The sequence below is a fragment of the Oncorhynchus nerka genome, linkage group LG25 (genome assembly GCF_034236695.1).
Source record: "Oncorhynchus nerka isolate Pitt River linkage group LG25, Oner_Uvic_2.0, whole genome shotgun sequence".
Taxonomy (NCBI): domain Eukaryota; kingdom Metazoa; phylum Chordata; class Actinopteri; order Salmoniformes; family Salmonidae; genus Oncorhynchus; species Oncorhynchus nerka.
The window spans coordinates 46,215,919-46,480,122 of record NC_088420.1 but is presented as its reverse complement, the minus strand read 5'-3'; the positions used below and the strand labels follow the sequence as shown (position 1 = coordinate 46,480,122).

Here is a 264,204-nt window from a genome sequence, read left to right as displayed (position 1 = left end):
AGCTCTTCACAGTACACATTTTCACTGACATTCCTGCTAGACTAAGTGATGATGTGTCTACACCTGTAGTCTGGATTCTGCTGCTGTAGTTTTCAAAGCGCCTTCCCTGCGTCAGTCAGTCACAGAGTGGGTGGAAGGGAGGGAGTCTGATCAAAAGACGAGGCTGTGGTTCGGATATGGCAACGCGCCCTGTAGGACAAGTCGTTTTACTAGCGCTATAACGGTGGCCTATGTGCGGTTCAACAGCAGGAGTCCTGTTTAGTACAAGAACAAGGGTATGTTTCAGGGTACGTAGATAACTACACTCTAAGCTGCTTGGGAGGGCTTTACCAACAGGGTCATGTTCATTAGGCACTGGAACAAAATGGACTGAAACAGTTTAGGACTACCTGGATAAGAAACATTTTTGTAGCATAAACATTTTCCTTTACATGCCCTAATGAACATGGCCCCGTTTTCCTTTAACATGTCAACATGCAGAAGTAGAGGGAACTTAAAGAAGCATTCACTTGCAACCTTCTGCTTGTAGTAATCAATTCATTGACTTATCATTAACATAAAGGAGGGGAGGTTGGCTGAACTGATGTTTACTGTACTTTGGGGAATTTGGTTAGAAGTTTGATAATCGGGACCAGAAGTGTCTCAGTTCTAAAATCTCATCCTACAATTGCAGGAGGGTTAGAGGCTAGGATGCTGCTTGGGATAAGAGGTGTAAGAACTCTGGCATTGCTGCTACATGCGGATGTCGTGTGAAGGATCGAGGAGGCGGCAGGAGGTAAAGGACATTTAGCCAAACGCAGCTAACTCGGAGACACTGCGTCCTTCACACTGCATTAAGGATCATCTTCAGGACCATCTAAGGTCATTCATTAAATCTTAATTTGAACATGTTGGGATGTACAATACTCTACATAGTGGTAGATGGCAGCAGATGTGGGTTTTGTGCATGGCTGTGTCACAGGCTGATAGTTGTTGTTGACCTTTCTGTTTCTGATTCACTGGATGCCCCATCATAATCCATGTTTTACAACCACAGGAAAAACATGACAGCTGCTGATGTAAAGCACTGGCATGAGCGCTTCACGTCCTCTGCCTGGATGCATCCACAAACATTCGGCACAATTTATCGCTCCAGCAAATGCCGCGAGGTACACGCCAGGGTCGACATTTGTAGAGATGTGACAATTGTCGTCGGTCACGTAAGAACAGGCTTGTACCCTGTGTACCTACATCCGTGTGCCCTCTGCCACTTTGCTTGCTCCCAGAAGTAATACTGCATCTGATAATCATAGACTAAAGAGCACATTGATCTCAGCTGATCAGATCTGTGATCATTATTGTATTGTGAAAGTCTGACATTGCGACATTGTGTGAAGTGATTTGGGGTGGAAGGGTTAGATGTTGAATGAAATGCAGAATAGCCACTCCAGCATGAAGATAGATATACATGATAAAATCCTGATACAAAACCGGCTTTACACAGTCCATATGTCAGACTTCGTTCAAGAATCATTTCAAAATCCCAAACAGTTTCCCCCTTTGTCATTCACGTAACGTGTAACTGTCACTGCCATCTCTGAAATGGCGGTTTTCTACCATTTGACATTTTTCTGTTCTTCGGAAAGGAATCCATTCAAGTCTTTGCTTCCGCATTCTCCCACCGTCACGTGGTTTTTCAGTGTTTTATCAAACATATGTTGTTTGTTCATGTTCATAGAGGAGAAGAAGTCTATCACTTTAACACTAGTGTTTTATGATGTTGTGTCGTTGTACATGAGCTGTTTTTGTCTCTTGTTTTCATACGATCTGCTCTTTTACTGTGTTCTACTTGGCTTTGTTGTGTCAGAAGCTCACTGTCAGTCATCTGGAGAACATTAGGATTATATCCTTGGGATTATAGACAGATAGTTAGACGGGGGAATTGAAGACAAACAGGAACGTAACGTTATTCCTTTTTAGGGTGCAACTAAACCACCTTCCTGTCTTGACTTCGCCGCAGGCATTTATTCCAGTCCCGTTTTGAGGGAGGAACATGCCGTCTGAGTAGGAGGGTCAATACATACTGCATGTTTGCTTTTTTGTTTTCTCTATACGGAGAGCTGGATCCAAACCGCATCGTAAAAGTATTGCAGAAAATCAAGAGTTTTCGGTCGATTTAAATTTAAAGTCAATATTCCCGCATTCACATATGTCGGCTCAATCTGAAATGACCTTACAAATGTCATCCATTTTGTGTACATTAGGATGTGCTATTCTATTATCTAATTCTTCTTACTGCATTACTGTTATTCTAGTCCTGGGAGTAACTGATCAACTGTTCTTGTTGCACCTCTGCAATAGGAAGGACCCCATTAACCTAATGCCCATGATATTGACAGAAGATGTTATGAACATCCACGCTCTCTCTGAACTGTTTATTTTTGGACGTCATTTTCTTAGCTGTACGGGCGTTAACTCATTTCCTACCCATTAATTCATGTTGTTCATCTTTTATTTGTTTGATAGATTGTTTGCATTTGTACTTTTTAATTCAGGAGCATTGTAAAAGAAAATGTAAATGTGTTTTTGGGGGGGGGTTAGTACTGTATTGCTAGTTTAAGTTACAGTATTGCAGCTTGTAGTGAGAAATAGGATACATTTCATTCGTGGATTTGGAATGAGCATTAAGTATTTTTTTCCCTCTCTTCACATGGAAACTCTGCCACAGACTGTAGATGGAAAGGGAAGAATGGTTATTGGGGGTTTTGTCTGCTATGGAAGCAGCTCATTTCTACCACCTTTGACATATTTTTATAATCTCATCACTAATCCCTCACAACTAAAGCTGACTATCTGAGCTGTTCTGAAATGTAAGCTCTTGAATGGTGTGTTTGATGTAGTGTCATGACAAACCGCAGTATTATCTGCTATCTGTCAGCCTTGTCCTGTGGATTTTTTTTGTTTTGTTGCTACATGTAAAATAACTCTGAATATCTATATTAGGTGGTGCACTACATTTCATTCTTTAAATCCTAATATTTTTTAAATAAAGGAAAGTGTGTCGCAAAATCCCACTATACCCTGTACGCTCATTTGCCTTTCATGTTTGAAGACTGACGTCATTGTGTTGCTTTTTTCTTGGCACCGCTAAGTATAGTTTTTAAAAGTACGGTTTGATTCGGAATCATTTCTAATATTGTGGTATATTGAACAGACTGAATCAGTGAGTGAGCTGTCAGAAGTTAGGCTACATCAAGGGGGAAACCGTGAACCGCATCGTCCCTTATAATGTGTGCTCATTTAAAGATAATGAAACCTACTGCAGACAGTGTGATGAACTAACCACAATAGAAACTCAAATGACACAGTCGTCAGGTTTTAAGGTGCATTAGTGGTATGTACGGGATGCGCTTGGTATACATTGTCCAGTGAAATGCTTACTTGCAGGTTCCTTCTCAACAATGCAACAATAAGAAATAATAAAAGATATGAATATGAACATAAAATAAATTACAGCAGAATAGAATAAACATTTTAGCATAAGTATAATACAGGAAGGCACAATTTATAGTCCAATATTTACATGTGTATTGGTGAAGGGGGGATTGGGGGGGGAGTGTATAAATTGAGCAGTATAATAAGTCTGAGCCATATATAGATATCTCTATATACTGTATCTCACTATATCTATGGCTCTGATTTTCTTCGAGTTGGTTTCTACAGATGTGTCCTATAAAATTGGCAATTTTATCTAGTATTTTTACTGTTTGATGTGAGCACAAGAGTATTTTTCTACTGAGCTTTACCCCCTGAGTTAGGCGTAGATTCAATCCATAGCACTGAAGATCCACACTACAGCGCGGTTCAAATCTAAAGGCAATGCTCCCACGTCACAGTAAACGCAGCATATGTCGGCTCAATAGGAAATGACCTTACCATTTTAATCTCGGGAGAGCACGGATCATTATCGCTACAGATTGAATCTAGGCCTTAGCCTATCTGTTCTCCTTCTCTCCTTCCTGTTTGGTAATGAGTAGAGTTTACTGTGCCATTCCATTCTGGCTTTCTTTAATCTCACTGATCCTTCTATGCAAAAAAAGACCTATTTTAGCCTTTGTACAGAACATTTTGTATTAGTAATATGTACTGAAATAAAGTGATTAGTGGTGATTGGGGATATTCTGTTTGATTTTCCAAAATACATTATTTGATTTCTTCTTAAAAAAAAAAACATACTTACACAGTACACAATCCCAAACCATCCCAATTGGGTTGAGGTCGGGTAATTGTGGAAGCCAGGTCATCTGATGCAGCACTCCATCACTCTCCTTCTTGGTCAAATAGTCTTTTACACAGCCTGGAGGTACGTTTTGGGTTATTTTCCCATTGAAAAACAAATGATAGTTCCACTAAGTGCAAACCAGATGGGATTGCGTATCACTGCAGAATGCTGTGGTAGCCATGCTGGTTAAGTGTACCTTGAATTCTAAATAAATCACAGACAGTGTCACCAGCAAAAAAAACTCACAACATCACACCTCCTCCATGCTTCACGGTGGGAACTACACATTTGGAATTCATCCGTTCACCCACTCTGCGTCTCACAAAGACAAGGCAGTTTGAACCAAAAAATCTCAGATTTGGACTCATCAGACCAATGGTCAGATTTCCACCGGTCTAATGTCAATTGCTCGTTTTTTTGGCCAAAGCAAGTCTTTTCTTATTATTGGTGTCCTTTAGTAGTGGTTTCTTTGCAGCATTCGACCACAAAGGCCTGATTCACACAGTCTCCTCTGAACAGTTCATGTTGAGATATCTGTTACTTGAACTCTGTAAGGTTCAATCTGAGGTGCAGTTAATTGCCGATTCTGAGGCTGGTAACTCTAATGAACATATCCTCTGCAGCCGGTGGCGTCCTCATGAGAGCCAGTTTAGTTTCATCATAGCGCTTGATGGTTTTTGCGACTGCACTTGAAGAAACTTTCAAAGTTCTTATATGAGCTGTTCTTTCCATAATATGGACTTGGTCTTTTACCAAATAGGGCTATTTTCTGTATATCAACCCTATCTTGTCACACAGCAGCAAACTTTGTGAAAATTAATATTTGTGTCATTCTCAAAACTTTTGGCCACGACTGTACATTAGAGTGTCTAGTTTGAGAAACAGATGCCTCACAAGTCTGGCAACTTCATTAAAGAGTACCCGCAAAACACCAGTCTCAACATCAACAGTGAAGAGGCAACTCCGGGATGTTGGCCTTCTAAGCAGAGTTCTTCTGTCCAGTGTCTGTGGTTGGTTTGCCCATCTTAATCTTTTCTTTTTATTGGCCAATCTGAGATACAGTTGAAGTCGGAAGTTTACAAACACCTTAGCCAAATAGATTTAAACTAAAGAGAAAGGTGGCCATTGTTACTCCCGGTCCTAGTGAAAAGCCAACTGTCCCGGTTGATATATTATCGAATAGATATTTGAAAAACACCCTGGGGATTGATTATAAAAAACGTTTGACATTTTTCTGTGGACATTATGGATATAATTTTGAATTTTTGTCTAAGTTGTCGTGACCGCTCTTTCCGGTGGATTCCTGGGCATAACGCACCAAACTAATGGAGGTATTTGGATATAAAAAATATCTTTATGGAACATTAGTTGTCTAACTGGGAGTCTCGTGAGTGAAAACATCCGAAGATCATCAAAGGTAAACGATTAATTTGATTGCTTTTCTGATTTTCGTGACCAAGTAACCTGATGCTAAGTGTACTTATTGTTTTGTTGAGCGATCGATAAACTAACACAAACGCTTGTATTGCTTTCGCTGTAAAGCATCATTTCAAAATCTGAGACGACAGGTTGATTAACAAAAGGCTAAGCTGTGTTTTGCAATATTGCACTTGTGATTTCATGAATATGAATATTTTCTAATAATATTATTTGACTGTGGCACTATGCTATTCAGCGTTGCTGATGACAATTACACCGGATCCGGATGGGTGGTTCAGAGAGGTTAACAAGTCACATAAGTGTCTTTAATAATGGTGTTTAACATGATTTTTGAATGACTAGCTCATCTCTGTACCCCACACATACAATTATCTGTAAGGTCCCTCAGTGAAAAGGTGTTTTTAGAAATGTTTGTACATTTATTGAAAATTAAATACAGAAATATCTCATTAACATAAGTATTCACACACACGAGTCAATACTTTGTAGAAGCACTTTTGGCAGCTCTTATAGCTGTGGGTCTTTCTGGTTAAGTCTCTAAGAGCTTTCAACACCTGGATTGTGCAGCATTTGACCATTATTCTTTTCCAAATTATTGTGAACGTGCAAATGGAGGGCTGAGGGGAAGGGCGTGACTGAGGATTCAGCCAATGTGGACACAGTGGACTTATAAGAGACATTTTACTACCATATGTAGATGCAACAGCTACAATGTGGGAACAATCAAAATTGGTCCAGTTGCCTGAGTGTGAACTGCTTGATGACCTCACTACCTTCTCCTGTCGTCTCAGACAGGGTCACCTGTCAACCAGTCAGGATGAGACTAAGAGCATCCAGGGCAAGATCCAATAACCAGCACAGAGGGAATCACACAATGGGGTTCAAGGGGACCACAACACCCCGACAGCAGGTGTTAATTTATGTCTACAGGGAGAGAGAGCAGGACATGAGGATGCTTTTTTTATAGGTCAAATTTACATTTCCACATTGTTGAAAGCCACTTTCATTGGGTAGGCCCATACTAAGAAATCAGAAAATGTGATAGCCTACAGAGAATGCTCTGGTGTTGTAAAACTTTGGCCAGGATTCCATCAGAGGCCCTTTGTCGTCAAGCGCATTGCAATACCATTAATGTGCCTTTTAAAGGCAATTTCCCTGACATTCACAGAGATCGCATTTACGGTAAAACGCTGAAGACTAAAAAAGCAATTGCTTTAGATTCCGGCCACACTGTCAATTCACAATGTCCAGCCCCTAGGGCCTAGACAACCTATATGTACTGTATATACACTGCTCAAGAAAATAAAGGGAACACTAAAATAACACATCCTAGATCTGAATGAATGAAATATTCTTATTAAATACTTGTTTCTTTACATAGTTGAATGTGCTGACAACAGAATCACACAAAAATGATCAATGGAAATCAAATTTATCAACCCATGGAGGTCTGGATTTGGAGTCACACTCAAAATTAAAGTGGAAAACCACACTACAGGCTGATCCAACTTTGATGTAATGTCCTTAAAACAAGTCAAAATGAGGCTCAGTAGTGTGTGTGGCCTCCGCATGCCTGTATGACCTCCCTACAACGCCTGGGCATGCTCCTGATGAGGTGGCGGATGGTCTCCTGAGGGATCTCCTCCCAGACCTGGACTAAAGCATCCACCAACTCCTGGACAGTCTGTGGTGCAACGTGGAGTTGGTGGATGGAGCGAGACACGATGTCCCAGATGTGCTCAATTGGATTCAGGTCTGGGAAATGGGCGGGCCAGTCCATAGCATCAATGCCTTCCTCTTGCAGGAACTGCTGACACACTCCAGCCACATGAGGTCTAGCATTGTCTTGCATTAGGAGGAACCCAGGGCCAACCGCACCAGCATATGGTCTCACAAAGGGTCTGAGGATCTCATCTCGGTACCTAATGGCAGTCAGGCTACCTCTGGCGAGCACATGGAGGGCTGTGCGCCCCCCCCCCCAAAAAAAAAGAAATGCCACCCCACACCATGACTGACCCACCGCCAAACCATGCTGGAGGATGTTGCAGGCAGCAGAACGTTCTCCACGGCGTCTCCAGACTCTGTCACGTCTGTCACGTGCTCAGTGTGAACTTGCTTTCATCTGTGAAGAGCACAGGGCGCCAGTGGCGAATTTGCCAATCTTGGTGTTCTCTGGCAAATGCCAAACGTCCTGCACGGTGTTGGGCTGTGAGCACAAACCCCACCTGTGGACGTCGGGCCCTCATACCACCCTCATGGAGTCTGTTTCTGACCGTTTGAGCAGACACATGCACATTTGTGGCCTGCTGGAGGTAATTTTGCAGGGCTCTAGCAGTGCTCCTCCTGCTCCTCCTTGCACAAAGGCAGAGGTAGCGGTCCTGCTGCTGGGTTGTTGCCTTCCTACGGCCTCCTCCACGTCTCCTGATGTACTGGCCTGTCTCCTGGTAGCGCCACCATGCTCTGGACACTAGGCTGACAGACACAGCAAACCTTTGTGCCACAGCTCGCATTGATGTGCCATCCTGGATGAGCTGCACTACCTGAGCCACTTGTGTGGGTTGTAGACTCCGTCTCATGCTACCACTAGAGTGAAAGCACCGCCAGCATTCAAAAGTGACCAAAACATCAGCCAGGAAGCATAGGAACTGAGAAGTGGTCTGTGGTCCCCACCTGCAGAACCACTCCTTTATTGGGGGTGTCTTGCTAACTGCCTATAATTTCCACCTGTTGTCTATTCCATTTGCACAACAGCATGTGAAATTTATTGTCAATCAGTCTTGCTTCCTAAGTGGACAGTTTGATTTCACAGAAGTGTGATTGACTTGGAGTTACATTGTGTTGTTTAAGTGTCCCCTTTATTTTTTTTGAGCAGTGTATATATACCCACATATGAATATTGATCACAGGGACTTGGTTTGACTAGATGTTTCTCTGGTTGTAGGCTACTCATAAGGCTACACTGTAGTCCTTTACTGCAGCCTGGTCATGCTATGAATCAAGATGGTCATGCTATGGATCATTTAGCTATTTGATTTAGTATTTTAGGACCCATTTAGATATCTATATATATTTTTTTTAAAGACCAGGTTGTTTATTGAGAGTGACGGGCAGCCTCAGTGACAGACAGGCTGACAATACATTAAAGCTCCTGGGCCAATGGGCCATTCAGCAGCACTGAGGCCACAGATATTTTGTGTAACCTGATTCCTGGGCTTGCAGGACAGTTCTGGTGCTTACCAGCCATGGCAGGGCAGCGTCACAGCTGCTAGCCCCCCTTTTTAGCAGCAGCCACTGCAAACTTTACACAGGGGGCTGATTCGTATGGTGGTCAAATATCTCTGGGTTTGGACTAGGCATTTCTGTGTTTGTTTTTGGAGGTTTTTATTTCATTTATCAACTTTTATTTAACTGGGACGTGCCATTGAGGTCAGAAGACCTCTTTCCCAAGGAAGACTTAAGTTTTCTGGCTATATTTACATTTTGTGGAGCATAGAAGAGAACAAAAATGGATAGGAAATTGAATCTTAACCGAGCTGAGACTTTTTCCTTCATCAACCCTTGGATAAGGTACTTCCTGTTCTTTTTCAGCTTCTTGTTCTGGGTAAGTGGAGCCACTCGGCTGAAGACCTCTAACATACTGTAACAAACGTAAGCCCTAAGTACCAGTGATCTGGCTGTGGATGTGTGTAATGTACAGTAGGCAGTGTACAAACCACTGAGCAACAGAATGCTGCACTTCTAAAACAGAAATACGCTCTCAAGCTAAGCGCTCATGAATTAAACATGCAGAGATATAACTCAGAAAGGTTTCCTGGGCTGCAAAAAGCTGGCAGACGCTCCCTGTTCAGATGATTCACAACTGTAAAATGTCGACATTCACAGCAACAATATATCAATCTGACACGTTGTAGGTGAAATGTACTGTCTCATTTCAATGGTTCTTCATGAACTTTGCACGATTAATTATTCCTCAAAACCTGCTGAAAGTCTTAGGGGTGGTGTAAAATGTCCACTAAATTGTTAAATGCGATGAGGAATGGTTATCTTTTACATGACCAAAAGTTACACGTTTGTTGTAGTGTAGACCTAAAGCCTACAGTCTAAGCTATTTAGCCAGTATTGTGTTTATTCAATGAAGAGCTTGTGTGTCTGGTAAGTCTTCAACACCACCATTTGTTAAATAGCATATTGTCAGATGTCTCCTATAGACTGATTATCTCTTCTACCAAGCACAGGGGCTGAATGGCTGTCCTAAAGCTCACATGACCATGTCGTCATTGTGAGTGTGCGGCCACGCGGCAGATAGACAGGGGGCTTGATGCTGGTGCATGGTGTTGAAGCCATAGAGATAACACTGGGGTTTTATCTCATTGGGTGAGCAGACAGCTACAATAAGATAGAGGATAGGGCAGAGATTATGTTATAGGGCGGCGGGGTAGCCTAGTGGTTAGAGCGTTGGACTAGTAATCGAAAGGTTGCAAGTTCAAATCCCCGAGCTGACAAGGTACACATCTGTCGTTCTGCCCCTGAACAGGCAGTTAACCCACTGTTCCTAGGCCGTCATTGAAAATAAGAATTTGTTCTTAACTGACTTGCCTAGTAAAATAAAGGCAAAATAGACGAGCGACGAGGACACTCACAGGATGGGAGTCGCATTCAAGTTCCATTGGCTCTTTGTGCAGGAGCAAATCCCATCGGGAATATATTGCAACCTGTGATATCACCGCTCTATCAATCCTTTGTTATCCATGTCTAGGCAAACAGAGATGTGCAGAGTGTTATTGAACCGTCCAGACCGGTGGCAGCCAAACATCACTGGGCTAGTTGTGTGTGTTTATCTGGACAGGCCCTGGACTGCAGTGCTACAGCCTTTTGTTCCAGTCTCGTCCCCCTGGCTTGGCTCAGCTGAGTCAGGGGCTCAGGCCGCCCCAACACAATCCACCCAGGATACAGGACCGTTTCTGTTCAAAGCCTGGGAACATATCTGGAATACTTTCACCAGTGTACCTTATTCCCAGCACAGACCAACATTTTTTTATTTGATTTTGTCTCCCCAATTACGATCTTGTCTCGTCCCTGCAACTCCCCAACGGGCTCAGGAGAGGCGAACGTGGAGTCATGCGTCCTCCAAAACATGACCGCTTAACCAGACTTCTAAACACCTGCTCTCTTAACCCAGAAGCCAGCCGCACCAATGTGTCGGAGGAAACACCGTTCAACTGGCGACTGGGGATCAGCCTGCAGGCACCCGGCCCACCACAAGGAGTCGCTAGGGCGTGATGAGCCAAGTAAAGTCCCCCCGGACCAAACCTAACCTGGACGACGCTGGGCCAATTGTGCGCTGTCCTATGGAATGAACCCGGGTCTGTAGTAACACCACTAGCACTGCGATGCAGTGTCTTAGACTGCTGCATCACCCAGGAGGCCAGCACAGACCAATTCTATACAATAGGCATGTTTCAGCCAGTCAGCCTGCCAAGAGGGCATCACAGGCAACCTAAGAGCTACAATTACAGTACTCATTTATTTGACGATCTTCAAAACACTGGAGCTCCAATCAAACTGTGTTGTGTGTGGATGTATTATCTAGAGGTCATAAATGGAAAAGTACACTGTTGCTAGGTATTGCTCTCCAACCAAGGCGGTTATGACAGAAACTCTTTTCAGACGTTGATGATTCCATGACTGAAAGACAGCGCACAACAAACCATTTTAATTCTCTCATGTGTCCTCCTCACAAACAAACCATACGATCTATCAAGCAAAGACGTCTATGATTGTTAATGGTCAATGCAAGTCTCTCTTGCAAAACACATTTTTTTATTTCAATGAGACAAAGCAGTATGAGACAACCAATTTGGTATGTTTTTAAATAGGAGCTTGTGCAATTAATTTCACAGAGAGATCCTACGGTGTACAAGCTCCATCAGAACCACACACTATTGGCCATCAGGAAGCCAATCAGGGGGTCTGTAAACAAAAGACAAATCATACAAATCATCATTCAAGGTGGTATAACAATCATGTAGGGAAATAGATTTTGAAAACAGAACTCAGTTTTTTGCTTTTTGACAGAGTACACATCACCTACTGACAAGGGCTAGCTCCAAGGACTCTAGCTCCAAGAACTCTAGCTCCAAGAATAGGGTAGCCAAATGTCTGTCTGCCAAAAAATAATAGAAATACAATGAAGAGCTGGAACAATTATCAAATCTTCTGTCTGAGATTAGTTTGGCAAAGAAGAAACCACACAGCAAAAGCTGACAAATGAACTAGACAATTCCCCCAAAATAAATGGAGAAAAATTGAAGGCAAGCCTCGACTGATTTGATGAATAGCCCAAAGCCCCAAGGTTGAAAACCGTAGCAGCAAAAACAAAAAACAGCATTTTAAGGGCTTTATTCAATCTGTCAGGCTGAAGCGTAACGGATTCCACGATAGAAATGTAAAAGGTAATTTCGGATTGAGCCGACAAATGCAGCGTTTATCATGAATGCGGTCTCCGCTAAAGCGGGAACATTGCCTTTAAATTTCAATCACGCTGTTAAACTGAGCGTCTGTGATGCGGATTGAATAGAGCCCCAAGTTATTAACTGTTAAGGGTTTCCTGATCTAAAGAAAGTTGTATTATTACTATTCTAAGGAGATTATATGCATATCTGATTTATTGTCCTCTTTCAGGTCTTCTCCTTGCTGATTGTTGCTATAGGGGTATATGCAAAGGTTCAAAAAGCAACAGGTATGACCCATTTTATTCTGCATATTCCAAGCCATACATCTGTATCTGAAAATATGCTTTCTGCAATCTTAACTTCATAACATGGTTTGCCTTTCATTCATTCCAATATCACTATGAAACGAATCCCCAGTAGAGGTGCCCAGAAAGATCCCCCCCCAGCTCATAGTAGGTTGTGCTAGTGAGTCACACCACACGGTTGTCGGTGTTCCTCTCTTGCAGACACGGTCAGAGACACGTTCCTGATCGACCCAGCGGTCATCCTGATCGTGGTGGGCGTGGTCATGTTCTTCATCACCTTCTGCGGCTGCATCGGAGCCCTGCGAGAAAACATTCACCTTCTGAAGACGGTAAGGCCAAGCTTTTCATATTCAAGCCACCTTTAAACAATACATATGAAGACGGTCGGAAGAAGGTGCTCCTAAACGATATTCAGCACAACAACTTTTTCCCTCTATTGGAGAACGTTAAAAGGTCAGGACTGGAAATAGCACTTATGGGAAACTCTGTACCTACCTGCCTCTGACAGAATACTATCTCTGTAACGTCTCTTCTTCTCCAGTTCTCCTTCAGTCTGACTCTGGTCTTCCTCACTCAGCTGGCCATAGCCGTCCTGGGCTTCTTCTATTCAGACCAGGTACTGTTTCTACACTTCCTGGGGTCTGGTACTGCGCCTACAGCCTGGTGTCTGTCTAGTTCCTACTCTCTCTCTCTGTGCTGTCTTCGTGTCTACACTCCCGTCGCTGCTAAAACAGGGCAGTTTAACCACCCTCGCAGCATCCTCTCCCCATCCGCTAAATGATTCAAACGCTCTGTCACTTCAAAGTGGAACCAAATGTTCAATTTCAACAAGATCTCTTCTAGGACGTTTGCCGTTAATGACATTCGGGAGGTGCCTAGAGGCATACTGTGGGTGACAGACAGAGAGGAAGGGAGGTAGGGGGGAGATTCTCCAGGGGGACCGTGGGCGTATTACCACTCTAAAGCATATGTTATTACAGCCGTCATAGCACATTAGGAGCCATCTATTCCAGCCCCAGGGCCCCATACTTAAAGCTCTCTCAAAACATCCCCTAGGGGCCATTCCCATAATCAAACAAGCCGATTTACATGAACATAGTACTTTACATACCTGTCCTCCTTCTACTCTGTAACCCCAGACACGAGACGCTCTGGGGAAGTTTGTGAATAAAGCCATCGTGCACTACAGGGATGACCTGGATCTGCAGAACCTCATGGACTACATTCAGAGAGAGGTAATCTATTCCACTACATTCAGAGAGAGGTAGTCTATTCCACTACATTCAGGGAGAGGTCATCTATTCCACTACATTCAGAGAGAGGTCATCTATTCCACTACATTCAGAGAGAGGTAGTCTATTCCACTACATTCAGAGAGAGGTAGTCTATTCCACTACATTCAGAGAGAGTCATCTATTCCACTACATTCAGAGAGGTCATCTATTCCACTACATTCAGAGAGAGGTAGTCTATTCCACTACATTCCACACTTACATAACATGCTATTTTCTCTTAATAAGTTAAACCACATCACACCCGGGTTGAGTTCATTACAGCGAGTCCCAACAGACACACAACGCCATTTTGAAGTCTTTGCAACTGACCTGTTCCCGTTGGGGAGGTTGACTTAACATGTTAACCAGGACACCACAGAGTGACCTCAGATCAAAAGTGATGTTACCCCAGCTTCAATCAGGCTTCCCACATGAAAGCCCCTGAGTAACATGCTGTTCAACTCATTCTGCATCTCCCCTCGCGTGTTCACCCATCTGCACGTACGGGCACACTTCGGCTGCTGGCGTGTTCACCCATCTGCACGTACGGGCACACTTCGGCTGCTGGCGTGTTCACCCATCTGCACGTACGGGCACACTTCGGCTGCTGGCGTGTTCACCCATCTGCACGTACGGGCACACTTCGGCAGCTGGCGGGTTCACCCATCTGCACGTACGGGCACACTTCGGCAGCTGGCGGGTTCACCCATCTGCATGTACGGGCACACTTCGGCAGCTGGCGGGTTCACCCATCTGCATGTACGGGCACACTTCGGCTGCTGGCGGGTCCTCCCAGGAGTGGAGAGTGAGAGAATGTACCAAACAATGTTTCTAATGATCCCTTTTCCTTATATTTCTCCTTCTCTCAGTTCAAGTGCTGCGGTTGGAACAACTACACTGACTGGTCATGGAACCTGTACTTCAACTGCACCCAGGGGAACCCCAGCTCTGAGCGCTGTGCGGTCCCTTACTCCTGCTGCACCCCCGTACCAGGAGAGGTGGGTGGGGGCTCAAAACATGCATACAGTGCATTCAAAAAGTATTCATACCCCTTTACTTATTCCACATTTTGTTGTCACAGCCTGAATTCAAAATGAATTTAAAAAAGATATATATAATAATAATCTACACACAATACCCCATAATGAAATGTTTGCCAATTTATTGAAACTGAAACACAGAAATCCCATTACATAAGTATTCACAACCCTGAGGCAATACACGTTAGAATTACCTTGGGCAGAGGTTACAACTGTGAGTCTTTATGAGTAAGTCTCCAAGAGCTTTGCACACCTGGATTGTACAATATTTGCACATTATTTATTTTTTTATTCTTCAAGCGCTCTCCAATTGGTTGTTGATCATTGTGAGACAGTCTTGCCATAGATTTAAGCCGATTTAAGTCAAAACTGTAACTAAGCCACTCAGGAACATTCAATGTCGTATTGGTAAGCAACTCCAGTGTACACCGAGTGTATAAAACATTAAGAACACCTGCTCTTTCCATGACAGACTGACCAGGCGAATCCAGGTGAAAGCTATGATCCCTTATTGATGTCACTTGTTAAATCCACACCAATCAGTGTAGATGAAGTGGAGGAGACAGGTTAAAGAAGAACTTTGAAGCCTTGAGACAGTTGAGAAGAATTGCAACAGTTCTTGGTTTTTCAAATTCAACAGTTTCCTGTGTGTATTAAGAATGGTCCACCACCCAAAGGACATCCAGACAACTGTGGGAAGCATTGGAGTCAACATGGGACAGCATCCATGTGGAACGCTTTCGACATCTTGTAGAGTCCATGCCCTGACTGAGGCTGTTCTGAGGGCAAATGTGTTCAATCTTCATGTTTTGTCAATTCAGTGTGTATTTGGCCTTTCCTGCTGAAAGGTGAATTTGTCTCCCAGTGTCTGCCTGAAAGCAGACTGAACCAGGTTTTCCCTCTAGGATTTTATCCTAAAAAACACTCTTGCTGATGACAAGCATAACCCATAACATGATGCAGCCCCCACCATGCTTGAAAATATGAAGAGTGGTACTCAGTGATGTGTTTGATTTGCCCCCAATATAACACTTTGTAATCAGGACATTAAGTTAATTTCTTTGCCACATTTATTGCAGTTTTTCTTTACTGCCTTATAACAAACAGGATGCATGTTTTGGAACATTTTATTCTGTACAGGCTTCTTTTCATTCTGTCATTTATATTAATATTGTCAAATCAAATTTTATTTGTCACATACACATGGTTAGCAGATGTTTAATGCGAAAGTAGCGAAAGTGCTTCTAGTTCCGACAATGCATTAATATCCAACGAGTAATCTAACCTAACACTTTCACAACAATTACCTTATACATACAATTGTAAATTGAATATGTACATAAAAAAATATATGAATGAGTGATGGTATAGAACGGCAGAGGCAAGATGCAGTAGATGGTATAGAGTACAGTATATACATATGAGATGAGTAATGTAGGGTATGTAAACATATGAAGTGGCATTGTTTAAAGTGGTTAGTGATATATACTGTATCTTGCAATCTTGATTTAATGTATCACTAGCCACTTTAAACAATGCCACTTCATATAATGTTTACATACCCTACATTACTCATCTCATATGTATATACTGTACTCTATACCATCTACTGCATCTTGCCATCTTGATGTAGAGTACAGTATATACATATGAGATGAGTAATGTAGGGTATGTAAACATTATATGAAGTGGCATTGTTTAAAGTGGCTAGTGATAAATTGATGTAATGTTTCCATTATTAAAGTGGCTGGAGTTGACAGCAGCAGCCACTCAATGTTAGTGATGGCTGTTTAACAGTCTGATGGTCTTTAGATAGAAGCTGTTTTTCAGTCTCTCGGTCCCCGCTTTGATGCACCTGTACTGACCTTGCCTTATGGATGATAGCGGGGTGAACAGGTAGTGGCTTGGGTGGTTGTTGTTCTTGATGATCTTTTTGGCCTTCCTGTGACATCGGGTGGTGTAGGTGTCCTGGAGGGCAGGTAGTTTGCTCCCGGTGATGCGTTGTGCAGACCTCACTACACTCTGGAGAGCCTTACGATTATGGGCGGAGCAGTTGCCGTACTAGGCGGTGATACAGCCCGACGGGATGCTCTCGATTGTGCATCTGTAAAAGTTGAGTGTTTTTGGTGACAATTCGAATTTCTTCAGCCTCCTGAGGTTGAAGAGGCGCTGCTGTGCCACCTTCACTACGCTGTCTGTGTGGTTGGACCATTTCAGTTTGTCCGTGATGTATGCCAAGGAACTTTCTACCCTCTCCACTACTGTGGAGTAACTACAATGTTGTTGATCCATCCTCAGTTCTCCTATCACATTCATTCAACTCTGTTTTAGTCACCATTGGGCTCATGATGAAATCCCTAATGCGTAATTAATAACTTAACCATGTTCAAAGGGATATTCAATGTTTGCTTTCAAATGTTTCTACCCATCTACCAGTAGGTGCCCTTCTTTGTGAGGAATTGGTTAAATCTGTGTTTGAAATTCCCTGCTCGACTGAGGGAAATTGCATGTGTGGGGTACAAAGATGAGGTAGTCATAAAAAATGGTGTTAAACACTATTATTGCACACAGAGTGAGTCCATGCAACTTGTGACTGCTTAAGTAAATGTTTACTCCTGAACTTATTTAGGCTTGCCATAAAAAAAGGGGGTTGAATACTTGACTCAAGACATTTCAGCTTTTCATTTGATTATTTCATTTGATTTGATTCATTTGTAAAAAATATTATTCCACTTTGACATGTGGTATGTGTATTTTGGGGGTATTTCTGAATGCACTGTATGTACGTTAACCGAATGACCAGGCTGCTGTCGGGTTTGGGTCCTTTGTGTAACAGTTAAGGTGTTGGGTTGACAGTCGCAGGACCTGGGTTCGAGTCCCGGTAGGGGCCAATCCCTGAATTCGCAGCGTTGGTGTCAGAAGTGGGATGGGTTAAGGTCACTAAACTTACATAGATATAGACTTACACACACACACACACACACACATGTCATTATGTATAAATGCTGACATCACCCTCATTACTGGAGAGAATTAAAACACTTAAATGGAGATCTACAGACAAAAGCATAGAACTTTTCTCACTCTGGATAGAATTACACTGACCGTTTACAACGCGATCAGAAACCCAGTAACTAAACACAACAACCGAGGTAGTGCTACAACCTGCAGTTCACATGCTGTAACTACACGGCAATTATAACAGATGAAATGAATCACAATTCATTTAAGTCGATGCGGTTGATTTATAATTCAACTCGTATGTTATTACAATGTAATTATCTGTTTTGAGTCAACAGCGCATCACGATTGCTTATGTATGAAGTCTTAATGTTATTTTATCTCTGTACAGGCTGTGATCAACACCAAGTGTGGCTTTGGGGTCCAGACTCAGAACTACCTCGAGGCCACCAAGTCCATCTATCCAGTGGGTTGTGCAGACCGGGCGGTTCGGTGGATTGAGTCCCACCTGCTATTGGTGGGGGCTCTAGCTCTGGGTCTCTCCCTGCCTCAGGTAACCCATGCACAAGGGCTACATACAGGAGGTGGAGTGGGGAACACCAGCCTTCTCATAGTGGGTCTGCATACAACAGAAATGAGGCACAGGCAGATTTTAGATTCAGGTTGGGATGATAAAACCCACCACTGAGATGGTGGCCTACTTACCACATCATGTAAGATATTATCCATGCCTATATTCCCTCACATCCTGAGTGTGAGACACTCATGAATCACATCCCTATAATAGCCTTGAAAGCTTTCAAAATGTGGGATAATTTAAGTTGGTGTTTAATTAAGTTGCATGACTCACCCACTCTTGTCTGCTGGTACAGTAGCTCATTTCTCAGAGCGCTGTGTGCAGTTTGTACAGTCACTAATGAACGGGGCTGCTCACTACTCATCTGTCATTTCTCTCTCCTCCTCCAGTTTCTCCATCTATCCCTTTTTCTCTCTATCCCTCGCTCTGATATTCCACTGATTTGGTCTCCTCCGAGAGGGAAGTGTGTAAATTACCCACGAGTCACGTCAAAACAATTGCCTTACAATTCCGACAGCTTTGATGTGGCGTCGTATTGAAGAGGAGGAGTCAATGCCTACTTTCCCTGTCTCTTCATTTATTTAACTGTTGTTTACATCAACCGATGCTGTGATCACTTGCACAAAAAAAGCTCCTATTGATGCAAGTTAAAACAAACACAATGTGTTAAGGTCAAAGAATAACTATCAGACTCTACAGTCTGTTTTCATGCAGATGTTAGATGAAATTTGCTAAGCAATAGAATTGTATCCACTGTGCATGGTAAAGCCACGCAAGTTTTGACCTTCAGAGACTGTTCTTAGTAAGCCGTATTAAGCTTTATCTAAGAGTGGCGGTGTTGGGAGTGAGTTAGCACCCAGCCTTGCGACCCAAATGAGACCCTATTCCACATACTGGGCTCGGAACAAAACTAGTGCACTGTGTAGGGAATAGGGTGCTATTTGGGACGCTGCCAGAGTGTGTTCTTGTCTCTGTCAGATTGCAGGCATTGTGCTCTCCCAGATCCTCATCTCTCAGATCCAGGATGAGATCAGCTCAGTGTTGTGAGAAGAGGATGGCCCGACCGACACAGAAAATAACAGAACAACTAGGAGAGAACAGAGAAGAAGTACTGGCCACTCCAGTTAACAAAGGGCATCCATCTACGGTTACATTACACAGCCTTCGCAGCATCTGATTTAGTGGTGTGCTGTATAGACCGGATGGAAGTGTGTCATTATATGCTGGACTTCGATGACTAAAGGCTGACATTGGAAGTGCTTATTTATTACATTATTTATACATGATTTTAAAATATGATTTATATTGACATGAGGATATTATTTTCTGAAAAGGATGTATTATTTATATTTCAAAGTGTGATTGCTAATATAATTTGCTATATGACACTGTAAATGTTGTGTTACAGAACATTCAATTGAACATACTTTTTCACAAATGTTGAAGTTGTAGAAATCTTTGGATATTGAACATTTTGATAATGGACCATGTTGATGATCATTTCTATTAGGTCCACGTAACTGAAGAATAAAGGCCACATTCTTCAGCCAAACATCCAGTCAATTTGGGGAGGGTACCTCTGCAGTAGCCCCTGGTCCAGACTCAGTGACATCCAGCTTTAGGCCCTCTACCCAGGTTAGGCATGCAGGACATGGGCTCTCTGGATCAGCCGGTCAGTGAGGGGAGAGTTGGGCTTCGATGCCTCACGCTCCACCAACAAACATCTCCAGAAGGACAACACAAGACAAAAAAGGACAGTTCTAGATTGAGTTCTTTAGAGTAGAACATCTAACTGGAGAACAAAAGGCACTCAGTAGATACAGTACACTGTATACAGAAAATTGCATTTTACAGACTTCAGGGGGTGTCAATAAGGACAAGCTTAGCGATGAGAACATACTGATGAAATTCAACAGTCAAGATATTGTTTCTTCTTCTACTCCTCTAACGAGGGAGCACAGGGAGCAGAAGACGAGAGAAAATAAAATCTTACTGGACAGAGGACCATTTTCTTAGGTCATGTGTATTATATTGTACAGAGAAATCAATATTGTGTATTTTAGCCATTCGCTTTTGTTGGGTTCTAACTTGAAAGACGTATTCCTGTCAGTATATTAGAACTTATTGATTACGTTGCATGTATAATAAATGCACGTGTCACGGATCAATGAAAGGGTGAATAGGAACTCTGTGTATGAAAAGTTACTATGGGAGAAAAGGGAAACAGAGTATGACATCACTTGTAAACATCCTGGAGAAGTGCCTGGATAACGAGCAGCTGCTACCAGGCGGCTCGATCAACGAAGACGACAGCACAACCGTTAGGCAGTATTGGGCAACAGATAGCAGTTGAGAAGTTACACCCCTCATCTCATCTGGACATATAAATGGTTGTTTGATCATGTGCAAAGTGTGATTGCAGCTGAGACACCCAGTGGGTTGAATAAAATGGGTTAGAGCTTTTACTAGTTGTGCGTTTGAGTTAAACTCCTGTTTGTTCAGAACCCAACACTTTTTTTTCTCATCGATGTCTATTTGGAGAAAGAAACATGCTCGGCATCTACGTCATTGTCCAATCACAGTGGCACAGCATTGAAGTGACCTCGGGGCTAATAACACAGCAAATAGGAGTAAAAAGCCTTTCAATTGGAGGCAGCCCATCAATGTATTTTACCTGGCTAATTTCTGGTGATGAGTCACTCCTGACTTCATTGCTGCGTGAATCAGCAGCAGATTAAAGACGTCTCTCTGAGAAATGGAACAAACAAGGCAATTACAATACACACTAGACCCAACATATGTTTTTACCACAGAAGAAACACTGTGTCTACCTCTCTGGATCATGTTCACTAGGGCACACCATTTCAAAAAGGTTGTGCAACGGGAAAAAAACATCTTATTGGACAAGTTCGGGTGGCACCTGCCCGTTTTCTTCCGGTTCTTCCCAAGTGAATACGACCCTGCTGTTGTACCCATAGAAATACGAATGAATAGAAAGGCCATCTCCATTCAGGTCAATGATAACATAATGGGTGTACTGGCAGCCATTTTGAGTGTACAGTACCCATGGCAGGAAGAGTACCCTTCAATCTGTGCTGTGATTTGTTGAGTCATCTCTACTGACATTACATGAGCCACATCGGTTAGCATCATTTAAAATGTCAATCCAGCATCAGTTGATGGAACATTCCAAATGACCATGGAAATGATTGCATCACAACACCAGGCAGCCATTGAGTATACCCATGAGTATACCAGTCAATTGCCAGGGTAAGAGCTTCCAAGCCCATTCATTCTTAGTTCTATGGTTGTACCTAAATAAGGATTGTTTCCCTATGAACAGCGCCCAAGGACGATTGTATTTTGGTTAAATTAACACAGGGTTAAATTATTTATCACTCATTGCATTGTGCTTTACATTCCCATAGGCCTATTAGAAACACAGACTGCCGTAGCCTGAATGCCTCAGTGAGTGTTCGTCAAAGGTCCTTTTTTCTGACATAGATTATATCTATTCCTGGTCTAAAAAGCACTTCCAAAAAGGACATTCCCTATTGAACATGCTTTTCACTCCAGGCGTAGGTTTGAAAGCCCATAGAGCTCCTGAAAACCCCCCGATGGTTCACAAAATGGGGGCTCACCTGCGCGTCACTGCCTCCTATCTCCATCATGCGGTAGCGTATGGGCTGCAGGAGCTCGACGGCACGGCTGTAGTTGCCCTGGTCGTACTCCAGCAGGGCCTGACACATGGGCAGCCCCACGCTGCCAGCCAGCAGGTGCTGGTAGTTCTCCTCTGGAACACTAGACACACAGCAGGAGAGAAGATCGAAGACAATAGAGATGTCAAAAGCCCTATTATACTTACAAAAAAAAAAAAACATGTATGCTCTCACTGAACTGTATGTGATCCCTGCAGAAATGGTGTCACCATGGTGTTACTAGCAAAACGAGGTCTGAGGTTTATTCTGTACAATACAGTTCATGACCAGAAGCTTCAGGGCATCATCCGTACACAGCCAGACTAAAAGGTAAATTGGATTTACAAAACGTTGTAGGATTAACATCTGATAATAGATACTGTAGGGCATTACTGCATGTGATTGCAGAAGAGAGGAACGCGTGAAACTGTCTAAAACGACAACACATCCCACCCGACAGAGTTGCTTTCATAAAATCTCTATAGACTAGACCATGCATTCCAATATGACTCCTAGACATTGGTGTGAAACAGGGTTTGCATTTGATCACCTATTCCGTTCTCAATGTATATTTATCATTTTACTCTGGCCATCAAAGCCCTAGAAAAAAGGTGTCCGTCTAAACTATTTTATATGCAAATGACATCGTATTGAGCTCTGAAACTGAAGATGAGCTTCAAGAAAATGGTAAATATTGTTAACTGGTGTGAACAATGGAAACTGAATATCAATGTAGACAAAAAGCAGTACTCTAGAAAAAAAAACCTAGAACACCTTTAATGTTCTCCTGCCATATTAACATTGTCAGTGAGCACAAGTATCTGGGGTTGATTATTCATGCATTTTTGGATTACAATGTGTCTGTTAAGTATAAATCATGTGAATTGTGCCCTTGGTGCAATCATTACAAAGTGTAAAGCCATGGGTGGCCTTACCTTGTAAATGTCTATGTACTTTCTGTAATGATGGCTCCGTTGAAACTGAAGCTCATACAACGAAATAAGGGATGATCTTTGTCAGCTGTCCAGCCAAAATTAACATTTTCACGGTCTTGATGAAAATAAATAGTGACGTTTTATCCAGTAACAATAATGGAAATGCCCGCGCCAACGCCTGCCACCGTATCCTCCAACGGAGAGGTTTCTTTACAATTGTCCTTTCATTCACTGTACTTTGCTTATGCAAACGTGTATAGATGATGTAATGCATTATAGATGACGTCTGTACCATGTTTGATTTTTGAGACACTAAAAACTCAATTTGAGTGGTCTACAATGTGGTTTTAAAGAAATCAGATTTTTTTGGGGTATAATAGTGGCGTGATATGTTTTCTAACTCTGCATCACTGTTCACAAACACGGAAACAAAGGAAGCTTCAAATGAATCAAATAAACGATGAGTATCATTTTTGGTAGCCTACTCTGTCACAGTACTTATATTTTGGTTTTATTTGGGAAATTACACTCGACCACTAGGACCAGACAAATGGTGGTGGGAAACATCAGGCGATCTGTAAAGACACATGGTGTGTGTGGCTGGGGATCTCACCAAACAACACAAGAAACACCAAATTAGATAAAGGATTTTACTACAGTCAACTCTACGGCTCAACACACATTTAAGATCGCAGTAGTGGTTAAGTTTGTGGCTCATAAAGAGCAAGTCTATTAGCTACCATCCACTCACCTAGTGACATTGGCTAGTTAGAACTTGTTTATTTTCCAGATTTTTATTTGACCTTTATTTAACCAGGTAGGCCAGTTGAGAACAAGCTCTGACAGCTGCTGCTTAAAGTTAGACTCCAGCTTCAGTGATTTTTGCAATTCGTTCCAGTTATTGGCAGCAGAGGACTGGAAGGAAAGGCGGCCAAAGGAAGTGTTGGGGATGACAAGTGAAATATACCCATTGGGGCGCGTGCTACGGGTGGGTGTTGCTATGGTGACCAGTGAGCTGAGATAAGTCAGGGCTTTGCCTAGCAAAGACTTATAGATGACCTGGAGCCAGTGGGTTTGGCGACGAATATATAGTGAGGGCCAAGGCTCTGTCGTAACCGGCCGCGACCGGGAGGTCCGTGGGGCGACGCACAATTGGCCTAGCGTTGTCCGGGTTAGGGAGGGTTTGGCCGGTAGGGAAATCCTTGTCTCATCGCGCACCAGCGAATCCTGTGGCGGGCCGGGCGCAGTGCGCGCTAACCAAGGTTGCCAGGTGCACAGTGTTTCATCCGACACATTGGTGCGGCTGGCTTCCGGGTTGGTTGGCGCTGTGTTAAGAAGCAGTGCGGCTTGGTTGGGTTGTGTATCGGAGGACGCATGACTTTCAACCTTCTTCTCTACCGAGCCCGTACGGGAGTTGTAGCGATGAGACAAGATAGTAGCTACTAAACAATTGGATACCACGAAATTGGGGAGAAAAAGGGGTAAAAAAAATACAAATATAGTGAGGGCCAGCCAACAAGAGCATACAGGTCGCAGTGATGGGGAGTATATGGAGCTTTGGTGACAAAACAGATGGCACTGTGATAGCAAACTGGATGTAGTCCGAGTAGAGTGTTGGAGGCTATTTTATAAATGACATCGCTGAAGTCAAGGATCGGTAGGATAGTCAGTTTTACGAGGGTATGTTTGGCAGCATGAGTGAGGGAGGCTTTGTTGCAAAATAGGAAGCCGATTCTAGATTTAATTTTGGATTGGAGACACTTAATGTGAGTCTGGAAGGAGAGTTTACAGTAACCAGACACCTAGGTATTTGTAGTTGTCCACATATTCTAGGTCAGAACCGTCCAGAGTAGTGATGCTAGTCAGGCGGGGGGGGGATGCGGGCAGCAAATCAGTTGAAGAGAATGCACTTAGTTTTATTAGCATTTAAAAGCAGTTGGAGGCCACGGAAGGAGTTTTGTATGGCATTGAAGCTCATTTGGAGGAGTCCAAAGAAAGGCCAGATGTATACAGAATGGTGTCGTCTGCGTAGAGGTGGATCAGGGAATCACCAGCAGCAAGAGCAACGTCATTGATATATACAGAGAAAAGAGTCGGCCCGAGAATTGAACCCTGTGGCACCCCCATAGAGACTGCCAGAGGTCCGGACAAAAGGCCCTCCAATTTGACACACTGAACTCTGAGAAGTAGTTGGTGAACCAGGCAAGGCAGTCAGTTAAGATACCAAGTCTATTGAGTCTGCCGATAAGAACGCTGTGATTGACAGAAAGCCTTGGCCAGGTCGATGAAAACGGCTGCACAGTACTGTCTTTTATCGACGGCGGTTATGATATTGTTTAGGACCGTGGAGCGTGGCTGAGGTGCACCCATGACCAGCCAGGTGGAAAGCATGGCCAGCCGTAGAAAAATGCTTATTGAAATGATCGATTATCGTAGATTTATCGGTGGTGACAGTGTTCCCTATCCTCAGTGCAGTGGGCAGCTGCACTGCCTGTGGTCAGTGCAGTGGGCAGCTGGGAGGAGGTGCTCTTATTCTCCATGGACTTTACAGTGTCCCAGAACTTTTTGGAGTTAGTGCTACAGGAAACCATTTTCTGTTTGAGAAAGCTAGCCTTCACTTTCTTAACTGACTATAAATCGGTTCCTGACTTCCCTGAAAAGTTGCATATCATGGGGGCTATTCGATGCTAATGCAGAACACCACAGGATGTTTTTGTGCTGGTCAAGGGCAGTCAAGTCTGGGGTGAACCAAGGGCTATATCTGTTCTTAGTTCTACATTTTTGAACGGGGCATGCTCATTTATTAAGATGGTGAGAAAAGCAGTTTTGAAGAGCAACCAGACATCCTCTGTTGACGGGATGAGGTCAATATCCTTCCAGGATACCCGAATGCAAATTGTCATAACAGAAAGCATTACGCAAGCAAAATTAATTGACCAAAAGCGCATCTGAAATAGCCCAGTCGGCCAATTCAAAATAGAATGGAGTTTCTCTCCTCACTTTGGGAATTGATTTTTCCCCTCTCAAAAAGCTGCATTGGCCCAAAGGTGCCTTGGCTGCCTCCACGCTATATTTTCCTGTTACGTAACAATCAGAAACATGACAACTGCCCAGGATGGGATTTTTTGGCAGAAGGGGTTGTTCGCTGAGGAACATAGTGTATAGAGCCTGTGGTCAGGGGTGTCAGAACACATTACAGCCACACACGTAAACACCACAACCTGTGGGAGAGCGCAACAGAGAGCGAGCAACCCTGAGCTCTCTCTCTCCACTCTGAGGCTTATCCCTCTCACCCCACCAGTCATACTCCCACTTGTTTTCTCCTCGTGTGTTATGTAAGGGGGCTGTGTAGGAGTTTCATAAGCCAGCGGTGGTGTGGTGCTCACTTGGCCCGCTCCCGGAGGCCCTCCAGCAGGCGCTGGGACTGGGCCGCTCCCCCGGACTCCTTGGCTCCCAGCGACGACATGAGGAAGTGGAGGTCGTTGAACAACAGCACATGGTCGTCAGTGTGAGGCTCTGTGAGTTGTTGCAGCTCCCGCCAGCGGTCCTTCACGCACACACCTGACACACAGGAAGAAAGTAAATCAAAAGACACAAACATTGAACACAAGCCTATCGATAAGACACACACACACACACCTGACTAGACACGAGATACACATAGTAAGTTGAGTGCACGTAACAGTAAACTTGAGCAGTAAGCATGTCTAACCCTCCATCTCCAGTCTGTAGAGTAGAGAGCAGGCGTCCACAGTGTCCAGCATGGCCCCTGAAGCCCTACCGCGCCGAGACACCTGAGGGGAAACCGTCACTTCTGTTCAGTACACAGCCGTATGTCACAACCTGTGACTTCAGCCGTATGTCACAACCTGTGACTTCAGCCGTATGGGTAACTATGTGTTTAAATGCCTCTCCAACAAGGGAATATCAATTTGCTCATTTTTTAATTTTTTTATTTGACCTTTATTTAACTAGGCAAGTCAGTTAAGAACAAATTCTTATTTTCAATAACGGCCTAGGAACAGTGGGTTAACTGCCTGTTCAGGGGCAGAACGACAGACTTGTACCTTGTCAGCTCGGAGATTTGAACTTGCAACCTTTCGTTTACTAGTCCAACACTTTAACCACTAGGTTACCCTACCACCTCATACTTGCTTTACTTTCTAGAATTGATACAGTAGTTCCCTATCCATTCCCAATGTACCAATAAAATAATAAGGGCAGACATCCAATCTGGTTTGCGCTTAGTGGTACTATCATTTGTTTTTCAACAGGACTACTACATGATTCCATATGTGTTATTTCATAGTTTTGATATCTTCAATATTATTCACCAATGTAGAAAATAGTACAAATAAAGACCCTAGAATGAGTAGTTGTGTCCCACCCACCCAAAAGTAAGTACATCCTCCCCTCTTCTGGGAAGGCTTTCCACTAGATATTGGAACATTGGAGTTTTAGTGAGGTCTGAAACTCCCTGCAGCAACCTTAGTTACGGCACTGATTCCCCCCCCCCAATTCACTTTGGATTTACTCTTTGCCCATAAAAATACCACACCGCTATCATGTTGTGAACAAAAACCGATTGAACTTATATTTTAAGGTGACCCCCAGTCTGCAGCACAACATAACCACACCTTATAGCTTTTACTCTGCTCCCATACAGTAAGTATGTCCTACCATACCTACCATACCCATACAGTAAGTAAGTCCTACCATACCTTTGTCTGTACATTATACCTTGATGCTATTTTATCGCCCCCAGAAACCTCCTTTTACTCTCTGTTCCAGACGTTCTAGACGACCAATTCTTATTGCTTTTAGCCGTACCCTTATTCTTCTCCTCCTATGTTCCTCTGGCGATGTAGAGGTGAATCCAGGCCCTGCAGTGCCTAGCTCCACTCCTATTCCCCAGGCGCTCTCTTTTGATGACTTCTGTAACCGTAATAGCCTTGGTTTCATGCATGTTAACATTAGAAGCCTCCTCCCTAAGTTTGTTCTTTTCACTGCTTTAGCACACTCTGCCAACCCGGATGTTCTAGCTGTGTCTGAATCCTGGCTTAGGAAGACCACCAAAAATTCAGAAATTTTAATTCCAAACTACAACATTTTCAGACAAGATAGAACTGCTAAAGGGGGCGGTGTTGCAATCTACTGCAAAGATAGCCTGCAGAGTTCTGTCCTACTATCCAGGTCTGTACCCAAACAATTTGAACTTCTACTTTTAAAAATCCACCTCTCTAAAAACAAGTCTCTCACCGTTGCCGCCTGCTATAGACCACCCTCTGCTCCCAGCTGTGCTCTGGACACCATATGTGAACTGATTGCCCCCATCTATCTTCAGAGCTCGTGCTGCTAGGCGACCTAAACTGGAACATGCTTAACACCCCAGCCATCCTACAATCTAAACTTGATGCCCTCAATCTCACACAAATTATCAATGAACCTACCAGGTACCCCCAAAGCCTTAAACACGGGCACCCTCATAGATATCATCCTAACCAACTTCCCCTCTAAATACACCTCTGCTGTCTTCAACCAAGATCTCAGCGATCACTGCCTCATTGCCTGCATCCGTAATGGGTCAGCGGTCAAACGACCTCCACTCATCACTGTAAAACGCTCCCTGAAACACTTCAGCGAGCAGGCCTTTCTAATCGACCTGGCCGGGTGTCCTGGAAGGATATTGATCTCATCCCGTCAGTAGAGGATGCCTGGATATTTTTTAAAAATGCCTTCCTAACAATGTTAAATAAACATGCCCCATTCAAGAAAATTAGAACCAGGAACAGATATAGCCCTTGGTTCTCCCCAGACCTGACTGCCCTTAACCAACACAAAAACATCCTATGGCGTTCTGCATTAGCATCGAACAGCCCCGTGATATGCAGCTGTTCAGGGAAGCTAGAAACCGTTATACACAGGCAGTTAGAAAAGCCAAGGCTAGCTTTTTCAAGCAGAAATTTGCTTCCTGCAACACTAACTCTAAAAAGTTCTGGGACACTGTAAAGTCCATGGAGAATAAGAACACCTCCTCCCAGCTGCCCACTGCACTGAAGATAGGAAACACTGTCACCACTGATAAATCCACCATAATTGAGAATTTCAATAAGCATTTTTCTACGGCTGGCCATGCTTTCCACCTGGCAACTCCTACCCCGGTCAACAGCACTGCACCCCCAACAGCAACTCGCCCAAGCCTTCCCCATTTCTCCTTCTCCCAAATCCATTCAGCTGAAGTTCTGAAAGAGCTGAAAAATCTGGACCCCTACAAATCAGCCGGGCTAGACAATCTGGACCCTTTCTTTCTAAAATTATCTGCCGAAATTGTTGCCACCCCTATTACTAGCCTGTTCAACCTCTCTTTCGTGTCATCTGAGATTCCCAAAGATTGGAAAGCAGCTGCGGTCATCCCCCTCTTCAAAGGGGGGACACTCTTGACCCAAACTGCTACAGACCTATATCTATCCTACCATGCCTTTCTAAGGTCTTCGAAAGCCAAGTCAACAAACAGATTACCGACCATTTCGAATCTCACCATACCTTCTCTGCTATGCAATCTGGTTTCAGAGCTGGTCATGGGTGCACCTCAGCCACGCTCAAGGTCCTAAACGATATCTTAACCGCCATCGATAAGAAACATTACTGTGCAGCCGTATTCATTGATCTGGCCAAGGCTTTCGACTCTGTCAACCACCACATCCTTATCGGCAGACTCGACAGCCTTGGTTTCTCAAATGATTGCCTCGCCTGGTTCACCAACTACTTCTCTGATAGAGTTCAGTGTGTCAAATCGGAGGGTCTGCTGTCCGGACCTCTGGCAGTCTCTATGGGGTGCCACAGGGTTCAATTCTTGGACCGACTCTCTTCTCTGTATACATCAATGAGGTCGCTCTTGCTGCTGGTGAGTCTCTGATCCACCTCTACGCAGACGACACCATTCTGTATACTTCCGGCCCTTCTTTGGACACTGTGTTAACAACCCTCCAGGCAAGCTTCAATGCCATACAACTCTCCTTCCGTGGCCTCCAATTGCTCTTAAATACAAGTAAAACTAAATGCATGCTCTTCAACCGATCGCTACCTGCACCTACCCGCCTGTCCAACATCACTACTCTGGACGGCTCTGACTTAGAATACGTGGACAACTACAAATACTTAGGTGTCTGGTTAGACTGTAAACTCTCCTTCCAGACCCATATCAAACATCTCCAATCCAAAGTTAAATCTAGAATTGGCTTCCTATTTCGCAACAAAGCATCCTTCACTCATGCTGCCAAACATACCCTTGTAAAATTGACCATCCTACCAATCCTCGACTTTGGCGATGTCATTTACAAAATAGCCTCCAATACCCTACTCAACAAATTGGATGCAGTCTATCACAGTGCTATCCGTTTTGTCACCAAAGCCCCATATACTACCCACCATTGCGACCTGTACGCTCTCGTTGGCTGGCCCTCGCTTCATACTCGTCGCCAAACCCACTGGCTCCATGTCATCTACAAGACCCTGCTAGGTAAAGTCCCCCTTATCTCAGCTCGCTGGTCACCATAGCATCTCCCACCTGTAGCACACGCTCCAGCAGGTATATCTCTCTAGTCACCCCCAAAACCAATTCTTTCTTTGGCCGCCTCTCCTTCCAGTTCTCTGCTGCCAATGACTGGAACGAACTACAAAAATCTCTTAAATTGGAAACACTTATCTCCCTCACTAGCTTTAAGCACCAACTGTCAGAGCATCTTACAGATTACTGCACCTGTACATAGCCCACCTATAATTTAGCCCAAACAACTACCTCTTTCCCAACTGTATTTAATTTATTTATTTATTTTGCTCCTTTGCACCCCATTATTTTTATTTCTACTTTGCACATTCTTCCATTGCAATACTACCATTCCAGTGTTTTACTTGCTATATTGTATTTACTTTGCCACCATGGCCTTTTTTGCCTTTACCTCCCTTCTCACCTAATTTGCTCACATTGTATATAGACTTGTTTTTTTTTTTTTTTTTTTTTTTTTTTTTACTGTATTATTGACTGTATGTTTGTTTTACTCCATGTGTAACTCTGTGTCGTTGTATGTGTCGAACTGCTTTGCTTTATCTTGGCCAGGTCGCAATTGTAAATGAGAACTTGTTCTCAACTTGCTTACCTGGTTAAATAAAGGTGAAATAAATAAAAATAAATAAATAAATAAAAAGTGCTGCTACAGTAGGATTCTTGGAAGGCCTTTGGTACGCCATCTGCGAGGCCAAATTAGTCTTGATGAGAACTTATTGAGAGCACTAACCTGGCTGTCAAATATGTTCAGAGCTGCATCATAATCTCCCTGCGGGGGAGAAAACACAAACAAATCCAAATTGAAAAACAAGTATGAGTCTTAAAGTTAATTACACAGATAATGCCCACTAATACAAACATGTCCAACTGTAATCAACTTCACACTTCAGAGAACCCACAGAAAGGTACAACAAATATCAATTGTATCCCAACAGCCCTACTGTGTGATAACAGTGCACTTGATTGGAGTATCTCATTACAATCTGTACCTTTTCGATGAAGTATAGGGCCCAATGCCAGTAGTTGTGACAGGCTAGCATGTCACATCCCTGCAAATGAAAACGTCAAAGTTAATTACATGACAATGACTATAGGAGTTGGGGCGGCACGTGGCCTAGTGGTTAGAGCGTTGGGCCAGTAACTGAAAGGTAGCTGGATTGAATCTCCGAGATGACAAGGTAAAAATCAGTCGTTCTGCTACTGAAAATGGCAGTTAACCCACTGTTCCTCAGTAGGCCTTCATAATAAATAATGGATTTGTTCTTAACTGACTTGCCTAGTTAAATAAAAAATGTGATTTTTTTTTTTTTTTTTCAAGGAGCTGGCAAGTCAGCACAAACAGATCTGGTACCAGGCCATATTGAGGTGTTGAATGACATAACATGCAGCAGTTGGACTTGTGATGAAAACCCACCGCCCAGTCTTTCTCTGTGCTCTCCATGAACTTGAGGCCCTTTTCCACCTCAGCCTTCATCTCGTAGACGTGGGCTACAGAGTGGACACACCAGGCATCCTCCGGGGTTAGAGCCAGGCCCTGGGGGTTAGAGGAGAAGATTGTAGATTGAACTACCTCATGGTAGCACATTGGTCAGTCTAGTTGATTGCCTACGCAACAGAAACGTCTGCACAGTAATAGACATCTTCTGAATGTGGTTTGATTGCCATCAAGGTTGGACAATTTAACCAGCGGAGGTCATCGTTGCATGACGACAGAATGAATGATTTACAGCTCCAAATCATTTCCATGGCAAATTGACACCGCCAGAAACATCTCACCTCTTTAGCTATTTTCTCAGCCTGGTCATAAAAATGAGTCTCTAGAAGTCCAAAGGAATATAAGCCTTTTAGGTAGCTGCAGGAAAAAGCAAAGAAAGTATTAAAGCAGTGCTACAGCAATAGCAGACCCGAGGCAAGCTAGCAAGGTCAATATTCGTGCAGTGCATTTAAGGATGAATTATAACACCCTATAATAAATAGCCATCCATTTGTTTTCGGGGGAAAAAAGAAAAAAAAACGTTTTAAAATGGGATCATTCGATTTGAAATCGACTGTTGCGACTCATGGTCTGACTGCCAGCGGTGATTGTTGATCACAGTAAACACTTATATACAGAGGCAATTACTGTCTAGCCGAGAGGGAGCCTATGATGAAATACTACGAGTTATTTAACAAGAATGGCCCTCAAGAGTTCACATGATATGAAAAATACAGTATTACAAAGGCTATATCTGACTGAAACCTTGCGTCTCAGTACTTGAAAAAAAAAAATATATATATATATATATAAAGGAAATCAGTCAATTGAAATTAATTCATTAGGCCCTAATCTATGACCTTCACATGACTGGGAATATAGAGACGCATTTGTTGGTCTGATACCTTAAAAGCTACACGACATCTCCTTCGCATAGAGTTGATTAGGCTGTTGATTGTGGCCTGTGGAATGATGTCCCACTTCCTGTCAATGACTGTGCGAAGTTAATGGAAACTGGAACACGTTGATCCAGAGCATCCCCCACATGCTCAATGGGTGACATGTCTGGTGAGTATGCAGGCCATGAAAGAACCACCATTTTCAGCTTCCAGGAATTACGTACAAATTCTTGCGTCATGGGGCCGTGCATTATCGTGCTGAAACATGATGTCAGCGGATGAACGGCACGACAACGGGCCTCAGGATCTCATCGTGATATCTCTGTGAATTCAAATAGCCGTAGCTTATGCCTGCCGATATCATAACCCCACTGCCACCATGGGGAACTCTGTTCACATCAGCAAACCGCTCAATCACACGACACCATACACACTGTCTGCCATCTGTCCGGTACATTTGAAACTGGGATTCATCCATGAAGAGCACATTTCACCAGCGTGCCAGTGGCCATAGAAGGTGAGCATTTGCCCACTGAAGTCGGTTACGACGCTAAACTGCAGTCAGGTCAAGACATTGGTGAGGATGACGAGCAAGCAGATGAGTTTCCCTGAGACGGTTTCTGACAGTTTGTGCAGAGATTCTTTGGTTGTGCAAACCCACAGTTTCATCAGCTGTCCTGGTGGCTGACCTCTGATGATCCCGCAGGTGAAGAAGCAGAATGTGGAGGTCCTGGGCTGGCATGGTTACACATGGTCTGTGGTTGTGAGGACAGTTGGGAATACTGCCAAATTCTGTAATACGATGTTAGAGGCAGCTTATGGTAGAAGGAGTTACATGAAATTCTCTGGCAACAGCTCTGGTGTGCATTTCTGCAGTCAGCATGCCAGTTACACAGTCCCCCAAAACTTGACAAAACTGCACATTTTTGACTGGACTTTTGTCACCAGCACAAGGTGCACCTGTGTAATGAGCATGCTATTTAAAATCAGCTTTTTGATAATCCATCCACCTGACAGGCAAGGAATATCTTGGCAAATGAGAAATGCTCACTAACATGGATGGAAACAAATTTGTGCACAAAATCAGAGAAATAAGCTTTTTGTGCATATGCAACATTTCTGGGATATTTTATTTCAGCTCATGAAACCAACACTTTACAAGTTGAATTTATATTTTTGTTCAATGTTAATGCCATGAACCTATCACAATGCCCTGACAATCAAATAAGACCCCCTTGGTACAGCTAACAATTGCATATCCTCAGAGTAAAAAAAAGACCCATGTGCAATTGTGTAATGACTACCTATAGAGGGGGGCTTCCAATGAGGCAGCACCTACCTATAGAGAGGCATGTGGAGCTTCCAATGAGGCAGCACCTACCTATAGAGAGGCATGTGGGGCTTCCAGTGAGGCAGCACCCGGGCCACAGAGTCTCTCATCTGGATCTGTGCCCCTAGGTAGAAGAAGCTGTCGTGGGCAAACTTCAGGGCGAGCAGGTCAGTAGGGTGTTCCACCAGGATTTCCTCCCAAACATCACACGCCTTAGGGAAATTCCTACAGGGGACAGACAGTAGTTATTCTCTATTGTCTTAAGTCACATTAAAACCACAGGAACGCAATGAAAGTAAATCAACATCAGATCAAATGAGAGATGTTACTTTGGTTTTAGATTGGAGTTGTGCTACTTAATTGTGCTCTTGGAGATTCATATTATTTCTCTATAGCTTAGATGTATTTGTAGACTTAAGGAAGGAACTGTTTTTAGAAGCATGTGACGAAGTCATAAGGCCGAGTCGCCTGGTAAAAACAAAGATACTGGTGTGTGAATGGTCTGTTTTGCTGGGTGACCTCAATTCTCCAGGGTATTCCTTTGACCCTGTTCCAAGGCTATTACACAAGACGAGCCGAACAGATGTGGTTTTGTTTTCGCTTGTGGAATCACTTCTGCTGTCCAAAATTTGGACCTCAATATCAGTGCTAGTACAGTTCTATTGTCCCCTGGGAGCAATAAAGTAAATCAGGGCCCGTATCCACTAAGCGTCTCCCGAGTAGAAGATGGGAGGATAGAGACATTTTACTCTTACGTGTAAAAATCTATGCATGAAGCTTCTTTCGTCATCAGCATCACACCTAGTCAGATATTTAGGAGACCACATGAGCTATCCTAACCAGTTAAGTGTTACTAGCAGGTGTCTTGATAATAGAAAAATGCAGTGAGTCAGTGGTTCCTGCACCACATGCAAATTCTTTGGAGTTCTTAAAATAATGGTTTTGATACTTCTATATGATCAATCCATAATTAACTTAGACCTACAGTACCAATCAAAAGTTTGGACACACCTACTCCAAGGGTTTTTCTTTATTTTTACAATTTTCTACATTGTGGAATAATAGTGAAGAAATCAAAACTAATGAAATGACACATTTGGAATCATGTAGTAACCAACAAAATAAGTGTAAATCAAAATATAATTAATATTTTAGATTCTTCAAAGTAGCCAAACTTTTCCTTGACAGCTTTGCACACACGAGGCATTCTCAACAAGCTTCGACTGGAATGCTTTTCCAACAATCATGAAGGAGTTCCCCCCATATGCTGAGCACTTGTTGACTGCTTTTCCTTCAGTTGTTCAACTCATCCCAAACCACCTCAATTGGGTTGAGGTTGGGTGATTGTGGAGGCCAGGTCATCTGATGCAGCACTCCATCACTCACTTTTCCCGTTGAAAATGAAATGATGCACAAACCAGATGGGATGAGGTATCGCTGAGGTGGCCATGCTGGTTTAGTGTGCCTTAAATTCTAAATAAAATCCCTCAGTGTCACCAGCAAAGCACCCCCACACCATCACTCCATGCTTCACAGTGGGAACCACACATGCGGAGATCATCCGTTCACCTACTTCTGCGTCTCAAAAAGACACGGCGGTTGGAACCAAAAATCTCAAATTTGGACTCAAATCAAACCAAAGGACAGATTTCCACTGGTCTAATGTCCATTGCTCGTGTTTCTTGGCCCAGGCAAGTCTCTTCTTATTATTGGTGTCCTTTAGTAGTGGTTTCTTTGCAGCAATTCGAACATGAAGGCCTGATTTACATAGTTACCCCTGAACAATTGATGTTGAGATCAGTCTGTTACTTGAACTCTGAAGCATTTATTTGGGCTGCAATTTCTGAGGCAGGTAACTCCAATGAACTTATCCTCTGCAGCAGAAGAAACTCTGGGTCTTCCTTTCCTGTGGTGGTCCTCATGAGAGACAGTTTCATCATAGCGCTTGATGGTTTTTGCAACTGCACTTGAAGAAACTTAAAAAGTTACTGTAATTTTCCACATTGACTGACCATGTTTTAAAGGAATAATGGACTGTCATTTCTCCTTGCTTATTTGAGCGGTTCTTGCCATAATATGGACTTGGTCTTTTACCAAATAGGGTTATATATTCTGTATACCACCTGTACAACACAACTGATTGGCACAAACACATTAGGAAGGAAAGACATTATACAAATGAACTCTTAACTAGGCACTCCCGTTATTGAAATGCATTCCAGGTGACTAACTCATGAAGCTGGTTGAGAGAAAGCTTTGCACACTCTTGGCAGTCATCGATTTAGATTTGTTTAACACATTTTTGGTTACTACATGATTCCATGTGTTATTTCATAGTTTTGATGTCTTCACTATTATTCTACCATGTAGAATGTAAAGGAAAAACCCTTGAATGAGTAGGTGTCCAAACTTTTGACTGGTACTGTACATCTTGCACTTCCGACTATGATTTCACATGAGGCCTATTACACAATTATATATACCTGAATTCTTATAACCACTAAGCTAATACACATGTTTGGCTTTTTTATTATTTAATTATCTACATCATGTTATTTCAAGTTATCCTTTTGGAGCACAACATCACATTGTTTAAAAAAAAGATGTCTACATTGGGTATGCCTATAAGTTGGGCAATTGAAGTCATCTAGGGCTTATGTTAACGTTGTATGCAACATTATCGGCAAGTGTAATCATTATGCCGATTTGCAAAACGTCTTGCAACAGAAACCAGTCACTCCAAATGGAAAATGCAAAGAAGAACAGTTTATTTAATAAATATACCCCTACTGTACCAAAGCAATTTGGAGATGTTAAACCGGAGTGACATGTGACGGTAATATTGTCCAAATTCTGCTTTTAACAACCATCAGAATTGGTTATGCAGGCCAACATATTAGGCAATAATTAAGAGTAGGCAAAGTGATTGTGCCAGGTGACAATTAGATCAAACCATTGCAACATTTGATGTACAGTCACATTCACCGTGGTTGTCTGAAGTACATTACCTATAGAGTTCACAGATGGCGATGCCGTACAGCGATTGGATATTCCCCATCATTTTGCAACAAAGTCAGAGCGTCATCACCAGCTTTCCTTTGCGGTAACTCAAACTGTCGGGATGACCAGCTGAGAAACTTATGAGTTGATTTTACTCCTGGCTTAGAGTTTGTCTGGGCAGTGTGCTACCATCATCCTAAAAACCTACCGTTAGCTGGGTGTTTGTTGTCGTTTTAAAATAGGTTAACAGGATTCCTAGGACTTTTCCTGAGATGTTTTGTGGCTACAGACCCAGATCGCTCTCAGATCTCCAGTGGTTCCCTGGTTCTCACCCCTTGGAGAAGTGCTCCATGGCCCTGACGTGCAGCCTCTCCCTGGTGGTAATGTCCTGCTGGATCTGGCCGAGCTCTACAGTCCTCTTCACCGCGCTGGCCAGGCGCTCGTTCAGAAGAACCGAACTCCCTGTCCCCACCAGCTCCATCCCCGTGCTGATCACATGACCCATCACTACAGGGCACAGGGACACTTTTGGTAAGTCTGAAGGCCTAGTCAACCCCTAGATACTCATTCACTATTCTCTCAAAAGCTACAGTAGTCGTGATAAATGTAGACCCTCAAGAGTTAACATCGGATAGTTGGAATTCAACCTCATAGCTCCAATCTTAGACACTTCTCAATGATCTGAAAGAATTGTATGGATGTAAAATAATATGGCCATGGCTCCACCTCGTCATCTGAAAGGAAGGTAGAATTTCCACCAGATTGGTTACACCCATCCGCTCCGTTCAGATCTATGAGAAGTGTCCTGACGTAAGGCTAGGGTTGATTTCAGACTGGGACGCTCACAGCACTGTACTACACTTCAATGTTAGCTTAATCCTCAATGTTACAATGTTGTACTGTATTTAGACTGAAGTCCTGAATGTAGCCTAGTGAGTGTCATTGCTATAGCCTTAATGCTCCAGTAACCTCTTTCGAGTGCTTTTTAATAATGTATCTTTATAGGCTGAATAGGATTCTGTGCAGGCCTACTAAGGGTTTAACACCCATACAATGCTATCTTTTTTATGAGGAAAAATTGATTACCAGAAGTCTCACTATGTTCTTACATACCAAAGTCAGGGTCAGCTGACTTGACTGCAGACATGCATCCCTCGACTCCTCCAAGGTTCTCATCATTGCGCCAGGTTACATACTGGGATTTAAGATAACGCACAAACCCCCAAAAATTTAACAGAATGTGTTCAGATCACAAAAAGGAACATATGTCTCTCTCTGGTAAGTTGTAAGGTTTATGTCAGCAATTATACACAATGACCATTGTTACTTTTTTTTGTCCACAAGGAAAAAGGCCATTTTAGGCTTAGGGGTTAGATTCAAGGTTACAACAGTGTAGGCTCCTTAGAGGAGGGAAGGGAGGACCATCCTACTCAGTGAATTTCACAAAAATGTAAAGTGAAACATTAAAAGTGATCCTTTTTACATTTTAGTCATTTACCAGACGGTCTTATCCAGATCGACTTACAGTTGGTGCATTTAAGATACTGTGATGTGTGGTTGTCCCATCTAGCGAAGTACATTTTCTTCAATAAAGTAGCTATCAGCAAAGTCAGTAAATTGTGAGTGTTAGGTCACGAAAGGCTATTTTTGTTGATAAAACTATACTTAACAAAAATTTAAACGCAACATGTAAAGTGTTGGTCCAATGTTTCATGAGCTGAAATAAAATATCCCAGAAAGGTTCCAAATGCAATGAAAAGCTCATTTCTCTCACATTCTGTGCATACATTTGTTTACACCGATTTAGTGAGCCTTTCTCTTTTTCCAATATATCCATCCACCTGACAGGTGTGACATATAATTGTAATTTTTATTTAACCAGGCAAGTCAGTTAAGAACAAATTCTTATTTACAATGACGGCCTAGGAACAGCGGGTTAACTGCCTTGTTCAGGGGCAGAACAGATTTTTACCTTGTCAGCTTGGGTTTTCGATCTAGCAACCTTTCGGTTACTGGCCCAAAGCTCTAACCACTAAGCTAATTAAACAGCATTATCATTACACAGGTGAAACTTGTGCTTGGGACAATAAACAGATGTCTCATGTTTTGAGAGAGCGTGAAATTAGTATGCAGGAATGTCCACCAGAGCTGTTGCCAGATAATTTCATGTTAATTTCTCTACCATAAGCCACCTCTAACATCATCTTGGAGAATTTGGCAGTATATCCAACCGGACTCACAAACGCAGACCACGTGTAACCACGCCAGCCTAAAACCTCCACATCTGGCTTCTTCACCTGCGGGATCATCGGAGACCAGCCACCCCGACATCTGATGAAACTGTGGGTTTGCACAACCAAAGAATTTCTGCGCAAGCTGTCAGAAACGGTCTCAGGAAAGCTCATCTGCGTGCTCGTCGTTCCCACCAGTGTCTTGACCTGACTGCAGTTCGGCGTTGTAGCCGACTTCAGTGGGAACATGCTCACCTTCGATCGCCCCTGGCACGCTGGAGAAGTGTGCTCTTCACGGATGAAGTCCGGTGTCAACTGTACCGGGCAGATGGCAGACAGCGTGTATGGCGTTGTGTGGGCGAGTGGTTTGCTGATGTCAACGTTGTGAACAGAGCCACATGCTGGCGGTGGGGTTATGGTACGTGCAGGCATAAGCTACGGACAATGAACACAATTGCATTTTGAATGCACAGAGATACAGTGACGAGATCCTGAGGCCCATTGTTGTGTCATTCATCCGCCGCCATCACCTCATGTTTCAGCATGATAATGCACAGCCCCATGTCACAAGGATCTGTACATAATTATTGGAAGCTAAAAATGTCCCAGTTCTTCCAAGAACTGCATTGGGATGCTCTGGATCAACATGTATGACAGTATGTTCCAGTTCCTGGCAATATCCAGCAGCTTCGTTCGCACGGCTATTGAAGAGGAGTGGGACAATATTCCACTCTATGCGAAGGAGATGTGTCACGCTGCATGAGGAAAATGGTGTTAACACCAGCGATTGACTGGTTTTCTGATCCAAGCCCCTACCTATTTTTTAAGGTATCTGTGATCAACAGATGCATATCTGTATTCCCCATCGTGTGAAATCCATAGATTAGGGCCTATTGAACTTAAACGGACTGATTTCCTTATATGAACTGCAACTCAGTAAAATCGTTGAAATTGTTGCATGTTGCGTTTATATTTTTGTTCAGTGTAATTATATTCAGGTCACCAAATAACTGATTAAAACAGTTGCAATGAAAGTCTACAGCAGCCTCAACAGAACCCTCTAGGGTAGCACCATGGTGTAACCGGAGGACAGCTATTATCCATCCTCCTCTAGGTCCATTGACTTCAATACAAAACCTCATGGATCATGGTTCTCACCCCTTTCCATAGACTTACACGGTACTCATGACGACTTCTGGAGGACATCCACCAACCTTTCAGAGCTCTTGCAGCATGAACTGACATGTTCATCCAATCAAAGGATTTAGAGAATTAATCTAGTTCTGAACGCATGAGCTACAGCTATCTAGCACTGAAGTGCATAACGTGTGGTGAGATGACTCAAAGAGAGAAAGACAATAATTGAACAGTTAAAATCATTTCTTAAATTAAGAAGCAGCAGCGACGAGTGAGAAAGCGAGAGCTAGCTATATTTCATTGTATTTTATCTTACCTTTCACCTTCTTACAGTAGCTAAATAATGCAGCTAATTTAGCCAACTCAACAACTTGACTCAAACAGAGAGGAATGCTATTTATGTTAGCCAGCAAGCTAAGGCTAGCCAACACTGCATCTCTTCCAAGTCAAGGTAAACTTTCTATTTTATTAATTTATTGCCACGAGGCCCACCGGTGTAACTGCTAAACTGTTTGCTATACTGCATGATAGTACACATGGATTGGATTGTGGGTTTACTAACGTGTTCGTTCTAGTAGCTATGTTGACTATGACGTTAGCTAATACAGTGAGAACGATATAGGCTGCGTAGTGGTTAGCGTTAGCAGTTATGGTATGAAGGTTGAGCTTAAGAGAGGTTTTTCACCTGGTGACAGACAGCTGTTGTGTTGGGCATTGAAGTGACAAGTGAAGGGAAAAGGTGAGAGAAAGAGAGAGTGTAAATGCAAGAAGGAATTATACAAGAAGCAAAGTGATGAGAAGGAGAGAGTGTAAATGCAAGAAGGAATTATACAAGAAGCAAAGTGATGACGCTGCATGCGGCTGCTACGAAAATGTAATCTGTGTGTGCGGATGATCGGGGGTGTTTTTTATTCCAAAACGTTTATTAAACTGAAGCAAACGGAACAAAACGGGGATGGACCTGCCTGAATTTGTCCAACAGAAACTATCGTTTTAGTTAACCGTTTGGACTAATGATTACACCCCAGATCAGCTAGATGAAGGTGGTATTGAATGTGTCACCTTGATTACTCCAATTTGTCTCAACCTTTACTTTATAAACGTTCATTTGTAGGCTAGGTTGTAGCTACCTTATGATGGGTATTGGGCAAATTCAAGTATCATGTAGTAGCATAAACCTATCGATTGTTACATAGAGCTGGGTGAATGGAATATCCAATATCATCCAATATGCTGTAATAGAAATAAGGCTATCCTCCCTAATCTTAAACGGCACCAACCGCCGCTGGGCTACAATTAGGTTTAGGGATAAAGGTTAAGGGAAAATAGGATTTTTCATGGGAATCAATTGTTTGGTCCCCACAAAGATAGTAAAACAAATGTGTGTGTGTTTGTGTGTAGACAGAGCTAATAAAATGACTACCTGTGTGAGTATAGCATCATACATTTTGCAGGCCTCATTGCTGGATGTGGACAATGGTAGACCCTCTGCCCTCCAAGCCTAAGGAAATAGAAAGCGGTTATCACACTAACCTTACGTCCCTTGAGAGGAAACTAATCGGTTTGCCTTAGGAGACTTTTGTTATCAAGCGGGACTTTAGTGTGTGGAGGAAATTGTCCCTCGGCCAAAGTCTATCTGACTTCATCAGTTCATGAAACTCTAAACATTTTCATTGCCGACAGACACCTTAACTGCCTAGGCTACTGCAATAGAAAATCGTTTATCGCGATAAAAATGTAGCCTACAAGAGTTACAGTAGCCTATGCAGCTTGCCGTCATGCACATTGATGTTATCGACAAAAGACAGGACAATAATGTAAAATGTAATTTATCCATTGTAAATAAAACAGTTAACCTCTATCTGAAATTTGGCATGACCAATCAACAGCGCAGTAGCTTAATGGAAGGAAACAACCTGTGGGATGTAGCCTATTTTCTACTTTCCCGATATCATAGTCTATTGAATTTAAACAACAATAATATGCAATCCAATACATAACACGCAGCTCTGGTCATTGGTTCATTTACCTGACAATCCCTGAAACTAGACGCAATCATTTCTACTGCAGCGGTCTTCTTTTTCCTTGCGCGACTAAAAACTTTTCCGTTTCGATTGCACACACCCGCCCTTTGTACTGAGGAGATACACACAAATACCGGAGTGGACATTTCAACCAGCAAGTGGCTTGGGTCTAAATCTGTCAGTGTGTAGAGACTAGACGCCAGGTTTCTTCCTTGTCGCGCCTATATCCCAATTGGAGTACAGCGAAAGGGAAAATTAGGCTACCTTTCAGCAAATTTGTCACAGGTAAATGTTACACATTATGTAGGGTAGATTCTGAGAAAGTTGCCCTTATTTGATGTAGCCTCTATGTCATAGATAAAACAAGCACTCCTGATTTTAATTGGGCAAGTATTCAAACTGATCTTTTCATTAGAGAATCCAGACCAAGTTCAGTAGCAAATAGAAATGCATAGAGCCGGGGTGATTTCTTATTCTACATGTCCGAGAGGCATATTTGTTCTACATAGCACATTTATCTAATTGTTGCCTCCTGCTGAACTTACACCAGATGTGCTAGTTCTGGAATATACAAAATAATTGGAAATGACAGGGGGCAGCATGCTATGCAGGACAATTCTCTTTCGAGTATTCTTTTCAGCATTTCACTTATAGCGTGTTTGTCAAAAGCCTTTATTGAGTTGTGTGTGTCTGGAAAGGGTGTCCCTCCTATCACCCTGAATACCACTGCTGGCTTGCTTCTGAAGCTAAGCAGGGTTGGTCGTGGTCAGTTCCTGGATGGGAGACCAGATGCTCCTGGAAGTGGTGTTGGAGGGCCAGTAGGAGGGACTCTTTCCTCTGGTCTAAAAAAATATCCCACTGCCCTGTGTTGGGCGCTGTCTTTCGGATGGGACGTTAAATGGGTGTCCTGACTATCTGAGGTCATTAAAGATCCCATGGCACTTATCGTAAGAGTAGGGGTGTTAACCCCGGTGTCCTGGCTAAATTCCCAATCTGGCCCTCAAACCATCACGGTCACCTAATAATCCCTAGTTTACAATTGGCTCATTCATCCCCCTCTCCCCTGTAACTATTCCCCAGGTCGTTGCTGCAAATGAGAACGTGTTCTCAGTCAACTTACCTGGTAAAATAAAGGAAAAATAAAATAAAAAAATTCCCACAAAAAGGTCAAACGCAGCATCTCTGGGTCATTCAAAACCTTCTTCTCATCAGAAAGCTTACTTCAACATGACAGCATTTTCCACAACTAGCTAAACTGTCCAGAGAAGTGAGTTTACAACTCACTCGCTGGGCGCTATTCTCGGGACTGGTGGTGACAATTTTACTTTCCCTTCACCATAGTTAAGATAAATTATTTGAGGGAGGAATGGGTACAGCTGTGACACGGCTAACTCATTCAAGACCAAGTTAGCTGTATCGAAACACTGACTAGTCGTTAGCAAGCTAGCCACCACGCTAGCTAGCTTTTGTGGTTTTACTTCGACAAGAAAAGTTTTTACTAACTACACCAAGCTATCTTTTCTAACTTCTTGTTTCGGAAACAGTATCCGGCCATCACACCGGAGATAGCTAGCAATTAGTGGGTTATCGGACTAGACTACCACGGTAGTTTTTTTCCCGACAGCTAAAAACAGAGCATCCAAGCTATGGCGACAAAAGCATCTCCCACCCCAAACAAGGAGGAGCTCCCAGCACGAATCTGTTCCTGTGGAAACTAGATATGTGTTCAGCTTGCAACGTGCCCAGGAAGCCTTAGCCACCCTTGGCTCCTGTCCACATTTCACTGTGAAGAGCCTCTGTTGCAGGCTAGCACGCCAAGCTAGCCTGAGTCAACAGGACCTCAATATGGAGGCTGGAGCCCGCGATGGCTCACCAGGGACAATGAACATCCCCACAGGGAACTGTGGAGCGACTGCTAGCGCTCGCTGGGGTGACCAGCTCAACGCCACTGCCCCGCTGTTGGAGGACTCCAACAATGACCTCCCGGCCTCCCTGATTGGAGACGATAACAACGCCACAGGGTTTTTCAACAGCCTCCTTTTGGAATCATTGGATGGAGACAAAGACTCCTTCGTCCCCTCAGGCCAGGCTACCAAGCCTCCTGCCGGGAATCCAAAACCGGTCAAGTAGGCGGCAGGGCGCCATCCCCACCAGTTCTCAGTATAGACCTTCAGGTTGTGTGCAAATGTGCTGCGAATAAACTGGTGGCCCATTGCAGTAGCAGAGACCCCCACGTCCCGCTACGAGGGTAAGAGGCTACCCAAAGCCAAACGGGTAGCCAGGCAACTACTACCAGTCTTCCCAGAATGCCTGGAGGAGGTTACCCATACCTGGACTACACCTTTCTCCTCCAAGAACCCTGTCCAAGGTAGGTTGGTGTTAGACTGTGTTGATATGGCAGGGATTGGGCTTGCCCACATGGTCCCCCATCGAAACCCTGGTGGCTTCCCATCTACACCCCAGCCAGAAGTCCTCCATGACCTCGACTACTGACCCCACCTTCCCAACCAAGTAGGAGCGCTTCCAGTCCTCTGCGACAGAAAAGGTCTACAGGTCAGTCGCCACAGCGGTGAGGGCTCTCAGTACACACCGGAGCCGGGTCTGTGGGATAAGATCTGTATTGCCACAGACCTCAACCTGCGTCTGCTGAAAGCCGCTGTCTAGGTGTCAGGAAGAACAACGGGGATCATGATATCCCAGGAGAGGGTTCGATGGCTCAACCTATCCACAGTGTCTGATAGTGAGAAGCTGAAGATTCTGGATACTCCAGTAGACCCTAAAGGCCTTTTCGGTCCCACTGTCCAGATGATGCAGAAACGGTGCAAGGAGAAAGAGGGTGAAATCCTCCAGCTCTGTCTGCCCAGGAAGACACAGCCCAGTGTCTCTCCTGTGCCTCGCCGCACCTTTGCCCAGACTGCAGCAGGTCAACCCCCCCTCGACCTTTAAGATCCCCAGCCCCCAAGCTGCACCAGGTCAACCCCCCCCCCCCCTTTAATATCCCCAGATGCCCAGCCCCCAGGCTGCGAGCCCAGGGCAGCAGAGAACCTTAAGGGCCCCTGGTCTAAGAAGCATCCTATCCCATCCATGGCACCAAGGAGCCAGCCTGCCCCAAACCCCACCCAGGGGGTGAAGAGGAAGAAGCGGATGGCCTGACAATGTCCCCATCGCCAGAGAGGTGAGAACAGCCTCACCCAAGCGCAGTTCTACCTCCTCCGCCAAGCCTGAGCCTGTTCCAGGGTGCAAGTTCCCAGGCACCTCAGTGTACTTGGCGTACCGGGTCGGGGGTCACAGGGTACAGACCAAAGAGAAGAGACTATGTTCAGGTGGATGCTCCTACAAGGCCCCCCTTTTGTCTCCAACACTACTTGTAATAGGTTTTATATAAAAGCTTACCGTAATTGCTGGACTATTAAGCGCACCTGAATATAAACCGCACCCACTGAATTATTAAAAAATATGTATTTTGTACATAAATAAGCCGCACATGTCTATAAGCCGCAGGTGCCTACCGGTACATTGAAACAAATTAACTTTACACAGCCTTTAAACGAAACACGGCTTGTAACAAAAATAAATAGGCTTTAACGAAACACGGCTTGTAACAAATTAAAACAGTAGCCTACCAAGAAAGTCATTGGTCACTATCTTCCTCCTCCTGTGCACTGAAACCACTGAAGTCATCTCCTTCGGTGTCGGAGTTGAATAGCCTCAGAATTGCTTCATCCGATGTTGGATCGTTTTCATTGTCGCTCGTCACTTTCATCCGGAGGCAAATACCCCGCTGAGCTCATGCTGCCCCTTCAACACGCAGCAGTCCAGCCTTTCGAAACCCGTTGATGATAGTGGATTTTTTGACAATGCTCCACGCTGTCAGGACCCACTGGCAGACTTGACCATAAGATGCTCTTCGCCTGCGGCCCGTTTTAGTGAAGGATTTCTCCCCACTTGTCATCCAAGCCTCCCACTGAACAAGGAGCGCCACCTTAAATGCACAATTTACACTGATGTCGAGTGGCTGCAAATACTTTGGGCCATCTGCTTTTCTTCCCTCTGAAAGCTTTTGTTGTCTTTTTGTCAATTCCTCACGCTGCTGTTTCCAACGTCTTATCATCGACTCATTAAGGCCAAGCTCCCATGCAGCAGCTCTATTTCCTTTTCCAACAGCCAGATTTATCGCCTTCAACTTGAAAGCTGCATCATATGCATTTCTCAGTGTCTTTGCCATGACGGTGACAAAATTACTACTGTAATCAGAATGATGGGCAGTTTGAGCGCGCTTAATTTACATCACATTATGTGACGGTGCTCAGTTTTTTGGCTGCATGAATCTTGTGAAAGCGGGATAAATCCATAAATTAGCCGCGTCATTGTATAAACCGCGTGGTTCAAAGTGTGTAATGTGGAATAAAGTAGCGGTTTATAGTCCGGAAATTACGGAACTCATAAAAGGAGACAACATACTTTTTAAAATAACTGCATGGTTTTATTGCCGTTTCAGCATACATCCAACACTCTATGCATTTCCGCTACATGAATAAGCATTTACATATCTGCCATGTGTTTTAAAAATTAGGATTCATTTTTCTTTACATATGATACATTTTTGCACACATGTTAATAAATATCAATACAATCTGTCAAACGTATCACACACCATCTAAAACACCAAGCCTTGAAATGTTGTAACTTTTTTTTATCTATTCACAGCTCCGTTTAATTCTTACACATATTCTCACGGTGTGTAACTCTATACAGCAACAACAACAAAAACGGTGACCAACCAAAGGTTTACAGTTTGGCAGAAAGGCCAGTAGGTTCGTATGACAAACGAATGTACATGCTCCTGTGACTGAATAGAAGCGGTTTACTTCGAGCAGTAGAGCAGCCTCGTGTCTCCACTTCTACTCATGACTGCTGTTTGGCGACCTGTAGTTGTATAAAAAGGATTAACAAAAAAGTTAAAATGTACCCTGGTAGGATACATACAAGTTTGAAACTCAAAAGAAAACTGTAAAATATTAAAACAAATGAAAAAGGCATTTAGCTCCAAAGCAGGTCATATACCTCAGCCCCAGGGATAGCGAAGCCAGAGGCTGTGTTTGAGTTCTGTGGTTTATCCCCTTTGATATTGCAAAATATTCACTGACACAACTGTACTGTGACACCAGTTAGTGACGTGTCAGTTCACTTCTGGTATTATGATGATAACACGATGCACTGATATACTGTGTAAGTCCAATAAGACACGGCCTCTTCTGAGATCAAACTAACTCGACTGCTTTCTCTTTTTAACATTTCATCTACACTGAGGATATTTCACGGTACAGTATATGCCAATTAGTATTGAATAAGGGCAACTGATTATATAAACTGACATTTTTATGTGATATACAGGGAAAGGCATCGTATGGAGAAGGACACATTATCACTCAGAACTAGGAGCCTAAGAGATGTGTCAAGTGGGTCGCTTGCTGAAGTGTGCATGTGTCAATTAATCTATGCTACAGGTTAGAGCATCAAAACCGTGATGTATCATGGGTAAATAGTGACTGACTGAGCTACAAATAATATTGAGTAGTTATTTATGATGCAAGGTGATTTGTAGATCAGTCAGTCCTGACTCGCCTTTAAAGTCAGCTGCAATGACAAAACGTGCACTTTAACACATGATATGCTTCTATATGAGTCTGCAGCAGCATACAGTCCTGACACGCACTGGCTTCTGGGTGATGGAGTTTAGTTAGTTTCCTTGCTGTCAATGTCATAAAGAGAGCACAAGTGCATTCTGTTGAGCCACCAGTTCAGGCACTCTCTTCCATGAACGAAAATACCAAAAACAGTTAATTCAGGTTCTTTGTAAAAACAACGCTAATAAATACACAATTGAAAACGACTAAGTGACCAGATTCCAATGATCCTTAACGTTGACTCTTAGTGTGAATCTCTGTGCAAAAAAATGACGTGCCTTTTAGAGTGTGATCCTCATTGGCTCCTCAGAACATGGAAGCCACTGTGTAATTGGAGAGAAAGCCAGCTTATGCAGCGGATGTCCCTCCCTCAGTCAGCATTCACAATGGCAGAGGATGTCATGAGGTTAGGATGAGAGAGACCAGAGGCTTCGGTCCACTCCTCCCCTTTCTACAGAAACTCTAATAATCGATAGATAAAGGGCCTACCTTCATCTAAAACCACAGCTTCTTTAATGTGTTGTGTTATGCACATTCAATATACAGAAACCGGTATCATATATTGAATTCCTTTACATCAGCAGGACCAAACCTCTTTCTTCCCTTTGTGTGATCGAGATTAAAAGAAATAAAAAATAAAAACATTCTTCCTAGAGGAGGTAAGTTCCCCGTTCTGGAGAATCACGTCGAAAGACCTTCTGAGGTTTTGAGAAAGTCCAGGCTGTAGTTGCTCCTCCCACCGTGAGGTGAGATATCACTAGGTAATGATGCCTGCCTGGTGGCAGAGTAGATATGTAAACATTTTAGACTGCTCCAACAGCGGAGCCATGATAGGACAACTCTGCGCACATTCGCCAACAGAAGGGCCGTGAAAGGACAACTCCGTTCTGTACGCATGGAACCGTGATTTAGGTCTTCACTGAGCCCTGACACAGGGGAGGGGTAGTGTATTATCTGAGTGTGGGTGGATGGTGCCTCTAGTGTCAGGCCCAGTTGAGGTTGAAACCCTTCGAGAGCATGACAGACTCCAGGTCCTTATCCTCCTCCTTCTCCCTGAGCCTCTGCTCCTCCAGGAGGGCTACCAGGGAGTCTCTCTGCTCCACCACCTCCAGCATCTCATTCAGGATGTGCTTCTCCTGCGCCAGCTCCACCTCCGTCTTCAGGTGGTCTGAGGATGAAAAAGAGAGAAAGAGGGACAGATAAGTCAGGAGCTCACATGTGGAGAGGAAAGTGAAAGGAGTCTCACTGAAATTTGATGAAACCATGGATGTTGTTTCACATTGTCCCGCTTTTCCATGTTTTTTTATGCTGCACACAAATTGCCCTTTGGGTACAATAAAGATGTATTGAATTGAAAAATGCCGATCCTCACCTTCAATTGCCATGCGCTCCCTCAGGTCCTGCTGCAGTCGACTCTGACGATCCTCCAGCTCCAGTTCTCGTGCACTGGGGGACAGAAAGACAGACTTACGGCCCAACTATTACACCCGTGGACCTGTATTATGTCTGAAGTCTAAATGATGTCGGCCTACTTTTTGTTACAGTAGCGTATTTGGATGCAGAGTTAACATTCAGTAGGCCTATAACAAAGGATATCAATGGTCAACTCACAATATCATCAGCTCAGATTCGTATCGCACCAGGGCGTTTTTCTCCTGCACCAGTTTGAACCACTCCTGCATGAGCTTGGGGTCGTCCTTTTTCCCCATCCCTGGAAGAAGCAGCAACACGGAAAGGGGAGTGAGGGAAACGGCAGGGCAGAGGAAGCTCTAGGTGCTTCTGATGCAGACACCGACACGGGCAACGCATTGACAGCCAAGCCAAGATGTCTTTGTAATGGGAATGGATGATGAGGTGGGTATGATTGATCGGACTGTTGAGCAGGGGTCAGGATGGTCTGGCCGTACGGCTCACAGAAGATGGCGTGGAGGATATTTCAACTTTGGGTGTTGCAAAGTTGAGAATTTGTGTGTCACTCAATCTGGACTTCTGAGACAGACACCCCTGCTACTGTACTATGATATAGTAATAATAATAGTAATAAATGGCATTTAGCAGATGCTTTTATCCAAAGCAACTTACAGTCATGCCTGCATACATTTTTCTCATTCGGGTGGTCCTGGGAATCAAACACACTATCCTGGCGTTGGAAACGCCATGCTCTACCAACTGTCCTACAGAGGACCACTGTATGTTCAGAGCAGTGTGTGTGTGTCCCTTACAGAGAGGGCCATAGGTAGGGAGTAGAAAACCTGGCTATTCCACCACATTGTACCCATGGACTTTTTACACAGAGATACAACTATTCTGGTGTTCTATCTCAATGGAAGTTCCCTACATGCAACAATGAACCACCAGCAGAAATAAAGGATTTTGTCGGATCCTATTTATGCGGAGTGGTTTCATAACACCCATGTTATGAATGATTTCATACTCCCTAGAGCTTCTACTGGGTCAAATGGTGACGCCGATCTGTCATTTCGACCAATAGTGAAGCTATCGCACTCTCCTATTAGGTCTGCCTGAGAGGGAAGCCTCTACTGGCATTTGGCATGCATTACTGCAGCCAGGGGCCGCAGAACCTTTTTCCTTGTGCCACTGTAAAGGCGGCCAGTCCATGCTATGCTATCTGTCGCACGCAGGTGGAGCCAAGCGGTTTCAATGAGACACTGGGGGGGGGCAAACCATTGATGCAGCATGACGTACTTAGCTGGAGTGGTTGAGTCTCTTGCAAAACGAAAAGGAAAAACACAGTACACACAAAAATCGAATGGCTGTGCTCTTGGGTGCTGCTGCCGGCTTTCGCTGATTAACAGACAAGGACAGAGAGAAGCAAAGCAGGGTTCCTCAGACAGGACAAAGAAGAAATGGAAACAGGTGGATTTGCTAACTTATCCAAAAATGTGCTTGCTTTTCTCTCCCTCTCTCTTTGCGCCTCGTCCACCACCACCCTCAGCCCAGGTTCCCAGAACACAGGAGAGAAGAACCAAAGAATTAGCAATATAAACACACCAGCCTGAAAACCCGATCGCACAGAACACACACAGGCATGTTTTGTTTGCTACGTTGATCAGCAGGCTTCTCAAGAAGTTCCACTTATCTCCTAATCTGTATGTTGGTAGAATATGCAAAACTGAGACGTGTCAGACGTAGGTATTTCGTTTTCTTTCCCACAACCTCGTCACACACTGTCTAGTTGCAACACACTATAGTCGAGGGACAGAGGCTGTCTGACAGCCTTCAGGCACTATAGAGAGACTAGACCATTCAGTCGTGCAAATGTCCATTAGTTTTACAGCAAACAGAGGACATGCTGTTGATTAAACACTTCACACTGAAGTAGAGGTTTCCCCTTTAGCTTTTGTTTTTAGCTTTAGCTGCAGCTACTTAGAATGATGGAAAAAGGTGTGTACGATAGTTGTTTACTAGGGTTGAGGGCTTTGACCCATGTTCTGCCTGAGACTGTTAAACTCAAGGGCAAGATCATCTGGGAGAGGGTCTATAGAAACATCAATGTATATATGGTTGTTTCATGACAGTCACTATATAAACCTTTTAAAAGTACTATTGTTGGCAATGTGAACTAGGTTTCTGAGTATCCTTAGCTCAACAAACCAAAAGTACATCAGTAGCATAGACATGTCCTGTCCTTATGTTCTACACCGTTCCAGCAAGTTCCCAAATATCTACATAACAGTGTGTACTGTACTGTTGAATGTAGTGTGATACGACTATGGCAGATACACAACGGTGACATGAGGAAATCTACTGAGCCCGGGCACACAGAGGGTGAGGAGGAGGAGAGGGAGGAGGCGATTCAGGAGACCAGGCGGGAGGAGCCCGGCTCTGTGGATCCTGGTGGTCGGTTGCCATGGTAACCCGCAGCAACCGGATGCAGCGGAGGCAATAGATTACGTTACCTTCAGGGGAACAGCAGGGGCAGAAGGAGATAGGTCTTCGGCGAGGGGTCCCGACAAAAGGCTCAACTACTTCCACAACGTGATGAAAGAGTGCCAAGGAGTGGAAGAGTGGAGGAAGAGGTGATAGACACAGAGAAGAAAGTGTAGAGGGCATAAAGCGTGAGAGGAAGTGAAGGAGGGGGGAAGGTGAGGAAGAAACAACAGTGAGGATAAAAATCGAAAAGAGTGAGAGCACTAGGGGGGAGAACTGAAAACACCTTGAGAGAGGAGGTGAGAGAGATCAGTTGTGTGGAGGGAGGGAGGGAAAGAAGGAAGGAAGGAAGGAAGGGAGGGTAAAAACAAAGGGCTAGAGAACGGGAGAGAAAATAATCTTCTTTCATCTGAATAATACCCCTCAAACTCAGCAAGACAGTATTGTGTCCACAGAGTTCTATGGTGCTATACAGGAGCTTTTGCAACATCAATGTTGTGTGATGTGTTGACAATGCTCTGCAAATTGGATTCATCCAAATAAAAACAGCTTTATATTCATCATCACTCGAAGGTTTACAGAAATAGAAAATAACTATTTCCCGCTCAGATGATTTCATTATTCCATCCTTGAAAATATTTCAGCTCTTCCAGGTAAACATAACTTGTATTTTTTGACGCTATTGCGGCTATTTTGAAGTGCAAATTAGCATTTCGTAGAAATGCATGTGAACCTCTGTGAGAATGTTCTCACAGAAAACGAGTTCATACTATCTGCTGGATATAGTAGAGTTAGTAAAATGGAAAATAGACAAAATAATTGAATTTTCTCAACAAGGAAGAGCCTTCTATCCCAGGAACACACAATGGGAAGGATCTTGATAGGACACGTGAAGAGGAGGGATGGTGTCATCGACTGTCACACACCGATACAGACAGGAAACTCACACAATGTACTGAAAAGTCTGAGACCTGGGGTGAAAGAGCTGGGAGAGAATGGAATGCGGGGAAATTGAACCACAAGGGACTATCACAGAGGATAGGAGGAGGATGTGCCGGAAGAACTAACATGTAGAATCATCGTAACTCTCGACTCAAACAAGAAAGGCTATCGCTTATACACTCACTGCTGGCAAATTTTAGAGCGGATTGCTTCTGCCTCGCACCTCATCATGAAATCAAAGTTATGTAACAGAACATGTATATGAATTTCCAAATCATTGAGAATCAGTGGAATGTGAAACTAGCATGCCTATTGGAGGTGATTATGGTCATAAATGGAGTGATAGACAAGATGTGTCGCTGCAGTCAACCCTGCTGGCCAAAAGCGAGAGCATGACAGTTTTGTTCGCTAGCTTTTAGCACCCCCTGCAGGGCTACTACACACACAGCACAGCCTGTGTCGCGGAGCACGACTCAGCCAGAGCCAGTCCGATGGATTGCCAGCCCACATCACTTTACCAGACAGGCCAACACTGTACCAGACCAGCCCCAACCTACAGAATGCAGACCATGCACACCTTCTCCTCCACACAGCCCAAAAGCTCGAGACCACGGAATTCAGTTTGGAGGATCAAACCAAGTGTCAATGGTGTCTTCCAGAAATACTTACCTTCTGTGCAATGGATTCCTTATCTCAAGAAACTAAACATTTATGATGGTGGCATGCAATTGAACCGAGGCACGATAAACCACAAAGTGAGAAAGTGAAGAACAATCGTCAAAGGGGGCATGAAATTCATGAATGTGATCATATTAAAATCGGGGGGGGACAATGGCCAGATAGATATTTCCCGGTGTTACAACACTCCACACCATCTCCTGTCTAATGGGTGGGGACAACGACAACATGGCTGGACAGCATCATCACAGAGAGAATAACAGTCCAACAGTCGGACGGACACACACCACATCCACCCTGGGTCAATAAGACGGAGACTCTGTTGGACAATCACAGGTTGTGTCCCAAATGGCACCCTATTCCCTATGTAGTGCACTTCTTTTGACCAGAGCCCTATGGCCCTGTGTGGTGCACTATTTTTGAGCAGGGCCCAGCGCCCTATGTGCCCTGGTAAACTGTAATGCACCATATGGGGCCCTGTTCAAAAGTAGTGCACTATATAGGGAACCGGGTGCCTTTCAGCACGGACACGTACAGTACAGGGAGTTATGCAACGGGGCAGGTATGGTAGAGGCCGAGGAGCAGTGGCACCAGAGCTGGGACTACAGGGATGGATTTAGTACCACAGCACACAGCTCTAAGGTAGTAGGGATGGGCTAGGGGCTAGTCAAGGGCCAGGCCATGGGTTTAGTTAGGAGTTTAGGGGTCAGTAAGAGGCAGGGCTGCACTACTTTCCAGTTGGGTGTTAGCATGCGTGAATTTTTATTTTGTCGATCTGATCATTAACTTGTACACAAAGCATAAAGGAGTTGACGTTTACCACCGCCGTAAAATCATATGATGTCATCAATGCAGTGGCGTTAACGTTACAATGTTCAAAGAGGCTTTGAAAATGATCAGACTATCTTAAGAAGACGAGATACGTGTGTGATCTTTCGGACTGTGTGTGCTGGAAGTACAACTGAAGGGATCAGAGGGTGAGTCGGCTACTGCAGCAGCAGGGGACGTAGCTAAGAGGAAACAAGCTCCAGACCGGTAGCATAGCTGGGGGAAGACAAATAGGTGGGTTAGCTGTTAGTTAGTTGGAAGCGACAGATTTGAAATACATACCGCCCAGATGCAAGTCCAGGATTTCACTGTAATTAGACTCTCCCCAATAGTCTACAACAGGGATATATTAGAGATACGAGTTATTGTACACACACACACACACAGCCACCACTGGGCTACACCAATCTGCAACAACAGGGTCATGCATGTGATTGCATACACGTCACATTCACACACACACACACTACAACATACACCCAAGTACTCACCACAAAACAAATGCAGTCAAGTACACATATTGGCTTGTACTACATGGCATTTTCCGTAATGACAGGATGGCTACATAGATTTGCTGTATGGCTGGGTACTGCCTCTGTGTACAAGTTATGAACAGTGTGTGTAGGAGGCAACACCAGCTCTGGAGAGTCATTGTGATATAACCCAAAGGGTCGGTGGGTTCAAATTTCTTGTAAGTATCCCCACTTTTGATTATTGGCCATACCAACAGATAAAACACAATGTTGCACGATATGGAAGCCCTTTGGGGCAAAATTCAACTCAATCTTGGCGCATATGAACCCTTCTAGAAAGAGGCTATGTGGACAACCACATCCAGTGTGAGCACACACAAATCTATGTTGAAACAGACATCCTCCTAATCGCATGCAGCTCAAGACGATGACCGACAGAAAATAAATGAGAGTACAAAGATCAAATGTTCAGAGATGGAAGACTGTTGCAGTGTCACCACTAATGGCATGTACAATACGGGTCTTGTGTTAAACTACAGTGAGTCTAATACCTGATCGTCTTTTGTGTTGTTTTGGTATAGTACAATAAGTCCCTTTATACAATCCTTTAAAAGAGTAGACAATAAGAGAGGTTAAAGTCAATTTGAGAGAAACAGTCAATTTGAGAGAAATTTGATGGGGGAAAAAAGTTTTAGTAAAATAAGCACAATGACTAATCAAGATCGACTCCTACACCTCAAGGTTGTCATTCAATTGGTCTCATTCTTGGGGGTGTAGAAAATCACCATAGCTATTTTATAAGCAAGCATTCGCCAGCTTGTGTCGTATTCAGCAAGCATCATGTAGATTACAAGTAATTAGAGATTATATTGAGACTCAAATGTATCCCTCGAAAAGTGACCGATTATGTTCTAGCTATTCTATACTTTACATGCATTGAAACCCTCCTAAAGCTGGGTTAGCATTGTATCGTGTCATGTTCTACAGTAACCAATAATGACTTCTTCACCGAGCGAAAGTACAGATGTCTGTGATAGTCCCTTGTCTTGCACGGTTTGAATGCATCGCTTCAGAGTAACAGATACCGCAGACACTGCATATCCGAGAGTAGGATTTCTATAAATGTAACACATACTTTCATTCATTGCAAAACCTGGGTGACTGGGTTTGTGAAAAGCATAACTTTTAGAAGTCTAGTCTGCTGCTATCAAAATCACTTTTATTACGTAAAAGGGATGTTTCGAGGAACATTGTTACACGGTCAAGAAACCCTCAGTAACAGCGTTTGAGAGTGGTTGAGTTGATTTAGAGGGCAAACAGTCAAATCTGTACTTGCATAACCAGAATGTATTTAGTATACAAGCAGCGTATAGTAGCATATAACATATAGAATTGTAAAATAGAGATGAACATATTCATCAACATATTGTTGAAGAGCATCATCTCCGCCCAACTAGGACACTCGTACATCAACAAACTGAATGAACATCTCCAAACTCTTTCCCCAATCCCAACATTTAAAATGCATGACCACACCCCACGGGCGGGCCCTTGGGGTATGTAACTCAATCAGAATAAGAAGCCATAAGAGTGACAGATATATACCTGCTTCCCCTCGCAGGGCTTTCTCCACAGCCACACCCCTCTCCTCCAGCTGTCTCTGTTTCTCCTCCACCTGCTCCAGCTGCCTCTGGATGGTCTGAAGGAGGAAACAAACAATTCAGAACACACACACACGGTCTGGGAGAGTCTCTCATAGCCCACAGATCCAAAACATTTGAATGAACCGGCACAGTTCCAATAGGCAATTATTTTATTTTTTTGTATGAGAAGAGTTTAAAGGTCGTGTCTGAAACCCTCTTAATAATTACCGTCTCAAAGTTGGATCCGTTTTTGTTCTTCTATAAATAGGCGTACTTTTTGTCTTATCAAATATTCATGAGCGGCAACACCGAGGATGCATAGCTAATTAGTATTGTCTTGATCTCTGCATGGGAGTTCTGTTTTGATGATCTTCAAAGACATCAAATTGGGGCTTGCTTAAAATCATTCATAATTCACAGCGGTCTTGGTTCACCGGTTAAACACTCCTGTGCAGTGTGGACTCATACACAAGTTACTTAATCCACCCACAAAGTCCCCCCCCCCCCGAACACAAAATATCCTATTGGCTGCTTACCTGGGCTCTGTGCAGTCTCTTCAGCTCCTCCTGCTTGGCCTGTCGCCGGGCAGCTTTCTGTACCCTACGTGTCAGCTTGGCATTGAGCTCCTCCTCTGTGTAGGTTTTCTGAAACAGCATTACAACCATGTCAGAGGCCTTTGACTGATGGCCCATCCAGCTCTGTGGGAACTCTGTGGGATCTTATAGACGGGGCAGCTACCACAATCTGCTCTAGTACAACCTGAAGTTCACAACACACAATCCAAACTGAACAGACAAAACTACAAATATATGATATACCTTAGATTTCCTTCTATCACTTCTCCAACTCGCAATATTTCCCCAGTCTACAAGCCTATAAATTATCAGAAATGTATGGAACATTTTCCAACACATTTTATGAGTTGGTCTATGTACGTTTAACGAGGTTCTTGTCCTCTTTCAGCTCTTACTTTTATGCAATAAACATTTGAATTTGGAGTGGGGGAAAAAATTATTAAAACAAATGAAACATTTAATCTTTTTTTTTTTTTTTAACTGGAGTGATCGAGGAAAAGAGATAGTGGTAAGATTTAGATGCACTATTGTAAAGTGGCTGTTCCACTGGATGTCATAAGGTGAATGCACCAATTTGTAAGTCGCTCTGGATAAGAGCGTCTGCTAAATGACTTAAATGTAAATGTATAGAAAAGGAGCAGACTGCAACAAGGAGAGGTAGCTAGAATCCAAGTAGATCTGACAGCAGTGCTGGAGAACAGTGGGTTAACATCAGACCAGTAGAGACAAAAGATAAGGCGATCGACAACAGACTGGAGCAGACAGAGGAACAGGGTAGGCATATTGAAAAGTTGTCATTCATTGTGACCCGAAGACTGAGGACTGCAGTAGTTTGGACCTCCAGTGAGGGTGCTGTGGCATGCATCTGAAGAGTAATGGTTAGTTATGCCGTCACGGTGGCCACTGTGGCAAAATGGACGTAGATGGTTAGGGTAGTAGTGCAACGGTTGGCGCATGCGCTGGGGTAATATGACGTGGGCCAATGGACATGTGTGTACACACTACCTTGGTGGCGTACGCTCTCTTGAACGCCAATGCGTGAGGGACATAAACAGACTTGGGGAAAACAAAACAAACAGAAAAAAGAAAACAAACAAATGGAATGATTAAATGGGTACAATCAAACAGGCAATGTTAAAAGCCCCCCCCCCATCAACACAAAGATGAGGGTGCAGTGATGAGTGGTGAATCTACATTTCTACCATGAATTATTCATCAAACATTGAACTCAAATCATTTGTATTTAAAATATATACCCAAGTGGTCCAGAGACAATGTGAAGAAAACCGAAAACATTGACGCAAAACAGCTGATTGTATTCATGAGAAGACTTTGCTCAAAAATATACTGAACTAAAATATAAAAGCAACAACTTCAAAGATTTGAATTACAGTTCATATCAGGAAATCAGTCAATTTAAATAAATGAATTAAGCCCTAATCTATGGATTAAGGGGGGAGTCGGTATCTGGTGTGACCACCATTTTCCTCATGCAGCGTGACACATCTTCCCATAGAGTTAATCAGGCTGTTGATTAAGGCCTGTGGAATGTTGTCCCACTCCTCTTCAAAAGCTGTGTCAAGTTGCTGGATATTGGCGGGAACTGGAAAACACTGTCGTACACGCCGATCCAGAGCATCCTAAACATGCTCATGAGTGACATGTCTGGTGAATACGCAGGCCACGGAGGAACGGACATTTGGTGATGGCGGCGGGTAAATGGGGCGATGGCGGCGGGTAAATGGGGCGATGGCGGGGGGTAAATGGGGCGATGGCGGGGGGTAAATGGGGCGATGGCGGCGGGTAAATGGGGCGATGGCGGCGGGTAAATGGGGCGAATGGCGGCGGGTAAATGGGGCGATGGCGGCGGGTAAATGGGGCGATGGCGGCGGGTAAATGGGGCGATGGCGGCGGGTAAATGGCACGACAATGGACCTCAGGATCTCGTCACGGTATCTCTGTGCATTCAAATTGCCATCGATAAAATGCAATTGTGTTTGTTGTCCATAGCTTACGCCTGCCCAATCCATAACTCCAACGCCACCATGGGGCACTCCGTTTACAACGTTGACATCAACTAACCGCTCGCCCAGACGACACCATACACATGGTCTGCGATTTTGAGGCCTTGTTGGACATACTGCCAAATTCTCTAAAAAGACATTGGGGGCTGCTTATAGTAGAGAAGATAACATTACAATTATCTGGCAACAGCTTTGGTGGACAATCCTGCAGTCAGCATGCCAATTGCATGCTCCCTCAAAACTTGAGACATCTGTGGCATTGTGTTGTGTGACAAAAACTGCACGTTTTAGAGTGACCTTTTTTTTGTCCCCAGCACACGTTGCACCTGTGTAATGATCATGCTGTTTAAACAGCTTCTTGATACACCAAACCTGTCAGGTGGATGGATTATCTTGGCAAAAGAGAAATGCTCATTAACAGGGATGTAAAGGAATCTGCGCACAGAATTTGAGAGAAATAAGTATTTTGTGGGTATGGAAAAATTCTAGGATCTTTTATTTCAGCTAATGAAAAATGGGACCAACACTTCACATGTTGCGTTTATATTTTTGTTAAGTGTAGATTAATCTGCACTGCTACTAGCAGAGCAGTCTGAGACAAAAATAAGTGACAATTACATACAGTAGACTGCCTATTTCAGTGAGAAGGTACTATTTCACTCCACAGAACTGACATTAAACTACTCAACGTCTCTAAAAAACAACAAACACTAAACCACAGAACACCAAAACTCATTGAGACTATTCTGGATAAAAGATCCCTGCTGTTCCTCAATGAGCGTCACAGGGCCAGATCCCTTGTAGTGAAAAGATCCACTGTTAACCAACATTGATATTTTGTTGTTGTCGCTAAAAACACGTTTTATGCTGTACTATCAGACATATTCAGTGTTGGAACCATGCCTGAAGTCATGCTTGCCATGCCTATTGAGGCTCCGATACACGTTCAGAGTCTGTTGAAATCAGAACCGTGGGCAAGACATTAACGACGAGTTGTTTTGGAAAGTGTTTAAAAAAGGTTAGCATGTGGAATGCTTGCCTCTGGCCCTGAGCTCCATCTATTCTAATGGATAAACCTCCACAGATACAGAGCAGCAGCAGCTGCGGAACTAAACACTTTTGAATTTGCCAGACACTGCATATTTTGACTGTTCACTGATACAAGTAAAACTAATTCAATTTAACTCCTGTCCTTGATCAGGATTTCACAAACTCGGTCCCGGTGTCCCCCCTGGCTGCCCGTTTGTGTCAACTCTACACAGTTCTGTGAGTGTCACTGGGTAGGCTGATACTCCATTACATGGGTGCAACATCCATAAGTTAGGCTGTACAGTGCATATACACAGAGTGTACAAAACATTAAGGATAACTTCCTTATATTGAGTTGCACCCCCCCTTTTGCCCTCAGAAAAGCCTCAAATCGTCAAGAGTATGGAATCTACAAGGAGACGAAAGCGTTCCACAGGGATGCTGGCCCATGTTGACTCCAATGCTTCCCGCAGTTGTGTCAAGTTGGCTGGATGTCCTTCGGGTGGTGGACCATTCTTGATACACACAGGAAACCGTTGAGTGAAAAACCCAGCAGCGTTGCAGGTCTTGACACAAACCGGTGCACCTGGCAGATACTACCATACCCTGTTCAAAGGCACCTACATCTTTGGTCTTGCATATTCACCCTTTGAATGACACACACAATCAATCTCAATTGTCTCGAGGCTTAAAAATCCTTCTTTAACTTGACTCTTTCCCTTCATCTACACTGATTGAAGTGGATTTAACAAGTGACATCAATAATCGATCATAGCGTTCACTTGGATTCCCCTGGTCAGTCTATCATGGAAAGAGCAGGTGTTCTTAATGTTTTGTATACTCTGTGTACACGGTCAGTATGCCCCCAATGCAATTACAAAGTCTAATACTTCCACAGTGCGATTTCAACTGATTTATATGTCAAATTAACAAATTATTGTATTTTGTTGAACTTTCAAATGGCGGTCTTTTATTTTAAAGGCGAATCGCAAATTCCACTATTGTGTCTAATCCTTATTGCGGCTAGCTCCACACAGGCAGAGTTGTAACTGACAAGTAACCTGTATGTCTATGTCGTTTTTTGTTTGAATTGTTTACGTGTTCGCTATGCGGGGGAAATGATAAAACAAGCGGAACTACGTAGCTAACTGTTGTAACGGGGACAGTATTGTAGCAACACACCTTTGGAGGGGAGGCAATCCCGCGCTGTGTTAGCTAACTTTTCATGTCATCAGGTGTAGTTCGTAAAGGTTGCAGTGTGTATCTTAGGACGGTAACGTTATAATAATTAAGGATGACGTGTGAATTCATGCCAGGAATAATAAGGGTGAAGTTTGATTTCCTCCCTTCTGTAATAAGCAGCCAATGAGGTACTTTTCCTTTATTCATGTGTTTAATCTGATACTGTTATAGCGCCGGCTAAACTGTTTATGTATGTAAGCACTTCAGAGTTATACCAAGCTAATAAGTCACTCGTAAGATAAGAAGGTTGTAAGAGTGTGCTTAACTGTATTTTCATTTACTTTATAGTTCTCACGGAAGGTGATAATTCTGACTAAAACTACAGAATAAAGCCGCCAGTTAAAATCAAGGAACGGTGGTGCTCGTGGTTACTGGAGGGAGCTACAAGAGTTGTTGACCATTTTCATCAACATTGGTCATATTGGCTTTGATATGATGGTATGGAGATTTTCATTTAACATTGAACTTCAACCAATCCCTACTATTAATACCAATACTATACTAATAGTTTGTTACTTTGCTTGCAGACAGAATAAAATGGCAAAAAATCTTCAGACCTATCTTGATTCATTTTATAATACTGTTTTAGGTTGAGTTAGGGTGTCTGGGATTCTAACAAGAAAATAACCCAAAAATGAATAGTAATTTACATTCAACATTTGAATTGTTATCCTTGTTTGAAATTCAAAAGCATTCATCCCACTGTAGCACCAAGTGTAGTACCTCCTCTTCCTCTTTTTCTATGATTCGATCAAGGTCCCGACCTCTTTCTTTTCCCCTCTCCCTTATTTTCTGCCCTTTTCTCTCCCCCGCTTTTTCCTCCTTTGTCGTTTCCTTCTGAATGCCTGACACTAGGTCAAAGATGTCCGTATGCCGCTTGGAATATAAAGGATTTAAAACAGCATATGAAAACACAAAAAAATGACCACAGTTGGGGTGAGGTTTTCAAGTGTGAACCGGTGATGGATGAAGATAAAACTCTGAGTGACAAGCATGACTCACGTCTGTCCTAGACTTCTGAGAAGACCTCTCCAGCACATCATCACATGACAGATCCGAGTCCTCAGAGAAGCTCAGGTTTCTGCGCGACTTCAAATCTGGAATGGAAAAAACAAAGACAGCATAACTAACTGTTATTTCTCTCTGGACTTGATGTGACCATAACTAAAATAACTAGCCAGGAACATATAACCAAAGACCGACATCAAGACTAAATGCCTTGCTCTAAGCAAGTTGTACATGGTAAACTACAGGCCATGGTATACCATGGTAAACTATAGACTCCATGACATCCTGTGTTTCTCTGTCAGTCTCACCTGACGACCTGCCGAGAGGCGACAATCGCTTCTTCCCAGAGTCGTTGGTGTTGGAGCTGGATGGCGTGCTGGGACATGACTTGTCGTCCTTATTCTTCTTCTTGTCTTTCTTGTACCCCGAGAACACAGCCTTCCACAGGGACTTGTGTTTGGGCGGCGACGGCGTCTCGTCTGTGCCGTGCTTGACCGAGAGCTGGCTTTCATTCTTGGCTTTCTTCTCCTTCTTGTTCTTGCGAGGTGAGAAAAGCGAGCCACGCTTCTTGCTCTTGCCCCCCGAGGCGGAGCCGTCGGAGGAGACGGTCGAGCTGTCCAGACTCTTGTTACCCTGACTGCTAAAGAAACGCTCTGATAGAGTCTCAGCCTTCTTTGCCTCAAGAGATTTCACTGCATACGTCTTTGGAGAACTGGATGACTTCTTAGTACTTTTCCCTGAAGTCTCTGATGAGGCCACGTTCCACACCACTTTAGCCGTGGCGGCGGCGCCCTTGGCAGCGTCTGTCTCTTTCATCTTGTTGAGCTGCTTGGCCATGGCTTCCTTCAGAGCTTGGCTCTTGATGGACTTCTCTCTGGCTCTCATCCGTTCCTCTGCTATTTCCTTGGCCTCAGGGGAGAACTGCTGGGCCTTCTGGCTCTTCGAGGCCTGCTGGTTCACAGGAAAAATGGGCTTTCCGTTTTCCATGGCCAGGGCCAGGTGCAGGGGACGCTTCTCCCTCTCCCTGTTGGGCTTGCTGCTGGGCGGAGTGTAGAACCTGTCCATGGTTGTGTCCGGCGTCCGCTCGTCGTACGTGTCCTCCACATCGTCCGCAAACGGGATCTCCGCCACACACTCCACGAATGACTTCCTCACCTCCTCCCGACGTGGTTTGCTGCTCTTCTCCCGTCTCATGACCACCAACGGAGTGACCGGAGCTGTGACCGGCGAGGTGACTGGCGAGGTGACCGGTGTAGTCCTGGGGGCAGGCTTGGGCGCAGATACTGGCATAGACACAGGGCTGAGTTGGGTCCTTGGTGCAGGCACAGGGCTGTTGGTCTTGGTGGGTGCCACCTTGGCTGGCTTCTTGGCTGGCTCAGGTGTAGTGGGGCCATCGATCCCATTGTCCCAGGACACCTGGTGCTTCTGCTGCTGCTTGAGAGTAGCTGGCTCCTCGTTGGGCGGGGGCGGCGGGGGGCTGGATGGTGGGGTGAGCATGGTGGAGTCGGAAGTGTGGTAGCTGTCACTGGCCGCCTGGCTGGTCTGGTTGGTGGCCATGCTGCCGTTGAGGCCTAGGCCGGAGCTGCTGCTGAGGTCCCTCCGTTCTGAGCCAATGCTCTTGGACTCCGCAGGGAGATGACCTGGCCCTCCACCGTAATGTTCAGCCTGCGAATGACCGAGCGACCGGTGAAGGGAGAAGGGGAAGGCCTAAGCTCCTCTGAGAGATCCTCTGGGGTATAGGACTTGGTCGAGGGGGAGTCCGGAGTGGGCACCTTACCCACAGTAACATGACACTTCTCTGGGGCTTTGCTGCTGCTGCTACGGTCCAGTGGGGTGAGACCCAGGCTCTTCCTGATCTCGGCACTCTTCAGCCAGAACTCCTCGATGATGTCCGTCTTCTTCACCGGGGTTTCGTCTGTGAGGTCCAGAGATTTTTGAGGCTCGGGGGTAGTCCTGTCAGAGGAGGCTGGTTTGGCTAGCGGAGTGGAGGTGATGGCAGGGACAGGCTGAGTTCTGACAGGAGAGTCCGAGGTGAGGGGTGAGGAGGGCTCGTGGCAGGGCAGCGGCTGGGCACAGATGGGAGACAGCGGGTTCCCTGTCGGGGGGCAGGAGCAGGGTGGAGAGTTGACAGGGGATTTTTGGGTGACCGTCTCAGGCAGTGGGATAGGCTGGGAGCGAATAGGGGAGTGAATGGGGGACAGGGCATGGGTAGCGTATTGGGGGCTCTTGGCATTGGGAGTCTGAACTGTCCTCTGGGGTATTGTGATGTTCTCCGATGCCAAGGGATCTGGGAAAAAGCGCATTCCAGGTGATTTGACCAGGTAGGAAGGAGACGTGTGAGACATCTGGAAGACAAGCAGAGGAAGAGGAGCATTTAGCCTTTTGACGAAGTCATTAAAATGCCAAGAACTAATGGCTAACAAGTAGATGAGAGGGAAACATTTCTTACCTGTAAATCAGGCTGTGGAGTCGGTGGTTTGACTGGCGAGAGCACAACTTCCGCAACTAACTTCACCGGACTGACACTAGGTTGTTCAATGCTATAGGTGATCCCCTGACTCTGCGACTTCTTGTCCTCTTCAGGAAGCGCATCACTGAGCTCTGACTGGTGCAGACGAGCCTCCGCCTCCGCGTCAGAGGGAATGTCCTCTGTAATAATATAGGCAAGATCAGTGTTGTTAATAAGCCTTCTGTGACGCCTCAATAAAGTATTAGATACGAAATAGTAGAGATTTGCTGAATAAGTTGGTTTAATACCCTGGTCCATCTCGGTGCCTGGCTCAAAATCATGGCTGCCCACTTCTGCTTCCGGGTCATCATCCTCACAGGGCTCTGAAGGCACAGGAGAGATACAGTTAAACAGGGGTATCAACTGAGCTTTCAGTTAGGTTCAAACAGTCTAATGGGTCGTTCCATGTCATTTCAGAAAGTCATGACACCCACGATCACAGATTGTTCTGGAAAAGTTTCTGTAGTTAGAAACAGATAAGATAAGCATTCCTACAACATGATTTTGTTTAAATATCATTTGATCTCTGAGAAATTAAGCTATTGATTGCTTCCAAATTGGCCATTTTAATTTATAGTTCATATAATATTCAATAAATATAGTACACAACATCCAATTTCAGTGGGTGGTTTTCAAATTATTATTTATTTTTGATTACCCATGTCTTACACATTGGTAGAAAAAGAGTTTGGTCCAAATAGGATGTTGGGTAGTATATTTATTGAATATTATTTGAATCCTATACATTTAAAATGGCCAATTTGGTTGCAATACAATTAGCTTAATTTCTTAAGAGATCAAATTATATTTCAACAAAATAATGTAGCAGGAATTCAGAACAACTTGAGAGGGTGGGTGTCAAAGTCCTCTTTCTTGTTGCTTTTTGAAGGAACCCTAATCTGAACCCTCTCCATGTCTGACCTCTGAGTAAAAAGATAAGAAACAAAGTGTTATTAAACAAATACTTCAGAAAATGCCTTTGGGTAAATGTGAAGCGTGAAGAACAGGAGATAAAAGCAAACGAAAGGGGATTATTGACAACTATGCTATAACAACTACTACAGACTAGGCTAAGGAAAGGTACACTTCTGGGACAAACTTTAAAAAGAGATTTGTGGTTAGATATTAACAGACACGTCATTATAACATGTGGACATAGTTGCACATAAACACTAAAACAAAAAGAGGAGCATATATATCATGGCATGATTAGTGGTATGAGACATGCACTGATCCATTTCTGCAGAACGCAAAGCATGACGCTTGCATCAAGCAATTGCACAACCAAAACGGGTTAATGGCATCACATGTCAGTGGACAAGCAAAAGTATCCCTCCTCCAAAGCGTCGTTGTGAGCTCGATACACTACAGGTGTAGGCGAGAGAGTTACTAGTTTGTATGTTTTTTTGTGTGTCAAGAACGAAAGCCCTCCAAAAAGCTTCAAATGGGAGTCACCCGACCTCAGAAACATGCAACTGTTAATATCAGAGGAAAACAACTATTCCAGAGAAATGACTGCGCTCTAACTGTCAACTCCACCCTCATTCATTCCCCACCTAGTGACACCATTGTGCAGGCAGAGGCAACCTACCATAGACTTGCAACAGCTCTGGTGAGTGTGACGTGTAGCCTACAAGAGAAACTCATTCTAATGTGTTATCAGCACAGCTTAAAGAGAGCTTTACCCTGGCTGGCCTGGCACACTGTGAATGATCTGACTCTCAACCCCAAACACATCCTGACCTCTGACAGACAGGCTTTAACACGACCTATACCCATCCCCAGGCAGAATAACACTTTTACCTCTTTTTCTCCCCAATTGGTAGTTACAGTAGCTGCAAGTCCCGTACGGACTCGGGAGAGGCGAAGGTCGAGAGCCATGCGTCCTCCGATACACAACCCAACCAAGCTGCACTGCTTCTTGACACAATGCCCGCTTAACCCGGAAGCCAGCCGCACCAATGTGTCGGAGGAAACACCGTACACCTGGCGACCGTGTCAGCGTGCATTGCGCCCGGCCCGCCACAGGAGTTGCTAGTGCGCGATGGGACAAGAACATCCCTGCCAGCCAAACCCTCCCCTAACCCGGACGACGCTGGGCCAATTGTGTGCCAACCCATGGGTCTCCCGCAGCGACGCCTCTTGCATTGAGATGCAGTGTCTTAGACCACAGCGCCACTTGGGAGTTCATTCTCTTACATTCTTGATGGTGCTTGCCGCTATAGATGTGTCAAGTCTAGAACACCTTATGCAACTCGTCTCCACTTCTACTCCTATTTGCTGTAGTTACTGTATAGTCCGATGCACAGGGTAGCGGGGTTGGGTGGTGAGTGAAGTGGTAAAGGTAGTGCAAGTGTTGGCTTCACCCCAAGAGAGATACGCTCTCCTGTGTGGCATTATTCCGGCATGCATGCTTGTGAGTGTGGGTCTGTGTGAGTGTGTGCTGCCATGCAAGGCCGGTATACAGTAGCATAGAGTTACGAGCTAAAGTATATAGGGATCATCATATAGAATGATCACATATATCGCTCTGCACTACCTCCGGACACCGACTCCAACCAGACTCGCACAGCCTCATGACGAGTGGATGTGTGGGCGGGGGCTACATTCAAAACAAACATTGGGATAGGAAATGAACGTAAAATAACAGACACTTGGGAAAGAAACAACAGAACAAAACAAAGCCAAACTAGACAGTATAAAAAGAATGAGAAAAATAAATGAAGGAAGCCGGGGTGTGATTGTTGACCTTTGACCTGACCCAGTGACACCGGTGTCTTTGTCCACCAAGTCACAACCCCAGACCCCCGCAATAACAATTAGACACAACATAAAAGGCTGGACAAAAATTAGACACAGAAAATAAAGCAGGTCAATCAAAACAAATCACAGACGATTATAGACAATATGTTTGTTAATGTTGGGGTTAACAGGGTGGCTCCTCCTGGCTCAGACACACAGAAGTAGCCGGTCTGATGAGAAACACTGGTCTCTTCCCTCAACCTGGAGACCCACAGCCAAGAAGCCACGGGGCCAGGTCTGGTAGTGTACCCAGGGATCAGCTCCTCTGGGCTGGGTTACCTGTGGAGGGGGACTGGGTGAGCGTGGTGGATGGCTGGGATGCAGAGGCAGGAGGCTCCTCCTTGTCCCCCTCTGACAGTGTGGAGACTCGTCTGAGATTCTTAATGCCCGTCGGATCCACAGGCTGCAGCACCTGCTGGATCTGCAGGTTTCTGGCTGTATGGAGGTGTAGGGGTTGGGTCATATACATGTGATGGTGATGTGTGTGGATATGAGTTGCAGAAGGGTGAGAGAGAGGAGAGACAGTCGTTGAGGAAGAAGGGTGGGAATACAAAGGGAAAGGGGAACAGACAGGACAGAACGGGAAAAGGAGAGAGAAGGCAGAGAGGTGATTAAAGACCAGTTGTATATGATATATCACAACCAGGAAGGTGGACGCTGCATGCACTAGCATCCTGGAACAAGAGTAGCAGCTTAACAGTAAAAGTATTACATTAGGAACAAGACTTTAACAATGTTTATCATCACACCACTTTCTATCATGCTAAAACTGTAACGAGTAAAACTGACTCTGTACATTTTCTTAGTATTAGTCGATTAGTACAAAGTTGAAAGATAAAAAATAAAATAAAAGTTCATTTGAAAAACGTTAAAAGTTAGGGTAAAACGGGAAGTAATATTTCAGCTTGAAAATGTAAAACAGAGAATGAAAAATAAATCACTCTTACTCTCTTCAAAATAGCAAACATAACCAAATCAGACAACATAATAATGCAAACAAAACACTCCTGGAGAAAGCCTGGTAAAAAGAAACAAATTGATGAGAATGTTTCTTCACTCGTAGTTATTATGTTCAGTGTACAAACTGCAAAACTCATCCGCAGGCAGTGGTGCTACCTTTAAATCTACAGGTATCCTCTTCGTCTTGGAGATTCTCCAGCCATATGCCTGACTGGAGCTCCTGCTCCCACGGGCAGTACTCCCCCTCTACCAGTTGGGGGAGACATCGCCCACATAATAACACACACACGGGAAAGACACAAACGCATTCAGACACAGACATCACACACATAGGAAGGGAGACACATGGTGGGAAAGAGGAGGAGAAGAAGAGGGAGGAAGAGAGATGGAGAAGATGAGGAAAACGATGACTTTACAATGACAGGTGAAAAAGGTACACTTTTCTACAAGAAGCAGATTCAGTCTGTTCTGAGATAAATTGTCACAGAGCTGAGATGAAGACTGAATGCTCACATACATATGAGGAGGAGGGATGAGGAAGACCTCATAGGGAAAACATTGACATCCCTCTGGCTCTGACACCAGTTTACTGGAGGCTACCTCTCAGAACCCACTGACTGAACACCTAGAAACAGCAGCTACATTCAGAAATGTCATATTACTACCTTGACATTGAATCAGAACAGACAGAATATTAAGGATCGGCACACCAACAGGACATCTGAAAACCTCAGACAAACTGCATAGATGTTTGTGAAACTTCAAAAAAATGTTTACCATCAGTCGATTCCGCCTCATCGTCCTCCTCTTCTTCATCATCTTCCTCCTCCTCCATTTCTAGATCCCTAGCAATGTGACCATGTGTCTCGTCCTCTCCCTCACCGTCCTCTCCCTCACCGTCCTCTCCCTCACCGTCCTCTCCCTCAGCCCCTGTGTCGCTGTCAGTCTTCAGCTTGGCATGGAGCTCCACAGCCTCCTTCCAGGGTACTCCTCCCAGGTCTGAGGGGCTGGGGGGCTCCTGCTGCTCCTCCTCATGTTGCTCCTCTTCATCCTGGTCCTCCTCCTCCATGTCAGACTCAGAGCTGCTGTATGAAAGCAAGGGAGGGAGGTGCAAGTTAGAGCAGGCATGGTTGGAGTCATCATGGAAGGGGATATATACCAACAACACTTACTGGCACTGTATGTATCCAGTACTAGAAAAACACTGACCATAACGATCATCACATACGAACATGCAATATTAAAATGATCATTTAAGTATTTGCCAAGATTTGTATACATGACTATATATAGACCTATGTTAAATTGCTGAGATTCAACAGTTGTTGCCACAGGTCACCCCATGCAGAGTTGACTGTTCCTCTGTGGTCTCACCTGGAGCCCAGGTCTGCGTGCGCGTCCTTGTCCAACACACTGCTTAGGTTGTGTTCGGCCAGCGTCTCCTCTGGCACCTCCTCTAGGTCCTCCTCCCGCTGCAGAGACAGACGGTAGTTCTCCAGCTCGATGCGCTCCGGCGTGCCCCGCAGACGCTTAGCCAGGCTGGGCTCCTGCAGCCCGTTCACCTCCGGGACTGGGGTGGACCGCGGAGGGGGAGAGAATACAGACAGGCAACTGAGAAATCATAGGTAGCACGGTCGAGGAGAGGAGCTGGAGGAATACCGCAGCGCAAGAGCCATGCAAGGCTTGTAGACACTAGGCAGGCTCAGCTTTCATTCAAACTGGGGCTATGCTCCTCTGCAACTTCTCTCAAGGTTTGCACTATACCATCGGACCAGTATACTGTGCCTACTGTATAACAACATGCTACCAGAAACCAGATCTCTTCCATAATCACGTTTCCATCCATGTTTCTTCCACGACTATAGTTGGGCACGGATTTATTGTGGCTCATTTTTCTATCAACTGATTTGTGTCACGTTTGAGACATTTTTGTTTGGTTTATATACACATTTATTTTGGAATCTAGGAAAAACAGACAAAAACACAGCCATTCTAATCATTTATTGCAGAAATGTTTGTTTCCTACAGTGTCTCACAAATCCAATATATATATAGTGTATATTATTTATACTTTATAGAATTATATAACATTCTATATGCAACAGGGTAAAGGTTGGTACTACTTTGCCTGTTTCCCATCCTAGGAAGCAACTCTTAAAGCTGACAGACACAAAGTCTAAATTTGAGGTGAGATTATACAATAGCACAGATGCGGTAAAGATGTCAATGGAACACAGGACACTGACGCCGTCACTGAGGCACATTCAACAAACCTGATATAACAAAGTGGATATTCGTCAAATCCGTAAGGATTTATACACAGAGTGTACAAAACATTAAGGACACATGCTTTTTCCATGACAGACCAGGTGAAAGCTATGATCCCTTATTGAGGTCTCTTGTTAAATCCACTTCAAAATCAGTATAGATGAAGGGGAGGTTAAAGAAGGATTTTAATGCCTTGAGACAATTGGAGACATGGATTGTGTTTGTGGGCCATTCAGAGGGGGAATGGGCAAGACAAAATACTTAAGTGCCTTTGAACGGGATATGGGAGTAGCTGCCAGGCGCACAGGTTTGTGTCAAGAACTGCAACGCTGCTGTTTTTTCCCCCCACACTCAACAGTTTGCCGTATGTACCAAGTGTGACGACCCTCCCACTCTGTCTGCCAAATTCTTTCCCTTTGCTCTTGTTTTCCTTAATAGGATGTCGGTGGGCGGACAAATGGGACACACCTGGGCTTGGGTGTGTCCCAGGATAAATGCACCTCTTCCCCCATTCATTGAGGAGACTCTCTCCATGCAGACATTGATAGATTTTGGTGTGGCATTTTTGTGGCTGTTTTTGTTTGTTTGCGTTGGCACCTTTCAACACCCCTCATTATCACATTTATGCACGCAACCACTCACTTACACTACTGACTACACATACCATTGTTTAATTGTATTTAGGTTACTTAAGTTAATAAATACATTTTGTTATTCCTTATCTCCACGTTGTCTCCCTTTTTTTCCGAACTTTGAGCCGGTTCGTGACACAAGAATGGTCCATCACCCAAAGGACATCCAGCCAACTTGACACCACTGTGGGAAGCATTGGAGTCAACATCGGCCAGCAATCCCTGTGGAACGCTATTGACACCAGAGTACATGCTCCTGATGAATTGAGGCTCTTCTGAGTGCAAAAGGGGAGGGTGCAACTCAATATTAGGAAGGTGTCCTTAATGATGTTTTGTACACTCAGTGTATATTGTAAAAGGCCCACAATGTGGTTACTGAAGTCAGATTTAGATATATTTGGCTATTTTCACTGCATAACATTTAGAAGTGACCGCTAAATGCTAACGTTAACTCCCGTTCGTATGAGCTAGTAGGATAGCTAGCATACCTAAATTAGTCGCTGTAGTCAAAGTAGTTTAACTGTAATGCAGTTGATAAGTGATATTGACATCCATACAAGCATTAAACTCAGATTTTTACCTCAGAATATTGTGAAATACACATACAGTATAAACAACAGCCTAAATGACGGCTAATTCTGCTGGTGAGCAATGAGGGATTTTTTTACGCATTTCCAACACGTAAAAATGGTTTGGGTCATGTTCCATTTACCTTTTTACCGCATCTACAGGGCACAGCAACCCTTCGAAATGTTTTCTTTAACATTCTAAATGTAGCTTATAAATTAAGGGAGTGAGAAACTTACCAACAGACAATGTGTTGTAAGCAATGACCTTACGCAACACTCACCAAAGCATGGTGTGGTAGTGAGTGTGATATTTGATTTGTTTTCATGAGCTGGTGCTAGTGGTGACAGTTCATGTCAGATGAGTGAAACTGAAGAATGCAGAACTCTAGTATCACAGAGGAGCATTTAGAGGGCAATTACACGGTCTGCATCATGAGACGATAGATTCTCGAGCCAATTCGTCTTATTCCACTAACCTCTAAAGACTATAACAGAAATGATAGGGATTCCCAAAGGTCAGCATGTGTTACGAGATGATCAAGGTCATTGCCATTATCAGGTAATATATGTCATGTCTGCGGCCTGCCTATATCTTATATAATATATCTTAGTTCCAAGTATAAATGTGCTGGGGGGGTGAAAGCCTTATATTTACCTCAATTATAATACTGGCATAGTAGGCCTACAGATGACCTATTAAAATAATCTAAGATACAAACTTCCCAATTCAGATCATTCGCCTGACATTAGATATATCAAGCTACACGTTTCAGCTATTACATCTATGACCCCACAGTACATGCAAGAGAAATGTAACATTTTAGGAAAGGCAGTAGAGGTGTTCCTATGCAAAGAGAGAAGGTGGGAATGCAGGAGGACAGACAAGACAGCCACTGACGGTATGGTCAGAGAGGAGAGGGAGGGTGGATCTCACAAGGGGCCAATCACAAGCACTGTTTCAAGCACTAGCTTTTGGCTTCGGGCTGCTCTGATAGGAGGGTGAAAAGGTAAAGCTTACAGAGAACCAATCACAAGCACTGATACAGGCACGCTCTAGTCAGCGGGTCAAAAAGGAGAAGGTAAAGCTGAGAAAGTCACAGGCCACTACAGGTTACAATCACAAGTTTGGCTATCGATTAAAGCACAGGCAGGCAAAAGAGCACACAACTTACTTCTTGAGTAATATAACATGTTAAATATCATAAATAAATGTAGATAAATACGACATTTAATGTACATAACTACAGGTTACAATTCAACAGGTTACTGTTAAATTACTATAAGTCAGTGAGAAAAGGTCACTTGAGTATAATGGTCTTAAAAACCACCGAAGAAAACAGCGAAGGCTCATCATTTTGCCTGACTGTTATTTTAATTTCCAGGCCGAGAAATGAAGAAGAAGAAGATGCACCATTTGTTTCAAATCTAGCTGACGGCCGGGCTACTTTACTAGCCAAAATCAATCCCAAATTGGATGCGAATGGGAGGGAATGCTGCATCTTCAAGAAATAAATAACACCACACACACAGAATCACAAGATTTACATCAACAGGACAGCAAGTCAACAAGCTATACGAAAGACGGATAGAGGATGCTAGCTTAGATCTATACAGTTTCACTCAGGGTAATTAGTTGGTGAAGTGAAGTCAGAGGTCATAGGGAGACGGGATATGTTATACAAAGCATTGTGGGTACTGTAGTACACCATGCTACAGGTCATGCTAGGAGATTGAGCAGGGCGTTGAGGGTGAAACAGCAGAGGAGGTAGACACAGTAGGTACAAAGGAATGGCGAGTCGAAGGGGTTTAGTGCCACCTGGTGGCAGGTCCAGGACAGGGTCCGGCGGAGGGTGCGCAGGGGCCACTCCCCACTCCCCCGGGCCAGCGGGGCCAAGCAGGGCAGTGGCACCACAGCTAGAGGTGAGGAAAGCGGGATAGTGGGGGTACCTGAGGACCGGCGCTCGGTGGGGGAAGGGGATGCCATCGCCCCCCTCCCGGGGGAGTCCACAGTGACCGCCGCTGGCAAGGATGCCTGGTTGTCCTGGAGACGAGACAGAAGTGCATGGGAGGAGGGGGTCAATACACATCCTACACTTCCTGATTATCCTACGAAACAGATCCAGTGTGAGAGTGAGAGATTGAGAGGAATACATTCAGAGAGAGACATGGTAGAGCTCAGAGAGCTAGTCCACACAATACAAACAGAACAAACCCACAAAACAGACCCCACAACAAGGCCTGGAGGGCAGACGGTGGAGATGGACGGCCATCTGAGAGAGCTGGTCGCTCTACGGACTGGGGAGGGAGAAATTAAAAGAGTCACACAAGGCACTGAAGGAGGAGGTGAGAAGCCTGAGGTGTGACAGAGAGCAGGGACTCTCCCCCAGAGAAGCCAGCGGAACAGCCCACCCCAGACCCCAACACAACAATGGGACAGGACCCACCAACCCCTCCTAACAGCCCCCTGTCAACTCCCCTGATTGCTCTCTTGACAACCCCCACACATCCACTGAGGACACACAAAAGCCAGAGATTCTGCTCCTCATTGACTCAAATGGAAAATACATTCAAGACACAAAGTGGCTAAAGCTCTGGTGCCCAAACACTAGGCATGTTGTCAGAGGACAGACTAGGGTCCCCCAGCCACATCATAATTCACACGGGCACAAATGATCTGAGGGCCCAGCAGGAAAGGGTGGCCACAGCACTCAAGGGAGTGATTGAAAAAGCTTATTCCACTTTCCCCAACGCATCCTGCTGCCACGAAAAGACGTTTACCCTGTCACCACCATACAGCATGTGAATGCAAGAATTTCGTGAGACTGTGCCCCAAAACCTAATGTCTACCTGGCCCACCACTCCAGCCTGGACAGATTAGATGCTCAACATGCTCTGCTCACACCTACTGTGATGGTCCAGGCCTAAACCACACAAAAACAACACTAGACACCATGGAACACAAAGCTTTTACTATCTCATCCTGGAATATACAAGGTCTGAGGTCATTTGGCCTAAAGAGCAGGAACCCAGACTTCATCAAAGAAATTGGAAATACAGACATTGTCATCCTACAAGAAACATGGTGTAAAGGAGACAGACCCACTGGTTGCCATCTAGGTTACTGAGAGCTGGTAGTCCCATCCACCAAACTACCAGGTGTGAAACACCTGTGTGTTCCCGCGCAGCCCAGTCAAAACTGTTCGCTGCTCTGGCCCCCCAATGGTGGAACAAACTCCCTCACGACGCCAGGACAGCGGAGTCAATCACCACCTTCCGGAGACACCTGAAACCCCACCTCTTTCAGGAATACCTAGGATAGGATAAAGTAATCCTTCTCACCCCCCCCCCCCCTGAACGATTTAGATGCACTATTGTAAAGTGGCTGTTCCACTGGATGTCTTAAGGTGAACGCACCAATTTGTAAGTCGCTCTGGATAAGAGCGTCTGCTAAATGACTTAAATGTAAATGTAAATGAAACAGGGAAGAGACTCCGGGGGTATGCTAATTTGGTATAGAGCAGACATAACCCCACTCTATTCAATTAGTCAAAACAGGAACATTTTACATCTGGCTAGACATTAATAAGGAAATTCTCTCAACAGAGAAAAATATCCTCATGTGTCCTACCTATATCCCCCCCAATAGAACCCCGATTAACGATGACAGCTTCTCCATCTTAGTGGGGAGATCAACAATTTCCAGACCCAGGGTCCTGTACTAGTTTGTGGCGAACTAAATGCCAGAACTGGACAAGAACCTGACACCATCAGCAAACAGGGGGACAAGCACCTACCTGGAGGGGACAGCATTCTCTCCCCCATATGCCCCCCTAGGCACAACCATGACAACATAACCAACAAAAACGGGTCACAACTCCTGCAGCTCTGTCGCACACTGGGTATGTACATATGGACCACAAAGCTTCTACCATCTCATCCTGGAATATACAAGGTCTGAGGTCATCTGCCTTTGGCCTAAAGAGCAGGAATGGTAGGCTTCGAGGGGACTCCTACGGTAGGTACACATATAGCTCATCTCTTGGCAGCAGTACTGTAGAGTACTTTATCCCTGACCTCAACCCAGAGTCTCTCAGAGCGTTCACAGTCAGCCCACTGACACCCCTATCAGACCACAGCAAAATACACTCTACTTGAACAGAGCAATACTCAATCATGAGGCATCAAAGCCAAAGGAGGTGAATAATATATATTTTTAAATGTTATAGATTGAAGGAGAGTAGTGTCTACCAAATCTACCAAAAAACAATTGGGCAACAACAAATTCAATCCCATCTAGACAATTTCCTGGACAAAATGTTTCACTGTAATAGTGAAGGTGTAATGCTGGCAGTAGAAAATCTAAACAGTATATTTGACCTCTCAGCTTCCCTATCAAATTTAAACATTTCAAACAGAAAATGAACAACATCGACAAATAGTTTGATGAAGAAGGCAAAAACCTAAGAAAGAAATTGAGAAACCTGTCCAACCAAAAACATAGAGACCCAGAACACCGGAGTCTACACCTTCACTATGGTGAATCACTAAAACATCACAGAAATACACTACGGAAAAAGAAGGAACAGCACGCCGGAAATCAGCTCAGTGTAATTGAAGAATCCATTGACTAACCACTTCTGGGAGAATTGGATAACACTAAACAAAGAACAACAGGAAGAATTATCTATCCAAAACGGAGACGTATGGGCAAACCACTTCTCCAATCTTTTGGCTCTATAACAAAGAACAAACCGCAAAAACATGAACAAATACAAATCTTAGAAACAACTATTAAAGACTACCAGAACCCACTGGATTCTCCCATTACCTTGAATGAACTACAGTATAAAATAAAAACCCTCCAACCCAAAAAGGCCTGTGGTGTTGATGGTATCCTCAATGAAATGATAAAATATACAGACAACAAATTCCAATTGGCTATAATAAAACTCTAACATCATCCTACAGCAGCACCTAGATCTTCTGCACAGATTCTGCCAGACCTGGGCCCTGACAGTAAATCTCAGTAAGACCAAAATAATGGTGTTCCAAAAAAGGTCCAGTCGCCAGGACCACAAATACAAATTCCATCTTGACACCGTTGCCCTAGAACACACAAAAAAAAAAGATAAATACCTTGGCCTAAACATCAGCGCCACACGTAACTTCCACAAAGCTGTGAACAATGAGAGACAAGAAGGGCATTCTAATTCTGCAAAAAATATCCTCCGTATACAACGGAGCAGAATTAGGCCGATACCCGCTAATGATCAAAATCCAGAAAAGAGCCGTTAAATTTTACAACCATCTAAAAGGAAGGGTTTCCAGAAACCTTCCATAACAAAGCCATCACCTACAGAAATTAACCTGGAGAAGAGTTCCCTAAGCAAGCTGGTCCTCTGTTCACAAACACACCCCACAGAGCCCCAGGACAGCAACACAATTAGACTCAACCAAATCATGAGAAAACAAAAAGATAATTACTTGACACATTGGAAAGAATTAACAAAAAAAAACAGGACAAACTAGAATGCTATTTGGCCCTAAACAGAGAGTACACAGTGGCAGAGTACCTGACCACTGTGACTGACCCAAACTTAAGGAAAGCTTTGACTATGTACAGACTCAGTGAGCATAGCCTTGCTATTGAGAAAGGCTGCCTGGCTCTCAAGAGAAGACAGGCTATGAGCTCACTGCCCACAAAATTAGGTGGAAACTGAGCTGCACTTCCTAACCTCCTGCCAAATGTGTGACCATTTTAGAGACACATATTTCCCTCAGATTACACAGATCCACAAAGAATTTGAGAACAAACATGATTTTGATAAACTCCCTTATCTATAGGGTAAAATACCACAGTGTGCCATCACAGCAGCAATATTTGTGACCTGTTGCCACAAGAAAAGGTCAACCAGTGAAGAACAAAAACCATTGTAAATACAACCCATATTTATGTTTATTTATTTTCCCTTTTGTACTTTAACCATTTGCACATTGTTACAAGATTAAATATACAAAATATGACATTTGTAAAGTCTTTATTATTTTGGAACTTCTATGAGTGTAATGTTTACTGTTCATTTTTATTGTTTATTTCACTTTTGTATATTATCTACTTCACTTGCTTTGGCAATGTTAACATATGTTTCCCATGTCAATAAAGCCCCTTCAATTGAATTGAGAGAGAGAGGGTGAGAGAGAGAAAGGGTGTGAGAGAGTGAGAATGAGTGTGTGTGAGGATGTGTGTGTGTGTGTGTGTGTGTGTGTGGGGGGGGGGGGTGATGGGTCAGTAGTACCTTAGCATTGAGCAGAGCAGGGGTCGGTGCCGGCCTCTTCCTCTGAGCCTGACCAGACGAGCGGTAACAGTAGTGGGGCTTGCAGTAAAACTTCCCTGTAGGAGAGGAGACAGAAACAGAGAAGTACTAAACCAGTGCAAAACAAACATACTGCAGACTGCATTAACCTCATCTGACTGTTGCATACTCTTCAGTACTGTGAAAGCCTGTGTGTGTGTGTGTGTGTGTGTGTGTGTGTGTGTGTGTGTGAGTGAATGCTGTACATAGAAAGACAACATTTTGTCCTCCCTCAGTTCCTACTGGGCATTCTGGAGTCTGCTCTACCAGTGGGATGACTGGGATCACAAACTAAAACTGGGAGAAACAGCCACTCTTGTCATTGCGAACAATTTGCTACTTGTTTCATGAGCACAAGAGAGGCCTTGTGACACTCAGCGAGAGAAAATGAATAAATCATGCAGCAGACACTGAGGACAATATGATGACTCTTACTGTAACCACAAGGACAAAGCTTGGCATAGCGCGTGTGTGTGTGTGTGTGTGTGTGCGCGCCTATGAGTCAACACTTTTTACAGTACCTTCATCATGTAACAGGTGCCTTTGAGTCTAAATTGACCGTATTGTGTGTCAGAAATGTCTGTGCCCTGTTTGAATTTAGTCAAAACAAAGTGATTGTGTCATTCAGCGGGATGTTTCTGTGAACATATAAACAGGGTATGCAAGCTGTATCTATTCACATGTACACTCAGTGTACAAAACATTAGCAACACCTTCCTAATATTGAATTGCACCCCCCTTTGCCCTCAGAACAGCCTCAATTCACTGGGGCATGGAATCTACAAAGGTGACGAAAGCGTTCCACAGGGATGCTGGCCCATGTTGACTCCAATGCTTCCCACAGTTGTGTCAAGTTGGCTGAATGTCCTTTGGGTGGTGGACCATTCATGATACACATAGGAAACTGTTGAGCGTGAACAACCCAGCAGTGTTGCAGTTCTTGACACACTCAAACCGGTACACCTGGCACCTACTAAAATACCCCGTTCAAAGGCAGTTCAATCTTTTGTCTTGCCCATTCAGCCCCTGAATGGCACACACACACAATCCATGTCTCAAACTGTGTCGAGGCTTAAAAAACCTTCTTTAACTTGTCTCCTCCCCTTCATCTACACTGATTGAAGTGGATTTAACAAGTGACATCAATAAGGGATCATAGCATTCACCTGGATTCACCTGGTCTGCCATGGAAAGAGCATGTTTCCTTAATGTTTTGTACACTCAGTGTACATTTGTATTAGTCTGATCCCAGAACTGTTTGTATGACGTTACCAACTACTACAGTCATTCAATGGGAAGACAGCACAAACATATCTGTACTGAGCGAAAAGCACACTACACATTGTAACCACAACAGGTGGCTTTAAAGTAGGGTCTTCCTCCACGTACCGTCCTCCACATCGAAGGCGTAGGACGAAAGTCGTAGTGTGGTGCCGCAGTAGTCACACTTGAAGCAGCTGCGGTGGAAGAACTTGCCCTCGGCACTCAGCCGCTCCATCACGTACACACGCTTCCGGCAGAAGAAGCACACGTCACTGCCCCCGATGTTCTGGGGGAACTCCTTCCTCAGGGAACTCTGTAAGGGTGAGAGGACGAGGGGAGACAGTATTAGGGGCTGGGGAGAGGTAAAGAGAGATGAGGAGAGTGGGAGGCCATTTTCCTGAAGCCCCCGGCTTCACAACTAAGTGGGAAAAATCTAACTGGTAGAGAGTTAGGGGATATGGGATCAAATGTTCCATTGATATCAAACCATTCACAACCTAGTAGATTATGGCTGTGAATTAGCCACTGACATTTTATTTATTTATTTTTAACACCAGGCAAAAGATTTTCAGAAACACCTGAGATTATAGCCACCACAAAAGGCCACAACGCTTAAGTGGGGTCAAATGTTTCACACACACAGAACACTGGTCACAGAGTTCCTAACACACACACACACACACACACACTTACAATCCGTCTCTAGAACTAGAAGGAAGTCCTAGTTACACTCATCACCAAACACCACATTTACGTTCCCTAGCTGGAGTCACTTCACTCTTGGGTCTACAACATGCCTAGTGTCCTACGATGCCATTGGCTCTTACCAACTCCCTCTTGTCAAGTAAGGGCTTAGGTTCCTCTTGAGGCTGAAGCTGATTGGCTATCTGCTCCGCCAATAAGCTCACTTCCCCTGTGTACATCTTTAAATAGCTCTATCGAAGGCAGAGAGAGAGAAAGAAAGGACAGTAAGGATGAGAAAGACAAAGAGAGAGGAAAAAGAAAGACATGCCAAGACAAAGGGATACTTCGGGATTAGTGCAATGACTGGAAGTCTATGGTATCTCCTAGCAATGTAGACGATACCATAGACTTCCAGTCATTATGCTAAGGCTAGTTAGCAATTGCGCTAGCGCTAGTTCGCAACTTCCTTCAAACTGCATGCCAAGACATACAAATGGTATCCACGAGTTCATCCGACTCTGGGGAAGTAGATAAAAGGGCCTCATTGCGAACATCCCGAAGTATCCCTTTACGGATGAGAGAAAAGACATGCAAAGGAATGTGAGCAAAACCAAATGGCAGAGTAGAAGGAGTTGTATGAGGAAGAGGGGTAAACTATGATGGGAGGTGAGGTCGTACACTATGTAAGGCACTAAAGGGCAAAAATATTCAACTGAAACTAGGCCATGTTCAGTTGATCGGCTCACCAGCCCCATCCAATGAACTGCTTCGAATGAGTGTTTTCAACAGAAGAGAAATATGTGCAAACCAACTGCATACAACTCTTGAACCCTCATTGGCACAAAGAAAGCCATTACCCACACCGTGCCACATGCAGTGTCCGACAGAAAGCCTATTTGATTTGAACCAATAAAACACATGTGATGTGTATACACCAATACTTTAATGAGGAGCGAAAGCTGTTGACTGGCTCTGTGAGGCTGAGTATGATCCTGGACTTTGACTGTGGCTATATGCGCTTATACCCATATACACAGGCATACACACACAAACACACACAGTCAGATTTATGGTGTTAATGTTTCCTGCGCTCCCCTTTGGCTAATAAAACAAGAAAGATAGTTGGTCACCGTGGACACAGGAAGTTAGGATCAACTGTGTACATTCAAAAGAGCAGAGATTCACTGTAATATCTCAAACGCGCTTCAGCTGTAACCCTAAAACGGCCCGGATTAGATCAACAAAGATCCCAAAATAACATTTATCCTGCAGAGAGACAGAATTGAGGTCAGTTAGCACAGCGTAAGCCATAGAAAAGAGATTGAAATATTTTAAAGTATGGCTGATTTACCGTAAATATACCATGGTGTATTATAGTGGCACATCTCTGGGGCGTGATTACACCAGCCCAGTTGGAACAGAACAGGGCTTATGAACATGAGGATCAAATTAAACTGTATTGAGGCCAAAACATCAGGCAAGGACTCCCCTAAGCACAGAGACCACAAAACTGAAATGCAATGCAGGCCACACCTAAGGGACTACTTACAGCAATCTATTGGAACATAAATCAATCGTATGGCTATGACTACAGTACACTCTCTTCCACATTTCAGTGTCATCACACTTTTCACCACAGCAATCTGAGTAGTATCTTTGACTAAAACGGCAGGATGCGTTTTTACATCCATACATCATATGAACCATTCCTGTATGCAGTGTGAACTTGCTTGTTAGGACACACATTGGAGATCAGTTCAATTACATATCACAGGCCAGGCAGTGAGTTATTTGGCCCGTCTTCAAGAGCCAGTGAGTGTTAGGGTGATTTCAACTGTCAATCTTCCCAGAAGGGAGGGGCTACCGGTCTCAGAGTTTCAGGGGAGGAGAGGGGGCTCTCTGGGTTCTGGCTGTGGGACAGGTGCCCCTTTTGTATACAGAAATGCAAGGTTTTTTTTCGTGGACTCCAGGGGGAAAAAGAGGGAAGAGAAAGGGCAGCTATGACAGGATGACTTGGTTAGAGAAAAGACAAATGAGGAAAGATCCCTCATATTCCAATTCTACAGAACAGTAATGACTGATACTGAGCAAATAGTATGACTACTCGAAACCTAAATGTTTTTTATTCATCAGTTTATCGCTCCATCTGACATTCATGATAAATTGTAAAGTGACTAAAGAGGTCAGAGACGAGGCCGGTTCCTTGGTAGTCGTAAAGTCCTAGACTTGGAATTTGGACTCGGGGCTATCGAGCGGTGGTGGCGTACAGTATATCACCTGTGGATTTGCCAGCTTGCCTTGAAACTGCGAGGCTAGCTGCTCAGCCCTCTCCTGTACACTAAAGGCACGTCGTGACAGTTGGTCATCAGAGCGCAGCGGTTCTATCTCCTGCAGAATAAGTCATTATTCGTTTACAAAAGAATAGAATAGGAATAGAAAGGCAGAGTTTAGACATGGAATGGTATTTTTAGTGCTGTTCTACAAAACATCCCCGTGCTCCACACAAGACCCTGACGTTATTTCGCCTTTATTTAACCAGGAAAGATCGTTGAGGTTTGCGTTAGTGGTTGAAGTGATTTTTACGTGAACAGGTTTACCTGACCTATGCATACTAACAAGGATGTCACGAATGCTGCACCTTCACATCCCTTATCAACCATTTTTCATTGATCTCCATTTGCCATGCAGTAGAAACACAGGGGCAAATTCAGCCTCGGTCAAATATTACAATGCAGCGGTCCTTAATGGCAGTAGATCTATCTTAGAGATGAGTGCTGTATAATTCTAATCGAGCCAATCTATGGAAATCAGTGTAAGGGTGGTCGTGTTTCCAGGCAGGAGAGGATACCTGTCCAAGAGCTTCAGGGGGGGAGAGGAGGCTTTGTGTGTTCTGGCTGAGGGTTCTGGCTGACAGGTGCCACTGTTCTATAAAGAAACGCGAGGGCTTTTTCTTAAGCTCCAGGGGAAAGAGAGAGGACAGAGAAATGGAACTGTTTAGAGAAGGCAACAGGAATGAGAATGATCAGAATTATGAAGTGTACTGGAGTAAACCAACACTGCCACTAAAGACACAAATGCAATACATCTAGTAGGCCTATCACTTACAGATAACGGATTCACTGATTCTAGACAGCACGGTTTGGTATTCACCTTTAGTTTCTCGGGTTTACCCTTAAACTTAGCGACTAGCCACGCAGACCTCTCCTGGATGCTAGGGATGTGAATAGGCTCTGGTTCCTCAAGCTGCACGGATTCCCATTTCTGCAGAGCAAACCAAGGTAAGCCTTGTGTGTGTTTACAGTGTGTTTTCCCCAAAACTCGATGACACTGGGTTGATGCAGTTAGCTGGTATGGTTGGCCTAGAACCCTATGAAAGGCTATTAAATATGAGACCACTAATGACAAAGGGCAGACATATTATGTATTCTGTATATGAGTTAGCATGGAAGCACTGCTATGGTACAAGAAAACAAACAACAACCGTGCCCAAATGAAACTAGCCCTGAAATGGCACAAGTCATCACCTGCTTAACCCTTTGATTGTTGTTCGTGCCAACCATTATAGTCTGCCCACAACAATTCCTTCCGTTCTCCCCCACACAATCCGTAGAGACATCCAGTCACACACACTCTGTCTGGGTTGTTCGTTCCCCAAGGGTTAGTATTGATTACAGCAGGCCCATGCAACCATGGTTGTTACCCGGTGAGCCTGAAGTGTCTGGTCCTGTGTGGTCCCTTCCTCCTCCAAACCGTCTCTATCACAGTGCTTAAGGACACACACACAGACACACACACACACACAGACACACACTGAGAGCTAGGACCATATTTCTCCGATCTAGGCCTTCATAAGCAAACCACAGCATGCTATATACATTGTCAGATCTTCCACTACAGAAAGTATGGCAACAAGGCCCCAATCTACACACTGGTCGGCCACAACATAAGCAAACCCTCTTAAAGTTAACAAAAAGCAACCCACTGACGAGAAGAATGTAAACTAAGACTAGATAGTTTATTTTAGTTAGATTGGAAGTTGTCTAAGAGGAAGGGGAGGAAGAGTCAAGCTTTCTACTTTGGCAGCACATTTGGAGAACTTATACAAAGGTAAGACCTGAGAGGAAAGGTATTGGATCGACAAGGAAGAGGACAGGGGAGTATGTCTGGTCTGGTAGGGCACAGACTGGTCACCTGTGAGTGAAGAGAGAGCGAGGAGGTGGAGGAAAGCAGAATGGTTTTCTTAGGGCAGCTCCGTGAGCCCGAACACCACTCTCTACCGCTTCTTGGCTTGAGTGAGGAGAGGAGGACAGGCCGTCACTTGCTGGTGTCACCGACGTCCACCATTTAACACGCACATTCAAATCGATACCATTCAAGGTATCATATTACCTCATCTGAATTAACTTTTGAAGTCAACACACACATTTACATTTTAATATCAATTTAACTCGTGAGTCACATCCACTAGGCTAAAACAATCATCTGCTACAGGGCTACCCTCACCCACACACTCATTCACATTACTACCAGGGGCATTCTACTACACTAAACACTCACGCCAACACTGTTGAACGACACACCAGGACACACACACAGCGCACAAAGACCACCCACTGGATGTATGTGGAAAATGATGGCGAATAAACCACATTTCCCAACTCTAGTTAGAATACAGTTCGCAAGCATGAGAGCAAGCATTTTTTCCCCCTTCAACAGCCACAAAAACCTTATGGATGAATGGGGAAAAGAGGGCTGAGGGGAAAAAAATATTATAATAATATATATATTTTTAAATCGCATGAGGAGGAAAGCATGAAATACTGTGGAGAGTGAGAGTATACTTATGAGAGTCTAAAGAGCTACTAAAACAGGAGTACTAATCACTGAAAATGAGTGTGTGAGATGGAAATGTGGTATTGGAAGGTTCTCACTGTCCACTCAGTCTAGATGTTAAAGGTAAACATAGCTAAATTACTTTGCCACGAGCAGCACCGCAGATATTGAGATGAACGAGATGCAAGATATCATACACGTATTCCTATGGAAAACTACCGATGGCGTATGAAGCCGGAAGTATTTGAATTTGAAGCGCCATATTTCTGAATGGGGCTGAATGACACGACAACAACAAAAACGCTAAGGATCATGGTGAAAGTGGCCCTAACTAGCAAAGGATCATGGTCGATGTCGTTTTCATCCTGCCTGAGAGACACGTGCAAAGAGTGTGAATGAACCTCCAAGTAGCCTGCCGGCCTGCGATTGGTCCGTGTCTGTACGTGGTCCTGTGTGACGGCAAATGTAGTAGTCAGAATGGATCAGTATTTACTTAAATATCTCAATTTATAGCAAACTTTTAAATAATTCACTGTGGGGATCGAACTTGATCACAATAAAACACATTTTAGAGCCCAAAACAGCAGTCAAAAAATGACTTGTTTGGCCGTTCTGCCGATCGCAATTTTCATCGGCTTTCTAGGGCAGACGAGCGCTTTTGGCACCGCTAGGTCTCTACGCAGTAGCCGACCAGAAGGGCTTGTGACGCTCCAGACCGGACACTGGGGGGTCTGGTTCACAGTGTGGTAGGCTGGGCACCAAAACACCAGAGAAGTTGAGCCTCGCGCTTCAACACTCTTAGTTGTAGTGGAAACTGTTCCACTATGCTGTTTACTTTCTGCATCTACATCATAATCGCTGAGTCTACCTTCAATGGCTTAATGGTGTGTTAACTAATATTTCCACAAAAAAAAAAATCTATATTTTTTTAATTGCAGACTATATCCAGCAAATTAATTGAGGATTAGTTTTCAGGGGTCAATCAAGCACAGCTCTGAACTAGCCATGTGTCTCAAACTATTAGACTCTGCATCTATCATTTAAAAAGAACTACACAGAAACGACAAAGAAGCTACAATGATTAGCTACATCTTTGATTATTAGCACAATTAAGCTAACTGAGCTCATCTAAAGTGAAAGCATGTCTGTCTATGAAGGCATGAGATGCTAGGCTAGCTAGTAGCTAGCACTGATAGCATGGTTAGCTGGTAAGCTGGAGAGGGGAGATGGCCTACTAGGCAGGGACTACTACAGCGTCAGCCAGGTCAGCAGTACCTGCTCCCCTCTGATAGGTAGGGTCTGACACTTGACCGTCTCCTTATAGCGGAAGCTGAGCTGCTCCTGCTGCTGGGTGTGTTTCTGAGGCAATACGGAGGGAGTCCGAGAGGGGAGAGGGAGAAGGATAATCCACACGAGACAAGAGAAAACAGGGGAGAGAAAGAGATCGGGACAGGGGAGATAGAGAAGAAGATGGAGAGGGACAATCCACACGGGACAAGTGAAAACAGGGGAGAGAAAGAGATCGGGACAGGGGAGATGGAGAAGAAGATGGAGAGGGACAATCCACACGGGACAAGAGAAAACAGGGGAGAGAAAGAGATCGGGACAGGGGAGATGGAGAAGAAGATGGAGAGGGACAATCCACACGGGACAAGAGAAAACAGGGGAGAGAAAGAGATCGGGACAGGGGAGATGGAGAAGAAGATGGAGAGGGACAATCCACACGGGACAAGAGAAAACAGGGGAGAGAAAGAGATCGGGACAGGGGAGATGGAGAGGGACAATCCACACGGGACAAGAGAAAACAGGGGAGAGAAAGAGATCGGGACAGGGGAGATGGAGAAGAAGATGGAGAGGGACAATCCACACGGGACAAGAGAAAACGGGAGAGAAAGAGATCGGGACAGGGGAGATGGAGAAGAAGATGGAGAGGGACAATCCACACGGGACAAGAGAAAACAGGGGAGAGAAAGAGATCGGGACAGGGGAGATGGAGAAGAAGATGGAGAGGGACAATCCACACGGGACAAGAGAAAACACGACGTCTGGGTCGAAAGGTCAACGGACGGCACCCACGCACAGCTGCTTATTCTGGCAATACACACAAAACTATCAGATCCAGAACTTTTAGAACACGTACTCTGACCTTTTCTTGTTGTTGTCATTAACAAAATCGAAACTACTGGTTTCACCACTCCAAAGTCTACAGAAAACGAGACGTGCTATGTCTATGATCAATAACAGTTAGTAAGCTACAATCTGCACACAAAGCTATACAACTGTCAAACACAGCAGAGGCAAGGTTGCTTAGGGGTTAGACTAGGGTCTAGGGGAGGGAGGTGAGGCGTCCACTCTTTACCTGTCTCCATGCAGGGACCGGAGCTAGGCGGACAGGCTCCCTGGGGGGGCCCAGGGAGGCAGGGGGAGGGGGCAGCGCCAGGACGACACCCAAACTGGGCAGAGAATCCCCCTTTGACAAGTGGAAGATGAGTGGAAGATGAGTGACAGCCAAAATGGTCAATAACAGACCAGGACACGGTGAGCAATATCCCCATGAGTCACGGTCATGATCCATGGTGGGAGGAGAGGAGATGTTGGAAGAGAGGAAAAATAGAGAGAGGGAAGTGAATCACGAGGAGACATGCTGGTTGGAAAAAAATGTAACTGGGAGAAAAAGGACTCAAAGGAAATGGAGTTTGTCATAAGAATAGCATGCTGCATGTGTGTAACGTAATATGACTACAACATGACATGCATGATTATTGTACCAGCTGGACCCATCTCAGGCTTATAATTGACTACAGAATTAAGAACTGTAATATGGACACTGTGGCAAATACATGATCAGTATTTCATGCAAAGAGCAGAAGGGTCAAAGATGGGGTGAAAAAGTGAAGCCCATTGGCTGGAAACACCCAACACACAGGCTCATCTTTCAGCCATTCTGGTGGAACAGACACAATTCAATTCAACACAGCAGCAGCAGAATACAATGTGATATTACCACCAGTGGGACTCATCGTAAGTAGGGCTTAGCTCCTATCAAACAACATGTACATAGTCTTCGATGAGCCATTTGTAGCTGGTTATTATACCATTAGGAAAGATGACAACTAAAGACTGGTGAATCAATCATATTTTACATTGTACAAATATGTGACCAAATGAGAGACCTTTCAAACGTTCGGCACAAAGCTTGTTCACTCGGCACACCACTTGACCTGGGCCATGCTATTCACTTCTAACGTTTCATCTATTCAATTTACATGAACCAAGTGGTCCTCAGTATCAGCGATCTTAGCAGTTGTAGCGATTGCAAAGCGCACAGCCCGAGCAGGCATTGTGGAATGGCAACACTCTGGAATGCTGCTTGTGTCTTTCTATGTCAACAATAGTGGCTTGTGTTCCACTAACCCACATAGCCTTCCCACTGCTCCAGGCCAGCAGTACTGGCCTCTCAGGGTGACTGACCCAGGATCAGGTCTTAGACTGGCTCTGTAAACCCCATTCATGACCTAGTCCTGGAGGAGCAAGCCAGTCAGCACAATCAGCACTTCTGTTACCACGGAACAATATCCTGCCAGGCCTGGGACACGTTAATATTAGCATTCTGGGCCCCGTATTCACAAAGTGTCTCTCACAGTAGGAGTGCTGATCCATCTTTATATCAGAATTATTCATGACCTAAAAAAGGGAAAACTGATCCTAGATCAGCACTCCTACCCTGAGAAGCCTTCTTCATACAGGCCCTGGTGTTCAACACAATAATACAGTTGTACAGTGCTCCTACACACTCGGCATCACGAGACTATTAGTCATGTTAGACGCCGTGAGATGAAATAGATCTGCATATTTACTATTTGACAAACACACAACACTGTGTGCAAACAGAGCCGTCACCATGTGATCTACCATCCAGGAAGGCTAGATCCCAAGCAACAGTTCTCATGTTTAAAACAGTTCACTGTCGTCTCTTCCTACACCCAGGCAAGCAAGACTACCCCTTACACCCACCAGACACATAGGAGTCTCTCCATACCTGTCTTTTGAGGCCCTTGGATTCGGCGGGGGCGTTCTCCTCAAACTTGGCGAGGAGCTGGGTGGCCATGGACTTGACTTTGTTGTGGTTCCCTAGAGCTGCTGACTCTTCCTTCATCTTCCTTTCTGTCAGAGCAGTACTGTTAGATGGCCTGTCGTCACGGTTACCCCTCAAAACCTCTTCCTGTTACAAACACATGGACAGGAAGAGACCAGTCGGAGAATAAAGTTTACGTGACAGTTTCTCTCAGTTTTCAAAGCTCCGAAGTGGAGTTCAGCGTCTGAGTTTGAACCCTTGAAAGTGTTACCCACGTCTTCAGAGTGGTCAGCCTGACTGGTCTTCCTCCTCTTCCCCAAACCATCCACCTCCTTCTCCTTTTTGTCCTGTCGATCACATGATGTCACTGGTTATTTCAGGCAGACACCTACTGATTCCTACATTAGCATTAAAACGTGACAGAAACACAGTAATCCGTGTTAAAGGGAATGAGACTGCTGACAGTGATGTAATGGGCTATGAGTCCTGGCCACTGTGCTTTTCCTACTGCTGATGTAAAAAGGGCTTTATGAAATCTATTTGATTGATTGATTTGAGTCCTGACCTTGGGGTTACGCTTCCGTGAGATCGCGATGCTCTGGCCCAGCTTGCTGAGGAAGGAGATGGGGGACTTTGTACTGTTGATCAACGCAGCCTTCTCCTCAGGGCTCATGTTCTGGTCCCCTGAAAATGTAACAGACAGAGAATGTAAGGCCGTACACCAGGGTCGCATTCAATAGGGCACACTAATTTAAACAAGTATTTCTCATTGGACAAGTTCAGGTAGGACACTCCCCGGTACAGTCTGTTTGGTGCCGAATTAACATCGAATCAAAGTCTTCTTCTTTTTTGTCACATACTTCGTAGACAACGGGTGTAGATTAACAGTAAAATGCTTACTTAGGTGCTCTTTTCCAACAATGCAGAGTTAAAACATTATAACAACATATAAAAATAGTTATCAAATAAAATAACATGGCTATATATAGGTAGCAGAAAATATGTATGCAAGTTACGTTTACGTCATTTAGCAGACGCTCTTATCCAGAGCGACTTACGTAGTGAGTGCAGACATATTTTCATATTTTTTCAAACTGGTCACCCCGTGAGAGTCGAACCCACAACTCTGGCCTGGCAAGTGCCATGCTCTACCAACTGAGCCACACAGGACCTGTGTGTGTGTGTGTGTGTGTTGGGGTGTCAGTGTAAGCATGTGAGTGTGGGGGTAGAGTCCAGTGTGGCTTGGGGTAGAAGCTGTTCAGGGTCCTGTTGGTTCCAGAATTTGTACTGCTAGCCGTGAGGTATGGGGCTGTGCTCTGCCCTCCGTTTCCTGATCAGCTCCTTTGTCTTACTGACGTTGAGGGAGAGGTTGTTGTCCTGGCACCACACTGCCAGGTCTCTGACCTCCTCTGTATACACTGCATCATTGTCGTTGGTGATCAGGCCTACCACTGTCGCGTCATCAGCAAACTTTAGGATGGTGTTGGGGTCGTGCACGGCCACACAGTCGTGGGTGAACAGGGTGTACAGGAGGGGACTAAGCACGCACCCCTGAGGGGACCCTGTGTTGTGGGTCAGCATGGCAGATGTGTTGTTGCCTATCCTTACCACCTGGGGGCGGACTGTTAGGAAGTCCAGGATCCAGTTGCAGAGGGAGGTGTTTAGTCCCAGGGTCCTTAGTTTAGTGATGAGCTTCAAGGACACTATGGTGTTGAACGCTGCACTGTAGTAAATGAACAGCATTCTCACGTAGGCGTTCCTTTTGTCTAAGTAGTAGAGGGCAGTGTGGAGTGCTATAGAGATTGCGTCATCTGTGGATCTTTTGGGGGGGGTATGTGAATTGGAGTGGGTCCAGGGTGTCTGGGATGATGGTGTTAATGTGTGTCATGACCAGACTTTAAAATAATTTCATCATCGCAGTGCTAGCTGTGCCACTAGAGATTCTCGATTCGAGTCCGGGCTCTGTCGCAGCCAGCCGCGCCTGGGAGACCCATGGGGCGGCGCACAATTGGCACAGCGTCGTCCGGGTTAGGGGAGGGTTTGGCCAGCAGGGATGTCCTTGTCCCATCGCGCACTAGCGACTCCTGTGGCGGGCCGGGCGCAATGCACACTGCCACGGTTGCCAGGTGCACGGTGTTACCTCCAACACATTGGTGCGGCTGGCTTCCGGGTTAAGCGGGCATTGTATCAAGAAGCAGTGCGGCTTGGTTGGGTTGTGTTTTGGAGGACACGCGGCTCTCGACCTTTGCCTCTCCTGAGTCCGTAGGGGACAAGACTAACTACCAATTGGATACTACAAAATTGGGGAGGGAAAAAAAGGGGGCTAAAAGTCAAAAATGTATTTTAAAAAATTGCATTTTATGGATAGATGTGAGTGCTACGGAGCGATAGTCATTTAGGCAGGTTACCTTGGCATTTTTGGGCACAGGGACTATGGTGGTCTGTTTGAAACATGTAGGTATTACAGACTGGGTCTGGGAGAGGTTGAAAGTGTCAGTGTAGACACTAGATAGCTGGTCAGCGCATGCTCCGAGTATGAGTCCTGGAAATCCCGCCTTGTGAATGTTAAACTGTTTAAAGGTCTTACTCACGTCGGCTATAACATTTCATTCAACCTGCACCCCAAAAAACGAAGTTACAAAACCGGCAGGGTAGCCTAGTGGTTAGAGCGTTGGACTAGTAACCGGAAGGTTGAAAGTTCAAATTCCGGAGCTGACAAGGTACAAATCTGTCGTTCTGCCCCTGAACAGGCTGTTAACCGACTGTTCCTAGGCCGTCATTGAAAATAAGAATTTGTTCTTAACCGACTTGCCTAGTTAAATAAAGGTAAAATAAAATAAAATAAAAATACAGTACTCACCTCCGGCCCCAGGGGGCACTGTGTCCTTGAACATCTCGTAGAACTGGCTGAGGTACATGACCATGGAGAGCTTGTCAGGCTCCGCCACCTGGGACATCTCCTTGCCCGTCATGCAAGGTGAGATGCCAAACTCCCTCTCGGCCACATCAAAGCCCAGCTGATTGTTCTTCTGCTGGTCCCGCTCATCCAGGGAGTCAAAGTCACTGTGGGGCAGAGAGAGTCAGGAAAATACCTGGAGTCAAAATGGGAGTCAACACAACCATCAGCACTGTGAATGTAAACATCACTTGACTTTCCCCAATAAACATGACAAACACACGAAGCAGTGGATGCTGTGGTTGTATAATCTTTATACACGGAGTGTACAAAATGTTATGAACACCTGCTCTTTCCATGATATAGACTGACCAGGTGAATACAGATGAACGCTATGATCCTTTATTGATGTCACTTGTTAAATCCACTTCAAAATCAGTGTAGATTAAGGGGAAGAGACAAGTTAAAGAAGGATTTCTAAGCCTTGAGACATGTACATTCAGCCTCTGAATGGCACAAGACAAAAGTTTTAAGAGCCTTTGAACGGGGTGTGGTAGTAGGTGCCAGGGCCGCACCGGTTTGTGTCAAGAACTGCAACGCTGTTGGGTTTTTCACCTTCAACAGTTTCCCCTGTGTATCAAGAATGGTCCACCACCCAAAGGACATCCAGACAACTCGACAGCATCCTTGTGGAACGCTTTTGACATCTTGTAGTCCATGCCCCGACAAATGAAGGCTGTTCTGAGGGTGGGGGGGTATTAGTAATAATTAAGAATGTCCTTACTGTTTTGAACATCCACTAATGATGTGGATGTCAATTGTTGTGGGTGATAACATTGCATATGAAAATAAATAAAAACATTTAGCATACTTGAAACATCTGTATACAACCTCACCTATATATAACCAATTTAAAACCATTAGCATGTTACCCCCCTTCTTTGTATGTTTAGTGCTGCAGCATTAGTGATGGGAAGTGGGAACCAATCACAGCTGTCTGGGAGTGATTGTGAGAGCATATTTCCCCATCCATGCAGCCCCCGATCATCCTCCCACCATCATCTGGGCTATGAAAGCCAGCAGAGGAGAACAACCGCGTGGTAAGGTCAGTCAGAAGACAAATGGGTTATAATGCTAATCGCTGTGGAGCCAGGAGAGGGTAACAACCCCATCTCACCCCTCGTTGGGCAATGTGTCAGTCTCTGCTGTGTGTGTGTGTGTGTGTGTTCGCACATATACACCCTTTTCCCTGACTCAACAGGCAGTTTGACTGTGAGCTGTCACGTCATTTAGTATGATATACATACAGACTGAACCAAGGCCTGGACTGCCAAAGCTAGGAGATAAATAACACATGCTACGAACAAACAACGTCGTAAACACAGCAGACATTCCAGTCCAAGGACCATGACAGTTTTAACCCTTTCCTACTAACAAACAACGCCGTAAACACAGCAGATAGGACATTCCAGTCCAAGGACCATGACAGTTTTAACCCTTTCCTACTAACAAACAATGCCGTAAACACAGCAGATAGGACATTCCAGTCCAAGGATCGTGACAGTTTTAACCCTTTCCTACTAACAAACAATGCCGTAAACACAGCAGATAGGACATTCCAGTCCAAGGACCGTGACAGTTTTAACCCTTTCCTACTAACAAACAATGCCGTAAACACAGCAGATAGGAAATTCCAGTCCATGGACCGTGACAGTTTTAACCCTTTCCCGCCATCCCGTATATATGTGTTGAAATTGGCAGATTTTGTCATTGGTAAATCGCCTAAATTGGAACGCAGTGGCTGTACAGTAAAATGCTATACATGACATCAGAGCTCAGGTTCTCCGTTTAACAGCGCTGTGTGGGTTTTGACTGACAGCCATTATAAATTTGAGCACAGCATGACAAAGAGATGCCCCCATCCCTCCCGCCAATTTTGCACATTTGTCGTCTGAGTGAGGGAAATGCTGTAAATCGAGAGGAGTTGATGTGCTCTCAAAGATGAGACATTGAGGATTATAATAAATACAGGCGAAATAGGTTCAGAAATACAACATCCAGATTAGAGGTCGACCGATTATGATTTTTCAACGCCGATACCGATACCGATTATTGGAGGACCAAGGGGGCCGATACCGATTAATCAGCCAAATTTTTTTAGCTTTTTTTTTAATAATGACAATTACAACAATACTGAATGAACACTTATTTTAACTTTATATAATACATCAATAAAATCAATTTAGCCTCAAGCAAATAATGAAACATGTTCAGTTTGGTTTAAATAATGCAAAAACAAAGTGTTGGAGAAGAAAGTAAAAGTGCAATATGTGCTATGTAAGAAAGCTAACGTTTAAGTTCCTTGCTCAGAACATGAGAACATATGAAAGCTGGTGGTTCCTTTTAACAGTCTTTAATATTCCCAGGTAAGAAGTTTTAGGTTGTAGTTATTATAGGAATTATAGGACTATTTCCCTCTATACCATTTGTATTTCATTAACCTTTGACTATTGGATGTTCTTATAGGCACTTTAGTATTGCCAGTGTAACAGTATAGCTTCCATCCCTCTAGTTAGCGCACGCTAGCCATTTCACTTCGGTTACACCAGCCTCATCTCAGGAGTTGATAGGCTTGAAGTCATAAACAGCGCAATGCTTGACGCACAACGAAGAGCTGCTGGCAAAACGCACAAAAGTGCTGTTTGAATGAATCGTTACGCGCCTGCTTCTGCCAGTTAATCCACCATTCCTAGGCCGTAATTGAAAATAAGAATGTGTTCTTAACTGACATGCCTAGTTAAATAAAGGTTTAATTTTTTATTTAAAAAAATATATATATATTTTAAATCGGCGCCCAAAAATACAGATTTCAGATTGTTATGAAAACTTGAAAATCGGCCCTAATTAATCGGTCATTCCGATTAATCGGTCGACCTTTAATCCAGATGTGTATATGTGACTCACATGAGGTCAGGTCTGTAGCGGTGGATGAGGGCACACAGGGCCATGCCACTCTTCCAGGACATGGTGAGATCAGTCACACTGACTTTTCTGTAGCCCTCAGTCTGCCTCTGACACCAGTTTAGCAGCTTGCTGGAGCGAGCTATGGATTCTGGGAGGGGAGCAGAGGATTTTTAGACCACTTTTGGTTATTGGAGATCATTGTCATACATGCAGTGCATTGGGAATGTTCAGGCCCCACGACTTTTCCCACATTTTGTTACACTACAGCCTTATTCTAAAATGGATACAATCAAATACATTCCTCGTCAATCTACACACAATACTGCATAATGACAAAGCGAAAACGGGTTTTTAGACATTTTTGAAAATTAAAATGATTAAAAATTTAAAAAACAGAAATACCTCATTTACACAAGTATTCAGACCCTTTGCTTTGATGCACCCGGTTTCCATTGATCATCCTTGAGATGTTTCTACAAATTCATTGGAGTCCACTTGTGGTAAATTCAATTGATTGAACATGATTTGGAAAGGAACACACCTGTCTATATAAAGTCCCACAGTTGACAGTGCATGTCAGAGCAAAAACCAAGCTATGAGGTTGAAGGAATTGTCTGTAGAGCTCCGAGGCAGGATTGTGTCAATGCATAGATCTGGGGAAGGGTACCAAACAATGTCTGCAGCATTGAAGGTCCCCAAAAACACAGTGGCCTCCATTATAAAAGGAAGACGTTTGGAACCACCAAGACTCTTCCTAGAGTTGGCCACCCGGACAAACTGAGCAATCGAGAGAGGGCCTTGGTCAGGGAGGTGACAAGAACCCCATGATCACTCTGACAGATATCGTGAGTTCCTCTGTGGAGATGGGAGAACTTTCCAGAAGGATAACCATCTCTGCAGCACTCCACCAATCAGGCCTTTATGGTAGAGTGGCCAGATGGAAGCCACTCCTCAGTAAAAGGCACATGACAGCTTGCTTGGAGTTTGTCAAAAGGCACCTAAAGACTCTCAGACCATGAGAAACAAGAATCTCTGGTCTGATGAAACGAAAATTGAACTCTTTGGTCTGAATGCCAAGTGTCACATCTGGAGGAAACCTGACACCATCCCTATGGTGAAGCATGGTGGTGGCAGCATCATGCTGTGGGGATGTTTTTCAGCGGCAGGAACTGGGAGACTGGTCAGGATCGGGGGAAAGATGAATGGAGCAAAGTACAGAGATCCTTGACTAAAACCTGCTCCAGAGCACTCAGGACCTCGGAAGGTGAACCCCAGTCTAACAGGACAACGACCCTAAGCACACAGCCAAGACAACACAGGAGTGGCTTCAGGGGGAAGTCTCCGAATGTCTTTGAGTGGCCCAGCCAGAGCCGGACTTAAACCCAATCGAACATCTGTGGCGAGACCTGAAAATAGCTGTGGAGCAACACTCCACATCGAACCTGACAGAGCTTGAGAGGATCTGCAGAGAAGAATGAGAGAAACTCCCCAAATACAGGTGTGCCAAGTTTGTAGCGTCATACCCAAGAAGCCTCAAGGCTGTAATTGCTACCTGAAGCGCATCAACAAAGTACTGAGTAAAAGGTCCGAATAATTAAGTAAATGTGATATTTCTGTTTTGTATTTTTTATATGTATTTTTTATACATTAGCAAAAAAATTCAAAAAACCTGTTTCTGCTTTGTCATTATGGGGTAAACAACAATTTAATCAATTTTAGAATAAGACTAACATAAGAAAAAAAAGTTGAGGGGTCTGAATACTTTCCGAATGCACTGTATATAGTTGCCAACCCTGTTAGTCTCATTGTCACTGTCAGACTACGCTATCTCATAAAGGTGACGGAAAAGCCTATGAGAGATTAGGGAAAGTCACACTGAGAAACATTTCAAATTGTTAAAAATTGTATTAACCTTATTGACGATGCAAGTGACATTCCACCAGGTTAGTGAACACAAAATAAATCAAATAAAATCAGCCCATCAGTCAATCCATCCACATAGCACCATTCACACATGACACACATGACAGTCATGGCCGTTGCTTGTTTCTACAGTTAAGGACTATTAGGACGGAACCTTCAGATAAACCCCATCCATTTGGACTTCAGTCATTCATGTTACGTAGCAAATGCTTCTCAAGCAGGTAATGGTCTAGGATGAAAGCAATTCATTGTCACATTTCAGTGATTGCAATGAACCCCAGTTCCCAAAAAACAAGAAACTTACAAGAACAGACATTCATGAAAATGTTATAATATGAAGTTATCTAAATAACTGAATACATTTACATTTACATTTAAGTCATTTAGCAGACGCTCTTATCCAGAGCGACTTACAAATTGGATACATTTACTTATATTGTTTTCATTATAGCTTAATTAATCAGGGGACACATGAATACAAGAACATTCATGCAAACACTACTCACCATTTCTGGTGAGCTTGGGTGTTGACGAGTTGACTACATTCTCCATTTCGATAAGCATTTCCCTACTTGAATCCCCTGTGTCTATGAGGTGTCGTACCTGAAAACAGTGGGGGAGGGGGCAACATACCATTAGGATTTCACATTGGAAGATGTCCTTAGGTCAAAGCTAGGGCCAGGGTTTTTTACCAGGTCACATATCTGAGCCGGGAAAAAACTCTGGTTCTTAGTTACAACCTAGGCCAGAGTATTCCTGGTCAGGTCAGGTGGTCAAGACAAACTCCTGGCCCATCTCAAATGGGATATCATGCACAGAAAAGTATGGGTACTTCAGTACTAGAGGTTGACCGATTAATCAGCATGGCCAATTTCATATTTTCATAACAATCGCAAATCTGCCTTTTTGGACGCCGATTATGGCCGATTACATTGCAACCCCACGAGGAGACTGCGTGACAGGCTGACCACCAGTTACGCGAGTGCATTGTCAAAAGGAACGTGTGGCTGAAGAGAGCCATGGTAAGTTGCTAGCTAGCATTATACTTATCTTACAAAAAACAATCAATCTTCACATAATCACTAGTTAACTACACATAGTTGATGATATTACTAGGTTAACTAGCTTGTCCTGCGTTGCATATAATCAATGCGATGCCTGTTCATTTATCATCGAATCACAGCCTACTTCAACTTCGCCAAAAGGGTGATGATTTAACAAAAGCACATTGCAGAAAAAAGCACAATCGTTGCACAAATGTACCCAACCATAAACATCAATGTCTTTCTTAAAAATCAATTTTAGTTCAAAGAAATGAATGTTAGCAGGCAATATTAACTATGGAAAATGTGTCACTTCTCTTGCGTTTAGTGCAAGCAGAGTCAGGGTATATGCAACAGTTTGGACCGCCTGGCTCGTTGCCAAATATGAACTAATTTTCCAGAATTCTACATAATTATGACATAACATTGAAGGTTGTGCAAGGCAACAGCAACATTTAGACTTAGGGTTGCCACCCGTTCGATAAAATACGGAACGGTTCCGTATTTCACTGAAAGAATAAATGTTTTATTTTCGAAATGATTTCCAGATTTGACCATATTAATGACCAAAGGCTCGTACTTCTGTGTTTATTATATTATAATTAAGCCTATGATTTGACATTTGATAGAGCAGTCTGAGCGGTGGTAGGCAGCAGCAGTCTCGTAAGCATTCATTCAGACAGCACTTTCCTGCGTTTGCCAGCAGCTCTTAGCAATGCTTGAAGTACAGCGCTGTTTATGACTTCAAGCCCATCAACTCCCAAGATTAGGCTGGCAATATTAAAGTGCCTATAAGAACATCTAATAGTCAATAGACGCGTCAATATTCCTATAATAACTACAACCGAAAACTTCTTTATTGGGAATATTGAAGAACTGGAATATTGAATCACCAGCTTTCATATGTTCTCGTGTTCTGAGCAAGGAACTTAAACGTTAGCTTTCTTACATGGCACATACTGCACTTCTACTTTCTTCTCCAACACTTTGTTTTTGCAGTATTTAAACCAAATTGAACATGTATCATTATTTATTTGAGACTAAATAGATTTGATGTAATATATTAAGTTCAAATAAAAGTGCTAATTGTTCATTCAGTATTGTTGTAATTGTCATTATTACAAATACAGTTGAAGTCAGAAGTTTACATACATTGGAGTCATTAAAACTCATTTTTCAACCACTCCACAAATTTCTTGTTAACAAACTATAGTTTTGGCAAGTCGTTAAGGACATCTACTTTGTGCATGACACAAGTAATTTCTCCAACAATTGTTTACAGACAGATTATTTCACTTATAATTCACTGTATCACAATTCCAGTGGGTCAAAAGTTTACATACACTAAGTTGACTGTGCCTTTAAACAGCTTGGAAAATTCAAGAAAATTAGGTCATTGCTTTAGAAGCTTCTGTAAGGCTAATTGACATCATTTGAGTCAATTGGAGGTGTACCTGTGGATGTATTTCAAGGCCTACCTTCAAACTCGGTGCCTCTTTGCTTGACATCATGGTGAAGTCAAAAGAAATCAGCCAAGACCTCAGAAAGAAAATGTAGACCTCCACAAGTCTAGTTCAACCTTGGGAGTAATTTCCAAATGCCTGAAGATAACACGTCCATCTGTACAAACAATAGTATGCAAGTATAAACACCATGAGACCACGCAGCTGTCCTACCGCTCAGGAAGGAGACACCTTCTGTCTCCTAGAGATGAATGTACTTTGGTGCGAAAAGTGCAAATCAATCCCAGAACAACAGCAAAGGATCTTTGGAAGATGCTGGAGGAAACAGGTACAAAAGTATCTATATCCACAGTAAAACGAGGCCTATATCGACATAACCTGAAAGTCCGCTCAGCAAGGAAGAAGCCACTGTTCCAAAACCACCATAAAAAAGCTAGACTACGGTTTGCAACTGCACATGGGGACAAAGATACTACTTTTTGGAGAAATGTCCTCTGGTCTGATGAAACAAATATAGAACTGTTTGGCCATAATGTCCATCATTATGTTTGAAGGAAAAAGGGGGAGTCTTGCAAGCCAAAGAACACCATCCCAACCGTAAAGCACAGGGGTGGCAGCATCATGTTGTGGGGGTGCATTGCTGCAGGAGGGACTGGTGCACTTCACAAAACAGAAGGCATCATGAGGAGGGAAATTAAATGGATATATTGACGCAACATCTCAAGACATCAGTCGGGAAGTTAAAGCTTGGTCACAAATGGGTCTTCCAAATGGACGATGACCCCAAGCATAATTCCAAAGTTGTGGCAAAATGGCTTAATGACAACAAAGTCAAGGTACTGGAGTGGCAGTCACAAAGCCCTGACCTCAATCCTATAGACAATTTGTGGGCAGAACTGAAAAAGCACGTGCGAGCAAGGAGGCCTAAAAACCTGACTCTGTTACATCAGCTCTGTCAGGAGGAATGGGCCAAAATTCACCCAACTTATTGTGGGACGCTTGTGGAAGGCTACCTGAAACGTTTGACCCAAGTTAAACAATTTAAAGGCAATGCTACCAAATACTAATTGAGTGTATGTAAACTTCTGACCCACTGGGAATGTGATGAAAGAAATAAAAGCTGAAATAAACCACTCTACTATTATTCTGACATTCCATTTTCTTGTGAAAAAAAAGTTGTGATCCTAACGGACCTAAGACAGAATTTTTACTAGGATTAAATGTCAGGAATTGTGAAACTGAGTTTAAATTTATTTGGCTAAGGTGTATGTAAACTTCAGACTTCAACTGCATATAAAAATTGGCCAAGTAATCGGTATCGGCGTTGAAAAATCATAATCGGTCAACCTCTATTCAGTACATCATGCTCCAATCATAGTCATACAGTCATATGTTCTCAGTGTATACCCTACCTGGTTGGGCCTGAGGAAGTGGAGGCTAATATTAGGGTAGCGCGTGGTGGGGTCCACACTGTAGTGACTGAAATTCTTATTGATGTTCTCTGGCGTTGTCTGAGGCAGCAAGCGATATATGCTCTCCCTAAAAAAATAAAAAAGGGGAAACCATGATAATTGAATTATAGAAAAGCACATGGGAGAAGAACAGAGGATTCAACACATTCCATTCAGAGCTCCAAAGGCTCTTATTCTATTAGTAGTACATTACTAGAGGAGGGGCTGACAGTGGAGCCTAATGCAGACGCTTTTCCTGGTAGAGCACTCAGAGATAACGGAGTATGTGTATGTGTATGTATATATATATATATATATATATATATATATATATATATATATATATATATATCTCACTCACACACACGCTGTTATATTCACAGTAACCCGTCAAAAGTTGACACACCTTCAAGGGTTTTTCTTTATTTTTTACTATTTTCTACATTTTCTAGATTGCAGCCCCAATAAAAGCTTCACAGAGTTCAAGTAACAGACACATCTCAACATCAACTGTTCAGAGGAGACAGTGTGAATCAGGCATTCATGGTCGAATTGCTATAAAGAAACCACTACTAAAGGACACCAATAAGAATAAGAGAATTTCTTCGGCCAAGAAACACGAGCAATGGATATTAGATTGTTGGAAATATGTCCTTTTTGGTTTTTGGTTCCAACCGCCGTGTCTTTGTGAGACGCAGAGTAGGTGAACGAATGATCTCTGCATGTGTGGTTCCCACCATGCATATTGCTGGTGACACTGTCTGTGATTTAATTTAGAATTCAAGGCACACTTAACCAGCATGGCTACGACAGCAATACGCCATCCTATCTGTTTTGCGCTTAGTGGGAATATCGTTTTTTCCCCAACAGGACAATGACCCAAAACACACCTCCAGGCTGTGTAAGGACTATTTGACCAAGAAGGAGAGTGATGGAGTGCTGCATCAGATGACCTGGCCTCCACAATCATCTGCCCTCAACCCAATTGAGATGAGTTGGACCGCAGTGAAGGAAAAGCAGCCAACAAGTGCTCAGCATATGTGGGAACTCCTTCAGACTGATTTGTTTAACACTTTTTTGTTTACTACATGATTCTATGTGTTATTTTCTAGTTTGATGTCTTCACTATTATTCTACTATGTACCCCTTTTTTCACCGGTACCGTATATATTAATATGAGAGAGCGAAAGAGAGAGGGGAATTATTTGAAAGCTTATTATTATATTGCCAACATGGCTAGCTAAGTTATAAAAGAAAATCTTACAGTGTTAGGCTTACAAAAGTATGTATGTATGTATGCATGTATGTGTGTGTGTGTGTGTGTGTGTGTGTGTGTGTGTAAGCGCATGTATGCGACTGTGAGCATGTGGAGTGCGTGTGTGTATAGTATGTGTGTGAGTTGAAGTATGACGTGGGAGTAGAATGTGTGTGTTATAACGTGTCCCCTCCCTCACCTCTCAGCCAGCACGTCCAGAGATGTGTTCCCCTGGGCCCAGCTCTTCACCATCCAGCCGGAGTCCATGGCTGCCAGGAAACCCCGGGCTATACCAGTGCCCATGGGCCAGAAGGGCTGGAGAGAGGGACAAACACAGTAACATGGTGAAGTACGCATACACTTTTTTGGTTACTACATGATTCCATGTGATATTTCATAGTTTTGATGTCTTCACTATTATTCTACAATGTAGACAATAGTACAAATAAAGTAAAACCCTGGAATGAGTAGGTGTGTCCAAACTTTTGACTGGTACTGTATAGTATACACACAACGTTACATATATAAAAGTATCTGTTTCAAGCAAGCAAACGTCAATACTGAAATCGCTCTCTAAATTCACTGACATTTTTCCCACACTCTTGGTCACGCTGATTTTCACTCCCTTTCTCATTTATTGTAAATAAATGAGCCAGTCAGACTCTACCTCATCCACAGTGACTGAGAATATACCTTCTTAGTGAGACTGAAACACCCTCCACCCGGTAGACACCCCCTCACCTCCAGTAGACTGTCCCCCACCAGAGACACCAGTAGCTGGCGCCCGTTGCGTTGGCGTACCAGCGCCGCGTTCTCGGAGGCGTACATGCAGGTGAAGTCGAACATGGCCACGTCGGGCTGGCCGTAGTGGTTGATGGCAAAGTCCAGCGTGGGCAGCTGGTGGTTGGTGGAGAAGTCTGCGGCCTCGCGGGCGTAAGATAGCAGAGCTGCCTGGTCCACGTTAGCCCTGGAAAGCAGCATCTCTGTGTCTGCATAATCCTGGAGACATGAAGACGGCTCAGATGACGAGAGGAAGGGAGAGACACTAATAAGAGACTGTCACGCACAGAGAATGAGGCATGACATCCATGCAGTGGTTTTTGGAGGAGAAGATATTTTCCACAGGAGGTTAGCCTGCACCACCAAAGCAGAACTTTGATTCCGAATCAAGTCAATAACATTCGAAAGTTATATTGAATTGAATAACTTTTGGCCCGTTTGCAATGTCTCCAAAAACAAGTATTTTAATTCCCAATATAAAAATCTAAACACCCCCATAGTCAATTATACTTTACTGTGTACGATATGTTGCATCAAATGAAGGCATGCTCTAAATGGACTGTTCTTTGAAAGAGACCGGTAAGAGGCACATTCTTTTCCTTTGACTTTCCCTGGCTAGGCTGGGTCTGGCAGTGTCAGGCTGGCTGACTGGTGAGCCGGATGGGTGGAGGGGAGGTGAAGGGCGGAGCATTTGGAAGATCTGAGAGAGTGACTTTCTATTTCACGGTGCTAGGGGGAACAGTGTGGACCCGACCCACCGCACCCCTGCCTGCCAACCCCCCCTTTATTTAAATGGTGCATAAAAAAAAGGGACTATGGAGTGATTTCCATTGATATGAAAGGACCATGACTGGAAGCAAGTCGTCTTTTAGGAAACGTATCTATGGGCTAGGATACATACCGGTACATCAAACCACTGAAAACTCACCAGTTTGTTATGGTCCTAATCACGGAATGACATATAGAACCCCTATTCCTTAAATAGGATATATGTGGGCCTAGTCTGTAAAGATTTGTCATCTAACTTCTAATGTGTATGACCTTTTATTGTGGCATAAACACAACCGGTGTTTGTCATCTGATTGTCAAACAATAACGTCAACTTTCTCCTTTACTAAGCCACCGGCTCCCATTTATCTACCGGCATCATATTCCAGCCTCCACACACAGTGATGAATAGAAAGAGACATCTGTTACACAAAACACCACAAAGTGTCATCGGGCCAGGATTTATGGGTCCGCTGTTGTCTGAGCGCGTCTCGGTGTCATCTTTTGCCACGTTCACGTGCTAGTCAGAACTCTGACATTTCCCAACATTTTAACTGGTTGTAGCTGTGCCGTGTTCAACCAGTTAAAAAGTAGAACGATTCGGAGTTCCTTAGTTCCGACTAGCACGTAAACGCTGCATCTGCCTTGGCAAATGTCATTGTCCCCGTCGAACCACATTGCATTTTGGAGCATAGGAAATACCACCTGTTTTCAAGTCCATTCTCTCATTTTTCATGCCTCTGACCTGCCGAAATGATAAAATTTCAATGTCTTCCGGGTTGGAGCGAGCGGTCGCATCTGCACTCGGTCCGCAGGTAGTATTACATTTCATTACATTTCATTATAGTACAACGGTTTGATTTGTCTAATCTTATCAATTTCTTCTTAGCTAGCTACACAGCCGTCTTTGTTTCATAGATAATTGCGTAATTATCGTATTTCGTCGTCCTAACGCAGTCTACACTGCCCTGCAGCTAGCCAGCTAGCTAACGTCCACCGTTAGCTAGTCCACCGTCTACCGATTAGCAGCACAACTATTACACTCAACTGAACGACTTGATTAGTGTAGTGTTAGCTAGCTACATAGTTGTCTCTGCTGTCTTCGTACCCAAGATAATTGTGTAGTTTAGAGTGTGTAGTTTTATGTCGTCCTTAACATAGGAGACTCTGCTAGCTAGCCAACAGCTAGCCAACGTCTACCGAACAGAACTTCTGCACTCAACAATCCGGTCGCATTTCGCTTCGCTCCACAGGTAGTATCACATTTTTCATTTCATTTCATTACAGTACAACGGCTTGATTTGTTTGATCGTAGCTAGCTACATAGCTAGCTACACAGCCGTCTTTGTATCAAAGATAATTGTGTAGTCTAGAGCGACTTCCTAGGTTAGTTAGCCAGCTATTGTCGTTCTTTTAACGCAACGTAACGTAAATCAACACTGCTAGCTAGCCAGCTAGCCCCGAATAGCAGCACAGTAGAAACTATTACACTCAACGGAACGACTTGATTAGTGTAGTGTCAACAACGCAGCCAATGCCAACTAGCCTACTTAGTCAACAACGCAGCCTCTGCCAGCTAGCCTACTTCAGCAGTACTGTATCATTTTAATCATTTTAGTCAATAAGATTCTTGCTACGTAAGCTTAACTCTCTGAACACTCGTGACGTGTAGTCCACTTGTCATTCCAATCTCCTTTGCATTAGCGTAGCCTCTTGTGTAGCCTGTCAACTATGTGTCTGTCTATCCCTGTTCTCTCCTCTCTGCACAGACCATACAAACGCTCCACACCGCGTGGCCGCGGCCACCCTAATCTGGTGGTCCCAGCGCGCACGACCCACGTGGAGTTCCAGGTCTCCGGTAGCCTCTGGAACTGCCGATCTGCGGCCAACAAGGCAGAGTTCATCTCCGCCTATGTCTCCCTCCAGTCCCTCGACTTCTTGGCACTGACGGAAACATGGATCACCACAGACAACACTGCTACTCCTACTGCTCTCTCTTCGTCTGCCCACGTGTTCTCGCACACCCCGAGAGCTTCTGGTCAGCGGGGTGGTGGCACCGGGATCCTCATCTCTCCCAAGTGGTCATTCTCTCTTTCTCCCCTTACCCATCTGTCTATCGCCTCCTTTGAATTCCATGCTGTCACAGTTACCAGCCCTTTCAAGCTTAACATCCTTATCATTTATCGCCCTCCAGGTTCCTCGGAGAGTTCATCAATGAGCTTGATGCCTTGATAAGCTCCTTTCCTGAGGACGGCTCACCTCTCACAGTTCTGGGCGACTTTAACCTCCCCACGCCTACCTTTGACTCATTCCTCTCTGCCTCCTTCTTTCCACTCCTCTCCTCTTTTGACCTCACCCTCTCACCTTCCCCCTACTCACAAGGCAGGAAATACGCTCGACCTCATCTTTACTAGATGCTGTTCTTCCACTAACCTCGTTGCAACTCCCTCCAAGTCTCCGACCACTACCTTGTATCCTTTTCCCTCTCGCTCTCATCCAACACTTCCCACACTGCCCCTACTCGGATGGTATCGCGCCGTCCCAACCTTCGCTCTCTCTCCCCGCTACTCTCTCCTCTTCCATCCTATCATCTCTTCCCTCTGCTCAAACCTTCTCCAACCTATCTCCTGATTCTGCCTCCTCAACCCTCCTCTCCTCCCTTTCTGCATCCTTTGACTCTCTATGTCCCCTATCCTCCAGGCCGGCTCGGTCTTCCCCTCCCGCTCCGTGGCTCGACGACTCATTGCGAGCTCACAGAACAGGGCTCCGGGCAGCCGAGCGGAAATGGAGGAAAACTTCCTCCCCTGCGGACCTGACATCCTTTCACTCCCTCCTCTCTACATTTTCCTCTTCTCTCTCTGCTGCTAAAGCCACTTTCTACCACTCTAAATTCCAAGCATCTGCCTCTAACCCTAGGAAGCTCTTTGCAACCTTCTCCTCCCTCCTGAATCCTCCTCCCCCTCCCCCCTCCTCCCTCTCTGCAGATGACTTCGTCAACCATTTTGAAAAGAAGGTCGACGACATCCGATCCTCGTTGCTAAGTCAAACGACACCGCTGGTTCTGCTCACACTGCCCTACCCTGTGCTCTGACCTCTTTCTCCCCTCTCTCTCCAGATGAAATCTCGCGTCTTGTGACGGCCGGCCGCCCTACAACCTGCCCGCTTGACCCTATCCCCTCCTCTCTTCTCCAGACCATTTCCGGAGACCTCCTCCCCTACCTCACCTCGCTCATCAACTCATCCCTGACCGCTGGCTACGTCCCTTCCGTCTTCAAGAGAGCGAGAGTTGCACCCCTTCTGAAAAAACCTACACTCGATCCCTCCGATGTCAACAACTACAGACCAGTATCCCTTCTTTCTTTTCTCTCCAAAACTCTTGAACGTGCCGTCCTTGGCCAGCTCTCCCGCTATCTCTCTCAGAATGACCTTCTTGATCCAAATCAGTCAGGTTTCAAGACTAGTCATTCAACTGAGACTGCTCTTCTCTGTATCACGGAGGCGCTCCGCACTGCTAAAGCTAACTCTCTCTCCTCTGCTCTCATCCTTCTAGACCTATCGGCTGCCTTCGATACTGTGAACCATCAGATCCTCCTCTCCACCCTCTCCGAGTTGGGCATCTCCGGCGCGGCCCACGCTTGGATTGCGTCCTACCTGACAGGTCGCTCCTACCAGGTGGCGTGGCGAGAATCCGTCTCCACACCACGTGCTCTCACCACTGGTGTCCCCCAGGGCTCTGTTCTAGGCCCTCTCCTATTCTCGCTATACACCAAGTCACTTGGCTCTGTCATAACCTCACATGGTCTCTCCTATCATTGCTATGCAGACGACACACAATTAATCTTCTCCTTTCCCCCTTCTGATGACCAGGTGGCGAATCGCATCTCTGCATGTCTGGCAGACATATCCGTGTGGATGACGGATCACCACCTCAAGCTGAACCTCGGCAAGACGGAACTGCTCTTCCTCCCGGGGAAGGACTGCCCGTTCCATGATCTCGCCATCACGGTTGACAACTCCATTGTGTCCTCCTCCCAGAGCGCTAAGAACCTTGGCGTGATCCTGGACAACACCCTGTCGTTCTCAACTAACATCAAGGCGGTGGCCCGTTCCTGTAGGTTCATGCTCTACAACATCCGCAGAGTACGACCCTGCCTCACACAGGAAGCGGCGCAGGTCCTAATCCAGGCACTTGTCATCTCCCGTCTGGATTACTGCAACTCGCTGTTGGCTGGGCTCCCTGCCTGTGCCATTAAACCCCTACAACTCATCCAGAACGCCGCAGCCCGTCTGGTGTTCAACCTTCCCAAGTTCTCTCACGTCACCCCGCTCCTCCGCTCCCTCCACTGGCTTCCAGTTGAAGCTCGCATCCGCTACAAGACCATGGTGCTTGCCTACGGAGCTGTGAGGGGAACGGCACCTCAGTACCTCCAGGCTCTGATCAGGCCCTACACCCAAACAAGGGCACTGCGTTCATCCACCTCTGGCCTGCTCGCCTCCCTACCACTGAGGAAGTACAGTTCCCGCTCAGCCCAGTCAAAACTGTTCGCTGCTCTGGCCCCCCAATGGTGGAACAAACTCCCTCACGACGCCAGGACAGCGGAGTCAATCACCACCTTCCGGAGACACCTGAAACCCCACCTCTTTAAGGAATACCTAGGATAGGATAAAGTAATCCCTCTCACCCCCCCTCCCCCTGAAAAGATTTAGATGCACTACTGTTCCACTGGAGGTCATAAGGTGAATGCACCAATTTGTAAGTCGCTCTGGATAAGAGCGTCTGCTAAATGACTTAAATGTTAAATGTAATAAAAAGTGGTGTAATAGCCTACAGCTTTCTTGACATTTTGTTTTAATTATTGTGATAGGCTCATGTTTTGCGAGTACGGTGTACCCCCAATATTTATTTTGCCGGGATGCCGTACGGGCCGCCTTACTTTCACCCTTGATCATGTCCCCGCTCAGCCTGCAGCCTGGCCCGACTCATCAGGATCAGATTCATTAGTGCACACTGTAGCAAAACGTTTCCAACGGAAAAGGAAAACAGGCGTTTGTTATTGGACAAGTTCAGGTAGTCCCTCCCTGTTCCAGTCCATTTTCTTCCCTTTGGTGCCTAATGAATACGACCCAGCACTGGACCTACAGAGCCTGTTCAGCCATTCAACCTCCTACTGTACTGGCCCGATGACCGCTGATTAAAACTCACATTCGGTGCAAATCCGATTATCAAAAGGGTTAGCATTCCCAATTACTCAAATGCCTTCATAACGAGTGTTTGATTGGGTCTGTAAAATATTACCAAACCCTTTTTTCCCTCCACAAAGTAAGATCGAAATACAGCGGCAACTTTTACTGGAACATGAAAGCTGAACTTCTAAAAGAGGTCCTGATGTCCTAAAAGCTAGAGTGACTGCCCACTCTAGTCAAAGGAAACAGCAGTGTTATGAAGTGTGGGGACACAAACTCTCATTAAGTGTGGTTGAGCTGGCGGTTTGTTCCTGATACAGTTTTGGCTTGGTCTGGCCATTAGGCAGGAACACAGGCACACAGAGACGGAAAGTGACTGAGTGAGTGTACAGTTCTGAATGTGTGTGCATGCATGTGTACGAGAGAGACATCTCCAGACGTGTCCCTCTCTCACCCTCTGATCACTCACATGCAGAATGACTCCCTTCTCCAGCAGGCTCTGTTTCTTGGCAGTCATGACAAAGTAGTGCGTGTCATCCTTGTAGTAGACAATGTTTTCCAGGTCAATTCCTATCAAATCAATAGAAAGAGATAGTTTTGCGATGTATTTTTGGTAAACCAATGTATTTTCTACGGTTGCTCCTATGGCTCCTCCATTGACAGTCTCTCTGGTTGTCTTTGTTAGAGGAATGGTGGACAATGAACCCGAATACCCAACCCGGGACCCGAGTGGTTCCGGCTCCAAAATTCTAACTTTTCCCTTGGGTCTGGGGTCGGGTCCTATCCTGATTGTTATCGGATCTCAGGTCCATGTAACTACAGCTGATAAACGAGAGGACCCGAATGGACTTGGCCACGGCTCTGCATAGTTTATAGCATATTTATTTTATTCTACTAAGGTGAATTTATTGACTTATAGAAGGCCTAGCCAACATATAAATATCTATTTGTTAAGCAGAAGAGCAACTTGGCTGATAATGTTTTTTTGTCACTCTGGTCCAATCGGGTCGAGGACCTCTCTAACCCATGGATAAACCATGCAGATAGGAACTGACAGGCTCTCAGAAAATACATGTGTATCACCTAAATCCACACACTCCTAATATATAACAATCTGTAAAATGTTACTTAGAGCCTACAGCTGTAATGCTTAATAACTTGTTATAAGCACCTATGAGCCTTTATAATATCTCATAACGACAGTTATTACATGTCGTCTCCCTATGGAGCAATAACTGACCCGTGGCTTCCCGGAGGTCCTGGAAAAACTTCTGATTGAAGATGAAGGCCACTCCGCTGATCTCCTCCACCTTGGCCTCGGCTGTGGTGTTCCTGTTGATGAAGTTGGCTGTAATGGCGATGGCCAGCTTGCCCCGGAACTCCTTCCTCCTGAACCCTGTAGGGGAGAGAGGCTGGGGTCAAGGGTTCATTATGTAGACAGTGAATGAGTCAGGGGTCAGGCGTCGAGAGAACAAATGAGCCACGTTAACAGTTGCCTTGTATTACAAACTCACGTTCGTAAAAGAGAAGAGAACAGGACAAAAAAAAGGTTGCACCTGTTAGGCTTTGATGCACACCATCAGTGTCTGTTCGATCAATATAACCAGCCATTCTTTTAACCATCTCATGTAAGACTGCAGGCTGAGAACCATCATTGCATGCAGTGGCTACTGGAAGCAGTTTCCCTCAGGGCTAGATGGGTCACAGCAGTCCACACACTACAGGGCACCCAGAGCGGTTGTGAGGGCTGTTAGCTCATACAGCTCATACAGGAAACAGACAGCCAATTCACCCGTTCATGCTCTGCTCCAGAGAGAGAGGCCATGGAGGAGTGCTCTCTAAAGATGGATGGAGTGAAGGAGGGCACAACATGTGCACAACAAAGCAGCAGGAAAAGTGGAGGGCGAGAGAGGGAGATAGGGAGAGAGAGGGGAGAGCAAGAGAGAGGGGGAGAGCAAGAGAGGGGAGAGAGAGGGGGAGAGAGAGATAGGGAGAGCGAGATAGGGAGAGAGAGGGGGAGAGATAGGGAGAGAGAGGGGGAGAGATAGGGAGAGAGAGGGGGAGATAGAGGGAGAGGGGGGGATAGAGGGAGATAGGGGAGAGATAGGGGGAGAGAGGGGGAGAGAGGGGGAGAGAGAGGGGGAGAGAGAGAGAGGGGGAGCGAGAGAGGGAGATAGGGAGAGAGAGGGAGATAGGGAGAGAGGGGGAGAGCAAGAGAGAGGGGGAGAGCAAGAGAGGGAGAGAAAGAGAGGGAGAGAGAGGGGGAGAGAGAGATAGGGAGAGAGAGATAGGGAGAGCAAGAGAGAGGGGGAGAGATAGGGAGAGAGAGGGGGAGAGAGAGAGGGGAGAGATAGGGGAGAGAAAGGGGGAGAGAGAGAGGGGGAGAGAGATAGGGAGAGAGAGGGGGAGAGAGAGGGGGAGATAGGGGGAGGGAGGTGAGGGAGAGAGAGAGGGGGAAGAAGGAGAGAAAGGGGGGGGACTCGTAAACGAACCACAGCTGTGTTTTTGAGGGCTTCAGCTCTCATAGTGTTTTACACAACTCATTTTAAAACACATCTGTTACTTTGTTACTTTCTACCTGCCAGCGTGTTTCTCCTCCCATCTGCCCCAATGATGACATCAAACTCCAACTCGTTGACTGGGTGTGTCCTGGGGAGGACCTCAGCCCTCCACCCTATCCCTGCAGGAACACAACAGGGGGAAATACATAAGATGTGTAACTGTGTCTTATTTAACATACGACTTGACTTCACTGACAGCAATGGGAATATTTTCCAATAGAGACCACTCAGTTAGCACTGTCACATACAGTAACATATGGCCCTTCCTTATCCCCTTAATGCCTGGCTATAGAGAAGTCGTGTCTTGTGACGGCTCTTAACGCAGTTCCATAAACACATCTCTTACTCTCGTTCTCCTGGTCCTCGGGGGGCTCGATGAGACCCTTGAACTCCGCGTTGACGTGGATCTCGATGCCCAGGAGCAGGGCCACCTTCAGCAGCATCAGCTGGAGCTGCCGGATACCTGCACAGAGAGTCAGACTAGATTGGAGGAGAACGTCAAACAATAACTGTTTATTAGCTTGGACGACCGAAAAGACTGCAACGTCACAGCTGATCCATGGTCCTGGCAAGCACCAGAACTATTCTCTTCATAGATCACAAATTAGATATTAGATATCACATTAGATATCACAAATTAGATATACAAATTAGATATATTAGATCACAAAGCAAAACGTGAAAGCAGTTCAACCGTTTGATAAAAGATGGAGCACAGGAAATGGGCGTAGTCTTATCCACTTACTGATATGGTCGATGGCTCCGGCGCAGAACTTTCCATAGAACTTTTTGGCCCCGAGGCCTCGGAGGTCCTGGATGGTGAAGGGCCACAGGTGCAGCACGTTGTTCCTGGAGAAGGCATCCCTCTTCTCCAGCAGCACCACCTTGGCGCCCAGGAAGCCCAGCTCGATGGCCGTCCGCAGGCCACATGGTCCTGCCCCGATGATCAAACACTGTGGAGGGGGGAGCATGCCGTATCTCATATACAAGAGTGGGCTGATATTACCATAAAGTTCAATTGCCGATATACTGTTAATCGCAAAATATCATTTAAATCGCAATATTTAACAAGGGAAAATAGACAACATGAAAATGTGGATATCGCACTACCCTATTATATAGAGAAATAACTCTCCAACTCTCTATATACAGAAATAATACTCTCCGAGGTACTTTGAACAAGGATATGAGACAAGTTACATCATCACATACCTTAGAGTTGGTACATGCACGTCCTTTCTTGTACTCCTTCTGGCCGGCCCGCTTGTCAAGCTTAGCCCAGAGTGCCTTGGCCTTCCAGTAGTTGAGACGGGACTTAAGCTTGTGGTAGAAGACCCGGTACTCACAGGGCTTGAGCTCCAGATGGTCACAGAGCTCCTGGAAGGCCTTGAGCGTGACCTTGCAAGTGGAGGCCTGGACGAAGCGGTCAAACAGGATGTGGGCCGGGTTCACCCTCTCCCCTGTGGTGGTGAAGCCTCCCAGGTCCCCCATGGTCCCCATGGACCTCCCCCCCAGTTGGGGGCCTCTGGGGGTCTCTGGTCAGGCCCCAGCCCCTGGCTCTAGCACACACTCTGCTCCAGTGAAGTCTTTATCTCCCCGTCTCAGGCATCCTCATTCTGTCAGGGAGAAAGAGGAGAAGCGTCGTGAGTTATGAGAATGTTTGCATATTTCACAAGTTTATCATGACACATTACCGAGTTTGATTTGGAACGTCCTTGAATGATCTTCCTTAAACAACTTGTAAGAAAGACCTCTGGCTACAGTGTAGACCAGTGACGTGTGGTCAGTGCTTACCCTGTAATAATCTCATTTTAAAAAGCTGCTGTGAAAAGCCAAATCTAAAAATGTTATTATAATGAAAGAAAATATATTGATATCTAATGTTCGTTTCTGAATGATTCTGGTGGCTGTTATGCTCAAAATCTCAACATTTTCTAAAACTGCAACAAAACCTCCCGAATAATAGGGTATTCATGAAAAGGTTAAATCTATGTTTAAAAATTCATGACTTTCTTTCCATCCATTTGAATCCATTAAAATCCTTAACGTGCGCGGCCTTCATTAGTCCAGTCACCGTAATGGACAGGGTCTGCATTTGGCATGTCTACATCATTTGGTGCTGAACAAAGATTGCTAGCATCCATGAACTGCTAGATTTCTAGCAAAAACAACTTGACATACGGACACTACCTCTATACTGCACCTCAAACAACTTTCCAGGTTGGAATAATCATGGAGGTTTCGAATAGTGGAACATCAACTATAATGAAAGTTAAGACCAGACAAGGGCAGCATACAGCACGTGACTATATTCATGACAGGCAAGGCAACCACCATCTCCCTCGCTGTCGGGCAGGCGAACAGCGAGTGCTGGACTGTCCACTTGTGGGAAACATTTCAACATGTACTTAGTCGACATATTGGGAACGGGGCTTCTCCGCCACTCAGTGCGGGCCAGAGCCTTGGCTTCTACAAGATGGATGCGACTAAATGTGTGTGTAATAATATCACACGTAATATTATTGTGTGTGTGCACGCCGCGCATTGGAAGAATTGTAAATCCATTGTGAAAGGCTATGCGATGCAAATTATTCCGAATAAATGTGTCCATATATTGGTCTTTTAGTACCACACCAATCAGTTGTTACTCTGCACGCTACAACGGGTCTATGGCTGAGCTGAGTCGAGCAGTGTGTTATTTGGTCGCTTGTGTATGTCGACTACATTGGTATTTACATTTGGTGAACATGTTTGTACAGTTAATGTTAATAGCCTATGTCACAATGGTTGTCGGTTTTATGGTAAACCTGGGCTTCATCAAGGTTTATTTGAGTAAATCTGGCTTTGATAATAGCCAGTGCCTCCCCAGCCACCGACCTCACCACACGTCACTGGTGCAGCCTATCCCCTATGTTGTTCTATTGACAGTCTTGAAGAAGTGATCCAACAGGATCTAATGGGATATCATATCCGCTGCATCAAAAACAGGAAATTCATAGATTAGCCGAATCAGCTATAGAACATCAAGCACAACAAAATATCCAAGCGCTGATTGTGTACCGCAATTCAATTCCATTGATGAATCCATAATCACACAGATATGCAAGGATGAAGAGAAAGCATGAGACAACGTAATCAGGTCAGCAGTGAATTACAGGCAACAGCCTCTGTACTGTACTGCGTGTGATCCAACCATTTTTGCCGAGCAATGGGTATATTGTGATGTGCCCGGTTCGCATAAAAATCCCCAGAGGCAGCAGGGAAGAGAGCTGACGTCCCTGGTTAGAAGTTGGAGCAGGGTTCACAACTATGTTCACAGATAGTGCTTCAGTAGGCAGTAGGATGGATCACATTTCAGACCAATCTGACCACTGGACAACTAATACATGTTTTAACCTCCTGAATGGCAAATTGCATTGTGAAGGGCACAGTAAGAGTTTTAATGTCTCAGTTCAAAATGATCGTTGACTATTTTACAATGTGGTGATAGTTGCGCATTAAGAGTGATACACACTTCACATAGGCCTATATCAATGTCGTGTTGAATGTGTCACGGCAAGGCTATTAGCTACTGATATAAAACAAGGAAGACACAGTTACTGAGATACCGTTAAAGCGCTTTGGACTATATCGGTTGTCTGAGAGGTCAGTGTGGCAGACTGCAGTGGGTATGATGTGTCTCAATCCTTTGATCCACACAGCAGGGATCTAAGTCGTCAGATCATATTCCAGGACAGAGCTTGCAGGCAGGAGTGGACAGAGACTGGACACTGACCTAGAGCCTGTAAGTGTGCAACTTTCCAGTGAGGGGACGGATGTGACAAATTCATCAGAATTAGGCTAGCCCATATAATTCCAGATTTCAAAACCGTTTCAACAATAATATGAACCACCATAGTTCATTCTTTAATAGATCTAGAGTAAAGTCCTGCATCTGGTCAGATATCCATGGTTCCCCGCAGTTGACCCGCAATAAAATTAAAACATTATTTTAACCTGTGGGTCAACTCCCGGTTTAGAACAATTATATTGAGTGTCGAAAACGTTTGAAATCAATCATATTCTTTTTTTTTTTTACAAATCCAGGAGCTTGTTGTGTTGGGAATTCCATTCTGTGAGCAGCGAGGCAGATATGTAGGCTACCAGCCACGAATGCAGTGGATCAGGGAACTGTCCGTTATTTGTGTGGTGCTGAAAGTTATGGTTTCTGCCCCCCCACGTGAAAATATGCTGCCAAGTGAGTTTCCCTGGCTAGCCTAGCTCATGTGAAAATGGCTAACGTAGGCCTAACCGGAGAAATAAAAAGAAAGGTTATGAACAACACCATCTAGGAAACAAGTGCTGTGTGAGTGAAAACCCCGATTTGTTTTGGAAGGTTTTTGGAGTCATTGTAGACAAAAACCTAGTAGATGGATACACAACCTGCAAATGGTGCAAGCAGGTATGTTTACAATAGGCTAATTCAGTTTATTATCAGTTAATTATTCAGGCTTTCGTTCACTTAAACCATATGCAGAGCAGGCCATATCAAGTTTAAATTGGTGCAGCTGGTAATAGTTTGAGTATAGCCTTCTAAATAAATGTATTTTTACAGCCTATATTCAATGCTGGAAATTGTTAATTTAACGTTGAACTAAAACTATACTGAACAAAATATAAACGCAACACGGAACAATTACAGAGTTACAGTTCAGGGCCCAGGCCCAGCCAATCAGAATGAGTTTTTCATCACAAAAGGGCTTTATTACAGACAGAAATACTACTTAGATTCATCAGCTGTCTGGGTGGCTGGTCTCAGACGATCCCACAGGTGAAGAAGCTGGATGTGGACGTCCTGGGCTGGCATGTTTACACGCTATTTGCGGTTGTGAGGACGGTTGGAAGTATTGCCAAGTTTTCTAAAACGACGTTGGAGGCAGCTTATAGTAGAGAAATTAACATTCAATTCTCTGGCAACAGCTCTGGTGGACATTCCTGCAGTCAGCATGTCAATTGCACACTCCCTCAAAACTTGAGATATCTGTGGCTGCTAGCGTTGTGAAGCATAAACAAAATTAACTTCTCTAGGGTAGGGGGCAGCATTTGGAATTTTGGATGAAAAGCGTGCCTAAATTAAACTGCCTTCTACTCAGGCCCAGAAGATAGGATATGCATATAATTGGTAGATTTGGATAGAAAACACTCTAAAGTTTCCAGAATTGTTAGAATAGTGTCTGTGAGTATAACAGAACTGATTTGGCAGGCGAAAACCTGAGAAAAATCCATTCAGGAAGAAGGATTTTTGTTGTTGTTGTAGTTTGATTCAATTCCATTGCAGTATCCATTGACTTAGGACTCAAATGGCAGTTCCTATGCCTTCCATTGGATGTCTTTAGAAATTGTTTCAGGCTTGTATTCCGAAAAATGAGGGAGTAAAAGCAGTCTGAATGAGTGGACCCTGCCGTGTCACAGAGCTTTTTCATGCGCGCGACCGAGAGAGTGCCTTTCTTGTTTACCTTTTATATTGACGACGTTATTGTCCGGTTGAAATATTATCGATTATTTAGGCTAAAAACAACCTGAGGATTGATTATGAACATCGTTTGAACATCGTTTGAAATGTTTTTTACGAACTTTACGGATACTATTCAGATTTTTTTGTCTGCCTGTTGTGACTGCGTTTGAGCCTGTGGATTACTGAAGAAAACATGCAAACAAAACGGAGATTTTTGGATATAAAGAGACTTTTATTGAATAAATGAATGTCTTATGAGTGCAACCATATGAAGATCATCAAAGGTACGTGATTAATTGTATCTCTATTTCTGACTTGTGTAACTCTTCTACTTGGCTGGTTACTGTTTGTAATGATTTGTCTGCTGGGCTTTGTTCTCAAATAATCGTACGGTATGCTTTCGCCGTAAAGCATTTTTGAAATCTGACACAGTGGTTGGATTCACAAGAAGTTAATCTTTAAACCTATGTAAAATAGTTGTCTCTTTTCTGAATTATTATAATGAGTATTTCTGTATTTGAATTTGGCGCTCTGCAATCTCACTGGATGCTAGCGTCCCACATACCCTAGAGAGGTTTTAACACGGAATCCCCGTTGATTACCCCCCCCCCCCCCCCCCCCGGGACTCCACAGATCATGAGGATATCATATTTGTCTGCCTGTGACCTACCATTATTGACCCTCCAGGCCCGAGAGTCAAAATGTTTATTTTACACGTTTTCACCAAGCAGCAAACCTCTTACAAGGTAAGCTTCGATTTGGCCTGTGTTTGAGCTATAGCTACATGGGGATATCAAATTAATCCTTAGGTTGGTAGAAACAAATCTAGCCTATTGCCAATGTTATCTGATAATGTATGACTTAATGGCAACATCGAATGTCCCCCGAGTGACTAAATCTTTGCGCATCAAAAATATGACGTCGCCTGCTTAATTTTTTTATAAGTGGTCTGCTTTTTGTGCTTTGGATTTAGTTGACATAGGCCTGTGTAACAAGCCATTTCAATGTTCTATCATTTCAAAGTAGTTATTTCCTTGTATCCTTGTAAGTTTCACCCTTGTATCTTTGTAGAGGCCACTACACTCTCATGGCCATTGTTTATTTGAGTTTCTCACCTCTGCCGGTGTCTCCAAATTGTTACTGTTTGCATTGTGTGTGTGTGTGTGTGTGTGTGTGTGTGTGTGTGTGTGTGTGTGTGTGTGTGTGTGTGTGTGTTGTGTGTGTGTGTGTGTGTGTGTGTGTGTGTGTTTGTGTGTGCTTCACACCTTCCATGTGAGTCACTGTACAGATAACGTTCAGGCTTGGTGTTTTTACTTCATAGTAATGTTGTTTTGTAAATTTAGTCAACTGTAATTTTGTGTCTTACAACAATATATCCCTTTATTTGAGCAACCTCACAACCATCACAAGACCCCCCGACTCAAGCTGAACGCCACTATCCAACACACATGACAAAAGGAAGAACTGCAGCATTGCTCAAAACACAGGGGGGGGAGGGGGAAATGCCAGACCTTTTGTCAGGTCGCTTTTTGTTTCCTGACAGAGAGGGACTGCTTCAAAGACTCATCACGACATGCACAAGCTATGGGGAAAGTGAAATCCAATCATCTACACCTGGGATGTAAAACCAACACCATTCAGAAATAGTTCAGCTTTAGTGAAGGACATGTGTGTATCCAAGTTTGTTTGATCAGACATGATTTTGTTTTTTAAATGTATGTGTATATACGTTGCTTTTATTTAGTTTTTGTACACAGTTCATTTCTATGTAGGCCCAAGACATTGGACATGCCTAGGCTAAACATTCAGGCACTTTGGAAAGTTTGAAAAAACACAGCACCACAATGTTTGAGAGGGGTTTCTGCCCATTTCTAGTTGTTAGGTCTATCAAAACCATGTTGTTTTCTGATATTAATCACGTGGAAGCCATCTGATGTGTTTTCAGCTCTGGGCATCAATAATTCACTTATATTGTCAATGAAAGACGGTTATTTTGTGTGTGCTTGATCTTGTGTGTTCTGAACTATGTAACTCCTATCTATCTTCTGATCATTTCCTCATATTCACCCAGATGTCTTCTTTCCAAATATACCACGTTTTTGCATGTCAGAATCAGTGAACACATGAATAGCAGTTACTTTTGGGTATGTCTTTTTAGGCGGAAATCTACAGTTTGCCATTACATTTAAGAGGTTTATCAGCTTCTTGATATGCCATGCTCATAACAGGGATGTAAACAAATTTGTGCACACCATTTGAGAGAAATAAGATTTTTGTGCTTTTCAGGTTTTATACATTTCAAATACCCTCACGGATGCATGGAAGCGGATATGAAGAGCACTGGATTTGACACAATAGCTTTTGTGAAGGGGCATTTTTCGAACATTTGCTAGAAATCTGTATGCTACCCAGCCAGCATAGATGTTATCTGCATATGAGAGTTTGTAACATTTCTGGGATCTTTTTATTTCAGTTAATAAAACACTGGACCAACACTTTACATGTTGCGTGTTAAATTTTTGTTAAATGTTTCACACCCTGCCAACTCCTCATCGCTGTCAAAACAACTCTCAGCTCTGGAAGTGCAGCGCCTGCAGAGGGGGCCTCTCCACAATGGCCCACATATCCCTTTCCCAGGACACCACCACCTACATGTTTCCACTCTCCCTAAATACCTCAAAGGGCTCCTTGAGAAGGCCGTCTGCAGCTGTGGTGTTCAGTCTGTGTGGGTTCCCCAGCTGGTGTACACTACCTACAGCCACCTGCAGGTGGTCTGGTTCAGCTCCTCCATGTACCTTGGATAACCTCTGAAATACACCGGCAGGCGGTCTGGTTCAGTTCCTCCCTGTACCTTGGATAACCTCTGAAATACACCAGCAGGTGGTCTGGTTCAGTTCCTCCCTGTACCTTGGATAACCTCTGAAATACACCAGCAGGTGGTCTGGTTCAGTTCCTCCCTGTACCTTGGATAACCTCTGAAATACACCAGCAGGTGGTCTGGTTCAGTTCCTCCCTGTACCTTGGATAACCTCAGAAATACACCGGCAGGTGGTCTGGTTCAGTTCATCCCTGTACCTTGGATAACCTCAGAAATACACCGGCAGGTGGTCTGGTTCAGTTCCTCCCTGTACCTTGGATAACCTCTGAAATACACCGGCAGGTGGTCTGGTTCAGTTCCTCCCTGTACCTTGGATAACCTCTGAAATACACCGGCAGCGGACAGGAACACACTACAGTAACTATGAACCAGGCTCCTCCTCTGGGATCCTCTGTTGTATGTTTCCTAACACTGAAAGTAGTGGAACACCTCAGGAGTTACAGTCCTCAACTTCCAAAATGACATTTCTGTGTGCCCCTTACTGCCCTATGTGGTCTCATCTAAGAACAGTGGGTCAGAATCAGACATTTAAAAAGGGACATTTCCAAAAATGTCAACTTCATATTCACCATCTCCAGCACCACCCCAACATGTGGAAATAGTTTCTAAGTTTTGTAGTAAAAAAATAAAGAGGAAGATAAGTGTTTCCAATGCCTAGTCATAATTGGTTAAAATAACATGATTCAGACCAATGATGTCACTGGAAACACTTATCTTCCTCTCTCTTTTTTTACTACAAAACAGAAACGCACTATTTCCACATATGTTGATGTTGGGGTGGTGCTGGAGATGGCGAATATGAAGTTGAATAATGGTGTTAAGCAGCACAGGACAGGGGAGGAGAGAACAGTCCCTCTAGCTACTGGAACACTTGAGGCCAAGGATAACCAGAAACACAGAGAAGATGTTTCCCAGACACCATGTGGACAGAGTATCCCAGTTTCCTTTTGTTTTGTCAGGTCAATAATCCCCCTTTTGAAACTGACTGGAATTGAGCAGATCCTGAAAGGTGTTCTCTCTGTGGTCATTTCCACACTGACTGTTCATAGGGACTGAAGGATTTACTCTCAAGGTCCTGAAAACCCAAACTGCTAGATCCTAGTGTGGAGGGAAGGACACGTCATAATGGGGGAGCATCAATGGAGCAAAGAGCATTTCACCAGAATCACAGCCCCATGGCACACTTCGCCTCACTTCTAATGAAGCTATACACATTTTTACAACCCAGAAACGACTCAAGGTCTGGAGGGGGATGGCGGTTGGCCGGGTGATTCAAGCCAGACAGTCAACACAGGATGTGCGATGTCACCGGTGCGCCATATGCTAGTGTTCCAGTTCCCATGTGCTACACTGCACTGCCATGCCTGGCCATTTCCAGACCAGATAAGACTATACAATTATAGGCTAGAGTAATGTGGATACTGTGCAATGTATTTCTGTTACATACAGTAGGTATAAATTAAACTCAGGACATTAAGAAAACACTATCAAGTCTCAGTGGCGGAAACTTAACTTCACGGCACTGTTTACTAAATGGGAGAAGGGCATTCACATTAAAGAAATCATGGGCATGATTAGAAATAGCTAAGTGACATCGAGAGAGAGAACGGGTGGGATGGGAGAGACAGGAATGGGCCACTCAATGCAAACAATTCAAGCTTTTCCAAAGCCGAAGCCCGTAAAACAAGATGTTTCCTGTGTAGTAGGCTTATTCAGAAGGTGTCCTTATTAAGACCCCCCCCACAGGGCTTTTATTGGGAAGAAACAAATGAAAGACCGAGAAGCAGCAAAACGTGCATCATTCTCTGCCACACAAAGCAAATATCTTGTGGCATCTAGATATATGACAGGCTTTCACACACACACACACACACACACACACACACACACGTTACAGGCTACCATGGCTATGCCCCCATATGAAAATGCTCCCAACCACAGGGCACGAGTGGTCACTGTATGGTTTGATGAGCTTGAAAATGATGTAAACCATATGCCATGGCGGTCTCAGTTACCAGATCTCAACCCAATTGAACAATTATGGGAGATTCTGGAGCGCTGGCTGAGACAGTGTTTTCCATCATCAACAAAAACACCAAATTATGGAATTTCCTGTGGAAGAACGGTGTCGCATCCCTCCAATAGAGATCCAGACACTTGTAGAACCTATGCCAAGGTGCATTGAAGCTGTTCTGGCTCGTGGTGCCCCAACACCCTATTAACACCCGGTTGGTGTTTCCTTTATTCTGGCAGTTACCTATAGCTCATACACACACACAAATGTAAGCGTTCTCTCTCTCTCTCACACACACACACACACAGCTTTGAGGTTGGATTATATCACTTTCTATTCTAAAACGTGTTTGAATGGAGAGGATCTTGAAGACTTAAACCCTTGTTCACACTGCAGGCCTTAATGCTCAAATTAGTATCATTTTTCAAATCTGTTTTGGAATATTGACTGTCCAAACAGCAAGTTGCAAGTGACCAAATCAGATTTGTGTGTTCAGACAGCAGTCATTTGCTGACATGGCTACTCTAGTTGGCATAGTAGGACGGGTGTGCGCATTGGTGTAGGCTGATTGGTGGTGCAGGTGTTTTCCATCACTCAGAAGTTATGTAGCAAGCGAAGGTGCCTGCCATGGACGTTTGAACGTTCAACATCAGTGGAAGAACGCTTTTTAATGCCTCAAAGGATAAGATGTCATTTTTGGCTAGCCACATCAGTCAACTAGCTAGCTGTTCAGCTTTCTAGCACATTCACTCATTTGTTTGTGAAAAACAAGCTATTTAGCTAGCACATGTTCTTGTCAAAGCTGTTAACAGAGAAGCTAGCAAGCAACAAGTTATGCCAAATAACAGTCTAAAAAGGGCAAATAAATCCAGATTTGACTGTTCGGACACAAGTCGCAGGGTAATCAGATTGGTGGTTTGAAATATCCGATTCCATCACTTACAAAAAAAACATTGCAGTTTTGAAACTGTAGTAAAAGTGCAGTAACTGCAGTCGACTGTGGTATTATGGACGCAGTAATTGTGCATATGGACCCATTACGGAGAATAACCAAACTCCGCATATGAAATTAAGGACATGCTCAACAGTTTTCTGTGTATCAAGAATGGTCCACCACCCAAAGGACATCCAGGCAACTTGACACAACTGTGGGAAGCATTGAAGTCAACATGGGACAGCATCCCTGTGGAACGCTTGACACCTCGTAGAGTCCATGCCCTGAAGAATTGAGGCTGTTCTGAACAGAGTGAGCCTGTTTGTCTGTTCACTGCGGGACACGCACATGAACTCACTCATGACTCCTTTCTATGCGCACCAAAACAACAATCTGTTTCTCTGAATTTCCTTATGAAAGACTAACACTGTAAGATGGTATTTTATATCTTAGCTAGTCACGTTGGCAATAGAATAAGCATTCAATTGATCCCCACCTGACCCATATTGCAATTTATAATGGGACTTTTTGGATTGAGTAAAGAGTAATAGTGTGACGTGAAGATCCCTTTAAAAAAGGTCACCAAAAGTGTAATTCTTACAGTAGTCCCCCTCCATGTGTTATCGCCTCTGTATCATATAGTCCACTGGTCTCTATGTACAGATCATTAAGGCTGGAGCCTACTTCAACCAGAGACTGAAGTCCACTGGTCTCTATGTACAGACCATTAAGGCTGGAGCCTACTTCAACCAGAGACTGAAGTCCACTGGTCTCTATGTACAGATCATTAAGGCTGGAGCCTACTTCAACCAGAGACTGAAGTCCACTGGTCTCTATGTACAGATCATTAAGGCTGGAGCCTACTTCAACCAGAGACTGAAGTCCACTGGTCTCTATGTACAGATCATTAAGGCTGGAGCCTACTTCAACCAGAGACTGAAGTCCACTGGTCTCTATGTACAGATCATTAAGGCTGGAGCCTACTTCAACCAGAGACTGAAGTCCACTGCCATGTAACAGGAAAATGTACTGTAAATAATGTTCATTTACAAATCAGTAGCCTACAATACAAGAGGACAGCGGCAGGTAGCCTAGCGGTTAAGAGCGTTGGGCCAGTAACTAAAGGTTTGCTGGTTTGAATCCCCGAGCTGACTAAGTGAAAAATCTGTTGATGTGCCCTTGAGCAAGGCACTTAACCCTTATGTCTCCTACAAGTCGCTCTGGATAAGAGCGTCTGCTAAATGACTAAGATGTAAACGTAAATGAACAAGAGTTATTTTCAGATAACCTAGTCAAACAATGGATTTCAGCTTTACAACGTTGAGTGAAAATGTGCAATAAATCACCTCAATCATCTAATTCCTTCCTCCCCCTCCTTTCTCTACTGTCCCTTTTCCAGACTATGCTTCCCTCTGTCCTTCCTCACTCTCCTCTCTTTTCCTTTGTTACAGAGAGAAGCACTCTCCCAGTGAACTCTGCGATGGAAGCCTCCAGAGACAGTTCCCAGAAAGGGCTCTCGATGCTCCAGGAATCACTAGCCCCGACACTGCTGTCTGAACTACAACACAGTAAGGTGACAGCATGATGTCATATCCCCTCTAATGAGCAGTCAGGTGGTGTGGATGAAGTGAACCACACCTGGGGGACCAGGGGAATCCCAGTGGCGCAGCTAGTGTGTCGTCACACAATCATCTCTGCTGCCCTTCTCTTGTTGCTCCTGGGATGAGGCTGTGTGTAAGGTATGGTAGTATCAGTGACAGACGAATAGCTGGCAAGCGCACGCAAAATGTGGTTCTGTGTTCAGAGTATGTGAGCAGAGTGGAGCTGGAGTGAGGAATGTGCCTAATTGACTGGAGGCTGAGCGAGATTCCAAAAGGCTGGAGCGTCGGCCTTCTCGCCCGCTCTAATAGCGCTCCCTTCACGAGATCAGGGCATGCCCGTCCCAGCATGCATTTGTAGTCTACTTGTGTTCTGCTATCTATAGCCCCTTGCTTTAGCTAAATCTTTTCATAAAGAAACCGATCAAACACACAGGTGCTAAATCAAGGTGACTTACAAAGATGAGGACCAATAGCAAGAGAGGGAGTGCAGTGATGTGATATCCACAACTAAATAATCATTGTGGAACCTGAAAAGACACATATCCCGAAAGCATGATGGCGTACTTACTATGTGCACATGCTAAAAGAAAGAAACGAGGTGGGTAGCTAATTGTGTCATTATAGCAACGTGGTGGGTAGCTATGTGTCATTATAGCAACGTAATTATAAACAAAAAAATCTGTTCTATTATCTATACAATAGGCCATAGTTGATTTTGGTCCAATAGGTCTGGCATATTCTTTCAAGGAGCTTTCCATTTTGATTGGGTTATTTTGCCTAAAAACCTTCAGGCCTACCTATAGAGAACAAAATGCATCCCTGCCCAGCCAGCAAGAGTGGCATAAAGAGTGTTTATCATCCCCAGTGGCTCTGCAGGTGTGGAGAGGATATTCTCCACTGCTGACCTGCTCTCCAGGAACCATCGCATGGACTCATTTTCCTTCTCCCCGTCTGGCTCCTGACCTATTTAGAGTTTTTATATGCTGTTTAATATGACATGTAACCTATTTGAAATTATGAGTGCTTATTACATTCACCTTTCATGTTTATTATAATACTTTCCATTCAAATCATATGGTTTGGTTTCAATACTTCCAAACCAAATGTCCAGGTAGTGTCAAAAAATGGATGGGTGTTGGTTAAATTGTGATTTTGATGAATGGAGCGGTAGTTTTTTGTCCTGTGATTAGCGGTGAGCAGGATTTCTGACAGCTCAACTCCTCTCACATGCTCTGTCTGGGATTAAAGGCAGAGGAGGGACTGGGTGGTGGAGCAAAACGTACCAAGGCTGGCTGGATTAGTACGGTCCGGAGTGGACACAAAACACGTTCAATTCTTGCTCACGTTAAGTGAATTACTTTTCGCCAGGCAGGTGGTTATGGATATCAGAAATGTCATGGAGTTACAGTACGGGTTGATTTAACCTCTTGAGACTCTAGGGGCAGTATTTCGCAATATTTTGTCACGAAAAGATGCTCGACTATGCATATAATTGGCAGCTTTGGAAAGAAAACACTCTGACGTTTCCAAAACTGCAAAGATATTATCTGTGAGTGCCACAGAACTCATGCTACAGGCGAAACCAAGATGAAACCTCAAACAGGAAATGAGCAGAATTTTTGAGGCTCTGTTTTCCATTGTCTCCTTATATGGCTGTGAATGTGCCATGAACGAGCCTAAGCTTTCTGCCGTTTGCCCAAGGTGTCTGCAGCATTGTGACGTATTTGTAGGCATATCATTGGAAGATTGGCCATAAGAGACTACATTTGCCAGGGGTCCGCCCGGTGTCCTTTGTCTAAATTGGTGCGTAATCTTCAACTGGAGGCATTTTCCATTGAGATTCAGAGGAGAACGCACACTTCCACGAACGATATATCATCGAAGAGATATGTGAAAAACACGTTGAGGATTGATTCTAAACAACGTTTACCATGTTTTAGTCGATATTATGTTTTTTTTGGTAGCCAAACGTGACGCACCAAACGGAGCGATTTCTCCTAAACAAATCATCTTTCAGGAAAAACTGAACATTTGCTATCTAACTGAGAGTCTCCTCATTGAAAACATCCGAAGTTCTTCAAAGGTAAATGATTTATTTGAATGTTTTTCTGGTTTTTGTGAAAATGTTGCCTGCTGATGCTAACGCTAAATGCTACGCTAGCTACGCTAGCTATCAATACTGTTACACAAATGCTTGTTTTGCTATGGTTGAGAAGCATATTTTGAAAATCTGAGATGACAGTGTTGTTAACAAAAGGCTAAGCTTGAGAGCTAGCATATTCATTTCATTTGCGATTTTCATGAATAGTTAACGTTGCGTTATGGTAATGAGCTTGAGGCTGTATTCCCGGATCCGGGATGGCTAGCATCAAGAGGTTTTAAGGCCCTTTCTGAGAAAAGTTGTACGCATTCAAGTGGCAAACTCAGGATCACCAGTCAGTCCTCATCTGCACAGACCGCCACCCTGCACAGACCGCCACCCTGCACAGACCGCCACCCTCCAGCCAGACAGACGACAAGGACAAGATAAAAGGTGTGATTATGAACAGGCTGCGGAGATTTGGCGAAGGGAATGCGTGACCGCAGCAGCTGTAGGGCTCCACACTAGTTAAGATAAAATTACACACAGATGGTTATGTGGAAGCCAGATGAAACTCTGGTTCCACAACAAATGCTTTATGAAAGCATTATCATGTCCTTATCCAACATCATAAACATTATCTGTGGAAATATGGAGCTATATTAGACCTTAAAGGAGCACATAATGACCTGGGCAGACTATACTACGGATGTTCTATATCATTTTTTGCTCTAACATTATTAGAGCCCTGAAGTCAATAGGTGAATATATGGGGGTTGGCCTAAGCCCTGGTCACTAACCATTCTGTTCTAAATCAAATATACCTTTTGTAAGCCTGTCATCCCTAAGATCTTACATCTCCACACACAATCACATCACAACTGCTGCCACCAGACTCTGATTTGCTATTGCTAATACTGCACAATAAAACACTTGCCCCATAATCCCCCCCTTCCCTGATACACGTGTAAATATTGGACAATAAATTGTGCCTTCCGTGTATTATACTTCGGCTAAAAATGTATTCTATTCTAGTGAGCCATGTACTACATGTTCATTTTACTACATGTTCATTTTACTACATCTTCATTTTACTACATGTTCATTGTGTTCATTGTACTACATGTTCATTTTACTACATGTTCATTTTACTACATGTTCATTTTACTACATGTTCATGTTACTACATGTTCATTTTACTACATGTTCATTGTACTACATGTTCATTGTACTACATGTTCATTGTACTACATGTTCATTGTACTACATGTTCATGTACTACATGTTCATGTACTACATGTTCATGTACTACATGTTCATTTTATTTTACTACATGTTCATGTACTACATGTTCATTTTACTACATGTTCATTTACTACATGTTCTTTTCTTATTGGTGTTGCATTGTCGAGGAACCTGCAAGTAAGCATTTGGTTGGACAGTGTATACCATGTGTATCCTGTACATACCACTAATAAAAGTTAAAACATACAAGGGCAGGCTCAACCCTTTCCCTTTTTCAGTTTCCACTCTGTAATCTATACACAACCGGAGGGTCCCGTCCTTCTTACGAACGCACACGACAGGTGAGGAATATGAAGAGTTTGACTTCCTAACCCAGCCCTGGACTATGAGGTCATAAATGTAACCCTTCATCTCCTGATACAGTGGCCTGGGCACTGACATGTATGTGCGCTTTACTGGTTCAGAGTCCTTTAGAGAAATAGTCATTTTCAATCGTTCAATGCAGCCAATGTCATTGTCTGATCTGGAGAAGGAGTGACACTCTTCTCTAAGCATTTGCCTAACAACCTCTCTCTGTTCTTCCGTTAGGTGAGTTAAATCTACTGGTGGATCCCACTGTTCAGTAGCAGTACATGGGGTTCGAACGCTGGTGTGATTCACTGTGGCTGAGGTGACAGTTTTTTCAAAGACTTGGGCAGGTAACACAGTCATAATGGTTTGTACTGTACCGATGATTGTGCGTCCTAGCAGGGCAATGTCGTGGTCAGTGGGGTTAGAGACATCAAGCAGGATAACTGGAAAAACACCTTTACTGACTCTGACTAGTGTGTCAAAGAACTCAAGGTCATCTGGCCACTGCGGGTTCAGGTCTGGCTGGAAAAGCATTGTCATGTCATCTTTGAAAGGCTGGGAAGCTACACGGCACTCAATCTGAATGCTACTGTGTTTTGGTACAGCAACCTTCTCTTTCTTGGTTTTCACTGCGTATTCATCTGTCTGTCCTGCGCTAACAGCCTGTATAAAAGCTCTCACCTTGTTTCTTTTGAGGCTTGGGAAAGCTGTTTTTACTGTACTGTATCGTTTAGTCTTTTCGGTCATTGTCAAGATGTGCTCGATAACATTGAAACCTATGATGGGATGAGATAGGTGACAGCCTTTCATTACCAGCACTGGGATGATCAGTTCCTTTGTTTGGTCAGTTTCAGAGGCTAGACGAAAAGTTGTTTCAATCCATCCCAGGTACGGCATTTCAGTCCCATTTGCTGCAGTCAACCTTAGATCATCAGGTGAGTCCAAGATTTCTGAAACATCTCTCAGCCTTGCGTTTGGGAGAGATTCCTCTTTCCATCGTTCATCAATGACCGATACCTGAGAGCCTGTGTCCCATAAAGCTTGGAGGTGGTGGCGATTCAGGTGACACTCAATAAGGCACTGTCTGCCGACTAGCGAGGTGACCTTACGGGGGTGGCAACCTTGAGCTAGGGATGGTAAGGAGTGGGCATTTTTCTCTGTGCAGGAAAACCTTTCACTGGTAGAGTCAATTTTCAGGTGAGTGCATTTTTTCTTATGTTTAGTCCAATGTTGGTTTTGACATACTTTGGAACAGTACAGTGTCTCTTTACATGATGAACATTGTTTCAGGTTCTCAAATGACTCTTCTCTGGCACAATTTGCACATTTCTGGGACTTTTTGGTAGCTACGGTTAACACTCGTCCCTCAGCGGTAACCCGTTTCCGTTTAAAGGGGCCTCCCTTGATGGCCTGGCTCCCGGATTTTACATCCAGCTTGAAAATGTCCTCCACTTCCACATCGGAAGCAGTGTGTGCAGCGTGCATCTGTTCTGGCCTGCTGGCAGACAAAACACCTCCTTGGAGCTTGAGCAGAGTGGTTGGTATACCGGTTAGGTGCATATTGATGCTGTGCAGGGTCAAGTGCTTGGGACCGACTGTAGTTGCTGTAATACTGCTGCTGGGAAACCGGTGGCTGGGGGTCCCTATCTGGCCTCCTAACTGGGGGTGGGGCATAGGCACCAGGCTGTGACTGAAACATAGGCTGCTGTAATGTCTCCTTAATCTGAGCAATCTCTGCACTGAGACCTTTTAGAGAAGCTACACCTGTCTTAAGTTCAGCTAACTCTGTTAACAGTTCTGCGGGTATCGTAGCTTTGGCTTCCTTCACAGGACACTTTGCAGATGGCATATCCTCTAACTGGACTACACTTACAGTTGTAGCAGGCTGTGGGGCATTAAACCGCTTTTTGTTTCGTCTTTCTCTCTCATTAGCACAAGCAATGTTAAGCTTCTCTAGCAAAACCTCATCTGATGTTTCGCTCTCTAGCAGGAGAGGCTGCATGTCTATCCTGATACTGTCACTCTGGAGACCCGTAAGGACTGTGTGTAAACACATGCTCTGGACTAGAGCAGGGTCATACTTAAGCCCTGATTCTGACTCCTGGGATGCAAACAGTACTTTTTGCCTCAAATCTAAAACGCGCATCAGGAAGCTTTGAGGGGTCTCCTTGCTATGCTGTGCTTCTGAAGCTAGCTGTTTGTAAAGCTCTGTTGCACTCTTCTCTTGGAAGTGGAAACGCAGGATACATCTAAGTGTGGGAAGAGTAAGCTGGGGTTTACCTTCCAAGTAGCTGCGTAGCTGTGAGCCTGGAGAAATAGCCCTGACTACTGTGTCTACTATTTCTACCTCAGGATATCCTCTGTTAAGTCCATTTTCAATCTGATGGGCAAGGCTGGAAAAATCAGTTTTTCTTTTGGCCCGGTTCACCTATCTGACCAGAAATTTTAAACTCTTTGCGCCAGTATGAGCTGGGCTGTGCATTGGGTGAGAGCGGCACGCTCCCCTGAAGATTGGCATGGTGTTGGGGCTGACGCAGAGAATCACTGGCTTTGGCTGCAGTAATCTGCTCAGTTCCCACCCCTTGTTGTGGGGTTACAGTTCTCAGTTCCTCTATTCTGTGATGTGTTCCAGCTGGTTCAATATCATGGTCAATTTGCCCTGTTTTGTTATCTCTGCCACTGATCATCTCTGTCATTTCGTCTTTAAGTAGCAACAATTCCGACATGCCGCCATCTTCTAACTCTGTGACTTCCTCTCTTCCAAGGAACATCATAATGCGAGTCATTAATGATATGCGGGATTTGTCTTTAACATCTCTTCTCTGTTCGCCTGATATTTCAAGGAAATCACATATCTCTAGTAATTTGTCTTTAGTCAGGGTGTGTAATTCTCCTACTACCTCTTCCTGTAGTTCTTCCAAGGCGCTTGTCATGTTGACAGAACAGGAGGAACTTTTACTGTGCAGGAGTTGACTCTGAATTAGATGGTCCTTACTGTCTCTGATGGTCGATCAATGGCCTCAGTTGACACGTACTTAACCACTAACTTCCAACTTCCTCGAACAGCAACACTTTCCTCACTGCAGCCTGCCTGAGTTGTTATGTGGAGATTTAGCTGGCTCGGAATTCAGCGACCAGGGTGTGGAAACTGGACATCTGAGCAGCAATCTCAGCGGAGCCTCCAAAATGTTACGCCCCTGAAAACAGGGGAGAAATAATCACGAGAGTGATACGGTGTTGTATTCTCAAGTCAACATTTAGTTCAATGAGAAAAAGACCGCGAATTTCCCCAGGAATATGGGTGGAGACCAGAGCAATCGATCTCCGGCTCATAGATTAAAAGCATTTCGTAGATCACAGATTAACACTTTTAGGCACCACAAAATAAAGTAATCAATATAACGTTTACACATTACTCTCACAATTCGTACCCTTTGACAGATTTGAACTTTAACCCAATTATATGAATGTTATCAATCTCTATCAACTAATACTGAATGCATATTTTAACCTTAGATGTTTTAAGATCCTCACATACTATGAACTTACTAATACTTTTCAATGTATAACAGGCTATGAATATGTCCTTTAACCTGTCACAAGGGCAGGCTCAACCCTTTCCCTTTTTCAGTTTCCACTGCAGGAACAGATGGTTGTCTAGTCAAAAAGCTACGAAAAGGTAAAGATTCAGAGCACATTGAGTACACAATTGTTGTTGACTGTAACCAAAAACCACATCTGGCAAAGACCAACTTCGAACCATCTGTCTTTCACATCTTATATGAAGCAAAAACATATATTTCAGGCTGTAATAGTCATACTTCACAAACCCCTGCTCTGATTTTGATACAAAACCACTTGCGATAATGTGTGGGGAATTTCACCTCCGCACCAGACTGGAAAACCATTTCCATCCAGACAAACTAATGCTCAGCAGAATAACAGACACCTCTTGGGCATCTAGTCCGATCTATCATAATTTTCTCTAACTAGGCTGTCTGGTTATGTTCACATGTTCAGGCAGTCAGATTTCAGCCAGCCTGTGTTGCGAGCCTGTCCATCACCCAAAAACCTCTCGACCCATCTCTTCCACACCATCAATTGTCCTACAGCTCACGCGAACAATATTCCATATGGCACCACTGGGTCAGACACTGGACTGACCCTTCACGGGGGGAACTAAGGACAGAGTTGAATTCCATTTCAGTTCCTGCCAATTTAACTGGACATGGGATTTCTTCTGAATTAGAAAGTGATTGAATTCCAGATTTTTCTTTTAAAAAATCATCCCATCCCAGACTATGGGTCATCGGATTTGTTAGGGAACTCAGTCAAAGCCATGGAAAGAAATGAATTACTCTACAGTATTACTCTACAGTAGTAACTCAAAATCTCTTAACTACTCAAGCGGAGTATTTAGCGCCAACAAAGGATTGCTCCTTTTAAATTCTATTAGTACCAGTAGCTGTATAATCGGATTGAATGGCCAGTGTGTTTTCATCTACATGCTCAATTACAGGAGCCTGCCAGGCTAGTCACTCACCTGGTGTAGGCTACCTCTCAAATCACTCAGACACTACCTCCTTTCCAGCCCTGGGTTGCCCCAGCCATTACAGCTGCCAATGCCATCAACACACACGAAGGAACACAGAGGAAGATAGGAGCAAATACAGGGCACTAATAAATAGAGCCACAAAATCAGCATCTGTTGCTACTGCATGTCATAAATCCATTTGGTTACACAGTTCCAGGGATTTCAATATCTGACTATCTTTCCAAGCATTTGCATACTTTAGGGAAATAGCAGGGTGTGTGGTGGCGTATCTCCAGTTACTCATTAGATTGGGTTTCCTAGGGATCTAACCTGAAACCTGTAAGCAAACAGAGCCGTATAGCGAGTAGTTTCCTAGTTTCCAAGGCTTAGTCACATCAACTGTGAAATGGTGGAGCCGGAGAGGAGGAAGAGGCCTCAGACTAGGAACATGTTTGCTTTTCATCTATAAGCCTTCTGCTTGTGAAAGAGTTGTTTATTGTGTGGCCTCGAGCCATAATACTCCTCCTAACCAGTAGCAATAATTTTACAACAGACTCTCGCTTTCTCTCGGGTTTTACATTATGAAATGTCACTTGCCATTCAGAGAGTTCAAGTTTTTCGTGACCATGTTCATGATTCAAAACACAACAGCAGCTGTTGATGAAATACATTCTTGGTTGCAGAATTCCTGTAGAATAAGTCAACTAACAGCAATGTTCTACTGAGCCACGCAAAGTTCAATGACACGCTGCATTTCAGTATGGCTCGAGGATGGGGTAAACCCACTTGAATTCAATCACTTTTTGACATCACCCCTTTTGATTTGAAAGAAACATTCCATACATATTTGCCCATTGTAGACCTGAATGCCCAAGCATTCAAAGAGATAAAGCTGCTCAAAGTTGACCCATTTTGCATAACCCACCATGCCATGAGACATCCATGTCTTCATCACTGGAAAAGATAAACGGTTGAGATCGATATCATTTATAAGCTTACAAACACAGGGTTGTCAAACAATTTGATATTAATGTTTATCAAAATGTCATTTTTTCCCCCTTTGACATCAATTATCTTAAAAATGTGTAAACTCCAATTTGTTTCATATTTCACATTATGTTGTAGCTTAGACCCCATTTCACATCATCTAAGGATTTTGTGTTGTGCCTGTCATCAGTTGAGACAACATGACCTTGGATACAAGGTGGATGTCATGTTTTGGCTGATTAAATGTACTATCATGGGAATACAATTGAAATGTCAACTTACAAATCGTACCACAAAGACAGTTGGAGGTCCAATTGAATGTTGACTTGAATGGGAATATCCGTTTTAAAAAAGGAGTGGTGATTGAATTCGTTGCTAAAAATGCGGGACATTATTGTTTGGTTGCGGGATCTAGGACAAAGGGACAAAATTCATGACTGTCCTGCACATTTGGAACATGTGGTCAATCTTGACCATGACCCTGTTGTCATGGAATTACCATCATTGGAATGAATCATTTCTTATAGGCTAAGCAGATGCAATATATCACTTTCGAATGAGAATAACATTGTCAGTTTGATAGCCCCCATTGACTGACATTGTCCTTTTGCCAATGTTTGTAATGTGGGACCTTGTTCATAGGGTAAATCCATTTGAATTAAATCACTTTTTGACAGCATCCCATTTGATTGAAACTTTTAGCTACATTTTTGCCCATGGAAGAAGTGGTCAGAAAGTGCATTTTTGGACCCGAATGCCAAAACATTCCGTAGATAAAGGTTCCTCATCACTGGAAAATATAAACGGTTGAGTTTGACAACACTGTTTGTAAGCGTTTAAATTATATCAAACAATTGTATTATTTCTTGACAAAAATGTGCTTTTATACAAAAATACGTTATTAAACTTTTAACGTCAATTGTCAAAAAGCACATTTTTTTTCTATATTCGCATAGCTTAGACCCCATTTCCCATCATCTGATGTTTTTGTGTTGTGCTTGCCTTCGGTTAAGACACAACATGCCCTTGAATGCAGGGTGGGTGTCATTTCAATCCTAGAAATATAATTCATAGAAAGGACCTACAGTATCCCTTCAGACCACTGAAATGTAGCTGCCACAGCACTGACATTTTACATTTAATTGAAATTGTAACTTCTAATTACTACCACAAAGAAGACTGCCAGTCCACCCACCGCTGAATGTAATCTTAAATGGTCATGTCAATTCTAGTATCCACATTTCTATGATCTCAATAGGTTTCCTGTGGACGGTCGACATTATTACTTAAAAAAAGGTTGATTTGTCCCCGTATTTCTGTCAGACATTCTAACCAGTCTCTTGCGGTCACTTTGTACTTATGGAAAGATATATAAATCATAAGGATGTGGTACTGGTGATGTTAAAACACTTCTCCAACCGTTGTTGAGAGCTGATATTCTGCACAGCGCAGGACGAGACGTATGTAATAGGCCTATTGTCAACCATCACATTACCTCAAATCCTTTTGGACTATATTCAAGCTAGACTTGGAGGACAGTTAGGCCTAACTACTTACAAAAGGTGCACTTCTGACAAAGAGCTACAAAAGTCATACATGGCCGTATTAGACTAAAAAGTAATTTTGTCAAACTTGTGAGGCTCTCCATGCTTATTAGTTGCTAATTCAAAGCACAGTATTTGTTGCTACTTCACTCAATCCCTTTTAAAAGTCTCCCTTCCTAACTGTTTTACAGTCCCTGAGACTAACTATGTTTCCTTGGCCAAATATTTCCAGATTTTCATAAAAACAGCATGTGGTCTCATTTCTGCATCACCAAATTTTGCACGATGCAAAAGAGTAAGCTAGGGGCAGCAGGTACCTACCCTAGAGGGTAGGAGCGTTGCACCAGTAACCGAAAGGTTGCTGGGTTGAATCCCCAAGCTGACAAGGTTAAAAAAAATAAAAAAAAATCGGTCCTTCTGCTCCTGAGCAAGGCAGTTAACCCACTGTTCCCCGGGCCCCCGATGACGTGGATGTTGATTAAGGTAGCCCTCCGCACCTCTCTGAATCAGAGGGGTCGGGTAAAATGCGGAAGACACATTTCAGTTGAATGCATTCAGTAGTAAAACTAACTAGGTATCTCCCTCTTGAGATTTTAGTATGATTAGCTGACTAGTCTCTTTTTATTTTTTATTACCAGGCAGACAAAAATAATCCGGGCACACCAATAGGCAGCATGCTCTTGGATTGAAACAAAATACAGGAAGTCTAATAGTTTGTTAACACCATCTGCTCTAATTGGCTCAGGAAACAGTCATTCAAGAAGATCTTAATGCATCTTCCCATGAAACTGATTGAGATCAAATGATTGGCATATCATTCACGTTTGACAGTGATGGTGGCTCCCTCAAAAAAAGTAGGCTACACTGACCCGCAAACTCATCCGGTTGTCCCAAATTTGGGTGTTTTAAATGTGGTTACCTTATCATGGCCAGTAGTGTAGTGACTAGCATTTACTGCTCAGGCTTTCAACATGTCTGTCCCGTGCCACACACACATTCCCAGAGCACAAGCCATAATCCTGCAGCCTACAGTACAGTGCAGTACACACACACTTTAACCCCACTGGATGAGTGGAAATATGAGCAGCTCAGAGGGTACACCATCAGTGGACCTATGGTCCATCATAGAATGACCAGACAGACAGAGAGAGGTTGGCCCCACCAGCCCTCTGCCCCCAGGGCCATCGACCTATGGAACTGTAGGAACCCTCCTGCCCCAGCAGGCCCCCAGGCAGCACTGGAGGAGTCTCCTCCCACAGACTATTTAAGATCTCCCCTCAGCATTTCACCTAAGCAGCAGTGGAGTGTTCAGTCACCTACCTCTCATGAGGCTCCAAGCCAAACACCAGGCCAGGCCAACTTGGCCAAGAGAGACAGGAGAAGTGGGAAAGGCCTATTTTAGCCTGTGAATTGCTTCCCTGCCTACTACTCAATGCAAGAGTAACATGCTGACCACACCTCTCGCGTTACAAAATCAAATGTAGACATACATGTTATTCAATCATTGCATCCAAACAGCTCACGCGCGTCAACGACCGTCTGCATAGCCCGGCGCTAAAATAGAACTTGGTTCTATTTGTGACTCTTGACGCACTACAAGTCCCACCTCTCCCATTTCCTTATTGGTTTATAGGAGCATATACCCACGTGGGTGATTGAATGATGAACTGAGGTCCACACTCCAGTCCAGTTGGTAGTGGTAATGCACCTTAAAGTTGCTTGCCAACCGGCATATAAAGTCCAAAGAATAAGACTGAAGGAGGAGAGATTACTAGAAACTAACTTGGTTTACCCTTTTATCTGTGGATTAATTGTCAGAGTAGAGGACCTTGTGCATTTCAGGTAAAATAACAACCCAATGTTTATATCCCAGGACAAATTAGCTAGCAACAGCAAGCTAGCTAGCTAAATTGCCATGAATGTTTAATGCTTTTCGACCTAACCCCCAAATTAATATAGTTGGTTCAGGGTTTGTTTTGATATTTCAACCTGCGTGTCCTGATCCCATCTGGTGTGGATGGACAAAAATCAACATGCGCACTCGCGCCCAGTTTAGTAAGAGACGCTGCTGCTAAACACCCAGGGCCATAGGAAGAAAGGCTTTCCCTGTGTGAATGAAGCAGCTCTGCTGTCGATTCATTCAGTGGGAAGGTAACCAAACCCCTGCACCATGCCGAGCCGTCAAACACGCTGATAGCTTCACCTGAAAGCATGGAAAAAAGATTCCTCCTGAATTACACTTTAATCCCAAACAGATTTTACGTGCAGCAGGGACAAGTTAAATTAACGCTTGGCCAGACGTCGTGTGAAGAAGCCAGCCTGTGAAAAGTGGGTTCTTTGCTTCCTCTGTTTCTCATTCGTGAATGTCACTCAAGAGTTTTGGGGTGTTTTTGTACATCCGCATTAAGTAGATTTCAAGTATCTGAACTGCATATGGTTAAAGGGATTTGACTTGAGCAAGTGCTCCTCTAGTAGAGAGTCCTAGATATCGAATGTAGCCACGCAATGTGAGGTGAATTAACATAGGTCATGTAGTCTTGACAGCTGTCACAGTGGTCAGGAAGACAGCACATGCAGCTCTGCACCTGAAGAACAAAGACAAATACATAACATAAAGAAAAAATGGATAATTCTTTGACCTACAAAACAAAGCCCAACTCCTAATCCATCTATGGATTCCCACTCATTTCCTCACATGCTTGTGTGCCTTCTCCTATTACCATCTCTCTCGCTCTGCCTGCCTGCCCCCTCGCCTGGCATGCCAGACTACCGTCGCTAAGGAAGTAAGGAACAGGAGGAGGTGGAGTGGGAGGAAGTGCCTCATTGCCTCCCGACCGTGTGCTTTGATGTGCAGCAGGGGGCAGTTGGGGGCGAGGGTGGCAGTGGCCTGGCACTGGGGGAAGGTTATCTGTGAGACACAATATGGTGGGTAGCACACACGACCCTGAGGGGTGGGCCACCATGAGAGCAAGTCTGACATTATGACAAGCAGGCACAGTTCTGTTAATCTGTTCCATTAGGATGTTCTCTCTAGATAAGAAGGTAATGGGGACAGGGAGCACCTTGACATGCAGAGGGTTAGCGAATGTGAAATATGATGTGGTCTCAAGAGATGGGCTTGAGTTGGGCAGGGGTGTTGTGGGAGAAAGAGTTGCACATGTTTGCAGTATAGCCTGTTATCGATAAAGCACAGTGGCCTTATCAACTATTAACTTACAACAAAGAGGAACATTTTAAAATACGGTTAACAGAGAAAAAGTGTTGGATGCCTGTGACTTGAAAGGTAGAGTCAGTGTAATCTTGAAGGGGAAATCAGCTGTGTACTACACCCAGGGGTGTCATTGCTCCCTGGCCTCAGTGCAGGCAATGGTATATTAATCATGTAGTCTTCAGGGTTTGTGTCGTACAGCCATGGTATAAAAGGAATAATCAACTAGGGGCTCCGTGCGTGCTATGGAAAATAATGAACAACGTGGACGGTGTGTTCCACGACGCATTAGTGGAGTGGAACTGACCTTCCATCGAGTTGAGTTGCACTGTTTTCCAGAAAACGCATAGAGCCGCTAGTTGATTATCCCTTTTATACCATGGCTATAATTGAACACATTTGCCACTAGAAAGGTGTTCATTTGCCGCTATACATTGTTCCCCACATCCATTGAAGTAGCTAGCACGTTTTTACTAGATAGACACAGCAGTTGCCATGGTCACCAAACAAACAGACTTGCTAGTTTAGCTAGCAAAACCACCAGTCCTAGCTTGCTATTATGAGAATCGAATTCAGCAATACCAACACTGTTTTCAATTCGACTTTTGCTTTCAAAAAGCAGCTCAAAGGCAACATGTAAAAATTGACTATAGCCATTGAATTCTACCGTGCAAATATACCCCAAGTTAAAGGGAAATGATTCACAAATTTGGACATCATACAATAATAACGAATTGCAGACCCTGGATATTTAAAACAGAGATTCTGCATTTTATTCTCCACACATAATTGTCTTCAATTGTGCAAGCATCCATATGAAGCTCAGAGAAGTATCATGCTTTTGGGCTGAACCCTTAAAACAAAAACATCTGGTCTTAAAATTGTAAAAAGCCCACATTACCTGTATGTCCGGTTTTCATACAGCTTAACAAAAACCACTGCGGCTGCACTGGAAAAGTTCAAGGGTCACTTATGTGGCTAAATGTAAACAGCTTCGTCTGACTTGGGCATGCTTGTCACAGTGACCCAGTCCTGACCCTCAAGAGCTCAAACCTGGTACACTCTAAATCACCATATCAAAGCTTGTAGAAACAGCATATTATGTCCTCAGGCCTATGGCAATGCCACGGAAACAGAATTACACTTTTTTTTTTGCCAGACAAAAACCATTGATTTCAAAGTTTAACAAACCATACAAGTCCATGCAAAAAGCATATTTTGAACTGTTTACGCAGAACATTTTCACAAAAACACATTTACTGGCAGAAACGTACAGATGCAAAGTTTTGTAACAGAATTACAGTAAAATCTCCCTCAGTTTTTTTTATGCGACCACGTTTTCCAAAAACGTCACATCTGCTCAAATTAAGATTCAAACGATGTCTGCAGAAAGAATGGGGTGTCAGCTATTACATGACACCTGGAGTTTGAGAAATATATATTTGATTATTGAACAACAGCAGGTGAAGTGGATTTACATCCGGTAACAGAATGACATCATGGGTCCCTGATCTGTACTGTACAGAAATGCATTATTATGGATAGGAATATCATTCCCTTCATGGTGATGTATCCTGTACACAAAAGTTAGAAAAATGCAATATCCTTCTTTTGCATATTTGGGTAATATTCTACACAATGGCTATTATTGTAATGAGCTCTGCCCCCAAACAAGACCACGTTTGGTTGGTCCAGACCAAATCTGAAACAACCATAGACGCCTATGTTTCACAAGTTTGGACAGCACAGTAGAGCACAGCAAAGTACAGTACAGCAGAGTAGAGTTCAGTACAGTACATTATACTATACTGTCCAAACTTGTGAAACATAGACATCTATGATTGGTTCAGATTTGGACCGGCCAGTGCGGACTGACCAAATTTCAACCACTTTTCAACATCCATGGACGTTCGCTGTTGGCTGGTGCTCAGTAGGTGAGGATGCTTGTTCAAGTAAAATTGAAAGAGGGTTGGTGTCATGGTAAGTGTTAGTAAGAACCGGGACAGGTGACATTAACTGGACGGAGAAAGGAGAGAGGGGCAGAGTGAGAGTGAGAGAGAGAGAGGGGGGGGGGGTTGTCCCGAAGGTTTTCAGTCTTGCTTTGGCATTCAGACAACAGCAGGGGAGCTGAACATAACAGTATGCCAGTGGAAGAGATGACAGTAGCAGGTGACCCAACAGTGGTCTGTGACTTTTATTGATTTCCCAATTTGGTAACAGAATTACACGTTTAATCAATTCATAAACAAAAAAGTAATCAGTAAATACACTAACTAATTGGTAGGTCTACCTTTACTTGTTACTTCTGTGAACTTTCATTATCCTCCCTCATGAGAAATGACAAAATATCATCAAGTTATGTAGGTTTTTGATAACAGAAATACAAGGTTTCTTAAATTTACAGAAGGCAGAATTTTTTTTTCTTCCTGAAACTAAATATAAAAGATGTTGTTTAAGACCCCTTTTCCATCTGTTTGACCAGAAATCAAAGCCTTTGTTTATTCCTAAAAGGGAAAATGGTTGAAAAATGTATATATGCCTTAATTTCTCTAAAATATAGACTTATTTTTCATTTGACATGCTCCTATGCTCATGGGTCCTTTTACATGGAAATGCCCCCAAGCAAGCAATTGACCATTAGATTTCATGCTTTAAATCAGACAATCAGCAATGCCTTTGCTGGCGCAGCTTTTACCACATTCTTGATGATATAATGACATTTCTAATTCCTGCTCTTTAATATTTGATGGCATACTTAGATATTTGGTTAAGTTGGCAGGAAGCTAAGTGCTTTATCGTAAAAGTCCCTAAGGTCTGCCTATTTTGATTAAGTTGAAGTTGCCCTCGAAGAACCGATGAAAAAGTGAAATATGACAACAATGACCTTCAGAAGGACATAAAGGGTTTGAAGAATGAGAATCAGTAAACTGCAGTCAATGTATAGATTAGTCAAAATAGCCTACACTAACTGGCTATAAAGGTGAGATTGTGACTGACCAACTACATGTCAAGAACAACTGATATGTCCTGTATATTTCCCTCAATGGGAAAAGCACAATTTTCATTCAAACTTGACAGTATTATTGTTCATTGGTTCTGGTCTGGTACTGGATAGGACTACCTCAGTGTTCCTTGACGTTATTTACATTTACATTTAAGTCATTTAGCAGACGCTCTTATCCAGAGCGACTTACAAATTGGTGCTTTCACCTTATGACATCCAGTGGAACAGCCACTTTACAATAGTGCATCTAGGTCTTTTAAGGGGGGTGAGAAGGATTACTTTATCCTATCCTAGGTATTCCTTAAAGAGGTGGGGTTTCAGTTACTACTATAACTGCCACATGAACTCCACGGTAGGCTGCTTTTACATGGTATGTCCTTTTCCATGAGCCAAAGGAGATTGTTGGCTCAACACTCTTGAGATAATGGTCGAGGGTGACCTCATTTGGAACACTGGACAGATTTTAAAATGAAAGATGGCCGCTTGCTCAATAAATTCCTGAGGTAGCTGTTACAAAACATAACATCAACCATAACAGTTGCTGGCACAGGCATGGGCATCAGACATATCCTTTTAAGGCTAACCAAACACACTAGGCTGGGAGGGTCAAGTTACCATGCTTTTCAGGGGAAATCTGACAGTCACTTCCAGCTGTTTACTTCCTCCTCTACCGGAGTTGACTTTAAACACTTGCTTTCATCTCCCTGGTGTTCCCTTCCATATCCCAGTCAGTCACTTTCTGTTATAGGTCAGAGGAGCACAGGGACACTCTCTCCCTGGTCATATTAACTAGGGCACACCATAGCAAAATGTTCTGTAACAGGAAACAAAAATTTGCATTTCTTATTAGACAAGTCCAGGTAGTCTCTCCCTATTCTAGTCCATTTTCTTCCGTTTGGTCCCTAATGAACATGACCCCTGTGTGAAGTGGCATAGTGAGAGCTGAGAGAGGTGATTCTATAATCTAGCTCCAACCTGTCCAACTAGACTGCAACAGCCTCTTCCTTCAAAATCAGCTGGAAAAGCTGAGTCAGCCTGCAGACTTCCTCCTCTGACTGTATCCCGGGTCTCTAGGGAAAGGGACTGCAGATCTATAGTAGCACAGATCAGAGGGGCCTAGGTTAGCCCAGACACTTAGCAATGTATTTATCACCTATGAACACTGACCCAAGACCTTTGTTCTGGCCTAGGATGACCAGAGCATACAGTACCTAAATGGCCTGGCTAAATGCAGCATAGTGGAATCAAGCTAAAATCTAAATCAATGATGTAGGCTAAATGCAAAGGATTGCTCTGCTAAGAAGGAGTAAGAACCCATTTGTCCATAGAGGAAACGTCTGTCAGGTTGAAACCTTATCACTTAGCCACAGACTGATTTTTGGGTATGTGCTGATGGTCAAATCTGGCTCAGAATGAGTCATGTACATTACATTAAGCTAGTGTTGCAAAGATTGAGTTACCCAAAATGGCATTTGGGAGTCAAACATGGTTTGACAAGGGCACATATTAAACAAAATCCGCTGATTGGTATGGAACATTTTGACCGAATTTTCTAACATTGAATGGGGCCGTTCTGTTGTCCTTGTGCAATATTTCCCATTCATTGTGCCTAGGGACGTCAATGCTTTGCAGTCAGTCTCCCTCCTGTCTTGAATAGTAACATTTCCCAGTGTTTCAGTGTAACCCTGTTGTTGACCTGCATTTCCATCATCTGCATAAATCTATTTGAGATTCCTAGCTTTGAGCAAGAAAACAAGTTGCATAAGAAGCCAGCCTACATCTCTCCCTCAAATAGAAAACGGAGACATACCAACAGCCTGTTCTAGGGGTGATGAGGACAGATGTCATGGTAGACTTTTTAGTCCACTTTCTTATAGCCTATAAATAACTTAGTCTATACCGTCTACCAGTTACTAATATGAAAAAATGGGAGTGCATTAAAAATGTGTAACCTACTGTGTATATAGGACCAATAATGATCATAGCCAATGCAGAAAGGTCTACCTCATCTCGTGCGTAACAGAGAATTGTTTCATGCGAAATTAGACAATGTAACAAGCCGGGTAAAATGTCAACCACTTGCAGTACATGAAACGTCGATATGCATACATAATAGCCAATCATTTATACAATTTAGCTCTTTCATGTGTTACAATGTGGCAAACCAACAAAAATCGGCAACTGCTAATGTAAACAACGAGTGAAAATTGTATTTTGCAGCCGAATGCACGTCAATTTTAGAGGAGAAACAGTTCAGAAAAGGTAACGGATGTGAAGGAGTTGATTATTTAAACAATTTAATCACCAAAGCGTGACATTCCGAAACGTGCAGGAGGAGTAGCCTACTTACCTAACTCCTGTTAGCTAGCTAGAATCTCATAAAATCGGCAGTGTTACAAACGATCCGCGAATGCAACTCTTAGCTTTGGTCCATATGTTTATTGAATCCAGCCGTATATCCGGGAAGATATCATATTTCGATTATTCTTGCCTTTTCTATATTCCGCCTGGTATGTATGTATGTACCGCAGCTTGGTTGGGCACATTCAGCGAGAAGACTCAACTTGAAAACTGACAGAGGGAGAGGGAGAGCGCATGACGATGTTGAGGGGGTGGCATAATCCTTCGACAAGAGAAGCGCTTTTCGAAGACAACATATTTGCGCAAGTATTCCAATGACATATATTAAACCACTATATAGAAAAACTAGATTGCTGTAATCAAAGGGAATAGTTCTCATTTTGTTATACAACTCTGAATGTCAGACAACTGTAACGAGAAACCCCTTCAACTGTTCAAAGTGAGACCGTATGTTTTAACTCCGTTTAATCCGATTGGTTTCTTCGAACGTGACGCTAGAGTGGGACGCAGTCAATAGACCAAAACATCAGTAGAGGCAGCAAAGCCTTGTGGAATTGTTGCACCTGTCTGTTTGATCGCTAAGATCAATATGTGTATGCAGATACCTGCGATGCTGTGAGACATTTGTATTTGATGAAAGTGGGCGGGTAGGTGGGTGCTCCAAGAAATTATTATTGTCACCTAGTCTAGAGTCTATCTGATGTGGCAGGGCCAGTTTAACAAGCAGTGAAGCATAAAGAACTATAATGGTTTTGGTTATTTAACGTTAAACTGTAGATGAGAAAAGGCTGAGCGGTCGCAATGCCTCTCATCAAACTAAAATTACTGTGTGAGAAAATGATAGGTTTCCCATTTGATCCCACTTGGCAAGACATCGGATGAAAAGGCCCAGAGCAGAGAGAGACATTACAGACAAAAATCAACATTGTCACTGTTATACTACTCCTGTTGTTCTTTGTGAATCAAGCATCCAAGAAAATGACGGTGTCAAGGATCCTAGCTTGCCCTGCCAGAACAAACACATCAGAGATTCATTACCCTAAAGATCATCTCTATACGACCACCATAAACTTACATTGCCTCTTGTACTAATAGCATTGAAGTGTCATGACTGTTCCAAAGGAAAGGTCAATGGCATGCCGGTGCTGGCTGGCCCTTAATAAGACAGACTTCAGTATCAAAGTGACGTGTGTTGCAAATGTACAAATGTTCACAAAGGAGAGGCAAGACCGGGACAGAACAACCGCTCCAAAATGTGACTTGTTGAGATAAAGCCAAGATAAACGTATCACAAATAGGCCCCTATCTGTTCTAACGTGAGTGTTCAGGGGGATTGAATGCAGCTGTGAGCCCACCAAAAACAAGAGTGTATTATGCTGGCAGGAAGAGCCCCTGTAACACACACATACAGTGCATTTGGAAAGTATTCAGATCACTTTCCACATTTTGTTACATTACAGCCTTATTCTAAAATTGATTAAATAGTTTTATTCCCCTCATTCATCTACACACAATAACCCATAATTACAAATCAAAAACAGTTTTTTTTTTTGCAAATGTATTACATTTTTTAAAACTTCATCACATTTACGTAAGTATTCAGACCCTTTACTCAGCAAAGCACCGTTGGCAGCGATTACAGCTTTGAGTCTTCTTGGGTATGATGTTATAAGCTTGGCACACCTGGATTTGGGAAGTTTCTCCCATTATTTTCTGCAGATCCTCTCAAGCTCTGTCCGGTTGGATGGTTAGCGTCGCTGTACAGCTATTTTCAGGTCTCTGCAGAGATGTTAAATCGGGTTCAAGTCAGGGCTCTGGCTGGGCCACTCAAGGACATTGCCTTGGCTGTGCGCTTAGGGTTTTTTGTCCTTTTGGAAGGTAAACCTTCGCCCCAGTCTGAGGTCCGGAGCACTCTGGAACAGGTTTTCATCAAGGATCTCTCTGTACTTTGCTCCATTCCTCTTTCCCTCAATCCTGACTAGACTCCCAGTCCCTACTGCTGAAAAACATCCCCCCAGCATGATGCTGCCACCACCATGCTTCACCGTAGGGATGGTGCCAGGTTTCCTCCAGACGTGATGTTTGGCATTCAGGCCAAAGAGTTCAATCTTGGGTTCATCAGACCAGAGAATTGTGTTTCTCATGATCTGAGTGGCTTCCGTCTGGCCACTCTATATGGAGATGGTTGTCCTTCTGGAAGGTTCTCCCATCTCCACAGAGGAACCCTGAACTCTGTCACTTCCCTGACCAAGGACCTTCTCCCCCAATTGCTCAGTTTGGCTGGGCGATCAGCTCTAGGAGCGGTCTTGGTGGTTCCAAACTTCTTCCATTTAAGAATGATGGCGGCCACTGTGTTCTTCATGACCTTCAATGCTGCAGACATTTTTTGGTACCCTTCCCCAGATCTGTGCCTCAACACAATCCTGTATTGGAGCTCTACAGACAATTCCTTTGAACTCATGACTTGGTTGTTGCTCTGACACACTGTCAACTGTGGGACCTTATAGAGACAGGTGTGTGCCTTTCCTAATCATGTCCAATCAATTGAATTTACCACAGGTGGACTCCAAGTTGTAGAAACACCTCAAGGTTGATCAATGGAAACAGGATACATCTGAGCTCAATTTCGTGTCTCATAGCAAAGGGTCTGAATACTAATGTAAATAAGGTATTTCTGTTTTTCATTTTTTATACTTTTGCAAAAATTGCTCAAAACCTGTTTTCGCTTTGTCATTATGGGGTATTGTGTGTAGCTTGATGAGGGGAAAAATCATTTGATCCTTGTCAGAATAAGGCTGTAACGTAACAAAATGTGGAAAAGGGGAAGGGGTCTAAATACTTTCCGAATGCACTGTATACACACGTACTCACGCAATTACACACACATATATACGTACATCAGCTGTCTGCACATTAGAGACCGTGGCTGCTCTCAATTCAATTCAATTCAAGGGCTTTATTGGCATGGGAAACATGTGTTAACATTGCCAAAGCAAGTGAGGTAGACAACATACAAAGTGAATATATAAGGTGAAAAACAACAAAAATGAACAGTAAACTCTCTCTAAGACCCAGAAAGGCAGACACTCTTCTATCATTGGATGTACTGGAGGGCCAAGCTGACCTCAACTCAGATAAAGGTTCTCTATATCTGCCACTGATATTGATGCTGCATGAACTTCCACTCGAAATGTTGACTTGACGCGACATAGCATGTGTGTGAGAGGCTAATTTGTAATTACCTTGCCACTAACCTGGTGGCTTTCTTATGGCATTGACATTTGGGGCGGCAGGTAACCTAGTGGTTAAAGCGTTGGGCCAATAACCGAAAGGTTGCTGGATCGAATCCCTGAGCTGACAAGGTAAAAAAGGCAGCACTGTTCTCCGGAAGGCCGACATTGTAAATAAGAATTTGTCCTTAACTGACTTGCCTAGTTAAATAAAGGTTCAAATTAAAAAACGTTATCTGTTATTTCATTGGACAGCGGATGTAAGAAATATGTGTTAAGCAGAAAATATGGCCTAAGCTTTAAATTCAGGGGAGGGTTAGAGCATTGGACTAGTAACCGAAAGGTTGCAAGATCGAATCCCCGAGCTGACAAGGTACACGTCTGTCGTTCTGCCCCTGAACAGGCAGTTAACCCACTGTTCCTAGGCCGTCATTGAAAATAAGAATTTGTTTGACTTGCATAGTTAAATAAAGGTAAAATACAAAATATTCTGATAACGGTAAAGTAACAGAGAAGAGAGATATGACCAGGTAACTATGCTATAATACACCAAAGGCCTGCTGTATGTCTCAACCACCACGTAAAGTGGTTAAACTGTCACCTCACAAGTAAGCAATACAAATAGAGAAAAGGGTCAAAGAATTTGAAAGCCACTGGAAAAAGCATGAAGAAAAGACCAAAATGAATCACACACACTGCTACCTCCATGTATTTCTTATCATGCAGATGATCTGATAGAGGTTTAGGTAGGCCTACAGTACAATGGTAGACAGATGGGCTCCTGGGGCTACACACACTCGCACACTGACTCCGAGTTAAGTAAAAACAGTAGCCAGTTTAGTAACGCTTTCATTAACGTTTAAACTTCCAACCACACAGTGAAACAAGGTCCTGTGTAACGGTTCCATATGAAGTCAACAGAAAACGCTGTTCTGCCGTTATACATTAGTTGCCATTTACAGAGCTATGATAATTACACAAAATGGGGGAAAACCAGCTTCTACGAAAAATCCTGCTGTCAAATAAATGACATGACTATACTGCAGTTCTGTATTATGTGTAGATTGCATGTTAATAATAATTATATTTTATGGCGATAATGTTATGCCACATTAGCTGTGCTAAAACAGCATATTCATTGGCTAGGGTTGAATAGATTTCAAATTGCTGCTCTCACATATCTTAGGTTAAAAACAGTTTGCATAATGGACAAATGACCTGCACAGTCTAATGACTCATTGACACCAGTGATCCTACCTACAGATCCATGTCACACACTAGTAGTTCCAGCTGTGCTCCCCATAGTGAAGGAGAGCACGTCGTCTCCAGTCTCTTGCCATCGTCACCAGGACATTCCACATATTGGGCCTCAGGTTGCCCTAGTTGTATCTGCAGGGTTTTGCTAGTTAAGCAAACCGCAGGGGGCCCAAGAATGTCAACTGACTCCAACTGACTTGAGAGGGAGAGATCTTGCTGGGTGAGGAGCTAATAAAAGAGAGCTACTGAGGTAGAAAAGAGGAGTTGCACAGCCCACTGAGAGGATGACAGTCATTACGAAACATCAGAGAGGATCCACTCAGATCTCTGCAGGTGACATCATTCAGCTGTGACCGCCCCTCTTTTTGTTTTGTTTTATGACACCTCTCCTCCAGTGAAGATCTGTCCACTACAGACACAGAACATCTGTGAGATCTCACTGACTCCTGCAGACAAAGGACTCTTACGTATGACAGAGAGTCCCTCACACATTCCACACGTAACAAAGGAAACATGCATGATGTCATCCCTGCAATCTTCAAAGACATCTACCGGGTAGGACATTGCTCATAATAAACACATGTTGTCACTCGTGCAGCAAATATACATTCAGCGTGCTGGGTGTGTCGGAGAGAGTGGTGACAGTACTTACAGAGGATAGGTGCGCAGCGTAGGTGTCTGGGGTTTGTTCTCTTGCTCTCCCGCCTTCTGTCTATCCTCCCTCCTCTTCTCTTCCCTTCTCACCACAGTAAGATGCTGTCTGGACCAGTGCACATTGTCATGGCAACCCGAAAGAGGGATTCTCACGTGACCTAGTCACCGAGCTCAAGGATTGGCCAGACAGGGGAAAGGGGGCCCCTCCTCTCAGCGGTGAGATCACACGCCCACTGGCTCACAAAGGGAGGGCTCCCGGGCCGCCTGTAAAGAAACACACAATGGTAAGTCTTCAGAAGGGGTGGGGTAACTGGAGCTAATGCACCAAGGCAACAGGGAAGGACTTGACTGATCTGAGAGGTGTCTGTCTCATATGTCTGCCTGCCTGTCTGTCCACTACTACTGGGCTGGGCTTTGTAATGGGGAGGGCACAAAATGTACTCCCAATGCTCCCAGCCTGAATGTGAGCTGTGATCATGGTCCAGGGTACACCCTGATTCACCCATATACATATATACAGAGAAACCAGATAGATGCACTGCTGTTGTTCAGTCAAATCTACCGTATGTGTAAATTATACTCCATGAGCAAATGCGAACACTTGAACAATGCACATTAGATACCTGTGAATGGTAAACAATAGATCACATGCTCAGGCAGATGAACACATACACACCCTGACAATGTATTATATACTATCGACTTGACTGAGGCATTGAACAAAGACCAATGTCAGATGATATCCCCCATGACAGAACTCATTGTGTCTATACACTCAGTAGCACAGACCAAGGTTTCTGTTTGAAGTAAGGTCAAATAGTATTGATTGTCCTTTGCTGATAACTCATATCTAACAATCCGACTGCATAATGGTGAGTTTCCTGAATGATCAGATTACTGCACACTTACTTTCATCAATAGAATACATTTGCCAGAGCCTCAGTTGAAAAGAGTGAAACAAGAAGCCCAATGGACCGACATAGGACAGGCTGCTGAACAGCATAAGTGCCATAATTACATAATGATAAGAACCTGCTTTAGATTTGCTGACGTTTTACAGGCAAGAAAATTGGAGTTGAGGCTTGTGGGGCTTGGACCAAGTGCAGCTAGCAATTGGAGTGCAGTTAGCTGGTGGCTGGGGAGCTGGGAAAGAACATTCATTCCACTGTTCATGGTGGAAACAAAAGAATTTGAAAAGCGGGTCGGGAGGATTTTTAGCTCCATTTTGGGAAAGAGGGTGTCGTTCTATTTCACTGTCCCTCCAAAGGATGACACATGTGAGCTGTCATCATGGTCCAGGGTACACCCTGATTCACCCAGGCCACAGACACTGAGGCAAAGACAATAGTCTGTGATTGGTCCAGTTTGCCAAACCCGGGAGGAGATGTGAAAGTGTTTCTGGGACATACCGGTGAGGTCATTGTGTAGTCTTTGCCACGAACACACTCATTTTCAGTGCATCTCCATTCTTCGTGAAAGGCGCATTCAAACACAGAGTTGCTTCCTATCCATTGAATACTGTAAAGGACTTCAATGACATTCCTTTCTGAAGCTTAAGTTTGACAATCACAACAACAAATACAACCGTTTTCCCAAGAAATCAGGACCACTCCACACAGACATACACAAAATGACCATGCACTACTGCTCGAATAAGGTTCAGCTAAACTTCCCAGGGTTTTCGGTGAACAATTCATTAACTGTCTTGTTATCTCTGATCTGTGTTTGCCAGAGTGAACATACAGTCTCGTGATTGGCTGGCTCTGGCTGAGCTCTTGTTGGGACAGCGGCTGTCACAGCCAATCAGAGAGATTGCTCAAACGCAGCACTCCAGAGTTATGTATTTTCACTTCTAATGCAATACTGTAGCTGGGCAGACAGACTGGTGGAGTGTTAGGCTCACTAATAAAACGTGCTCTCCCTGTAACCAAAGCATCCATTTCTCCAAGGGAACAGACGAGTAAAATGAAAGTGTAACTCAAAATAACATTAATGAAGCATTACTACAGTATACTCTATAATGTTACGTTTAAAAAAAAAATATTCGTCACTCAAAATTCTTGTTTTCCATTTAGATTGAGTGCCTTTGTGTTATTTTATGGTTTGTTGCCATGTAAAGTGGTAACGTTAGAACTGTACGTGGCTTAGTGGAGTAAACTGTAGAGACGATCCTACATGAGACGATTACCTCAGCAGTCGAAGCCCTTAGCCCTTAGTAAAGGGTGGTCCATCCTGTTGGGCACACTCACACACACAAATCAGTCGCAGCCAAATGCATGAAAATCCATTCATTTTCCAGTTATGTTGACTTTTCCAAAGAGACAGAGAAGAGCTTTGATCATCAGCATAAAAAAAGGTGTAGAACAAAAGACAGTACAGATGGTTTCCTTCCTTCCTAAAGTCAGAGAGTATCGACTGTACTGTAACTGTTGTGGTTTAAAATGAACTGTACTGTAACTGTTGTGGTTTAAAATGAACTGTACTGTAACTGTTGTGGTTTCAAATGAACTGTACTGTAACTGTTGTGGTTTAAAATTAACTGTACTGTAACTGTTGTGGTTTCAAATTAACTGTACTGTAACTGTTGTGGTTTCAAATGAACTGTACTGTAACTGTTGTGGTTTCAAATGAACTGTACTGTAACTGTTGTGGTTTAAAATGAACTGTACTGTAACTGTTGTGGTTTAAAATGAACTGTACTGTAACTGTTGTGGTTTCAAATGAACTGTACTGTAACTGTTGTGGTTTCAAATTAACTCAATATCAAGTCCATGAATAAAGTGGAACACAATGACTCTCGATATCAAAAGCCAATTTGATACATTTTAAGTATAGATTGAATGTGTACTGTGGTGGGTTACAGTCCATTAATGTTAGTGTTCTCCAAGTTTATTGGTCTTGGTGTCTATATTTGAAGCATATCATGTTATGAGTACCAGGCATTTGGTAGTAGCTTGCTATCTTGTTTCTGGAACAGAAAGCCGAGTATCCTTTTTATGTACTGTATGTGGATAAACCCAGCCTCGATATGCCCAGCGTATGCCAGGCCTGCTTCCTCAGCCCTATTGCTTTACATATTGGAAGTGAGTAGGGGATTGACGGGCTCTTTAACATGTGTGAGTGGGTGCTGGTGGGCTCACATTCCATTCAGGCTCTCAAGAAAAAAAGGTCAGTGTGTGTAGATCTACAGTTACCACACTGCCTTTAGCCCTGAGTGGAACACACAATCACACACACACACACACGGTTGACGCCCTCACACAGTATGAGCCCATGCAGCCTTGCCTCAGGGCACAACCAGGCTATCATCTCCACTGTGTACAGTTGAAGTCAGAAGGTTACATACACTTAGGTTGAAGTCATTAAAACTCGTTTTTTCCAACCACTCCACAAATGTCTTGTTAACAAACTATAGTTTTGGCAAGTTGGATAAGACATCTACTGTGTGCATGACACAGGTCATTTTTCCAACAACTGTTTACAGACAGATTATTTCACTTATAATTCACTGCATCACAATTCCAGTGGGTCAGAAGTTTACATACATTAAGTTGACTGTGCCTTTAAAACTTGGAAAATTGGCTTTAGATGCCTCTGATAAGCTATTTGACATAATTTGAGTCAATTGGAGGTGTACCTGTGGATGTATTTCAAACTCAGTGTCTCTTTGCTTGACATCATGGGAAAATCAAAAGAAATTAGCCAAGACCTCAGAAAATAAATTGTAGACCTCCACAAGTCTGGTTCATCCTTGGGAGCAATTTCCAAACGCCTGAAGGTACCATGTTCATCTGTACAAACAATAGTATGCAAGTATAAACAACATGGGACCACACAGCCGTCATAACGCTCAGGAAGGAGAAGCGTTCTGTCTCCTAGAGATGAATGTACTTTTGTGCGAAAAGTACAAATCAATCCCAGAACAACACCAAAGGACCTTGGGAAGATGCTGGAGGAAACAGATACAAAAGTATCTATATCCACAGGAAAATGAGGCCTATATCGACATAACCTGAAAGAACGCTCAGCAAGGAAGAAGCCACTGCTCCAAAACTGCCATAAAAAGCCAGACTACGGTTTGCAACTGCACATGGGGACAAAGATCCTACTTTTTGGAGAAATGTCCTGTGGTCTGATGAAGCAAAAATAGAACTGTTTGGCCATAATGACCATCGTTATGTTTGGAGGAAAAGGGGGGACGCTTGCAAGCCGAAGAACACCATCAAAACCGTGAAGCACGGAGGTGGCAGCATCATGTTGTGGGGGTGCTTTGCTGCAGAAGGGTCTGGTGCACTTCACAAAATAGATGGCAGCATGAGGATGGGAAATGATGTGGATATATTGAAGCAACATCTCAAGACTTCAGTCAGGAAGTTAAAGCTTAGTCGCAAATGTGTCTTCCAAATGGACAACGACCCCAAGCATACTTCCAAAGTTGTGGCAAAATGGCTAAGGGACAACAAAGTCAGGGTATTGGAGTGTTCATCACAAAGCCCTGACCTCAATCCTATAGACATTTTGTGGGCAGAACTGAAAAAGTGTGTACAAACCTGACTCAGTTACACCAGCTTTGTCAGGAGGAATGGGCCAAAATTCACCCAACTTATTGTGGGAAGCTTGTGGAAGGCTACCTGAAACATTTGACCCAAGTTAAACAATTTAAAGGCAATGCTACCAAATACTAATTGAGTGTATGTAAACTTCTGACCCACTGGGAACGTGATGAAAGAAATAGAATCTGAAATAAATCATTCTCTCTACTATTATTCTGACATTTCACATTCTTAAAATAAAGTAGTGATCCTAACTGACCTAAAACAGTGATTTTTTTACATTGATTAAATGTCAGGAATTGTGAGTTTAAAGGAATTGTGAGTTTAAATGTATTTGGCTAAGGTGTTTGTAAACTTCCAACTTCAACTGTATTTACAGAGAGGCCTGGCTAATAGATGCTAAAGCTAGTTTTCTGACAGATCTGAAATGCTATGGTGTGATGATGTGCTGTGACATCCTGTGTTGCCCCCAACAACGGGCCTACAGAGTGTTGTATGCTGTAGGAGATTTTCAGGCCACATAGGGACTATCGAGAGCCACACCCTGGATGTCTGAGCCTCTTACTGGCTGTGCTCCCCACCTGTCATGGCTGATTTACACGGCAGGGCCCCTCCCATTTGGGTGACCAGACTGGAGGCTCATAAAGGGTGGGTGTGCTGATGAGAGCAGGGACACTAATGGGCATGCTCATCAATGGGCCAGTCATTAGGAGCTCAGACACGGGCCACTGAGCATGGAGAGCACACTGCACAGGGCTGCTGGGAACGCAGAGAGAGGGGAGAGCAAGAGCGCCGCTGAGTCCCCATGTGTTACTTATTTGGGGACACACACAGTTTATTGTGAGCCCCGTTTTATCGGATAAACAAGCCTTCCTTTACACACTGAATAACCAATAAATAACAGAGCAGAGTAAGATTAAATTGCCATTGCCTAACAGTCTGAATCAGAGACAAGGATTTGGGGTCATTCTGTCCGTGACCTCTTAATACTCATTAGTCTAAGAGGGAGCCATAGAACGAGATAAAGGGATGAGTACATGATGCAAGGTGACCCTCCCCTCCTGCAATGTATTGTCGGCTGACCGGTTTGATGTGACTGTGTTGGTTCTTCCGTAGGGCCCATAGACATATAATCACTACTGGGAGCATATGGGCGGGAAATGTCGTTAAAGCTTAACAAACACTCAAATGACACGAGGAGCTCTTCTTACAGACTTGTGTTTGAGTTCTGCTGATAAGAACGATAGAATTCCTGGTAGACAACAATCAGACCTTGGAGGATCATCTATTCAAACTAAAACCAACTGCACCAGTTCTTATGTCAAACTAAAACCAACTGCACCAGTTCTTATGTCAAACTAAAACCAACTGCACCAGTTCTTATGTCAAACTAATACCAACTGCACCAGTTCTTATGTCAAACTAAAACCAACTGCACCAGTTCTTATGTCAAACTAAAACCAACTGCACCAGTTCTTATGTCAAACTAATACCAACTGCACCAGTTCTTATGTCAAACTAAAACCAACTGCACCAGTTCTTATGTCAAACTAAAACCAACTGCACCAGTTCTTATGTCAAACTAAAACCAACTGCACCAGTTCTTATGTCAAACTAAAACCAACTGCACCAGTTCTTATGTCAAACTAAAACCAACTGCACCAGTTCTTATGTCAAACTAAAACCAACTGCACCAGTTCTTATGTCAAACTAAAACCAACTGCACCAGTTCTTATGTCAAACTAAAACCAACTGCACCAGTTCTTATGTCAAACTAAAACCAACTGCACCAGTTCTTATGTCAAACTAAAACCAACTGCACCAGTTCTTATGTCAAACTAAAACCAACTGCACCAGTTCTTATGTCAAACTAAAACCAACTGCACCAGTTCTTATGTCATTGAAGTCATTCATCAGATATGTGTACACCGGGAGTTCAGAATTATGACATAACTAGGTGCACTTTAGTTTTGTCTCAACATGAATCCGGGCCGGCCTCATAGAGTTTCATCCTTAAACAACATAAACACTTAAACACACACAAAACATACACACACCAATTGTACATTATGTGCAGATGTAGGATCTTAATTTGATCACTCTTGTGATGCTGCTATCCAGACTAAACCTGAGACAACACTCCATAGTCAACTCCAGTCTGTCTGAGGGGCCAAGACCCAGCAGGCTATCCTCCAGAGAGAGATAGAGAGATAGAATGAAAGAGACAGATTCAGTCCAAGTCAGTCAGTGGCTTTCTGTTGTCAGTGTCAGAGCTATATTTATTTAAGTAGACCTCAGACAAGGGCTGTGACAGGGCAGGGCTGACACAGCAGTAGTGGTCTGGCAGCGGCCTCACTGACTGGACGCAGTCCTCACACGGCCTGTTCTTTATTGGGACTCTGGGTTCAGTATCGATAGGCCCTAGCCAAGACATGGAGAAGTCAGAGAGGTCAAAGGTCGTGGTCAGTGGTCCAGACATGGGTGACCCAAAGAAACCTCTCCATTTTGGACTTCCAGTACATAACTTAATATAGGTACTGTACAGAATAACAGATGGTAACTGATGCCTTCTACAGTTATACCTCCAGGTACAGTACTATTCAACACGTGGAGGGGGCAAAGCTTCATTAGGCACCAAACAAAAGGAAACAGACAGAGAGGGACTTTCTGAACTTGCCCAATAAGAAACAATTGTTTTCGCTTTCCATTACAAAATGTTGTGCTACGGTGTACCCTAATGAATACGACCCTCTTGTTCCCACCAGCCCTGTGGTCAAGCACAGAGAGAGACTCAGAGCACACGCTGTTCCCAGCATACAGGACCCATTACAGGGTATTGATCAAGACGCATTAGTCTTTAACTCAACCAGCAGCTGAAACAAAGACAGGAAGCGAGACACTAATTGAATTAGGAGCAGCTGTTCGGTTCCCATTGGTATTCCTCCTCCACTCATGTCACGTTGAGGACAGGCCAGTGGCAGAGCAAGGTTGGGACATGACAGGAGAGTGGCCTTAGTAGGACTTACAGAGGCTCTCGCCGTCTCGCTCTACAAACAAGCAGTAGATGGAATACTAATCACCATGGTTTGATCTGGAGTACAGGGGTCCATGTTCTTATTATCCAGTACAACTACAGTTATACAGTGTAGTTAAGAGGACCTTACTCAATATTAATCATTTTAAATAAATCGCCGGATACAATTGAAGCAGGCTTTTATTTTGAGAAACTGTATATTCTGTCATGTGTGCGTTCTTGTGTGTAGAGGTGGTTTTGTGGGCATTTGTGTATGTGTGCAATGCATTGTTTATGTATACTGTACATACACTGTATGTATGTGTATACATGTGTATTTGTTTGTGTTCTAAGTGTATTACGCCAAAGCTTTATGTCTTTGTGCCTCTCTCAGCCGGCCAATCACAGGGTGACCGTCTGCTGTGGCTCAAAGCTCTACCCCACGCCTGGCAAACACAGCTTTAACACAAGATCAGTCACCATGGCAACCAGATATTCCCGCCGTGGCCTGCGTGAGGATTCAGAGCCCTGTTGAAACACTGTCGGTGACGTCACTCCACTGGAAGGAAGGAAGGAAAGAAAAAAAGAAAGAAAGAAAGAAAGAAAGAAAGACACGCATGCAAAAAAGCACACAAACTGTTCCTGCCTCCTTCAACTGCTTTTCCAAGTATAGCTCACATTGTCCAGACACATCTATGTGTTCATTTGCAGATGGCGGGGGTACAGCGACAGAGACAGACAGGGGCAGGATAATAGGCATATTCCCTGTCCAATCCAACCTAATGACTTTGAAGTTATGCTGAGTCACTGTCTCATGCCATTCTTCTAAGAGGATGCATGCATCTCTAAATGAATTAAATATTTTTTAAATTTATTTTAATTTTACTAGGCAAGTCAGTGAAGATCAAATTCTTATTTTCAATGATGGCCTAGGAACAGTGGGTTAACTGCCTGTTCAGGGGCAGAACGACAGATTTTGTACCTTGTCAGCTCAGGGATTTGAACTTGCAACCTTTCGGTTACTAGTCCAACGCTCTAACCACTAGGCTACCCTGCCGCCCCAGATGAACCACATCAGGAAATACAGTATGTCAGTGGTAATATCAACTCAAGATGATACTTTGATGAGGACGAAGGTTACTTGGAATTCCACACAGAGTCAACCTGAGTCCATATCCATAAAGCATTTTGAGTAGGAGTGCTGATCTGGGATCAGTTTTAGATCATAAAAATAAGAGTAGATGGAAAGAGGAGATCAGCGCTCCTATTCTGAGACACTTGATCCATGATGTCATAGGTTACATGATGTGTTGAGTTGATGGTTCACTTCACTTCCATATAGGCGATGGATACGCCATCTGCAGCTAGAACCTTCACCACGCCTTAGTGAACATCGCTGTCTGATCTGCCAGAAGGAGAACGTGCCTCCCGAATCATTCTAAATGAACAGTGATCCACTTTACAAGTTCCTTAAATGATAATGGACTTAGTCCTGCTGGAGATGTCATGAGGTTGATGACATAACGGAAACACTTTGAACGTACACCTCCTGCCATTCAGATTTGAGTCTGTTGCTACAGCAGGAAATCCTGCTGTAACTGGAAATGTGAATTATTATGTGGATTATAATTAATGGACTTTTGTGTTGGGGGGTTGATACATTGTTTGTTAGGGCAAATCATGTCTGAAATTCCAAAGTGGAAATGACAAGCTTTAGAAGCCTCAAATACACTACACGTTTGCATTTGCTGTTGTGCAGGAAAATTTCTCAACAACAAAAGAGTGATCAAATTAAGATCCTACATCTGTAACTAATGTACAATCGGCGTGTGTATGTTGTGTGTGTGTGTGTGTGTTTATGTTCATGGATAAAACTCATCGATTCATCTGTGATGCATGTTTTAGTGGACTCTCAGGCGATATCAGTGATGCGGTGTAGCCTGCCAACCCAACCTTGCATGTGATGACGCAATGGAGAGTAGTCTGCTCTCACACAAACTCCCACCCTCCCCAGTGGGGCTTTTTACTCTGCGTCCTTGACCAGAATTTTAATTGCTTTCTTGACCACTGCCAACTTGTCCCCTCTCTCCTCCATCTTCTATCTCTCTCTCTCTTTTTCTCCACCACCCTCTCTCTCTCTCCCTATTCCTCTCTCACTCTCTATTGCCTGGAGAGTGACTGGAAGAGAGAGGATAGTCAGCCATTCTCTGCCAGCCTGCTAACATAAGTAGCAGGTAGCACTGAGGCAAAGCCCTGGACAGAACCTTTCACTAAAACTCTACAAAGACAATTCAGACCTCTGTGGTTACAGGTTACACAATGACTGTAATGCACATCACAGAAAGTAGCCTGGACCAATTCCAAATCAAGACATTGGCCTGGAGGTCAGGGAGAGCACTTTGATGTAGTGTGCTTTGTAATAAGACACATTAAAATAGGAATACCTTTCTATGTATAATCAAAGTTGTATAATCAGTTGTTTAAATGTGACATTTGCTTGAACTTGACTGTCGTCTCAGCAGACATCTTTTATCATGGATATTCACACATTATATTTCATTTTATATTAGACTCAGACTAAACACAAGTCTGTTTACTTTGTCACTACGAAACAGACTGAGGTCATGGTTTCAGTGAGCAGTGTTTGACACGGACCCATGGCAGCCATGACTCTCAAATTCAACAACCTGGATCCAAGTTCAGCCCAAGGACAGTAATCAAAGACCTCTCAAACACACACACACACACACACACACACACACACACACACACACACACACACACACACACACACACACCACTGCTGAAACCCAAGCTATGTCATAAAGGTTTCACCCTGTTTCTCACAGTGAATCATAACCAAGTGGTCTACAGATGAAAGTACAGCCTTCCTTAACTGTACGTACTTCCACAAACAAGCAGTGTACCACAGAGACAGACAGTCAGACAACCATGCCTGGGCTGGTATCTGCCCCTCGTTCCCAGGGCAAGGGGCTTCTCTCACTGCTCTGCCTGGACTGACTGTCTACTGGAGCTCCCTGACCAGGCTCCAGGCCTCGGTTTGACGGCTGAGCACCTGCCAATGTGTCTGGGATGCCACAAGACATGTCTGTCTGGAGGGTCACTGGGACTCTGGTCAAAAGTATATTCTAGGGAATAGGGTGCCATTTCAGACACACCCTGGGACAGTACTGTACGTTCTGGGTTAGGGGAGAGTGGGGAATCTTGAGCCATTTTTTACATTCAGCATCACTACGTCAAGGGAAATATAGTATTTTTTCTAACAAAGGCATGGACATATTTCCGGATGTTGTGAATCCCAGGAAATAATGTAAACAGCTTTGTCCCCCAAAAAGTATCTCTTGGCACAACTTACTCAGGGTATGGTGTAAGTTGAGCATAGGGACAGAGTAAGTTGAGCCGCCTTGGGGTAAGTGGGTGATGGCTTCCTGTGACAGTGGGTGATGGTGCTGGTAGGTCAAAGTTTAATTCATGGAATGGGCGTGTGGTATATTGTACATCTTAAATGCATGCTTACATTGATACAGATCTCTCTGTTCAATATCACTTACCCTTCCATTTCTTGACCAGTTGTCTGGGAAAGCGATGTTTTTTCGATGTGCAAATTCGTTGTCAAGTTCTCTGCATTGGAAGGCTACTGAGCACATGAACCTGGTCCGTGAGATTCTTGATATGTTTAGCAAGATCCGACTCCATGTCACCAGATAAGACCTTGTTCGTCTGCAACTCTATCATAGCCTCTCTTTCAAACAGGCACATGTTCGTTTTATTTTTGGTCAGTGTACCTCCAGTGTCATTCAGTCTATTTGTTCGTCCCTTGCTGCTGCTCAACGGGCTTCTTTCCTTTTCTCACTTCCTTGGCTGCTCTCTCAAGAATCTCAAGGTGGGCCAGACCCCTGCTTGTTTTATGTTTCTGTACACGGGGCATGAAGATGTCTGCTCTATAACAATAAAAATGCATCTTGAGTTCATATGCATGACACATTGCAAAATAAAACAGACTAAATGTAATTATAATTTGTATGGGGTATGGTGGCCATTGACTCAACTTAACCCAAGGCCATTGACTCAACTTAACCCAAGGCCATTGACTCAACTTAACCCAAGGCAAACTTTTTGACTATATTAGCCCATACAGCTACAAGGATGCACTTTCATGCTAAGTTTAGGACCTCATACTGTAGCTTATAGAAACTCTAACTGATGTATAAAAGGATCTTAAAAACCAATCTACTAACTTGCTCACCCTTTTTGTGGTTTCTTCTTTTTCAGACTCCGTGGCATGAGGACCTCTTCCTTAATAGCTGGTCACGTGATTCACTGGTTTCCCTAGAAACACCGGGTGGCTCAACAAACTCTTTCGGCACAACTTACCCCATTCTCCGCTACCGGAGGACAGAGAAGTCTCAATGCTTAGAAAGCATGCCGGTGTCCTATGACTGTGTGTAGAGTGGGAGGACAGCTGGGCAGGAAGGTAAACAGACAGGGTAATGCTGAAGCCAATACAAATGTTGACAGGTTGACTTTAACGAGGTTAGAATAGACTGACTACAATAGAGCTGTCACCATGTCTCATACACAGGTTTTAAGACATGATCTATGACTGCTGTTCTATACCCTGACAGATCCGTCTTTACTGGAACAGACTTACTCAATGATTGGTTGGTATGTGATAAAGAAATTCATGTGGCAGGAATCTCTATCATTTGACAGTTTAGCATGACTTAGCCTGGCTCCAGGTCTGTTTGTGCCGTCTTGCAAATTTGGTGTGACAATGACCATAGGAGTTCGTGCACAACAGATCTGGGAGACAGGCTAACCATGAATACCTATGCATTATGAACTGGAGTGAGGACAATGTTGAGTAACATGTGCCCGTGACTGAAGAAAACAGCTAGGATCAGGTATGAATTCCCACAGTCATCCCCTATCCATCCTCCACTACCACAATCCTGCTACTCACAATCTCTGCCCTCCCTCCAGTGCTGATGGAGAACTGCAAACGCACACAACCAACGATGGGCTGCAGCTGTTCAAATATTGTGACGTGATCTCGGCACAAAGGGAGCTTTTCAATGGGACTAGGAGACAAAGGCTGAGAGGACAGGCTGCTCATCTGAGAGGCCTAGCTAGCTGTCCCCACCTCTGGACTACTGTTCACCAATGGACTGCATTGTGTTGGAGAGGCACGCAGGCATGCACACATGTACACACACGCACACACATGTACACACTTGCACGCGCAGGCACACACACACCAACACGCATGCCCCTGGAACTGAACCCCTCCCTCTGCACCTCCGCCACACTGTACCACAACACGGGGGCCCCTCAGGGGTCTATGCTGCTTAGTCCCCTCCTGTACTCCCTGTATATCCACGACTGCGTGGCCACACATGACTCCAACACCAACATCAAGTTTGCTAACAACACTACAGTGGTAGGCCTGATCACCGACGGTGATTAGACAGTCTACAGGGAGGAGGTCGGAGACCTGGCAGAGTGGTGCCATAACAACAGCCTCTCCCTCAATGTCAGAAAGACCAAGGAGCTGATTGTGGACTACAGGTGAAAGAGGGGAAGGCACGCCCCCATCCACATCAACAGGGCTGTAGTGGAGCGGGTCGAGAGGTTCAAGTTTCTTGGCGTTCACATCACTAAGGACTTAAGATGGTACCGGAGCATCAGCTCTCAGACCAACAGGCTCTAAGACAGCTTCTACCCCCAAGCCATAAGACTGCTGAATAGTCAATTAATGGTACCTGAACTATCTGCACTGACTCTATATTGCACTGACCCTACGTACACTCACTAGACTATACTGTATATACAAACCATATACACACTTACTCACACACACACACACACACACACACACACACACACACACACACACACTTCCCCTGCCAATCAGACTCCCCACGGGCCAGCAAAACAAACAGCCGTGTCACAGGAATAGTGTAGAGGGATGATCCACATAAACCGTGTTGAATAAGCATTGCATTAAGAGATGGTTTAGACCGAAAAACTAAACGGTAGAAAGTAATTGGATTCCTTATTTACAATAAGGAATCCAATTACTTTCCTGACACCTCCTGTCCTTCAGCCCTCCACTGGATCATACAGCACAGGCATCAGGGCAGAGGGCCCAGCATTCTGCGATAATTAAGTTAAAGTGAGCAGCAAGCGTGAGAACTCTTGAGTTGTGAAGGACATCGAGAGACAGTTAGTGCCAAGATGCCTCCCTGTCCTAATCACTGCATGGGTTTCTGACAGCTTTATGTAAGATTGTGATTTATGACGCGTTGGATCCACATAGAAACATAAATACTAGTACTGCGTTATTTGTATTGTATTTCGTTATTGCCCATTCGGACTCTATTTATACTGTATACCACTCTGTCTCTATTTAAAGAACTGAAGAAATAATAGTATGGTCTGTTTACGGTGGATGATGAATAAGCAAAACATCTTACAAAAACAAGGAGAGTGTGGTCAATTAAATCTACGTTTGGCAGCATAACAGTGCAACTCATCAACGGCAGGAGTGTATCTTGTATTGGAACACACTAGTGCTGTGTAAACTCCTTACGTGTCCCCACAGTTATGCAAGCCGAGAAGCTTCACCGTGCACATCATGACAGCCAAATGGATCTAATTGTACAATGAAACATGGATTGGTACACACACACACACAATTACAGTAGAACATAAATGTCATTGCCCAAATATTCCGATAATCCCAAATTAGGGTATGACTGAACTCTGAAGAGGCCTTGGGTGTCATCTTCACTTTCCATCTCGACTCGCTGACGTTCCAGAGATGCTACTTTGATGTGAGGGGCCTCTACCACTTGTAATTGTTCCAATGGACCAGGATATACACATACAGCCATGGCTCAGTGAAGTTCTCACTAACAAACCTGTTTCTAGTAAGGTCCTGGAGAAATCGTGTTACGCTGCAGAGGAAGAGGTGAGTCGTCTTCATGTTGGATGGATAATTAGATGTTATAGCAACTATCTCCTCACTGTCCCGTGCCATAACATACATGTAACATGTTAGGTTCATTTAAATCTCAGAAGCCAAAAACAAATCTACCAAAAACAAAAAAATCCTGCTGCTCCATTCATGGAACAGTCTGTCACGAGAGACTAATGTTCACAGAGCTGAGCGCCCCTGTACATCTTTTCCATCACAATGATCTCTGTCCATACAGTGGAACCTAACTGGTTAATTGAAAAGATGACTGACAACCAATCAGTAAACTGCTTTCCTAGAGGAGCTGCTCAGGATTGGCCACAATATTGTAAACGGACCAAAATCAAGCAGAAACTGGCACAGGAAGCTGACACAAATGACAGTACTACTGATGGAAAGTCAACTAGTTACAGCCCAGAAAAAGGCAAGTATGTTTTGCTTTTCTTAAAGATTTCTCTGGTATTACTTAGCCAATGCAGTGAGACATTCAAGCCTACCAGCTATTTCCAATGAATGCTATTCATTTGGATCTTTGATTCGATTATGTTTTCCATATTGGGTCATGAGAGGCTGCATATTGTCTTTAAATGTGTGTGTGTGTGTGTGTATAGTAGGACTTTGCTGACAAGTTGCTGAAATACCATCCCCCTCATGTCACCCCTGAACAGCCTGGGTTATCAGTACAAACTTGTTGTGCTGTTATTTGGTATTCTCGGCCATGTACATACAGATGTAGGATCTTCATTTGAGCCAGTTTTCTACAGCAGGAAAATAATCCTGCATCAACTGGAAATTTGAATTATTATGTGGATTATAATTAATGGACATTTTTGTAGGGGATGATACATTTTTCAAGTGGAAATGACAAACTTTAGAAGCCTTTTCAAAATCAAAATAAACCACAAGTTTGCATTTCAACAGCAACAAAATAGTGATCAAATGAAGATCCTACATCTGTAGTACGTGGACTTCAGATTGCAGGCTTGCATTGTAAAAAGACAAAGCAGCTAGCAAGGTCCTGCTCTGTGTCAGCTGTCATGGGCAACCTTGCTGTGTGGAGAAGAAGGTGCCTGCTGTGTGGAGAAGAAGGTGCCTTCTGTATCCATAAGTGTCCAGATATTCATGACGAAATGTTTGAATCCTTCTCAACTTGAATGAGATTTGTGGATTCAAATAAAATATTTAAAATGTGTGTGTGTGTGTGTGTGTGTGTGTGTGTGTGTGTGTGTAAACGCATATCCGTGTGTGAGTATTGTGTGAAGCCCGCAGTGTTCTTCCTCAGGGTCTGACTTCAGAATTGAGGTTCATGAGCCCAGAAGATCTCTCCCTCACTCTGTGTGAATGAATCATGTTTGGCTCGTGCTCTGATCATGACATAACTCCTGAACTCTGACCTCATTGTTTTTTTATCTCGCTCTTTTCCACCAGAGTCCTTATCATGTAGTGCAGATTCCGAGAGAGGGAAACGGCTTTGCGTAAGCTCCTAGGAGAACTGTACTATTTCTGTCAACGTGGATCCATCAATCATAACAGTGCAGAGAATGTGACTGTCACCATGGGGCTACAAGAGACGAGACCATCTTTCACTTTCAACACAAACAAGCTTATTCTTGCTAGCCAGATGGTTCAAAGCAGTGTGTCTCTGACAAGGTGGATGGCACACAGAAGAACAACGCCTATCCTATCATTTCCTCATCCTCCAGGGAGGGAGTGGTCCAGGAATACATACAGCACTGGATTGGGCAAGGTCAAGGCTACAGCGGTGACTGAGTGTTACTATGACAACCCTGCTCAGACCCTGCAGTATATGGCTCTGAAGGGCTTCGGACTAGACAAGCTGCCCTCGTTTGACCTTCAGTCAGAGTCAGACGGACAGGGAGGGGAAGGGAGAAGGAGGGAGGCCTGAGCTGAACCCAGGGAACAGAGTCCTCTGACAAAGCCACTCCCAAACTCCACCCTACCAGGCTCCAAGAGGAGCACCACAAAGGACCTATGCACCAGGTCACCCTAGAAAAGTACTTACTTGATCATCTCAATGGGACTGCATGGGCAAATAAAGGCTCAATAAATGTATGGTAATGTTTGATGTATGGTAATATTTCAATATTTCCCACTCTGCCTAGTCTGAGTGACTTCACCTCTTTATCTCTGCTGTGTTTTACCTGCTTGAGTGCTCAGCTGGAATCCCCCTGTCCCAGTCTACTCTATCCTAATCCCCTACTAAAGCCACAGTTCTGGGAGTCCTCTCTCTCTCTGGCAGCATCCCGAATCGCCCTGTCCCAGTCTACTCTATCCTAATCCCCTAATAAAACCACAGTTATGGGAGTCCTCTCTCTCTGCCAGCATCCCGAATCCCCCTGTCCCAGTCTACTCTATCCTAATCCCCTAATAAAACCACAGTTCTGGGAGTCCTCTCTCTCTGGCAGCATCCCAAATCTCCCTGTCCCAGTCTACTCTATCCTAATCCCCTAATAAAGCCACAGTTCTGGGGGTCCTCTCTCTCTGGCAGCATCCCGAATCCCCCTGTCCCAGTCTACTCTATCCTAATCCCCTAATAGAGCCACAGTTCTGGGAGTCCTCTCTCTCTGGCAGCATCCCGAATCCCCCTGTCCATGTCTATTCTATCCTAATCCCCTAATAAAACCACAGTTCTGGGAGTCCTCTCTCTCTCTGGCAGCATCCCGAATCGCCCTGTCCCAGTCTACTCTAACCTAATCCCCTAATAAAACCACAGTTCTGGGAGTCCTCTCTCTCTGGCAGCATCCCGAATCCCCCTGTCCATGTCTATTCTATCCTAATCCCCTAATAAAACCACAGTTCTGGGAGTCCTCTCTCTCTCTGGCAGCATCCCGAATCGCCCTGTCCCAGTCTACTCTAACCTAATCCCCTAATAAAGCCACAGTTCTGGGAGTCCTCTCTCTCTCTCTGGCAGCATCCCGAATCGCCCTGTCCCAGTCTACTCTATCCTAATCCCCTAATAAAACCACAGTTCTGGGAGTCCTCTCTCTCTGGCAGCATCCCAAATCCCCCTGTCCATGTCTATTCTATCCTAATCCCCTAATAAAACCACAGTTCTGGGAGTCCTCTCTCTCTCTGGCAGCATCCCGAATCGCCCTGTCCCAGTCTACTCTAACCTAATCCCCTAATAAAACCACAGTTCTGGGAGTCCTCTCTCTCTGGCAGCATCCCGAATCCCCCTGTCCCAGTCTACTCTATCCTAATCCCCTAATAAAACCACAGTTCTGGGAGTCCTCTCTCTCTCTCTGGCAGCATCTCAAGTGGCCGGTCAAAAGTAGTACACGGCGCTCCCGGGTGGCGCAGTGGTTAAGGGCGCTGTACTGCAGCGCCAGCTGTGCCATCAGAGTCCCTGGGTTCGCGCCCAGGCTCTGTCGTAACCGGCCACGACCGGGAGGTCCGTGGGGCGACGCACAATTGGCCTAGCGTCGCCCAGGTTAGGGAGGGCTTGGTCGGTAGGGGTGTCCTTGTCTTATCGCACACCAGCGACTCCTGTGGCGGGCTGGGCGCAGTGTGCGCTAGCCAAGGTGGCCAGGTGCACGGTGTTTCCTCCGGCGCATTGGTGCGGCTGGCTTCCGGGTTGGATGCGCACTGTGTTAAGAAGCAGTGCGGCTTGGTTGGGTTGTGTATCGGAGGACGCGTGACTTTCAACCTTCGTCTCTCCCGAGCCCGTACGGGAGTTGTAGCGATGAGACAAGATAGTAGCTACTACAACAATTGGATACCACGGGGAGAAAAAGGGGTATAAATAAAAATAAAAAAGTAGTCCACGGCCCTGGTCAAAAGTAGTACACTGCATAGGGAATAGGGTGCCATTTGGAACACAGCCTCTCTCTCTGCTGGCTGGGTGGTCCTGCCATCATCCAGCTTTACAGAGTCCTCCCTGGGGTGGTTGTGTGATAGACATTAGCATGGGAAGACAAAGGCCTCCAGACCAGGACATGTTCAGAGCTCCGACAGTGCTGTGTCAGTCACACAGGCCCTGTAAGCAGCCCGTTCGCTGGAACTGCCTTCATGAGTAAGGCTGGAATACTCCTAGTTAGCCTGGTATCAGATCTATTTGTGCCATCTTGCCAACTCCTACGGTTGTAAGAGTTGGCTGATGCAGAGCAGGGACTAGGCTAGCTGCTAGTGTGTTTGTGAGGAACACTGGGCCTGGTGGGGTAACTCTCCTTCACCCCACTGGAGGAGGCTGTGTAACTGACACCCCCTCTGTTTCGACAGAAGATCTTGGTGGGATTTTAACAGAGCGATGCTGACAGCTGCACTGGTGATCTGGGATCCGTTCAAGTCTGGACCAGCTACTGCTACACACCAGTCACTGTGTGTGTGTGTGTGTGTGTGTGTGTGTGTGTGTGTGTGTGTGTGTGTGTGTGTGTGTGTGTGTGTGCGTGTGCGGGCATGCGGGTTGGCTCACACACACACACATGTACACAAGCACAAGGATCACATAATCTATCCTTGAACTTCACTAAAGCAGAATTCCATGGTTCACCTTCTCTGTGATCCATGACCACTGTGCTTCTACACCTGCATTGCTTGCTGTTTGGGGTTTTAGGCTGGGTTTCTGTACAGCACTTTGTGACATCGGCTGATGAAAAAAAGGGCTTTATAAATACATTTGATTGATTGATCACCTCTATAGACAAAAAGCGTAGAAAGATAAAACAGACAGATAGATAGACAACTCCACAAGTTTAAAATCGGAGGAATTTCTCCAATGATGAATAATGCTAAACGCCAAACTGGCCATTATCTTAACACTAAGTACCACACATGGGACTTTGTTCTCCAGACACAACAAAAAGGTGCTGTTGAGTCATAATTTATACGTTTTGTGTGTGTGTGTGTGTGTGTGATCTAGAAATCAAGTCAAAGCACCAGCCCAGAAATGATGACTGTATTGTTCAGCAGAAAGCAGAGAGGTCATACAACATAGAACAGTCAATACAGTAATCAGATAATTATATGGGCTCTATATGGTCCCAGAATAACAAACCTACAGCTCATAAAAAAGGTCTGAGCATTTCACAAGAAAAGAAGGGCTACCATTCATGTCTTGACAGATTCCTCAGCTTCTACACGGGACAAAACAGCAAACCCATTTTTCAACAACTCAACATGAAGTGTCAGAAGTACAATATGTAATGAAAAATACATAGTTCAATACTAACGGTGGTAGATCGACCTCTTCTACCATCTCCTAACCAAGTTAACATCGATGTCTTAAGATTCCTTGGAATGCTACAGATGAACATGACATTCCCTCCTCCTGTCTCCTCATGACATTCACTCCTCCTTTCTCCCTCGGGACAGTCATCAACGTTCGTGAGAGCTTTAAGAACATCCTTCCAACTGCCTCTTACGCCCAAATAGACAAAGTCATATACCTCCTGAACCAATCAGACCTGAGCTGAGCTGCAGTTGCCTAGTTTCCCATCTAGCATGGTCTCTGTATCTGTGGTTGATTAGAAAATAACTGAGCCAGCATAGTAAGATTTTGGTCGGTATGATAGTGTGAAATGGTTCATCAACAACAGGACGGCCTGCACACTGCGAAGACCTGTTTCGGATCAATACGTTGTCAGTAAAGCAGTGAAGTTGGAGCATAAACAGTGTGCGGGCCTTCCTGTTCTTTACAGCTATTCTTTATTAGCCCGAGCACCTACGTTTTTTTAAGGATGTGCGTATGACCACAAACTTTTCAAAAGGGTCATCAAGACCACAATCGTGGTGGAGGAGGGTAGAAATGGACATAACCAGTGGGCAAAATGTAGCATGGGATGTTACAGGTATCATATTTCCTGTTTGAAATAGGCTTTTTCCCCTCTAAAGAAGGGTTCATGGCCACATTAAAGAGTCTGTAAGGTAAACACAATATTATCGTAAACTAACCGCTAAGTTAACACCATCCTCCATGCCAATCTACACAGACTGAGCTAGCGCTGCTGTGTGGTTCTTTGTCTGGTGCTATGTGACTGGGGGAGATGCCAGCTTCCAGTGCTCTGCTGGTGCTATGGTTGTTGTTGTTGGATGAGAGAACTCACCATGTGTTTGAGCAGTATTTCAATAAGACCGTGAGACACTGGCACCAACCTGCTTAGTAGTTATTGAAAATGGTCTCATGTCAGAACATCACAAAGTAGAGCGGGGGAGAGCAGGGGAAGCCCAACGCTCAGGGAAAAGTGCTGCTCGTCTAACACCGGAGTCCAAGACAGCCACCCCCAGAGCAAAACATGACAGCCACCCCCAGAGCAAAACAAGACAGCCACCCCCAGAGCAAAACAAGACAGCCACCCCCAGAGCAAAACAAGACAGCCACCCCAGAGCAAAACAAGACAGCCACCCCCAGAGCAAAACAAGACAGCCACCCCCAGAGCAAAACAAGACAGCCACCCCCAGAGCAAAACAAGACAGCCACCCCCAGAGCAAAACAAGACAGCCACCCCCAGAGCAAAACAAGGCAGCCACCCCCAGAGCAAAACAAGACAGCCACCCCCAGAGCAAAACAAGACAGCCACCCCCAGAGCAAAACAAGACAGCCACCCCCAGAGAAAAACAAGACAGCCACCCCCAGAGCAAAACAAGACAGCCACCCCCAGAGCAAAACAAGACAGCCACCCCAGAGCAAAACAAGGCAGCCACCCCCAGAGCAAAACAAGACAGCCACCCCCAGAGCAAAACAAGACAGCCACCCCAGAGCAAAACAAGACAGCCACCCCCAGAGCAAAACAAGACAGCCACCCCCAGAGAAAAACAAGACAGCCACCCCCAGAGAAAAACAAGACAGCAGCAAACATGTCGTCACTTAAGAATGATGCAGATCTAAGGGATTGAAGTCAATGAATCTGCAGGTCTCAATGACTCTTCTTGCTTGATAAGCTTGTTTTTAAAATATGAACGTCTCTCTCTCTGTCTCTCTCGCTCTCTCTGTGTGTAGAAGCTTTGCCCAACTCCACAGCTCTCTCTCGCTCTCTCTCAGCTAGTTCCACAGCTGTGAAAGTTCCCTGAAGAATATAGAGCTTAAGGCTAATCAAACCTGAGCTTGAGGCTAATCAAACCTGAGCTTGAGGCTAATCAAACCTGAGCTTGAGGCTAATCAAACCTGAGCTTGAGGCTAATCAAACCTGAACTTGAGGCTAATCAAACCTGAGCTTGAGGCTAATCAAACCTGAACTTGAGGCTAATCAAACCTGAACTTGAGGCTAATCAAACCTGAACTTGAGGCTAATCAAACCTGAACTTGAGGCTAATCAAACCTGAGCTTGAGGCTAATCAAACCTGAACTTGAGGCTAATCAAACCTGAGCTTGAGGCTAATCAAACCTGAGCTTGAGGCTAATCAAACCTGAACTTGAGGCTAATCAAACCTGAACTTGAGGCTAATCAAACCTGAGCTTGAGGCTAATCAAACCTGACTAAAGTTCCTCACACTTCTATTCCAACTGGCCGCTGTTCTTGTCAAGCTGTTTCTAATTGAGAATATCCATACTATTGTACAACGCTTGCCGGCTTTGTAGGGAACAAGAGATCATTTCATTACACATTGTCATCCGTTTGAGGTTTTAAGACGAAGCACCAGAAACTCAGAGGGAAATGCTGTTGCAAAATAACAAGAGCAATATAACTGGATAAAACTCCATATTTCAGCAAGCACTCCAGCTGAGACTCAGGGGACGAGAGAGAGAGAGTCTGATAAACAGAGAGAGAGACTGATAAATAGAGAGAGAGAGTCTGATAAACAGAGAGAGAGAGAGAGTGAGACTGATAAATAGAGACTGATAAATAGAGAGAGAGAGAGAGAGACTGATAAATAGAGAGAGAGAGACTGATAAATAGAGACTGATAAATAGAGAGAGAGAGACTGATAAATAGAGACTGATAAATAGAGAGAGAGAGACTGATAAATAGAGACTGATAAATAGAGAGAGAGAGACTGATGAATAGAGACTGATAAATAGAGAGAGAGAGACTGATAAATGGAGACTGATAAATAGAGAGAGAGAGACTGATAAATAGAGTGAGGGAGAGACAGAGAGAGAGAGAGAGAGAGACTGATAAATAGAGACTGATAAATAGAGAGAGAGAGAGAGACTGATGAATAGAGACTGATAAATAGAGAGAGAGAGACTGATAAATAGAGACTGATAAATAGAGAGAGAGAGACTGATAAATAGAGTGAGGGAGAGACTGATAGAGAGAGAGAGAGAGAGAGAGTTTGATAAACAGGGAGAGAGAGAGAGAGAGTGAGACTGATAAATAGAGAATGATAAAGAGAGAGAGAGAGAGAGAGACTGATGAATAGAGAGAGAGAGACTGATAAATAGAGAGAGTCTGATAAATAGAGACTGATAAATAGAGAGAGAGAGACTGATAAATAGAGAGAGAGAGACTGATAAATAGAGTGAGGGAGAGACTGATAGAGAGAGAGAGAGAGAGAGAGAGAGAGAGAGAGAAAGTGTTAAATAGAGAGAGAGAGTTAAATGAGGTGGAAACTGAGCTGCACTTCCTAAACTTCCTAACCTCCTGCCCAATGTATGACCATATTAGAGAGACATATTTCCCTCAGATTACACAGATCCACAAAGAATTCGAAAATAAACTCCCATATCTACTGGGTGAAATTCCACAGTGTGCCATCACAGCAGCAAGATTTGTGACCTGTTGCCACGAGAAAAGGGCAACCAGTGAAGAACAAACACCATTGTAAATACAACCCATATTTATGCTTATTTATTTTATCTTGTGTCCTTTAACCATTTGTACATTGTTAAAACACTGTATATATATAATATGACATTTGTAATGTCTTTATTGTTTTGAAACTTCTGTATGTGTAATGTTTATTGTTAATTTTTATTGTTTATTTCACTTTATATATTCACTTTATATATTATCTACCTCACTTGCTTTGGCAATGTTAACACATGTTTCCCATGCCAATAAAGCCCTTGAATTGAATTGAGAGAGAGAGAGACTGATACATAGAGAGAGAGACTGATAAATAGAGAGAGATAGAGACTGATAAATAGAGAGAGATAGAGACTGATAAATAGAGAGAGAGACTGATAAATAGAGAGAGAGACTGATAAATAGAGAGAGAGATACTGATAAATAGAGAGAGAGAGAGAGAGACTGATAAATAGAGAGAGAGAGACTGATAAATAGAGAGAGAGAGACTGATAAATAGAGAGAGAGAGACTGATAAATAGAGAGAGAGAGAGACTGATAAATAGAGAGAGAGACTGATAAATAGAGAGAGAGAGAGACTGATAAATAGAGAGAGAGAGACTGATAAATAGAGAGAGAGAGACTGATAAATAGAGTGAGAGAGAGACTGATACATAGAGAGAGAGAGAGACTGATAAATAGAGAGAGAGAGACTGATAAATAGAGAGAGAGAGACTGATAAATAGAGAGAGAGAGAGACTGATAAATAGAGAGAGAGAGACTGATAAATAGAGAGAGAGATACTGATAAATAGAGTGAGAGAGACTGATAAATAGAGAGAGAGAGAGAGACTGATACATAGAGAGAGAGAGAGAGACTGATAAATAGAGAGAGAGAGACTGATAAATAGAGAGAGAGAGAGAGACTGATAAATAAATAGAGAGAGAGAGAGAGAGAGAGAGAGAGAGAGAGAGAGACTGATAAATAAATAGAGAGAGAGAGAGAGAGACTGATAAATAAATAGAGAGAGAGAGAGAGAGAGAGAGAGAGAGAGAGAGAGAGAGAGAGAGACTGATAAATAAATAGAGAGAGAGAGAGAGAGAGAGAGAGAGAGACTGATACATAGAGAGAGAGAGACTGATAAATAGAGAGAGAGAGAGAGAGAGAGAGAGATAAATAGAGAGAGAGAGACTGATAAATAAATAGAGAGAGAAACTGTTGAAGAGAGAGAGAGAGACTGATAAATAGAGTGAGAGAGAGACTGATACATAAAGAGAGAGAGAGACTGATAAATAGAGAGAGAGAGAGAGACTGATACATAGAGAGAGAGAGAGACTGATAAATAGAGAGAGAGAGAGAGACTGATACATAGAGAGAGAGAGAGACTGATAAATAGAGAGAGAGAGACTGATAAATAGAGAGAGAGAGACTGATACATAGAGAGAGAGACTGATAAATAGAGAGAGAGAGAGACTGATAAATAGAGAGAGAGAGAGAGACTGATACATAGAGAGAGAGAGAGACTGATAAATAGAGAGAGAGAGAGAGAGACTGATAAATAGAGAGAGAGAGACTGATACATAGAGAGAGAGAGAGACTGATAAATAGAGAGAGAGAGAGACTGATAAATAGAGAGAGAGAGAGAGAGAGAGAGAGAGAGAGATAAATAGAGAGAGAGAGACTGATAAATAAAGAGAGAGAAACTGTTGAAGAGAGAGAGAGAGACTGATAAATAGAGAGAGAGAGAGAGACTGATACATAGAGAGAGAGAGAGACTGATAAATAGAGAGAGAGATACTGATAAATAGAGTGAGAGAGACTGATACATAGAGAGAGAGAGAGACTGATAAATAGAGTGAGAGAGACTGATACATAGAGAGAGAGAGAGACTGATAAATAGAGAGAGAGATACTGATAAATAGAGTGAGAGAGAGAGACTGATACATAGAGAGAGAGAGACTGATAAATAGAGAGAGAGACTGATAAATAGAGAGAGAGAGAGAGACTGATACATAGAGAGAGAGAGACTGATACATAGAGAGAGAGAGACTGATAAATAGAGAGAGAGAGACTGATACATAGAGAGAGAGACTGATAAATAGAGAGAGAGAGACTGATACATAGAGAGAGAGAGAGAGACTGATACATAGAGAGAGAGAGAGAGAGACTGATAAAGAGAGAGAGAGACTGATAAATAGAGAGAGAGACTGATAAATAGAGAGAGAGAGACTGATACATAGAGAGAGAGACTGATAAATAGAGAGAGAGAGACTGATACATAGAGAGAGAGAGACTGATAAATAGAGAGAGACTGATAAATAGAGAGAGAGAGAGAGACTGATACATAGATAGAGAGAGAGACTGATAAATAGAGAGAGAGAGAGACTGATAAATAGAGAGAGAGACTGATAAATAGAGAGAGAGACTGATAAATAGAGAGAGAGACTGATAAATAGAGAGAGAGAGACTGATAAATAGAGAGAGAGAGACTGATACATAGAGAGAGAGAGACTGATACATAGAGAGAGAGAGACTGATACATAGAGAGAGAGAGACTGATACATAGAGAGAGAGAGACTGATAAATAGAGAGAGAGACTGATACATAGAGAGAGAGAGAGACTGATACATAGAGAGAGAGAGACTGATAAATAGAGAGAGAGAGACTGATAAATAGAGAGAGAGAGACTGATACATAGAGAGAGAGAGACTGATACATAGAGAGAGAGAGACTGATAAATAGAGAGAGAGAGACTGATACATAGAGAGAGAGAGACTGATAAATAGAGAGAGAGAGACTGATAAATAAATAGAGAGAGAGAGAGAGAGAGAGAGAGACTGATACATAGAGAGAGAGAGAGACTGATAAATAGAGAGAGAGAGAGAGAGAGAGAGAGATAAATAGAGAGAGAGAGACTGATAAATACATAGAGAGAGAAACTGTTGAAGAGAGAGAGAGAGACTGATAAATAGAGTGAGAGAGAGACTGATACATAGAGAGAGAGAGAGACTGATAAATAGAGAGAGAGAGAGAGACTGATACATAGAGAGAGAGAGAGACTGATAAATAGAGAGAGAGAGAGAGACTGATACATAGAGAGAGAGAGAGACTGATAAATAGAGAGAGAGAGACTGATAAATAGAGAGAGAGAGAGACTGATAAATAGAGAGAGAGAGAGAGACTGATACATAGAGAGAGAGAGAGACTGATAAATAGAGAGAGAGAGAGAGAGACTGATAAATAGAGAGAGAGAGACTGATACATAGAGAGAGAGAGAGACTGATAAATAGAGAGAGAGAGAGACTGATAAATAGAGAGAGAGAGAGAGAGAGAGAGAGAGATAAATAGAGAGAGAGAGACTGATAAATAAAGAGAGAGAAACTGTTGAAGAGAGAGAGAGAGACTGATAAATAGAGAGAGAGAGAGAGACTGATACATAGAGAGAGAGAGAGACTGATAAATAGAGAGAGAGATACTGATAAATAGAGTGAGAGAGAGAGACTGATACATAGAGAGAGAGAGACTGATAAATAGAGAGAGAGACTGATAAATAGAGAGAGAGAGAGAGACTGATACATAGAGAGAGAGAGACTGATAAATAGAGAGAGAGAGACTGATAAATAGAGAGAGAGAGACTGATACATAGAGAGAGAGACTGATAAATAGAGAGAGAGACTGATAAATAGAGAGAGAGAGACTGATACATAGAGAGAGAGAGAGAGACTGATACATAGAGAGAGAGAGAGAGAGACTGATAAAGAGAGAGAGAGAGACTGATAAATAGAGAGAGAGACTGATAAATAGAGAGAGAGAGACTGATACATAGAGAGAGAGACTGATAAATAGAGAGAGAGAGACTGATACATAGAGAGAGAGAGACTGATAAATAGAGAGAGACTGATAAATAGAGAGAGAGAGAGACTGATAAATAGATAGAGAGAGAGACTGATAAATAGAGAGAGAGAGAGACTGATAAATAGAGAGACTGATAAATAGAGAGAGAGACTGATAAATAGAGAGAGAGACTGATAAATAGAGAGAGAGAGACTGATAAATAGAGAGAGAGAGACTGAGAGAGAGAGACTGATACATAGAGAGAGAGACTGATAAATAGAGAGAGAGAGACTGATACATAGAGAGAGAGAGACTGATACATAGAGAGAGAGAGAGACTGATAAATAGAGAGAGAGAGACTGATAAATAGAGAGAGAGAGACTGATACATAGAGAGAGAGAGACTGATACATAGAGAGAGAGAGACTGATAAATAGAGAGAGAGAGACTGATACATAGAGAGAGAGAGACTGATAAATAGAGAGAGAGAGACTGATAAATAGAGAGAGAGACTGATAAATAGAGAGAGAGACTGATAAATAGAGAGAGAGATTGATAAATAGAGAGAGAGAGAGACTGATAAATAGAGAGAGAGAGAGAGAGAGAGAGATAAATAGAGAGAGAGAGAGAGACTGATAAATAGAGAGAGAGAGATACTGATAAATAGAGAGAGAGAGAGAGAGAGAGATAAATAGAGAGAGAGAGACTGATAAATAAATAGAGAGAGAAACTGTTGAAGAGAGAGAGAGACTGATAAATAGAGAGAGAGAGACTGATACATAGAGAGAGAGAGAGAAACTGATAAATAGAGAGAGAGAGAGAGATAAATAGAGAGAGAGAGACTGATAAATAAATAGAGAGAGAAACTGTTGAAGAGAGAGAGAGAGACTGATAAATAGAGAGAGAGAGAGAGACTGATAAATAGAGAGAGAGAGAGATAAATAGAGAGAGAGAGAGAGACTGATAAATAGAGAGAGAGAGAGAGACTGATAAATAGAGAGAGAGAGACTGATAAATAGAGTGAGAGAGAGAGACTGATAAATAGAGTGAGAGAGAGAGACTGATACATAGAGAGAGAGAGAGATACTGATAAATAGAGAGAGAGAGAGAGATAAATAGAGAGAGAGAGACTGATAAATAAATAGAGAGAGAAACTGTTGAAGAGAGAGAGAGAGACTGATAAATAGAGAGAGAGACTGATAAATAGAGTGAGAGAGAGAGACTGATAAATAGAGTGAGAGAGAGAGACTGATACATAGAGAGAGAGAGAGAGATACTGATAAATAGAGAGAGAGAGACTGATAAATAGAGTGAGAGAGAGAGACTGATAAATAGAGTGAGAGAGAGAGACTGATACATAGAGAGAGAGAGAGATACTGATAAATAGAGAGAGAGAGAGAGATAAATAGAGAGAGAGAGACTGATAAATAAATAGAGAGAGAAACTGTTGAAGAGAGAGAGAGAGACTGATAAATAGAGAGAGAGAGAGATAAATAGAGAGAGAGAGAGAGACTGATAAATAGAGAGAGAGAGAGAGACTGATAAATAGAGAGAGAGAGACTGATAAATAGAGTGAGAGAGAGAGACTGATAAATAGAGTGAGAGAGAGAAACTGATAAATAGAGTGAGAGAGAGAGACTGATAAATAGAGAGAGAGAGACTGATACATAGAGAGAGAGAGAGAAACTGATAAATAGAGAGAGAGAGAGAGAGATAAATAGAGAGAGAGAGACTGATAAATAAATAGAGAGAGAAACTGTTGAAGAGAGAGAGAGACTGATAAATAGAGAGAGAGAGAGAGACTGATAAATAGAGAGAGAGAGACTGATAAATAGAGTGAGAGAGAGAGACTGATAAATAGAGAGAGAGAGACTGATACATAGAGAGAGAGAGAGAGAAACTGTTGAATAGAGAGAGAGAGACTGATAAATAGAGTGAGAGAGAGAGACTGATAAATAGAGAGAGAGAGACTGATACATAGAGAGAGAGAGACTGATACATAGAGAGAGAGAGAGAAACTGTTGAATAGAGAGAGACTGATAAATAGAGAGAGAGAGACTGATACATAGAGAGAGAGAGAGAAACTGTTGAATAGAGAGAGAGAGACTGATAAATAGAGAGAGAGACTGATAAATAGAGACTGATAAATAGAGACTGATAAATAGAGACTGATAAATAGAGAGAGAGAGACTGATAAATAGAGTGAGAGAGACTGATAAATAGAGTGAGAGAGAGAGAGAGAGAGAGAATGATAAATAGAGAGAGAGAGACTGATAAATAGAGAGAGAGAGACTGATAAATAGAGAGAGAGAGACTGATAAATAGAGAGAGAGAGAGAGAGAGAGAGAGAGAGAATGATAAATAGAGAGAGAGAGACTGATAAATATATATATATATATATATATATATATATATATATATATATATATATATATATATATATAGAGAGAGAGAGAGAGAGAGAGAGACTGATACATAGAGAGATAGACTGTTGAATAGAGAGAGACTGATAAATAGAGAGAGAGACTGATAGATAGAGAGATAGAGACTGATAAATAGAGAGATAAAGAGACTGATAAATAGAGAGAGAGAGAGACTGATAAATAGAGAGAGAGACTGTTGAAGAGAGAGAGAGAGAATGATAAATAGAGAGAGAGAGAGACTGATAAATAGAGAGAAAGGGACTGATAAATAAATAGAGAGAGAGAGAGACTGATAAATAGAGAGAAAGGGACTGATAAATAAATAGAGAGAGAGAGAGACTGATAAATAGAGAGAAAGGGACTGATAAATAAATAGAGAGAGAGAGAGACTGATAAATAGAGAGAAAGGGACTGATAAATAAATAGAGAGAAACTGTTGAAGAGAGAGAGAGAGAGAGAATGATAAATAGAGTGAGAGAGAGACTGATAAATAGAGAGAGAGAGACTGATAAATAGAGAGAGAGAGAGAGACTGATAAATATATATATATATATATATATAGAGAGAGAGAGAGAGACTGATACATAGAGAGATAGACTGTTGAATAGAGAGAGACTGATAAATAGAGAGAGAGACTGATAAATAGAGAGATAAAGAGACTGATAAATAGAGAGAGAGAGAGACTGATAAATAGAGAGAGAGAGAGACTGATAAATAGAGAGAGAGACTGATAAGTAGAGAGAGATAGAGACTGATAAATATATATAGAGAGAGGGAGACTGGTAGAGAGAGAGAGAGAGAGAGAGAGAGAGAGAGAGAGAGAGAGAGAGAGAGAGAGAGAGATAAATAGAGAGAGAAACTGTTGAAGAGAGAGATAGACTGATAAATAGAGTGAGAGAGAGAGAGAGACTGATAGAGAGAGAGAGACTGATAGAGAGAGAGAGACTGATAAATAGAGTGAGAGAGAGACTGATAAATAGAGAGAGAGAGAAACTGATAAATAGAGAGAGAGAGAGAGAGAGACTGATAAATAGAGAGAGAGAGAGAGACTGATAAATAGAGAGAGAGAGAGAGAGAGAGACTGATAAATAAATAGAGAGAGAAACTGTTGAAGAGAGAGAGAGACTGATAAATAGAGAGAGAGACTGATAAATAGAGAGATAGAGACTGATACATAGAGAGAGATAGACTGATAAATAGAGTGAGAGAGAGACTGATAAATAGAGAGAGAGACTGATAAATAGAGAGAGAGACTGATAAATAGAGAGAGAGAGAGACTGATAAATAGAGAGAGAGAGAGAGACTGATACATAGAGAGAGAGACTGATAAATAGAGAGAGCGAGAGAGACTGATAAATAGAGAGAGAGACTGATAAATAGAGAGAGAGAAACTGATAAATAGAGAGAGAGAAACTGATAAATAGAGAGAGAGAAACTGATAAATAGAGAGAGAGAAACTGATAAATAGAGAGAGAGAAACTGATAAATAGAGAGAGAGAAACTGATAAATAGAGAGAGAGACTGATAAATAGAGAGAGAGACTGATAAATAGAGAGAGAGAGAGACTGATAAATAGAGAGAGAGACTGATAAATAGAGAGAGAGAGAGACTGATAAATAGAGAGAGAGAGAAACTGATAAATAGAGAGAGAGAGAAACTGATAAATAGAGAGAGAGAGAGAGACTGATACATAGAGAGAGAGAGAGACTGATAAATAGAGTGAGAGAGAGACTGATAAATAGAGAGAGAGAGAGAGACTGATACATAGAGAGAACCTGATAAATAGAGAGAGAGAAACTGATAAATAGAGTGAGAGAGAGACTGATAAATAGAGAGAGAGAGAGACTGATAAATAGAGAGAGAGAGAAACTGATAAATAGAGAGAGAGAGAAACTGATAAATAGAGAGAGAGAGAGACTGATACATAGAGAGAGAGAGACTGATAAATAGAGAGAGAGAGAGAGAGAGAGAGAGACATAAATAAATAAATAGAGAGAGAAACTGTTGAAGAGAGAGAGAGAGACTGATAAATAGAGTGAGAGAGAGACTGATAAATAGAGTGAGAGAGAGAGACTGATAAATAGAGTGAGAGAGAGAGACTGATAAATAGAGAGAGAGAGAGACTGATAAATAGAGAGAGAGAGAAACTGTTGAATAGAGAGAGACTGATACATAGAGAGAGAGAGAGACTGATAAATAGAGAGAGAGAGACTGATACATAGAGAGAGAGAGAGAAACTGTTGAATAGAGAGAGAGAGACTGATAAATAGAGAGAGAGACTGATAAATAGAGAGAGACTGATAAATAGAGAGAGAGAGACTGATAAATAGAGAGAGAGAGACTGATAAATAGAGTGAGAGAGACTGATAAATAGAGAGAGAGAGAAACTGATAAATAGAGTGAGAGAGAGACTGATACATAGAGAGAGAGAGACTGATAAATAGAGAGAGAGACTGATAAATAGAGAGAGAGAGACTGATAAATAGAGAGAGAGACTGATAAATAGAGAGAGAGACTGATAAATAGAGAGATAGAGACTGATAAATAGAGAGAGAGAGAAACTGTTGGAGAGAGACTGATAAATAGAGAGAGAGAGACTGATAAATAGAGTGAGAGAGACTGATAAATAGAGAGAGAGAGAGACTGATAAATAGAGAGAGAGAGAGACTGATAAATAGAGTGAGAGAGACTGATAAATAGAGAGAGAGAGAGACTGATACATAGAGAGAGAGACTGATAAATAGAGAGAGAGAGAGACTGATACATAGAGAGAGAGACTGATAAATAGAGAGAGAGAGAGACTGATACATAGAGAGAGAGAGAGACTGATACATAGAGAGAGAGACTGATAAATAGAGAGAGAGAGAGACTGATACATAGAGAGAGAGACTGATAAATAGAGAGAGAGAGAGACTGATACATAGAGAGAGAGAGACTGATAAATAGAGAGAGACTGATAAATAGAGAGAGAGAGACTGATACATAGAGAGAGAGACTGATAAATAGAGAGAGAGAGACTGATACATAGAGAGAGAGACTGATAAATAGAGAGAGATAGAGACTGATACATAGAGAGAGAGACTGATAAATAGAGAGAGAGAGACTGATACATAGAGAGAGAGAGACTGATAAATAGAGAGAGACTGATAAATAGAGTGAGAGAGAGACTGATAAATAGAGAGAGAGACTGATAAATAGAGAGAGAGAGACTGATAAATAGAGAGAGAGAGACTGATAAATAGAGAGAAACTGATAAATAGAGAGAGAGAGACTGATAAATAGAGAGAGAGAGACTGATAAATAGAGAGAGAGAGAGACTGATAAATAGAGAGAGATAGACTGATACATAGAGAGAGAGAGAGACTGATAAATAGAGAGAGAGATAGAGACTTATAAATAGAGAGAGAGAGAAACTGATAAATAGAGAGAGAGACTGATAAATAAATAGAGAGAGAGAGACTGATAAATAGAGAGAGAGAGAGAGAGACTGATAAATAGAGAGAGAGAGACTGATAAATAGAGAGAGAGAGAGAGAGACTGATAAATAGAGAGAGAGAGAGACTGATAAATAGAGAGAGAGACTGATAAATAGAGAGAGAGAGACTGATAAATAGAGTGAGAGAGACTGATAAATAGAGAGAGAGAGACTGATAAATAGAGAGAGAGAGACTGATAAATAGAGAGAGAGACTGATAAATAGAGAGAGAGAGACTGATAAATAGAGAGAGAGACTGATAAATAGAGAGAGAGAGACTGATACATAGAGAGAGAGACTGATAAATAGAGTGAGAGAGACTGATAAATAGAGAGAGAGACTGATACATAGAGAGAGAGACTGATAAATAGAGAGAGAGAGACTGATAAATAGAGAGAGAGAGACTGATAAATAGAGAGAGAGAGAGAGAGACTGATAAATAGAGAGAGAGAGAGAGAGACTGATAAATAGAGAGAGAGACTGATAAATAGAGAGAGAGAGACTGATAAATAGAGAGAGAGACTGATACATAGAGAGAGAGAGACTGATACATAGAGAGAGAGAGACTGATAAATAGAGAGAGAGAGAGAGAGACTGATAAATAGAGAGAGAGAGAAACTGATAAATAGAGTGAGAGAGAGACTGATAAATAGAGAGAGAGAGACTGATAAATAGAGTGAGAGACTGATAAATAGAGTGAGAGAGACTGATAAATAGAGTGAGAGAGACTGATAAATAGAGAGAGAGAGACTGATAAATAGAGAGAGAGACTGATAAATAGAGAGAGAGACTGATAAATAGAGAGAGAGACTGATAAATAGAGAGAGAGACTGATAAATAGAGTGAGAGACTGATAAATAGAGTGAGAGAGACTGATAAATAGAGAGAGAGAGACTGATAAATAGAGAGAGAGAGACTGATAAATAGAGAGAGAGAGACTGATAAATAGAGAGAGAGAGACTGATAGAGTGAGAGAGACTGATAAATAGAGAGAGAGAGACTGATAAATAGAGTGAGAGAGACTGATAAATAGAGAGAGAGACTGATAAATAGAGAGAGAGAGAAACTGATAAATAGACAGAGAGACTGATAAATAGAGAGAGAGAGACTGATAAATAGAGAGAGAGACTGATAAATAGAGAGAGAGAGAGACTGATAAATAGAGAGAGAGAGACTGATAAATAGAGAGAGAGACTGATAAATAGAGAGAGAGACTGATAAATAGAGAGAGAGAGACTGATAAATAGAGAGAGAGACTGATAAATAGAGAGAGAGAGAGACTGATAAATAGAGAGAGAGAGACTGATAAATAGAGAGAGAGACTGATAAATAGAGAGAGAGACTGATAAATAGAGAGAGAGACTGATAAATAGAGAGAGAGAGAGACTGATAAATAGAGAGAGAGAGAGACTGATAAATAGAGAGAGAGAGAGACTGATACATAGAGAGAGAGAGAGACTGATAAATAGAGAGAGAGAGACTGATAAATAGAGAGAGAGACTGATAAATAGAGAGAGAGAGAGACTGATAAATAGAGAGAGAGAGACTGATAAATAGAGAGAGAGACTGATAAATAGAGAGAGAGAGACTGATAAATAGAGAGAGAGAGACTGATAAATAGAGAGAGAGAGACTGATAAATAGAGAGAGAGACTGATAAATAGAGAGAGAGAGAGAGACTGATAAATAGAGAGAGAGAGAGACTGATACATAGAGAGAGAGAGAGAGACTGATAAATAGAGAGAGAGAGAGACTGATACATAGAGAGAGAGAGACTGATAAATAGAGAGAGAGAGACTGATAAATAGAGAGAGAGAGAGACTGATAAATAGAGTGAGAGAGAGAGACTGATACATAGAGAGAGAGAGAGAGACTGATACATAGAGAGAGAGAGACTGATAAATAGAGAGAGAGAGACTGATAAATAGAGAGAGAGAGACTGATAAATAGAGAGAGAGAGAAACTGATAAATAGACAGAGAGAGAAACTGATAAATAGAGAGAGAGAGACTGATAAATAGAGAGAGAGACTGATAAATAAATAGAGAGAGAAACTGATAAATAGACAGAGAGAGAAACTGATAAATAGAGAGAGAGAGACCGATAAATAGAGAGAGAGACTGATAAATAAATAGAGAGAGAGAGCGACTGATAAATAAATAGAGAGAGAGAGAGACTGATAAATAGAGAGAGAGAGAGACTGATAAATAGAGATAGAGACTGATAAATAGAGAGAGAGAGAGACTGATAAATAGAGAGAGAGACTGATAAATAGAGAGAGAGACTGATAAATAGAGAGAGAGAGACTGATAAATAGAGAGAGAGAGACTGATAAATAGAGAGAGAGAGAGAGAGACTGATAAATAGAGAGAGAGAGACTGATAAATAGAGAGAGAGAGAGAGAGACTGATAAATAGAGAGAGAGACTGATAAATAGAGAGAGAGACTGATAAATAGAGAGAGAGACTGATAAATAGAGAGAGAGAGACTGATAAATAGAGAGAGAGAGAGACTGATAAATAGAGAGAGAGAGACTGATAAATAGAGAGAGAGAGAGACTGATAAATAGAGAGAGAGACTGATAAATAGAGAGAGAGAGACTGATAAATAGAGAGAGAGACTGATAAATAGAGAGAGAGAGACTGATAAATAGAGAGAGAGAGAGACTGATAAATAGAGAGAGAGAGACTGATAAATAGAGAGAGAGACTGATAAATAGAGAGAGAGACTGATAAATAGAGAGAGAGACTGATAAATAGAGAGAGAGAGAGACTGATAAATAGAGAGAGAGAGAGACTGATAAATAGAGAGAGAGAGAGACTGATAAATAGAGAGAGAGAGAGACTGATAAATAGAGAGAGAGAGACTGATAAATAGAGAGAGAGAGAGACTGATAAATAGAGAGAGAGAGAGACTGATAAATAGAGAGAGAGACTGATAAATAGAGAGAGAGAGACTGATAAATAGAGAGAGAGAGACTGATAAATAGAGAGAGAGACTGATAAATAGAGAGAGAGACTGATAAATAGAGAGAGAGAGAGACTGATAAATAGAGAGAGAGAGAGACTGATAAATAGAGAGAGAGTGATAAATAGAGAGAGAGGGGGGCAAGAGAGAGAGAGAAGGTGAGAGTGAGAGAGAGGGGGGGCGAGAAGGTGAGATAGAGAGAGGGGGGGAGACAGAGAGAGAAGGTGAGAGAGAGAAGGGGAATAGAACACTTTCCCAGGATAGTCTAGGGTCTCCTATTCCTCAGACAAAGGATGTTGGTTGTGAAATGATGAATAGTCTCTGTTTGGAGCCTGTCCACACACAACCAGTACAGAGTAAAGGTCTCTGTTTGGAGCCTGTCCACACACAACCAGTACAGAGTAAAGGTCTCTGTTTGGAGCCTGTCCACACACAACCAGTACAGAGTAAAGGTCTCTGTTTGGAGCCTGTCCACACACAACCAGTACAGAGTAAAGGTCTCTGTTTGGAGCCTGTCCACACACAACCAGTACAGAGTAAAGGTCTCTGTTTGGAGCCTGTCCACACACAACCAGTACAGAGTAAAGGTCTCTGTTTGGAGCCTGTCCACACACAACCAGTACAGAGTAAAGGCAGCTTCCAGCTACGCATTGCCCTTGACTGACACATAGGGAATGAAAGACTATGCTCATAAAAATGAATGTAGGCTATAATTGAAGCATATTTCATACTGGCAACACTGTTCAAATCCTTAAAACGCCATGCCAGCATACAAAGGCAGAGCACTACAGGTATTCATTATTATCATTATAGAATTGAACCAATTCGGATACCATGTTTGAGCATTTCTAAAGCAAATGTTTCCCCAAACATCCTCAAACTTGTCCTGCCTACCTCTTCTGTACGGATTACTGGGCAAGAATCATGGCTCTGAAACACTACATCTGTAATTGCAGCACAGTGGAATTAGTCATTTAGTCCACAACCAGATGGACCCCTCCCTCCACCCCCCAAAACACACACCCACACACCCTACACTACAAAGAGAGGGGTGTACCAACACACACTTCCCTGCACCTGTACATACACCATCAGGCTGACAGCGCTGACATCCCAAACACGCAGAACATCTCCCGGACTGTCAGGACAGGACAGCAGAGAGAGGAGAGGAGAGGCCTGCCGACGGGGATTAATATTGTCAGTAGATCCGCTGATATACAGTAGCTGTATTTATTCCCTCCATGGCTGGACCATCGATACCACCTCCACGTGAGCTACTCCTTTACAGAACCACATCATCATCTATCTGTGGAAGACTCTTTCCCATAAACTGCCTGCTCCCCGAATTCCATTTGGTTTGTCCTGACGTCCAGAATCTAGAATGTGAATTGAGTTGTGAAGGAGGGGGGTTGGGGGTGAGAGAGGGAGAGCTAGATAGACATGCCAAAAGGTAGGGAGAGCTAGATAGACATGCCAAAAGGTAGGGAGAGCTAGATAGACATGCCAAAAGGTAGGGAGAGCTAGATAGACGTGCCAAAAGGTAGGGAGAGCTAAAAGATAGACGATAGACGTGCCAAAAGGTAGGGAGAGCTAGATAGACGTGCCAAAAGGTAGGGAGAGCTAGATAGACGTGCCAAAAGGTAGGGAGAGCTAGATAGACGTGCCAAAAGGTAGGGAGAGCTAGATAGACGTGCCAAAAGGTAGGGAGAGCTAGATAGACGTGCCAAAAGGTAGGGAGAGCTAGATAGACGTGCCAAAAGGTAGGGAGAGCTAGATATACGTGCCAAAAGGTAGGGAGAGCTAGATAGACGTGCCAAAAGGTAGGGAGAGCTAGATAGACGTGCCAAAAGGTAGGGAGAGCTAGATAGACGTGCCAAAAGGTAGGGAGAGCTAGATAGACGTGCCAAAAGGTAGGGAGAGCTAGATAGACATGCCAAAAGGTAGGGAGAGCTAGATAGACGTGCCAAAAGGTAGGGAGAGCTAGATAGACATGACAAAAGGTAGGGAGAGCTAGATAGACGTGCCAAAAGGTAGGGAGAGCTAGATAGACGTGCCAAAAGGTAGGGAGAGCTAGATAGACATGACAAAAGGTAGGGAGAGCTAGATAGACATGCCAAAAGGTAGGGAGAGCTAGATAGACGTGCCAAAAGGTAGGGAGAGCTAGATAGACATGCCAAAAGGTAGGGAGAGCTAGATAGACATGCCAAAAGGTAGGGAGAGCTAGATATACATGCCAAAAGGTAGGGAGAGCTAGATAGACGTGCCAAAAGGTAGGGAGAGCTAGATAGACATGACAAAAGGTAGGGAGAGCTAGATAGACATGCCAAAAGGTAGACCAGGAGGACTAATGACAGCAAGAAACATCAAGTACAGCTTTTACCCAGGGTTGCTTGAGAGAGATGACACAGAATTCAGTAAATACACTATGACACCGGTGTATAAACGTGGTACTGGGTTATGGATGAATGGATCTGATACAGAACATTGTCCATAGGAATGCGGCCGCGGTGCCGTGCTCTCTCCTTTGTATTTACCCTTCTCTTTTTCCAAATTGACATCCACCACATGTACTGCAAATGGAGTAAGGGCTGAGTGTCCACGCTGTCCCTCCATCCCTTACCTTTCTCCCTCGCTCTCTTTTGCGCTCGGTCTCTGACTCTCTCTGGGGGTCAGATCTATTTTCCGCCCATCCCTGCAGTGTGTCTGTGGCTCTGTTCTGCAGTGTGTGTCTGTGGCTCTGTTCTGCAGTGTGTGTCTGTGGCTCTGTTCTGCAGTGTGTGTGTGTGGCTCTGTTCTGCAGTGTGTGGCTCTGTTATGCAGTGTGTGTGTGTGGCTCTGTTCTGCAGTGTGTGTGTGTGTGTGTGGCTCTGTTCTGCAGTGTGTGTGTGTGTGTGTGTGGCTCTGTTCTGCAGTGTGTGTGTGTGGCTCTGTTCTGCAGTGTGTGTGTGTGGTTCTGTTCTGCAGTGTGTGTGTGTGTGTGTGTGTGTGTGTGTGGCTCTGTTCTACAGTGTGTGTGTGTGTGTGTGTGTGGCTCTGTTCTGCAGTGTGTGTGTGTGTGGCTCTGTTCTGCAGTGTGTGTGTGTGTGTGGCTCTGTTCTGCAGTGTGTGTGTGTGTGTGGCTCTGTTCTGCAGTGTGTGTGTGGCTCTGTTCTGCAGTGTGTGTGTGTGGCTCTGTTCTGTGTGTGTGTGTGTGTGTGTGGCTCTGTTCTGCAGTGTGTGTGTGTGTGTTCTGCTCTGTTCTGCAGTGTGTGTGTGTGTGTGTGCTCTGTTCTACAGTGTCTGTGTGTGTGTGTGGCTCTGTTCTGTGTGTGTGTGTGTGGTTCTGCTGTTCTGCAGTGTGTGTGTGTGTGTGGCTCTGTTCTGCAGTGTGTGTGTGGCTCTGTTCTGCAGTGTGTGTGTGTGGCTCTGTTCTGCAGTGTGTGTGTGTGTGTGGCTCTGTTCTGCAGTGTGTGTGTGGCTCTGTGCTGCAGTGTGTATGTGGCTCTGTGGAGTCTTGTGAGTCTCCACCCACCACTCAGCACCTCCAAACACAGCATTTCTTCCACCCACCACTCACCTCCTGCTCACAGCATTTCATAACTCCTCCACCCACCACTCAGCTCTCCTGTTCACCTCCTGCTCACAGCATTTCATAACTCCTCCACCCACCACTCAGCTCTCCTTCTCACCTCCAAACACAGCATTTCATAACTCCTCCACCCACCACTCAGCTCTCCTTCTCACCTCCAAACACAGCATCCAAACACAGCATTTCATAACTCCTCCACCCACCACTCAGCTCTCCTTCTCACCTCCAAACACAGCATTTCATAACTCCTCCACCCACCACTCAGCTCTCCTGTTCACCTCCTGCTCACCCAACCCACCAGCTCAGCTCCTCCACCCACCACTCAGCTCTCCTTCTCACCTCCAAACACAGCATTTCATAACTCCTCCACCCACCACTCAGCTCCATTTCATAACTCCTCAACCCACCACTCAGCTCTCCTGTTCACCTCCAAACACAGCATTTCATACTCCTCCAGCTCTCCTGTTCACCTCCAAACACAGCATTTCATAACCCTCCAACCACCACCACTCAGTTCTCCAAACACAGCATTTCATAACTCCTCCACCCACCACTCAGCTCTCCTTCTCACCTCCAAACACAGCATTTCATAACTCCTCAACCCACCACTCAGCTCTCCTTCTCACCTCCAAACACAGCATTTCATAACACCTCCACCCACCACTCAGCTCTCCTTCTCACCTCCAAACACAGCATTTCATAACTCCTCCTCCCACTCAGCTCACCTCCAAACACAGCATTTCATAACTCCTCACTCAACCCACCACTCAGCTTTCTCTCCACCCACCACTCAGCTTCACCTCCAAACACAGCATTTCATAACTCCTCCACCCACCACTCAGCTCTCCTGTTCACCTCCAAACACAGCATTTCCTTCTCACCTCCAAACACAGCATTTCATAACTCCTCCACCCACCACTCAGCTCTCCTGTTCACCTCCAAACACAGCATTTCATAACTCCTCCACCCACCACTCAGCTCTCCTGTTCACCTCCAAACACAGCATTTCATAACTCCTCCACCCACCACTCAGCTCTCCTGTTCACCTCCAAACACAGCATTTCATAACTCCTCCACCCACCACTCAGCTCTCCTGTTCACCTCCAAACACAGCATTTCATAACTCCTCCACCCACCACTCAGCTCTCCTTCTCACCTCCAAACACAGCATTTCATAACTCCTCCACCCACCACTCACCATCTCCGTGGCGGAGATCTTTGTGGGCTATACTCGGCCTTGTCTCAGGATGGTAAGTTGGTGGTTGAAGATATCCCTCTAGTGGTGTGGGGGCTGTGCTTTGGCAAAGTGGGTGGGGTTATATCCTTCCTGTTTGGCCCTGTCCGGGGGTGTCCTCGGATGGGGCCACAGTGTCTCCTGACCCCTCCTGTCTCAGCCTCCAGTATTTATGCTGCAGTAGTTTATGTGTCGGGGGGCTAGGGTCAGTTTGTTATATCTGGAGTACTTCTCCTGTCCTATTCGGTGTCCTGTGTGAATCTAAGTGTGCGTTCTCTAATTCTCTCCTTCTCTCTTTCTTTCTCTCTCTCGGAGGACCTGAGCCCTAGGACCATGCCCCAGGACTACCTGACGATGACTCCTTGCTGTCCCCAGTCCACCTGGCCATGCTGCTGCTCCAGTTTCAACTGGCCTGGGCCCTAGGACCGTGCCCCAGGACTACCTGACATGATGACTCCTTGCTGTCCCCAGTCCACCTGACTGTGCTGCTGCTCCAGTTTCAACTGTTCTGCCTTATTATTATTCGACCATGCTGGTCATTTATGAACATTTGAACATCTTGGTCATGTTCTGTTATAATCTCTACCCGGCACAGCCAGAAGAGGACTGGCCACCCCACATAGCCTGGTTCCTCTCTAGGTTTCTTCCTAGGTTTTGGCCTTTCTAGGGAGTTTTTCCTAGCCACCGTGCTTTTACACCTGCATTGTTTGCTGTTTGGGGTTTTAGGCTGGGTTTCTGTACAGCACTTTGACATATCAGCTGATGTACGAAGGGCTATATAAATAAATTTGATTTGATTTGACTCAGCTCTCCTTCTCACCTCCAAACACAGCATTTCATAACACCTCAACCCACGGCATTCCCGAATGTTCCCAGAATGCACACCACGTCAGCCAGAAAAATGAGAAATATGACCCAATTATAGAGTAGAGATAACCTGCCTAGGGGGCCGGGGGAGGAAGTAGGAGGAGGGAAAGTAGGGGGGTAGAGGAAGGCGGCATTATCATATGTAACTCATGTGCAGCTCTAACAACAGCAGACTGCGATGATATCATGATATCACTGCAGGATCAAGGTCTGGTGGCAGAGGAGAAGAAGGGAGGAGGAGAAGAGAAAGAAGGGAGGCCTTGCTGGACTGGTATCTAAGGGCTCAATCTAGTGTTTGGGTAAACAGCAACTGCAGAGGTATTTGATGTGTGGAGCCCCCCGCCCCCGTCACAGTCTACCCATTCAGTTCTAAATGGGTGGTATTTAGGAAACAGTGGTATTCATATCATAAACAGTACTGAGGTTGTAAATGAAACTAAGTGGCTGAAGCAGTGTTATACCAGTTAAATGAATGGATAAATACTGCATTGGGAGAATGCTTCTGCTGCAGTGTCTTTCACGAACTGCCCACAGTTAGTTCGTTTACAGTGCATCCACATCAACAGATTCTTTGAATCTTACCCAGTTGATTAACTCACCCACTCGCCCAAATCTTAAATGCCCAGATAAATCTACCCTGATTGATTTGATATTGACAAATGTTCCACATAAATATTCTGCGGTTGGTGTTTTTTGTAATGATTTAAGTGACCATTGTGCTGTTGTTGCTGTTAGAAATACTAAGGTTCCTAAAACAAACCCACGTTGTATTCGTAAGAGAAATTTGAAGTGTTTTAATGAGCAGGCTTTCTTTCATGATTTGTTTTATTTTGACTGGAGTAAGATTGAGCTTATCCCTGATGTGGAAACTGCCTGGAAATTCTTTCATGATGGTTTTTTCCAAATAGTAAACAAACATGCCCCATTCTGCAGGTTCAGGGTTAAAGTGCGGGATAATCTATGGTTTTCTTCTGAGGGGTCTTGTATTATTCACGACCGTAATCTAGCCTGGGCTAAAGCAAGGAAATCATGTTCTGATGCTGATTGGTTTATTGTTAGGCAAGTGTTCTTTTCTTCTCAGGAAGGCCAAGTATGAATATTTTATGTCTGTTACCACTGATAACCTGAATGACCCTAGAAAGTTTTGGAATGCTATTAAGTCTATGTCTGGAAACAGTAATGTTAATGAATTACCGTCATTTGTTTTGAAGGACTCGGTTGCTGACAAAACTGAAATGACAAAACTGAAATGCTGAATTGTTTCAATGAGCACTTTGTATCATCTGGTAGGCTGTTTGATTCAGTGTCCTCTGTCTCTGTACCATCATGTGTGGATGAACCAGTGAGAGCTGGTCAAACTTTTAGCTTTTTGCCATTCTCAGTGCAGGTGGTACATAAAGCCCTGAAATCCTTAGATCAGAGAAAGCCTGCAGGTTCTGATCTTCTTGATCCCTGCTTTTTAAATCTGGCAGCTGATTTCATAGCTGAGCCACTTACATATCTGTTCAATCTAACCCTGGAATGTAATGAAATTCCAAAGATCTGGAAATCAGCATTTGTCCTACCACTTTTAAAAGGGGGAGATTCAACTCTTTTAAATAATTATAGGCCAATCTCAAAGCTGTCACCCCTGTTGAAAATACTTGAAACCCTTGTAAGTGAACAGCTAAAATAGCTTTTATTTACTAACTCTATTTGATCAATGTACCAATCGGGCTTCAGGAAGAAGCATAGCACAATCACAGCACCCATGAAGGTTTTAAATGATATCACTGAAGCCATTGTCTCACTTTTTATTGATCTCTCTAAGGCTTTTGATACAGTTGATCATGCAATACTAAGGCAGAGATTGTCGAGTGTAGGTATTTCAGAGCATGCAGTTACATGGTTTGCTAACTATCTGTCTGATAGAACTCAGTGCACTCAATTTGATGGGCTTATGTCTGTTACATTTTCTGTCTTGAATGGTGTGCCCCAAGGCTCTGAACTTGGTCCTCTCTTATTCACTATTTATATAAATTATTTAGACAAAAATGTCTAAAATGCACAACTTCATTTTTATGCTGATGATACTGTTATTTACTGTTGTGCCTCGTCTCTTACAAAAGCTTTCCAGAACTTGTAAACTGCTTTTTTATACTGTACAACATACCTTGTGTTAATTGAAGCTTATCCTCAATACTGACAGAACTAAACTAATGGTGTTTTCTAAAGCAAGAAATAGACCTCTGAACCTTTCACCTATTACTACCTGTCAGGGCAAGGAGATTGAGGTTGCAACCTCATATAAATATCTTGGAATTTTAATTGATGACGGCCTCTCTTCTAAATTGCATATTCAACAACTTACAAAAAAATTGAAGCTGAAATTGGGATTTTATTTTAGGAATAAGGCCTGTTTTTCTTTTGAAGCCAGAAGGAGGCAAGTATCAGCTACATTTATGCCTTTACTAGACTATGGGGATATTTTATATATGAATGCTTCCGCTCAGTGTTTGAGATCAATTGACGATCTTTACCATGGAGCATTGAGATTTATTTTAAACTGCAAATCCCTTACGCACCACTGCACTTTTGTATACCAGGGTTAGCTGGCCTTCTCTAGTCACTCGTAGGCTCAGGCACTGGTATACTTTTATTTACAAAGCCATTTTGGGTTTACTACCTTTTCTTTTTATTGTTCAGAAATGTGGTGGGTACTCTCTTCGTTCACTGCACTTTATCCTGCTAACTGTTCCAAATGTCCGAACTGAATTTCGTAAAAGGGCTTTTATGTACTGCGCCATCATCTTGGAACACCTTACAAAATACTTTTAAACTGGAAGAACTTGTCCCGATTGGTGTTTTTAAATCACTGATGAAGGATTTTGAGGCTGATTCCCTGACCTGTCAATGTTTTTCATTTGCAGTTTTTTAAATATTTTGTTATACTCTTGTGAATTCAATAGTTTTTACTAGATTACTTGTAGTTTTTCATGTTGTTTCATGTTTCATGTTCTCAATGAGCCCTTCCTGGTTAAATAAAGGTTAAAAAAAACATGGTCTCATTAGAATATGTCAAAATATTGACATTTAAGCATTGAAATACAGTGCATTTGGAAAGTCGTCAAACCACTTCCCTTTATCCACATTTTTTATTTTACAGCCGTACTCTAAAATGGATTAAATATTTTTTAAATCCCCATTAATCTACACACAATAACCCATAATGACAAAGAATAGACATTTTTGCAAATGTATTAAAAATATAAAACAGAAATAACTTATTTACATACAGTAAGTATTCAGACTCTTTGCATTGAGACTCGAAATTGAGCTCAGGTGCATCCTGTTTCCATTGATCATCCTTGAGATGATTGGAGTTCACCTGTGTTAAACTCAATGGATTGGACATGATTTGGAAAGGCACACACCTGTCCCTATAAGGTCCCACAATTGACAGTGCATGTCAGAGCAAAAATCAAGCCATGACGTCTAAAGAATTGTTGTCCATAGAGCTCCGGGACAGGATTGTGTCGAGGCACAGATCTGGGGGAGGGTACCAACACATTTCTGCTGCATTAAAGGTCCCCAACAACACTGTGGCCTCAATCATTCTTAAATGGAAGAAGGTTGGAAACACCAAGGCTCTTCCTAGAGCTGGCTGCCCGGCCAAACTGAGCAATCAGGGGAGAAGGGCTTTGGTCAGGGAAGTGACCAAGAACCCGATGGTCACTCTGACAGAGCTCCAGAGTTCCTTGTAGAGATGGGACAACCATCTCTGCAGCACTCCACCAATCAGGCCTTTATGGTCATGTCTGGAGGAAACCAGGCACTGCTCATCACCTGACCAATACCATCCCTATGGTGAAGCATGGTGGTGCAGCATCATGCTGTGGGACATTTTTTCTGCGGGAGGAACTGGGAGACTAGTCAGGATTTAGGGAAAGATGTACAGAGAGATCCTTGATGAAATCCTGCTCCAGAGCACTCAGGACCTAAGACGGGGATGAAGATTCACCTTCCAAAAGGACAACCCTAAGCACACAGCCAAGACAACGCAGGAGGGGCTTTGTGACAAGTCTCTGAATGTCTTTGAGTGGCCCTGCCAGAGCCCAGACTTCAACCCAATTGAACATGTCTGGAGAGACCTGAAAATAGCTGGGCAGCGATGCTCCCCATCCAACCTGACAGAGCTTGAGAGGATCTGCAGAGAATGGGAGAAACTCCCCAAATACAGGTGTGCCAAGCTTGTAGCGTCATACCCAAGTAGATTCGAGGCAGTAATCGCTGTCAAAGGTGCTTCAACAAAGTAGTGAGTAAAGGGTCTGAATACTTATGTAAATGTGATATTTCCGTTTTTTAATACATTTGCAAAAAATTCCTAGAAACCGTTTTTTTCTTTGTCATTATGGGGTATTGTGTGTAGATTTATGAGGGGGAAAAAACAATTTAATACATTTTAGAATAATTGTGGAAAAAGTCAAGGGGTCTGAATACTTTCCAAGGGCACTGTATGTCACTCCCTTGTGGTGACAGAAATAGGCCTGAGTAGAACAGTGCAGTACTCTGATTGCTGCATAATAGAACATCATCCTGGGTGACAGAGAGGGTGAGGAGTATGTCCTACAGAACACTACACTCTTAGAAAAAAAGGTGCTATCTAGAACCTAAACGGTTCTTCGGCTGTCCCCATAAGATAACTCTTTCAAGAACCCTTTTTGGTTCCAGGTAGAACCCTATTGGGTTTCATGTAGAACCCGTTCCCTAGAGGGTTCTACATGGAACCCAAAAGAGTTCTACCTGGAACCAAAAAGGTTCTTCTAAGAGTGTACAAGCACAACAACAACAAGGGTGTTTCTCTGCTGCCGTCACTGCGTAAACAATATGCCAGCGATTGTCAGCATGACACAATTATTTATTACTGTTATTCCACAACAATGATTCTGTTTCACAAGGATTTGCCACATAGTCAACACAATTGCAACAATCACACAGCCATAACCATGTATTAACAATCGTACACACAGAGGCAGACACACACAACCTCCAACACACACACTTTCCCACCCGCATGCACACACACACACACAAAACACATCCCATGGTTACAAAAGCACGGCCCATCCAGTCTCTGTTAAGCAACTGTTGTCTCTGTCGCGTCCATAAATACTTGTGCCATTGCTCTCCTTCAGAGCATTACAACATACAGCAGAATTATAATAACAATAATACTAATGAACATACAGCAGCACACACAACATGCAAACAGCTACACAACACATCACTATGGCACAGAGGAACGACACACAAACTTACAGTGCTGTATCCTGTGCTGAGGCTCAGTGAAAAGACTGCTATCTCCCCCTTTACTCTGCATTACTGTTTGACTGGGATGGCTGCCAGACGCTTCTCTCACTCACTCACTCCCACTCCTCCTCCTGTCTTTCACCCTCATAGGAAGAATAGCAGCACACAGAGAGATCTGCAGTGCTGCTGGATCTGTGGCAGTATGCTGACGTCTCTGCTCTCTCTCTGTGCATCTCTCTCTCTCTCCTTCCTTTCTCCAAGGTCAGGGAAAGATCCGCCTAGCTATAGGGGTGACTCCTCCCACAACGGAGCAGTCAGTTAGCTGTCCCCCCTTCCTCTTCCTCCCTCCATCCCCACAACCATCCAGCAGCGTGGAAGTAATTACCCCATCATGAGCCAGATTAACCCAGCCTGCTCTCCTCTTCTTCTCCGATGGGCCACGGCCACCTCACAGACAGACAGGATTACGACAGGGTTCAAGGCCACTCCAGGACACAGAGCAGGAACAGCAGGACAGGGCTAGTCTGGGTAGCCATTTGCTTAGTTGTTCAGGAGTCTTATGGCTTGGCGGTAGAAGCTGTTTAGAATCCTCTTGGACCTAGAATTGGCGCTCCGGTACCGCTTGCTGTGCGGTAGCAGAGAGAACAGTCTATGACTAGGGTGGCTGGAGTCTTTTGACCATTTTTAGGGCCTTCTTCTGACACCGCCTGGTATAGAGGTCCAGGATGGCAGGATGCTTGGCCCCAGTGATGTACTGGGCCGTTCACACTACCCTCTGTAGTGCCTTGCAGTCGGAGGCCGACCAGTTGCCATACCAGGCAGTGATGCAACCAGTCAGGATGCTCTCGATGGTGCAGCTCTAGAACCTTTTGAGGATCTGAGGACCCATGCCAAATCTTTTCAGTCTCCTGAGGGGGAAAATGTTGTTGTGCCCTCTTCACAACTGTCTTGGACCATGTTAGTTTGTTGGTGATGTGGACACCAAGGAACTTGAAGCTCTCAACCTGCTCCACTACAGTCCCATCGGTGAGAATGAGGGCGTGATTTATCCTGTAGTCCACAATCATCTCCTTTGTCTTGATCACGTTGAGGGAGAGGTTGCTGTCCTTGCACCACACAGCCAGGTCTCTGACCTCCTCCCTACAGGCTGTCTCGTTGTTGTCGGTGATCAGGCCTACCACTGTTGTGTCATCGGCAAACTTAATGATGGTGTTGAAGTCGTGTCTGGCCGTGCAGTCATGCATGTACAGGGAGCACAGGATGGGGACTGAGCATGCACCCTTGAGGGGCCCCTGTGTTGAGGATCAGCGTAGCGGATGTGTTGTTACCTACCCTCACCACCTGGGGGCAGCCCGTCAAGAATTCCAGGATCCAGTTGCAGAGGGAGGTGTTTAGTCCCAGGGTCCTTAGCTTATTGATGAGCTTTGAGGGCACTATGGTGTTGAACGCTGAGCTGTAGTCAATGAATAGCATTCTCACATAGGTGTTCCCTTTGTCCAGGTGGGAAAGGACAGTGTGGAGTGCAATAGAGATTGCATCTTATGTGGATCGGTTGGGACGGTATGCAAATTGAAACAGTCTAGGCTTTCTGGGATTATGATGTTGATAATGGTGTGAGCCATGCCCAGCCTTTCGAAGCACTTCATGGCTACAGACGTGAGTGCTACGGGTCAGTAGTCATTTAGGAAGGTTACCTTAGTGTTCTTGGGCACAGGCACTATGGTGGTCTTCTTAAAACATGTTGGTATTACAGACTCAGACAGGGAGAGGTTGAAAATGTCAGTGAAGACACTGGTCAGCGCATGCTTGCAGTACAAGGGCAGCTCTCGGCTGTGCTTCCCTTTATAGTCTGTAATGGTTTGCAAGCCCTGCCACATCCGGCGAGCGTCAGAGCCGGTGTAGTACGATTAGATCTTAGTCTTGTATTGATGCTTTACCTGTTTGATAGTTTGTCAGAGGACATAGCAGGATTTCTTATAAGCTTCCGCTCCTTGAAAGCGGCAGTTCTAGCCTTTAGCTCAGTGCGGCTGTTGCCTGTAATCCATGGCTTCTAGTTGGGGTATGTACGTATGGTCACTGTGGGGACGACGTCATTGATGCACTTATTGATAAAGCCAATGACACATGTGATGTATTCCCCAATGCCATCAAAGGAATCCCGGAACATATTCCAGTCTGTGCTAGCAAGACAGTCCTGTAGCTTAGCATCTGCTTCATCTGACCACTTTCTTATTGATCTAGTCACTGGTGCTTCCTGCTTTAATTTTTGCTTGTAAGCAGGAATCAGGAGGATAGAATTATGGTCAGATTTACCAAATGGAGGGTGAGGGAGAGCTTTGTATGAGTCTCTGTGTGTGGAGTAAACGTGGTCCAGAGTTTTTTCTTCTGGTTGCACATTTAACATGCTGATAGAAATTTGATAAAATGGATTTAAGTTTCCCTGCATTAAAGTCCCCGGCTACTAGGAGCGCCGCCTCTGGTTGAGCGTTTTCTTGTTTGTTTATGGCAGAGTACAGCTCATTCAATGCAGTTTTTGTGCCAGCCTCCGACTGTGGTGGTATTTAAACAACTACGAAAACTACAGATGAAAACTCTCTAGGTAGGTAGTGTTGTCTACAGTTTATCATGAGATACTCTACCTCAGGTGAGCAATAGCTTGAGTCTTCCTTAGATATCGTGCACCAGCTATTATTTACAAAAATACATAGTCCCCCGCTGCTTGTCTGACCAGACGCCGCTGTTCTATCCTGCCGGTGCAGCGTATAACCAGACAGCTTTATGTTGATAGTGTCGTCCTTCAGCCATGTCTCCGTGAAGCATAAGATGTTACAGTTGTGAATGTCCCGTTGGTAGTTTAATCTTCCACGTAGGTCATCTATTTTATTGTTCAAAGAAAGCACGTTTGCTAGCAGAATGGATGGAAATGGGGGTTTATTCGATCGCCTACAAATTCTCAGAAGGTAGCCCGCCCTCTGGACCCTTTTTCTCCGCCTCCTCTTCACCCAAATCACTGGGATCTGGGCCTGTTCCCACGAAAGCAGTATATTGTTTGAGTCGGCCTCGTCAGACTCGTTAAAGGAAAACATGATTCTGCCAGTCTGTGGTGAGTAATTGTAGTCCTGATGTCCAGAAGTTATTTTCGGTCATAACAGATGGTAGCAGCAGCATTATGTACAAATAAGCAAAAAAATAAGTTACAAACAACTCAAATAAACGAACAAAAAAAACACAATTGGTTGGAGGCACGTAAAACATCTGCCTTCTTCTCCAGGGCCATCTTACTGTATGTGCTAGTACTGTGAATTTGTTGTCAAGACTACATTGCACATGTGCTGCTTGACATGGTGGTGCAGTATGTTCAGATCTGGGCAGGAGTTTTACTGGATCTGAGTACCGGGCACCTCAAATGTTCTACTGCTTGAGCTCTTGTTCATCTTATAAAATATTATCTCAAAAGTATTGTGGAGATCCTGACCCTACATGTAAACAGTACCGGCACCCAAAATTAGTACTGCAGCTATTTCGGTCCAAGTCAAGCACTGAGTATGTTACTGTAACTTTGATAATGTCAGAAATGTGAGTACTGGTCAATCAGTACCGATCAACAGGTACTGGTCAATCAGTACCGATCAACAGGTACTGGCCAATCAGTACCGATCAACAGGTACTGGCCAATCAGTACCGATCAACAGGTACTGGCCAATCAGTACCGATCAACAGGTACTGGCCAATCAGTACCGATCAACAGGTACTGGCCAATCAGTACCGATCAACAGGTACTGGTCAATCAGTACCGATCAACAGGTACTGGTCAATCAGTACCGATCAACAGGTACTGGTCAATCAGTACCGATCAACAGGTACTGGTCAATCAGTACCGATCAACAGGTACTGGTCAATCAGTACCGATCAACAGGTACTGGTCAATCAGTACCGATCAACAGGTACTGGTCAATCAGTACCGATCAACAGGTACTGGTCAATCAGTACTGATCAACAGGTACTTGTCCATCAGTTTCAAACACAACCAGATTGCCAAGAAAACAATCTGAGCAACAGAAGGGTAATCCGCGGCGCTGTGAAGAGTTGATCATTGTGTTGTAGAGCTAGGGCCTAGACTTAGCAGGGCCAGGAGGTCAGTTCAGGTGGGGGATTAGAGAGAGATCCAATACAACCTCTGATGGGGAGAACCAGTAGAATACTGACCAACAGCACTGGTATAGGTTTCCTGAAAAGAGTCATGGTCTACTGGTGTTAAAGAGGGATTCTGATGATTATGGTGGAAAATAAGTGAGATCTTGCGTGGAGCCCCAGATCGAGGGAGATTATCAGTGGTCTTGTATGTCTTCCGTTTCCTAATAATTTGGAGTGTGACTGTGTGAGGTTGTGGACAGGTGTCTTTTATACTGATAACAAGTTCAAACAGGTGCCATTAATACAGGTAACGAATGGAGGACAGAGGAGCCTCTTAAAGAAGAAGTTACAGGTCTGTGAGAGCCAGAAATCTTGCTTGTTTGTAGGTGACCAAATACTTATTTTCCACCATAATATGCAAATAAAGTCATAAAAAATCCTACAATGGGATTTTCTGGATTTCTTTTCTAATTTTGTCTGTCATAGTTGAAGTGTACCTATGATGAAAATTACAGGCCTCTCTCATCTTTTTAAGTGGGAGAACTTGCACAATTGGTGGCTGACAAAATACTTTTTTGCCCCACTGTATGCAGAGGAAGGGATGCTGTCCCGGCTTGCAGCAGTGAGGCTGCTTTACCAGAAGGCCTTTCAACTTAATATGGAATCTTTAGTTTAGGCATGCCTTTTCTATTTTTCATTTTTGTATATATTTGTTTCCGTCACCATCTGAACATAATAATATCCTGGGCTCACCGTCCCAAAGGAATCAAGACAGGGCTGGCCCTGGACCTAAGGTAAGGTTGGTGTCTCCCTGGGCACATGTGCATCCAACACTGTCCTCACTCCCTGATTTCTCACATGAATGCACACATACATTCAGGTTAAAGACCATGTAACTAGGCCTAGGACCCCTAGACAAAGCGAGTGCAACAATACCCGTAGTCTAGTTATTGGTTTCAAACCAGACGATGATTAAAGAGGTGAGGATGGACTCAATGATGGAAGTGTAGAACCGAACCAGTAACGACCGTGAGAGTTTGAGTTTCTTCAGCTGACACGGACAGAAGATTCTCCAGTGAGCCTTCTTGGTCACCGATGTAATGTTGTCTTCCCACTTGAGGTTGTGGGAAAAAATGCTCCCCATGAATTTGAATGATTCAGCTGTGCTAATGGCTGAGCCATCAATCTAGAGGGGGAGACATGTTGTGGGACGTTTCCTGAAGTCCACCACCATCTCCACGGTTTTGACTATGTTGAGTTCCAGGTTGTTGCGACTGCACCAGGCCACCAGTCGGTCAGCCTCACCTCAGTACTTGGACGCTTCGCCGTCGGAGATGTGACCGACCAGGGTGGTGTCATCAGCAAACTTGAGTTGTTTGACAGATGCCTCGTTGGAGGTGCAGTCATTGGTGTAGAGTGAGAAGAGTGGGGGGGAAAGCACCTATCCTTGCGGCGCCCCTGTGCTGAGGGATAGGGAGTGTGAAAGGTTTGACAGGAAATCAGGGATCCACCGACAGAGTTGGGTACGTTCATCTGGGTGAGTTTTTCCTGCAACAGTTGTGGGATGATGGTGTTGAATGTAGAGTTAAAGTCTCACATATGTCCTTCGGGATTGTCAAGGTGCTGAAGGATGTAGTGGAGGCCCATGTTGACAGCGTCATCAACAGACTTGTTGGCTCTGTAAGTATACAGCAGAAGGTCAAGGAGGGCATCAGTGATGTCTTTGAGGTGGGATAGGATGAGGCCCTCGAAGGACTTGATGACTGAAGCGAGTGCTACAGGTCTGTAGTCATTCAGCCAGGGTACTTTCTTGTTAGGCACAGGCATGATGTTGGATGATTTAAAACAGTGCATAGCTAAACTGATTGATTGAAGATGTCTGTGAATAAAGGGTTAGAGCTGGTCAGCACCGTGTTTCAGTGTTGCTGGGAAGACCTGGTCTGGGGCTGCAGGTTTCCTACAGTCCTGTTTCTTAAAAAGCCTGTTGACTTCTTGCTCTGATGACATGGTGTGGGGGACGGCAACCTGGGACAAGCAGGGGGTTGTTTGAAACTTGTTTTTGCAGTTTGTGATCTGAACGAAGACCCTTCCAGACAGACAAGCAGTCATTGGAGGAGAATTGTTGTTCTAGCCTTTCCTTGTATTGTTATTTGGCTGCCTTAATCCCCTTATTCAGTTGCTGCTGTGCCACTCTGTATTGGTCCATAATGCTACTCCTAATGCCACTCCTATGTGCCTCCTCTTTGGCAGAGTGTAGGCCTTTCAGCTTCGCATTGAACCAGGGTTTGTCATTGCTGGCTGTGACAAAAGTGACGTGGGAATACAGTGTTCCTCACAGACACTGATGTAAGATGTGACCCTGTCAGTGTAGTCGTGATTGGTGGAATTGTCATCTTCAAATCCCTCGCAAAGCTTGTTGAGGAAGTCGTTTCGTAAGGCTGAGGAAATTACAGGTCCTGTTCCATTCAATAGGAGACCGCGCACTGTGAGAAAAGCATGTTCTGCCCAGTACAGTTTCAGTGGTCCTTCGCATCCGTTGAACTCAGGCCATCCTTCCTGACCCATTGTCATGACTTTGAGCACACACTGTCGGCTTTGAGCTGTTTGAGCTATCAAATTGTCCATGTAGGAAACAGTGGCTGGAAGCTGTTCCAAGATGGTGTCCACGTAGATATTTGTTCTCTACATGAGATCTTTTTCTGTAGCAGTACCTTTGGCTTTGACTGGTGCACATGACAGTGTGTTTGCAGTTGACAGACTCTTTCCGGGGAGAGGAGAGGTTTTCAACTGAAAGTGTGACCAATGAGAAAGTCTCTGAGTTTTTCACATGCCCGTGTCAGCCCCAGAGCTTATTTTTCCACTTGAGTGTATCTCTGCTCCACAACGGTTCTCCATTCCTCGCTCTGCTCCTGGAGCAGCACTCCTCCTAGTCCGTAGGAAGATGCATCTGCTGCACACGGGTGTGGTTGTCAGCTCCTCCTTCAGCTCATTGAAGGATCGGACTTGGTCGGCGCCCCCAGTGCCAGTGGTTTTTCTTTGAAGGTAGGTCTCTGAGAGGTTTGTCCTTTTCAGCTAACTGGGGTTTGAACTTTCAAAGCTGGGAAGCTCCGCAGCTTGTTGATGTTGATGTTGGATGGCTCCGCCATCTCCGAGACAGCCTCTGTGTTTGTGAGGTTGGGCTGTACTACTTCGTACGAGATAATGTGGCCAGGAACTTCACTTCCTGCTTTGACAGGTCACATTTGTCCATGTTCAGAGTTTATTTTATTTTGTATTTTATTTTATTTAACATTTACTTAACTAAGCAAGCCAGTTAAGAGAAAATTCTTATTTACAATGACGGCCTACCCAGCCAAACCCAAACCTGGGACTCCCAATCATGGCCGGTTGTGACACAGCCTGGAATCGAACCAGGGTCTGTAGTGATGCCTCTAGCACTGAGATGCAGTGCCTTAGACCGCTGTGGCACTCGTTAAGCTGACCTTTTCCATCTGCAACACGAAATTAAGTCTTGTATCATGCTCCACTTGTGTTTGACACCAGAATAACACATCATCCATGTGACACACAACACCTTCCAGGCCTTCATTAAACTCTGTCACCATTCTGTTCTGGAAGTGTTCAGGTGCTGAAGTGATGCCGAAGGGCAGGTGGTTGAAGCAGTAATGTCCGAAAGGTGTGATGAAGGTTCTGGAATCTGCCAGAAGCCCATGTTCGCGTCAAGCTTGCTTAAGATCTTCACCCTGGCTAGAGAGCCACGGGTCTGTTCGACAGTGGGAAGTATGCATTTTACTCTACACACTGACCCATTGAGACTGGTGAAAATGGGCACATATCCGCAAGTCCATGTTCTTCTTTGGAACAACCACCAGGCCGGCACACCAATCTGTGGGCTCCTAAACTCTAGAGACAACCTTGAACCCTTGCATACGCTCTAGCTCTTTCTTGACGTTTGGTATCAATGTCAGAGGAATCCGTCGTGGACTGTGGAGTGAGTAGGGCTCTGCGCTGGGTTTCAGCTTGATTGTATATGGTTGTTGAGCTGAACCAAGACCGCTGCACGTCTTTGGGTAGCTTTCTTTCATTGTCTGTCAATCAATGCTGTCGAGTCGAGCAACTAGCTCAAGCTTTGTGATGGCTGGTCTGCCTAGTAAAGCGGTGTGTAGATACACATCCTCCAGTGTCTCCTTTTCTCCCTTTCGTAGAACCACACTTACGATGCCGATCACGTCCAGCGAACGCTCTTCCTGGTCCTAGTGGTTTTGTTCATTTTTGCAGAGGTGATTTGCTGGTTCCTGCAAAAATGTGACTGGACACATTGTCTGGGATAACAGTCACATTGGCACCCGTGTCTATTTTGAATTTCAAATTCCCTGTCCATCACTTGGATATCCATCATTCACGGGTCACCTCCTGTTGCCATTTTACTAGGAAAATGCTATTCTTGAACCTCGTTTACTGCTCTTGATGTTAGAAATACATGTTGGTAATGTCAAGGTTTTTTCACAGGAGTGGCACTACTTCCTTAGCTGGACACTGTGCTCTTGGATGTGCAGGGCTTTTGCCACAGTGTTGACACCGACGGCTTTTTCCTCATTAGCATCTCCATGGCTAGCTTTCTGTTTCCACTGATCGCTGCCTTTCTACATAACTCTATCCACTGAGCCTCTTTTACCATCACTGTATCACTTTGCTAGATCTTCATCTAGCTCCATCAGCTTTGACAGACGCATGTCTGCTAAACTAAGGACTAGCCTGTCTCTAATTAGCTCATCATGCAAAAGTCCATAGATGCAATGTTCATCTAGGGCATATAAGACTGTGGCAAAAAGAATCCACTGTTTCATTTCCCCCGTCTCTGCATGGTAAAGCGGGCTCTCTCATAAATCACGTTATTTTTCACAATAAAGAATGCATGAAATCCGTTTCTTACTTGTCCATACTGTTGTTGCTCGAGTTTGTTTCGATTCAGCTCCCTCAAAACGCGGTCTGCTTCGTCGCCCATACAGTACATGAGTGTTTACCTGCGGCTCCTCGGTGGATGTGTGAAGATTATTCTCTTGACCAAAGAGCTCAATACATTTGGTCCATTCTTGCGGTTTAGAAAAATGGCTCCGGCAGCTGTGTGCTAAATGTAGCACTTCACAAGTATCTGTCTCACCCCCACAGAAGCTCACCTCAACCCTCCAAAGCTCACTTGATGTTTTCCAGCCTGCTGGCATGATGCCATAGTGCAGGTGGCCACCCAGTCTCTCTCTAAGTTCTCCAGTTGTGAGACGCACTGCTAGGCCCGGTGCAAAAGGGTTGAATATTTTTCTGTTATTTTACAAATGTTCCATCCTCACTTTTCCCGGTATTTCCCTACATTGAATACATTTGATGAGCCCGACAGACATTTTATGAGCAAACGCCAAAAATGATCAAATAACACATATAGGCCTATGATATACAGTGCATTCTGAAAGTATTCAGACCCCTTGACTTTTTACACATTTTGTTACATTACAGCCTTATTCTAACATTTACTAAATCGTTTTTTCCCCTCGTCAATCTACACACAATGCCCCACAATGACGAAGCGAAAACATAAATACCTTATTTACATAAGTATTTAGACCCTTTGCAATAAGACTCTAAATTGAGCTCAGGTGCATCCTTGAGCTGTTTCTACAACTTGATTGGAGTCCACCTGTGATAAATTAAATTGATTGGACATGATTTGGAAAGGCACATATCTGTCTATATAAGGTCCCACAGTTGACAGTTTTGTCCGTAGAGCTCCAATACACGATTGTCAAAGCACAGATCTGGGGAAGGGTACCAAAACATTTTTTAAACATTGAAGGTCCCCAAGAACACAGTGGTCTCCATCATTCTTAAATGGGAGAAGTTCGGAATGACCAAGACTCTTCCTAGAGCTGACCGCCGTTCCAAACTGAGCAATCGGGGGAGAAGGGCCTTGTTCAGGGAGGTCACTCTGACAGAGCTCCAGAGTTCCTCATTGGAGATGGGAGAACCTTCCAAAAGGACAATTATCTCTGCATCACTCCATCAACCAGGCCTTTATGGTAGAGCAGCCAGACGGAAGCCACTCCTCAGTAAAAGGCACATGACAGCCCGCTTGGAGTTTGCCAAAAGGAACCTGAAGGACTCTCGGACCATGAAAACAAGATTATCTTGTCTGATGAAACCAAGGTTGAACTCTTTGATCTGAATGCCAAGCATCACATCTGGAGGAAACCTGGCACCATCCCTCAACATCATGCTGTGGGGATGTTTTTCAGCGGCAGAGACTGGGAGACTAGTCAGGATCGAGGGAAAGATAAATGGAGCAAAGTACAGAGAGAATATTTCAGGACTTGAACCCGATCGAACATCTCAGGAGAGACCTGAAAATAGCTGTCCAGCAATGCTCCTCATCCAACCTGACAGAGCTTGAGAGGATCTGCAGAGAAGAATGGGAGAAACTTCCCAAATACAGGTGTGCCAAGCTTGTAGCGTCATACCCAAGAAGACTCAAGGCTGTAATCGCTGCCAAATGTGTTTCAACAAAGTACTAGGTAAAGGGTCTGAATACTTATGTTCATGTAATATTTCCATTTTTTATTTCTAATAAATTTGTAAAAAATTCAAAAAAACATATTTTTGCTTAGTCATTATAAGTCACGTAATTAAATGTGGAAAAAGTCAAGGGGTCTGTATATGCTACAGCATATTACTTACGACAAAAAACAGCTGTGTGCTCTCTTGGGTAAATACTGTAAATGAAACAAGCTCCAGTATGCGATGCAGTGCCTTAGACCACTGCGTCACTCCGGAGGCCTGTTACACCCGCCTCTGTGAAGAGGGAACGCAACACCCTGCTACAACTCAACTACCTGTGAAGTGAAAGAGGTATGGGACTGTAGGTGTGAGTAAGGATGACAAAGGCAGAGAGAGGGGTACCGTTAACAAGGAATTTATTCCGTCACACGGTAATATGGGGAAAAGGGGCTGGATGGAACTAAAGCAAACAAAGTAAATCTCAAAGCCCCCTCTCCTACCTTACCTGCCTACCCACTACTTACCTCATTTAACACCACCTGGTGCCCTGACCAAAATACAGGGGGTGGTCCGCCCAGGTCTTACCTAGTGTGCCTAGACAGTGAATATACTACGGGTATATGTATGCCTGTGGGCCTCTTGCCTAAGAACTCCCTAGGTGCCTTCCCCTTCCCCCCCTGGGAACAAATGAAACACAATAATACAACCTACTTCACAACAAAACCTGAGAAAAAACTAACTCAGGACATTAAAGAAGCTCTATATCTGACTGAGCAACAAACTAACACAGAACATACCAAAGCTGCTCCCAGCAACAACTAACAGAGTACATACCAAATCTCTTAGAAAAAACCAACATGATATAACCCTCAGCCATCAACCTCCTCTCTCATCAACCTCCTCTCTCAGCAATGATCTCTCAGCAATGATCTCTCAGCAATGATCTCTCAGCAATGATCTCTCAGCAATGATCTCTCAGCAATTACCTTACAATCAATCTCTCCTCTGAGCAACAGAACACTGGCTTATATAGCTTCAGAAGGAATCTAATTAAAGACAGCAGGGTCCTGACGAGGGGGCGGGGTCAGCTCTCCAATCATCAATTCGGGGCTGACCAATCAGCTGCTTGGGGAGAATTTCAGGAAGCCATTTCCTGAAACACACACTCAAATACACAAACGACAACACAGAAACTGGGGAATGTAACAAGGCCACACCTAGCCATGCACTATCCAGAGCGTCTGCTAATTGACTCAAATTGAAATGTATTAAACTGTATGGACTGGAATTACGCAGCTCATTCAAACCATGGTAAAGCTGGGAGAGAACATACGATTTTGGTGCAGTACATGCTAATTGATTGTACATTTTGAAATATAATTCACCTATTATAATTCACCTATTTATATAATTCGTAGGCTGATATATATATTTCATAATATCACATAATATCTTTCATTATATTTCCCACAATGTTATTAGCCTACCTTCTCTTTCTCTCTCTATTGTTGCTTCATTCCTTTGTCGCTTTCAACAGTTAAATGAAATAAGTTTTGTTGTCCTTATCTTCATCATTCTAATGACATTGTCACGGATCCCTCTAGAACTTTCATTGTGCACACCTGGCCCCTATTCCCACTGATTGTGGTTGTATATATGTGCCCTAATTTCTGGGGGGGGGGGGGGGGGGGGGGGTTAACTTGGGTCAAACGTTTCAGGTAGCCTTCCATAAGCTTCCCACAATAAGTTGGGTGAATTTTGGCCCATTCCTCCTGACAGAGCTTGTGTAACAGAGTCAGGTTTGTTGGCCTCCTCGCTCGCACACGCTTTTTCAGTGCTGCCCACAGATTTCTATCGTATTGAGGTCAGGGCTTTGTGGTGGCCACTCCAATACCTTGACTTTGTTGTCCTTAAGCCATTTTGCCACAACTTAGGAAGTATGCTTGGGGTCATTGTCCATTTGGAAGACCCATTTGTGACCAGGCTTTAACTTCCTGACTGATGTCTTGTGCTTCAATATATCTACATCATTTTCCCATCCTCATGAAGCCATCTATTTTGTGAAGTTCAGCAGTCCCTCCTGCAGCAAAGCACCCCCACAACATGATGCTGCCACTCCCACAACATGATGCTGCCACTCCCATGCTTCACGGTTGGGATGGTGTTCTTTGGCTTGCAAGCCTCCCCCTTTTTCCTCCAAACATAACGATGGTCATTATGGCCAAACAGTTCAATTTTTGTTTCATCAGACCAGAGGACATTTCTCCAAAAAGTATGATCTTTGTCCCCATGTGCAGTTGCAAACCATAGTCTGGCTTTTTTATGGTGGTTTTGGAGCAGTGGCTTCTTCCTTGCTGAGTGACCTTTCAGGTTATGTCAATATAGGACTCGTTTTACTGTGGATATAGATACTTTGTACCGGTTTCCTCCAGCATCTTCCCAATGTCCTTTGGTGTTGTTCTGGGATTGATTTGCACTTTTCACACCAAAGTGCGTTCATCTCTAGGAGACGGAACGCGTCTCTTTCCTGAGCGGTAATGACGGCTGCGTGGTCCCATGGTGTTTATACTTGCGTACTATTGTTTGTACAGATGAACGTGGTACCTTAAGGCATTTGGAAATTGCTCCCAATCATGAACCAGACTTGTGGAGGTCATGGCTGATTTCTTTTGATTTTCCCATGATGTCAAGCAAAGAGGCACTGACTTTGAAGGTAGGCCTTGGAATACATCCACAGGTACACCTCCAATTGACTCAAATTATGTCAATTAGCCTATCAGAAGCTTCTAAAGCCATGACATGCTCCCAAGGTTGAACATTGGGTCATGAAAGTTCCAGAGGGATCCGTGACAGTACCCCCTCACTCATTTTCCATCATAATTTGCAAATAAATTCATAAAAAATTCTACAATGTGATTTTCTGGATTTTTTTTCTCATTTTGTCTAGTTGAGTCTGGGATGCTGGCCTTCTAGGCAGAGTTCCTCTGTCCAGTGTCTCTGTTCTTTTGCCCATCTTAATCTTTTATTTTTGTTGGCCAGTCTGAGATATGGCTTTTTCTTTGCAACTCTGCCTAGAAGGCCAGCATCCCAGAGTCGCCTCTTCACTGTTGACGTTGAGACTGGTGTTTTGCCCGAAAGAGAGATGGAGATGTGTACATTTAGACGTGCATTCGGTCCTTATGTTACTGTATCATTGGCTATGCTGCATCAAATGTAGGCCTACCTGTCACAAGAAAATAACTTACTATCATGAGATGATATGTCTACATGCATTGTGAACTGCGCTCCATATTGAGATGGGATGTCTGTCCCCTCCCTGAGGATTGATGACTGATCACGCAGAGAGCAGAGAGAAGGCCCTAGAGAAGCCAGATTTAGGCATCATATATCATTTAACAGTTCCATTTCACGTGATGGTGTTCATATAAATCATTTATTATAATTTGCCTGTTTCTTGCAGTTATTTACCAGGAAAGGTGAGCGGTTTTGGGCGGTAAATCTCGGTAACCGGGTTCCCCGCCATTCAACTGTAATGCAGACAGACAGCTGGGATCCAGTACTACAACCTTCTCCTGTCTGAGCAGCAGAAATGGTTTCTGGCCTGCTACCTCCAGGAGGCGCATAGCTAAGTTCTACAAGAGACTCAGAGAGGCTGAGGGGGAGGACACTGATGAAGAGTAGGATGAAGAAGATGTGGAGCCTCTAGGGTGTCCAATTAAAGCGCAGAGTCTTTATTTTTGGTAAATAAAGGCCTACATACATTTTTCAACCATTTTCCATCTTAAAAACGAGGCATAAGTAAAGATTTGATTTCTGGATAAACAGATGGAAAAGGGGTCTTAGAAAACATCGACCAGAAAAGTCTTAAAAGGTATTAAAAATACATCAAAACATAATATTTTTGAAGTAAAGACCCCTGCCAACTAATATCAATATTTATACTTATTATTTGCCTTCTGCTTTTTTATTTGTATGAATTATTAAGCAATAAAACAAATCAGTAACTGAATTACCACAAATAAATCAGTAATGGAATTCCTGCAATTGAATTGGCTACAATTGGACATCATAGTAGTCACGAACCACAGTTAAGTCACCTAGTACAGTCCTTCCTTCCAATGATATACTGTTATTTTCAGCTCATAACTGTTTTATTTCTCTTTCTGTCTGGTGGTCAACGCACGGGTCACTCTCTACCTCTCTCTTCAGTTAATGCTACCCTTCCTGGCTCCTACCATAGTTCTGTTACAAGGTGTAAATCCACTTCACTTCACTCAGCAAGTGAAGCAGATTCACACCTTGTAACAGAACTATGGTAAGAGCCAGGAGAGGTAGCATTAGTTCAATAACCAAAATCGAATCTTAATTAGTAGCAGATATTTAATCGTTTTTTTTGCATTAGTTAGTCACATATAATTGATGGTTGTTCATATGTCTCTGAGGTTAAATTTTTTAAAGGTATATTTGTAGCAAGTTCTATCTGCCTAAACCCATTTGAACTGCAATACAATCACAAGCCTGAACAAATACAGACTGACCAATCAAAACACATCCCACTGGGCACACTGCTTGAATCAACTTTGTTTCCGCATTATTTCAATGAAATTACATTGAGCCAACGTGGAATAGACGTTGAATTGACGTCTGTGCCCAGTGATTCGTTGCTGTCACATCGTTGTTCAGTGATGACAGTTATTCGTTTTATGATTATAATACATTTCTTAATGTATTTGATGATCTGTTTTGACCGTTTCTTGGTAAAATAGTGTTATTTATAATTGATGTATTCAAATAGCTAGTTTTCTTCAAAACTGAACATGTCTAATTCAGAAGTGTCAGATAGAACCTATCTGCAATTACACCCCCCCTAAAAAACAGATTAACAAATGTCTCAGGATTTTGATACTCTTTAGGTACCTTCAAGGTCAAGACCTTAATGATTCATGAAAGAACAATTGACTAGAGAACAGTTCTGAGATCTGGGATGTGAAAACCTTGATGCTCAATATCTCAGCTATGATTTGCGCAGATAGAACCTTATAGTCCCAAGGTCATGCTGTGTAGATTATTCACAGCAGTCTTAGTGTATGGTTTGGTATACTTTGAAATCAATGGTTTTTGTTTGGAATACATTTTAAAGTGAAACATCTTAGTCTCAGCTAATTACATTAATTCACGACTGAATTAATAGATTTAAGTAAAAATGTCACTGTTATTCTACACCTGTTGTTTATGAAGCAGGGGGAATTGCCCTACAGTAAACCAACTTCTGGTAGGCTTGGGTTGACTTAGCGGTGAGTGGAAAGGATTTACATTGGTAACAATGCATACAGTCTTACATTTTAAACAGTCATCAATTGACACCGTTGCTTGTTCCACAAGTCTCTTATGACAATTCTATTAATTGCAACACAACCACCATTTTGTTTATAATTCAACTCAGCACTTTTCCACCTACATTGTTTATCACTACGGTTGAAAATGACATGATGCCTGGAGGTTACAGTTCCTTATGCTCTTTCAACCATTCATACATAACCCATTCTCATCACTTCCTCATTGTTGCCATTGTCTAAAGTATTTAATGGTCTACTCATCCTCTATTGTTCCGGTAAGCAAGGGTGGAGGCCGATGACATCACTAATTCCCATCAGACCAACTCCTTGAATGCCCTAGTCCTTGAAGTTTGCAGTGTGTACTTTGCTGTATTTAAACAGGGGGATATTGCTTTTCAACAGTGAAACTTCAAAAACTGCAGGATGAGAACATTGTATACATTCTCAAGTTTCGGTGGTAAATGATGCCACACACTCACCTGTCTCGCAAGAGCGATGACATCATCTGCAACAGAGGAGCATTCTCTTTGATTAGAACTGAACAAAGCTCACCACATGGTCTTTTGTTATAAGATGGCACCACCCTGTGGTTGAATCTGGTACTTCTCATCTTCAGACTATTGCAGTAGCCTATGAAAAACACAATTTGATGGACCTCCCCCTAGGAGGAAACAGCACCGCTAAGAAAATGGTAATAACAAATAAACTGCATACACAGAGAAATGGTGTGCTCGGCAAAATAAATAATGATAATTTTACAAAACTACTTCAAGAGGACAAAAAATGTCAACAATAAGCAGATATGTGAGAATGCAATATGTTTCGCTCCCTAATCATTGTTGCATGTAAGACGCATGGCGTTAGAATACAGTATGAAATAACTTAGGACACTTGCAACTTAGGTTTCATCGGTTTTTAAAAGCTATCATTTTTTTTCAGAACAGCGTGGGCAACACAAATGGAAAACAAACCACACACAGCCTTACATGAATGACACATGCAACTCTACAAATAAACACGTAAAACATAGTTGGGCCAGCCAACATAAAGTATGACCTTCACAATACAACAAGACACAACAGCCAAACATAAAGGGGGAAAAAAACACATGAACGACATGAGGTGCAGTGGGGTTACAATACCAGCAGGTGGAGGCATAGAGTACAGGACAGTACAGTATAGTACAGTGCTGTGATCGAAGCCAATCACACCAACCAGAGATGAAATCACTTCAGGTAACTCCGTTTACAATCCAACTGCATGGGAGTATATCTTCGACTACATCCAGAAACACTGTTTAAATAAGCACTGGGCTTAATTAACCACGACATACTGTAGCATCACCTGCTAAGCCCAATAGAACCATTGTTGAGAGAAAATCCTTTTAACAGCCTTCCAACTACAGTAGTTGCAAAATGCCATACAGTACTGTGCTACGATCCCATACAGTCAGTACTTGTTGGAGTGAACAGAGCCTGGTTAAGACTCCATCTGACAGGCAGGCAGGCAGTGTGAGACGGGATGGTAGACATTAGTGGGAGACAATCAAAGGGAGGGCGGATCCATAAGGCACATGTTGGAAACGTTCATTCAACATCTATTCCATGTTGGTTCAACCTAATTTCATTGTAATGACGTGGAAACCATGTTGATTCAACCAGTATGTGCTCAGTGGGATAGTAAGTAGTGTGTGTCTGCTGTACATGACAGTAGCTGGTGCAGTTTGGTTCCATGTTTTCTCCGTTTGTTTTTGTGTTATGGCGGTAACCTTTGGGACAATGTTCAACACTGGTATATTATTACTTTGTCCAAGTCAGTGAATAAATGTCGTTTTTTTTCTCAACCCTGCAACCAAAATCAATACTTTCTCTTTTATTTCATTTAAATAAAATATCGCTTCAATCCCCACAGCATAGCAATGTGTGGGGAGTTTCCGTCAAATGTAATCGAACAAAATTAAATAAAAAAAATATTGAACAAAGACACATCGAGGAGGAACAAAAAAACATGAGGCAAGGTCATCCAAGAATAAAATAAAAAAACATGAAACACACAACACATCTGACGCTGACAGGTTAACTGTGAACAGTAAACGTTGAATAATTACAATACAGTTTCAGATTCCTTTCAAACTCTGAAAATGCGGTGGGAAAAGAACAGCGCTAAACATTTCAATACTGCATTGAAAAAGGAGGAAATGAAAGAAGAATAACCCTGACAGTGTGTGACCTTTGGCCCTGTTTCTCAGCAGGGAAAAGACAGCATTTCCTTGAGCAATACAATGCTTCATTGCCCTGACCTTATGAATCTTTCATTGAATGACCTATGAATCTTTCAACTACATTTGAGTTGGTGTGGCCTGCAGGATATTCACTGGGAAAAGCCAAGGTGCACCCAGTAATCTGTATACAGTGCATTGAGTGGATAAGAATGCGTGGTCAAATCTATCCACTTCATAAAATAGAGAAGACACTGCAATTCCCTAGTACAGTCCTGTCAATCATTTTGATTCAGGCCTGCCGGTCAGAAAACATTATAAAATGCTACAAATGAATTCATAAATTAATGATTATACATATTTGGTCCTGTGCGCTCAATAAATGACCTTAGTATAATATATAGAGAAAAACTATAATACTGTGGTCCTACTGTCTATACTGAACAAAAATATAAACGCAACATGTAAAGTGTTGGTCCCATGTTTCATGAGCTGAAATGAAATATTTCCATACACACAAAAAGCTAATTTCTCTAAAATGTGCACAAATTAGTTTACATCCCTGTTCGTGAGCATTTCTCCTTTGCCAAGATAATCCATCCACCTGACAGGTGTGGCATATCAAGAAGCTGATTACACAGCACCTTGTGCTGAGGACAGTAAAAGGCCACTCTAAAATGTGCAGTTTTGTCACACAACACAATGCCACAGGTGTCTCAAGTTTTGAGGAAGTGTGTAATTGGCATGCTGACTGCAGTAATGTCCACCAGAGCTGTTGTCAGAGAATTTAATGTTCATTGCTCTAACATAAGCTGCCTCCACTGTTGTTTAAGAGAATTTGGCATCTCGATCATCTGTGACCAGCCACCCGGACAGCTGATGAAACTTTGGGTTTGCAAAACCGAAGAATTTACACACAAACTGTCAAACGTCTCAGGGAATCCTGAGGCCCATTGTCGTGCCATTCATCCGCCGTCATCGCCTCGTTTCAGCACGATAACGCACGGCCCCATGTCGTAAGGATCTGTACACAATTCATGGAAGCTGAAAATGTCCCAGTTCTTCCATGGCCTGCAGACATGTCACCCATTGAGCATGTTTGGGATGCTCTGGACTGACGTGTCCGACAGTTTCTTCAAGTTACAGCCAATATCCAGCAACTTCGCACAGCCATTGAAGAGGAGTGGGACAACATTCCACAATCAACAGCCTGATCAACTCTATGTGAAGGAGATGTGGTGGCAAATGATGGTCACACCAGATACTGACTGGTTTTCTGATCCACGCCCCTCACCTTTTTATTAAGGTATCTGTGACCAACAGATGCATATCTGTATTCCCAGTCACGTGAAATCCATAGATTAGGGCCTAATGAATTTATTTCAATTGACTGATTTCCTTATATGAACTATAACTCAGTAAAATCATTGAAATTGTTGCACGTTGCGTTTATATTTTTGTTGAGCGTAGTTTACCATACATGGGTATTTAAAGAGTCTTAATATTAATACGGCATCATCAGTAACCTGGCTATATTAGTACAAATGTGGACATTGTGCTGAAGCAACACAAAATCTAAACAAGGCTCACGTAGAGTGGGGCGAGTGACAAACTAAACCTAGCAGTGCTCAGTCATTAAATATCTCTGGTTCCACGACTGCATCGGTAAAGTTCTGCATGGGAGTTGCTGCAGTCTGTTTATTGCGGGTCTCTGTCTGTCTGTATCCAGTGTTGTCTGCTCTGAACTCTGATTTGAGCTGTACCGTAGATGGAGACCGTTGAACTCCCTCACGCTGTCATAACACAAGGCATTGTGTGGCTCGTGGCGGAAAACAATGTAATCCTGCACCGGGGGCGTGTTTTGACAGAGTTGCGCATATCAATATCATGAAGGAAAACACAAAGCGTAGAAAGAAGCACCAAAGGAAGATGGAGGAGAAGTAAGAAGCTCTTCAAAAAACTAAAATATACCTCATGGTAATGGTAAGATGCCTCATTGTTAAAGGTAACATAGGTATCAATGTTTGAGCCGAAATGACAGATGTCCTACTGGTAGAGAAATTCCACTGTAGGGTAAAATGTTGTTAGGATGTCAAGGCAGGATGAGAGAATCAAACCACATTGCTTATTATCGTCACACAGAGAGTCTAGAATGCGGTTTCAAAAGAAAAGAAAGCAACAACACCTAGGATCAGCGGTCATGGCCAGGCTTGGGCAGAGATACCTTGGCCAACGCTGGAGAGCAAGGGACCATTCACCTTCTAACCACTAGGGTCATTTGGTCCAGTATACTGTATGCCATAGGACAGTCTGGGTTAAGAAAGCCAGAGGCTAAGATCCAGAGCCTAGAGAACAGTTCATTCATATAATGATATTAGCCATGCTTACGCTACCAGCTGGCATATGAAACAACCTCCTCATTCTACCCAGCCCAGCAGATAGGTGCAATAAAATGTGTTGTTTTCCAGGGTCAGCCATTTTAGTATGGCGCCCTTGGAGCAAATGAGGGTCAAATGCCTTGCTCAAGGGCACATCGGTAGATTTTTTTACCTTGTTGGCTCGGGTATTCGAACCAGCAACCTTTCGGTTACTGGCCCAATGCTCTAGCCGCTAGGCTACCTGCCGCCCCAAGACAGTACGGTCTTGTGTTTCTCCTCCTGTACAACGGAACTTCCATGGGAAGCATTGCTAGGTTGGAGCAGGCAGGCAGGGGCAGTGGTATGACTGGTGGATGTAGACTTAGAGGTTAAGGTTCAGTGAGGACCAGAGGAGGCAATCTGTGATCAGCTGTGGTAGCTGGGCACGGCTTGCTGTTTCTGGGAGAGGCGCAGCAGCTCCTCCCTGATGGCCTTGATGAGGGAAGCAGAGGAGTGATTGGGGGGAGAGCAGGACTCCTCTGGAGGGTAGCCGAATCCGGTTGTGTGTGTGTCCAGGTGGGCCAGGGGGGATGAGGGCTCCCTTAGTGCACTTCTACTAGGCATCTGGAACATAGAGGAGGAGGAGTAGTCAGGGTAGCCCAGAAGAACCTGACGCAAACAGGGAAGGAGGGACAGAAGAAGACGGAAAAGAGAAGAGAAAGAAGTTTTAGGAGAAAAGAGGAAAGTGTGTGTTTTTACATTGCTTATTTCACTACAGTTCTCAATAGATCATGGGAACGTTCATCTCTAGAGATTGACAGCTAGGAGGTAAAATAACTACAAATGCAGGATCTTAATTTGCACCAGTTTGCTACAGCAGGAAAATGATTCTGCAGCAACAGCAACAGGAAATGTGAAATATTATGTGGATTATAATTCATGGACATTTGTGACCCGTTTCAGGAAACTAGGCGTTTGTCGCAAGTCACAACTTCACAGGAGAGCCATTTTAGCATTAAAATAAATAAAAATAAATGGAACATGTGAACTTTTATGTGCCTTAATAACAAACATGTATGCCATCTGTAAATGTGAATACAATTGTTAAATTATAAACCTTGTTGGTTAAGCCAAAGAAAAAAGGCAGCAACCTTCCCACTAGCCATGATTGGCTGAGATAATGAGTGGGCTGGACATGCCGAGACAGAAGTTCGGATTGGTCTGCCATATAGATTGCTTCTGTCTATTTGAGCTGGTCAGTCTATGTTGGTAATCCTGTCAAGCGCGGCATTAAAAAAATGTGTAGTGTAATGGAGCTGCATAAACGTTGCTATTCACTTTCTGGAGGATCAAGTTTTGAAATCAGTGGAATTAGAGTATGATAGCTAAAGAGATGGAAAAAACACCTGTCTCCAGATTACATCAACAAACTAAGGGCAAACGTGGCATAGCATCCGTGACAGGGAGACGCGTCCATCATGCATGATGATGTATGCGGGTAAGATAGTCTAGCTAGCTACATTTTCAGATGTTACACGTTTCTAATTTTGACATAAAGTGGTTTTATTTCAAGCTAAAGTGTACTGTTAGCTAGCTAGCTAACATAAGCCGGCTCTCCCTAGCTAACGTTACGTGTATGACGTTATTATTTGTATCCCAGAACCGTTTGCTTTGTTAGTTAAAGCCTAATGTTAGCTAGCTAAAATTGAACTTGGTTGGTTAACTCCTAGCAGATTCATTCAGGGTAGTAACGACATGATTTAGCACTATGCTCATTGTTGTTTAACTTAGCTGGCTGGCTCGTTAGCTAACGTTACATGACGTGTGTGATCTTACAGCTAGGTTCATTCTTGACCTAGCTAGCTAGCTACATGTCTTAGGCTAAAGTGTACAACACCCGTTGAATATGGCCAGAGTCAGTAAACGTCGGCAAAAAAGCATAATGAAATTATTGCCAGCAGAGCTGGTTGGGCTGTTTTCATGTTATCTAGAGGTAAACAAATCATCAGCCAGACCGTCAAGTGTGTGCTCTGAACGCTCCGAGAGCAAAACGAGATGGGTGGGGCTAAAGCTTAACTTCTTGGTGACAGGGGGCAGTATTTTCACATCCGGATGAAATGCATGCCCAAATTCAACTGCCTGCTACTCACCCCCAGAAGATAAGATATGCATATTATTAGTATATTTGGAAAGAAAACACTCTGAAGTTTCTAAAACTGTTTGAATCATGTCTGTGAGTATAACATAACTTATTTAGCAGGCAAAACCCAGAGGACAAACCACTCAGATAGTTTTTATTTTTGGTCACTCTCTTTTCAATGGGTTTTCATTGGGAATCCATTTCTAAGGGACCTTCTTGCAGTTCCTATCGCTTCCACTGGATGTCAACAGTCTTTAGAAATTGGTTGAGGTTATTCCTTTGTGCAATGAAGAAGTACGGGCATCTTGAACGAGGGTCACTTGAAGTGTACTGTTAGATAGAGAAGCGTGACCAGAAAGCATGCTTCAGTTTGTTTTCTTCCTGTATTGAACATAGATCATCCAGTCTTCAATTTGATCGATTATTTACGTAAAGAAATACCTAAATTGTATTACAAAAGTAGTTTGAAATGTTTTGGCAAAGTTTACAGGTAACTTTTGAGATATTTTGTAGTCACGTTGCTCAAGTTGGAACCGGTGTTTTTCTGGATCAAACGGGCCAAATAAATGGACATTTTGGATATATATCGACGGAATTAATTGAACAAAAGGACCATTTGTGATGTTTATGGGACATATTGGAGTGCCAACAAAAGAAGCTCGTCAAAGGTAAGGCATGATTTATATTTGTATTTCTGCGTTTTGTGTCGCGCCTGCAGGGTTGAAATATGCTTTCTCTTTTGTTTACAGAGGTGCTATCCTCAAATAATAGCATCGTTTGCTTTCGCCGAAAATCCTTTTTGAAATCTGACAGGTTGGCTGGATTCACAACAAGTGTAGCTTTAATTTGCATGTGTGATTTAATGAAAGTTTGATTTTTATAGTAATTTATTTCAATTTGGTGCTCTGCATTTTCCCTGGCTTTTGGCCAGCTCCACATATCCCAGAGAGGTTAAGAGGGTGTGAACAATGCTGAATGGGTGTAGACAAAGAAGAGCTCTTCACTAGATACCAAAACATTCAAAGGCCATTTTCTCAAGTGAGTTTACAAGTTTATCAACTTTCAAAGCAGGATTACTTTCCCATTGTTCCTTAACTGTGGTGATATACCATTTTGTAGCTCTGAGTCTATACTTTTATCCAATGAAAAAAAAACACAATTTCAAATTGTGCTACATAAGACCAAATCCAGGTGGTGAGATACATTTTTCTTCTGACATTTCAAAGTTAAAATTACAAACTTCAGAAGCATTTAAGGTTTTATATATATATATATATATATATATATATTTTTTCTCCACAATTTCGTGGTATCCAATTGGTAGTAGTTACAGTCTTGTCTCATCACTGCAACTCCCGTACGGACTCGGGAGAGGCAAAGATCGAGAGCCATGGGTCTTCCGAAACACAACCCAACCAACCGCACTGCTTCTTGACACAATGCCCATCCAATCCGGAAGTCAGCCGCACAAATGTGTCGGAGGAAACACCGTACACCTGGCGACCTGGTCAGCGTGCATTGCGCCCGGCCCGCCACAGGAGTCGCTAGTGCGCGATGAGACAAGGATATCCCTGCCGGCCAAACCCCCCCTATCCCGGACGACGCTGGGCCAATTGTGCGCCGCCCCATGGGCCTCCCAGTCACGGCCGGCTGCGACAGAGCTTGGACCCGAACCCATAATCTCTGGTGGCACAGCTAGCCACCCGGGAGGACCCAGAAGCCTTTTTAAACCTCAAATACATCACACGTTTTCCATTTCCTGGGTTCCAGGCAAGTTCTCTTGCAACAGGGTGATCAAATTAAGAACCTACATCTGTACAGTGAAACAACATCCATAACTACAGAACTCAAATTGATATGCAGCAACATAGAGTCCAGAAGAACAAGAGCATGCCATTGTACAGTATATTTGGAGATCTAGAGAGGCTAGCTGGAGGAGGAAAGGATTGAAAACGGAGGTATAGTAAGTCTCATAAGGAGGTGTGAAGTCAGATCAGGACTCACAGGGTCTCTGGTGGGTCTGAAGTCATCGTCAGCGTACGGCCCCCACCCTGAACCTCCAGTCTGACCTGGAGGGGCCCTGCTCCCCGCCGGGTACCCCCCGTTGATCCGGCTCCCAAGACCCATCTGGGTCAGGTGATGGAGCTGGGCACCTACAAACAGATGCACGCACAAATCAAATCACATTTTATTTGTCACATACACATGGTTAGCAGATGTTAGTGCGAGTGTAGCGAAATGCTTGTGCTTCTAGTTCCGACAATGCGGTAAAAACTAACAAGTAATCTAACCTAACAATTTCACAACAACTACCTTATACAGACAAGTGTAAAGGAATGAAGAATATGTGCATACAAATATATGAATGAGTGATGGTACAGAACGGCATAGGCAACATGCAGTAGATGGTATCGAGTACAGTATATACATATGAGATGAGTAATGTAGGGTATGTAAACATTATATGAAGTGGCATTGTTTATGTAGCTAGTGAATAGTGGCTAGTGATACATTTATTACATCAATTTTTACATTGTTAAAGTGGCTGGAGTTGAGTCAGTATGTTGGCAGCAGCCACTCAATGTTAGTGATGGCTGTGTAACAGTCTGATGGCCTTGAGATAGAAGCTGTTTTTCCAGTCTCTCGGTCCCAGCTTTGATGCACCTGTACTGACCACACCTTCTGGATGATAGCGGGGTGAACAGGCAGTGGCTTGGGTGGTTGTTGTCCTTGATGATCTTTATGGCCTTCCTGTGACATCGGGTGGTGTAGGTGTCCTGGAGGGCAGGTAGTTTGCCCCCGGTGATGCGTTGTCCAGACCTCACTACCCTCTGGAGAGCCTTGCGGTTGTGGGCGGAGCAGTTGCCGTACTAGGCAGTGATACAGTTGCAGATGACTTCGTCAACCATTTTGAAAAGAAGGTCGACGACATCCGATCCTCGTTTGCTAAGTCAAACGACACCGCTGGTTCTGCTCACACTGCCCTACCCTGTGCTCTGACCTCTTTCTCCCCTCTCTCTCCAGATGAAATCTCGCGTCTTGTGACGGCCGGCCGCCCAACAACCTGCCCGCTTGACCCTATTCCCTCCTCTCTTCTCCAGACCATTTCCGGAGACCTTCTCCCTTACCTCACCTCGCTCATCAACTCATCCCTGACCGCTGCCTACGTCCCTTCTGTCTTCAAGAGAGCGAGAGTTGCACCCCTTCTGAAAAAATCTACACTCGATCCCTCCGATGTCAACAACTACAGACCAGTATCCCTTCTTTCTTTTCTCTCCAAAACTCTTGAACGTGCCGTCCTTGGCCAGCTCTCCCGCTATCTCTCTCAGAATGACCTTTTTGATCCAAATCAGTCAGGTTTCAAGACTAGTCATTCAACTGAGACTGCTCTTCTCTGTATCACGGAGGCCCTCCGCACTGCTAAAGCTAACTCTCTCTCCTCTGCTCTCATCCTTCTAGACCTATCGGCTGCCTTCGATACTGTGAACCATCAGATCCTCCTCTCCACCCTCTCCGAGTTGGGCATCTCCCGGCGCGGCCCACGCTTGGATTGCGTCCTACCTGACAGGTCGCTCCTACCAGGTGGCGTGGCGAGAATCTGTCTCCTCACCACGCGCTCTCACCACTGGCGTCCCCAGGGCTCTGTTCTAGGCCCTCTCCTATTCTCGCTATACACCAAGTCACTTGGCTCTGTCATAACCTCACATGGTCTCTCCTATCATTGCTATGCAGACGACACACAATTAATCTTCTCCTTTCCCCCTTCTGATGACCAGGTGGCGAATCGCATCTCTGCATGTCTGGCAGACATATCAGTGTGGATGACGGATCACCACCTCAAGCTTAACCTCGGCAAGACGGAGCTGCTCTTCCTCCCGGGAAGGACTGCCCGTTCCATGATCTCGCCATCACGGTTGACAACTCCATTGTGTCCTCCTCCCAGAGCGCTAAGAACCTTGGCGTGATCCTGGACAACACCCTGTCGTTCTCAACTAACATCAAGGCGGTGGCCCGTTCTTGTAGGTTCATGCTCTACAACATCCGCAGAGTACGACCCTGCCTCACACAGGAAGCAGCGCAGGTCCTAATCCAGGCACTTGTCATCTCCCGTCTGGATTACTGCAACTCGCTGTTGGCTGGGCTCCCTGCCTGTGCCATTAAACCCCTACAACTCATCCAGAACGCCGCAGCCCGTCTGGTGTTCAACCTTCCCAAGTTCTCTCACGTCACCCCGCTCCTCCGCTCTCTCCACTGGCTTCCAGTTGAAGCTCGCATCCGCTACAAGACCATGGTGCTTGCCTACGGAGCTGTGAGGGGAACGGCACCTCAGTACCTCCAGGCTCTGATCAGGCCCTACACCCAAACAAGGGCACTGCGTTCATCCACCTCTGGCCTGCTCGCCTCCCTACCACTGAGGAAGTACAGTTCCCGCTCAGCCCAGTCAAAACTGTTCACTGCTCTGGCCCCCCAATGGTGGAACAAACTCCCTCACGACGCCAGGACACCGGAGACACCTGAAACCCCACCTCTTTCAGGAATACCTAGGATAGGATAAAGTAATCCTTCTCACCCCCCTTGAAAGATTTAGATGCACTATTGTAAAGTGGCTGTTCCACTGGATGTCTTAAGGTGAACGCACCAATTTGTAAGTCGCTCTGGATAAGAGCGTCTGCTAAATGACTTAAATGTAAATGTAAATACAGCCCGACAGGATGCTCTCGATTGTGCATCTGTAAAAGTTTGTGAGTGCTTTTGGTGACAAGCTGAATTTCTTCAGCCTCCTGAGGTTGAAGAGGCGCTGCTGCACCTTCTTCGCCACGCTGTCTGTGTGGGTGTACCAATTCAGTTGTCCGTGATGTGTACACCGAGGAACTTAAAACTTACTACCCTCTCCACTACTGTTCCGTCGATGTGGATAGGGGGGTGCTCTGCTGTTTCCTGAAGTCCACAATCATCTTCTTTGTTTTGTTGACGTTGAGTGTGAGGTTATTTTCCTGACACCAAACTCCGAGGGCCCTCACCTCCTCCGTGTAGGCCGTCTAGTCGTTGTTGGCAATCAAGCCTACCACTGTAGTGTCGTCTGCAAACTTGATGATTGAGTTGGAGGCGTGTATGGCCACGCAGTCGTGGGTGAACAGGGAGTACAGGAGAGGGCTCAGAACGCACCCATGTGGGGCCCCAGTGTTGAGGATCAGCGGAGTGGAGATGTTGTTACCTACCCTCACCACCTGGGGGCGGCCCCGTCAGGAAGTCCAGTACCCAGTTGCACAGGGCGGGGTCGAGACCCGGGGTCGATGACGAGTTTGGTGACGAGTTTGGAGGGTACTATGGTGTTAAATGCTGAGCTGTAGTCGATGAACAGCATTCTCACATAGGTATTCCTCTTGTCCAGATGGGTTAGGGTAGTGTGCAGTGTGGTTGCGATTGCGTCGTCTGTGGACCTATAGGGGCGGTAAGCAAATTGGAGTGGGTCTAGGGTGTCAGGTAGGGTGGAGGTGACATGGTCCTTGACTAGTCTCTCAAAGCACTTCATGATGACTGAAGTCGTTTAGCTCAGTTACCTTAGCTTTCTTGAGAACAGGAACAATGGTGGCACTCTTGAAGCATGTGGGAACAGCAGACTGGGATAAGGATTGATTGAATATGTCCGTAAACACACCAGCCAGCTGGTCTGCGCATGCTCTGAGGACGAGGCTGGGGATGCCGTCTGGGCCTGCAGCCTTGCGAGGGTTAACACAGGTTTTGGTAGCGGGCCGTGTCAGTGGCAATGTATTGTCCTCAAAGCGGGCAAAGAAGTTGTTTAGTCTGTCTTGGAGCAAGATATCCTGGTCCACGACGGGGCTGGTTTTCTTTTTGTAATCCGTGATTGACTGTAGACCCTGCCACATACCTCTTGTGTCTGAGCCGTTGAATTGCGACTCTACTCTGTCTCTATACTGACGCTTATCTTGTTTGATTGCCTTGCGGAGGGAATAGCTACACTGTTTGTATTTGGTCATGTTACCGGTCACTTTGCCCTGATTAAAAGCAGTGGTTCACACTTTCAGTTTCGCGCGAATGCTGCCATCAGTCCACAGTTTCTGTTTTGGGAATGTTTCAATAGTTGCTGTGGGTACGACATCGCCGATGCACTTGCTAATAAACTCGCTCACCGAATCAGCGTATTCGTCAATGTTGTTGTTTGACGCAATGCGGAACATATCCCAGTCCACGTGATCGAAGCAATCTTGAAACGTGGAATCAGATTGGGCGCGGGAGCTTCCTGTTTTAGTTTCTGTCTATAGGCTGGAAGCAACAAAATGGAGTCGTGGTCAGCTTTTCTGACAAACACGCGCACACACAAAAACATACATATCAACCCTCAGGCATATCTGACATTTAATCCTCACTGGCCTGTAATACACTTTGAGGCAGTTCCTTCAATTAACATGCACTCTCTGTGCAGCAGCAGCACTTCATAAGGCAGAGTCCATTTATATTAGTGTATCTCTCACAGCACACCAAGACCCAGACTATTTAATAATTCAATAGAGACTAGGCTGTTTGAGGCTGACAGGCTCATGGGAGAGAGGTGAGTGGTCTGGGTTAGACACACATACATTCAGTGACTGTTGAGCTGTGTGTGTGTGTGTGTGTGTGTGTGTGTGTGTGTGTGTGTGCGTACCTGTGGTGCCCCCTACTGGTCGTGGCCTGGCTGAGAAGGGGAGGTCTTCAGTGTACAGGCCCCTGGTGGAATAGTGGCTGTCTGGGGGGAGCTGGTCAACATGTCCTGGGTCACCTGGTGGCAGGTAGCTGGAGCCCTGGCCCTGTCTGAAATACAGTACAAATGTCAAATAGAGGTCCTATTGTATAACGTCATAGCTTCTATGATGTGCATCAGCTGCAGATCTGCAGATCATTGTTTCAGTGTGTGTGTGTGTGTGTGTGTGTAAATCAAAAGAAGATCAACCAAAGCAAATCGCCACCATCTCTGTCTTTTATTAGGCAGTTAGGAGACTGGATCAATTAAACCAGTGGTTCCCAACTTCGGTCCTCGAGTACCCCCAACAGTACATATCTTTGTTGTGGCCCCGGACAAGCACAGCTGATTCTACTTGTCAACTAATGATCAAGCCCTTGACAAGTTGAATCAGGTGTTTTTGTCCAAGGCTACAAAAAAATGTGTTCTGTTGGGGTTACTCGAGGACTGGAGTTGGGACACACTGCATTAAACTACTAAAATAAAGATGAAAAAAATCATGTATGAGGACAAGTCCCTGCCCTCCGCATGGACACACGCAAAGGAAAACATCCCCACACGAAAGATGTGGGAATATGAGACCATAGATTCAATGTATGGCTCAATGTAGCCTACAGTATGTATGGCTCAAAGTAGCCTACAGTCGTGGGGGTAAACGTAAGAAAAATTAAAATGCTCTTCCTATCCTCTCAGAATTAGTTAGCTACACATACTATTACATTATATAACAAACAGTTGAAGTCAGAAGTTTACATACACTTAGGTTGGAGTCATTAAAACTCAATGTTCAACCACTCCACAAAATCCTTGTTAACAAACTATAGTTTTGGCAAGTTGGTTAGGACATCTATGTGCATGACACAAGTCATTTTTCTAATAATTGTTTACAGACAGATTATTTCACTTATAATTCACTGTATCACAACTCAACAACAACTTTGTTGCTTCCAGCCTATAGACAGAAACTAAAACAGGAAGCTCCCGCGCCCAATCTGATTCCACGTTTCAAGATTGCTTCGATCACGTGGACTGGGATATGTTCCGCATTGCGTCAAACAACAATGAAATAGGGTGAAATAGGGTGCAGGCCAGGCAGCAGGCTATTAGCCAGCATAGTGGAGTCTGCCACTAGCATAGTCAGTGTAGTCAGCTCAGCTATCACCATTGAGACCGTGTCTGTGCCTCGACCTAGGTTGGGCAAAACTAAACATGGCGGTGTTCGCCTTAGCAATCTCACTAGGATAAAGACCACCTCCATTCCTGTCATTACTGAAAGAGATCATGATACCTCACATCTCAAAATAGGGCTACTTAATGTTAGATCCCTTACTTCAAAGGCAATTATAGTCAATGAACTAATCACTGATCATAATCTTGATGTGATTGGCCTGACTGAAACATGGCTTAAGCCTGATGAATTTACTGTGTTAAATGAGGCCTCACCTCCTGGCTACACTAGTGACCATATCCCCCGTGCATCCCGCAAAGGCGGAGGTGTTGCTAACATTTACGATAGCAAATTTCAATTTACAAAAAAAAAAAATGACGTTTTCGTCTTTTGAGCTTCTAGTCATGAAATCTATGCAGCCTACTCAATCACTTTTTATAGCTACTGTTTACAGGCCTCCTGGGCCATATACAGCGTTTCTCACTGAGTTCCCTGAATTCCTATCGGACCTTGTAGTCATTGCAGATAATATTCTAATCTTTGGTGACTTTAATATTCACATGGAAAAGTCCACAGACCCACTCCAAAAGGCTTTCGGAGCCATCATCGACTCAGTGGGTTTTGTCCAACATGTCTCTGGACCCACTCACTGTCACAGTCATACGCTGGACCTAGTTTTGTCCCATGGAATAAATGTTGTGAATCTTAATGTTTTTCCTCATAATCCTGGACTATCGGACCACCATTTTATTACGTTTGCAATTGCAACAAATAATCTGCTCAGACCCCAACCAAGGAACATCAAAAGTCGTGCTATAAATTCACAGACAACACAAAGATTCCTTGATGCCCTTCCAGACTCCCTCTGCCTACCCAAGGACGCCAGAGGACAAAAATCCGTTAACCACCTAACTGAGGATCTCAATTTAACCTTGCGCAATACCCTAGATGCAGTTGCACCCCTAAAAACTAAAAAAATGTCTCATAAGAAACTAGCTCCCTGGTACACAGAAAATACCCGAGCTCTGAAGCAAGCTTCCAGAAAATTGGAACGGAAATGGCGCCACACCAAACTGGAAGTCTTCCGACTAGCTTGGAAGGACGGTACCGTGCAGTACCGAAGAGCCCTTACTGCTGCTCGATCATCCTATTTTTCTAACTTAATTGAGGAAAATAAGAACAATCCGAAATTCCTTTTTGATACTGTCACAAAGCTAACTAAAAAGCAGCATTCCCCAAGAGAGGATGACTTTCACTTTAGCAGTGATAAATTCATGAACTTCTTTGAGGAAAAGATTATGATTATTAGAAAGCAAATTACGGACTCCTCTTTAAACCTGCGTATTCCTCCAAACCTCAGTTGTCCTGAGTCTGCACAACTCTGCCAGGACCTAGGATCAAGAGAGACGCTCAAGTGTTTTAGTACTATATCTCTTGACACGATGAAAATAATCATGGCCTCTAAACCTTCAAGCTGCATACTGGACCCTATTCCAACTAAACTACTGAAAGAGCTGCTTCCTGTGCTTGGCCCTCCTATGTTGAACATAATAAACGGCTCTCTATCCACTGGATGTGTACCAAACTCACTAAAAGTGGCAGTAATAAAGCCTCTCTTGAAAAAGCCAAACCTTGACCCAGAAAATATAAAAAACTATCGGCCTATATCGAATCTTCCATTCCTCTCAAAAATTTTAGAGAAGGCTGTTGCGCAGCAACTCACTGCCTTCCTGAAGACAAACAATGTATACGAAATGCTTCAGTCTGGTTTTAGACCCCATCATAGCACTGAGACGGCACTGGTGATGGTGGTAAATTACATTTTAATGGCATCGGACCGAGGCTCTGCATCTGTCCTCGTGCTCCTAGACCTTAGTGCTGCTTTTGATACCATCGATCACCACATTCTTTTGGAGAGATTGGAAACCCAAATTGGTCTACACGGACATGTTCTGGCCTGGTTTAGATCTTATCTGTCGGAAAGATATCAGTTTGTCTCTGTGAATGGTTTGTCCTCTGACAAATCAACTGTAAATTTCGGTGTTCCTCAAGGTTCCGTTTTAGGACCACTATTGTTTTCACTATATATTTTACCTCTTGGGGATGTTATTCGAAAACATAATGTAAACTTTCACTGCTATGCGGATGACACACAGCTGTACATTTCAATGAAACATGGTGAAGCCCCAAAATTGCCCTCGCTAGAAGCATGTGTTTCAGACATAAGGAAGTGGATGGCTGCAAACTTTCTACTATTAAACTCGGACAAAACAGAGATGCTTGTTCTAGGTCCCAAGAAACAAAGAGATCTTCTGTTGAATCTGACAATTAATCTTAATGGTTGTACAGTCGTCTCAAATAAAACTGTGAAGGACCTCGGCGTTACTCTGGACCCTGATCTCTCTTTTAAAGAACATATCAAGACCATTTAGAGACAGCTTTTTTCCATCTACGTAACATTGCAAAAATCAGAAACTTTCTGTCCAAAAATGATGCAGAAAAATTAATCCATCCATCCATAATCCATTGTCACTTCTAGGTTAGACTACTGCAATGCTCTATTTTCCGGCTACCCGGATAAAGCACTAAATAAACTTCAGTTAGTGCTAAATACGGCTGCTAGAATCCTGACTAGAGCCAAAAAATTTGATCATATTACTCCAGTGCTAGCCTCTCTACACTGGCTTCCTGTCAAAGCAAGGGCTGATTTCAAGGTTTTACTGCTAACCTACAAAGCATTACATGGGCTTGCTCCTACCTATCTCTCTGATTTGGTCCTGCCATACATACCTACACGTACGCTACGGTCACAAGACGCAGGCCTCCTAATTGTCCCTAGAATTTCTAAGCAAACAGCTAGAGGCAGGGCTTTCTCCTATAGAGCTCCATTTTTATGGAACGGTCTGCCTAACCATGTCAGAGACGCAAACTCGGTCTCAACCTTTAAGTCTTTACTGAAGACTCATCTCTTCAGTGGGTCATATGATTGAGTGTACTCTGGCCCAGGAGTGGGAAGGTGAACGGAAAGGCTCTGGAGCAACGAACCGCCCTTGCTGTCTCTGCCTGGCCGGTTCCCCTCTTTCCACTGGGATTCTCTGCCTCTAACCCTGTTACGGGGGCTGAGTCACTGGCATACTGGGGCTCTCTCATGCCGTCCCTGGGGGGGGTGCGTCACCTGGGTGGGTTGATTCACTGTTGTGGTCAGCCTGTCTGGGTTGGCGCCCCCCCCTTGGGTTGTGCCGTGGCGGAGATCTTTGTGGGCTATACTCGGCCTTGTCTCAGGATGGTAAGTTGGTGGTTGAAGATATCCCTCTAGTGGTGTGGGGGCTGTGCTTTGGCAAAGTGGGTGGGGTTATATCCTTCCTGTTTGGCCCTGTCCGGGGGTGTCCTCGGATGGGGCCACAGTGTCTCCTGACCCCTCCTGTCTCAGCCTCCAGTATTTATGCTGCAGTAGTTTATGTGTCGGGGGCTAGGGTCAGTTTGTTATATCTGGAGTACTTCTCCTGTCCTATTCGGTGTCCTGTGTGAATCTAAGTGTGCGTTCTCTAATTCTCTCCATCTCTCTTTCTTTCTCTCTCTCGGAGGACCTGAGCCCTAGGACCATGCCCCAGGACTACCTGACATGATGACTCCTTGCTGTCCCCAGTCCACCTGGCCATGCTGCTGCTCCAGTTTCAACTGGCCTGGGCCCTAGGACCATGTCCCAGGACTACCTGACATGATGACTCCTTGCTGTCCCCAGTCCACCTGGCCATGCTGCTGCTCCAGTTTCAACTGTTCTGCCTTACTATTATTCAACCATGCTGGTCATTTATGAACATTTGAACATCTTGGCCACGTTCTGTTATAATCTCCACCCGGCACAGCCAGAAGAGGACTGGCCACCCCACATATGCTTTCTCTAATTCTCTCTTTCTTTCTCTCTCTCGGAGGACCTGAGCCCTAGGACCGTGCCCCAGGACTACCTGACATGATGACTCCTTGCTGTCCCCAGTCCACCTGACTGTGCTGCTGCTCCAGTTTCAACTGTTCTGCCTTATTATTATTCGACCATGCTGGTCATTTATGAACATTTGAACATCTTGGTCATGTTCTGTTATAATCTCTACCCGGCACAGCCAGAAGAGGACTGGCCACCCCACATAGCCTGGTTCCTCTCTAGGTTTCTTCCTAGGTTTTGGCCTTTCTAGGGAGTTTTTCCTAGCCACCGTGCTTTTACACCTGCATTGTTTGCTGTTTGGGGTTTTAGGCTGGGTTTCTGTACAGCACTTTGAGATATCAGCTGATGTACGAAGGGCTATATAAATAAATTTGATTTGATTTGAACTCCAGTGGGTCAGAAGTTTACATACACTAAGTTGACTGTGCCAGAAAATGATGTCATGGCTTTAGAAGCTACTGATAGGCTGATTGACATCATTTGAGTTAATTGGAGGTGTACCTGTGGATGTATTTCAAGGCCTACCTTCAAACTCAGTGCCTCTTTGCTTGACATCATGCGAAAATCTAAATAAATCAGCCAAGACCTCAGAAAAAAAATGTAGACCTGCACAAGTGTGGTTCATCCTTGGGAGCAATTTCCAAACGCCTGAAGGTACAACGTTCATCTGTACAAACAATAGTATGCAAGTATAAACACAATGGAACCACGCTGCTGTCATACCACTCAGGATGGAGACGCGTTCTGTCTCCTAGAGATGAACGCACTTTGGTGTGAAAAGTGCAAATCAATCCCAGAACAACAAAGGACATTGTGAAGATGCTGGAGGAAACAGGTACAAAAGTATCTATATCCACAGTAAAACGAATCCTATATCGACATAACCTGAAAGGCCACTCAGCAAGGAAGAAGCCACTGCTCCAAAACCACCATAAAAAAGCCAGACTATGGTTTGCAACTGCACATGGGGACAAAGATCATACTTTTTGGAGAAATGTCCTCTGGTCTGATGAAACAAAAAGTGAACTGTTTGGCCATAATGACCATAGTTATGTTTGGAGGAAAAAGGTGGGCTTGCAAGCCAAAGAACTCTATCCCAACTGTGAAGCATGGGAGTGGCAGCATCATGTTGTGGGGGTGCTTTGCTGCAGGAGGGACTGGTGCACTTCACAAAATAGATGGCATCATGAGGATGCAAAATGATGTGGATATATTGAAGCAACATCTCAAGACATCAGTCAGGAAGTTAAAGCTTGGTCACAAATGGGTCTTCCAATTGGACAACGACCCCAAGCATACTTCCAAAGTTGTGGCAAAATGGCTAAAGGACAACAAAGTCAAGGCATTGGAGTGGCCATCACAAAGCCCTAACCTCAATCCTATAGAAAATTTGTGGGCAGAACTGAAAAAGCATGTGCGAGCAAGGATGCCTACAAACCTGACTCAGTTACACCAGCTTTGTCAGGAGGAATGGGCCAAAATTCACCCAATTTATTGTGGGACGCTTGTGGAAGGCTACCTGAAACGTTTGACCCAAGAAAAAACAATTTAAAGTCAACGCTACCAAATACTAATTGAGTGTATGTAAACTTCTGACCCACTGGGAATATGATGAAAGAAATAAAAGCTGAAATAAATTATTCTCTCTACTATTATTCTGACATATCACATTCTTAAAATAAAGTGGTGATCCTAACTGACCTAATTTTTACTTGGATTAAATTTCAGGAATTGTGAAAAACTGAGTTTAAATGTATTTGGTTAAAGTGTATGTAAACTTCCAACTTCAGATGTAGGTATTGTATCTCTATGGTAAGCTACTCACCGCTGTAGTAAGCCTTGGACTGAAGGAGGGGACATTCCTAACTCAGCGTATCTCTGAGGAGAGAGACATTTTATCAGGACAAAGACACACAGACACTGGGATGGACAAGTAAAGATTACAGGGACCTCACTGAAGCGTGCAGATCATGTACAATCAAAACCGATATCACCCACTAACACAGTATATATCCAGATAAAGCACTTTACACACAAAAGGCTGGAGCATAATATTGATATTTATGTTGATTGAATTGTACATTACGCCATGATAGATTTTGGCTGAGAGTCTAACATCGTACAGCACACTAAGCGTTGGTGTTTTGCTGGGAGACATGGAGAAATAGCCTATGGGATTCTCTTGTTTCAGCTGGATGTTGTTTTCCTGCTCTAAAAGTGACCTTTCAGAGCACATTAATGCACTGAACCAGAACAAGCACTGAGAATGGCTTTTATGAGAGCACAGATGAATTTAGAGCTCTCTCTACACCTGAGGTAGCCAACTGTCTTTATTGGGCTGGTTTTAGACAACATAGCTATTACTCTGATAAGACGTCTGTATGAATTTAAAATGACTGGGAGTGAACTTTATAAAACTAAATAGGAAAGGTCAAAGAAAATGTTCATAAAGAAAGCTGAAGAGACTAACCTTTATTTGCTCTTATCAAATGTATTAAGTTCTGCTCTTGCCTCACATGCCCTAAAATCAACTTTGAACAGCAGAAGGTTATATATTTAAGAAAGGAATGCAGTGTACATTTAAAGCACTGGCATATCCACTACTATTGTATTATACATATAGTGCTGGTATTTGTTTGAAGAGGTTGAATCTGGACTGGAAACTCCCTAATATATATAATTTATGATAAACAGCTCCTTTCTCACATTTGAATGTATATTATATTGTAAATCTTCCTAATATGATCAGTGTAATCGGGAACACACGCTATAGCAGTAATCTCATATAACCACACGTAACACAATGCAGTATCTTATCATTTAATTCATTAGCATGGTACCGCCTTGAGGGCAATTACGAACTGGTCATTTTCTTTTTTTAAGCACAGTCAATGGGTTGCTGCATTGCACGTTAAACAGAGGACTGTGCTGTAGTGTTTTGTTGCGCCTTATGGTAAATAACCATACCAAACCTCCAGCAGCCTTACGTCTCATATGGTTGGGCTGTGCAGCTCACATGTCCTAAGATTTAGGAGTTTGTTAGGAACATATGTACAGTATTACTGTAGACTTATGGCTCGCGCAATGTACTGTAGTTGTGTGCAGCTGCATGAAGGTCTCGTGCTGTAGTAATGTGGAGTTGAGTGGGGTCAGGGGGCTGGGTGGGCGAGACAGACGGAGACTTCCTTCACTGATTAGTAACTAAGAAGATCTAATTCAACCAGAACATGTTGTAAATGTAGTGTGTCTGTGCGGAGAGTCAAACTGACAGTGAAAACCTGAGAGTGGCGAGGTAAAGGAGGAAAAAGAGTCAATCGTGACGTATGTAACAGTTATCCATATTACATTAGGAAAACGGTGCACTGCTGCACCTCACGCTTACGAAAGCCGGTGAAAAAAACCTTGAACTTACGAGACACCCTTCGGTGTTGCACTCGTCTGTAGCAGGACAAGGACCAAGCAGGAGAGCTGTCAGTAGTCCCCAGAGGTGTTAGTGAATCAATAGAGCTGTGGAGGGGGAGGCCATACAGACTCACCGAGGAGAAGGGGCTGAGTGCTGGGTAAGACGAGCCCCAGGGGCGGGTTCCACCGCGTGGTGGGGGGCTGGAGCTGGGGAGGTTGGAGTTGACACCAGTTTGGGTGAGGCCGGCCGTGCTGCCCTGGGAGTTGGGTGAGACCAGGGCAAAGGCATCGTCCAGCAGAGAGTGCATCTGCTGCCGGGCCTCCTCGATGGAGGGCTGTGGGGGCATGTAGGGGGGCGGAGGAGGGGCATGCCCCGGAGGGGGCGAGTTGGGGCCCAGGAAGACGTCGTCGTTGGGGGAGGGGGTCCCGGACTCTGGGGCCTGGTCAGGGTCCGACTGGGAACAATAAGAGACTAGATTTGACTAATGTATTACTAATGTAAAGAAGGGAGGAGAAAGATGGTCATTAGCCAAAGCCATTATACACATCATGACTCTAATATTCATTCAGATCAGTTTGGAGTTGGACATTTTTTTATTTTACCTTTATTTAACCAGGCAAGTCAGTTAAGAACAAATTCTTATTGTCAATGACGGCCTAGGAACAGTGGGTTAACTGCCTGTTCAGGGGCAGAACGACAGATTTGTACCTTGTCAGCTCGGGGGTTTGAACTTGCAACCTTCCGGTTACTAGTCCAACGCTCTAACCACTAGGCTACCCTCTGAAAAATTATTATTGTTACTTTTTTTAATCACAAAAATGTGATTCTGTTATATTTTTGTAATAATGCCAAAAGGAACAGAAATGTTTTATGTACGTTACATCTGGACCCCGACCAAGAAGACATTCCTCTCCGTTGACAACATAAAAGCACCTTTTACTCTCTGACTGAGATTTCTATTGTGTGTGTGTGTGTGTGTGTATACAATATGCTCCACAGGTATACCCACCACATAGGCCACATTGTTGACCCCAGGGTATTTCCTGTAGGTGCCGTCGCTGTCGTTGGAGATGAGGCGGTCCTTGTCTGCGTCCGTCAGGCTGCCGTTCAGCTGGTGCTTCTTCTTCTGCTTGGGAGAACGCCTCCCCCTGCCACTGAGAGAGAGAGAGAGAGATGTCAATACAGAGTAGCAGCACATACAGTATTATGGAAGGGCAAACAAACACACTGAAATGGCACCCTATTCCCTCCAGTTAACTATTTTTGACCAGTTGGTCTAAAAATGGCACTAATCTTTATATAGTGCACTACTGTTAAGCTGCACTCAAAAGTAGTGCACTATATATATAGGAAATAGGGAGCCATTTCCGACGCAGGGACAGAATCAAAGGGTTTAGGCCTGGACTCTTATCTACTGGTCGTTTGGAATGGAATGGAGGCCCGGCAATCTGAATAGACATCAAACGTGAGGGTTTTTTATTCAATGGGAGACATCTTTATCTTTCTCCCTAAAATGTTAGCAAACTGAAGGTGCATTTTTAAAAACTCCCTTCTACTTTTCCACTGTCTCAACTACTCTCCTACCGGTAGGACACTTTTCCTCATTGTGACTGCAAAAAACACCGGAAGTTTCTCCCAAGTTCAAAGTGATCAAAGCGAATTAGTCTAGATGTTTCTGGGGGGCGTATAGCTCCAAAAATGAATTTTCTCTGTCAGTCATCAGTGAAGAAAAGCTGGATGACATTCTCTTGAGAAAAAGTTCAGAATCGTGGTATCTTTTATAATGAGAAACATACAGCAGCTCCCTCAGGTACATTTACTGCACAACCACGCATGCACACCCCTCACTGTGTGCACCCTACCCCTCCCAAACCCCAAATAACTGACCTCTTTTTAGGCTCCATGAACAGCGAGGCCATGTGGATGTCGGGGTCCAGGATCTTGTCGATCTGCATCTGGGCCTTGTGGTAGATGCGGTCCTGGTCCTTGGGGTCAGTGGTCAGACCGTTGTCCACCAGGTCGTCCATGGCAGGGAAGTCATAGTGACCCTTCCTCTTGGCCCGCAGGCGGATCTTGTTCCGGTGGTGCTCGATCTCAGACTTGTGCCTCAACGCCACCTGGGTCTTAATAACAACAGCCAGACATGACTGCAGTGACTCACTTGGCCAGATGCAGCTTTACTATACGTACTGCACACTTCATTTGACCTTGATTTATACAGGTGAGTCTGACTGAGGATGACATCTCCTTTGTCTGTACACTCTTCAGAGAAAAAGGTGCTATCTGGAAGCTTAAAGGGTTCTTCGGCTGTCCCCGTAGGACACGGGCGTCAAACTCACTCCAAGCAGGGCCATGTGTCCGTGGGTTTTCGCTCCTCCCTTGTACGCTAATTAGTAAGGAACTCCCCTCACCTGGTTGTCTAGGTCCTCCGTGGAATGTGTTTGACACCCCTGCCATTGGAGAACCCTTTGAATAAGCCTTTTTGGTTCCAGGTAGAACCCTTTTGGGTTCCATTAACCATTTTTGGTCCCAAGTAGAACCCTTTTTTTGGTTCCAGGTAGAACCCTTCTTTGGTTCCATGGAACCAAAAAAGGGTTCTACCTGGAACCAAAAAGGGTTCTCCTACGGGGACAGCCGAAGAACCCTTGTGGATGTCCAGACAGTGGGGAGACTAGAGAGGATCAAGAAACTCATATTAGAATTTACTGTTCATTACTGTAACCTGCCTTTATGTGTCTGAGGAAGGGTGTTAGTGGTTCCTAGAGGTTCAGCGTCTCACCTCCTTGTTGAAGATGTTGTGTGTTTCTTGCCCACTACCATTGATACCGTTGACAGTGGCACCGTGGTGCCGGGCTGGGAAGGCCATGGGCTGCATGGCGATCAGCTGGATCTTATTGGACAAGCGGCGGCTGTCGTCGGCCGAGCGGGACATGCGGTCCACATGCTCGAAGATGGAGGCCGACGACAGCTGCTCATCATGGCCGTTCATGGGTGGAGGACCTGAGGGGGACCAGGGAGGAAGACTAAGGTCAACATCACAGCCAGGCAAGTTTGTGATAGAACTTACAGGTGTCATGCAACTATTTTCACCACCAGGGGGCAGATCCTTTGAAATAGATTCACTGAACAGTGTACTTACTACACAGGCATGAAACTGCATTCAATCGGATTACTACTTTTAACATGATCAAGATATGTTTATATATGTATTCCAATGTAAGCTAATGTTTTTTTTTTTGGGGGGGGAGCTACAACAAGAGAAAGGCAAGTTCATGGCAAAGCTAACGTTAAAACTACTGTTGTTCAAGAACATTCATTGCTCCCCATCTCTGGGACGACACATCTGACTTCTGAATAGTGGTGATTGATGAGAAGCACGACACAAAGCAACCACAACACAACGGACGTCACGGTCGCACAGACAGCAGCTACAGGTCCCAAAAGCCTCAATACAGAGAGAAGTTGAACTGACAGAAAGCAAAACTCTTACCAATTCTATTCTTCCCTGAAAGCCAAAACAGACAAGACAGAGAAAGTGAAGTCACGGGAAAACAACGGACAGACAGATTCAAGTTAAACAGATGACAAGGTAATTCTGTTTAAAACATATCCATGTAGGCTAAAGTCTCTCCCTACCATTTCTACGGGACTAAGTCAGCGGCAGACCCAGAGCAAATACTGGAGGAGTCGGACATCGCTCTGCACTACATCATCACTGGTGTGTATACACTACTCTGAGTGCTATGTCAGGTCTTTGACCATCCACAGCAGAGGGTCATTTAGAAGAAGAAATTCCAGTGCTGATAACATCCTGTCTCCTGGCCTCAGCCAAGCCTATTTAGACTGTGGAGAGAAGCGAAGGAGCCTCTGTTTAGCATGTTGAGTAGCAGCCCTGAGAGGTAGTGTGTGTGTGTGTGTGTGTGTGTCAGTGTGTGTGTGTAAGTACTGTAGCGTGCAAGAGGAAGGGCTTTGAGGTCGTACTGCTGGAGCCATTCCTCTGTGGTGAGTCAGGTTCAGTCTGTGCCTGGCTGGCGTTGTCTCGGTCTCTGTCTGCACAGTGTACACACCCAGCAACCAGGCCAGAGTGGTACTACACTGGTCTTTCAACAGACTGTCAGACATACTACCTGCCTCGCTTTCACGCTAACTCAGTCTCTCCCCCTTCTCTTGCTCTCTGTCCCTCTCTGTCCCTCTCTGTTCCTCCTTCACTCCGGGTCTGTCTATCAGTTGCTTGTTTCTCTTCCTCCAAGTCTCTATTTCCCTTGTTTTTCCTCTCTCCCTCACTGCTCCCCTGCCCCGCCTCCTCTTCTCTCTATGTTGCCATGGACACTTGCCATTTAAAACATTGATGGGGATCTTGCGGGCCTGCTTGCTGTCGTTTGGCGTGGCGATAGCTCTCAGGTTCTCCTCGGCTGACTCCCTCTCACGATCACTGGACCCAGCACTCACCATGGAGTCCCCGTCCGATGGAGAGATCCTGTCCCCGGAAAGACACACACAAACTTGTCATGTTCGTACAAACACGCGAGCACGCACACACACAAACATGCTTACACACGTATACACAATTCCGAAGCGCTATATACTATATAGAATGAAAACAACAGTGCTTTTCAACAGTGCTTTTCGTTTGTAATGGCTTTTTCTCAAAAGAAAAAAGCTTTTTGTCATAATCTATCACTAGGATTATTCCCATTGACAGCATAATTAAGTTCCTAACTTGGTAGAGCAGCTCTCCAGAGTCAAGGACATGTCAATATCAATCCTCTCTTTCAATCATTACCACTCTAATCCCCTACATTAGTGACAATGTGACAGCAAACTATCACACACATTCAGAATGCTGACTGCCACTCCTGCATTCAAGCCTAAATGATCTGCTATTAGCTGAAGCAATTAGCGAGGAGAAATGATCTTTCAGTCAGAGCGTCTCCCATCTCACGAAAATAGACCATCACGTATTGACACCATTGATTTAGCTGTTCGGCAGTGGGGAGGCCAGTGATAGGCTACTCTACACAAACTGCTAACCCTGCTGTGTGGGTCATGGGACAGAACATGAACTGAGCTGTCCACAGTAGGTCAGAAAGGAAGTACAGTGGGGAGAACAAGTATTTGATAACCTGCAAAATCGGCAGTGTTTCCTACTTACAAAGCATGTAGAGGTCTGTCATTTTTAACATAGGTACACTTCAACTGTGAGAGACGGAATCTAAAACAAAAATCCAGAAAATCACATTGTATTATTTTTAAGTAATTCATTTGCATTTTATTGCATGATAAAAAATTACAGACCTCTACATGCTTTGTAAGTGGGGAAACCTGCAAAATCAGCAATGTATGAAATACTTCTTCTCCCCACTGTATATGTCACTGCTTTTACATTTTCTACCAGGATTATGTATCATAATATTTCATTTGTAAAGCGCATTTCCCACGCTCAATGTGCACAAGGTAGAAACCAAAACACAAAACAAAGCTCAGCAACAATACATCAAAAAGTAGAAAAAACAATCACAATATATTAAACAATTACCTACTAAAATATAGACTATATGGCATTTCTATAGAAGGAAACCCCTTTAACAAAATACATCAAATGTCTAGTGTACTGCATTAATAATTGATTAAGATGGGCTTTGTGAATGGAACATCTTTTAAAACCTGTCTACTGGAATCTCCCTGCTGAGGTGAATGAGGCAGAGCTGCACAGCCAGCCAGCACCACACACAGACACACACAGTGGGGGCTACTGACCTTCCTCGTCTGCGTGCGCTGCGGGAGGCCTTGGTGGAGGAGACTGAGGTCCCCTTTGACTTAGGGGTGGGGACCTCGCCGTACTCCGATGCGGCTTCCTTGGAGCTGAGGTTGGGCAGGGGAGGGCCGGGGGCGCCGGCCTCCTGGATTACCATGATGTCATCCTTACTGTGCTGGCCCAGGTGCAGCTTGGCAAAGTCAAAGCCCTTCACACTGGGAGCCTGGAGCTGGCAAGGAGGAGGATAGAGGACACACAGAGGAGGAATGGCGAGACAGAGGGAGGGAGATAGAGAGAGAGAAACAGAGGGCGGAGGGAGAGAGGAGGGGGATAAAAGAGAGAAGAGAGGAACAGGAGCAGGAGGATATATAACAAGGAAAATGGAGAGATTGAGATTGGAGGTGAGAGGGAGAATAAAAACAATAAGTCATCGATTTGCCAGCAGCTTTCAGAGTCGAAGGACGATGTCATCAGACAGATATACGACCGCAGCGGGAGGGAGGACAGACAGACAGAAGTAGGCCAGGCAGGCTGCCTTTCCCCCCAGGAGAGAGAGAAGTGAGCGAGCGAAGCGACAGAGAGATGGAGGGGTAGTGAATTGTGAGTGACTGGGGCTGACTGAGTGATGGGGAGAGTGCAGGGAGAGTACAACAGGCATGAATGAATTAAAAGCAGAGGGATAGTAAAGTGGGGTAAACACAGGACTGTCTCTCTGTCTGCTATCAAGGGGGTTCGTGCACTGGAGTCTAAAGCCTCACGGGCTGTCTCACAACACAGGAGTAGACAGAGAGACCTGAGCTGTGTTAAGTTAGTGCAGTAAGTGGGTTTCTGGTGTTAAGAAATCAGTCAAGTCACAGGGATTCCTTATAGAATATTGAATGAAAAAGAGGAGACTGGTTGACACTGCCACTGACCCACACTATAACCCTCGACAGCATACATTAAATCGACATATGGGAATTGATTCTTCTGGTAGATCACACCACTTTCTCTAAAATGTCCTGCTCTGATGGAGTGAAACATGGATGGCTTCATGAGAGGCTTGCTCGATGTGCGTTTACCACTGGGTCCACTGGGAAGCTGTGTGCTGCTCTGCCTCTCTCCTCCCTTTCACTCTCTATTCTGCATGTTAATAGCTAATATCCCCTCAACATCGGACACGTTCTAATTTCAGACACTCTCTAGCTGTTGGAGAATGTGTGTGTATATATATATATATATATATATATATATACAGTTGAAGTCGGAAGTTTACATACACTTAGGTTGGAGTCATTAAAATGTCACAAATGTCTTGTTAACAAACTATAGTTTGGCAAGTCGGTTAGGACATCTACTTTGTGCATGACACATGTAATTTTTCCAACAATTGTTTACAGATTATTTCACTTATAATTCACAGTATCACAATTCCAGTGGGTCAGAAGTTTACATACACTAAGTTGACTGTGCCTTATAACAGCTTGGAAAATTCCAGAAAATTATGGCATGGCTTTATAAGCTTCTGATAGGTTGATTGACATCATTTGAGTCAATTGGAGGTGTACCAGTGGATGTATTTCAAGCCTTACCTTCAAACTCAGTGCCTCTTCGCTTGACATCATGGGAAAATCAAAAGAAATCAGCAAAGACCTCAGAAAAAAAATTGTAGACCTCCACAAGTCTGGTTCATCCTTGGGAGCAATTTCCAAATGCCTGAAGGTACCACGTTCATCTGTACAAACAATAGTATGCAAGCATAAACACCATGGGACCACGCAGCCGTCATACCGCTCAGGAAGGAGACGCGTTCTGTCTCCTAGAGATGAATGCACTTTGGTGTGAAAAGAGCAAATCAATCTCAGAACAGCAAAGGAAAGGACATTGTGAAGATGCTGGAGGAAACAGGTACAAAAGTATCTATATCCACAGTAAAACGAGTCCTATATCGACATAACCTGAAAGGCTGCTCAGCAAGGAAGAAGCCACTGCCCCAAAACCGCCATGAAAAAGCCAGACTACGGTTTGCAACTGCACATGGGGACAAAGATAGTACTTTTTGGAGAAATGTCCTCTGGTCTGATGAAACAAAAATAGAACTGTTTGGTCATAATGTCCATCATTATGTTTGGAGGAAAAAGGGGGAGGCTTGCAAGCCGAAGAACGGCAGCAGGTAGCCTAGTGGTTAGAGCGTTGGACTAGTAACCGAAAGGTTGCGAGATCGAATCCCCAAGCTGACGGTAAAAATCTGTCGTTCTTCCCCTGAACAAGGCAGTTAACCCACTGTTCCTAGGCTGTCATTGAAAATAAGAATTTGTTATTAACTAACTTGCCTAGTTAAATAAAGGTACAAGGTACACCATCATGTTGTGGTGGTGTTTTGCTGCAGGAGGGACTGGTGCACTTCACAAAATAGATGGCATCATGAGGAAAGTTATGTGGATATATTGCAGCAACATCTCAAGACATCAGTCAGGAAGTTAAAGCTTGGTCACAAATGGGTCTTTCAAATGGACAATGACCCCAAACATAATTCCAAAGTTGTGGCAAAATGGCTAAAGGACAACAAAGTCAGGGTATTGGAGTGGCCATCACAAAGCCCTGACCTCAATCCTATAGACATTTTGTGGGCAGAACTGAAAAAGTGTGTACAAACCTGACTCAGTTACACCAGCTCTGTCAGGAGGAATGAGCCAAAATTCACCCAACTTATTGTGGGAAGCTTGTGGAAGGCTACCTGAAACGTTTGACCCAAGTTAAACAATTTAAAGGCAATGCTACCAAATACTAATTGAGTGTATGTAAACTTCTGATCCACTGGGAATGTGATGAAAGAAATACAAGCTGAAATAAATCCTTCTCGCTACTATTATTCTGACATTTCACATTCTTAAAATAAAGTGGTGATCCTAACTGACCTAAGACAGGGAATGTTTACTAGGATTAAATGTCAGGAATTGTGATAAACTGAGTTTAAATGTATTTGGCTAAGGTGTATGTAAACTTCCGAATTCAACTGTATATATATATATATATATATATATATACACACATTTTGTGGGACACGCTGTATATTGTACAATTCGAATGTGCAGCAGACCACACCATTTAATATACAACTTTTTTTAACCTAAATGATTCATACTAATTCATATGTTAGTATTAAACTGTTATCTACTTTCTCAAAACATAAGATTAATCTGTAAAACAAATAATGAGACATTATTTGGTTACAACACTAAAGAAGATGTGGGTGAAGAACCATTTTTAAAAGTCTACAGGAGGGCGCAGCGGGCTGCGCAATGAAAAGTTGACAGGCAAGTCTTTTTTTACTGGAAGGTTAGCTTAGGATCTAGTTAAACACTTCGGATACGAGGTTGGTGTCTCTTTTTTGAACACAATGAAATGGATATATCTTGTAATAGAACAAAATAGTAAGGTGGCCAATAACTGGGGACTGTATGCCAATAATACGGGGCCGTATTTTTTTGTTGCTAAACCTCTTATCAAAAAGCTGATAGTAGTAGTATTTCAACTGAAATGTCAAACATGCTAATTGCTAACACGTTAGCGAACATTTTTTGCGACACGAATAATCACTAGACATTGATGGCTTGATCAAAAGATAACCCTGCTGAAGGTTATATATTTCTTAAACGCTGTTGAATATGCATATAATACAGGGTGCTACGCTAAGCTTTTGTCTTTGAGAGGGAAATCTCTCCAGTATGATAAACCGGGAATGCTAAGCAGTAAGCAGCCTTAGTCACCAACTGAATATCTTGGTAAAAACATCACTACCCCACCCAGATCTAGGCTATGCTACTGATTCTACTCACACACTATTCACTAAGTCGGGAGATAACAAAAGAGAGAAAAAAATATTGAAACCTTGGCCTAGTCTAATGGGAACTACAGTACTTACTAAAGACTGATACAGTACATTATAGTATGGTATCCATCCAATATATGGCCTGAGACTACAAAAACTATGATAAGCATCAAAAACATTGAAGCCAAGTATTCAAAAAATACTTTGTTTTATTATATGTAAACATGAGTACTGCGCCAAACTAGCTAACATCTCTGTGTGTCTCACCAAACGCTCTCTTAAGGCCTGGAAACAGGCCAACACGTCTAATAAGGAGAGGACTACTTCCTTTATACAGTACATTGTACCTTCTGCTTTGCCTTCTTCCCTTTCAACACTGTTTTCACTTTCTCCTTTTTCTCTTCCTCCTCATAGCTCTCACTTTTCTGCGTGGGCTTTGGTTTTGGCTTGGGAGGAGGAAGCTTTGGCCCCTGAGCCGATGGAGATCGATACATGTGATGAGTTGACAAGGTCTCTGGGTGTTCACTACCATGGGACTTCATTGCCCCTTCAGTACAGGGACAATATGCTACCATCCTCTGTTCACAACAACCAACGGATCCAAGTCCACTACACAACCCATTTTCTTCAGGGTCTTCTACAAACTACTTGCGTCTACTTTGTACCTTCCCCTTTTTCTCATCTTCTTCCTCCTCCTCTTCTTCTTCCTCATCCTCTTCCTCCTCACTCTCACTAAAGGTTATTTGCCTCTTGATTGAAAGAGGAGACCTTGATTCCCTGAACGGTGATTGAGTGGACTGAACAGAAACAGGAAAGAGAAATAGAAGTGGAAAGAGGGGATGTGTTATGTGATGATGGATGACAGAAGTGTTGGGCAGAGGTAGGGAACGATAGATGTGTCTGATCATCAATGTGTGTGTGTGTGTGTGTGTGTGTGTGTGTGTGTGTGAGGATAGAGATTAGACAGCCCCCAGCAGCAATAGGCAGAGCAGATCCTAACTGTCTGGATAGCAATGAGTGTGTATTATGCAGGGTGTCTGTGTGAGCGCATGCATGCGTATATGTGAGTGTGCGCATGTGTGTGAGTGTGTTACTGTCAGCCAGGGGGATCTTGCAGAACTGTGTAGAGCTGCAGTACAGCAGGGGCAGCCATGGGCAAGAACACAGCCGCTGTGCCTTACAGCAGTGAGAGCCAATTACTGTCAGGCTTGCCTGCCACATAGGGAGCTTGTGATCCTCTCTAATGCATGGGATGCTGCCACATAGGGAGCCTGTGATCCTTTCCATGAATACACTGGATCACTGGACAACAGGGGAGGGAGATGGGCTAAACTATATGGGAGTATAGAGTAGTAGTACTATCAACACAAGGGCAAAACTCCCACTTAAGTCACATTTTCACTTAGTCTCCAATTAACACCAAAACAATTCTACTTAAGTTGTAGGATTCACCCCAGAGACCCAGCCTGAGACTACCACAACCACCCTATATGGTGAGAACTACAGCCTTCCAATCATAACAAGGAAGTAGTGTCTCATACAGACATGGAGAAACAGAAGTGGTTTAGAGGAGTGCACTGCCAGGGAGATAGAGACCTAGATATGGATATGTCCTTTAGAGGGGCGATAACCGTATAACACAAGCAGTGGAGACACAGAGGTGTCGACTGGCTGATAACACATCACTCTCTATGCTGTGTGTGAAGGTGGAGGAAGAAAAATAGCTGTCAGTATCAGAGATAACTAAAAGTACAATGTACTACGCACAGAGATGCTGCAGATGGATATATATACAGTGGGGAGAACAAGTATTTGATACACTGCCGATTTTGCAGGTTTTCCTACTTACAAAGCATGTAGAGGTCTGGAATTTTTATCATAGGTACACTTCAACTGTGAGAGACGGAATCTAAAACAAAAATCCAGAAAATCACATTGTATGATTTTTAAGTAATTCATTTGTATTTTATTGCATGACATAAGTATTTGATACATCAGAAAAGCAGAACTTAATATTTGGTACAGAAACCCTTGTTTGCAATTACAGAGATCATACGTTTCCTGTAGTTCTTGACCAGGTTTGCACACACTGCAGCAGGGATTTTGGCCCACTCCTCCATACAGACCTTCTCCAGATCCTTCAGGTTTCGGGGCTGTCACTGTGCAATACGGACTTTCAGCTCCCTCCAAAGATTTCCTATTGGGTTCAGGTCTGGAGACTGGCTAGGCAACTCCAGGACCTTGAGATGCTTCTTACAGGGGGGCCACTCCTTAGTTGCCCTGGCTGTGTGTTTCAGGTCATTGTCATGCTGGAAGACCCAGCCACGACCCGTCTTCAATGCTCTTACTAAGGGAAGGAGGTTGTTGGCCAAGATCTCACGATATATGGCCCCATCCATCCTCCCCTCAATACGGTGCAGTCGTCCTGTCCCCTTTGCAGAAAAGCATCCCCAAAGAATGATGTTTCCATTGGGATAGTGTTCTTGGGGTTGTACTCATCCTTCTTCTTCCTCCAAACAAGTTAAGACCAAAAAGCTCTATATTTGTCTCATCAGACCACATGACCGTCTCCCATTCCTCCTCTGGATCATCCAGATGGTCATTGGCAAACTTCAGACGGGCCTGGACATGCGCTGGCTTGAGCAGGGGGACCTTGCATGCGCTGCAGGATTTTAATCCATGTCGGCGTAGTGTGTTACTAATGGTTTTCTTTGAGACTGTGGTTCCAGCTCTCTTCAGGTCATTGACCAGGTCCTGCCGTGTAGTTCTGGGCTGATCCCTCACCTTCCTCATGATCATTGATGCCCCACGAGGTGAGATCTTGCATGGAGCCCCAGACCGAGGTTGATTGACCGTCATCTTGAACTTCATCCATTTTCTAATAATTGCGCCAACAGTTGTTGCCTTCTCACCAAGCTACTTGCCTATTGTCCTGTAGCCCATCCCAGCCTTGTGCAGGTCTACAATTTTATCCCTGATGTCCTTACACAGCTGTCTGGTCTTGGCCATTGTGCAGAGGTTGGCGTCTGTTTGATTGAGTGTGTGGACAGGTGTCTTTTATACAGGTAACGAGTTCAAACAGGTGCAGTTAATATAGGTAATGAGTGGAGAACAGGAGAGATTCTTAAAGAAACTAACAGGTCTGTGAGAGCCGGAATACTTACTGCTTGGTAGGTGATCAATTACTTATGTCATGCAATAAAATGCAAATTAATTACTTAAAAATCATACAATGTGATTTTCTGGATTTTTGTTTTAGATTCCGTCTCTCACAGTTGAAGTGTACCTATGATAAAAATTCCAGACCTCTACATGCTTTGTAAGTAGGAAAACCTGCAAAATCGGCAGTGTATCAATTACTTGTTCTACCCACTGTATATATCCATCTGCAGCATCTCTGTGCGTAGTACATTGTACTTTTAGTTATCTCTGATACTGACAGCTATTTGTCCCCCTCTACCTTCACACACAGCATAGAGAGTGATGTGTTATCAGCCAGTCGACTCCTCTGTGTCTCCACTCCTAATAACTACACAGACAGACCAGACAGACTGATCCATCAGAGAGACAGGATAACCCCTAATAACTACACAGACAGACCAGACAGACTGATCCATCAGAGAGACAGGATAGCCGTGTAGAGTAGGGCCATTTAAGACCGTGGTTATGGACAAAGAGACAGGCAACATAAACATGTAAGACCCAACAGGTTAAAAGAGGTGAATAAACTCTAGGATCATGCTCCTTGGCACATCGTCCCTCCTCCTCCCCTCCTCCCCCCTCACCTTCAGTCTCTTTATTTCTATCAGGTTTTTGATCACCTTCTGTCTCTGCTGGACAGTGGTCATGGCGTCGGGCTGGAACTCCAGCTTGTCGGTGCGACACAGCTTCCAGTACAGGATGGAGATGATGACGACGGCCACACCTAGCGGCACCACCACGCCGACAATGATCCACACGCTGGTGTTCTCCGTGTCCGTGGGAGGGTAGCCCGCCACCTTCTCCACAGCTACAGGGCCATAGAGACATACTTAACACGTAACATGATATAGAATATTATAGAGTGTGTGTACATCATGTATGTGCAATTATATGCATATGTCTGCCTGCCTGCCTGCGTGTGTGTGTGTGTGCGTGCATGCATCTGTCTGTGTTTATATATCCCCATCAGAAACCCAAACTAGCACATCAAGTTAATTTCTAAACAGCTAGAGTAGATGCACTGCATGGTACACACTGTGTTCCACGCACAACATCTTTAGGCTGTCGGTTCCCCTGCTGTAACCAAGGGACTTCATTAGGATTAATTAAGGCTTGTCGTACCCCTTGGGAGAACCCTTGCCTGCCGTAAGATGAGTCTTACAGCAGGGACAGAAGTCCCCTGAGGTGCTCTGACCGTGTGTTAGGCTTTCATCCCGAACATGGGTATATAATGAGGTTGATAGACATTTGACACAGTCTATAGGATAAAGTCATTAGTTGAGACGCTGCTATAAATACATGTCAACATATACTGAGAAAGCAATTCATTAGTATTCTCTTTTTATCCTTTTTTACTGTGCAGATTCACTGTACTATGATCAGGAGCTCCAAAAGCTTAATGAACACGTTCTGTGTCAATGAATGCACTGGTGCATAGATATGTGCCTGAACAAAGACAGGATGGATAAAATCGATAGGTTAGATAAGGTAGATAGATAAAATAGGATAGATAGGATAGATAAAATAGATAGGATAGATAAAATAGATAAGATAGATAAAATAGATAGATAGAAAAAAAATAGATAGGATAGATGAAATAGATAAGATAGATCAAATAGATAAGATAGATATATATATATATATATAGATGAAATAGATAGATAAAATAGATAGATATATAGCTGAAATATTTTTTTTTTTAGATAGGATAGAAAAAATATATATGTATATAGAAAAAAAAAACAGAAAAAAAAATATATATATATATATATAAATATATATAAAATATATATTAAAAAATATATAGATCAAATATATATATATATATATATATATATAGATAAAAAAAATATATATATATATATATATATAGAGTAGATATATAAGATAGATAGGCTAGATCAAATAGATAGATAAAATAGATAGGATAGATAAAATAGATAGTTAAGATAGATAGATAGATCAAATAGATAGGATAGATCAAATAGATAGATAGGACAGATCAAATAGATAGATACAATAGATAGGATAGATAAAATAGATAGATAAAAAAGAAAGGATAGATAAAATAGATAGATAAAAAAGAAAGGATAGATAAAATAGATAGATCGATAAAATAGATAGATAAGCTAGATAGATCAAATAGATAGATGACATAGATAGGATAGATCAAATAGATAGATACAATAGATAGGATAGATAAAAATAGATAGATAAGATAAAATAGATAGATAGATACATAGATAGATAAGATAGATAGATAAAATAGATAGGATAGATCAAATAGATAGATAAATAGATAGATAAAATAGATAGGATAGATCAACAAGATAGATAAAATAGATAGATAGGATAAATAAAATAGATTGGATAGATCAAATAGATAGATAGATAAGATAAATAAAATAGATAGGATGGATCAAATAGATAGATAGATAGGATATATCAAATAGATAGATAAGATAGATAGGATAGATAAAATAGATTAGATAGGATAGATAAAATAGATAGGATAGATCAAAAAGATAGATAAAATAGATTAGATAGGATAGATCAAATAGATAGATAAAATAGATAGATAAATAGATAGATAAGCTAGATAAAATAGATAGGATAGATCAAAAAGATATATCAAATAGATAGATAAAATAGATAGGATAGATCAAAAAGATATATCAAATAGATAGATAAAATAGATAGATAGATGCATAAAATAGATAGGATAGATAGATAGATAGATAAAATAGATAGATAGATAGATAAAATAGATAGATAGATAGATAAAATAGATAGATAGATAGATAAAATAGATCAAAAAGATAGATAAAATAGATTAGATAATAGATAGATAGATAAAATAGATTAGATAGATAAAATAGATAGATAGATACATAAAATAGATAATAGATAGATAGATAGATAAAATAGATAGATAGATAGATAAAATAGATAGGATAGATCAAAAAGATAGATAAAATAGATAAATAAAATAGATAGATAAGATAAATAAAATAGATAGATAAGATAAATAAAATAGATTGGATAGATAAAATAGATAGATCAAAAAGATAGATAAAATAGATAAATAAAATAGATAGATAAGATAAATAAAATAGATAGATAAGATAAATAAAATAGATAGGATAGATAGATAGATAGGATAAATCAAATAGATAGATAAGATAGATAGGATAGATAAAATAGATTAGATAGGATAGATAAAATAGATTAGATAGGATAGATAAAATAGATTAGATAGGATAGATTAGATAGGATAGATCAAAAAGATAGATAAAATAGATAGATAGATAAAATAGATCAAAAAGATATATCAAATAGATAGATAAAATAGATAGATAGATGCATAAAATAGATAGATAATAGATAAAATAGATAGGATAGATCAAAAAGATAGATAAAATAGATTAGATAGGATAGATAATAGATAGATAGATCAAATAGATAGATAGATAAATAGATAGATGAAATAGATAAAAGAGATAGGATATATCAAAAAGATAGATCAAATAGATAGATAAACTAGATAGATAGATACATAAAATAGATAGATAGATACATAAAATAGATAGATAGATAGATACATAAAATAGATAGATAGATAATAGATAGATAGATAAAATAGATAGATAGATAATAGATAGATAGATAAAATAGATAGATAGATAGATACATAAAATAGATAGATAGATACATAAAATAGATAGATAGATAATAGATAGATAGATAAAATAGATAGGATAGATAGATAGATAGATACATAAAATAGATAGATAGATAATAGATAGATAGATAAAATAGATAGGATAGATAGATAGATAGATACATAAAATAGATAGATAGATAATAGATAGATAGGATAGATCAAAAAGATAGATAAAATAGATAGATAGGATAGATAAAATAGATAGATAAAATAGATAGATAGATAGATAAAATAGATAGATAGATAGATAGATAAAAAATAGATAGGATAGATCAAATAGATAGATAGATAGATAGATAAAATAGATAGGATAGATCAAATAGATAGATAAGATCGATAGATAAAATAGATAGATAAGATATATAGGATATATAAAATAGAAAAGATAGATAGATCAAATATATAATATAGATAGATACATAAGTTAGATAGGATAAATAAAATAGATATGATAGATAGATAGGATAGATCAAATAGATAGATAGATCAAATAGATAGATAGATAGATAGGATAAATAAAATAGATATGATAGATCGATAGGATAGATAAAATAGATAAGATCGATAGATTAGATAGATAAAATAGATAGATAAGATAAAATGATAGATAAAATAGATAAGATAGGATAGATAAAATAGATATGATAGATAAGATAAAATAGATAGATATATAGGATAGATAAAATAGATAAGATAGATAAAATAGATAGATAGATAAGATAGATAGATTAGATCAAATAGATTAGATTAGATATATTAGATAGATAGATTAGATTAGATAGATACTCTATAGTCAAGACCATAGGAGTTGGCAAGACAGCATAAAGCGATCTGGGACCAGGCTGTGGCGGATTGGAACTTACGTGTAGCCAGGATGCCCTCCACTCTGTATCCCAGTATGATGGCTGCCCTCTGCACGTCAAGACGGTTCAGCAGGTTGGCTGTAGTGATTGCAGGCTGCCGCTCCCCGCTGGGACCCTCCACAAAGTACACCATCTCCAGGGGGTGTTCCGCTCCCACCAGCCTGGTCGTACTCACAATCTGAAGGGAGGAAGATGTGTGATTTTTGAATGACTAACCCCATACATGTAACATCTGTATGGTCCCTCCGTCAACTATTGAATTTTAAAGACAGATTCAAATAACAAAAGATCAGTGAGCTTTTCGAAAGCCTCATAAGAAAAGGGCAGTGATTGGTAGATGGGTTACAATAACAAATCAGACAATGAATACATCTTTAAGCATGGTGAAGTTATTCATTCTGCTGTGGATGATGCATTAAACCATCCAGAGACATCAAAGATACAGTCATCCTTGAACTGAGCTGCAGGACAGGAATGAGACTGCGTCAGGGATGTCACCACGAGGCCATCGGTGATGTTAAAACAGTTACAGAGTTCAATGGCTGTGATGGGAGAAAACTGGGGACGGATCAACATTGTAGTGACTCCGCAATAATGAAAAGAAGAACACAAATACAGAATGAAAATATTCCAAAACATGCATATTGTATGCAACAAGCACTAAAGTAATACTGCAATAAAAACACAGCAAAGGAATACACTTTTTGGCCTGAATGCAAAGCCTTGTGTTTGGCTGACCTTTTTTCCCCAGAAGAATAATGGGCAAATATGGCACAATCCAGGTGTGCACAGCTCTTATAGACTTACCCATGAAGACCGCAGCTGTAACCGATGCCAAAAGGTGTTTCTAAAATGTATTGACTCAGGGAGCTGAATACTTTTTCTAAACTACTATATTTGCATTTTTCTTCCTCTTCGACATTATAGAGTATTGTTTGTAAATTGTCGACCAAAAAAGTACAATTAAATACATTTTAATCCCACTTAGTAACACAATAAATTGTAACGCAATAAAACGTGTAGCTCTGTAGCGACAATGCCTGGTACTAGCTTCCAGTGGTTTAAATGTGGTTTCTATTCTGTCTCTACTTTTCTTTCCCCATTACCCAATAATAACATAACAATACTCTGTAGAAGGGTGGTTGCAAACAGAGTGGACTATACAGTGTTCGTCACATCAACTGGTAAAAGCTTCCTTCCTACTAATTCAGTGGATATTATTCCTTGTGGTGAGCTCTCTATGAATCGGAACAGTGAGACTCATTATCAAGGGCTTGTAGTCTTTTCTACCCAGAGCACCACTGCTTTACTAATCAAGCTCGGCCTTTTGTGGAGCTCCACAGCACCTGCTCTACTCTACTCCCCTCTCTCTTAACAACATTCAGGGGACAGGATAGGCCAGAGTATCCATGGCAACTCCACCTACAGTATTCATCACAGCGCCAGCCACTCAAAGACCAACCACCAAGTCAAATTGTCTTTCTTTCAAGACCCGTTACTCGACTGCTGTGTGCACCAGTCGCTAATAGCAGATCAATTATTAATTCTCTCTCTGCCTGGCAGCTGGAGTTATTATAAACCCAGGAGGTGTGTGTGTGTGTGTGTGTGTTTTGGAAGGGGGTGGTTCAGGTGGGGCCACACACTGTTCATCATTCCACTCTAATAAACTTGGGGACTGGATGTGGATTAGAGCTTGGCTGAGGGAACACAGGTTGTTTTTCTGTGTCAGATCACACACGACCCAGACTTACTCTCTTCAGTAACACAGTACCTAGGGCAGCCTAGACTAGGGGCTATTACCACAGGGGGAGAGCTGTACTTGCTGTACTTAGAGTTATGGTAAAGCACAACACGAGATAACTGTAATTTGAGTTCTCAAATGTAATGCATCGTGTGGTGTGTGTGTGTGTTCATGACTTATTCTGTATAAATGTCTCTGAGTAGCAGTACACTTTTAGAAAAAAAGGTGTTACCTAAAACCTAAAAGGGTTCTTCGGCTGTCCCCATAGGAGAACCCTTTCCGATTCCATGTAGAACCCTTTCCACAGGGGGTTCTAACTGAAACCAAAAAGGGTTCTACCTGAAACAAAAAATGGTTATCCTATGGGAACAGCTGAAGAACCCTTTTTTCTGTCACCCTTACCTCAGATAAACTGTACACACACATCTACCTGTGTATAGTATAGTGCAGGGGTATTCAAAACTTACCCTATGAGGTCCGGAGTACTGCTGGTTATCTGTTCTACCTGATAATGAATTCCACTTACCTGGTGTCCCAGGTGTAAAGGGAACATTGAAAAAAGCAGCGGAACTGGCTTCAAGGTCCAAATTAGAATTTGATGGGTATAGTCGCTCCGATGCGGTTACCTGAATACTGTGGTTAGCCACGCTGGTGGCCCTCTTGGTGCGCCTGGCCGCCCCCAGCACTTCTCCTAGCAGCAGGGCCACACGACGTTCCATCTTGGCCTGGAAGGTCCGCTCGTCCACCCCCTGATCCAGCACACCCAGCAACACTGGTCAAGGACAGGAAACAGAGAGTTATGATATCACTCACAGGACAGGAAATACAGAACCAACACATAGCCTCATCACACAGCCAGAACATAGGCCCTACATGTGTATGTCTTTCAATCCATCCTCCTGCTGCAGTTGAGATTTAGATTGGATGGAATATTTAAAGGAGCGTTTCCCAAAGTCAGTCCTTGGGACCACAAGAGGTGCACGTTTTGGTTTTTGCCCACAGCAGATTCAAATAATGAACAAATAATTCCAACAACCAAAACATGCACCCCTTGAGGTCTCCAGGACTGAGTTTGGGAAACGCTGACCTAATGTCAGAGTTGTTGACAAGGGGAAGCATACCTGTTCTAACCCAAGACGAGCGAAGCAACTGGGTGGTGTTCAACTCCGGGTAGTGGAAAGCTATTGGGAAAGAACAGAGGGAAACCAGACAAGTACAGACAACCTGAAAATACTCTCTATTGAGGTTAAAATAGGTGTATAGAAGGTGAAGCAGATTGGCTAATAGAATACATTTGATTAGAATATATTTATTTTTCCCCAAGTGAACTTCCCTCAGGAGTGGCGTTTGGCATAAAATCCCAATCCATTAGACAATGATAATAGACTCACGCTCGGCGATCTGCAGCACGGGGAAGCCCAGGTAGTAGCTGAATTCCACCATGTTGAGCAGCCTCAGGTGGTTGCTGACCTCTGACCCCTTCAGGTAGCCTATGGCCCCACGCACCGCAAAGGTCACGTCCACCGGCTCCCTTTGCTGACTACTTGGCTGGTTCATGGTGATGTTCAGAATCTAGGAAAATATGACATATCCACACGTCTTTGAGCTAGGGATGGATATCAAAAGTTCAGTAAATGGTAAAAAGAGACTGTCACCAATCAACCATGTGAGCATACACTGCAGTGTGATGTTCGCAATTTGCCACACATTTACTTATTTATTTATACTGGGCAAAGATGTAAATTTAACATTGGTTTAAACTTTTTTATTTTATTTTTTAAAAACAGATGTTTTAAGCTTAGTTATAGTGAAACACGTCAATTCTGGTCTTCATTTTGACAGTTTGTTGCAAAAGTGATATATGTTGGTCTTTTAGTAGTAAATCTAGCTCTTTTTCCCCCTAGCGGTTCAACTCTACCATTTCAATTGTGATGTAGAGGCACCTTGAGAAAGTGCCTCTACATCATCTTAAGGGAGGGTACTTCTAGATGTGCTGGGAGGTACAGTACCACATCAAGGCTTACTATAAAAGCAGGTGACAGCGTGCCTTATTTGGCATTGGTCTTGGTAAGGGGAGAGTGACAATATATATTGCATGATGCTTCCTTGACTGACGTTACACAAAATGCAAGGTTTTTGCTTATGGTTTCAAACACATCTACAGTGCATTTGGAAAGTATTCAGACCCCTTGACTTTTTCCACATTTTGTTACATAACATCCTTTTTTTTATCTCATCAATCTACACACAATACCCCATAATGACAAAGCGAAATGTTTAATTTATTAAAAATAAAAAACAGAAATACCTTATTTACATACAGTCAGGTTCATAAGTATCTGGACAGTGAGACAATTTGCATAATTTTGTCTCTGTACGCCACCACAATGGACTTGAAAGAAATCAAGATGTGCTTTAAGTGTAGACGTTCATCTTTAATTTAAGGGTTTTGTCAAAATGATTGTATGAACAGTGTAGGAAATACAACCATTTTTATACATAGCCCCCCAATTTTAGGGGCTCATTAGTAATTGGACAAACTAATATAATTATAAATGAAAGGACCAAAAGTAATTGGACAATTGTCTGCACAGCTGTTCCATGGTCAGGTTTGTGTTATTCCCTCATTAGTGAATTTGCAAGTAAGCAGATAAAAGGTCAAGAGTTGATTTCAAGTGTGACATTTGCATTTGGAATCTGTTGCTGTTAACCCTCAATAGGAATTCCCAAGAGCTGTCACTGCCAGTGAAGAAAGCCATCATTAGGCTGACAAATCAAAACAAACCCATCAGAGAGATAGCAAAAACATTAGGTGTGGCCAAATCAACTATTTCATACATTCTTAAAAAGAAAAAACGCACTGGTGAGCTCAGGAACACCAACAGGCCTGGAAGACCATGGATAACAACTGTGGTGGATGACAGAAGAATTATTTCCTTGGTGAAGAAAAACCCCTTCACAACAGTTGGCCAGATCAAGAACACCCTCCAGGAGGCAGGTGTATCTGTGTCAAAGTCAACAGTAAAGAGAAGACTTCACCAGAGTAAATACTGACGGTTTACCACAAGATGTAAACCATTGGTAAGCGTCAAAAACAGGAAGAGCAGATTAGAGTTTGCCAAACAAAATCTAGAAAAGCCTGTACAGTTCTGGAACAACAGCCTATGGACAGATGAGACAAAGACCACCTCATCTGTGAAGCATGGTGGAGGTAGTGTTATGGTGTGGGCATGTATGGCTGCCAATGGAGCTGATTCCCTTGTATATATTGATGATGTGACTGCTGACAAAAGCAGCATGATGAATTTTGAAGTGTTTAGGGTTATATTATCTGCTCAAATTGAGCCAAATGCTTAAAAACTCATTGGACGGTGCTTCAAAGTGCAGATGGACAACGACCCGAAGCATATTGCGAAAGCAACCAAATACTTTTTTTTAAGGCAAATAAGTATAATGTTCTTTAATGGCCAAGTCAATCACTTGACCTGAATCCAATTGAGCATGCATTTCACTTGCTGAAGGCAAAACTGAAAGCAAAACGCCACAAGAGCAAGTAGGAACTGAAGACAGCTGCAGTAAAGGCCTGGCATCTTTTACCAAATCTAATGTGTTATATTCTCCAAATTCATTTCACATTTCCACAAACTTCAAAGTGTTTCCATACAAATGGCATCAATAATATGCATATCCTTGCTTCAGGTCCTGAGCTACAGGCAGTTACATTTACATTACATTTACATTTTACATTTAAGTCATTTAGCAGACGCTCTTATCCAGAGCGACTTACAAATTGGTGCATTCACCTTATGACATCCAGTGGAGCAGCCACTTACAATAGTGCATCTAAATCTTTTAAGGGGGGGGGAGGTGAGAAGGATTACTTTATCCTATCCTAGGTATTCCTTAAAGAGGTGGGGTTTCAGGTGTCTCCGGAAGGTGGTGATTGACTCCGCTGTCCTGGCGTCGTGAGGGAGTTTGTTCCACCATTGGGGGCCAGAGCAGCGAACAGTTTTGACTGGGCTGAGCGGGAACTGTACTTCCTCAGTGGTAGGGAGGCGAGCAGGCCAGAGGTGGATGAACGCAGTGCCCTTGTTTGGGTGTAGGGCCTGATCAGAGCCTGGAGGTACTGAGGTGCCGTTCCCCTCACAGCTCCATAGGCAAGCACCATGGTCTTGTAGCGGATGCGAGCTTCAACTGGAAGCCAGTGGAGAGAGCGGAGGAGCGGGGTGACGTGAGAGAACTTGGGAAGGTTGAACACCAGACGGGCTGCGGCGTTCTGGATGAGTTGTAGGGGTTTAATGGCACAGGCAGGGAGCCCAGCCAACAGCGAGTTGCAGTAATCCAGACGGGAGATGACAAGTGCCTGGATTAGGACCTGCGCCGCTTCCTGTGTGAGGCAGGGTCGTACTCTGCGGATGTTGTAGAGCATGAACCTACAGGAACGGGCCACCGCCTTGATGTTAGTTGAGAACGACAGGGTGTTGTCCAGGATCACGCCAAGGTTCTTAGCGCTCTGGGAGGAGGACACAGTGGAGTTGTCAACCGTGATGGCGAGATCATGGAACGGGCAGTCCTTCCCGGGAGGAAGAGCAGCTCCGTCTTGCCGAGGTTCAGCTTGAGGTGGTGATCCGTCATCCACACTGATATGTCTGCCAGACATGCAGAGATGCGATTCGCCACCTGGTCATCAGAAGGGGGAAAGGAGAAGATTAATTGTGTATCGTCTGCATAGCAATGATAGGAGAGACCATGTGAGGTTATGACAGAGCCAAGTGACTTGGTGTATAGCGAGAATAGGAGAGGGCCTAGAACAGAGCCCTGGGGGACACCAGTGGTGAGAGCACGTGGTGAGGAGACGGATTCTCGCCACGCCACCTGGTAGGAGCGACCTGTCAAGTAGGACGCAATCCAAGCGTGGGCCGCGCCGGAGATGCCCAACTCGGAGAGGGTGGAGAGGAGGATCTGATGGTTCACAGTATCGAAGGCAACCGATAGGTCTAGAAGGATGAGAGCAGAGGAGAGAGAGTTAGCTTTAGCAGTGCGGAGCGCCTCCGTGATACAGAGAAGAGCAGTCTCAGTTGAATGACTAGTCTTGAAACCTGACTGATTTGGATCAAGAAGGTCATTCTGAGAGAGATAGCGGGAGAGCTGGCCAAGGACGGCACGTTCAAGGGTTTTGGAGAGAAAAGAAAGAAGGGATACTGGTCTGTAGTTGTTGACATCGGAGGGATCGAGTGTAGGTTTTTTCAGAAGGGGTGCAACATTTGGGTATGTCATTTTAGGCGAAATTAAAGCTGAAAGTCTACACTTTATTGAATTAATTCAACTCTAATATGCTGTGGTAGACATCTAAAATAAGAATAACTTGGTCAATGTCCAAATATTTATGGAACTGAATAAGTATTCAGAGCCTTTGCTATGAGACTGAAATTGGAGACTTGATTGGATTCCACCTGTGGTAAATTCAATTGATTGGACATGATTTGGAAAGGCACATACCTGTCTATATAAGGTCCCACAGTTGACAGTGCATGACAGAGCAAAAACCAAGCCATGAGGTCGAGGGAACTGTCTGCAGAGCTCAGAGACAGGATTGTGTCGAGGCACAGTTCTGGGGAAGGGTAGCAAAACATTTCTACAGCATTGAAGGTTCCCAAGAACACAGTGGCCTCCATCAGTCTTAAATGGAAGAAGTTTGGAACCACCAAGACCTGGCCGCCCGGCCAAACTGAGCAATTGGGGGAAAAGGGCCTTGGTCAGGAAGGTGACCAAGAACCCGATGGTCACTCTGACAGAGCTCCAGAGTGCATCTGTGGAGATGGGAGAACCTTCCAGAAGGACAACCATCCTTGAAGCACTCCACCAATCAGGCCTTTATGGTAGACTGGTCTGACGGAAGCCACTCCTCAGTAAAAGGCACATGACAGTCCTCTTGGAGTTTGCCATAAGGCACCTAAAGCACTCTACATATGGGCCATTCCCCCCACCCACAACTTCTCACCTGAAGGCATTTGAAGAGGTTGGACAAAGGCTGAAATTGGGGTTGAGAGTTACCCTTTAATGTAATTTCAGTGAAATGACGTGGAAACAACGTAGATTCAACCAGTGTGAATATACAGCAGAAGAGCTTGGGTCAGATTGATCTCATTTCATTTGCGGAATTGAAATTGAAAGGGAATTGAAAATTAAATGACCAGGCATAATTAAAATGGTGTTCTCCAGATATTAATTTATTATCCAGTCTAATCCGTTAATTTACTGAGTATGAAACCTACAGTCGAAGTCGGGAGTTTACATACACTTAGGTTAGAGTCATTAAAACCCGTTTTTCAACCACTCCACAAATTTCTTGTTCACAAACTATAGTTTTGAAGTCAGTTAGGACATCTACTTTGTGCATGACACAAGTAATTTTTTCCAACAATTGTTTACAGACAGATTATTTCACTTATAATTCACTGTATCACAATTCCAGTGGGTCAGAAGTTAATATACAGTAAATTGACTGTGCCTTTAAACAGCTTGGAAAATTCTGTCATGGCTTTAGAAGCTTCTGATAGGTTAATTGACATAATTTGAGTCAATTGGAGCTGTACCTGTGGATGTATTTCAAGACCTACCGTCAAACTCAGTGCCTCTTTGCTTCACATCATGGGAAAATCAAAATAAATCAGCCAAGACCTCAGAAAACAATGATAGACCTCCACAAGTCTGGTTCATCCTTGGGAGCAATTTCCAAACGCCTGAAGGTACCATGTTCATCTGTACAAACAATAGTACGCAAGTATAAACAGCATTGGAACATGCAGCCGTCATACCGCTCAGGAAGGAGACGAGTTCTGTCTCCTAGAGATGAACGTACTTTGGTGCGAAAAGTGCAAATCATTCCTCAGAACAACAGCAAAGGACCTTGGGAAGATGCTGGAGGAAACGGGTACAAAAGTATCTATATTCACAGTAAAACGAGTCCTATATCAACATAACCTGAAAGGCCGCTCAGCAAGGAAGAAGCCACTGTTCCAAAACCGCCATTAAAAAAAGCCAGACTACGGTTTGCAACTGCACATGGGGACAAATATCATACTTTTTGGAGAAATGTCCTCTGGTCTGATGAAACAAAAATAGAACTGTTTGGCCATAATGACCATCAATTATGTTTGGAGGGAAAAGGGGGAGGCTTGCAAGCAGAAGAACAACATCCCAACCGTGAAACACGGAGGTGGGCAGCATCATGTTGTGGGGGTGCATTGCTGCAGGAGGGACTGGTGCACTTCACAAAATAGATGGCATCATGAGGCAGGAAACTTATGTGGGTATATTGAAGCAACATCTCAAGACATCTTGGTCACAAATGGGTCTTTCAAATTAACAATAACCCCAAGCACACTTCCAAAGTTGTGGAAAATGGCTTAAGGACAACAAAGTCAAGGTATTGAAGTAGCCATCACAAAGCCCTGAGCTCAATCCTATAGAAAATGTTTGGGCAGAACTGAAAAGGTGTGTGCAAGCAAGGAGGCCTACAAACCTGACTCAGTTACACCAGCTCTGTCAGGAGGAATGGGCCAAATTTCACCCAACTTATTGTGGGAAGCTTGTGGAAGGCTACCTGAAACGTTTGACCCAAGTTAAACAATTTAAAGGCAATGCTACCAAATACTAATTGAGTGTATGTAAACTTCTGACCCACTGGGAATGTGATGAAAGAAATAAAAGCTGAAATAAATAATTCTCTCTACTATTATTCTGACATTTCACATTCTTAAAATAAAGTGGTGAATCTAACTGACCTAAGACAGAGCATTTTTGCGAAGATTAAATGTCAGGAATTGTGAAAAACTGAGTTTAAATGTAGTTGGCTAAGGTGTATGTAAACTTCCGACTTCAACTGTATGTGTCTGAAAACTTTCCATACCCTTATGGTTTGCTACATTCAAGAACAGCAAACCCGAACAGCGAAATAAGCACTTTCTCAAGCATCTGAATACTTTTAATAGTGGAATCAAACCTGATTCAATAAACCAAAGCTGGTCATTTTGGTCTTGAATGAGTGACCACTGATCTAAAGACTTGTGTGCTGGAGATGGAGACCAACACTTAGGTTGTATTATTGCAGCACACACAGTCACGCAACCATACATTTCAACCATTACTCCCTGTCGCTCCACAAGCTTTAACAATTGTAATATAAAAGTCGAGCAGCTCCTGCCTCTCTTTCTCTCTCCAATCCGAAGCAAGCCCCTGCAGCTGTAATCAGAGTACTGCTGGTGCAATCGTTAGAGGCAGTCCCAGTCTATGTTTGTCGAAGTCAGCAAACAAGCACCACCAATTAAGACTGCAGTCTAGGCCAGGGGTATTCAACTCTTACCCTACATGGTACAGAGCCAGCTGGTTTTCTGTTATACCTGATAATTAATTGCACCCAGGTCTAAAATCAGTCCTTGATTAGAGGAGAAAAATTAAAACAAGCAGCGGAACTGGCTTCAGGTTCCAGAGTTGAGTTTGCAGGGCCTAGGTACTGCATTTGCACACAGTAACCCAATTAGTTTCTAACTTTCTCATTTCTTGGCCTCAGCCAACTGACTCTCTTGGAAAATCAGAGCTTTTCTCTCTTTTCCTTTCCACTTCCAGACTTATTTCAGCAGACGCTGCTCTTATCGAGCTCTCGCAGTAAGAGCATAGCTAAAGTACACGGCCAGTGGTCTTTAGAAATAACAAATGTGTGAGCTAAGGGTTCCTGACAGAAATGGGTTGCGATTAGGGGTGATTCCAGACAATCAGTACCAAGGCGTTGGACTCTAGGGTTGAAAACCTTGGAAAGAGTAAATGACTGCTAATGATAACAGAGCATTAGAAGAAGCTCTACTCTGTTCTAGTTGACTGGAGAGCTAAACTGTATTCAGTCAGTCTCCACTTACATCCACAGTGAAGTTTGTGGACTCCTGCGAGCGCCGGCGCACTTCGGCATATGCCATGGTCAGGCCTTTCTCAATGCGCTCGCTGAAGTTGCAGACGCGCACGTCAATGTGCCTGGGCACAAACTGCAGCACTGGATGGGAAACAGAAGAGAAGAGTTACATTCAGACACACACTAACAACAGTACGTACTGGGAATGCACTATTCAAATCTCCATTTCAAAAGGAGCTTGTATAGTTCGATACCAAACAGTGCTCTTACCTGAGTGGACCTGGTACTGGTGGTCTGGTACCTTCCAGTAGTGTGAGATGGACAGGAAGCCTCGACTTGATTGGCGCAGGGCGTTGATGACTGATATGGCCGTGTACACCACAGGACCCGACACTGCCCGGAACACAAAGTCTGGAGGATTCTTAGCAACCTTTACCAAGACACAGAAGAAAAAAAACACAATTATAATTTATCTTCCTAGCAAGAGTTATTTTAATGTTTAGATGTATTCTTTCAATTCAACTCTGTCTTTCTTTTTGTCTTACTTTCAACTCCTATCATCCTCCAAGTGCAGCTGAATATCTCTTATTCAGCTCTGGCACCATGAACTACGATGTACTGTATGTGTATGCACACTACCGTCTCCTTTTGCACTGTACAGCATATAAACCATTAAAAGGTAGACAGTTTCTTGAGGTCACTGCCTCTCTGCTGGGCCATGAAGTGTTGGGTGTGCAGTTAGTCATTAGTGTGGTTTGTTTATCAAAGAGCCTGGAGATTAAGAGTCCACAGGAAGTGGGCTGTCCTTCCTGGTGCGTCCCATCCCTATACCCCCACACACATGGCCTGGGCCATTACACAACAGCCTCATACCCACTGCTGCAGCTCCCTATCGCTTGATTAAACTCAGAGCATGTTGCAGCTGTTAGGCGCTTTCTTAGGGAGCCTGCGTTTTCTAATGTAAAGCTAACAACAGTGCCAGCACTTTGAGGTTAGCCCTAGTTGTCATGTCAGACCACGATTATGGACTCATTTATATACAGTGCCTTCGGAAAGAATTAAGACCCCTTGACATTTTCCACATTTTGTTACATTACAGCCTTATTCTAAAATGGATTGATTAAATAAAACTATTTCCTCAGCAAACTACACACAATACCCCATAACGACAAAGTGAAAACACGTTTTTTTTACATTTTTACAAATGTATTAAAAATAAAAAAACAGATACCTTATTTACATAAGTATTCAGACCCTTTGCTATGAGACTCAAAATTGAGCTCAGGTGACCTGTTTCCATTGAGCATCCTTGAGATGTTTCTACAACTTGATTGGATTTACCTTTGGTAAATTCAATTGATTGGACATGATTTGGAAAGGCACACACCTGTCTATATAATGTCCCACAGTTGACAGTGCATGTCAGTGCAAAAACCAAGCTATGAGGTTGAAGGAACTGTCCGTAGAGTTCCGAGACACAGATCTGGGGAAGGGTACCAAAAAAATTATGCAGCATTGAAAGTTCCTCAAAACAAAGTGGCCTCCATCATTCTTAAATGAAAAATGATTGGCCACCTGGCCAAACTGAGCAATTGGGGGAGAAGGGCCTTGGTCAGGGAGGTGACCAAGAACCCGATGGTCACTCTGACAGAGCTCCAGAGTTCCTTCGTGGAGATGGGAGAACCTTCCAGAAGGACAACCATCTCTGCAGCACTCCAACATTTAGGCTTTTATGGTAGAGTGGCCAGACGGAAGCCACTCCTCAGTAAAAGGCACATGACAGCCTGCTTGGAGTTTGCCAAAAGGGACCTAAAGACTCTCAGACCATGGGAAACAGGATTCTCTGGTCTGATGAAACCAATTCAATCCTCTTTGGATTGAATGCCAAGCGGTGAAGCATGGTGGTGGCAGCATCATGCTGTGGGGAGGTTTTTGAGTGACAGGGACTAGTCAGGATCGAGGCAAAGATGAACGGAGAAAAGTACAGAGAGAACTTTGACGAAAACATGCTCCAGGGCGCTCAGGACCTCAGACTGGGGCAAAGGGTCACCTCCCAACAGGACAAAGACCCTAAGCACACAGCCAAGA

At 43.6% G+C, this 264,204-nt stretch overlaps 4 protein-coding genes and 1 long non-coding RNA gene across 7 annotated transcripts in view; 2 read left to right on the top strand and 3 right to left on the bottom strand.

Moving 5' to 3' along the window:
• Positions 1-8,954: 8,954 nt before the first annotated feature.
• tspan33b (tetraspanin 33b) lies at positions 8,955-20,784 on the top strand. The gene is made up of 8 exons (XM_029634645.1): positions 8,955-9,302; positions 12,383-12,440; positions 12,660-12,787; positions 13,000-13,074; positions 13,598-13,693; positions 14,602-14,730; positions 18,125-18,286; positions 19,289-20,784. Exons 1-8 carry the CDS (start codon positions 9,207-9,209, stop codon positions 19,355-19,357), a joined length of 813 nt encoding a protein of 270 aa, XP_029490505.1. The 5' UTR covers positions 8,955-9,206; the 3' UTR covers positions 19,358-20,784.
• ttc38 (tetratricopeptide repeat domain 38) lies at positions 19,556-42,724 on the bottom strand. The gene is made up of 14 exons (XM_029634644.2): positions 42,608-42,724; positions 42,002-42,079; positions 38,324-38,405; positions 37,543-37,717; positions 34,262-34,435; positions 32,284-32,359; positions 31,922-32,041; positions 31,497-31,556; positions 31,238-31,276; positions 26,656-26,737; positions 26,330-26,504; positions 21,952-22,111; positions 20,985-21,058; positions 19,556-20,034 (listed from the first exon to the last, which is right to left on the bottom strand). Exons 1-14 carry the CDS (start codon positions 42,635-42,637, stop codon positions 19,947-19,949), a joined length of 1,413 nt encoding a protein of 470 aa, XP_029490504.1. The 5' UTR covers positions 42,638-42,724; the 3' UTR covers positions 19,556-19,946.
• A 4,336-nt stretch (positions 42,725-47,060) lies between these two features.
• On the bottom strand, positions 47,061-196,289 carry LOC115109580 (protein-methionine sulfoxide oxidase mical3a-like). The gene is given in 45 exon segments (XM_029634623.2): positions 47,061-49,457; positions 49,662-49,735; positions 49,901-50,000; positions 54,911-54,961; positions 55,653-55,706; positions 56,707-56,800; positions 57,281-57,388; positions 58,325-58,375; positions 62,338-62,490; positions 62,617-62,711; positions 62,931-64,256; positions 64,259-64,967; positions 65,072-65,271; positions 65,380-65,454; positions 67,671-67,733; positions 68,213-68,368; positions 69,050-69,139; positions 69,671-69,978; positions 70,268-70,463; positions 74,310-74,403; positions 78,659-78,753; positions 80,105-80,291; positions 80,806-80,913; positions 83,511-83,618; positions 83,813-83,923; positions 84,363-84,428; positions 84,854-84,949; positions 87,855-87,965; positions 89,535-89,717; positions 89,846-89,917; positions 90,136-90,254; positions 92,431-92,633; positions 95,431-95,578; positions 97,860-97,956; positions 101,272-101,398; positions 102,765-102,880; positions 103,307-103,564; positions 109,767-109,867; positions 110,538-110,693; positions 111,876-111,977; positions 112,205-112,321; positions 112,604-112,811; positions 113,071-113,474; positions 149,233-149,498; positions 196,148-196,289. Coding segments are annotated over 43 exon segments (7,359 nt in total). The 5' UTR covers positions 113,359-113,474; positions 149,233-149,498; positions 196,148-196,289; the 3' UTR covers positions 47,061-49,272.
• LOC135564546 (uncharacterized) lies at positions 61,546-62,168 on the top strand. Its single transcript, XR_010461133.1, has 2 exons — positions 61,546-61,742; positions 61,903-62,168. It is a non-coding gene; the product is annotated as an uncharacterized LOC135564546 (long non-coding RNA).
• A 16,760-nt stretch (positions 196,290-213,049) lies between the features above and the next one.
• The window catches only part of si:ch211-1e14.1 (UPF0606 protein KIAA1549), a 97,276-nt gene continuing 46,121 nt past the window's right edge, over positions 213,050-264,204 (bottom strand). Inside the window, exons 5-21 of one of the 3 annotated variants that reach the window (XM_029634619.2) lie at positions 262,387-262,546; positions 262,127-262,257; positions 254,603-254,783; positions 254,333-254,392; positions 253,838-253,983; positions 251,471-251,648; positions 247,504-247,691; positions 239,874-240,100; positions 238,451-238,593; positions 236,896-237,116; positions 236,004-236,239; positions 235,126-235,270; positions 234,250-234,570; positions 232,539-232,591; positions 225,531-225,676; positions 220,871-221,019; positions 213,050-217,395 (exon numbers count right to left, since the gene is read on the bottom strand). In XM_029634619.2, coding sequence (XP_029490479.1) covers positions 217,153-217,395; positions 220,871-221,019; positions 225,531-225,676; positions 232,539-232,591; positions 234,250-234,570; positions 235,126-235,270; positions 236,004-236,239; positions 236,896-237,116; positions 238,451-238,593; positions 239,874-240,100; positions 247,504-247,691; positions 251,471-251,648; positions 253,838-253,983; positions 254,333-254,392; positions 254,603-254,783; positions 262,127-262,257; positions 262,387-262,546 — 2,928 coding nt within the window. In that variant the 3' untranslated portion in view covers positions 213,050-217,152. The remainder of the gene's footprint in view (positions 217,396-220,870; positions 221,020-225,530; positions 225,677-232,538; positions 232,592-234,249; positions 234,571-235,125; positions 235,271-236,003; positions 236,240-236,895; positions 237,117-238,450; positions 238,594-239,873; positions 240,101-247,503; positions 247,692-251,470; positions 251,649-253,837; positions 253,984-254,332; positions 254,393-254,602; positions 254,784-262,126; positions 262,258-262,386; positions 262,547-264,204) is intronic. The other 2 variants (XM_029634620.2, XM_029634621.2) reach the window with 2 other exon arrangements.

Excerpts from the sequence above, each read along its gene's own strand:
- tspan33b (XM_029634645.1), top strand. The coding sequence starts at position 9,207 with ATGGATAGGAAATTGAATCTTAACCGAGCTGAGACTTTTTCCTTCATC. Across the intron at positions 12,788-12,999 it reads ACATTCACCTTCTGAAGACG|TTCTCCTTCAGTCTGACTCT; the intron begins GTAAGGCCAAGC and ends CTTCTTCTCCAG. Across the intron at positions 13,694-14,601 it reads TGGACTACATTCAGAGAGAG|TTCAAGTGCTGCGGTTGGAA; the intron begins GTAATCTATTCC and ends TCCTTCTCTCAG.
- ttc38 (XM_029634644.2), bottom strand. The coding sequence starts at position 42,637 with ATGATTGCGTCTAGTTTCAGGGATTGTCAG. Across the intron at positions 37,718-38,323 it reads GTCAGCTGACCCTGACTTTG|TGATGGGTCATGTGATCAGC; the intron begins GTATGTAAGAAC and ends TGTGCCCTGTAG. Across the intron at positions 32,042-32,283 it reads CTGAGAAAATAGCTAAAGAG|GGCCTGGCTCTAACCCCGGA; the intron begins GTGAGATGTTTC and ends TCTAACCCCCAG.